General features: G+C 45.5%; 6 protein-coding genes across 8 annotated transcripts; 3 read left to right on the top strand and 3 right to left on the bottom strand.

Annotated features, from left to right (window-relative positions):
• The first annotated feature begins 26002 nt into the window (after positions 1-26002).
• On the top strand, positions 26003-35103 carry LOC142814577 (uncharacterized). Its single transcript, XM_075893529.1, has 3 exons — positions 26003-26134; positions 30397-31597; positions 34708-35103. The coding sequence occupies exons 2-3, from the start codon at positions 30408-30410 to the stop codon at positions 34967-34969; spliced, it is 1452 nt and encodes a 483-aa protein (XP_075749644.1). The 5' UTR covers positions 26003-26134; positions 30397-30407; the 3' UTR covers positions 34970-35103.
• Positions 35104-61948: 26845 nt separating this feature from the next.
• On the top strand, positions 61949-148798 carry LOC142814578 (glycerophosphocholine choline phosphodiesterase ENPP6-like). The gene is made up of 8 exons (XM_075893530.1): positions 61949-62490; positions 132213-132390; positions 134471-134655; positions 138816-138925; positions 140175-140330; positions 142621-142764; positions 143383-143494; positions 148056-148798. The coding sequence occupies exons 1-8, from the start codon at positions 62124-62126 to the stop codon at positions 148349-148351; spliced, it is 1548 nt and encodes a 515-aa protein (XP_075749645.1). The 5' UTR covers positions 61949-62123; the 3' UTR covers positions 148352-148798.
• A 7216-nt stretch (positions 148799-156014) lies between these two features.
• Positions 156015-187511, bottom strand: LOC142814576 (uncharacterized). The gene is made up of 15 exons (XM_075893525.1): positions 187370-187511; positions 184390-184475; positions 171446-171655; positions 169359-169649; positions 168245-168411; positions 167726-167878; positions 166657-166789; positions 165713-165870; positions 163040-163144; positions 161917-161997; positions 160391-160541; positions 160088-160200; positions 158881-159063; positions 157399-157552; positions 156015-156248 (listed from the first exon to the last, which is right to left on the bottom strand). Exons 1-15 carry the CDS (start codon positions 187381-187383, stop codon positions 156112-156114), a joined length of 2136 nt encoding a protein of 711 aa, XP_075749640.1. The 5' UTR covers positions 187384-187511; the 3' UTR covers positions 156015-156111.
• Positions 187512-202405: 14894 nt separating this feature from the next.
• On the bottom strand, positions 202406-212912 carry LOC119171444 (uncharacterized). Of its 2 annotated transcripts, XM_075893523.1 has the most exons (7): positions 212678-212912; positions 209235-209306; positions 207281-207340; positions 207175-207210; positions 206555-206572; positions 204936-205038; positions 202406-202572 (listed from the first exon to the last, which is right to left on the bottom strand). In XM_075893523.1, the coding sequence occupies exons 1-7, from the start codon at positions 212694-212696 to the stop codon at positions 202521-202523; spliced, it is 360 nt and encodes a 119-aa protein (XP_075749638.1). In that variant the 5' UTR covers positions 212697-212912; the 3' UTR covers positions 202406-202520. The 2 variants fall into 2 exon arrangements, with proteins under 2 accessions (XP_075749638.1, XP_075749639.1); XM_075893524.1 differs by lacking the exon at positions 204936-205038.
• Positions 212913-214846: 1934 nt separating this feature from the next.
• On the top strand, positions 214847-246116 carry LOC119172284 (uncharacterized). 2 transcript variants are annotated; one of them, XM_037423335.2, is made up of 15 exons: positions 214855-215148; positions 217813-217919; positions 223542-223654; positions 224138-224356; positions 225201-225494; positions 226674-226828; positions 229098-229250; positions 238400-238532; positions 238840-238985; positions 240962-241057; positions 242107-242190; positions 242282-242429; positions 244028-244143; positions 244254-244421; positions 245988-246116. In XM_037423335.2, exons 2-15 carry the CDS (start codon positions 217912-217914, stop codon positions 246039-246041), a joined length of 1887 nt encoding a protein of 628 aa, XP_037279232.2. In that variant the 5' UTR covers positions 214855-215148; positions 217813-217911; the 3' UTR covers positions 246042-246116. The 2 variants fall into 2 exon arrangements, with proteins under 2 accessions (XP_075749637.1, XP_037279232.2); XM_075893522.1 differs by lacking the exons at positions 242107-242190; positions 242282-242429; positions 244028-244143 and having other exon boundaries at positions 214847-215148.
• LOC142813988 (uncharacterized) lies at positions 232178-235079 on the bottom strand. Its single transcript, XM_075891952.1, has 6 exons — positions 235035-235079; positions 233586-234936; positions 233334-233435; positions 232845-232865; positions 232686-232769; positions 232178-232230 (listed from the first exon to the last, which is right to left on the bottom strand). The coding sequence occupies exons 1-6, from the start codon at positions 235077-235079 to the stop codon at positions 232178-232180; spliced, it is 1656 nt and encodes a 551-aa protein (XP_075748067.1).
• Positions 246117-248981: the final 2865 nt, after the last annotated feature.

Raw genomic sequence — 248981 nt, 5'->3', positions numbered from 1 at the left:
CTGTCAAGTTAATTCTAGCCATTGCTTTCAGCTGTGCCACCCAAGGTAGTGGCAGTCTACTGACCCACTCAAATAGCGAACAACCGAAGGCCTCCTTAATACCAACCTCCGGCTCATCAACTTTATCAACACTACCAAGCGCCCCCTTATTATCAACCGAGTGGATCCGTCTTACAGCTACCTCAGCCAGTTCATCAACTTGCCGCTCACACGTGCTATGTTCCAGGGACTTCGTCGCCTTACTAAAGGAACTAGCACATGGGTCCCACGTATCATTATCAGCGAGCCTATGATGGTTACCAGGGAACTCCTTATCAACGTCACCAACACTCATTTAATCCCGTCAATGTTTCTGCTCATCCGCAATATCAGCATACAGCCCACTATCTAGCAGACCCACCAGGTCATAGGCCACAGCAGCGTGTACTCCACGTTGAACAGCATCAAGTACCACAATATCCATGAAGACAGGTTCCAAACCCACCCTCCGAACACGCTCCTCCGCATGTGATGCAGCGCCATCATGCACAGATGTCAATTAGTCGACCGACAAATCCTGCTGTGGCGAACATTCCTTCCGTCGTCTTCACTTACCCAAACAAGGGACCGAATTCTGTACCTTTGAAGCATCCTCACCACGTGAAACAAGTGAAGGTGCTGAAGCCGAGACAAGAACATCCTGTCCTCAAACGAGCGGGAGACAAAACCGCAACTCCAGAAGATCATAGGGGCCACTTGAATGAGCAGGCTCACACTTCTCAGTTGCACTTGCCGCCAGTGATGGCTCACCCGCAGAATGCTGCGGGACCCAACCACGTTCTCCCACCGAAGAAACATACTGCGCAACAAGTGATGGTGGTAAAGCCGATACATGAACTTGCTGTCCACGAACGACCGGGGGACAAAACCGCAGCTCAAGGAGGCCACCAGCGCCACGTGTACGTGCAGGCTCACACTTCTCAGCTGCACTCCTCACCAGTGGTTGCTGACCTGCAGAATACTGCCGTACCCAGCCACGCTTCCGAACATCCTGCAGTCCATCATATACCACTCAGCTCTTTGCATAACCATCGAGTGCGCAAAGCAGGAGCCAATCTTATGTTCAAAGCCGGTTACGTGCCAAACGAGGTGATTCTCAATGGGCCAAGCTACGGGGAATTAAATATACCCGCTAGGTAACGCTGGTCTGCATTTTGAAAAAAAGTGCGACTGTCATGCAGTATACTGTAGTCTGTCTACTGACTGGTCACACAAGTTTGCAATATTTTGCAGTAGTCTACTGAAGATCGGCCACTGATGAAATGGATCCTGCAGCCAGTCGATACGGAAAAGAACTCTGAAAGTGTTTACTTTCAGAAGCACGCAGACAAACATGCACTCACTAATTAGACTACTCAAACTGCCTCGCCGTAAAAACAACTGGCATATATAGTAAAAACATTGAATAACGAAATCGGCGGGGAAGTGGTTTTCCTTTGTTTTCGATCGAGTTTCATTGCCGCGAAAATAGAATAATGACTTCACACCACTGACATCACATCACAAAATCGAAATTTATTTGGACAAGTCATTCATCATACTTTGCCTCACGTCGTTTTGAAGGAGCTTGATGGTTTGCGCCTCGCAGCACAGTAAGCTTTGCATAGCTTTGTTGTCCTCGTGAGCGCCGTGGCCGAGCAACACTGCACGTCACCAAAGCGCGGGATATCCGCGGCGAGGGACGTGCGGCAGCTAACAGTAAGGCAGTTTAGGGAATGTCTCACAGCATGACGTCACTTTCGTTGCTGTTGTCACTTGAAACGTCATACGCTGACGTTCACTTGAAACGTCATACGCTGAGCTGCCAACAGGTGCATTAACAAAACTGTTCTAAGTGAAAACGTGTTCTCGCTATCATCAGCATCATCCGTGTGAATGTGTAGATAATAATACTCACACCAATTGTTGTTGACGCAAAGAATCTGCTATAGTTGCTGAGTGAGTCGTGCTGCAAATTTTAAGCTTCCGGGTTTTGGACTAGATGATTGGAGAAAACATGTGGCAGAACACTAGCTGAAATTTTCGTTATTGCGAGAGTAAACTTCGAATGAGTATTGGTAAATGTCGGATGAGTCTTGGAGAAATGCTTGGTATTTTGTTACGCAGCATTTTCGTATAGCACAGAAACTGAAATAAAAAGACAATGAACAACGGTGAGATGAATGATGCAAGTACTTGTAATCAGCAAAAACACTAACTAAACCTTTCTTACTGACCGCGTAATTCAGTCTCAACTAAACGTTCAGTTTAATATTACTTTAGTCAAAACTTATCGCAACCGACCGTTTCGACAACTTTCTACAACATGACCTTGATCGTCTATGTAATATTTACATACATAAATGTAGTTATCAATGCTTATTCGAATACAGCATGCCAGCGTTAGTTCAAATAATGGTGCCAGTTACTATTCAAAGCTGTAGTTCACGTGTCTTCTTTATGGAAATGCACACTTATTTTCTTCTTCATTGACTTGTGAACTAACTGACATCAATGGTGGAGTTTAGTATGATGTCGTGTTGTTTTCCAGACGCCAAAAGGCTTCAGTATAAGGGAAAAAAATTTAGGGGCGAAGTTTTTTATAGCGGCCCCCGTTTGTCCCTCATAGTCGTAGTAGTCGTGTGTAACCAGTCTTACATTTTGACCTCCAAGGTGGTGCCGGTGGGAGATTTCTTCTGTGCGTTGTTGACCAATAAAAAATTCGCAACGCGCACGTTAGCTAAAAGCCTAATTCTCCTGTCTCCTATTCCCCACTAGTGCTCAATGTACATGCCATTGGCATGTACATTGACAAGAAAGGCTTGCTACGTTATACTCGCTGGGTGTAGTCTCCTTGGTTTTAGATAGGTTTAGCGAGCGTTCGGCCGCAGTGCCATGAATACAGTGAACTAGTATATGCCATGAACTCGGGGTGGTTAAAGGTGGGAAGTAGACACGAAGCGCAAGCCGTAAGAATGCGTGTGCCTCCTCTCGTTCAGTCCTTGGAATGTCCGCTGGATGGCGGTGCTTCCATATGAAAAATATATGATGAAAAGATGCGAGATGGTGGTACTTGGAGTGTTGAATAGGTGGACGAATGGACACACCGACAGATGCATGGAAGGACGCACGGATGGTTGCACGGACGGATGGACGCATGGACGGACGCAGGAGCGGATGCATGGACTAACGCAGGGACGGACGCACAGATGGACGTGCGGACGCACGAACAGACGCACGCACGGACGGGCGGATGGACGCACGGGCGGCCACACAGACGCACGCATGGACGGACGGAAGCAAGCTGATTGATTTGTGGGGTTTAACGTCCCAAAACCACCATATGATTATGAGAAACGCCTTAGTGGAGGGCTCCGGAAATTTTGACCACCTGGGGTTCTTACGGAAGCAAGAACGAATGGACGGACGGATGCTTCGCCTCATTCTCCACCATTCACTCTGTGGATATGATGCCATTTTTTTTTTTATGATTTGACACATGGGGCGTGTTTTCGCGCTTAACGCTGTACAGCACCGACAGCAACAGCCATTATATTAAGCACCTTGTTTTTCCCCCCATTTGTCTCTTTTTATCATCTTTTCTGCCGTAAGATCATCGCCATCTGAAGCTTTATTTTATTTATTTTATTTACAGAATACTGCGGTCGAAAGGCCAAGCAGGGGGGCATAATATAAAGTGATTCACAATGTAACTTAAGTAAAAGAAAGTTCAAGCAATAAAAACATGTTAAGGCAGTAGAACACAGGATAGCATTTGAACAAAGTTAAATGGCAGCAAGAAATTGCAAATTGCAACCGGAGAATGCAAATCAAATACAACGTGAGACAGTCCGAGGTCTTGAGTTGTATGGTTAAAAACGGGAAGATACAAAGTTATCGAAGTCAGGATTTTCATTATCACAGAATGCTTCAAAAGGTAACGCGTTCCAATCATTGATCGTCCGAGGAAAGAATGAGTTCATGAAAAGATTAGTACGTGCGAAGTAAGGTTCGAGAGTGTAGCTGTGTGTATGTCGAGTTTGTCTTGAGATTCAATTTCTTATATAAGTTTCTGGACAAATGTTAAATTTACGAAAATAAAGTGAGTGTAGAAATTTCAGCCGGGCAACAGCTCTTCGGTATTGTAAAGTGGGGATATCATTAATAGCCATGATCGTTGTTGGCGAGTCATTTCTGCGGTAGGCATTAAAGATAAAGCGAACCGCCTTTCGCTGCACCATCTCAAGCTTCTTAACATCTTTCTTTATATGTGGGTCCCAAACGACACTAGCATAATCTAACTTTGGTCTTATAAAAGCATTGTAGGCCAACATTTTGATTTCTGAGGGCGCTGTTTTTAATTTGTGTCTCAAAAAACCGAGCTTTCTAGAAGCAGATGAGCATGTTTTATTAATGTGGCTTGACCATGAAAGGTGGCTTGTAATTGTGACGCCCAAATATTTATATTCGTTAACCTCAGTCAATGGACAGTTGTTGAGAGAATAGGTATAATTAAAACGGTGTTTCTTATTTGTTATATGCATGACAACTGATTTATCGATATTTAATTTCATTGACCAATCTTCACACCACTTAGAAATGGCACAAAGGTTGGATTGCAGGCACTTCTGGTCATTCGGAGCAGTAATCGTTTTATAAAGTATGCAGTCATCTGCAAAAAGCTTTATGTGGACTTGTGATGTGTCTATTGATTCAACAATGTCATTTATATACACTAGAAAGAGAATAGGTCCCAAAACACTACATTGAGGAACTCCTGATGATACTGGTAGAATACCAGACATGCAGTCATTTACTTTAACATACTGCTTGCGATTGTGAAGGTAAGAACGGATCCAGTCAATGAGGTTAACAGGTAGACCTAGGACATATAATTTAGAAATGAGTTTGCTATGCGCGACAAGATCAAAAGCTTTACTAAAATCTAAAAAAATAGCATCAGTTTGATTCCCCGTATCCAGCGACGACGTAAACTCATGAATTGTTGTAACTAGCTGCGTTGTGGTCGATAATTTTTTTCTAAATCCGTGCTGTAATGGCGACAGCAGGCGGTTTTCTTCAAGAAATGTTGTGATGTAATGTGCGACTATGTGTTCTAATAGCTTACATGACGTACACGTTAAGGAAATAGGCCTGTACTTTGCAATGTTTAAACGATCCCCTTTCTTGAACACCAGTACTACACGTGCCATGCGCCAGTCATCAGGAATGAAAGAATTTTCGAAGGAGAGGCGAAAAACGCTTGTTAAAATGTGCGCAACGGGTTCGGCATATTTACGCAAGAATGTGTTTGGGATATTATCTGGACCAGCTGAAGATTTATTTTTCAGGTTAAGCAGCAAAGAAAATATGCCCTCATAAGTTATGAACTCGGAAGACATTACTGGAAAAAGATTGTCATGTGGTGATTCATGTTGGGGAGCAGAAAATACGGAGCAGAAGTATCTGTTAAACTGATCAGCGACAACCGACGCATCATTTACAATGGAACCATCAACAGTTATTTGACTGGGCGTAGCATCTGTTTGTTCTAAATATCGCCAGAATTTTTCTGGGCTTTTTGTCAAAAATTCAGGTAATGAATGAGTGAAATACATAGTTTTTGCGTCGGAGAGTTTGGAAGCGAGGCTGACTTTTAATTTAGATATCTCACTAACTGGTTTTTTATGTTTTTTGGCTCGTTTTAGCCTACGGTGTAAGTGAATGATTTCTCTTGTCATCCACGGGTTATTTTTGTTAGTGCGAACATATTTGGAGGGGACGAATTTTTCAATGCAATAATGAATAGCTTCTTTCAGAGCATGCCAGAGAGTTGTGACGCAGCCCGGCATGTTATCACAAAATTCCCACAAACAGTCAGGTATTGCATGGTCATCGGCTTTAGCGAAATCTTTTATTAACTTTTTTCCTTGTTTTTTGTGCAACTTTGCATCACCAAGTGAAAAGGAAAGGTACACCGCCTTGTGGTCCGACACACCATCAACCACATCCACAGAGTATGTAGAAATATCATTACTAATAAAAACTAAATCTATTACCGAACGGGCACTTCCAGCTTCTCTGGTGTACTCTGTAACAGTTTGTTTTAGATCACACATAATCATGATATCCACAAGAGGGTTTATGTCCACATCGAAAAAGGAAACGGGGTCGCGCCAATCAATGCACGGAATATTAAAATCACCGGCGAGTATCACCTTGTTGTTCGAAAACTGACCCATATGATCGCACAGTTCCGAAATGTATTCAGGGGAAGCCGATGGAGGCCTATACACAGCACACACGATAAAGACATGGCCCCAGCAGTTTACTCTGAGGAACAAACTTTCATGACCATCGATTTGGTTTATAACAACACCTGTCAATGGATGCCGTAAAACAATGGCTACGCCACCGCCCCTACTTGGCCGATCACAACGAAAAATGCTATAGTTTGGCGGTATTAAAACGGAATCACAAACGTTGTCATTTAACCAGGTTTCCATGATTACTGTTATGTGTGGATCATGTTCAAGAAGCAACAGTTCAAGTTCGCCAATTTTATTTGCAAGGCTCCAAGCATTAAAATTTAGTATCCTTAAATATTTTGCCTCTGCACGCGTTGTACGTCAACGAGTGGCGTCCCGCTGCTTTGGAAGTGCTACACGTTCATTTCTGGTATCGTCCCATAAAAAGATGGTGTCATCAATTTTCAACTTATCGTGCAAAAAAGATACGCGCTTCTTATTCACCCGGTCAACTTTGGCGCTATCCCGAAGAAGCTTGCGCACGCGTAGTGTTTCATGACTGTAGTCATTTTGAATGAAAATGTTTGTCCCTTTAAGTTTGTTTGTATTTTGAATGACAGCCTGCTTTTCATTAAAATCTTGAAAATAGGCTATTACTGGGCGTCGGCCGGCGCGGCGGCCAAGGCGGTGAATACGGGCTATGGACTCGCATTTAACACCAAGTTTTTTCTCAAAAATGTCTCCAACAACACTTTTTCTTAATGATGCCTCGTTTTCCCCGCTATTTTCCAAAATGCCATAAACGATTATGTTTGACCTTCGACTGCGATCTTCAAGGTCAACAAGTTTTCTGCTTTGCAAGGCCACTGAATTTTGAAGGGATAATGACGATGATTGAAGCGCTGTAATTTGCGGCAAGCTTTCCTTTGATTCTTTCATAAGTTGCTCTAGTGATTTTAAACGTGAGTCAAGATCACGAATGAGCTGTACACACTCGCTAAACCTATTTTTCATTTCAGTAACCTCGGCGTGAATATCGGCCTGTCCCTTCAGTACATTCTGTAAAATATCAGCTGTGGAGGGACCCGGGTTGCTTTCAACATCGCCACAAATCAAAATTCCAAGATCTACGTAACAGTCATAGGCAGTACTCAAACAAGCGCCTGGGCACGGCAAAACCAATAAAAACAACTCATCTCCACTCCTAATTGTAGAGAATGAACAACTAACCTGCACAGCGAGAACAAACTTCTTGGTTAGCATGGTCGCAGCCGTTTCGCCGTGCCCACTGGTGAAGTAGTTCTGTGGTAGTGCTTTTATACTGTCCATGGTGCATGACATCGCTGACATGCGCAGATCCTGAAGAGGGGTGTCCAACATGCCTGGCGCGAGTGTTGATCTTGTGGGAATTGAGGCTGGCCCGCTGCCTTTGCGCGGGCTTTCCCGCCTTTTCTGCCATTCTCATGTCCCGACATGTCTGCCCTCCTTTGCTGTCTGCCGCGCTGGGAAGGGCGGAGTGACGTTTAACTCCCTCACCCGGTAGCGGATGTTGACTGTGGCGCCGCGCGCGGGGACTCGCAAGAGGTTTTCGCGCGCTGCGTCGGGAGCGGTGAGTACTTTCCGGGACTTCAAACGTTGAGCCACGCATTATTTTCCGTCCGTCGAGTCCCGTCGCTCGGGGCTCGTCGGACTTCGCCGACGGCGCCTCGCGCCCGAAGCGAACGCTCACCTTTTGTTGCCCCGCTGCGTACTCACGGCCGAAGGGCAGTACGGTGTCCTAGTGCGTGGCCTAGCTACGCCGACCCGTCTCCCTCCGAAGCCAACGCGAGCGCCTTTGCCCTCGCTCGAGCAACCGGGCCCTTTGTCCCGGTGTCTCCGTGGATCACCTTTACCGCGGAGACGTGCTCGTGGCACCCTGTGTAGTACTTTGTGCCCGTGGCGTGGATAAGCCTACTTGCTTTCCCGCCGCGCCTTTTTGCAACGGGCTGTACTGCGTTTGGTGTTGCCACAATAAAGTGTTGCGACTTGAGCAGTATCGTGTTTCCCGCCACGGCGACGGTTAACGCGTGCCCTGCGGCTCGCTAAGACCGGACCCACGCTGGTGGCCGTACTCCTTCGGGATACGTGTACACCACACTGGCGCCCAACGTGGTATCAAAAGCTCTAGCTTTTGACTGCTCTTAGCGAGTCAGTTCGCCTGCGCGATTCGGGCTCGTCGCAACATGTCTGCTTCGTGGCATGCCGCGTTGCACCAAGAGGCCACCGCCTCTATCGACGGGCGCCCTTCGGCGCTCGCCTGTGTCGTCACCCCTTTTTGTGGTGAATACACTCCTACGTGGTAGCTGACGCGCTATCTCGTGCCCCCTGTTGTCTGCCGAGAACCTGGATTTCGGTGCGACGGCCGCTCGCGGTGCCTTAGCACATGCAAGCGTCGGGGGCGAAACAGCAGCTTCGCCGCCATTCGGCGAGAAGGGTGAGTCCCCATGCGGACAAACCTTGGCTGCTAACCAGGTAAGCGGCGCACCGCGAAGCGGCCGAGCGGGGGAGCTTTCCGAAGGCCACGAGGCCGAGAGCGAACCCGTAACGCCGACTCACGCGGCGGTTGCTGCGGCCCTGAGTGGGCGCGATACCAGACTCCCCCATTTGGGAGAATGGGAATTGCTTTCGGCAGCGAAGAGCTACTGAAGGCTCAGCAGAGTGATCCGTTTCGAGTCTCGGAGGGACGGAGCGCCGTATACGCTGCTTGCTTTGCGGTGGGCGCCGTTAAACCGTCTTGAGAGGCGCGCCGTTACGCTGCTTGTTCTGCGGCGGGCGCTATTAGGGGGCTGAAACAGCGTGTGTCGCTGAGTCCCCGGCGGATTCATTTTGCTGGACCATGACGGGCTCCTGCTGAACTATATAGCCACTGACGACGAGTCCAGCGACCCGTTTAAGGTGGTTATGCCCAAAAGTCTGAGAGCCGCACTGTTGCGATCCTCTCACGACGAATCCATGGCCGGTCACCTGAGTGGCTCGAAAGTTTTTGCAAACTGAGCAATGTTGTGACCTGGCCCGGCACGAAGCGTGGCTTTTATCGCTATTCCGTGCCTGCCACGTCTGACAAACGGTTGATCCAAGGGTTGGAAAGCCGCCCGGTCTTATAAACCGATTGTCAGTGAGCGTCCGTGGCGCGTACTAGCTGGAAGATCCCCTTTGGGAAAACTCAGCCGTGCCCACATCGCAGACCTGAAGCCCTTTGTCATGGTCTGACGAGCTTGCGCCAGTGCCCTGCGGCACTTCGCGCAAGCAACGGGCACACCCGGAGCGGCGGACCACATTCGGACCCCGCACCGGTATAATCTGAGAAAGTGGTCACCTTTGTGATTTCGCGCCGGACGGCGGACTTCTCCGCAACCGAAGGCCCTCAGTTTACTGTCTAGCCTCAGTATAGGTTAGCTTCTTTACGGCCTTTTCTCGTAAAGAAGTTGACCCCGCCCTGTCTGCTGCCAGTGTTTCTATTTTTTTTGAAGTGTTCATGTGTATTTTATGTTTCTTTTGTCCAATATTAAGTGTTATTTGTGTTTTATGTTTTTCGCCAGATGTTGAGTGTCGTTTTGCTCTGTTTTTACTTTTTTTTCCGTGTTCGTTTCGTCTACCGCGAAGGGAGCTGTGTGTGACCTTGTGTATCGGTGCTTGCCGGGAGAGAGAGAGACGAAGGACGCTTTGCGCCTACGCTCGCGCAGCCGTCGGCTCTGTGTGTGCGTGCGTGTGTAAGAGCGTGACGCTTCAGTGCGAGCCCGCGAAGAGTGCGTCATGGCTGCCCTCCATCGACGCGGACACTGGAGGTGCTGGGGGGTCATTGACCCACTGACGTCAGACCATCTGGCTGTGCTCTGCTCTTGGCCGTCGCCGAAGAAGCCACGCTGCCTTTCCCACCATGGCTCCTGCGCGAGGCCAGCTGAAAGCAGCTATATGCTGCCGGCCAACGCCAGGGCGCCTCGCAGCCAGTTGTGGTTCGGCCTCCCTGACCACTGGAGAGGCCCGGCTTCGCGCAACGTCCCAGCTCCATCATCGAGCCAGAAATGCGGGGCCTCCGAAGCACAGCCGACGCAGCGTTCGTCGGACTCGCTGCTTATCAAAACCCGCAACGAGCCATCAGTGAGCCCCTCCTGTACCTCTGACCTCGCACTCGGGTATCGCACCCAGCGGACACTGTCACGCCTTTCCGCCCCTCCGCGCAGTGGACGCTATCCCCCTTCAGCACCACGAACACTAGTGCCACGTTTCTGGGCTCCTTTCCGCAGTTATCTTTATAGTGTCGTGTCTTTATTTTGTTATTTATGTTTTTGTTTCTCCTTTGTAATCATATTTTTTTTTAAGCAGCAGTAGCACGGCTGGACTGAGGTTAGCTACCGCTCATAGCAGTGTCATTTTAACTGCATGGGTGACGTCCGGCTACCTTTTGCAGACCGGTAAAGGACAAGTTTAGGAGAGGGGGATGTGGGAATTGAGGCTGGCCCGCTGCCTTTGCGCGGGCTTTCCCGCCTTTTCTGCCATTCTCATGTCCCGACATGTCTGCCCTCCTTTGCTGTCTGCCGCGCTGGGAAGGGCGGAGTGACGTTTAACTCCCTCACCCGGTAGCGGATGTTGACTGTGGCGCCGCGCGCGGGGACTCGCAAGAGGTTTTCGCGCGCTGCGTCGGGAGCGGTGAGTACTTTCCGGGACTTCAAATGGTGAGCCACGCATTATTTTCCGTCCGTCGAGTCCCGTCGCTCGGGGCTCGTCGGACTTCGCCGACGGCGCCTCGCGCCCGAAGCGAACGCTCACCTTTTGTTGCCCCGCTGCGTACTCACGGCCGAAGGGCAGTACGGTGTCCTAGTGCGTGGCCTAGCTACGCCGACCCGTCTCCCTCCGAAGCCAACGCGAGCGCCTTTGCCCTCGCTTGAGCAACCGGGCCCTTTGTCCCGGTGTCTCCGTGGATCACCTTTACCGCGGAGACGTGCTCGTGGCACCCTGTGTAGTACTTTGTGCCCGTGGCGTGGATAAGCCTACTTGCTTTCCCGCCGCGCCTTTTTGCAACGGGCTGTACTGCGTTTGGTGTTGCCACAATAAAGTGTTGCGACTTGAGCAGTATCGTGTTTCCCGCCACGGCGACGGTTAACGCGTGCCCTGCGGCTCGCTAAGACCGGACCCACGCTGGTGGCCGTACTCTTTCGGGATACGTGTACACCACAATCTTGATTGATGCCGTGTGTCTGAGCTTGCGTTCGTCGCACTGGGTCCAAGGCACACGTTGCACGAAGTTGGTACGCCGGCGATCGCTAACAGGAAAACCTGCACAGCGAGAACAAACTTCTTTGTTAGTGGCATGGTCGCAGCCGTTTCGCCGTGCCCACTCATTTACATGGGCACGATTTGAATAACTTTTTTGTTTTTGAATAGCGCGTTCTGACCTTTGTCTTACATTTTCGTCCCAGACGTCTCCGAAGGCGGCTTGTTGAGATTGGCGCAACACCTTCTCATGGGGTCTCGGACATCGCAATAGCGACTCCAACGATGACGAATTTTTCTCTGTCTATTGAGGGTCTCAACATCCACCGCATGCTTGTAACACCTATGTAATGAAGTGACAGTATTTAAACCACCTTATGGCACATTCTTTTTTCAGAAGCCTAGAATGGGAACAGATAGGGATAAGAGTTAAGGGAGAGTACCTTAGTAACCTGCGCTTCGCCGATGACATTGCATTGCTGAGTAACTCAGAGGACGAATTGCAACTCGCAATTACGGATTTAGACAAGGGCAGCAGAAAAGTAGGTTTTAAAATTATACTGCACAAAACTAAAGTAATGTACAACAACCTCGGAAGAGAACAGCACTTCGAGATAGGTAATAGTGCACTTGAAGTTGTAAAATACTATGTCTACTTAGGACAGATAATAACCGCGGAGCCGAACCATGAGACTGAAGTAACTAGAAGAATAAGAATAGGGTGGAGCACATTTGGCAAGCACTCTCGAATTATGACAGGTAGATTGCCACTCTCCCTCAAGAGGAAGGTATATAACAGCTGTATCCTGCCGGTACTTAGCTACGGAGCGGTAACATGGAGACTTACAAAGAGGGTTCAGCTTAAATTGAGGACGACGCAGCGAGCAATAGAAAGAAAAATGGTCGGTGTAACTTTAAGAGACAAGAATAGAGCAGAGTGGATTAGGGAACAAACGGGGGTTAAGAATATCACAGTTGAAATCAAGAGAAAATGGACATGGGCCGGGCATGTAGCGCGTAGACAGGATAACCGCTGGTCATTAAGGGTAACTAGTTGGATTCCCAGAGAAGGCAAGTGAGTTAGGGGGAGACAGAAGGTTAGGTGGCCAGATGAGATTAAGAAGTCTGCGGGTATAAATTGGCAGCAGCAAGCACAGGACCCGGTTAACTGGCGGAACATGGGAGAGGCCTTTGTCCTGCAGCGGACGTAGTCAGGCTGATGATGATGATGATGATGACACATTTAGTTTGCCAGTTCATAGGTCAGACCGGTTGTCATAAGATAATGAACAGTGGCTCACGGCGATGATGTTAACACCAGACGCTGTCATTTGCCCGTCGTCTCTGATGCCACCTGGTCGTACCCATATAACCATGTAAAATAGGGGCCAGTTTACGCAGATGTCTTGCTTCTTTGTATCGAATACTCCAGGAGCCTTGCATGTCTTGCTTCGTCGTAAGGAATACTCCAAAAGCCTTGCATGTCTTGATTCTTTGTATCGAACACTCCAGGAGCCTTGCAACTATGGTCATGCTACCAAAGAAACCTAGCAGTGAGCGACTGCCCCCTCAAAGACCCAGTTACGCATACGACCTCTGTCAGTGAATGATGTGGAGTCCTTTGATATAACGTCCTTTTACAGGCCTTCAAGAGGTACCTGAAACATTCGGTGTCTCTGTTGGTTTTCCAGTGTAACCCTTGACGTTCGCTTACAATTTCATAAATGCAAAATGTTACGAGAAGCAAACCCACTTGGTGCTTAATACGGTGGCCGCAGCGTGAGATGCCCCGACCCCAATAATTTTAGCAGCATTGTTATTTTTTAGGGTTTGTTGTAGTAAAAACGTATATTTGTAATCAAGTAATCGTGATTCGTGGCACCGCATTCACAGACAATTTGTACATTTCTTTGTAATAAATGCTTGTTTTACATTAAGGCCACACAAAAGTCAAGTTTGTGTTTGACGCATGAAAAGTTTGAGTTGCATGTGGATCCAAATTACAAAAGATTAAACAGTTCTTGTTATAATTTGGAAAATCTTTTAATAATCACAACAAGCGACTTACCGGTGATATTATTTTCTGTAGAATTTTATCAATTACACGCATATCAAAATATTAATAATTGTGGAGGTGTTATGTTCTAAAACCACGATATGGTTCTGTAGTGTAGGGCTGTCGAACTTTCGACTACCTGGTGCTAGTTAACGTGCACCTAAATCTAAGCTGCATCTAAGCTATAGAACAACTGCATGTTACCAGTACTGACCTAGGGAGCAGAAACCTGGAGGTTTAGAAAGAGGGTTCAACCTAAATTGAGGACATGCCAACGATAGAAAGGAATCTGATAGGTGTAACCTCAAGGAAAATAAAGGAGCAAAGTGGGTCAGGGAACAAACGGGAGTTAAGGTTAGCATAGTTGAAATCATGAAGAAATAACGGACATGGGCCGGGCTCGTAGCGCGAAGGCAGATTAACCGCTCGTCGAAACGGGTAACCAACTGGATTCGAAGAGAAAGCAATCACTTAAAAGGGAAAACGAAAATTGGGTGGACAGATGAAATCAATAAGTTTGCTGGTAGAACGTGGCAGCACAAAGCAAATGACCAGGCTGATTGGCCCAACATGAGAGAGTCCTTGCCTTACAGTGTTCTTAGTCAGGTTGATGATGATGATGAAATATAAGCACATGAGCTTCTAGCATCAAAATGTGGCTGGGATTCCACGCCGTGACCTCGAACCCACGATCAAACGAAGAAAATATTAGCCAAGTAAGACTGAGATGAGTGTTTTAATCTTGGCCAAAATGCATAAGAATGCCTGATCAATAATGTAGATCCTTGGCATGCAGCCATTGGATCCAAATATAAATTATGAACATAGAATAAAACATTGTCATCCTGAGATGGTGGCAGCAATTTATTTGTCTAATTAACTTGTAAGAAAAAAAAAAACGCCAGGGCTGCGTGAAACACGCAGCACAGTCACAGCGAAAGCTAGAAGAGTGGCCTTTCAGAGGCTTTTATAAACATTCTTTTGAAAACCGCTACAAGGACACTTGCTGGTTACCGATTACGCCATAAATATTCATAATTTTTTTAGCGGGAGAATGCAGCAGCATTCCGGTATATAACATGCGATATATGCAGACGATATTACGGTATGGACAACCACAGGCAGACTAGTAGAGAAAGAAGATAGGTTACAACAGGCAGCTAGCACCATAGAAGAGTACGCAAGGATACGTGGTCTTTAGTGCTCAGCCGAAAAGTCAGAGCTTATTCGCTTCACGAAGAGAAAAAGCACGGAGGATCAACCCGAATCTAAAGATAGAAGTCAAGCTCGACGGAAATGTCATTCCAGAGAAAGATACCGTACGCATACTAGAAATGTGGCTTCAAGCTAATCAGAGATGTTTGCACACACTAAATCAACTCAAAACATTAGTACAGCAGATCTCACACATGATCTCGCGAATAACAAACAATAATAAAGGCATGAGAGAACAAGATACCCTAAAATTGGTCAGAAGCCTCGTCATCAGTCGCATTACATACTCGCTTTCGTATCAAATTATGAACAGGGAAGAGAAGGAAAAAAGCAAACCAAATAATTAGAAAGGCCCACAAGACAGCCCTGAGATTACCACGGAATACTTCAAACGACAAGCTACTGGTGCTTGGTCTTCATAACAGAAATGTAGGCCCGTGTGCTCAGATTTGGGTGCACGTTAAAGAACCCCAGGTGGTCTAAATTTCCGGAGCCCTCCCCTACGGCGTCTCTCATAATCATATAGTGGTTTTGGGACGTTAAACCCCACATATCAATCAATAAATAACAGAAATGAAGAATTATCCGAGGCCCTGTTACTAGCGCAAGAAAATCGTCTTCTCCAGACCCCAACGGGCAGAGCAGTCCTAACAAAACTAGGGCGCGATACTTTATTATAAACACACCAAGAAACTAAAGTTGTACCAAGCGAGTTTAGAGAATGGTACACCGTGTTGCCAATACCAAGCAACATGGATCCTACTCTGCATGCTGGAAGAAAAAAGGCAAGGGCTGACAACATTGACAAAATTACAAGATTTTTGAACACGGCCAGATTCACTGACGCTGCGCCTTATCAGGCCAATGCAAAGAGATATGTGTGTGTAGTCACCGACCATAGAGGAAAAATTACAGCCTGCGCTTCAATAGATCAGGCGTCGACAACACAACCAGAAGAGGTTGCCATAGCACTCGCCATAAAGGAGGGATGGACGCGAAACGCTCCATTAACCATCATTACAGATTCGCAAAAAGGTTGCAGAAACTATCTAAAGGGCGAAATCGGAGCACAGGCACTCCGTATACTGGTTGGGACAGGATGGGACCCCACAGTAAAATACGTACAGGCTGTGATTTGGGCACCGGGGCACAGGGGCGTGACAGGGAACCTGCGCGCGGACGAGGCGGCTCGAGGCTTCACAAATCACAAAGCCACTCAAGACAACGCAAGTGATGACCCTACACCCCTGGACCCTTGTTTCGCAACGATATTAAAGTAAGGCAGAGAAAATAGGCAGCTGTATCCACGTCCTGATAGCAAGCTCAGCGCTGCGGAGGAAACAGCGCTAAGAAGAATACAGACTAACACTTACATAAACCTGCACACTCTTCACCTGATCTACCCCACGGCGTACAGAGATATATGCCCGTGGTGTGGAGCCACCCCAACACTCTTTCACATCACGTGGGAGTGTGCAAAGCGCGACGAAGAACACGACACCACTGGCACGTGGGAGGAATGGGAGGCGCTGCTGTCTAGCCCAGCCCTAGCGGATCAGCTGCGACTGATCCACAGAGATGAACGGATGGCCGCGCCAGTGGGGCCCTAGAATAGGGGCACCACCCTGCCAGATAGACTTCGCTCTCCACCCCGTATATTCCTCGGGGCACTAGAGTTCAAGCCTGTCTACATTATGTATATAATAAAGTTTTCTACTACTACTATGCTTGCGCAATTATAACGCGGGATTTTTTGTCCTCCTTCGAAGGCGCATACATGTTGGTGCATCAGTTCCACTGCAGTATCTGCATCTTACACCATGGCCTCCTCTCAGCGTTTCTTAGCGTTCACTGTTGTCAGTTGTCTGCAACAGTACAATATAAGTGTAGTAGAGTTCCAAGGCATTTACTACGAACACTTAAATGAGTGTTTGGCGCACGCAAAATGGTGATTTATGTGGTATAGTAGAATGTCCGGATTACATGTCCCGGACAGACGTTTTATTTCGTCATCACGAAAAATATTTCAATGCAACCAATATAGAAAGTCTTTCCCATTTATTTTTATTTTGTGCCGCCAGTAGAATGCAGTCATATAAATTAAACCCATTCACCTTGTGTAAGTGTTATTGTTCAGCGCAGGGGAAGACACATGGCGTCAGAACGTGGGGCCTCGAAGGTTTGAAACCCAGCGCAACTAAGACAACTTATTTGTTTTATACCAGCGTTTCTTTTACGGCACTTCGTAATACTACTTGGAAAAATGAGGACACATACTATTCCCGTTCAGTCGGCGTAGAAATGCTTACACAGTTGGTTCTCACACTTCATGCTGTCAGCAGCCGAGTCATGAGCGCACCTTTTGCTTGTACAGCCAGATCTGCTGCGTAGAAAGGTCGTGTCAAGAGCTGACACACAGAACTAGTACGGAAACCTGTGGCGTCGGTAGCGTCCCCTGTGAGCTGCACGTGTACTGTTTGCGCGCATGCTTGTAAATTGTTGTAGTAGATGTCGTAGTGTTACGGCACACGTGATTGCATGGTAGCCAATCACGTGGGCACGCGTGTTCGTTGTGTGTAATGTGAATAAACGGCCGCTGGTCAGTCGAGTGATTGTATGAACTTCGCAGAATACGGGACTCACTGCTTCATGTCGCGGGCTGCGCTGGCGCTCGTCGCACCTCACTCCAGTGTCTATTCACGGGTCGTTGGCTGCCACGCACCGACCATAGAAATGACGACAAAGATGGAATGGTTTTATGCAGCGGTTCCAGCCTCCTCAAGGAAAGCGCGTGAGATCCTGTGAACACCGCCTCTTTCTCTCGTCACTGACGCGTCTGGCGTCGCGAGGCCTAGTGCCCTTTCTGTGCGGACTCTTTCCAGATTCCACCTAGACCACGGAGAAAGAATAGGCAGGAGGAGAAACCCGACGTGGCTCTCTTCGAGCCTCTTTAGACCTTTCTGGAGCCACGGCCGGACTCGACTCCTTCTCCGGCGCGAGCGTGCGGAAGGAGCGTCAAGTCCGGCCGTGCTGGAGCAAAATGTTTTAGGCCCACCTCAACGCAGCCGACGGCAGTGACTGGAAAGACGCGTGACCGTCTGCACTAGTCGGCATGCTGGATGGGAAGAACAACGCAAGACGTCACAGCTACAGAACTAAAGGAAGCCCAACACAATTTAAGCAAAGTGGCATCTGCGCCGGCGTCTGCAACTTATTCATCGACTTTGGCCGTTGAACAGGGCGGCGTCGTGATGCAGCGAGATATCCGCCGCAGACGAGGACGCCATGGCATTACTTTGCGCTTGCAGGAACAGCAGGGTGGCAACTTACAGCCGTAAACGTCATAGGGGGCCTTGATACCGTTCAGAACATGGTTTCGGGGTGACTTCCTGGCTCAAACGTGTGACCGATTCGGAAGCAGATGGCATCATGCACTCTAACGGCGAAATTGTCCAGCCCAGTGTTAGCGTTGCAACGCATAACGCTTGGGAATATTTCGGAACGGTGTGCCACTAGACCGCCCCTGTCTGGCGTGTGTCCTCGAAGGGAGTCGTCGATCTCGTCCAGGACATCAGGCCTCTGCACAAGTGGAATTCAAGCTCATTAGAGTTACCTTGCGATCATTCTGCGGCTAATTATGCATGATGTCTTGTTGTGCGAGTACCGCTTATGGGATGCCCGAACTTGCTGTCATCGAAGAAGAACGACTATTTGGGCTAGTTGGTTTGAATTATTGTTGTCCTCTTTGCTTTCCTTGTCTCGCCTTTCGTTTCACTTTTCTTCTAGCACCTTCGTGCTCGCGCTGCAGCCCTTATTATCATGAATTGCCGTCATCGCCAATGCTCATGCTCTTCCTAGTTTCATCGATCGGGGCAGCGGGGGGGGGGGGGGTCATGATGTGTGCCAATGGCGTCACATGTCGCGGCGTAACGGCACACGTGATTGAATTGTAGCAAACCACGCGTGGGCGCATTTTCGTTGTATGTAACATGAATAAATGGCCGCTGGTCGGTCCAGTCGTTCCTTTGACTTCGGCAAGTACGGGACTCACTGCTTCATGTCGCGTCTCGCTCCAATGTTGAGGCACGGGCCGTCGGCTGCCGCCCGCCGACGCTGCAGAACCCAAGTCAGCATTAACTTTTAGAAGTTGCAAGAAGTTAGGGTTCACCCATTTCTCTGGAAACTTTAAATGTGAGAAAGCTTGGAACATTTATAGCAAGTAAAACTAACAAATTGTTGCAGGCAACGTTAACACTTTATTGAGTAGCCTCTGCGGGTGGATCCAATGTTTTGGTGATTGCTATGAGCATGTACTTCTTGCTTGGAGTGACAAGGATCTCACGGTCTCCACTCTTCATCTTGAAGAACGAGGGCCTCGGTCCCGTGCCACTGTCGTTGGCTTCCCGGCAGATGCCCGCCGCCATCTGCGCGTACCGTGTGGTCTCCTCGGCATCCTCGAGTGTCGACTTGATGACCGCCCCGTCGGCCGTGGTGGCTATCACTCCCAAAACTCTGTCTTGGCCATGTAGAGACGCGAAGATGTCCTCAACTTTGTCGCCCGGGTCGCCCCTGTCCTTGCCCTTTGTATTGGTGGTGGCGCGGCGGCGTGACGTCATGACTGTTGACGTTGTCTTGCAGGCACAAATAGTAGTGAAGCACACCACCGGTTACGCGCGCAGGCCCTCGCTGAATCGTTGCAGTACTCCTTGATAGATCCGCAGCTCTCAGAGACGTGGCCGCTTTGTGACGCTGTCCTTGCTCACGATTGCGATGATGCTTGCCGAAACGAAGCTCGCGATCACGATGGTGATGTCGATGTGCAGCGTGGCGGCAGGTAGAAAAAGTACCAATGTAAAAGGGAAGCGCCGCAACGTGATACGGGTATTTCATGTCCCTCTCAAGTTTTATTTTCGATAGGCGAAATACAGACAAAACATAGGCATGTATTTCGTTGAGTATTGCTCACACTTAATACGACTGACAATTGTAGATGAAGAAGCCTAATATGTGGAGCAAGCAAGAAAAACCGTGAAATAAGTCTAAAGTAAATTAATCTGACACGGTATTTCAAGACTATCTATTGCTAAACATTTTGACATCATGGACACGTTGTTTTATACAGCATGCAAGGCACCACTCGTTTCATGGCCGATGTGCTATTATGGTTTGCACCGAGTTAGAAGAGTCACTCAATCAATCCACCAATGAATATGCTAAAAATCATATAATTGATTCTTGACCAAAACCTTTCAGTGCATATGAGCCACGGTAGAGGCATCATCATCACCATCATCATCAACGCATTTGTGAGCGCTTACGGTTTCGTTTTGTAAACAAACTTTATTAATTTAGTAGATATCGCCGACATTGCAATCAAGCAAAGTCTGGAAGGGTGGGCCCGTTCAGAAACACTCCTGGAATTCAACTTTCTTTTTGACTTGCCACCACCTTCAATGCAGCATAAACGTGTTTCAAACGCGTTGCTTTAGGTGGTTCCAAAACAGCACAAATGCGTTACAAAGGTGCCGTATTGAAGGTGGTTGCAAGTGAAGTTCAAGTCAATGGGCGTTTTTGAATACGGGGTTTCCTTCGTACTCAGAAACACTTTTTGACTTGAACTTCACTTGCCCCCGCCTTCAATGCAGTACAAAAATATTTCGAAGGCGCGGTCTTTGTACGGTGCCAAGTATTCGCAACTTCGAGGTAATGTGGCGCCGCTGAGCGATGGCGGCCAGTAGCTCTCTTGAGATGATTAAAGTTTTGAACTTGCTTTTAACAGCAGACGCTGCTGCTTGTTTTCACGCGTTTGCGGGCGTTTTTTAACGTTGCGAACAGTCTGGATATTGCCGTAACCCTTTGAGTTTCTCAAGTTAAACGGAAAGTAGAAAGAAAAAGAAAAGGTGAACTGATTTTACAGCGAGCCTCGATGATCCGGGCTTGTGTGCGTTTCACCACGTCTGTAGTAGACAGTTTTAGTTGAGCGGCCACTACAGGTATGGCCTGCAGGGTGCGTGCGCACAGCTGCTGTGGATGGCCAACTAGAACATGCAATTATTATAGAGAACATGCATGCTATTCGCTTCGACTAGCGTTAAGAGCACCTACATGGGAGGACACAGGCGAGGTGATTTTTACTACAGCTCCTTGGGGAAATATGCAAAAGTGCGCGAGTTAGCAAACCGGAGCGCCTTTTTAACTACACAGGGTCACGGAGACGGACACTACTGAATTAATTTCCGTTGATGCGCACTTTCGCCGATTTCGGGTGAGGACGTATGTCTGCGGCGGCGTGTCTATGACATCTGCAGAGAGATAACATTTCTATTATGTACTTAGAGTTCAGTATAATGACATCTGTTACGGCATGACTGCCGTATTTTAAAACGAAGGTGAGACACCGAGTGAGACACGGAGGTGAGACGCCGCTCAGCAGCCTTGTACATTCTCCGTCGTCGAGCCTGTGAATGCACGCGCGCGCCAGAACGGCACACTTACTGTACTATAGAGTGCCCTCTGGCGCACGGCGCCGCCGAAGAACACGCAATCGTAGTCTCTCCTTTCGTACGTGTGTCGTAAATTCTTTTTAAGGCCGATAGTCCTTCTTGGGGACCTTCGACGCAAAAATTTTGTGTCTGTCTGTCTGTCTGCCTGTCTGTCTGTCTGTCTGTCTGTCTGTCTGTCTGTCTGTCTGTCTGTCTGTCTGTCTGTCTGTCTGTCTGTCTGTCTGTCTGTCTGTCTGTCTGTCCACTCTTAACGGCAACGAATACTTGAAACGGCCGACCCCATCCGCAGCGCCAACCAATGTTGCTCAAGATTCAGCGTTTATACTTGTGCGATTGTCAAATAAAAAGCAATTATCGCGCATATCTGAGGCACCATAACAACACGTATATATTGTGTATGTTCGACTTTTACTAGAAAAGGCATACATAAGTTATTCTAAGGACCGTAGCGTTTATCACGTGGCGCTGATCATGTAACGCTCGCACGAAAAGGGAAGTGTTTCCAACGCTTTGCTAAGTCGAGATGGTGGTGGCACCTACCCGTCGCCTTGCGTTCTACACCTTATCACCTCTTGAAGGGGCGCGCACACTCGTCTCAGAGCCACGCACTTTGTTTTCCAAGAAAACTGTCAGATGGTGCTCACGTCTCACGTGTGACGTGAGACGTGACGTCCGCCTCCGCTTCACACTCGAGGCACTCTAACGCAGTGCCTCCAGAATTCCATTCACCGATTTTCTTGCGCAGAACTTCAAATAAATGTTTTGTTCACGCTCTCCACAAGCAAGACTAACGTATTTCGACGAAATTTGTAGATTAACATGCAAATACGGGACCTAACTTTTTTTGTACAAGTTACGCCCTCTAGTGTCGTACCGTTTGTATTTCTAGCGTATAATACAAGTACCGCCCTCTGTGACTGGTTCAAGTATTAACGAGGGGTGGTTACCCACAATGGGAACGCACAAGCCATGCCATAAGGAGTTTCGCCCCCCAAAAGAACTGAAGGGCTAGGGAAAGGTGCAGCCGTGATCCTTGTGGAGAGGAAAGTTGAGTTGAACGAACTTTATTTGTTCAACGATTGTTGCTGTGTTCGGAGCTAGGCTTCCAGGGACACATCGTGCGAAGAACATCTTCCAAGGTCCTCGGCAACGGCCCTGGCCCGCTGGAACCTCAGTCACTGCGTTTCAAAGCTCCTCTATTCGCACCACTATCATGTTGGTTCTAGTTCACTTTAGTGCTAAGGCAGCACAAACGCGTTTCACACGCACCACCTTCAGGTGGTGGTAAGTTTCTGGTTCAAGTTAAGGAGCATTTTTGAAAACGTCGTTAACTGCAACACTTCATGAAGTGCTGCTTAGTAAGGTACCTCACTCATAGCGAAAAAATTGCCCGAAAATTTTGTGCAGAAACGAGCGATTCGATTCGGCCGTGATGAGCAGTGTTCTCATAGCATTCGAAAACGACCCACCTAAATAGCGTAGTTGGCGTCACCCCCAGCACGCATGGTAACACTTGCTGCGCAAAAAGAAGAGGCTTCTCACAACGCTGGCATGTCGAGCACCACGTGCGTTAGAGTGGACCAGAACGGTACATGTACACTGGACCCGCGTCCTCGCAGGCGTCCCACCTCGATGGTGTGTGGGATAAGACAGACAGAAAAACTGCGTTCATCAGATATTTAAATAGCGTTAGCTTCACAAGAAAAAGCTCACACACGCTATACTTCCTTTCACCACTATGGTACAGTGGTAAAGTGTAACTGTAATTTGGCGCTACCAAGGCTATGGGTGTAACAAAGCCATACGCTTTCGCCGCAAAACATAGTCCCTGATATAAAAGTGCCTTAAAGGGGTTGTGAAACGGTCGCTTTACAACGACAATGCGGCACCACCGGCAGCCACATGCGCTAACTGTATCATCAGCGCGAGTGGATCTGCATAGAAGCTTTGCCTATGGAGGAACGCGGAACTCTATGGGATATGAAGCACGCGCAAGAGGTGCTCATCGGCGTCTGCCATCCGCGTCCCACAAGGACGCTGCTTGATATGACGTCAGAGCTCAAGTTAGCGCTGATTGCGTATGACAAAGACGCTGACGCGTGTCCCAGTTGCACGCACGCAAGTACCAGAAAGCCCCGCGTTGATTGATATGTGGGGTTTAACGTCCCAAAACCACTATATGATTATGAGAGACGCCGTAGTGGAGGGCTCCGGAAATTTAGACCACCTGGGGTTCTTTAACGTGCACCCAAATCTGAGCACACGGGCCTACAACATTTCCGCCTCCATCGGAAATGCAGCCGCAAGCCCCGCGTTCCTCGATAGGTGAAGAATTACTTATGATGACGTCACCTAGCTAGTGCGCGTAGACGCCGGTGGCTCCGCATTGTCGCTTTATAGCGAGCGTTTCACGACCCCTTTAAAGTTGGCGGGGTTGGCGAAAATTGTCGTTTTATTGGTGTGTGTTACGTCACATCAATACGAAATATATTTATTCTTCTTCGCGGTTATTTCGTACGCATTTAACTATTTGTGTCGGTAACTGCCGGTGGCTGGGCTTACAAATCAACAAGGCAGCACCCCTGCAGATGTGATCGCCCACTTAAATACAAATTTGATCTTGCTACAAGCCCATTGCACCGACAGCAATAAATAAACGGTGAAATCAGCTATCGATTTGTTTAATTTTACTCTGATGATGAAACATCAGGTACGTTTTCTAGTTATTAGCGAGATATGCTGCTTGCTTAGTCTTACCTGCTAAGCCTGTAACGCACCGAGGCAGGGTTCGGGCTGCGATGCCAGACCAAGAACGCTGCATCTCCAAATACCGGATGTGCAGCCTCGTATGTCGTTCCGCGCGCGTCGGATCATCCTTCGATGGAGACGAGAAGGCGAGCGTTGCCGCGGGAAACGCGAAGGAACGCGTCGACGGTGAAGCTGACATACGAGAGCCACAGATCTACAGCGTCGGTGAGAAACAGCGACCATCCGTGTTCTCCGTGTAATGAGTTGAGCGTTTCGACTCAAGCACGGTTTTTTTTTTATGCGAAGCATTTCTCAGCAAACTTCGGTGACTTTGAGCGTATCTATATATCTATCTGGTATATGTGAAACTTGCGAAACAGCCACGAGCGCATTATGAACGTAGCATGTAGTCATGTTCTTACATGACACGCATGTCATGATTATCATGTCTGCACCAGTCATATACCTTCGTCGTCCGTTCGCATCATTTAATACGAAATTTGGTATATGTGAAGCTAGCAAAACGGCCGATAGCGCATCAGAAGCGTGGCATGTAATCATGTTCTTACATGACATGCATGTCGTGATTTCCCCGTTAGGGTTCTTCATTTGTGTTTGCTGAGCAGTCATGTCACCCCATACCAGTTTTGCAGTATGTCATGAGAACTAAATCACCGCAAGAGCAGCAAGTCCATGAATTGTAAAAATTCATGACATACATATCATGATTTTCATGTTATGACTAGTCAGTTCTGCTCGTCATACAGTCATGTTGCCATACCAATTTTGATATTGATGCAAATATCGAAGCGGTGAGGAGAGCTAAAAGTCGTAGATAGATAGATAGATAGATAGATAGATAGATAGATAGATAGATAGATAGATAGATAGATAGATAGATAGATAGATAGATAGATAGATAGATAGATAGATAGATAGATAGATAGATAGATAGATAGATAGATAGAAAGATTTGAATTCGTCGAAGTTCGCGAAGAAATGCTTCGCGAAAAAAAAAAGAAGGAAAGAAAGATGGTGTCACGTTATGCACATTGTAAAGAGCCAAGAGATAGGCTATAAGGTGTGCGCTCCTTTTTTAGACAGAATTTAATGAATCCACCATAAATTCAAGTCAATAGGTGGATAAGGGACATTATTCCTACAGTTTTATTGTGCTATTGTAGTTATAACGTAAGTGGAAATGGATTAGAGTGTTCGAAAAAAAAAAAAAAACACAACTTTCGCACGCCGGTGGAAACGAGACCCACGACCTTCGAATTACGTGTACGATGCTCAACTGTTTCAGTAGCGGGGCCAGCCATTCTATCGTAAATTTAATCGGGCGTTTCTCTACGTGCGAACCAGTGGGTGTTCGATGGCGCGTAATGCAGAAAGTGTTGAACTCGCTGTACATGCTCGCAGTCGGTCGCAGTAGCAGTATGCACAGCATAGATGTCGCACACACTCCGATTCAACCGGCGGCCACGTTCGCGTCACAGCACGTCTCTTGCACGAGAAACGGCAGTAAAAATGCGAGCTTCCACCACCGGTGCCCTCTTGCACGGCCGACGTCCAGGCTACGTGAGAGGCCGAGCTGCGTTTCTACACACCTGCGCTGCTTCGCTAGCACTTTCTCGTGCACGAACCTCCTCCTGTGCGGCGCCATCCGGCCGCCCAGACTCTCCCGCCAGTATCGTGTTACCGAACCCCATCGGCACATAAGGCCGGCAGCTTGGACGACGAAGAAGCTCTCGCCACTGCTTATCGACGCCGGTGCAAGCCGATTTACTCGTCAAAATAGAACCACGAGGTCGCAGGGCTCTCGGTGCATCTGAGTGGGACGACTAGAACGCCACCTTTTGGTCTCCCGGTCCCAACGCTGCCGTTCACGTGCGTCAACGCTGAAGAGAGCAGACAGGAGAGAGAGAGAGAGAGAGCTTATCTAGGCTATCGTCACGGCAACGGCTTCACCTTGTACAGAGCAGCCGGTATCTACGTAGAGAGCAAAGATCACAAGCCGTTATCGCGAGCTGTGGAGCCAACGCCTTCTGGCCAGTCTCGGCTAGTCTTAGCAGTTGCGACCGGTTCTGCTTCAGGTAAGAGTGCACGTCGTTTTTCGCTCATCTTTAAAGAATACTACCACGTAAATATGGTTAGGTTTTAAAGCGCTCTCAGCGCCACGATGCGTGAATGACATTCGCGGCAAAATTTTGCGACACAACTCCCACGTTAATTAAAATAAGGTACAACCGGATAGCGAAGACTATGACAACTACCCATTTATGCGTGTCATATGTTGTGTAAATTAAAATTAGAGATGACAGTATCAAATTTTGTTGTAACGTGTTTATCGGACATTTATTCGATTTTGTTTTGATAGATGTGGCGTTATCTCGGCAGCGACATTATGGTCTCACCAACCCAAGAGTCAAACGGTCCCGCCAACTCAACGGTCATAACTTTGCGTTTCACTAAGCTACAAATAAAAAAAATGTATATAGAAACCAAAATATCATAATCAGCCGCACTACTACCGGAGGTACCCGACGGTTACGTCATCCTATTAAGTCTGAATATCTTAGGAAATAAGGGTGGTTTTAGGTTTCAGAGATCACAGGGCTCTGTTTGATTTGTTGATGTACACGTAACTTTATTAACAAGAACTTTCTGCTTATTAGTGCTCGTTAACCACTTTTTCTAAACATATTAGTGCTGGTGAACTTCTCGAGAAAATGAATTTCATTTGAGTGCAAGCGGATTATTAAAGGTATAGAAAAGAACTTGGGCGTTTTTCTTACTATACACAGAAAAGACGTGTTGTCATTCGCAAATATACTTATTACCGTTGTGTTATATTTGATGTATTAACCGCTAGCTTGTACGTGTTTGTCTGGCATAGATGCTAAGAATACAGTGTTGATAAGGCGCTCAGTGAGTCACCCCATGTTTGCGCGAACAGATGCATTAGTTACGGGGGTGGGAGGTGCACAATAGACACTGTCTGTTGGTCCACATGACCACGATGATAATGCTCTTCTAGAGTGAGTGCTACTAATGTTACGTAGACTAGAAAGTAATGATTTGGTGGCCTTAGGGAAACAGCTGAATCTTTTTCAAATGATGATTTGAGAAGACAGTGCGATTGCTGTCATAGCTTTATTTACTCAGATGGCATACTGGTTTTTTTTAGTCTGAATAGGTTACGAAAACGACTGTTTCTAAACAAAACTTGACACAGATACTCGGTTTATTTGTGGGGATTAAGGCATGACACCGACATTGCAAAAAAACCTTCAATGCTTGTAATATGGGCAAATGAAGATTTTTTGCTTGGTGTCCTTAGAGTGATGTTGCAGTTCCCGACTAAGGCCAGTGTTCACTCAATATGTTCGAAAAGCATGGTAGATTATCAAGTAGACTAGATGTAACAGATGAATAGCTATTCATATCGAAACAATTTTAACGTACACGAGAATGTTTCATTCATGTAGCAGCTGCAACGCATTATTTTTTTAAAAAGTACAGCTCAACCAACTAAACTGCCGGTAATAATAAAAGCTTATTTTTCCTCCTCATCCACTAACCTTAATTATAGAGGCATTCCAAGACAACTTTTTATCACTGTCACTAAATATAATTAACTGAATACGTTGATGCCCGATGTAGAGAAAGTGGTTGCTCTATTACCGGGAAGAAAAGTAATGTTATATGACATCAGTATTGTAAATTTCATTTCGGCAACTGGAACGAGTAGGCCAAATCAAAATTAAGTTTGCAGCTTCTGAATATCTCTATGTACAGGTTATGCATCGATATTTAAAATATTTCGTAAGTAGGATCACCTTGAGGAAAGGACGGTTTTCGTTATGCAGTTATACATCTTAGCAACCACTGAAATTCCAGCTGTTACCACAGCTACAGAAAGAGACCTGCCTTTATTTGCGTTATATGCTTTTTTCATGGTCTTATTATTTCAAAGTAGGTACCAGTTGTTCAAATCTAGGAACAATGAGATACCATCGGCAGTTTTATCAATCAAGTAATATGGAGTGTTAACGGTACCAGCTTCTCTAACTCCTGGGTTCGGATGGCACGCTGGCTTACGAACTGACCGATTCATACATTTTGCCCTAGTTTGGTGCTTCTATGCGAATGTAACTAAAGCACCACTTCTATAACCAGATTTTAGAGGACAGCGACCAAGAGCAGTGTGGTAACATATATCTGGTTTTTCTGCAGATACTGTCACGTGTACTTTTAAATCAAACGTAGCTTAGGCGGCGAAAGAAGTTCGATCAAATCAGTTTTCCAATTTCACTCATTCGTCGGCTGACAGGCCATCTTGCCTAGTCTAAGTATCGCAATATAATAAACGTAGCCGGAAGTCCAGCCTTTGACCTCATGCAGCAGTATATTTAATTGTAAAACCATATCCGGTGAAGGCATTCTAGCGCTTCCGCTGTTTGTTCGAAGTGGTTGTCGGTGTGGAACTCCTTATCGCCTTTTCTTTTATGCCGGTGCATTTGCATCAGCGCCCAGCTTGTTCAAATTCTATGTTAAGCTACTTCAGCCCAGCTACTAGGTCTGGCAGTAGGTAGAACGTGCAGGTGACGTTTTTACTGCCTAGGTTATCTTGAGGCCTTTCGCCTGTACGTGGCAAGTATCACTTGCCGCCTCGTACTCTTTATGATAAGGCTCAACCAACGCATCGTTAAAGTGTGACTCAAGAAATTCTGTCATTCAGACCTTACCTTCGTTTTCGCTTATCGCTGCAGAGATTCCCGGAGTCCCACCTGTAACGGTCAAAAGAGGCGTGTGAGAAACGCTGCTTTCATTTACCATTACGTGCGCCATGGCAAAAATGGAACTTCAGTTGCAATTTCTTAACTGTTGAACACTTTGCCAAGATTACGGGGTAGGAATCATTTTTCGAGAGATCTTCGTGGTTTGGCTTAGATCCAGGGTGTAGCTACCATACTGAAGGGTCTATCCAATGCGGTAATGTGTCAAGCATTTGTTGGTAGCTTTTCACTAAGCAACCGAAATCTGTATCAGTGTAAACTCTTGGAGAGACGGAGGTGCCTTGCTTTACTGCATCTTACTCTAATGCGTAGTCATGTTTTGTTTAGGTATCTATAGAAAAGTGTGCATCTGTACATGCGTTACAGAGTGAAAGAGTTACCAGAAGCAGTCGTCGCACAAAGTACGCCACTGTAATTGCCGCAAAAAAAGTAACTATGAACTAGGGCTACAAAAGAAGACAGTACAATTGCCCCAACAAATATTCATAACATTGAGGCTAAACAATTGCCTTTGTCGCCTGCTGTTGGCTAAATGATACACGATGTTAGTGGGTGTTGCCAATAAGTTATATAAATGACCCAATCAAAAATATAGACTAAGCGATAATTGACAATTATCCAGTAGAAAGCTGTGCGGCGACATTTTAAAATGCAAACATAGTTTGTTATTTTGGTGTATACAGCAATACATACACACATATAGAAACTTCATCAGAACGCCAGTCCATGGACATAAGAAGAAAGTCCACCTTCCTCGTCACCCTTAGCCGTTCTCTAGAATCCATTGAGACGCGGCACCTGCAAGGGCTTGACGGATGAAGTCCTGCTAGAAGTTTGACTCTGCACTGGGGAGGAGAGCCTCCCAGGATTATAGAGTGTGGGAGTTATAGTTCTGTGTTAGACGTGTTCATATGATAAGAGCCAAATTTATTGCCTCCTTACAAAATTTGCGCCGTGAATTTAATACTTCTGGATTCCATCTTCTGTAGAGTAGAAGGTTGACAGCCTTATAAAAATATCAGGCGCAGTTGTGCCCCATCATGTTGGCTGCTTAAAACAATCTCCACAAGAAATTCTGAAAGTGAATAATAAATAAATAAATAAATAAATAAATAAATAAATAAATAAATAAATGTTCTCGTTACCGGACATCCGACATACTGTAGCCAGCGGCACAGTCTTATATTTTCGTAATGTCAAAGGTGAAGCATCGTGACAGTTTAGGGATCATTTTTATCAAATAGCTGACACATAAAAACTGCATACATTTTTAACTTTTGTCTTTTTTTTTCTGCATGAAGGCTGAGCTTCAGTGGCTGCATTGTAGCGATTAATACTGAAAATAAGGTCGTGGGTTAGATTCCTCTCACGATGACCCAATGCTATGGCTGCAGAAGGCAAACGCACTTAGGATTCGCACGTTATAAGTCTATTAAAAATATAGGTGTGTCGAAATTCACTTGCAAACATCACTAAAGAGGCCTTCAAAGCCATTTTTTGTAATTGTTATGGAGTCTTAAACCTAAAAACATTATGTGCAATATTCTTCTGTGCAGGCTTCTTCATTATGGTCCCCAAAAGAACATATACAGCGTTGCTTCTAGTACTGTTTGCCAACAGTGTACGGTGCAACTTACTCGGTGGTTTCTTCTCTGGTAACGGCAGCCAAGTCCACGCTGAAGTTCACGGAACGAATGACACCATTCAGGCTAATCTTCCAATAACCACCCCGACACATCTATGTCGGCTTCACAGTTGCGGCTGCTACTCTGACGCCGTCCCGAAAACAATCGACTGTTCCTACAAACACATCCCTTCACTGAACCGGCTAGCCTTACCCAACCACGTCCTCGAAATCAATTTGGCGGGAAACGACCTGAAGAGCGTGTTGGACACTTATTTCTACACGGCACCCGGCGTTCACGTGCTCGACTTGTCCCACAACCACATACAGTTCATCGCATTCACGGCCTTGCAGATGTTTGGAGAACTGAACTGGCTCACGCTGTCTCACAATCGTCTCGCGTCTCTCGAGGAAGAGGTCTTCTCTCATCTCGGTAAGCTCCAGTCCCTCGACCTCAGCCACAATAGGCTGACTACGTTGTATCCCCGGATCTTCGACCACCTCGGTAACCTCACCGAATTGAACCTGGCCTACAACAGCCTCGTAGAATTCAACGGCAACGCGCTCGCACCGCTCACCTCACTGAACAAGCTGATCCTTCAGAGCACCGCTCTCAAGGAGCTCAGGCAGACGGACTTTGACGGCCTGACCAACCTCAAGTGGCTCGACCTCAGCGGAAACGGGTTTGAAGAGGTTCCGTTTAATGGCCTCCACCGGCTGAGCCTGCTGCGTCACCTGGATCTGAGCAGGAATCCCATCACGACCATCAAACCTTACAGCTTTTACAACCTAACCTCTCTCAGGAGCCTCTTCCTGAAATACATGGTGGATCTGACGACCATTGAGGCCCACGCATTCAGCGACGTCACGAGTCTCAAGAGCATAGATCTCAGCTTCTGTAAGAGGCTGTCAAGCATCGACAGGAGGGCGTTCACCTACAACGGCTCTGACGCTAGAATTGACCTGGACGAATTTTACGCTCGCCAGACGGGGCTGAAGACCCTGCCCGCGAACCTTCTACGCTGGGAGTATGTCACCAAGGTGGACTTTGCTGAAAATGATTGGAAGTGTGACTGCAAGCTCGAGTGGATGCCGCATGTCGTGAAAAGAGACGTCATCGACGCCAAGCTGAGGTGAGATATCCGTCCTTTTCCCTCTCCACTCTCGCTCAGAACCGTACGCCTCGTTCCTTTTGACAGCGTACGGAATACGTATCGCTAGCCTTCATTATGCATATGGTGTGCGAATTTCAGATGAGCCTTCCCTTCCCCCGAACCCTTCTCCTACTACAGTGGCATGGGAAGCAGTCCTACTCCATTGCTCAGGGCGGGAGGCTCAAAGAGAGCTCTAGTCTGACGGGCGCGGGTAGCAGCCTTGCCCAGTGGGGTCCCAGAATAAGATCCCTTTCTGTGTAAAGGGCCCTTAGGGGCCTCCAGACACTCCAAGGATAACAGTTCTTGTCACACACACATGACGCCGCGTGAGCTCTCATCCACCGAATGCGTCATTCACCGCCATTCGCAACCCAAGCTGGATGAGCGAGAGAATACGGTCTCCCCTTTTCCTGACTATGCAATAGACAGAATGGTTACCTTCAAAGAGAGAGAAAAAAAAAGAGAAAAAAGGAAGGCAGGGAGGTTAACCAGATGCTAGGATGCCTTCAGAGAAAGCCTAATGTACTACTACTAGTGCCAGGCCCGACTTAAATACTCACCACCGCAGAAACGAGGTCGGTCAAGCATTGTTCACTTATAAAAACATGGGAAAAGATTCCGACCTCTATCAAGCATTTCGTGGAAGCTTAACATTGCACACCATGCGCAGTTGAGCCCTCCCTCACCGCCAAGTTTCACCAATAAATTTTCTGCTCGTGAATAATTTATAGTATAATATTCGTGTAGAGGGTTTAGAACACATGAGAGCAACTGGGCATAATTTAATCCAGGATAACTGGGCACAGACCCAGTTATCCTGAATAAGCACCAAAATATATATGCATACTTTAGTTTAGCACGTTGTCGGTGTGGTTAGGCGAAGTGTATCTCAGCGGAGTAGCGCTCAATCTGGTAAAATTGGTTCTTAATGCACCTCCTTCACCATCAATTACTTTTCATTACCCCGACAGTATATCTGCAATACGCATACAATGACGCTCACAGTATAACGCGATTTGAAGGTTATTTCCAGTGCGAGCTTCAATCATGAATGCATGGTTCTTGAAGGAAAATAATAAGGAGATCATTTCTGCCTGCCTAATCTGGCGACACGGCTAAGCTCTTTGTAGAATTATGGGAGAAGGGGATAAAACGAATAACATAAAGCCGCACAGCAGTGATAGTAAGGAGAGAAAGGAAAGATGGGTTGAAGTCCGAGCATAGGGTTAACTAAATATACACTAGAGGGAACTGTGGTGCTAGTGTCTATGAGAGCTGCAACGCATGGTGCTTCAGCGAGCATTTGAATTATAGGCAACTACATGGATTTGCCAAGTCTTCGTACTTTTTAAAATTCTTCGCATGGCTTGAAGCTGCTTCGTCACGAAACAACAATTAGCAAATGTTCAGAAGTTGCGGCTTAGCCACCTTAATCTTTTAGGCTTACCATTTCAAATCTGGTTGTGAAGTTCAAAAGTGTCTGTTCTTTATTTCGAACAAGGCCAAAACCAGCAATCAACTAAACCACAAGTGTGATTCGCCACCCGCAGTTTCGAAGACTTGGCAAATCTGTGTACTATACATGTTTCCATCTTCATACCATCATTCCCATGGTCACTGAACGATTGCAGCGCCAGAGTCCCCTCTGCTTAATTTTAGCAAACTCTATGACGGACGCTACGCACGCAGCTCGTCGTCTTTAGTACATGACCTGGGCGCGGTCTTGTGGGGGCGCTGCAACATGGAGGCCAAGGGGAGGAAAGAGGCGAACATTATCTGGACGCGCTGTCGGGATAAGTGCCTACACCTGGTCAGCACACATCAACAGTATATATGCTATGAGGGGAGTTTTCACCTAGTAAAAACAAGAAGGTGATGAACACGCCCCTTTCTCATGTGTTACTTCGGGCGACACCCCTCCCTCCCCCTCCCCCTAAAATTAGTGGCTGGACCCGCCCCTGCCTGGAACAACAACATCCTAGCACTCTACAGAGTTTTGTTGTTGTTGTTGTTGTTGTTGTTTCCCTGTGCAAATGGCTCGTACCCAAACAAGGGGATTGGCCGATTATAAGGTGAATTTGCCCTAAACTTTCAGCATTGCGTCATTCCTACATTTTTTTTGTAACTTAATTTTGATTCGAAATACCGATATCAAGTTTGCAAAAAAAAAGAAGAATAATAGTGAGACAGCAATTTAGCAAGAAAATCGTTTAGTCGCAGTGATGTATTCTTGAACGGCGAATAAAACATCCCTGTGGCTGAAACCCAGTGTAGAGGCTCCAAATGAAAGAAGATCAGGTTGTGATAGTTGCAAGCCCAGTCTTTGAAGAGGTGGTGCTAGTATGCTTTGCCTGAATAAATCGAAACGGCGACAATGTAATCAAAAATGACTGATCGTTTCCTCTTGATTACAGTAAATGCACATAGGGGAATTCAATATGCCTGATCTATGCAAGTAAAAATTGAGGGAGGTAACGCGGCAACGAAATTTTGTGATGACAACAGAGTTTTTCGGCGTGGTTCTTCCACCTCCTTCGTAAGATGGCGCCATCTCACGCCAGCGTGTGGTGGCCTGAGTATGCTCACCCTGCGTGGCGTGGTGGCATAATACACGGGGAAAAGCGCCCCGGAATCAGACCACATACTGACAGGAAGCAATGGCGTGTATGCGTACCAGTGAATGGTATGATGTGGTGTTGTAGGGTGAGCCCTTGTGAACATGGACTGTGCGTATTTCAAGATTGTAGCTAATATCAACTCCAACCATTCGATGGGCTTTTGCGAGAATCGATCTCATGCTTACATCTACTCTCCATTATGGCAGAGCACGTCATCTATTTACAGGTTATTTTCCGCAGCGCAAAAAAAAAGAATAGCATACTATGCGTAGAGGTCCCATAAAAAAGGGACTTGGACTTGACGAAACGTTTGCAGCCCCTGTGTTCGTGTATAGGGCACTTATTCGGTATTCTCTCGTTTTTTTTCTTTGTTCTTAGTTTGTACCCCAAACTTACCATTAAGCTACATACCAGCTCGCCGAACATTACACTTTCCTAAAAAAGTAAGTATGCCGTATCTTTCTTCGGCAGGTGTGGCAGCCCTAAGGAACTGGAGGGCCGTCTCGTCGCCAAGCTGAGCAGCGCCGACATGCCGTGTGCCGAGAGCGTCGCCGTGGAGCATCCTGGCTGGCAGGAGATCAACATCGCCATGCGCGTCGCTCTCGGCCTCCTCATCACCGTCACCGTCGTGCTGGCCATCATCATCGCCACGCTCCTTTACTACAAGATACGCGCCAAGCCGCACGTCTACCTCAGCCTGAAGCAGAGGCTCGGGTACAGCACCGAGGAGTAGCCTCTCGCCTGCCAGAGGACTACACTAGTGAGAACTCGTGTCTGAACAGTCGAGGCGGGATCGAGCTTGCAGCTCCACTTCACTATGGACTTCTGAGAAACGATGAATCTAACTGTGTTTCTGGGTCTCCTCAACATTCAGAGATGTCTTACTTTTGGCGCAGAATCTATGATTTCCTGCCACGCTAGAGATACGAAAAGCGCATGTTTTGTAGTCGGTTACAGCATAAGAAAAAAAAAAAACATGCTAGCTCCAACCACAGTCACCGCTGTCTCTCTTACAAAGAATATGCGTGAGTGCTCCATCCAATAGCGTGTACTGTTTATTGTGACGTCAAGCACATCAAGAGTGTTTCAGATAGCTGATTCTACCAGACAGACACAACTTCCTGTCGCTATTTTGAGGTCGGAAACTTCAACGTCCTCGTAAACTTCACCAGAGATAGAGATGGCTGCTCAACAAAGCGCAATGTGAGGTACTAACGATGAATCGTTCTGTGTCAATATGCGAAGTATTTACATCAGCCGAAAAATAGCACTTGAGGTTGGAGTGAAACCCAGTGAACATGACTGTGTTTCACAGGTGAATGATTTGTGAGCTGTAGTTCTGCGGGCGGAGCGAACATTGTCTTTCACGTTGTAACCGAGCATAAGAACGAAGTGCTTGCACCTTTCATATCTCTATGTGTCTTTGTCATCATAGATTCGGCGCTTAAAACCAAGAGAAGATTGCTAGACAGCCCAAACCAACACATCGATCAGCTGACTGTTCCAAGGGCCACGTGATAAAATGTGAAATTAAAAAAATGACTACCACGGCCAGGTAGTGCATTGCCGTGAGATGAATAACGCGTGAAACGGCAGTGTCACGGAACGCGAATGTACAGTAGAATAGTTTTGTATGATTTTGCCTCATTTGCGTACGATTGTGAAACGACTATTTCAAATCTGAAACCCAATGCTGATTTTTGTTCCGATAAGGTTTTCACTACGTCTCATGTTCATCATAAATCATAATTGTTGATCATAAATGAACGGTTAAAACCGTAGACGTAGCAGTTCGCCGGACTTGTGTTGTCCACGTAAGTGTAACAACATTCTAATATTGTTAGAATATTACAGCTACTGGAGTATATTTTACATAGTCCCGTCAAGGATAACCTGGACGACATCAAGATATTCAGAAATCACACTTCAGCCTATAAATAATGGAAGTTCTCACAACTTCAGCTTGTTTAACGCAAGGCATGTTTCCTAACCCTTGCAATCGTGGTTAGCTAACAGGCAGACAACACAGTAACACCTGCCTCTCTTAACTTTTTGCACTACATTGGATTGGAATGTGTGGTTTATTGCCTGTTTCCTTTTTCTTCTTTTGATGTATGACGTATGTGATGTATTAGTTGCAATGTTTCGTAGAATGAAAAAAAAAAACAGAAATGATGGTGCGTGGTTTTGGGACGTTAAACCTCAAAACATTATCAGAAATGATGGCGCAAGTACCATTCATAGCGTTTCAGTGGGAGTAATTCGCAACTTTCTATACATGCCATAATATGAGCCCCGTGCATACAGAAATGGATGCCCGATGCATATTGATAACGGATTGCTGGTATGAGGCATTAGTTGCAGCCGCTTCTTCTTTTAAAAAAAAATTGAAACACATACAGGAAAAATAAACTTCTTGTGACATGGGACCCAAGCTTGCAGTGACACGTACTACCACTTTAAGATTAACATCTATAAGCGATGCTCAAGGACGTACAATCTATATCAGTGCTCTCACCTATCGGTATTTCGGCTGGTCAGCTTTTGCACACTTACACGAATTCAACAGGTGAGTGGAGGCTGACCGAATGGTGATATACTTGTTTTGATTCTCCGTGAAATTTGTTGACGAGTTCCTCAGAGATAATTATGCTAATACTACGTGTTATGGACCAATGACTGATGGAGAAGACAGTTCTTTACCTCAGTCTGTGCCTGAACCAAATAATTTCGGTGTCATTGAGTCGTCGTGTACTTTCGTTATAATTTTATGATATAATATTTTCTTATGTATGGATGTGTATGGTTTCTTTTTCGCCATTGCAGTGATTGAATCATATGAAAGCCTCACTGAGATCAATAAACTAACAATCTACTGCCCAGGAAGTTCTTGTTGGCTAGCGACCATTTCTGTATGTCTGAATGAAATAAAATTTAATGCTGTTCATTTACTTGACGTCATACATACATCGAGAATATACTGTAGTTTTTATCTTGTAGCCTTTGTATTGCATTTAGTGGCACTCATTTAGTGGCACTCACCATAAGTGTTTTTATTGATAATGCTGCATATTCCTTAGGCACAAACTCTTACCCAATGCGAAGTTATGAACAGTGTTACTTCTCACCACTTGTTTATTTACCATGAAATACCTTTCTATTTCATGAAACTTGAGTCTGTCTTGGTACATATTGTTCAATTTCTGAACGTTCAACAATGTATTCTTCCTTGTTCTGTATTCGCTTTGACGATTACCTATATGGTATTTTGTTTTACTTGAAGTCGAATGCAGCAACAGTAAGATAGGAACACTGGTGTGCCGCGTGGCGGTCGCAGAAAATATGCTTCCCACCTGCTAATAGGGTTGAGCGAGACAGAAACCAAAATCAATAATTAAATTTAGTGTTGATATCAGATCACTGAGGTTACGCATACAATGAAAACCTACGTGGCTAAAACACAATTAGACGCAGGCAATCGCGCTGATCAATAATCTTTGGTACAAAATCACCTCGGTATATATGGTATGGTATGAAGAACTTTATTAAGGTCCTGAGGATCAGTCCAAGACCAATGCTGGCTGCTCCCACGTCGGGACAGCAAGGCCAAGCCCTTCTGCCGCCACAAGGGCTCTCTAGACAGCCCTGAGTCGGTCCGCCGCAGCGCCCCCACCCTGTCATGTGAATATGATCAGGGTGCCCGCGCACTCAGGGAATCCTAGAAACGACGCCGCCAACCTCTTAGCCCGAAGTTCTCTAAACCGGGCGCTGGCGGCGTCCGATGCCGGATTCATGAAGCAGCGCGCGCACACTTTCAACGACCTGCAACGAGCCGACTCAGGCTTATAGGGCAGAACGCCAGCTCTATCCTCCACCGCACAAGTCCCTCAGCAACGTCTCTTTTCTCTCATCTTTTATACCCCTTACCCCCTTCCCCAGTACAGGTTAGCCAGCCGGTCTAAGAACTGGCTAACCTCCCTGTCCTTCCTCATTTATTTCTCCTCCTCCTCCTCCCTCAGCAACCGACAGATCACCATCTGGCGCCAGCTACATACTTACTGACATTGCATTACTGAGTAACTCGGGGGACGAATTACAACTCATGATTACGGAGTTAGACAAGGAGAGCAGAAAGGTGAATCTTAAAATTAATCTGCAGAAAACGAAAGTAATGTACAACAACCTCGGCAAGGAGCAGCGCTTCGAGATAGGTAATAGTGCACTTGAAGTTGTAAAAGACTATGTCTACTTAGGGCAGGTAATAACCGCAGAGCCAAACGACGAGATTGAAGTAACTAGAAGAATAAGAATGGGGTGGAGCACATTCGGCAAGCACTCTCAAATTATGACAGGTAGATTGCCACTATCCCTCAAGAGGAAGGTATATAACAGCTGTATCTTGCCGGTACTTAGCTACGGAGCAGAAACTTGGAGACTTACAAAGAGGGTTCAGCTTAAATTGAGGACGACGCAGCGAGCAATGGAGAGAAAAATGGTAGGTGTAACCTTAAGAGACAAGAAGAGAGCAGAGTGGATTAGGGAACAAACGGGGGTTAAGGATATCATAGCTGAAATCAAGAAGAAGAAATGGACATGGGCAGGGCATGTAGCGCGTAGACAGGATAACCGCTGGTCATTAAGGGTAACTGACTGGATTCCCAGAGAAGGGAAGCGGGTTAGGGGGAGGCAGAAGGTTAGGTGGGCAGATGTGATTAAGAAGTTTGCGGGTATAAATTGGCAGCAGCAAGCACAGGACCGGGTTAACTGGCGGAACATGGGAGAGGCCTTTGTCCTGCAGTGGACGTAGTCAGGCTGATGATGATGAACATACTTACACTCTTCTTCTCCTCTAAACCTATCGCACTATCACCCCCTTTTCCTAACACCAGCCTGTACTCTCAGCCCTGAGTCTTATGCTTCTGCTACACACATCACTTCTCACTGACCGGCGGATCCTCCCCCACTGGCCCTATAGAGCGCCTCAATAGCTGAGTGGACTGGGAGACCCTACTGCGTTCAGAGGACCCGGTTGAGCAGACGATGCCTGCCGACCGGGCTGCCAGCGTCATAGAGCGCCATCAAATAAACGCTTGAGCACAGCGGGATCGTGTGGGGGCCCAGGAGCGTGCGTGCTCTAAACTCCTATGTTGAAATAATGTGTTTGTCCTCCGGCGCGTCACTGTGCAGCATTCGCCACCCTCACTGCTCACCGTGAAAAGCCGCACCGGCCAGTGCCACGGTGGCACGCTCGTATTTGCACTCACCATCGTTACGTCAGAAATATCACTAGCGCCTTATTGTCACACGTTCTTGTAGATTTAGTAGAACCGACATCTGCACACGACTTCGCTAGGAGCTTTTCGTAGGCTGGAACCAGCGGGTTCCAGCCTACGAATAAATGTAAACTTCGTCCACCGCAGTCATAATCGAACCAAGGAAGGATTTGCATATTTGTCTTACTGATCAACTGCAGTCAGCTATACACGCGACTTCAGGTATATTTCACACATATCAGTCATATGACTTGCTTGTACCGGCTCTAGTTCATTTCGTTAGCTTTAGGTCAAAAACTTTTACTTGGCGAAATTCATCGAAAATTTTGACCTCACTGTTAAAACGTAAAGTTTTAACAAGAAACGACAAATTATCGATTTTTAAAATGCGTGTTACTTGCTTCACCAGCAAAAAAAATGGCAGACCCCACGTACAGTGGGAATCGATGATATGCGAAGCACGAATGAGGAAGGTTGATATGTCACTTTAACATGAGCACAAGTTTACGAGGGGAGGTGAAGTGTGCCGTACATGACTTCCATGTCATGATTATGATGTTTGAACGTGTCATTTAAGTTCGTTATCCTTTCAGGTCAGTGATACTAAATTTGTTACGTGCGCAGCTAGCGAAACGGCCACGAGCCCATCATGAGTACGGTATGTTGTCATGTTCTTACATGACACGAGTTTCTTGATTATCATGTTTGCACTGCTCATATACCTTCGTCATCTATTGACGTCACGCTTCACTAAAATTGGTATATAAGAAGCTAGCTAAACCACGAGCGCACTATGACTGTAGCATATAGTCATGTTTTATAAGACACGCATGTCATGATTATCATGTTGGGACGTGTCATTTACTTTCGTCATTCATTCGCGTCATGCAATACGAAACTCTCTAACGTCAGGCAATACGTTAGAGAGTTTGAGAATTGTGGTTCCAAGGAGCTTGGGGACCCAAGAAGATTGGGACGCGCCGGAGCGAATGCGCAGAAACCAAGCCAATCTTGGGCTCTTGCGTTCGTGCAGACCCAAGGCCCGAAACCTTTTGGTTCAGCACTACCAAAACTATGGGGTGTAAGAAAGCCACACACTTGCACAGAAAAACATAGTCCCAGATATAACAAGTGCCTTAAAACTGACCGGGTTAACTAAAATTGGCGTTTCTTTTTTGGTGTGTGTTTAGTCACATCGTTATGTGATATGTTTATTGTTCGCATTTACTTCGTACGCATGGAATTATTTTTGTCTTTTACTCCCGGTAACGGCGTTTGCAAGTCAACATGGCCACATCCATGCAGAAGCGACCGCCCGCTTCGATCCGAACTTGCTCCTGCTACACGCCCACTGCACTGACAGCTACAAATGAATAGTGAAATCCACCATCGATTTGTTTCATCTTACTCTGAGAATAAAACATCAGGTACGTCTTGTCGTTATTAGCGACATATGCTGCTTGCTTAGCCGCACGTGCTAAGACTAACGCACCCAGGCAGGGCTTGGGCTGCGTTGCCAGACCAAGAACGCTGCATCTTCAAACATAGGAAATGCAACATGGCACAGCGTTTCGTGCGCGTCAGATCCTCTTTCGACGGAAACAAAAAAAAATGGCAGCATATCTACGGAGTGAATGATGGAGAGTGGGGCGAAGCATTCGTCCGTCCGTCCATTCGTTCTTGCTTCCGTCCGTCCATGCGTCCATCTGTGTGACCGTCCATGCGTCCGTCCGCCCTTCCGGCGTGCGTCTGTTCGTGCGTCCGTCCCTGCGTTCGTCCATGCAACCGTCCCTGCGTCCATTCATGCGTCCATCCATGCATCTGTCTGTGTGCTCGTTCGTCCATATGATTGATTGATATGAGGGATTTAACGTCCCAAAACCACTATATGATTATTTGAGACGCCGTAGTGGAGGGCTCCGGAAATTTACACCACCTGGGGTTCTTTAACGTGCACCCAAATCTGAGCACACGGGCCTACAACATTTCCGCCTCCATCGGAAATGCAGCTGCCACAGCCGGGATTCGAGCCTGCGCCCTGCGGGTCAGCAGCCGAGTACCTTAGCCACTACACCACCGTGGCGGGGCGTTCGTCCATCTATTCAACACTCCAAGTACATTTATCTCGCACCTCTTCATCATATATTCCCCATATAGAAGCACCGCCATCCAGCGGACATTCTAAGGACTAAACGAGAGGTGGCACACGCACAATTTCTTACGGCTTGCGCTTCGGGTCTACTTCCCACCTTTAACCACCTCGAGTTCAAGGTATATACTAGTGCACTGTATACATGGCACTTCGGCCCAACGCTTGCTAAACCTTTTAAAACCGAGGAGGTTACGCCCAGCGCGTATAATGTAGAAACCTTTTCCTGTAAGATAGTGCTCAATGTACATGCCAATGGCTGCTAATGGGGATTGCAGCATGCGGGTTAACTAAAAGCCGAATGCTCCTGTCTCTCATTCCCCATTAGCAGCCATTGGCATGTACATTAAGCACTATTTTTTATTGTTCAACAACGCACAGAAGAAATCTATCACCGGCACTACCTCGGAGATCAAAATGATATACTTGTTACACACTACAACGGCTACTAGGGATGAAAAACGGGTGGCGCTATAAAGAGCTTCGCCCCTAAAAAAAAGAAAGAGAGAGAGAGGAAGCATTGCAGTGAGAGGCGAAAAAAATGGCAGCATATCCACGGAGTGAATGATGGAGAGTGGGGCGAAGAATTCGTCCGTCCATTCGTTCTTGCTTCCGTCCGTCCATGCGTCCGTCAGTGTGACCGTCCATGCGTCCATCAGCTTGTCCGTGCGGGCGTCTGTTCGTGCGTCCGTCCCTGCATTCGTCCATGCATCCGCTCCTGCGTCCACTCATGCGTCCCTCCATGCATCTGTCTTTGCGTCCGTTCGTCCATTTATTCAACACTCCGAGTACCACCATCTCGCATCTTTTCATCATATATTCCCCATATAGAAGCACCGCCATCCAGTGGACATTCCAAGGACTAAACGAGAGGTGGCACACGCACACTTTCTTACGGCTTGCGCTTCGGGTCCACTTCCCACCTTTAACCACCTCGAGTTCATGGTATATACTAGTTCACTGTATTCATGGCACTGCGGCCGAACGCTCGCTAAACCTTTCGAAAACCAAGGAGGTTACGCCCAGCGAGTATGACGTAGCAAACTTTTTCAGTCAGATAGTGCTCAATGTACATGCCAATGGCTGCTAATGAGAAATGAGAGGCGGAGAATTCGGCTTTTACTTTCTTACGGCTTGCGCTTCGTATCTACTTGCCATTTTTAACCACCTCGAGTTCATTCATGGTATATACAAGTTCATTGTATTCATGGCACTGCGGCTCAACGCTCGCTAAACCTTTCTCAAACTATGGAGGTTACACTCAGCGAGCATAACGTAGCAACCCTTTCTTGTCAGATAGTGCTCAATGTACATGCCAATGGCTGCTAATGGTGATCGCAGCCTACGCGTTAACTAAAAGCCGAATGCTCCTGTCTCTCATTCCCCATCAGCAGCCATTGACATGTACATGAGCCCTATTTTTTATTGTTCAACAACGCACAGATGAAGTCTCTCACCGGCACCACCTTGGAGGTCAAAACGTTATACTTATTACATACTACGGAGGACGAACGGGCGCCACTATAAGAAGTTTTTCCCCCTAAAACGCGTCGATGGAGAAGCAGTTATACGAGAACCATGGTAAGCGTTGGAGAGAAACGAACACAAAGTGAAGTTATCCGCCGGCATGAGCACCTACTGATCTTCAGCGTGCAGAGCAACAAATCCACAATAGGCTTCAAGTTCCCGGTGTGACTGTTTTACACAGTTTTACTGTACTTTAAGTTATAAACCAGCCTTATCTGCAATGATTGTGTACAGACAATTCGGCGAGCAGATGCCGTGAAAGCGGTGTGCAGACGACATAGCGCGAATGAATATATGCAGAGAAGCTAATCGCCCTTTCTATTGGCTTAGGAGCCCTGTAGCCTTCCCAGTGCTGAAGGGTGGGGCGCCAAGGCGTCTTGGATCGCCAACGAGACGAAGCAGATGCAGCGCGATTCATGGTGCGTATTTCTTACGTCTCGTATAATTTCGAATTTGGCCACGGGTGGCGCCCCGTGTGTTTGACCCAATGCAGCTTGCGTCTGACCCAGTTCTCAAGCTCCTCTGATCCTGCGAACGCAAGAGGAACCCACGCAACGAAGCTTGGGGACCCAATAGAGAGTTTTAGTACTGCGGAATGGTGCTACGTACGCTTCACGCAAGCGTCTTGCGTTACGTGGCGTCGTATGCCACTAATCGGCTTTTAGTACGCCGTAGTGCCCGCGTACGTAACGAGCGTGAAGCGTGTTGCGCCATCTGGTGGATCAAAATAGAAGCACGTGTTGTTCACAGCCAATGTGAGCCAATCCAAGTGTTATAGCCAGATTACGGCCATATTTCAAGCCACAAAGCCGGTCGGTGCTTGCCTAAGTTGCCGCCATTTTGCAAAACGAAGTCTCGCGCTGTCGCGAACTTGTTCGAGAGCGGCGCTATCACCTCATACGTACGCACGCACGCATCTCGTACGTGCGTTCGTAGCGGCTGCGTACGTAACGCGATACGTGCGCGTTGCGGTCTGCGCATGCGCACTACGCAGAACGTGGCGTCCTTACGTACGCAACGCCGCCACGTACGCAGCGTACGCAGTACTAAAACTCTCTAATGTCTTGGGCCCCCGATTCTCTAACTTTTAATTTTTAATTTGGCCACGGGTGGCGCGCCGTGCGTGTGACGCAGTTCTCCGTCTCTGGTGATCCTTCGAACGCAAGAGCACCCTACACAACGCAGCTTGGGGACCCAGTGTTTTAGGCCACCAATTATCAAACTCTGTGGACGCTCACGCCCGCTGGACGCAGCGACGCTAGCACTCTATAGTCTGACGCCAGGAGCGACCGGAGCGACCAGCGTCCATTGGCGCGGCCCGGCGGCAAGCGCCTCGAAATGCAACTTCGCGCTGATGACGTTACACAGACCGCACCGCGTCTGCCTCTCTTCGTGACGGAGGGAAGCCGAGCGCGCTCAAACGCGCATGCGTCAAAGCAACGCAGTGCAGCGCACGCCTGCGAGCGTATGGCAGGAAGATCGGCGTCTGGCGTGGCATCAACGGCGTGACGTGGCGAAACGAACGCCGGCGCGCACTCGCACCGGGTCACGTTCAAGGGTATTGGCGCCGTGAGCGTGGCTTGTAGCTATATTCTTACATGACACGCATCTCATGATTATCATGTTTGCTCCAGTCACATACCTTCGTCATCCATTCACGTCCCGTAATACCAAGTTTGGCATATGTGAAGCTCGCGAAACGACCGCGAACGCATCATAAGTGTGGCATGTAGTCATGTTGTTACATGACACGCATGTCATGATCATCATGTTTGAACCTGTCAATTACCTATGTCGTCAGTTCGCGTAATGAAAATTCGAATTTCGTACATTTGAAGCTAGCGAAACAGCCGCGAGCGCATTATGAGCGTAGCATGTAGTCATGTTACATGCCACGCATGTCATAATTTTCATGTTAGGGTCTGTCGCTTGTGTTTGCCATGCAGTCATGTCATATCATACCAGTTTTGCAACATGCCATGTGAACGAAACCATCGCAAGAGCTGCAGGACCATGAAATGTAAATCATGACATTTGTGACTTGTCATGATTTTCATGTTATGACTTGTCGCATATGTTCTTCATACAGTCATGTTATGACACACCAAGTTTGGTACTGATACCATTATCGAAATGACCAGGAGAGCTGGCTAAACGTCGTAGGCGGCTAGATAGATAGATAGATAGATAGATAGATAGATAGATAGATAGATAGATAGATAGATAGATAGATAGATAGATAGATAGATAGATAGATAGATAGATAGATAGATAGATAGATAGATAGATAGATAGATAGATAGATAGATAGATAGATACGCTCAAAGTCGCTGAAGTTCACTAAGAAATGCTGCGCATTTAAATTGTGCTCATTGTTAGAACAGAAATCGCCAATTATAGCTCTGTTGCACAGATGAATGACAAATGTGATGCAGTACTGTGGGCAGAGGGTGTATTTGTTCTTAGGTTGTAACCGACAATAGGCGAAACCCAAATTCGCCCGTCCTGTGTTCGCAAATACTCTTTTCGCCTATGTGCCCCACAAATCTATGAAATCCTTATTCACCGACTGGTCCAATAAATGAAAAAACAGCACACATATACCCCAATTAACAATTAAAATTTCTGTACTGGGATGAGAAGTAATTGAGGAATACCTTTATGAATATTTGGGTACAAATGCGGGAGACCAACAGGGGTTCAGTTTATACTGGTTTACTCGAACAATCCTACAAGACTTCGTATGTTCTTCCTGCATCTGTACTTTCTACCTTGAATTACGTCAGCAGTGGCTAAAAGTGGAACTCTGCCACAAAAATCGCTGGGCGTAACCTAGTTGGTTTTAGCGGGACAGCTCAGTGCTCTCCCATAGTTGAGTACGAAGTACTCGAAATCGTTAAACATTTTTTTTCTAAACACATCACGATCAACGGGATGGCTTTATGCTCTCCCATAGAAGAGTACCTAGTATTCAGAATCGTTACCCACTTTTTCTAAACACGTCAGAATAAAAGGCTCTTTTTATGCCCTCTGTAAGGCCCACGGGACGGCTTTCAGCTTTCCCATAGTAGAGTATCTGGTACTCTAAATCATTGCCCTCTTTTTCTAAACACATCATCAAACATCTTGCATTTGATGTGATGGTTGAGGCACAAGGGGCGGCTCTATGCTCTCCCATAGTAGAATACCAAGTGCTCTAAACTGTTAACAACTTCCTCTAAACACACATTGTCTCAATTTTCCGAAACTGGGCCAGCTTATTGCTCTCCCCTAGTCGAGTACCTTGTACTCCAAATTGTCGAACATTTGTTGTAAACAAATACATGGCAGCTTATTGCAGTCCCACGGTAGAGTATTATTGTGGAGCTCTGCATGGACCCAGGTCAGCCAGAAGGCCTGGGCTGGGTCAGGTAAGGCCCTGTAGTATCGGGCCCGAGCCGGGCTGGGCCCATGATCTCAGGCTTCGGGTTGGGCCTGGGCCTGAGTCAGGCCCATATTAGGCCTGGTCATTATATGCACGGTGTTTGAAGAAGTGTGTCGAATATTATTTAAACATTACAGAAAGGGTCATGTGCGTGCTACCTGCGGCGTTCCTTTTGCTTTGGCAGAAGGCATCTTCAGATGTGCACAAACAATACCTTTTGATGCCCGCTGTTGCTGCGGGGTAACAACCCCGAAAATATTTTTTTCAGCCAACACGCCTTCTGCGCGTCCCTTCTGTCGTGATATGTGGTAAGAGACATGTAACCGCCGATCGTCTTGATCTTTAAAAAATACGTAAATAAAAATGCATCGTGTTTTTGTTGTGTTTCATTGCAGCGTCTGACAGGTAATAAAAGAAGCTTCGTACATGGTAGAAAATTTATTCGGCTACAGCGGAACAGGAAGTTGCTGCGACATCCGTTATACTTAAAATGGCTCAGAAGGCGTTGTAGCACATTTATGATCACGCTGATTAGTGTGGCCGCAAATCACATCACAGAAATCTGGATGCCGAATGTGTTGTTGCTCACAAGCGATATCGGGCATATATGAGAGTGCAAGCAGATATGCGAAGATGCGATTGTAGTAATTTACAATTTGCGGAGATGTTATATTTGATCTTTTATAGTGGAAAAGAAAGAAAATTATCATCTTCAAGAACCGCTTCATGCTCCTTTCATCCTCTTCTTCCCCATCTGCGCCACTCCCAGAACAAGCACGCCGATCTGTGCATCATTGTAGAAGGAATAAAGTTCATTTTTGCAAAAATGTCGTTCGATGCCTTTTCTATTTTTGCAATAATAAATCTAAAATGATCGTTTTCATTATACAGAAGAGAAGATATGCTCAGTTTTCTAGCTTTGGAATGTTTTTTTTTCTGCCTATCTGACTAAAACCAGTCCCCTAGGGCGTGTGTAAACGAAACTGCATCTACATTTTAGTCTAGGCCACTCCTGATGGAAGGCCTTCCATGAAGTAGTACCATCGATGCCCAACGTTGCTCAGGAGCAACAATCACGAGCAACTACAAATAGTCATATTTTTTGTCGGAAATCATTCTTCGCATGCTTTATCATTTCGGTATGCATAGCAGAGTTTTCTTAGTGTTGTTCATTGAAACAATATTTTAGGCATCAAATGGTTAAATATGGCAATAATAAAAAAATTAACGATCAACGTTTCATCGAAGGCGTTTTCGAAGTGAACGGTTGATGCTCTGGTGCGTCGGTTTCGGTTTCGCCAGCTGAGTTAGACAAATTTTATTGCTCTATGGTGATTACCGATGGCTGCCTTTCCCAAATTTCAGAATGACGATAGGCTATTCGTAGGAAAAACTTTAATTCCTCCATTGGATTTGAGCGGCTATTTTCATTTATTAAAATTTTAATTGTTTCAATATCTGTATATACTGCTGTGAATAATGTTTTCACACGTATGAAAATGTCTTCTGCAAAAGTGAAGGGAACGCTGCAAGTGGCAGGGAGATGCCTCCTTTCTGTAATGTTTAAATAATAATAAGCACATTTCTTTAAACACCCTGTATATCTATATCAAAGCGTGTCTACGCTATTTAATTATGCTGTTTTGTGGGTTTAATGTACCGAAGCGACCCAGGTTACGTAAGATTCCATGGTTCAGAGCTTCACCTAAATTAGAGCACCTGGGGTGCAATACATTGAGAACAGAAAGTGCAAGAACTTCTAGCATTTTGCTCCGTCAATACGCTAAACGTGATTTCAAGAAACTCGTAATATAAGATTCCACCATTAGATTGACTGACAGACGCCCTTGCATATCGTAAGGAAACGTTTGCCAGGTTGTACTGCTGCAACAGCAATGGTACACTGAGAACTATGTATAGTGAATATAATATGTGCCCGCTTGTATCTGGAAAAAAAATCAAGTATGCAGATACGCTCGCACGCCCGCCGCACCTTTCCCGCCTCCGTGCTGCGTAGACTTGTCAACTATGCGACCCGTGAGTCATGAATATCTCTGGAGCTATTATTGGTGCACTTTACAGGGGGCCCTGAAACACTGGTTCACGTAATCATGGAATGGATTCACTGGAAGAGCTTAGTGCCTCATGAATTCAACACCGCAAAAATTTTAAGAATCTGTCCAGTGCGAGTACAGTTACAAAGGTTTGTCGCATGCTGCAATTTCATTCTCTCTTCTCTCGTCCCGACGAAAGCGCTTAAAGCTAAGCAGGGAGGGATGGCAAGGCAACAGAAAAGCGTCACGTGCGTCTCGTGACCTTGAGCACTTTTGTTACTTTTTTTCGAATGCGCGGCTTTTTCAGTGCATGAAGTTTTATATAAACTCTAAAGAAAAAGCTCCCCATAGGGTCCATGCCTTAAAACCCACAACCACTCGGCGGCCGCCATGATGGAACGATACTCGGCTTTCGGATAGCGTTCACTCGCAGTTGCCACTGAATGCTGCAATTACACCCGGCACTTTTTCTGTTTTTTTGATCTCTGTTACATCGCAGCAAGATACTGTCACATGAAGTCGAGTTTTTGGCTCATGGCAACAAAAAACGTGGACGCCGACTTAACCGGCGCGCAAGCGAGTCGGCGCAATCGGCCGCACACCGCATCGCCACGCTCTCAACGTTGAAAGAATTTCGGCGCCATCTACTATAGAACCCGCAAACCCTTCTCTCCGTGCTCACTAAATTGAATATAGGGCCATTTTATCTTTCATAAAAGTAGTTGATATAAAATTTATACAATCGTTATTTATAGTTCGTGAACACGCTTGTTTACGATTTGTACTGCGAAAGTTTGAGTTTTATACCTTTAACTTTAGCGAGTCCTTAAGGTAATCTGATGGCAACAATGACAACGTTGCAAGATGTCAGCGCCTTTGTGGTTATAGCTTTTCTGGTCCAACTTTTCCTCTAGAGTAGTATAATACCTCTATGTGTCAGTGTGATCGCGCGCGCACGCGTAGAAAAGCAGCGGCCTCCCACGGCGATCTCTGTAACGAGCGCGCGCTATGTTTAAATCAGCTAATGGCTGATACATGGGCTCACTACGTGTGATTTTTGGGCATTTTGTGTGATTTTTGGAGTGGGGAGAGAGCAATTTTTAGCTGGCTTTGATAATTTATTGATAATCCCAGACCACGTGCTGCGCTATAATATTTGGATTCCTTGTCCGGAAGCCTTTGCAACCGATCGGCAGCGTTTGCTGACCATGCTCAACAAGTGTAGCGGGGCCCCTTTAAGTGTGAGATCAGGCGTCACTTATCTCAGGTGCACCAATCGATGCAAATTTTGCCAATTTTTTGCAGCAAGGCAATCGTAAATATTTAGCACTTGACAATTACTCAAAAATGTTTAGCAGTTAACTGGAATTCGTCTTTTTTTTTTAACAGTAGTACATAAGCGCCCCCATTTGTCGTAGCGCAAGTATTGTGATCGCACTCAAAAAGGTGGAAACACTCGCGCGGACGAAGTAAGAGCACTATATAAGGAAAGCCATTATCATGATGTTTATTTGCTGAGGAATCCTTTGAAACAAGAGAAGGGGGATGTAGGCACGAGTGTATTGGCACCTTTTACCGTATAAATGTCGGACGGCTCCTGCAGCACCCCGAGTTCAGGAATTTTTCAGCCCTTCAGACTTGTTCCTCTAATTTCTGTCACTTTTTTTGTAAAACAAACAAGTAACACACACAAACCTGGAGCCATGAGAAAACAGTTACCGTATACATAATGCATTCGCTTAGCTTGTATTTCCTTGGTGCCTGCTTATGTCACGTTGTTTTGCAAGCTGCTTAGTTGCTTCATCAGAGACCTTATGTGGTGGTCTTTTCATCAGGGACCCCTCAGGTCCCACAATTTTGTTGAAAACGCCACAGTTTTGCTAAAAATTCTAAGAATGCCTTGTATAGCTTGGCTCGTCGAAGTATTTCTGGTGGACTTGCCGCTTCTTGTTAACCCTCCAATTTTTTTTCTACTGTATTACCACTTTTTTCCCTTTCTGCTATAATGCCACAGAGAGTAAACTGCAATATTGAATATTATGAAGACCAGTGAGCTGCTGAATCAACGTCCACAGTCTCGCACGCACTCCCGCTTCTGGCAGCGCAACTCATGCCTCTAGTACATGGGCGCGAGTCAGTGTGAGTTTGACGTGTGAGAAAGAAGGCGCGTTGGCTGTGTTTCGTTTGGAACGCTTTAGCGGACTCTTCCAATTTTTTATCTAGTTTTGGGGGACGATTTCACTTGTAATAAACTAATTTGGCGTTTCCTCTTTTGAATCCGTTACATTACATCTCATTCCCCTACACTGTCACTGGCGCGAGCTGAAATTCTGCAACCACAGCCACACTTCGCTTCCTTTTTCGCACCAGGGCCTTAGACCATCGGGGACTGGGCAACCCTATCTCCTGCTTCGGGTCCCTGCGGGGGATCGCACTCCGAACACCCGATACGCTGCGTTCGACAGGGAGCACTGAAGAATTCGAAGCCGCTGGCTGGTTGACTTCGGCACTCTAATTTACAGTTCAATAACATGCTTTAGCTGTGAAATAGCACAAATACAGAGTAAAGAAACACACAACACAAGGCCAGGTGGAACTTCCTACTAAATTTGGCTGAGCGCTAACCCATAAATAAATTTAAAACTATTGGCATGCGTAGTCTTCACACAGCCGTACGCTATCCAGCTATCAAACAATCTCTTTTCTGATATGCACAACGTCACCGACTCACGCGCACTTTGAAGCCTACTTCTGTCTAGCCTCTTGATCTCTTTAGAACGTGGTTCACACTTGCAGGTACCAACTATGCCAACAAACAATCTTGATGATTGACAGTTGGTTCAGGAACCCTGAGTGCGATCTTGCTTCAAAACTGTAGAAGACTGCGCGTGATACGAGCTGAAGAGACGAAAAAGGGTAGTGGGGCAGAGGCTTGTTTGTTCTTTGAATGTTCGAATGTACGCCATGCTGGGGACGGCACTGCGCCGAGTACCGATGAAGGCTCCAGAGAGATTTTCCCTCATCGTTTTTGGCGCAGAAGGCTGGGCAAGCCGGCCTTCATCTATGACGTCTTTCTACTGCCATACCGTCAGGGAGCGTGCCAAAAACAAGCGGGTGTTTCGTCGAGCCCTACGAGAAATGCCTATGAGATAAATCAGCTAATGTGGTCTGCACAATTGGACATCTCTACGCTTCACGTCCTCTATAGCCGGTTAAAGGCGGTTCAGACAGAGTTAGCCGCACTGAACGCCGAGCTGGAAACCGTTCTGGTGGACCAGCAAGTGAGAGGACTAGGACTATATCATGTAACATGACGACACTGCTACCAACGCTTTGGCCCTGCTACAGCTTCACATGAACAGGCTCAAGGTTTGCGCGTTTCCTTCGACGACGCACCAACCTACAACTGCTGATGGTGACCCGCCAACGACCTTGGCAATGAACACGTCATGACCTCAACGTGAGTTTGGTTCATGGTCGCCAAAACTTGCGCTTTGACGGCAGCCTAACTCGGTGGCAGCCGTTTTGGGACATGTTCCGCCACTCCGTTCACGATCACCTAAGCTTGCCTAACCCGGATCGCTTTCACTATCTGGTCTCGCGACTTGACGGAGCCGCTTCTGAAGCCATTGCCAGCATACAAGCCGTGCATTCACAGTACTGCGACGCAATTGACATAGTATTGCAATATCAATTATATGGACACTCTCGGCTGGATTTCGCCACCGGCGTCGACGTGGGCGTTGACGACGATGACATGCACCGTATATGTATACGTATCTATATATATGAAAACGCAAGAAAGAAAAAGTTTAGAAAAAAAATACTCTGGCGCGCGGAATTGAACGTGGGACCTTCACGTCGGGAATACGAGGCGTTAAATATTGAGCCACCGTCGGGTACCTCCTAGAACGTTTAAACAGCAAGCTATTTATATCTACCACTTACCGCTGTTGGCAAGCATCACGGGGGGAAACTATAGTGTTTTCAGAATTATCAGATAGATGGCGCAATGAACGCGTGGCGGCTCTCATCTCTCATGCGTACTTTGGTCTGCGGAGAGGACGGACGTGGAGGATCTCTTGCGCGCTTATCTCCCGGTGGGGAGGATCATACGTCTTGGCCGGCGTTGTACTTGCATGGAACGATTGTGTTGTAGTTACGGGGCGCACAAAGGTCACTGCCATCGTTGCACAGCCTCCATTTGCGAAAAGGGCACGCTTTTCAAACACAGCGAAGTAACAACTGAGACGCTTGTTCGCGTCCATCTGTACCCGTGAGTACGTTTCGTGCGTCATTTGTGCGTGAGAAACGCAGGGCACGTTTCGATCTGCTTGCCATTCTGCGCGTGACCTTCCTATCGCGTTCATTGCTTCGCCTTTGCGGCAAAGCTGTGACTTCTTTAAAAGGGCGTTTTGGAAATTTGTTGTGGATTCTGCAGAAAGGTCTTGAATGGCTCCGTTCTCTGAAACCTGTTCATTCGTCCAGCGGCGTGATCGTCTTACAAAAGTTGTATGGCGAAGTTCAAGTCAATAAGAGGGGACTCGCGAGCCTTGGAGTGAGCGATACGTCATGCGCCGCCATGCTGAACGAGGTAACGCTGAAAGTAATTCCCGCAAACATCGTAGTTCACTGCTACAAACGGGAGAGCCCTATGTCGGGTTTAATATTCGCAAGAGGAGACGAGTTGTCTGTTTCAATTTCTTCGCTTCCAAAAGCCTCCGTCGCCTGCAGCTGTCAAGGTTCTGCACAATAGGACAAACGTTTCTTCCACGTCCTGCGTTTTCTCTGCGGAAGCTGACCATATTACTGAAGGATGCACTAGCCACCTCATTTGGCAGAGAATCGTGATTTGCTTCGAGCGGATCGTCGTTGCTACACGTGTACCGCCAAAGGACACCTGGCACGAGACTGCCTCCGAAGAGTACAATGTAAAGTGCACGTATGCCATCATGCATCTACAATTGTTACCATGGGGGCAACTGAAAGTACACGTGCAGAAACGGAAAGGGCTTCCGACGCTGCAGTGTATGTCGCTATGAACGGCACAACTCCTGCCCTCTTCTCTGACGTTCACCTTTAGACTTTTCGCACTTGGCTAATGACACCAACGCATTGCAGCTAAATACGTGGTGTTTTGGATAACGGGAGTGAAAGAAGATTCCAGCGAGAAGATGTTTACAGGAAGCTCAAGCCCACTCTTATGCGGGAGATGGATTTGGTCACAAATGCGTTCGCACATCAGCAACCTTAACTTACGCGACGCGCGAAGGTTGTCGACGTTACGCTTTGAAGTCCACACGACAACACTTTAGTGCATATAGAAGCTGTGATCATTTTTTTTTTTTCATCTGCGGTGACATCAGTGATTCTTCTAAGACGAATAACATTCACGAAGTCATCAGATGTTTTTCCAAGTGTCACCAGTAAGCCCGGAGAGTAATTTTTCCGATTGGATCGTACCAATGTGGAAAGTAATGCGAAGTAACAGCTAAGACAGTTGGGTCTCGGATAATAGAGTGTTAATCGCCGTGAACACGGGAATGAGCTGGACTCTTGAAGGGCCATCATCCGTCGAGGAGCCAGGTGAATAGTAAGCAAGCAGTCACATCTGCGTTCTGCGTACAGATGCCTATGAGGAGGGTTCCTCTTACTCGTCACAACGGGTTTCGGAGCTCGATACCAGCGGTATTACAGAGAATAAATTCTCAAAAACAAGACATCGACATAAGAGGGTTCAACGAAGCCATCGATATATCGTTCTTTTAAATGCAAAAATAAAACTGTAGTTCGCACTGCGTGCATGAGGCAGCCAGCTATGACTACAAATACACTTTATATTACTCTGCAATTATTTCGCAAAAGTGTTACAGGCGTAATTAAACGATAATATACATAGTAAACCAGTGAAATTTATAACACTGAAAGTTCCAAGACACTCACTAGAATATATCTTGCGTGAAGCAGGCATCTACACAATATCCGAAGAGCGGACAATGCCTTGCTAATGTTGAAGACATACCTGGCTGAAGCGGACCGGGTCGGACCGGGCCCAAACCTTTCGGGCTCGGGCCGGATGCGGGCCGTATTTAAAAACCCCGGACCGGGCTCGGGCGGGCCGGAGCATGATATTTTTGGTCCGGGCCGGGCTCGTGCCGGAAATATCAGCCCGTGCAGTGTAAATCGTACTTTATATTGTTCTACATTGGTTCAAAACAAAAAAAAAAAAACCCATCAGAAGCAGAATTGCGACTTCCTTACTATCCTAAATTACTCTCTCAATTGGGCTATGCTTGTGCGCATGCCGAGAGCCGGCAATCTTTTAGATGCGAAGCAGCTTACGGTGGAGTGCAATCCGGCGTGCGGAATAACCATTCCTACTGCGCTGGCACAACAGCTGGCCAAAGCACTGCCAGAACGCGTGCTAGCACGTCCCGCTCCTTACACTCTCTCAACAATCAAGTGATGTATAGAATAACTCAAAACATGTTTCATTATTTAATATCCATGTTTTACCTTCAAAAGTCAGCTATTATTTGTGTCCAAGTTATATCTTCCCTTTATGAACTATGTTTAGACATCAGAATGCGGGCCGCTTTTCCTTACCCCGTGCGGAGTTACAAATCTGGGTTAGTGCATGAACGTCCTGCGAAAAATTCTGTTTTTTTTTTTCGTCGTGTGGCTTGTCGTAGAAAAGCCACATTGTCGGCACTAGGCGGCTGGTCTTTACGCTTTCTGGTATAAGGTTCATTGGCCTCTTTTTTTTTTATTCATGGAGCGGTCTTTCCCTCGTTGGATTAAAGTCAACTATGATGCATAAACTCCAGTTTCAACACTGCCTGTTTTGTACATAAAAGCTGTTCCTTTAGTCACCTCTTATTATAAAACTCCTTCTACCATAGTTATTACGGTTGGATGTAGCTCTCACACAATCTCCGCGCCACCTCAATGTATACCGTTTCCTCTTTCAATGAGTGTAGTTTTGGATATTATGCGTCCTTTTCAGCGCTCTTTATCCCCCGTTTTTCTGTCTATTCTGGTTGAAACCAACAGCCGAATTGGTCCTGTAATGTATTGGTACTACTGCATTAAACTTTTAAAGGCAGCCCTTCTCTCTTTTCTTTTAATTCATCTGACTATGATCACGTAGGGCCATAAACGCAACGATCATGGGAGCTCGTTCTAGTCGAGGTCTTGGCGCTGGCTAGACGCTTTGTACTCGCCTCGTTTAGGCAGAGAGTCAAAATAAATAAAAAAAACAGCCACAGGGAGATCATACGAAGAAAAACTAACCAGGAAAAAAAAACAAGAAATGGGAGTTCGGCGAAGTATACTGCCCAACAAACGAGCCATCCACAAGGCGAAGCCGACACGAAATCGGCATACGTCGAGCCCGTTTCTCGGGCATATCGGAGGTATGCGCCGAGAACGGCTCGGGGCACTGTTTATGCTTGCGCTATCAAAGCGTACGCGTACGATTCTGTATACACAAAGAAATGGCGGAACCCTGCCGTTCCTTGTTCGCCTGCGAGTGCTGCGCGATTCACCAAGCAAGCACATCCCCCGCATAACGGCCTGCGGCAGGCGCTTCGGCACGTACGCGTTATGGTGAAGCGTGCATGAAGGCTTTTGTGTGGTCGGGAGACGGGACGCAGCGCCGCCACGTCCGAAGACCCCGTATCTGGTTCGGTGGCTAAGAACACTCGACTCTTCTAGTCTGCCGGCGTTTGTTCGCGGCAAGTTTTCTCAAGGCAATTCTAAGTGTCGAAATGTCGTTGAACGTATACGTCGACGACAGCACGCGCCGTGTGTATAACTAGGCTTATTATTTTGTTTATGGCGTGGTAAGCGCGGAATTTCGAATGGCACGAATGGTCGATACCTCACGGTTCTCCATTCTGTCAGGTTGGTGTCATGGGAACATTATTTTTGTACATCCCACGCCGAGAAACAGCGCGCCTACGCGTAAATATACACGCTGACGCTATGAAATAAATTGATTGATTGATATGTGGCCTTTAACGCCACAAAACTACCATATCATTATGAGAGACGCCGCTAAAAAACGCCGTGTGTGTGTGTGTGTGTGTGTGTGTGTGTGTGTGTGTGTGTGTGTATCAGGCGCTACAAATCCGATGGCGTGTTCCACATAGTACATGCTCTTAAGCGCTTGTTGATCATTTAAAGTGTCCACGGGCCATCAGGAGGCACCTATGAGTGCTTGAATGATAGAGATGATCTGTATATACAGAGATTTTCTGCAAATACAGAACGTGCTCTTTATTACTGGAAGTTGAATATTCTACACCTAAATATGAGTGTTTGTGAGTGTTTCTGCGGATTCTCCCTCACCTATTCATTGCCCACTTTGTGACCGCAAGACACCTGGATAACTGAATCGTGAGCTCCATATCAGTCCTAAAGATGAACAGGAAAATCATATCACACGTTGAAGGCAGACACTTCGCGTTCATCGTGTTTTTTCCGTCCTGCCACGGTGGTCTAAAGACTAAGGTACTCGGCTGCTGACTCGCAGGTCGTGGCATCGAATCCCGGCTGCGGCGGCTGCATTTTCGATGGAGGTGGGAATGCTGCCGGCCCGTATGCTCAGATTTGGGTGCACGTTAAAGACCCCCAGGTGGTCGAAATTTCCGTAGCCCTCCACTGCGGTGTCTCTCATAATCATATGGTGGTTTTGGGACGTTACACTCTGCATATCATCATCATTAAGTTTTTCATCAGCGAGTTGACTGCTTTTGTTTCGGCGAGGTTTTTTTTTATCCGTCCTAGGCCCGGCTTTCTGTATTTAATAGCTCGTGCCATGCACGACAGTGCTGTCCACGTCTGGGTCACAAATCTGTGACTAGTCCACAATGTTACAGCCTTTATTTTTTGCAGCAGTGTAGTGTTCACAGAATGCGTGGCTTTCTCCGAAAATTAGGTTAATATACTGAGGCGCTATTTTCTGTCTAAGCTTCCAGGACTGTTGCACGTTCTGTTTACTTCACAGCGGTAACTTCTTCAGACTGAATGCCTCTCCTAACACATATGGAAATGATATTGCTAACTGTTATAAAAAAAAACAAGTGTGCGCATACCTGCGAGGCCCAGCTGGGGAATGTTATCAAAGAAAAAATATTTCAGCAAAAGCTTTGAGCCAGTTCATTGCACGCCAATTGTCCTAGCCATTACAGTGATCCCCTCAATTGAATTTAGAAAAAAAATGCTAACTAAAAGGAACTAATTAGCTTTTCTTATATATCAATCTTTTTAATACATCTGTATTGTCGTTGCTGCTTTAAAAAAAGATGAATTTTGACGCTCCTCATTAGCAGCTGTTTTCAAAGTTGTTCATACAGCAGCTTTGTCATAGTAGATCCCAGTTGTCGTCATGGTGGAACGGGGAAAACCACTAACTCCTTTCAAAAATATGTAATGACTTGAACTTCTCTTATAAGAAGAAATCTTTATTTGCTTTTGATTGAGGTATAAAACTGATTTTTAACTGAAGCATAGTAGCGTAGATTGTGTGTGTGTCCACCAAAAGGTAGCTGTTTTCGAATACGCAATATTTTGTTAGGATCTACAAAGCTCAGTGGCGTTAAAAAATTTTAACTAAAAGTATACCAAACATAACTTAAGCCAATGTTGTCCTTAAAAAAAGACCTTAAGAGTTCTTACTCCAGGGTTATGTTGTAACGCGTAGTATCTGAGTGGGGTATGTCATGATAAAAACGTTTTAAACTGGCTAGGACTGAGCAGCTCACCCGAACAAAGAGCGTTGTTGATGGCAAGAGATGTGATAATGCGAGCACCATTCAGGGCGGTCACAAAACTTCACTATTTGCGAAGAACAAATTAACTGCTAGAGTTATAAACAGGCTGACTTCATGCCTGGCAATGCTTAGCTGCGACGCAAAAAGAAACGTCGCATCAGCTTTTTGGCGGAGACAACCCTCATGGTCGACCGCAGATCTTCGCTTCTCATACTCGACCGTACATCTCGCTTGTTAATTATGAAAAAAGAAATATAGGGTGAATCATCTTCGGGCCTGACCGTTAGCGAAAGGTTGTCGGGCAGCATGAAGTGCGTGTGTCTGAGACTCCTGCGCTAGATTATAGATATTGTTGTCGTGTACATTTTTATCACTGCGGTGGTGGCGATAACACGTTTGTCGTTTTTGTAACTGTGACAATGGGCAGCCTCAACAATGATCAAACAATTTCAGCGTTTACAGCAAGCATTTCGCTAGCATTCTGTTTGCAGGTGAAGCCACATTATAGGTTACCACCACCGATGTAAGCAAGGCGTTCAACTACATCCATGACTGCTACTGGAAACGAAGTGCTCCCTACGACGTGAATTAGTAATTACTAACAAGGCATATCTGGCGCTCTCCCAAGCACCATGGTAACAGCAACAGACTCGCGCGGTTCTCGGGGACTCTCGCGGTTCCAGTCAAGAGTAGAAAGGGGTAACACAATCTTGCCGCCTTCTTATCGCTTTCTCAACCGCATGCCTCGCATCTGTTCTCGGTGGGCGTCTCAACCATGCCACAAAGAAAAGAACGTCTGTGCTCTTGTAAAGTGTCGCTTTCAAACTATCCTATCGTCTGCTGCCAGTATAGTTGCGACGTGGCCGCTACATGCCACTGCGAGTATGCGAAGTACACAGTACACGTCCGAAAGGAAACACGCACAGATGCACAGCCGCACACGTTGTTGTTGCTACGGTGAAGAATGATAATCAATTATACGTTTCTGATTTGTTGATAGGGAGCATTCATACCAACCATTAGTGGTGTTGAGAGGAGGACGAGCCGCCATGCCCATGGCGAAGCCCCCCCCCCCCCCCCCGATCGACTCTTTTTTGCAAATGCACTGCTCTAATCCCCGATGATGATCATGTCACTCATCGTCATCTACACAATTTGCAAGAAGTGGAGCAATTCACTCGTCTTTCACGCCTAATGTAATTCTATGTTTCTGCCACGCGATATCACAAGATGCTCCTCGCATACATTTACCTCGTATAATGTTTTTTTTTTCGAAAAAATTTCGAGCACAGGCATGGCTCTATGGTGAAGCACCCACCAGCGTTTCACTTAGAAGGAGTATATACTAGGTTCGATTCCCACTTTAACCGAACGCTTTTATATTATTTATTTGCATTTATCTTGAATTCTGGGTCACGCACAACGCTAACATTTCCTTTGACAACCAAAAGAGCACATTAACACATTCCCTTTTCCCTCAGTGCAGTGTGGCAAACCAGATGCCCCAATTTTCGGTTGACCTCCCTGCCTTTCCCTAATTTTATTCCCTCTCTCTTTCTCTTGACGCTAACCCGTTAGCAGAAGCAGTAACAACACACAAGCTACTGTGGAACTCTTACATTTATTTATCAAAACATTAACTCATAGAGTTTGTGTACACATCCTCGCACGAGACAGTGCAGCGGGAGAAACAGCCAACGGGATTTTTAAAGAGTGAGAGTACGTCAAACACGATCTCTTATACACCGACGTGTGTAATCAAGAGACACGCGTAGCCACGGTCAGTGACGCTTTTTCGACTCTTCAATGGCTTCATCGGAAGCGCAGGATGTACTGTTTTCATTGCTTAAGGAAGGATTCTATATATACGGCTTGATGTTCTGCACAGCCGTCCAAATTTTAAGTCTAGCAGTCTCAGCCTAGAGCGCTTTTCCAGCTTATATATTGCATTACTTAACATGTCAAACCCCTGCCAGAATTCGGGACACGGCTTATCGTTTTCTTTTTAACGTTCCTCTTCTATCGGCACGACAACGTTGTCAAAATAAGCAGCGTGAACGCTTGATAGAGACTAAAAGATGTCAGTGGCCTAGAAGACGGCAAAGGGGACACGCCACCAACTACGCAGTTCCACAGAGCCATCGGCCACCACCACGCGAAAAATACCCCATGAAAAAGGCCATACGTAATAAGCAAGAAAGGGTATACGTTCGTTCGGGACATAAATTGAAAGCAATGCCTAGCATTCGAATGCGAGAATGGGGTGCGGCGGAAGGGTCGCAATTGAAAGAATTCTTCGGAAAAGAATGAACTACGCAAAAGAAACAGGGGGGGGGGGGGGGGGAGGGAGGGGGGCGGAGATACATCAGCGACATCGTGGTCGCGTATAAATAGGACACACGAGGAACCAGGGAACACAAAGGCAATCAAGGCAAGAGAGAGCAAGCGGACTGGATGCCAAACAACTGGAATAAAAGTAGATTCGAACAAAGTCGCTTGTATTCTTCCATGAACATCCCGCGGCGTTCTCAATGTCTCCCTCTCCTCTCAACCATTACCGCTCTTCTCTCCTCCTTCACCGGCCATCTAACAGAGCTGATTCTTAGATGCATTCGCCGGAATCGAGTCTGAGGTCCGAGCCAGAAGTGACCCTTGCTGCTGTGCAACCTCCAGCAGTCTCTCGTTCTGAAGCGCATAGCTTCTACAAAAACGGCGATCCCAGAGCGTTTGTGCCCCGGGTCTGCCGTCTTGCGCTTGTTTTCGTCCCGGCCGCGGAGAGAACCACCGGGAAAGGAGGAACGCTCCCGCATGTCCCTCTTCCTCTCCGGCGGGTCACCCTTTTCCTGCATCCCCACTCGACACGCCCTTCTCTCGGGTTGAGAGCAGCAGTGGGCACGACATCACAGACTGACGAGAGGGATAGAGCGAAACAAAGGAGGGATGCACGGGAAGTGTTTTGCGGGTAGGAGAAGAAAGAAAAGCTGAAACTTGTCTATCGAGGCCTCTCGACTATGAGCATAATGAAGAATAAGACGAATAAAGAAAGGTCGTGACTGAGACGAAAGGGTTTGGTAGGACCACTTAGGAGGGCAGAGATTGTGGCCGAGCCTTGTTTGCAGAAGGCCAGAAAAACAGGAAGCGGTACGCTTGCTACACGGGAGGCAGACTGTTTTTTCTTGCCTGGAGGCCCGCTTCGGGACGGATTCCCAATCGGCGCTCGTGCGAACGACAAGTGAAAGAAACGAGGGAAGACTGAGCACAGGAGAAAAGGATTCGAAAGAGGAGCACCGGGAGCAAAGATGACGCTGACAGGAGAGGGCAGTAGGGGAGGGGATGCTCTTCGTATCAGAAAAAAAGAGAGGGGAGCAGATGGTATATGAGAAAGAGAGAGAAATTAAAGGGGCTTCGACGCGAGGAGGAGCCGATGCGTAGTTTCGGAACTGGCGCGGGACGCTTCTCGGGAAGTGGCCTGCGCGCTGACAACGCCGGCGGCGCCGAGCAAGCAACGACGCCGGGACGGGACGGGGGCCTCCAGAATCCGCGAGGGAAGCTCGTTCCTCCGAGGCTGCTGTGAGAGAGAGTCGGGAGGAGCGAAAGAACCGGAGGAGCAAGCACCCATCGAGCGCGCGCGCCGGCGGCAGGCGCACTATTCCGCAGCCGGACAAACGACGACGCGCTGCTCGCATGGCGAGGCGTCCCGCGTCGCGGCTATCGATCGTGCTGAACCCGCTGCTCGCAATTCGGCGTCCCGTGGGCCAAGCGATGCCCCCCACTCTGTGCTGGTGCTGGGTCCTGTGGTGCCTGGCGACGGCCGGTGTCGTCGACGCCGGCAGCGGTCGCCTGAACCCGCGAAGTCCTTCGTCCTCATCGAACGAGGAGCAGCCGAGGCCAAAGCTACTGGTCATTCTGGTGCAGGGCGTCAGAGCCGACTACATCGACCACGCCGTGCATCAGGGATTCGCGAGGCTGGCCCAGGCCGGCATCCGTGCCGAGTACGTGCTGCCGGTGTTCCCGTCCAGCCCGTACCCCAACGCGTACAGCATCGCCACAGGTACGTTTACATCGGCTTAAGACGAGGTTTTTATAGTTTGGATGTCTGGCTTGGGTGCCCGTACATACACTTCTCCGTAGTGAAACTTCATCATTTTGTCTCTCGGACAGCTTTTGTCAGTTACCTCTTCTAAAACTGACTCCTCCAGCTTTTTAAGCGAAGAAAGCTTAGGTCATCAGTGTCGTTGATGTAATAGGAGCTCCCAAAGACCTTTAAAATGCACAGTCCTAATAAGAGAAACATGGCATCGCCTCTGGCAAGTTATTAGCAGTTATCAGTAGCAGTTCGTCCACGTTCATTCAATAAGACCTTATGAGTTGTCATGCTAATCTAGGGGTAAAAACATTCTGCTGCTGTCCTGTGCAAGTCGAACAAAAGGATCTTCAGCGTAGCCTTACTGCTCGTCGTAGAAAGAATTCGCTACCGAAGTGAAAGAAAGATCACGTTAGAATTTTCTTTACCACGCGACTATTAGTCCGCGGCTGCAACACGAAACTTATTGGATTCAGTGTCGAGAGCATAAGTGGTAGTTCCCTCTGTTGTTCTGAGACGCCAGTAAGCTGCATCTCCGAGGGTTTTCCAGATTAGCGTCACTGGTAAAGAGTTACAAGCACGCTGTCAGTCAAAATAGTCGGCTTGAGGCGGTTCACTGAAGAACAGCGAAGAACGGGTCAGAACTGCTAAAGGCCTTGTCATAGGTTAATGAAATCTAAGCGCATTTTATCGGTCACTCCAGTGGAACTAACAAGCATTCAATGGATTAGCAAAAACAAAGCAATCGATGTGTAGATGATGTGAAGCAGCTAGGGCTAATGACGGTGATTCATGCGCAGCATCATACACATCAGAAAGAAAGACAGCTATAATACTTGAGGCAATGACAGGGTATGTACCGTGACTAAGGTTCACAGCACGTTGCAATGACTAGCTGAGCCCAACACCAAAGGCAATGAGGCATTCATGAACCACAATAAGAAAATATTGTTCTCTTTCAATGGGCGTCCCCACAATTCTTATTTATTTTCTTTTGAAGTCCCATCTTGTCTGAATGTTGAAGTTCAGGACACTGGTTGCACAGCGGGTGGCTGAACGCTTTCGAAGAGTCATTGATGTAGTAATGCAGATAGATAGATAGATAGATAGATAGATAGATAGATAGATAGATAGATAGATAGATAGATAGATAGATAGATAGATAGATAGATAGATAGATAGATAGATAGATAGATAGATAGATAGATAGATAGATAGATAGATAGATAGATAGATAGATAGATAGATAGATACTCCCCAAGTGTCCGGAGTTAGGTGAGATAAGTTTTGTACATCAAATATTAAAAAAAATTCTGTGGTAACATTTACGAAACTGCCTTTCTTAAACACGTTTCTTAAGCATAGGGCAGCCGCTGTAGCTAATAATATCCCGCATCGTGATTGGCTGAAGCGTGCTGTTCCAATTTTTTTTTTCTATGATGATATGCTTTTGTGACTGCGGTCCATGATGAATCTAACCCACCTATTTTTATTTTTTTCTAATATCACACGGAAGCACATTCCTGGCGGAAGGAATGAATGGCATTGAAAGCGGAAGCCAGATCCTACCTGTGACGTTCATCAAGATAGACACGCACGTGACGTGCCATGACGCGACAACACAAGTGATCTCAAAAGCTCCGAGGTGTCTTAGGCATACCCGAGCACCGTATATTATTGCTCCGTCGCTTCCCGCACTTCCACCGTCGCAGATTCTGTGTATGAGCGCCGTCTCATCCCCCTTGTTGCTCATCTGCTCGTCTCTCTACGTCTCACAATGGGGTTCCTTTCTTCCAGAATCTTATCCAGATGTGCTCTTTCGTTTTGGACAGATGAGGAAATGGGGCACGGCAAAGGGGGTGGAGACTTCTCAGAAAAGGCGATCCATTTTTTTTCTGGTACGGCTGGCTTAAAAAAAAAGTCTTCTGTTCTAGTCAAGTAGAGTGTCAGGACGGTCATGTTAGTCAAGGTTAATTAGATTCATGCGGCTACTGTTCTCGCATGTTGACGGATGTGTATATGCAATATTAGCAGCTAGCTGCAAACAACTATGGATAAGCTCCTAATTATAACGTTTTTAATTAACCACACAACTTGTACACAAAAATATAGTTCGCAAAAGAAGGGAGAGGTGACTGAACACCACATATATATAGCATGACCGTAAAAATACTGCATCATATTTTCGTTTCTGTAGTCTTGGCTTCCGTTTGCTAAAAAAAAAAAACCGTATCCGCGTACACTCTTTAACGTTAGCTACATTTCCACAAGTTTTGTATTAAACGTTTGTCATCAATCTGTATAAACCATGAGTATCCAAGGGCAATAAGTTCAATTACCCAAATCAGCACCTCCAATTCGACACACGCCACGCTAAAACTTTGTTGAAGTTTTGAAGGCCTCTGGCTTTCATCGTTCAGTAAAGTCTGATTATATACGCTTTGACGAACAGGTTAAATGTTAACAACGCTCACGACCGCCCATCACGTTGACAAGACATAAACGCCGAATAAAACTGTTATGCTCACGGTAAGTGTATACGCCGAACCAACGAGATTACGTCTTTGTAACGAAGCGTTGCATCGGAGCCTTTACTGTTCGGAGGTGTTAAGTGTTCCGAAAAAAAAAACGCAAAAAGAAAAAAAAAATACGCTGGAATACTTCGTGGAGCTGTTTCATCGAGCTACATTGGACTTACTGCAAAGAAGACGAGCTTTAGCGGAGTTTGTTAGTCCATGAAGTTATGCGACGGATTCCTAGAACAAGTTGCTGTTAAAAGTCCTGTCATAATGCGGAAGTGCGGGCTAGTTGGTTTGGCTGCATATACCGCGTTTTATGTATCCTAAAGTAATGCGTCCTCTTCTGTGTCCTCGTGTTATTCGCGCAAAAGTTCCATTAAACTACCGTTAGATCGATGAATTGCATGTCTCGTAGATGGCTCCCCTTGACAGTCTGTTGCAAAATGAAGCTTAGGGGCAGACTCAAATTCAATGGAACTATATTCTGCGATGAGACTTGTGTGGAAGCCGTTTGTATTTGTGTTGGATGCTATTTAAGGGGTGAAAAACTCAGAAAAAGTTTGAGATTGCTTCTGCATCTTTCGCGATGTCTCTAATCTGTGTTGTTATCTACTTCATTTTAATTTCTATGGTTACAAGGATTTTGTGGATAGCTCTGGTTTGGTGGCGAAAAAGCAGTCGCATGAACGTTGTATTCTGAACGTGGTTTCAGCGACGTTAATAATCACTCGTAATGTGCTTCGTACAAGACGCTAAAACAGAAAGAAAAAGGTAGAGAGATGCAAGGAAAGGCACGGAGCTTAACCGAACGAAGAGGACAGATAAATCGGTGAAAATAGAAACATAATGAAACATTGAAATGGAGAGGATTGCGCGTACACCAGGGGAAGCACGTCAAATATTCGGGTGGTCGCAGAGAGTCATTGACTTCAGGTGCACCAGCATTGCATTGCTCACATTCTGCGCCATCCACACCATCAAGGAACATGTCGAGGACCCCGAAATTTCGCCTACTGAAAATGATCTCGTATGTAGTCAGTTTAGTTTAATCATCAGCGGGTATAGTGGATGTCATAACAAACGTGACTGTACCCGTCCGGAACGCATAGTCAAGGGGTGACGCTGCAGAGAAAACGTAATTTGGTGGCTCGAATGATCGTGCGTACAATAGGCAAAGCCAGCGAAGAATAAGTGGATATTTTAATTGAGAAGAAAAGTCATTACGCGAACCGGGCGAAGCCGGAATAAAGTCAGCAGCCCCTCAGCGGCTCGCCAGTGTATAGCTTGCACTTAGTAATCACTACGTCTTTTTTTGCGAATTGACAAAAGCGCTTAAACAAGAAAAAGACGTACTACCGGGTGGTCCAGTCGTTCAAGAGCTTTAATTAAGTCGGTTTAGACGGGTACACCTGTATCTTGGTGCTCTTCGTTGTTAAGCATAATGCCTGGACTAACGATGAGATTGAAGGTGCTGATAACGCTAATTTGCATGGTATCAGCTGGCGGTGCTCACCATCGGGCACAGAGAACAATCCGTATCACCAACCACCGATTCCGTGAGGATGAAACAATAGCCAATACGCATTCTCTTTGCCAGAAACCAATTATAAGCATACTCGCGGCGTAGTACGCCTGAAAAAGTGCTATTAACAAGAGGTGAAAAAAAAACGGCAACGTCAGTAGTTCCTCCTCGTCGCTTTTGTTTCGAGCCAACGCAGCGTTCAGAATTTCCTGTCTCGTTTCCTCACTCATTCACCTTATTTCTTTCTTTCTCCTTTTTACTTTAACCCTCGTTGCTTTCTATTCGTATTTTCGTTACTATTACAAGAAGCGGCAGTCAGTCAACAATGATTCTCCAGGGAGGGGCTTCGATTGAAACTATTTCTTGCTAAAAAAGAATGACACAATATACCGGAGCGATGTAACGGACCGAGGCCAAACTACGCGAGTGCGGCACGTTCCTGCATTCGTTCGCTAATCAACGAGTTCAGCTTCCTCTGGTGCACTCACGCGTCGACGGATCCCAATTATTTTCAGCTCAGCCCGAATCGAAAGGGCCGACTGCGACAAGGAAAGAAAGCGAATACTAATCGTGAAAATGAAAGGATACAAAAAGAAAAAAGAAACAGCGGTGCGAATCGCCAAGGTCGGGACGAACGTCGACGCATTCGTTAATAACCCTCCCTCCCATAAAGACAAGGAACTACGCTTAAAAGAAAAGGAAAAGGGCGAGGAGGAGGGAGAAGTCTATCACTAAAGTAAGTGAGGGGTGGATGCCGACTCCGCGTAGTGTGGAGGGGTGCCTGCTTTGCTCGCACATTCAAACACATCGCATTCGGTGGTATGTAATGAATAAATTTCGGTGGGGGGTCCACTATAGCACTCTTGTCCTGCGACATATGGCGATTTGGAAGGCGTCGTTCCGGGCTTAAAGGGAATGCTTAATTAGCTGCTCAAAGCCGATTGTTGCTGGCTTTTGTTTCTAATAGGAAGCCGCAGAGACTAATCTGTTATCAATAGGCGCGCGTCTCGTGCATCGCAAAGGCCAGTGAACGGGTATGTTGAGAGTCAACTTCTTGAGGTTCAATAGACTATCAGAAGGGGTGTTGGGTTCGTCGGTGGAACATGATTTTCTATCAGTAAGTGCACTGTTTACCCGAAATGAATACCCTGAGTAGTTTGGTGGCGTCGCTAAGTAACCTGACTGCGCATTCTTTTTCTTTCTCAAAGTTTGCAGTCTTTTTGTGAAAATGCAGAAGTGCGCAACTGCAGCCGTCTAAATTCATGTGCAATAGGTAAACAACGCCAAGCGCGCGCCTACAGACTAAGCGGTGATTGCTACGTGACCAATTATTTTGCGCCACAAGTGGGAAGAACACCGTCTTAGTACACTCTAAAACTTGTTTGTGGAGGAACTGCGCAGTTACACCCGAAAAGAGCTTTTTGCTCCTCTTAAAGACGGAATGTGCGCAAAAGATTGCACACGCCACAATAAAGGAGGGACATTTTCCTCCTTGTGAAGTAAACCGGCCGCTTTCATTGCGATAGCAATAATATGGACACTCTCGGCTGGATTTTGCCCCCGGCGTCGGCGTCGACATGGGCGTCGATGTCATGCACCGTATAAGTATACGCATCGATATATATGAAAACGCAAGGAAGAAAAAAATCCAGAAAAATACCCTCCGGGGCGCGTAACCGAACGTGGCACCTCTGCGTCTTGAAAGCGAGGCGTTAACCACAAGGCCAACCCGGAGCACATCCTTCACTGTTCAAACGGCAAGCTACTTATATCTGCCACTTACCGCTGCTCACGAGTATCTCGGGGGGAGGGGGGAATTGTGCTTTCAGCATTACCAGCAAGATGGCGCAAAGAGCGCGCGTCGCCACATAGCGCGGCGGCGCCCGCTCTAATCTCCTACGCGTACTTTGCCCGGCGAGGAGGGGAAGGTGATACACCTTGGCTGGCCTAGGTGCTTTACCTGGAACGATTTAGCTGTAGTTACCTGGTGCACAAAGGTCACTGCAATCATTTCAGTCTCCGTTTGCGAAAAGCGCGCGCTTTTCAGACTGAGCAAAGTAACAAATGAGATGCTTATTCGCGTGCATCCGTACCTGTGAGTGTGTTTTGTGCGTCATTTGTGCGTGAGGAACGCGGCGCATGTTTCGATCTGCTTTCGATTCTGTGTGTGACATTTCAATTCGTTGCTATCGCGTTCATAGCTTCGGTTTTCTGGCAAAGCTGTGACTTTTTGAAGTAACTGCAGGTATGTTCACAATGTGTGCAAACGACCCCTCAGTGCCTACACAAGCCTGTTTCTTTTCAGACGGTGCTGTAGCGTGAGGTGGTGTAGTGGTTAGTGTACACGCATGCTGACTGAGTGGTCATGGTTTTGAAATCAATGTGTTTGCAGAAAATTTTCCGGAATTCATTTCTGAATGTGATTGATTCATTTCTGCACATCGATTGCACATCTAATCAAATGCCCGCACGCAATTCGAAAGGCTGGTTAAGCCCACCAAAAGGTAATCTTTATTTTGCTAACTGTTGCTCTTTCGAGAAGTAACCGCGAAAACGTGGTTATTCTTTCGCAGTTATTCGCAAAATAGTGCAATTGGTGTCGCATGTTAGTTACTCTAAAATATCAACTTCGATACCCCTTTTCACTCTTGACGTCATAGAGTGTATTTGTCCCGTACCGCTATGTCCTGCTAAGTGTGTGAAAAGCTCCGTCACACACTTTGTCGCCACGGGGCTTTTCTTTGAAGTAAGGAGGGCTGTCTTTACGGTACCTCCTATAACGAGCACTGATTTAATGTTGACTGAGCCTAGTTGGTCAATTAGAAGAAAAATTCTCCTATTTGTTTCACATTTTCAGAATAAAAATAAGAACCGATACATCGAAAACTTACTGTTCCTAAGTTCTACTGTTCTGTGTATAACGTTTGTTATTTCAACAAACATTTCCCCCCTAAGAGAATGATGTTCACACACTAGCACACTACCCCGAGTAGTCTTATACATACAAAGGCACGTTAAAATTATCTGCTCTACGAGTTTAGGTATTTTAGGGATGAAGCTTTTTATGGCTTAGGGCAGCTGTTCCTCCCCCCCCCCCCGGCACAGACAGACAGACAGACAGACAGACAGACAGACGGACGAATGGACGGACGGACGGATGGATGGATGGATGGATGGATGGATGGATGGATGGATGGATGGATGGATGGATGGATGGATGGATGGATGGATGGATGGAAGGATGAACGAATGGACGAACGCTTCGCCCCACTCAACGTCATTCACTCCGTGGATATGCTGTCATTATTCTTTGAAACCGTCAAGCGTTTTCACGTGACATTCATGTTATAGAAAAAGATGATTGTTATAGTCCACCGCTGTGGTGTAGCGGTCAGGGCGCTCGAATGCTGACCCGATGGTCATGGGTTCGATCCCCGCCGCAGTCCCCGCATTTCGGTGGAGGCGAATTGTTTAAGGTCCGTGTGCTGTGCGATGACAGCGCACGTTAACGAATGCCAGATGGTCATGATTTCCGGAGCCATCCACTACGGCGTCTCTCATAATCATATAAAAGAATGTGTACATTAAGGGTTCATTTTCTTTGTTAGAAGACACAGTGATAATGAGAACATAAAAAGAATGGTGCAATATGCGGGTTATTACTAGAAATAACTGTAATGCGATTGTGAAGACAAAAAGTGGACGAAAAGATACCTTTTGTCTCTTCACATTCACATTACAATTGTTTCTAGTAACAATCCCTCTAATTTCTTTGGCATTAGTGTTTGTTAGTTTTCAATCATATTATGTCCTCTAACAAAGCAAACGAACCCTTAAGTGTACACTACTTTCTTTATTTTGGGATCTCGTTTATGCCAGGCTTCATGCGTAGAGGTAGTATGCGAAGGATTATTGGTCAGCTGCCATATCGTAATACGATAATATACTACGTGACGCCGAACCAGCAAAGAAAAGTGCTCTACATTCGGCGTAATGGCAGCACGTGGCGTGGGTCTGAAACTACCACGTTTAAACGCGCATATGTATTCCTTAAGTGGACTGTATTGGGGGGGGGGGGGGAGGTGAAAGCCACCGCCATAGTTCAGTGTTAGAGCGTTGGATGCATTATTCGAAGGTCGCTGGTTCGGATCTTGCAGGTGGCAAGTTACCTTTCTAGATGTGAAGCAGCGCTTTGACTAGCCTGTGTAACGCTGTCCCTCCGTCCGCACAACTCCCCTTGCCGCAGGTGTTGGAGAGGGGCCAAACAGCTCACGCCCTCCGATAGATAGATAGATAGATAGATAGATAGATAGATAGATAGATAGATAGATAGATAGATAGATAGATAGATAGATAGATAGATAGATAGATAGATAGATAGATAGATAGATAGATAGATAATAATGAAAGTGCACTTCGCAGTTTGTCCTTTGCGTGCGTTCGCGCAAGAAGTGCCCCAAACGAACGAAAATGCACAAAGTGTCGATGGTGAGTGGGAAGAAAAGTTACGTCAGACACACCCCACGCACACACCCGCCGATAAATACCGGGACATGTGCATCGAGAGAGCAGAATGCAGAACGACGACTGAGCGCGCGTCAGAGGCGTCGGCTGAAAGCAAGACGGAACGACCATTGATTCCGCTTGCAAGGAGTGGCACCGTCGTACCATCCTGGGTGCACCTATAGAGAAGAGAGCTCGCCCAAGCACTGAAAGGAAGCTTGCCTCCCCACAGAAGCGAGCGCATGCCCTGCGTGCGCAGGCAAAAGGCCAACAGCCGTGAGCGACCGAAGAATCGCAAAGCTAGCGCAAGGCATCACCACTTGGGGTAACATCATGAACTGCGCTCGCTGCATTCGCTATGAGGCGGCACAAATGACTATGGTGATGAGTGAGGGAGAGGAAGCACTTCCTGGGTGTCGCCCCTCCCTTCTCTGCTTTGCCGCTCTCGCTCTCTGTCTGATCTGGTGCAGCGTTGAATTCGTTCAACCGGGAAGTGAGGGCCCAGATTGAGCGCACACACCGCCGCTGTCAAGCCCGCTGATGCGGAACTGAACATTTCCTAATTCTCATGCCGGCCTTTCTTGCTCGTACTATTTTTTCTTCCTATACTCTATTCGCCTCAGTATTACGTTTCTACTTATCTTATAATGCTCAGGGACGCTTAGATGTGACGGTTACGGTGCCAGAGTGTTCGCGTTGAAGTCTGTTAACCTTTGACATTTCGCTGACATCCGACCCTCACACAACGATCTTTGGTTTCGTCGTTCCAGAAACATGCGATCCTACACAGAGATTTCACATCATGTGTCCACTCCATAGTTGCTGTGTCTGCATAACGGCTTCGAAGAGGAGACAGCAGAAAAAAGAAAACACGTATATATTAAAAGGAACAACATTTACAAAAAAAAAAGAAACTTCGAGAAGTGCACACCATTCTGGCATGTTCGCCTCAAAGGTCTAGACTGCCTGAATTAAGCCGCGGCCTCACCGGCAATCCGGCCGCGGCGATGCGTTGTTGGCACGTCCTTAATTGCCCGCTCTGCTTGCATGCGTGCGCAGCTGTGACGCTGAATGACACTCGGCCGAGCGCGCTTGTGAGTGCGTCCTTGAGAGCGTGGTGTCGTGCCGCCGCACGGGTGCGTGCGCGTCCGTTCGAAATGGTGCGTGTAATGCGAAAAACGTAAAAATGACGCAAATGCGAGTGCCTATAGTCGGTGAGGTTAGCGATAAACGACCGTTTACGTCAGAGTGTTTATAGGAAGCCGTGGGAAGGACGTAAACAAATATGTGCAAATAGTGTATCTGTGCCGAGCTGTAGTAAGAGAGCGAAAGATGAATACATGTAATGACGTTTACGTTATTGCCACTGCTTATTATCCGGTGAATGCTACGAGGTGACGGAAAAGGCAGGAGGAGAAGGAGAAGGAGGAGGAGGAAGCAACAAAAGGAAGAAGGCAGGGAGGTTAACCAGAAAGACATCCGGTTGGCTACCCTACACTGGGGGATTAGGAAAGGGGACAAGAAAGACGAGAAAGAGGGAAGAGAGGGAAAAGAAAAAAAGGGCGGGGGAGAGACTGACAGTTTTTTTTCACTGCAGCGCGTAGAACTTTACCGCATGTCAGAGGCGTTCACACAAGCCTGTCTTTCTCAGGAAACACAGCAGGGCTTTCGCTGCCTTGTGGGCTGTCGAGGCATGTGGACGTTGCTGTAATAGCACCTGCACAGAAAGAGGCCGATCATCCAGTCGCCGCACTGCGTTGGCAAGTACTTGTCTTTCTGTAGCAAATCGAAGACAATGACACAGCAGCTGTTCGATATTTTCATCTGTACCGCGACGAAAAAGGCAGGAGATAGTGAAGAACTGGTGGCCTAGCGGTATGCGATTTTATTCTCTGCAAGAGAGTGAAACAGAAATAAACTTTGCTTGACGAGGCCGTTCACGCGCGGAGGTTGGCGGCCAGCAGTCAGAGTTGACGTGATTTCGAATTCATAGCGTAGCCCCGTTCACCAGATGTAGCTGGTCCTCTGGAATTGGGCTTCTCAGCTGTGCCTCCCACTGGTTGTCTTTTAGGTTATTGCATAGGCATTACTTGTGGATTCGTCTTACACTTACAGACCTTGTGGTAGAGTGTGTTAGGTAACCTGGAAGAGGTTGGAGTAAATTCCATTTGTTCCAGGATAGATCGCACGCAGCAGAGCGCCTTAGCGGTAATTTTTCCACTCGAACTCAGCGCAGCGTAACGGCTTATTCTGTGTTGAGTTTGCATTGTGGTGCTAGGTATTTCTGTATTGCCGTAGAATATTTTAAAAGAAATAGTACTGGTAGGACAAGTTACAAAAATAGTCTGTTATTGCGAGATCACACCTAAGGATGTCCACAAATATAAATATGTGCTTTCAGAATGAGACAAAAGCAACAAACGATGTCACACAGAAGTACCCAAGAAAGGGTGGTGGTCTAGTGGCTAGGGTACTCGGCTGCTGACCCGCAAGTCGCCGGATCGAATCCCGGCTGTGGCGGCTGCCTTTCCTATAGAGGCGAAAATGTTGTAGGCCCGTGTGCTCAGATTTGGGTGCACGGTAAAGAACCTCGGGTGGTCGAAATTTGCGGAGCCCTCCACTACGGCGTCTCTCATAACCATATGGTGGTTTTGGGACGTTAAACTCCACGAATCAATCAATCAATCAATCAATCAATCAAGAAAGTGGAGGGAACAAAGACCATATCACGAAATAGTACTGGCACGGAGAGAAAAAAAAAAGAAGAAAAAAAGGCAGCATGACGTCATGCAGCCAGCCTTGGCAAGCCGGGCCGTTTTGAAACCAGCATTGTCGACCCAACACGTGACCTTTTGCGCAAGATCACGCCAGCAACGAGACTTGCCGATACTCCAGAGTATGGCGCCCGGTAACATTTAATCGGAACACGCTTGTTCATACTTGTTCGGCGCAAACCGGCCGGCTCACGCACGAGGTTCAAAAACTGTACGCCGCCGAGAGTACTAAAACCTACCGCACGCTCTGACGTTTTGATCACGTGTTGGGCCGACACGGTGGGCTTCGCTCGTGTGACGTAGTGCTCCTTCCTTTCTTTTTAAAGACGTATAGTCTTTCTTGGGGACCTTCGACGCAAAGATTTTGGTCTGTCTGTCTGTATGTTTGTCTGTTTGTACACCCTTAGCGGTACCCTAAACAACATCAAAGTGACCAAATGATACTCCAAACGGCCGACCCCATCTGCAGCGCCCACTAATATTGCTCAAGGCTCAGCGTTCGTACTTGTGCGGTTGTCAATTAAAAAACAACTGTTGCGCGTATCTAAGGCACCACAACAACACGTCAATTTTATGTATGTGTATTTTTTTACTAGAAAAGCCATACACAAGTAATTTTAAGGATCGTAGCCTTTATAACGCTGCGCTGGCCATGCAACACTTGCACGAAACGGCAAGTCTTTTCAACGCTTTGCTAAGACTAAGGCCCCTGTAGCTAAGACAACACGGTGGAGGCACCTACCCGCCGCCTTGCGTTCTACACCTTATCGCCTCAGAGACGGGCGCGCGCGGCGTGTGCCCTGTTTTCCAGGATAACTGCCAGATAGTGCTCGTGTCTCACGAGTGACGTGACTTGAGGCGCTCGTTCGCCTCCGATGCACTCTCGAGGCACTCAAACGCAGTCCCTCCAGAATAACATTCACCGTTTTCTTGCGCAGAACATCAAATAAACGTTTTGTTCACTCTCTCCAGACGCAAGACGGTACCGTCTTTCGACGACATTTGCGGTGTAACAGGCAGATACGGGGCCAATTTTTCTTCCTTCATAAGTACTGACAATGCATCACATGCGTAATACGAAGGTTCTGGGTTGGTCCTCACTGATGGCCAAGTATTTCATTTCACGTTCTGTTATAATATGATTTAATTGAAAGCAGCTAATAACACCTCAGTGCTTCTTGTGACTCCATTACCTGTTGTCTTTATTATGATTCGTGTACAACAAAAAATTGTCTCTTTAATTCACTCTCTTTCGTTGGTTGACTTCGAGTGAGTTACCTTTATTGAACGCACAATTGTCATTCACAATGTTTTAGAACTACCTGCTTTCCCATGTTATATTTCTAGCTGACATTAGGTCCAATAAACAACGATTGGTGGTATGTATTGGTCGTGAACATGCATTTGGAGGCATGCAGCTACAGATGTAAGTACAGAAACAATTGAGAGTCGTGGATATAACAGCGTAAAAACAAATCATAAAATATGCCACGTTACGGCCTGAACGAATAGACGTGCGCATTTTTCGCTGCACTCCAGGTGCAATAAATAACATTTATACCGAACATGAAATCAACGTACACTTTCTCAGACGAACCACACACTGCGTCGTTCTTTTCCATTTCTTATTTCTAATTTTTCTTTAAACATAACACAGTCCCCGAAAACTGACACCTCTGAAGTCTCAAAAATGTAATGCGGATTTTCGTTTTCCACGATAGTCCCGCGCGTACTTACGAACGTGTACAGTCAGCGTCAGAAGGTTAGAGAAGAATAGGTCTAAAAAAACTGTGAATTTTTCAGCAGTTTGTCACCGTATTGGGTCGAACTGCAGCATGGTACAAATAGTTTGCATGTTTCAAAAATTCCAGACTCCTCAATTCATGGCTGCCTGCGGAAGCAGTGAGAACATTCAGCTCTTTCGTGCGTCTCGTTTCAAAAGCGAAACATTTTTTTGCGTACTAATAAATATCTGGGTCCTAGCAGGAATCGAACCCAAGCATTTTGCGTTGCAATAAGGCATTCTACCACAGAGCCTCGCCAGATCTCAAAACTACTCTTCATATAGAACATAATTTTCGTGAAATGTCAATTCTCGTTGCAGTGCTGGCTATCCAGTTTTATAAACATTACATATGTACTCCTACGATACAGCCGTCACGTCGTGTTAACGTCAACTATGGCTAGGTGCCATGCGCTGAAGTTGATTTATATAGCAGTGTCCTGGGTCCCGCCGCGGTGGTCTAGTGGCTAAGGTACTCGGCTGCCAACCCGCAAGTCGCGGGATCAAATTCCGACTGCGGTGGCTGCATTTTCGATGGAGGCGAAAATGCTGTAGGCCCGTGTGTTCAGATTTGGGTGTATACGTTAGAAAACCCCAGGGGGTCGAAATTTCCGGAGCCCTCTACTACGGCGTCTCTCATAATCAAATGGTGGTTTCGGGACGTTATACCCCACAAATCCATCATTAAGTAGTGTACAGGGCTCCCATTCTCATGAGCATCAGCACTTCACATCAGCTTCTGGTGTTGCTAATATGCATGTTCCAGTTGACATCGTTGCGCAAGTGCAAACAGCTGGTTATGTAAGCATCTGCAAGTCTACAACACATGTCTGTGCGTCTAACATTTACACATATATTTAGCGTCATTTCATGACGGGTCAACAAATAAAAAAAGTTACAACGTGGTGACACGGTCACTTTTCCTGTGCATGCTTCCCATAACGTCGACTACCAAGGCACGTGGGATCTGCCGGATTTTTTGTGAACCTTTGACGCTAACAATAATGTCTTCCCGAACCTCTCGCTGAGCTGTGTGCGAGGTGGGTGCTTTTACGGCGGCTTTCTTTCCTACACCATAACCGCGCTTGTCCTTTCATTAACGTCTTCTTTTCCTTTCACAGTCGGTGCCCTACACACACACCTCCTAGTGACCTTTAGGCCGATAACGTACCACCGAATCGAACCGAACAGCGTCATAATTCGGTCAAGCTCCACTTTGGGTCGAGAAAAACGACACTTTGATAACACGGGCCCCGTGGAGGCGTGTCTCATGCAGTCGCGGCGACGGCTGCGGCGCACTTCGTTGTCGTCAATCCACCACGACCACCACCACAGTGGACACTACTGCGCAGGAAAGCACAGCGGGACAGGAAGAAAGAGCAAACGCCGTCAAGAGGAAGAAAAAAAAGAAGCAGGCCTTCGTCTCGGCGTTCTTGACAACACACTGCCACAGGCAACGGCGGCAGTCTTTTCGAGCAAAGATCGATGGAGATGACCGCTTTGCACGACGCATTTCCATCATCTTTGTCGATCACCATCCACAAATGGCACCGAGGGGACATGCATCGCTGATATTCCAATTCCCCGACTCGGTCGTGTTCGCAAGTGTCGTTGAGTGTACGGGCGATGTCCCAGGGCTCCGAAGGCGCCCTCGCATGGGAAGCGAAGCAAGCACTCCGACGCGCTCTGGCTCACCCTGAATTCCTTTGAGTGCCAATACGAATAGTCTATGTCGTAAAGTGAATAGTCACTTCAACGACGTTTATTGACGTTTTTGACGAAAGGCCCGGAGAACGATGGCACGAAGGCTGTCGCCGAGTGGTGTTGGGCAAAAAGGGTCATGGATTCAGCGCCTGATCACAGCGACCGCATGCAGATGGAATCTCAGTGGAATTGTAAATCATGTCAATAGCAACCCGGATACTCCTTCAGGGCCTTCCTTGTAAAGCACAGCCAAATGTCAGGTGGCTTATGTGGTTTATAATGTACGGCAACGAAAGCTACTGAAATCACCCGTCATTAACAATCAATCAATCAATCAATCAATCAATCAATGAATCAATCAACCCATCAATCAATCAATCAATCAATCAATCAATTCTGAGATTTTCGGATATTGTGCACTATAATGACGCTTGATGAATGTATGTGCCCCGCCGCGGTGGTCTAGTGGCTAAGGTATTCGGCTGCTGACCCGCAGGTCGCGGGTTCAAATCCCGGCTGCGGCGGCTGCATTTCCGATGGAGGCGGAAATGTTGTAGGCCCGTGTGCTCAGATTTGTGTGCACGTTAAAGAACCCCAGGTGGTCGAAATTTCCGGAGACCTCCGCTACGGCGTCTCTCATAATCATACGGTGGTTTTGGGACGTTAACCCCACAAATCAATCAATTGATGAATGTATGTGAAAGCTTGAGCTCTTTGGGAACTATGATGGCTCTTTGGGAACTATGATGGCTGCCACTCATTTATTTTCATGACTAGTGATCTGTTGTTGTCGTGCTTAAGTAACGCGGGATTTGAATGAAGTGAGGCTCTGGAAATTTTATTCGTTACATATATTCATTTACGGTTCTCCACCTACGGTTTCGTATCACACAGGGTGTGTGATTTATTTTTATACGAAACCAATTTTTAAAAATCCTATGAATGTTAGAGCCCTGTTCCTTACTCTACGTCGAAGCTGCAACACTTTGCTGCAGGTAAATGAGACTGATTCACCAACTAACACCTTCTTAATCAGTTTTTTATAATTGACTTGAGTACAGGTGTCTGAATCAAAAAGTTGTAGAGCGTGTCAATTTATGGTGCAACAATTTTTATTTTTTAGAAATCACGAGAGTTGCAAAGCGCGATCACTCTGCTTTGCCAGACCGGACGTATGCCTGACATGGAAGCAACAAAAGTCGAATGAAGGCAGCCCCGCCACGGTGGTCTAGTGGCTAAGGAACTCGGCTGCTGACCCGCAGGTTGCTGGATCGAATCCCGGCTGCGGTGGCTGCATTTCCGATGAAGGCGGCATTGTTGTAGGCCCGTGTGCTCAGATTTGGGTGCACGTTAAAGAACCCCAGGTGGTCGAAATTATTGGAGCCCTCCACTACGGCGTCTCTCATAATCATATGGTGGTTTTGGGACGTTAAACCCCACATATCAATCAATCAATCAATCAATCAATCGAATGAAGGCACGTCCCTCGGCAGTGTCTTTTTGTGAGATGCGTCAAGTCATTTTAGCAGCGACTGCGGATAACCTTACCATTGAATGGGATGTTTGGTACTCATCCATTTTTCACGACCTGAATGCACAGAAAAAGCAGGCAATGTCGTTGTTCTATTTCCCTGTGAAGTATAACACCAAGGGGCAGTCACTGCGGCACTTCTTCTTACAGACAGACGAAATGGTTTTTATCACCTTCTTATAGTTCAAGAACGAAACCGCCAGGCCCCTGCGGAACGCGCAACACTGTGACAGCGAATGCTGTAAGAGTGGCCTTTCAGAGCCTTTTTAACACTCTTAGGGTATAGCAGGTGCAAGCACACTTGCAGGGTAACCCCTATGCCATCAATCATGGTGTAGGCAGGCACTCACTATGCCAACCTTAGTCATTTTTCGGAGAATCGTGGCACCCGCTTAACTCTTGCAAAGGCATATGTGCAATTTTTTTATGCTGTTACCAATGACGATGAAGAATTATGCCAGAAGCTTTTGTAATCTGGGGCGCAATAGCCTGCACAGTGGGTATGCGCCACAGTTAATAGGTGAACAAGATCACGCTTTAAAATGGGTTGGAGCATTCGACGACCTACTCATAGCGCAATTCGCATTGTATGACGCCTGGTTGTTCTTTTGTTGTTCTGAAAGGCTTTATTACTCATATTAACGCGATTCCTTTCCCGACCTCCAGCCTGCCTAAGGCCAGTTTGCAAAGGTTGTGCGTAGTTCACATTTACTGGTGGTGAATTCATGCATCAAAAAAAAAAACACTGGCGTTGTTAATTGGTAGAATACTGCCATGGGCTGGCACGCAGAGGGGACCCGGTTAGAATCACATTGCTTTCCTAATGTTTTTTAATTCTGATTTTTTTTATTTCGTGTAATAGTAGCTACCGACGTCGGCGGTGCACTACTATATAGGGCGCCGTACGCGACTCTTATTGTTTTCTCATGAGCACTTTCGCTGTAAAACAGATAAGCACCACACATCGCGTGCAAGCAATGAGCTGTTTACTTGAGTATTTCAGAATTTCTGTCGATTTTTCTGTAGGTAAATGAGACATAGACATTGTATGAGTTCCACGTAATCAAGTTAATGCATATCAGTATACAGAAGGAGGTACCGTATAGTCGGAGACTGAATTGGGGACCTCCTAAACATGGTAAACAATAAAAAAATTCTTACAACCGACAGGAAGGAAAGGAAAAAAAAATACAATATGCATTTATTATTACTGAATAGGAACATTTCAAAGACAAAATGTAAAAAAAAAGACATGAAAACGTTTGACAAAGCTGAAAAAAAAAAGAGCAAAAGTTTGCGCAATGTAGCTTATGGAAAAGTACGCTTTAGGGGCACTGTAAGAAAATGTTATGAGGTGCTTTATATTGATTGATAGGAAACCTATGTAATTTTTAATAAGTGAGCCTCGGGTGATGGATTTTAAGACAGACGGCTATGAAATACATACGCTAAATTGAGTAGTTTGTTTACCGCAGTTCTAGTTTTCGGCAAGACGCAGCTTTTGTGGAGAACAAATCTAGTGTAGCTATAGGGTTAAGAAGAAAATAAGATGGGATGATAAAAATGGGAGCTTTATATCGTTATGCCTATGCAATTAGATAGCTAGACAGTATTTAGCTGTATCCTGCACAAGAAATACATTATAGAAATAGAAAAATTGTTTGGAATTTCTGTTATATATGAGCTGGAAGTAACTATTCTGATTTCTTTTTCCTGAACAGTCCTTAATGGTGCAAAGTTAGTATTATAAGCATATTTTTTCGTAGTTACGTGGTAGCTGATGTAACAATGAATTAATGCGTACTATAATTAGAGAAGAGTTGATTGTGAGAAAAAAAAAGGGAGATCGAATGAGACTACGTATAAGTGTTTTTTTTATCTCTGAAACATAGTTGCGGAATTTTAAGTGTGGTAGAGTCTGACGACTAAGTGAACACAGTCGTTGCTAGTATGAATCAAATATATCGTGTCGGCACACCTTGATTGAAATATCGACACTTTCTTGTCAGCGGCACTTCCGGTCGAACGAAACTGAGCAGCCGGATTTCCTGCTCGCCGGGCGCGTTCAGTTTAGCGCGTTCATCATAAACTGAATAAGAACGGCGCAAACAATACGAAAACATGAAAAAAGAAAAGGGAAGTGAGGAAAGAAAGGGATTGACGCCAAAGTAACCACTGCTTTATTCTCACAGCGTCGAATATATATGCCAAAAAAACCACACAATAGCGTGCGCCATAAACTGCCACGCACTTCAAATTTTTAATAAAAGCTACTGTTCTCACATCATTAATTAAAAGTGAATTAAGGAGTTCTTGTTAATAAGCTGATTCAATGTAACTTAAGCTGCTGGAAGGTATGAAAAGTGTGAACCCTGTGTTGAGAGTCTCGACACAGACTTTATATATACGCGAAAACGTTCTGAATATTATAGAAGTTTTATTAAAAAACAGATGTGTGTCGCATATAAAAAAGAAATAGCCTGTATGCTCGTATGTGACCATGGTCTCCCTGGCGTTCCATTCAATATGATACGGCTTCGCTAGCTCGCTTAACATTTGACCTACTCGTTATGCGCTTATGCCCTTCTCTTTCGAAGATGGCGTTACAATTAACACCTTCGGTAGACTATCAACAAGTATTCAGCAACTTCCACTCCGTGTCCTCGGCTGAGTGGCCCACAGGCTCACTGCCCACGTGACGCACATAGACTACATTCTGTTTATATTTTGTTTAGAGCTGTTATTGTAACTAGTGAATAGATGAATACAACTACATATTAAAACTGACTATCGCTAGGTGGGTTTTACCTATAGCGCTCCGCTATTTTTTTACATAACCCAGCGATCACCTAAATAATGCGTTATCCTTAAAAATCGGACTTTTTATTCCTTTTTCCGCCATCTATGGCAAAGATTTCTAGAATTGAACACTGATAAAGCTTAGAGATGCGATTTTCGTATATAGAATATATCTAATGCCCACTCAACAAAAAATTTTTTAGCTTCGCGTGACATTCTCTAACGAAGTTCTGTGTGTGAAATTTTCTCCGAGAACATCACTTACTCTACTAGAAGGAATCTTTTTGTTTGCTTAAGATGAAATTAGCGCAGTCTTCACGAAGTCACATAAGGCTTGGCCACAGTAAAGATGGTGGCTACCTATTTCGTCCAGGCTAGGCTAGGCTTACTGTTAGGACGCTCTCATCTGTTTCTTCCCCTCCCCTTGCTATACTACACTACACTGCACTACACAACCACCTGTACTGAGTGCTTGGGTGGGGATTGTGTACTTGCCGGTTAATAATGATGGTAATTTTCTATCTGCGACTCTCGGCAAACATAGGGCATAACAGCGCTGCTGTAGATAAAAACATTTACGGAGTCACATGAAGCGTTCTGCAAGCATCATCACTGATTGTACGCAACTAATGTTCTTGCGATTATACAAAAACGTCTGTAAACATTTCTGTACGGAGCGTACACTGACCCTGCGCGGAGCAGAGTGCCCGTAGCACGAAACGAAAGTTTCACGCGAAGTTCTATACTCCTTTCACTCTCGTTGTGCACAAATGGAGACGCATTCTTCAATGGCACGTCACGCACCACGTGTTTCATCAAATGGTTTGAAACTTGGTGTGCACATTCGTGCAGGGCTCCTGAGTGGATGACAGGCGAGCATTTAACTTCATTGTGCAGCGTATTGCTGCAGAAGATCAATTCGCCGAATGCACTACCACGTTCTACGATTGTACGACGCGACATATTTCAAGACCAGTGTGCGAAGTATTTTTTTTTCCTCGCTCGAAGCAAATACAACCGAAAAATAAACGCTGGATGCATTTCGGGACTAATAGCTGTTTTTTATGTCACTACCGAAGCTGACCGGTGGCAGAATAATGAGATAATTAGTTACACACTCGATAACTTTAATTATCAGAACTCACAAGGAACAACGCTTTCTTTCGTTTTCTTAGTTGTAATGTAACACTGAGTGTCCTGGAATTATGCTACGCGAATTTGATGCGTTTCTAACAGCGCGTCACAATTGGTGACTGAAGGGGACGCACCATATCACTGAATGCTATTCCGAGGGTGCTCCTACAGCTGCGGAACATACGGCGCAGCCCGACGGCAGGGCGCGCTTATTCCATCGCATGCCGTGCGCAGGACGCGATAGGAAAGCTCCCCGCGAAACGGAGCGCGCGGCGATTTCTCTTTACGACGCTGCAGGGGATGCACCTACTTTTCATTCGTCGCGCGGCAGCGGGCGATCCCTACAAGGATAAAACGAGGAGCAAACGAAAGAAAGAAAGGCTGTAAAACCTTCAACGGTACAAAAAGAAACAGGGGATCAGGACAGAAAGAAGGGATAACGCATAGGGATGCAAGAGCGTGGAAGAGTTACTGCAGAAGAAGAGACGGGAGGGGTGGGAAAGCGAAAAAAAAATATAGTAGTGCAATTGATTCTCTGGCGCCATGGCCGCAGCGTGTGGCCCAGAGGGCGAGAGAGCGAGTCCTTGGTCGTCGGCGGCAGTGGCCACGGGTGGCGCAGCGCTGATTCTGGGTGCCTCTCCTTCAATGGCCTCATTGAGCGCCCCGACAGTTTGCCCGGGGTCCCCACAGCGCGAGCCAAAAGCGGGCGTCCACCCGAAATCTCCGCGACGAGGCGCAGCCCCCGTTTTCTGTATATACATCGGGTTTAAAAGACAATGGAAGCATTAGCTGGTCAGCAGTTCGAGATAAGCGAGGGAGGCGTTGTGTACCACGGGTGAAGGAAAAAATAATAAAGAAAAGATAAGAAAAGTGAGGAAAAGATCGATGGTGCCGGGACTTTGCACGCCTCAGTGCACGCAGGAATTTTGAAGGAACGGCGAAATATCAAGTAAACAAGAAAAAAGGGTTAGTATGTTACGCAAGTTTTTTCAAGCAACATAGGTATGATCAAACCCCTCATGGTGATGATGATGATGATATTATAATAATATATAATGATAATAATAATAAGAATAACGTCACGTTTGCCGGTATTGCAGCTTTTACGCCAGGGGCCCATGCCCATTGTGCCACAACTCCTATTAGGTGCATTGTACGTATGTAGATTTGAATGCATAGCGGTGCATTGGGCGTGACAGCCGTTCAAACTAGCTAGGCGGCGGACAAATGCCTTGGTTTGCCAATGGCATACTTCAGACTTGACGACGTGTGTGTCAGCACGCTATACAGAGTGAACGATTCTGCAGAGTACTCGCTCATAGAGTCCTCGCAACATGGACAACTAGGATTGGATTCTTCTAGGATTCATCTGGAATTTTTCTAGAAACTGAAGTCTCTGTAGTATAACATGTCAAGTCGACATGCAGGACTGTACATATCAGGATGACTCCTACTTTGCGAAAATTCGATGCCCAACACGCCTTTCGGTGGTCGCGGGTTGTTCCTGTCATGCGGCCGTTCTCGACGCTTACGAATGCTCGAGAAAATACAGTTACCGACGGCGACTCTTTGTTCATCTCATTCTATTGTGCTATCAATTACATGGTAGCCCTAGGCTCCTTTTTTCCGTTGCCGCGAGGTTCCATACAAATTCCGAATTGTTAACATGTTTGACGTGCGAGTGAACGAGTGCGAGGGCACACCAATGTTCGCTGCTCCAGCAGAGAATTAACACTCCGGATGCTTTTATTTAGGTGCAAAGGCCTTGTGGGTGCCGGAGGTGAAGTAATGGTGGACGGGGTCCTGCATTGCTCCGAAGCAGAAGCTGCGAACTTCAATCCACCCGGTCTGGTCACGAGCGCTATAAGTTTTAAAGGGAATAACGTGCGGCTCATAGCTTTGTACGCGCACCGCATTTACCCCTGTTTGCACATGAGTGATAGACAGTATACGCAGGTAGCGTCACTCGCTGCAGCTGTAGCAGTTCCTTAGGCTAGAATTTTGTCAAGTTACACCAGATCGAATGCTGAATGACTTGGCCGTTAGCTTCGTCGAATCAAGATAAAAAAGCCTGATAAAACACAACAATTTGAGTCTATTTACTGACAAATAAACAAAAAAAACTATTGTTTCGCCTTTTTCGACAAAACTGACTTTTTATGCTAGTCGTAAACCTCAAGCAACCTTTTAGGGGCGAAGCTTTTTAAGGTGTAGGTAGTGCGCCTCCTCTATGTAGTAGCTACTTCTCGTTTTAGTCCTTGGGGTGTCCGCTGAATGGCGGTACTTCTACATGGTGAATATATGATGAAAAGATGCGAGTTGGTGGTACTTGGAGTACTCACTAGATGGACGGACGGACTGATGAACAGCCATACAGACAGAAGGACGTATGTACAGACAGACAGACAGACAGACAGACAGACAGACAGACAGACAGACAGAGACAGATGAACGGACGGGCGGACGATTGGCTGGATGAACGGGTGGACATACATACATACATACATACATACATACATACATACATACATACATACATACATACATACATACATACATACATACATACAGACAGACAGACGGATGAAGGGATAGACAGACGGAACGGATGGACAGACGGATGAACGGAGCCAGCGTATGATTAGTAGCTTGCTGATAAAACTCTTCGAAGCTTCGCCCCAGTCATCCTCATTCACTCCAAGGATATTTTGTGAACGTTTTTTTGTGTCATGCGTGAGTAGTGAACCTTTAAAGAGACGATAACAATATCTCGCCGATATTCACTTTCTGTTCCGAGATTGCAGCGTGAAGGAAGTGGCAGAAAACGAAATAACTCTATTCACGCCTTCATTCAAAGGCTGCCCGAAGGTTAAAAAAAGGATATGTCTCATTGATCAGCTCTCTCATCTGTGCAATGACGAGGAATTTTGAGGATTGAAATTAGATATTGTCGCGATCCCACCGCTGATCACCAGTTGTTGTGATCCCGGGGTGCTGTGGTAGCGTGGTGTAGCTTCGGGTTGAGGAAACGACCGCTTACAAGATGGGGATACGAAAAACAAACAAGGTTTATGGCACTATTTACAAATATTTACAGCATGAGGTTAAGAGTTCACAAACCACGAGCGTGGTGGTTAAACCTTTAGTTGGTTCAGAGCGACGTCCTGCACTCTGCGGCGCCGTTATAAGCCCTCTCGGGCTCCTCCTTCTTCAGTCGAACACCAATCACATACACACAACAGGTGAGGGGTACGAGCAGGCACGGCGCACGTGAACAGCCAATTTCGAGTCAAGATCACTGCACTTAAAGGTGGCGCCAGAGGGGCTCTTGCTTGTCGTGTGTGTCACTGGTCGAGGGATCCCAAGCTTCGGACAGCAGAGATCAAACGGTCCGCCAACCTCTCTGCTCAATTAGCAGGGCATTTTGTGGCGGCGGTCGCCGTTTCTACAAAGGAAGACGCTGTCTTTGTTGTCCCCTCTGGAACGGCTTACCGCTTCGTGGCGACGTGACGTCTCATCCGCCGGCTAACAGTGACAATACCTGGCGGGCATAAGCATTCGGCGAGTCGGCTACTTGTTTGAGGGTCAAAAGAGCGCCGCTCCCCCGTCAGATCTCGACGCTGGTTCCAAGAAAACCTGGGTTCCAGGCGTGGGAACGCGGCCCGGCTACGCTTCTCAGCGACAGCATGGCGCCTACCGATGGCGGTCGTAACAGCTTCCCCCTCGCCAGATGAGTCACGGAGGGCAGCGGTCAACACTGCTGCTCGCAGGGACGACGAAAGGGTCAGTAGTTGAATGCCAAGAACTGGCCTTCGCTTGTGGCATGGTCCGGGTGATCGCCGAATCTTCGACACCGTTTCCGAAACTGGACCACATGCACAAGCAAGCACTCGGCCCCCTTCGAACAAACCAAGCCAAAAGAGGGATGACAAACCAATTTTAATTACTAGCTTTAACAAAAGCTCACTCTCAGAACTCTCAGAACTCTCAGGACTCACTTGAGCAGAGAAACCAGACGTGCTACCTTACAAATTTACATAAGATGCACGAAAAAAACTAAAATATCAATTTTGATACATAAAGAGCACCCCAGAATGGCTTAGAAAGAGCGGCTGAGCGCGTCAGCGTTTCCATTCAATTTGCCCTTTATTTACCTAATGTCAAAATGATATTTTTGAAGAATCAAGCTCCGCCTCACAAGGCGACGGTTCTTCGATGTCATGGTTTGCAGCCAAGAGACAATGGCCTGTATCTACTTTAAATTTAGCCCTCCCCTGAGATAACACTGCCACTGATGAATGCTCTACACAATGCAGGCGCACTCCTTTCCTGAAGCGCAGTACGTTATCTCACGAGAGCCCAAATTCTGGCTCAAGTAGAACGCATCATACTCGTTGCCACTGTCGTCGAGACATATAACGGCAGCCTCCTTCTTTTTGTCGCTGACTACTTACACGGCTCTGTCCCGCTGAGAGCATCGGTCCGGAACTCGAATTCAGCGAGCGCTAAGATTGTTCCAACGTCAGTCTTTGTTTACGTCCGCCCATAATTGTCTACCACTGAGACATTAAACTCACCAGCCTCCCGCAACCTTAACCTAAGCTGTGACCAAATGGTCTACCTCACGGTTAGGGAAAGCTTGAGGATCTGCTCATGATCACTAGATCAATCATTCTTCAACAAAAGTAACAAACACTGCCTTCTAGCAGGTTAGTTCGGTTAGTTACCTGCCTTTGCTAACACCCTTGATTAAAAAAACAAAACACTGAGTTCTTTTGAGCGCTTTCAATTCTTCTCATTCTTACGGCGCTGCAAAATTCATGGCACTACTAACCAAACGCTTAGGCCTTCACACATGGTCTAAACGTTCATCCTTACATTACGTTGCAACACACCGTGTACAACACAAAAATAATGCTAAGTGCAATACTCATCAAATGCACCTCAGAATAATTGCATAGGGTTTCGCTAAAACTGTGCACCAATGGCTCTCAATTCTCATAACGCGCAACGACAACTGCACTGTGTTGCGCCAAACTTAACCATTTTACGAAATCATCTGGTCTATGTTAATATCTTCTTCCTTAAATGCCAATTCACGCCACATCCACATGACAGTAAAGGCATACGATATTAAACTAAGCCTTTGAAACACTAAAAAAAACAGAACAATTTTTTTTAGTTTTTACCTTCTCGGTATATTCGTACAAATGATTAATGGACTTCAATTTTCAGCCTTTAGTTCGGCGGTTTTCCCTTTCAAAAATTTACACCGCTTTACATTACTTACAAAATTAAAAGGCTCAAATCTGCATTTCCAATGCAAAACTGAGTAACAATATTTGACACGCCTGTGCAAAAGTTACTCGAACTGACCGTTCCCCCTTTTCTCATGGTTCCTTTATTCGTACACGATGGGGTCGCGGTCCCGGCGGTTTTCGAGCACGCCAGAAGCTACAAAATGCACAAACTCTAAGCAGTGCACTGCCGTCATACCTCATTTTCCACTTCTTCCTGTTCCCCTCAGGAATGTGAAAAGGACGCCAGAAACAGGGTGGAGACAGGGGACATTGTCTCTTTGTGCTCGCCCCGACGCGGTTTTTAGCCACTCTGTGCTTTCGACTTTGATCCTTCAGGCAAGGCCGCTTTCCCGAAGTTGTCGAACGCAACCGCGCTTTTCGTTGGAGTAACGCACCTCGTTTCCCCCCTCTACACCTGGCTTGCCGCTTGTACCTCTCGGAACGCCACCATGGACGTTTCCTGGAACGGATTAACGGCCTACCCTCTCGTCTTTCTTGCGACTGAGTGGGGCCTGACCTAGGCTTGCACAGTGACGAACGCTTCTGCTTCTTTCTTTTTCGGCGATGTTTTCTTGCCTCCTTTCTCTCGATGCCATCATCATGTCGCGTCGGGAACTGAGTGGTTGGGAAGCTTGTTGGAGCTAGTGCTACATTTTCCCCCACGCTCAAACATTTTATACTCGGTGTCACGACGGACTGCCGGGCCAAATTATCTTTGTTAATGCTGATGAAACCATTAACTGGGCCCACTCCGATGGCATCGCTGCACTCCTGAAGCTTCGCGTTCTTGCAATCATTAGCCACTGCACTAACCATATCTAGATGTGAAAATTTCGAGACGTCCTCTCGAGGCATGGGGATGGTTTCCAGCTCCTTACTGAGCCCATTAGGGCTGCTGGCACACACCTCATCCCCGCAAGGACCGTCTTTTGATACTGTCTCTACCTCGAGACTGGCCAAGGGCTCGTTCTCGACATGCTCTAGATTGACGCCTTCGAGAATTCGCGGGCCCTTTTCTGCCGCAATCTGTGTTTCTAGCGCTTCATGACGCGCCACAACTTCCAGCGCTTTGTGACGCGCCTCACTTTCAGACTCCGGTCTGATTCTTTCTTTATTTTGGCTAACAGAAGTTCCGAATCTTCTGATTAGCTCTGATTTAACAACTTCGTAGTTGTTTGCGTGCTGCTCACTGAGTCGCGCAACAACATCCGCTGCCTCGCAGGGCAGAACCGTGCGTAGCTTCTGAGACCAGGTGTCTCGCTCACACTTAAGTTGACTACACTTTCGTTCAAAGAGTCTAAGATACAGGCCCATATCCCATGATACCTCATATGGCTGCATGTACCTAGACATCTCGAACTCTGCCTCATTTTCGAGTACTCCTTGCTGGCGTCCCAACCTCATACTCAACTCATAGTCTTGTTTGAAAAACTTTAGCTTGAGGCTTTCTCTTTCGTCTTCACTCTTTCCTTCCATCTGAGCTGCTCTTAGTTTTCTTTCGATGATGAGGTCCCATTCTTCACTTAGTTCCTCATCATCAGCCCCCAAATCATTAATCGCTTGAATGATTATGGGTTTTCGTGCCAAACCCTTTGTATCGATCCCCAATTCCTCACACAACAGCAACAAGTCTGACATCTGCAGCTCCCGTAAGTCCATGATCGTACTGAGTGCTCGCTACTTCCAAAATAACTTTCCGAAACGGCGAAACTGAGTCTTTCGGCAAAGTTAACTACCAGTTCTAAAATTTAACCCTCTTTTAGAACCTGGTTCACTCAAAGGAAAAGCCAAGCACTCACCCATACGTGATCCATGTCTCGAGCCAACTGCTTCTCTTGGGCCGACTGTTGTTGTCACTTGTAGCTTCGAATCCAACCGATGCCAACCAGTTGTCGCGGCTCGGGGTGCTGAGTCGTATCTCACCGCTGCCACCAGTTGTCGCGATCCCACCGCTGATCACCAGTTGTTGTGATCCCGGGGTGCTGTGGTAGCGTGGTGTAGCTTCGGGTTGAGGAAACGACCGCTTACAAGATGGGGATACGAAAAACAAACAAGGTTTATGGCACTATTTACAAATATTTACAGCATGAGGTTAAGAGTTCACAAACCACGAGCGTGGTGGTTAAACCTTTAGTTGGTTCAGAGCGACGTCCTGCACTCTGCGGCGCCGTTATAAGCCCTCTCGGGCTCCTCCTTCTTCAGTCGAACACCAATCACATACACACAACAGGTGAGGGGTACGAGCAGGCACGGCGCACGTGAACAGCCAATTTCGAGTCAAGATCACTGCACTTAAAGGTGGCGCCAGAGGGGCTCTTGCTCGTCGTGTGTGTCACTGGTCGAGGGATCCCAAGCTTCGGACAGCAGAGATCAAACGGTCCGCCAACCTCTCTGCTCAATTAGCAGGGCATTTTGTGGCGGCGGTCGCCGTTTCTACAAAGGAAGACGCTGTCTTTGTTGTCCCCTCTGGAACGGCTTACCGCTTCGTGGCGACGTGACGTCTCATCCGCCGGCTAACAGTGACAATACCTGGCGGGCATAAGCATTCGGCGAGTCGGCTACTTGTTTGAGGGTCAAAAGAGCGCCGCTCCCCCGTCAGATCTCGACGCTGGTTCCAAGAAAACCTGGGTTCCAGGCGTGGGAACGCGGCCCGGCTACGCTTCTCAGCGACAGCATGGCGCCTACCGATGGCGGTCGTAACAATATGTCCACGCATGTTTCGTTTTATTAGCTGTCAGAATACCTTTTGTGAAGCGCACTGAATAGATTGCCGGAAATTGAGGTGTTGAGGCCCAAGGGACGGCTTTCAGCTTTCCTATAGTAGAGTACCGTGTACTTTAAATCATTAAGCACTTTTTTCAAGCACACTAGGTGCTTGGGCCCAGGGTGTCAGTTTGTTTCGGGACGTCTTTATGCTCTCCTATAGTATATGCCTAGTACTCCAAATCACAAACCTCCTTTTCTAAACACTCATCAAGTGCGAGGCCCACGAGACGGCTTTGAGCTCTCCCATAGTAGAGTACCTAGTACTCTAAATCGTTAGACACTTTTTCTAAACACACATTTCGACCTCCTAGGCTGGCTTTATGCTCGCCCATTGTGTGAGCACCATGTACTCTGAATCGTTCAACACGGTTGCTAAACACCCCATGTTCTGTCCTGTGGATATGTTCTGTTGGAATGTCTTGATGTATACTGTTTTTCGGACTAAGTTTTTTCTAAAGACACTTCCAACTGTGTTTTATGGACTCAATAATATGGGACAGCCTTGTGCTTTCCCGCAGTAGAGTACATCGTACTCTAGGTGTTCTTCAATTTTTTTTCTAAACACACATAACGGGGAACGCTTATAGCTCCCCCATAGTAGAATGCTATAGAGTGCGATAAAGCATTCACAATTCGTACTAAACACACCCTGTCTACTATTTCATTCAAGGTGCTTGTTTTTAACCTTCTGGGTTAAAAACAAGCACCTTGGAATGGCTTCGTGCATGTGCATCCATAACCCGAGTACACATTTACAGCCACTCAATAAAGAAAATTTTTTTCCTATCGAGTGGCTGTGAGAGAGTTATGTGAGTGATGCGTATACATTTTTTAAACATAGAGAAAATACCGGCTTGTTTATGTTACTAGATCGAAGAACTGCAAAATAAGTTCAGTCATCTTCACACCGGAGGTTCCTAGCTTGAAGACAGTGTGGAGCTGGGAGCCTTCTTTGTTTTCCTTCGTTTTTTTTTCCACTTTCGCGATACGTGGTTACCGTTTGGCAAAAAGACAAACGTGGTCTGCCTGGTGGTAAAGAGGCTCCTGGTGGTGGCAGGGTGTTAAAGCAATATGCCTTATTTGTGTCCTGGGTGCCTCAACGTCAATATTTGTCGTGATGAGGTGGTTACCAGCGATCACTATACCAGCCATTGTCGACTCACTACGAGGCAAGCCGAGACAAATCCGCAGTGCCCGGCACTGAACACTCTATAACGTTTCTAGGCTTGTTTTGCTTGAATTGGTCAAAGTCGGTAAGCTGTACCAGAGGAAACTGAGAAAACGTACCCTGTAAAGCTGTAGCATAGCACTGGGTGACATTCCCCAAGTCTTCCCTGCAAAGAACTTCCGTAGATTACAGATGTCCATTAACCGTTTTTCATGTACGAAACGTGATCGCTCCATGATGGACTCCTGTCAATTATGACGCCCAAAAACTAGTGCGAGCGAACGTACGGCACAATTTGACCATTGATGCTTATGGTGTACTTCTCCACGGGCTTGCGAGTAAAAAAGCTACGAGGGCACATTTCTCGAAAGAAATTTCCAAGCCTCGATTTCGGAGGTAACGTGATGTTTCAGTGGCAGCTTTTTGAGTTCTCTCTCGTAACTGCAGGCGTGTTACAGCCGATGCCCAAACGCAGATATCGTCACATTGATAGTCTTACTGTGCTTGGCAGATGCTCAGTGAGAGAAATTAGCGTAAGATTGAACAGCACAGGGCTGAGTACGCTACCCTGGGGGATGCCACGGTGGCTGAAATGTGGAGAGGTTTGACCGCCTTCAGAACTCACAAAGAAGGATCGCATTGGCAAATAACTACGTATCCAGCGATACTACCGACCACCTACTCCTACATCTTCGAGAGCGGTGAGAACAGCTTCATGCGTAACGTTGTCATACGCCCCTTTGACGTCTAGAAAGATACGCAGAGCCTTTCTCGTGTTGGACGTAAATTACCAGGTTGACAACGTTGTCAATCGATGATCGACCACGCCGAAATCCTGCGATTGCTGAAGAAGGCGGTAGTTCGAAGAGCGCTCATGCCATTACGATCACCTTTTGTTCGCAGTGCTCATCATGCGTACAAAAGGAGCCACTTCCTTCCGTTCTACTCGGCTTATACCCCGCGCTTCAACCTTCAACCTTTGCAAGACCCTTTGTAAGCATTCCGTATGTTCACGGGGTTTCCCATAAGCTGAAAAAAGTTGGGACAGGTTTGGATGTAGCGTGTTTTTTTTTCTGCTGCAGACAAGCTTGGCCGGATTTGTGTGGCTGTGGGTAAGAAGCCATCTGGACAAAGCGAGCGGGTCCACGGGTGCGATATCAAGCTCCGTGATAAATTGGTCGAGTGTACCAAAAAAGGTAGTTTTCGACCCACCACTATCTTTTGGAAAATGCTATGTCGGGCAGACGGGACGGCGTGTAAACAATAGATTGTAAGACCTTAAGGCGTCTTTGAGGAAGACACCTTGTTCAGATCTTTCGTTACACTGCAGGGAGTGCGGATGCGCACTGTTGCAATCAGAAACCAGGTTGTTCGCAAGAATGAAAGGAAAAATTGCACGAAAAATCGAGGAGGCATATTTTATTAATAGATTAGGCGACACATGCGTGGCGAGGCCCTCAATCACGTTACATGCCACCGATATAGATTACCCGAGTGCTTGCCTCTAAAGTGATTGTTTTGTTTAGTTTTTTTCTAATAATATGACTTGCAACTTTGTTAATATATATATATATATATATATATATATATATATATATATATATATATATATATATATATATATATATATATATATATTGTAGGCATTCATTAAGCACATCATCTATCTTCACACATATTCATCATCATGAGTAGTCATCATCTTCTGCTGTGGGGACTTGGCTTGTCTGAGTTCTGTGCCTTGGGCGTGGTCGCTTCATCGTGTCTTCCGGGCCTAATAAAGGTTGCCTTTACTGTTACATCAGAAGTGGTGGAGTGTGCTCTACGATCTTCCGTCCTCTCCCAGCCCGATCTGCCTCCTGGAGCTGCGCTCAGGTCGTCGTTTGTACCAGGTATCCGCTAACGTGCCTCAGGACGAGCCAACCGGCGCTTCTGCGTCTACCTCCACGGCCCCGGCTACCACGGCCTATCCATCGTGGATTATCACCGCGCACCAGCGTGAGCCGCCCACGTTCGCCGGACTTCGAGGTGAAGATGTGGAAGATTGGTTGGACCAGTTCAATCGAGCGAGTTCCACTAACAACTGGGATGATCCTACCAAGCTTCGCCGTGTTTCTTTCTACCTCACGGGCGTAGCGAAAACATGGTTTTTCAATCATGAAACGGACATTACGGACTGGACGCGTTTCAAGCAACAGCTTCGCCAAATTTTCGGCACCCTGGCGGTTCGTTCAGCTCTCGCGAAGAAGACACTGGATTCTCGCAAGCAACAATGCGGTGAGTCCTACACATCGTACATAGAGGATGTGCTTGCTCTCTGTCACCGTTTCAGCACGTTCATGTCTGAATCAGAGAGAGTTCGTCATCTACTGAAAGGGATAGGCACGGTCGCGTTCAATGCCTTGGTCATTCAAAACCCGACTACGGTCGCTGCCGTTGTTGCCACGTGCCAACGCCTGGAAGAACTTGAATCCCAACGGTTACCGCCGGACAGCTCTGAAAACACTACCACGACTGATGCCTCAGTGCGTGCCATGATCCGGGCGCTTATACGGGAAGAGCTACAATCTTTCGGCCTCTCAATGACACCGAGTCCACCTCCCCCTCCAACAATGTTTTGCGGGATGTTATCAAAGAGGAGTTGGCGTCCATGACCAGGCCAGCGTTTGTAGACACTCCAGTACCTCGACTCCAACCGACGTACGCACAAGTCCTCGCTGGCTCACCACCCGTGGTACAACCGATGCCCGCACACTCGACGCCTGTCCCGCTGGCTTCGTTAACTCCGAGTGTGACTAGCCAGCCCTTTCACCCACCGTGTCGGCCGCATCGTCCGATCTGTTATTACTGCGGCTATCGGGGCCACATTGCACGCGTCTGTCGGAAGCGTCAGCAGGACGAGCGTCGTGGACTCGACACCTACGGACGGGATGATGGGACAAGCTGGTACGCTTTCCAACGTCGTCCTTATGATCCGCCGCTACGCCGCTCACCGTCTCCAACTGCGACATCTGAGCCAACCAGTTCCTACCGCTCTACTAGACGCCGCTCACCCTCACCCCTCCGCCGTTCCACGTCTCCATTGCGACCTGTCTCGCAATTCACCAACCAACGCCCGGAAAACTAACCTCTGCAGCTTTTGGAGGAAAAGCTGCATCGAACGAAAAGACAGAAATTCCTCCAGTGCGTCCATATAATACGATAGCTGTTTTAATAGAAGGTGTGTACGTGGACGCTTTAATAGACACTGGTGCCTCTTTGTCTGTGATTGATCGTTCTTTGTGCTCACGTCTACGAAAAGTCACCACCCCTTATGATGGACCTACACTGCACGCTGCTCAAGGGGACGCCATTAGACCTGCCGCTATGTGCACCGCTCGTGTTTTCATCGCTGGTATTCTTCATTTTGTACAATTTGCTGTGCTGAATTCGTGTGCCCACCAGATTATATTAGGCTGGGATTTTCTGTCTACGGCGAACGCTTCCATCTGCTGTAAAGAAAATGTTGTTCATATGATGGAAACTGACTATGCCCTGTATGCGGATGACAAGCCCGTTCGCTTGCTCGCTGCTGAAGAGACCGAGCTACCACCTGGTCATCAGCGGATAGTTGCCATCACTTCTAATGTGATCGACTCTGGTCACGTGTTTGTCCAACCATCTGCACGCTGTCTCGCAAGAGGTACAGCCTTTGCTTCAGGTCTAGTGTGATTCCACAATGGCTCCGGACTTCTCTACGCTACAAACCAGACTTCTGAGAAAATTCTCATTCCTAAAGGCACCACAATGGCTTGCGTTTCTGAATCTCAACCTGTCTCTGTTGTCTCTCTTATGCCAGCGTGTTCTGACCTTCCTTCTATTGGACGTTCATCAAGCGTTTCTGTTCTTGCTGCGACTATTAGTCCAGAACTGACCTCTTCACAGACAGATGAGTTGCTTGCCTTGCTACAAAAGCATAGGAGATTGTTTGATGCCCATTCCTCATCTCTGGGACAGACGTCCATTATTAGGCATCGTATCCAGACCGATGGCACTTCCATCGTACGCCGTCGACCATATCGCGTCTCTTCATCCGAGCGTGAAATCATTGAACAAAATGTAGCCGATATGCTGCAACGAAACATTATACGTCCCTCCGCGAGTCCTTGGTCATCCCCTGTTGTTTTAGTAAGGAAAAAAGATGGCTCCGTGCGGTTTTGCGTGGACTACAGAGCACTTAATAAGATTACCCACAAGGATGTTTACCCCATGCCGCGCATAGACGATGCTTTGGATTCACTGCAAGGTGCTGAGTACTTTTCAAGCCTAGACCTGCGTTCAGGTTACTGGCAAATACCCATGCACGAGGATGACAAAGAAAAGACAGCGTTTTCAACACCAGATGGGCTGTATGAATTCAACGTCATGCCATTCGGCCTTTGCAATGCTCCAGCAACATTCGAGCGGATGATCGACACAGTTTTACGAGGCTTGAAGTGGAAGACTTGCTTGTGCTATTTAGACGATATCGTTATTTTCTCGTCAACCTTCCCTCAGCACTTGCAACGACTGGACGAAGTTCTTACGTGCCTTGCAAACGCAGGCCTTCAGCTGAACACCAAGAAGTGCCGTTTTGCGAGCAAGACGATTAAAGTGTTAGGCCACATCGTAAGCAAGGACGGTATTCGTCACGATCCTGACAAGATTTCCGCTGTCCAAAACTTCCCGCGTCCTGAAAAAACCAAAGATTTGCGCAGTTTCCTCGGCCTTGCTTCTTATTTTCGCCGATTCATTCGAGACTTCGCCTCAATAGCTTCACCATTGCACAAGTTGCTCGGATCAGGCGTCGCCTTTGTGTGGTCTCCTGAATGTGAAGCGGCGTTTGCCCAACTGAAGTGTGCACTCACATCCGAACCAGTCCTCTGCCATTTCGACGAAACCGCGCCTACGCTCCTGCATTCAGACGCTAGTGGTCGAGGCATTGGTGGAATTCTTCTACAGCGAGACAAATCTTCACGTGAGAAAGTCGTCGCATACGCGAGCCGTGCACTGACCCCTGCTGAAAAGAATTATACCATCACCGAACAGGAGTGCCTAGCGGTCGTATGGTCGATACAAAAGTTTCGACCTTATCTCCACGGCCGCCACTTTACTGTGGTTACGGACCATCACGCCTTGTGCTGGCTCTCGACAATCAAGAACTTGTCCGGCCGCCTTGGTCGCTGGATTCTTCGCTTACAAGAATACGACTTCACTATCACATACAAGTCGGGAAACAAGCATCAAGACGCCGACGCCCTTTCGCGTTGCCCGCTCTCTTCGGAGCCGCTTAACAAACCCGCCACTGCTGCACACGAGAAGCTTTCGGCTGTCTCTTCCCTACATGTTTCGTCATTAACTACTTTGGACCCAACTTCTCCAAGCGAGTGTGGTTTGTTCTTATCTCACCAACGTGCTGACCCTTACTGTCGCCGCATCATGGACCGTCTTGACGGGACTTGCCGGCCCCCTAACGCCCGTCTTCGCCGACAGCTGACGCAATTCAAGCTCAACAACCACGTCCTGTACCGTCATATCTACCACCCTGATGGTCAACGCTGGGTGCCCGTTCTACCTCGCTCTCTTCGGGTTCAAGTCCTCAAGACATATCACGACGACATGTCTGCTGGACACATGGGCTTCCAGAAAACGTATGACCGCATAAGATGTCACTACTACTGGCCGGGCTTGTCCACCTGTGTCGCGAAGTACGTTGCCTCATGCGCCCTTTGTCAGCGTCGCAAGCTACCTACATCAACTCGAAGTGGACAATTACAACCGCTCCCGTGTCCCCTGCAACCATTCGAGGTAGTTGGCATTGACCTGTATGGTCCGCTTCCTATGACTGTCACGGGCAATCGTTGGATAGTTACAGCTGTCGACCACCTGACCCGCTACGCCGAAACAGCTCCCGTGCCTTCTGCATCAGCTTCGGAAGTGGCCGACTTCATCCTTCGAGCAGTAATCCTTCAACACGGAGCTCCTCGTGTAATCCTGAGCGACCGTGGAAGAGTATTTCTTTCAGCACTCGTCGAAGAAGTGCTCAAGGCAGCCGGCACTACACACAAAACAAGCTCCAGTTACCATCCTCAGACGAACGGCCTGACTGAGCGCTTCCATCGTACACTGTCAGACATGATTGCGATGTATATCGAACCCGACCACAGAAACTGGGACACCATTTTGCCATTTGTCACTTTTGCGTATAATACCTCTGTACAGTGCACAACCGGTTACTCGCCGTTCTACCTCGTCCACGGTCGCTTCCCCTCTTCTTTCCTCGATGTTTCGTTCTTCTCTGCGCCTGTCAAACCATGTTCATCTTCAAGTGAAGAATACGTGTCTCGTCTACTTCATTGCCGCCAGCTGGCTCGCGTCAACACTGAAGCCAAGCAACAGGATCGCAAGCTTGAATATGATGCCTCCCATCGTGCCGTGTCTTTCAGCCCTGGCGACGAAGTCCTCCTTCTTACACCCATTCGCAATCCCGGACTGTGCGAGAAGTTTCAATTACGTTTTATTGGCCCCTACACTGTCTTGGAGCAAACGTCTCCTGTGAATTATCGCGTGGCACCCGTTCTTCTTCCGACGGACCGCCGCTACAGGGCAGCAGAAATGGTCCACGTATCCCGCATGAAGCCTTTCATACGGCGTTCATCTTCGCTTTAAAATGCGGCCAAGAACTGCGGTCAGGATGACCGCTTTCACGTGGGGGGGGGGGGGGTGTGGGGGGAGTTAGTGTAGGCATTCATTAAGCACATCATCTATCTTCACACATATTCATCATCATGAGTGGTCGTCATCTTCTTCTGCTGTGGGGACTTGGCTTGTCTGAGTTCTGTGCCTTGGGCGTGGTCGCTTCATCGTGTCTTCCGGGCCTAATAAAGGTTGCCTTTACTGTTACATCACAATATATATATATATATATATATATATATATATATATATATATATATATATATATATATATATATATATATATATATATACGTGTGTGTGTGTGTGTGTGTGCTCTTTTTCGAATAAATTTAGCTGATAGTTAGCACTTGTCCTTTTCTCGTGTTTTTTTTTCGCACCGTAAGCTACGTTAACGATTGTGCGATTATTATTCCATCCATCTACAAAGCTAGCTATCCAACCAGCGAGTCAATCTCTGCCGGTCTGAATTTGCGTCAAAACGAAACCATTTCATCTGTCTCGGAATTCTCGCCGTCGCGCAAACTGTCTGGTCTCGGGCGAGCGTTCCGCTCTCTGGTAAGCTTCCAGGGACACCGAAAGTGCCCGACAGGCGCTAATGAAACGCAACTGTCCGCGCCGGCAATGTTTCGTGAAAGCCACTGCTCGCACATGGCGAATCCTGCAGGGCTCGCCGAACGCAGTGCAGGTTGTCTCGCAACGCTCCAGCGCGCTCTCCAAGGACGAAAGTGTAGCGGTGGTGCGGCCATCCGATGCGGCGTGGCTGTTAGGCCGGAAAACGGGTGAAAGAACCAAGGCAATGCAAAAGAGACGCGCGGTGAAACGCGGCGGCAGTTTTGAGTTTGTTTACCGCGACGAGCCTGTCACGTAGTTTCTACCGCTCAGTCAGACCTCGGAGCGTGGTCATATTTATCTTTCTTTTTCTGTATTCCACCACATGTCGAGAAATAGAGAGGGAATACAAGAAGGGCACGGAGGCTAACTAGACTGGATCCACTTTACTTACTCTACATATTGAAATGGCATAGGAACGGGTAAATTCACGAGGAAAACCGTCAGTGCTCACACTTCTCAATACTCGTGCATAGTGCAGCGTCGTTGCTGCAAAGGTCGTTCCGATATTTAAAGACGGGAACAAACACTGCCCCGGTATCTATCACCCAATCTCGCTAACATATATACGTCTCTTGCAAGCTGCTAGAACACAGCATCGGCACACATATTTAGAGTCATCTTGAGTCAAATAACTTCTTTGTAAATCAACATGGTTTACGGAGAACATTATCGTGCGATACTCAACAATTAAAGTTTACGTCGGATTTACGTAACTGTATTAATCATAATAAAATCATTGGTTCTATCTTTCTCGACTTTCTGAAAGTATTCGACAGAGTTGCCCATTGTCGCCTATTAGCTACACTATCGGCACTTAGACTCGACCCAGCAGTACTATCTTGGCTCCGGAATTTTTAATCTAATAGGCAGCACTTGACATTCGTCAATAACTTAAGCGCATCTACTTCATTTGTCTCATCAGATGTACCCCGGAGTTGCGTATTAGGCCCTCTTTTTTTCCTGATTTATAATAATGATTTGCCTTGTAATATATATTGTTAAATTCGTCTTTTGGCGGAAGATAGCGTAGTGTGCAGCACCATTAACTTTGAAGAAGACCATGTAATTTTGCAACAGGACCTCTACCTAAATAATCAGTGGTGTAACTATTGCCAAATGACGCTTAACTGATCGAAGTGCTGCGTACTTTCTTTCACCCATAAAAAAAATTTTTTCTCCTTTCCTTACTCCGTATGTTCTGTTGAAATGTTCTGTTCATCTACTTACAAATATCTGGGCGTTGATCTTTGTTCTAATCTTTTCTGACGTAGACACATGAAAAATGTATGCGCAAAGGCTAATAGAACTCTGGCACTTTTGCGCTGGAATTCGCATAATTCCCCCTATTCTGTTCGGAAACAGGCCTATCTAACATTTGCACGCCCTCAACTGGGATACGCTTCGTCATCTGGTCTCCTCATCAACATACCTAAAATATAAAGTGGAATCCATCCAAAATCGTGCAGTCTAGTACATAAGTTCGAAGTACAATCGCTGTTCTAGCATCACTCAAATGAAACGCGAATCTCTGATGATGATTGATATGTGGGTTTAACGTCCCGAAAACACCACATGATTATAAGAGACACCATAGTGGAGGGATTCGGAAATTTCGACCACCTGGGGTTATTTAACGTCCACCCAAATATGAGCACACAGGCCTACAGCATCTTCGCCTCCATCGAAACTGCAGCGGGCGCAGCCGTGATTCGATTCCGCGAACTGCGGGTCAGCAGCCGAGTACCTTAGCCATAGACCACCGCGGCAGAGCAGAAACGCGGTTCCTTTCCTAACTTATAACTTAGAACTTAACGAAATTGCCATTCCAAACTTAGATTCCCGCTGCTGTGTCACCATTCTGTGCATCTTCTATAAATACCACAACAACACCTGGACAAGTTGTCTCTCGATTGAAATCTCTTCGGGTACATTACGCCGTCTTCATAATCACCTGCTTTAGACGCATCTTCGGCCATGCACTATCATTCAATAATTCTGCTTTGCCGCGTACCATAGCACTTTGGAACAGTCGTCCTGATGAGCTTGTTTCGTTAAGAGACCATGCAAAATCTCGTGAGCACTTGAACGGCTATGTGTTTCTTTGTTTTTTGTATATATTTGTCTTTTCTGTATTTTACTGCATTGTATTACAGCGTTTGTTCTTTTTCTTTCCATTGTACAGTTTTCTTCATTTTTTTTTCTGGATGAAGTTTCCGGTTAGTTTTATTTAAAGTGAGTTTTCTGTAACCCCCCCCCCCCCACTCAATGCTCTTCGGGGCCTGTAGGGTACCATGAAAAAATAACTATGACAGCAGGTTGTTGCACATAGTTGCCTTCGAAAAGTGCGGGATGGCTTGTGTGGCTTTCTGGGCTCATTAGTTGCGAGGCTGCCGGCTCCCAAGATATTTCCTTCAGTAAAAGGGCCATCATTGATGTATTTGTGGCCACACTATGGAACCCGGTGATGTTGTGCAAATTCTGAACAACGGTGCAAGAGGTGCTCCTTGATAGTCACACGGGCGCACTGGTAAATCCATCAACCCCACGTGATAGCTGAGTGAGTTGCTGAACGCCAGGTTTGCTTTAACAACAGTAGCAGTCAAAACCTGAAGTTTTGAAGAATGCATCTGTATATCTACAAGCATATTTATTTAATTGTGAAGTAACAGCTACATGCTATGTTCGTATCGCCAAACCAGGATAATATGCGCCTGCGAATACGCCTAATATCACCCGAGTCTTATGTGAAGGCGGAACGGGAGCTGGCAGGGCGAAGTAACAGATCCTACAACAGCTCATGCGAATCTGATCTGGTTTAGGTCTGTGCCATAAGAGTACACTGCTGAAAAATGCTCAATCTTGGTTATGGTAGCGATGACTACGATGATAATTAAGATTATGATAATTGCGAAGGAGGAACTGTAACTACAACATAAAATACTGATCTTAAAAGGAAAGACTGTCAATAGGAGAGCACTGTCCGAACGAAATATGAGAGAAGTTGCAAATACGGTGAAAGACTAGAGCTTGGAAAAATTAAAATATCTTGGTTATAATATTGACGACCACGATAATTATGATTATAATAATTGCGAAGGAGGAAGTGTACCTACAACGTAAAATACTGAACTTAAAAGGAAAGACTGTCTATAGGAGAGCACTGTCCGAACGAAATATGAGACAAGCTGCAAATACGGTGAAAGAATAGAGGTTGAAAAAATTGAAATCAATGGTTTAGAAAAACAATAACCTCGCTCTTTCATTCTTTCATTACACTTCTGTTTTTTTTCCATGTGCTACATTATTAATCATAGAGGAATGAGCTGAGAAACATTTTAGTACTTTTCTGTACCGTGTTTTTCCTGAGAATATGGCAGCAATTATAGTTCAAGAACTGCGGATGATTTCTTCCAGACTAAATGATCTCTTGCGGAGAAAGCGCTGGGCATTCTACTGTGCCAGCAGCTTCAGTGCATGTAAATTAAAGAATTCCTTCGATTTTATAATGTTTTCCGGTTATTCAATATAATCCCAATAATGTAGACTGTCACCATGACGCGGCCTTGATATAGTTCCCTTCTTGTCTTCATTTCATTTAAATTTCTTTATTTATCTAGCGAAATCTCGCGCTGTGCTATCTTTGTTCTGTCCTCTAAACTTACCTATGCCCGTGAAGACATTACCACACGTGTTTTGTTTCTTTATCATTTTTTTTAATGAAGGTCACAAACAGGGTATTTCCGCCGATGAATCGTTATCGATTTTGCAGATTACCTAGCGAAGGCCCAAACACAGGACAAGAAGAGGAAGGGACGAGCGATTGTCCTGTCTTCGGTTCTTCGCTGTGTATTATGCTTGAACGATAACCAGTGAACACGTCTAAACGTTGTTCTTTCTGACTCATTATAACCTTCATTAGCTTTAGACCCATTCCTCTCCCTCCCCCCCCCCCCCCAGCACTCCGGAAACATAGACATTTCATCCTTCTTCAATTAGACAGAGGCTGTCATGATCTATTCCGTTCCCATCGTTTGTGCCGAACTTATCATCTCAGTCTTCTCTCAGCGTCTTATTTTCCCGGCTAGGCGCTGCGTGCCTGCACGTGCAGCAATCAGGAGCCGAATGAACACAACCTCTCTGTCTTGAAATGGGCTTTTGCATTGGTCGACCGCCTTCGCTAATGGCATGCCACACACTCCGATTGCCTGAAATTCTGTTTTTCGAAGGTGGTTAGGGCAAAATGTTTTTTTTTTTAAATAAGGATCCACGTACTTGTTTGCCAGTTTTATTGACACTCCTTGCTCTCTGTGTCTTTTCTTGAGAGGTACAGTGTCTTGTTATTTTGCTACCGAAAACTTGGCTTCTTCCAAAGTCGAGGATTTTCTCTTAACACACTTAGTACTGCGGCATGCGGTCCTCTTAAATTCAAAGCAGTCTACCAGTGCGAACGTGTACAGTTTCAGCAGTGTTTTATGTATACTTCCTATACTTGCGTTACTTTGCAGAATGTTTACGATGACGAGAGAGAAGCAGAAATATAGTAGGATTGATTGGATTTATATGTATAGGGTATAACTTCCCCAAACTACCATATGATTTCGAGAGAAACCGTAGTGAAATATAGAAGGATTAACTAGGTGAACTAGACTACTTACCGCTTGCTATCCTACGCATCGAGAGGAGAATAAGGGAGCAAAAAAAAAAGGAAAGAGAGAGATAAGGAGAGGCACAATTAACAACACACAAAAGTGCAGGCTGGAGATGCAGGATATCAGTTGGGAGGTTAAACAGAATGACCATTGGGTTGCGAGTTTTATACAGCACGTCAAAAAACAAAGCAAAAGAGAGCGAGCATCGACAGTTTTTTCAAGGATAAACGTAGGGCATCAGAAACAAAGTGTGTCACAAAATAAAATAAGTAAACACCTTAAAATTGGTGCTCCAATAAGGAGGGTTCCATTCTGTTCGATTTAATACCAAACAGTTGTTATCAATAGAAGAATTTAACTGTGCTTAAATGTCATGCGCTCTTAATGCTATTCATGGATCTCTGTGTTAAACTGACAAGCATAGTTTAACGATTCTGTTAGGCTGACACACATTTTACGGCAATCATTGAGCAACAGCTCAGTGTGTGCCCAGACAGTGGTAATCAAGTTTATCGCACTGGTGCTTTCGCAAACGTATTGTATGCCTTCTCTTTCCTGCCTTTATGGGGCTGGTTGCGAGTTTGACTCTAAACAGAGGCCGATGTCGAAACACCTCTCGAAATCGTCCCCGTCAAATGGACTGGAAGTCTGCATTGCAAAACGGCCTGGCAATATCTTGAAGTGCAGTCGGTTACCACCGTCTCCTATTGCATTCACGCACCACATCACGAAAGAGTGCAATTGCAGAAAACTAACGGCGAAGAAACAAGAAATGGCAGGCAAAAAAAAAAAAAAGAGCGTACATAGACATTACAGAAAGAGTGAGAGAGAGCGATCTTCCTTAAACTTCTCGCCACTTTTTATCGTTGATCGTAACGCTACTTAAACGACCTGCGTCGCAACCTCCACATCTACGGTTGCCACCTGCTTTGCTCAATATTTTTCCCTAAACGGAAACGTTTAATGGTTTCACGCGTCGTCGATGTCATTCTGAGTTATCTCAAGATTATTGTTGAAGTGAACGAAACAGGCGTTTTTGTTGCGCAGCAGCCATCCTGGAAATGATGCAAATGCGAGATAATAAGCTGAAAATGATAAGGGTGAGCGGCGAATGCCGGCATAACAATGTTAATTGCAGTTACTGCGGCGAAATGTCCAAGAGCTCTCGATATGAAGCTTGTCTAGCCCGGATAGGACGACGGAAAATGCAGTTCAGTTATTAACAGTCTTTCTGTGTGCGGCAAATAATGACATTTAAGAGGTCATACCAATTTTTGTTTCCTAACTCAACTTCATCATTTTTTTTTTCATTAGCGTCCAGAAGTAGGGCGGTGAAAGCAAAGACACTGATTTTTTTTAAATAAAAAAGTATCTCTGACCCGCAGGTCGAGGGATCAAATCCCAGCTGCCGCGGCTGCATTTCCGATGGAGGCGGAAATGTTGTAGGCCCGTGTGCTCAGATTTGGGTGCACGTTAAAAAAACCCAATTGGTCGAAATTTCCGGTACCCCCGATACAGCGTCTCTCATAACAGTATGGTGGTTTTAGGACGCCAAACCCCACATATCATCAATAAAAAAGCATATATCTATCTATATATATCTATCTATATCTATCTATCTATCTATCTATCTATCTATCTATCTATCTATCTATCTATCTATCTATCTATCTATCTATCTAGCCACCTACGACTTTTAGCTCTCCTAGCCGTTTCGATAATGGCATCGATACCTAAATTTGTATGACATAACATTACTGCATGACGAGCATAATTGACTGCTCATAACATGAAAACCTTGACATACATGTCATGAATGTCATGATTTACATTTCATAGTCTTGTTGCTCTTGCGGTGGTTTCGTTCACATGGCACATTGCAAAAGTGGTATTGTGACAGACCCTAACATAAGTGAGAGACTAACGTGGAAATCATGACATGCATGTCAAGTAAGTGATGATACAGGCCACGCTCGTGGCGCGCTCGCGGTCGTTTTGCTAGCTTCACATATACCAAATTTGGCATTACGGGACGTGAATGGAAGACGAAGGTGAATCACGTGTCCTAACATGATAATCATAACATGCCTGTCATGTAAAACATGACTACTTGCTACGCTCATAGCACGCTCCAGATATGCGAAATATGGTATAATGTGACGAAAATAAACGACGAAGGTGAATAACACGCCTAAACTAGACAATCATGACATGTAAATCATGCACGGCATAATTTACGCCCACCTCGTCACGTTGTGCTGATATTAAAGTGACGTATCAACGTTCTTCATTCGTGCTTCGCATATCATCGATTCTCACTGTACCTGGGATCTCCCATTTTTTGTTGTTTTATTTTATGTAAGTCTTGGCAGTGTATCCATCTTTAGTTTATCGGAAGACGCATTTGCGTGTGCGGATTTCTTGGCATCGAGCCTTGATTTCTTCTTTTTAACTGCAGAATACTTTAAGGGCCCGGGATGTCGTATATGGCGTCGTATGCAGTCATTTTATGCTGTCGTCATCGTAACGCAGGAAAAACCATGCATACCATATAGCCATCAATAGCATAGTCGTGTATAGTGAGGGACGGGAAAGAAAAATGAGACTGAGAAGTGTGGTGAGGGTGAAAAGAATAAAATTCAGGCATCATCGTCCTCATCATCATCATCATCCTGACTGCGTCCACTGCAAGACAAAGGCATATCCCATGTTCCACCAGTTAACTCAGTCCTGTCCTTACTGCTGCCAATTTATACCCACAAACTTCTTAATCTCATCTGCCCACCTAACCTTCTGTCTCCCCCTAACCCGCTCGCCTTCTCTGGGAATCCAGTTACTTACCCTCAATGACCAGCGGTTATCCTGTCTACGTGCTACATGCCCGACCCTTGTTCATTTCTTCTTCTTGATTTCAACTATGATATCCTTAACCCCAGTTTGTTCCCTAATCCTCTCTGATCTTTTCTTGTCTCTTAAGGTTACACCTACCATTTTTCTTTCCATTGCTCGCTGCGTCGTCCTCAATTTATGCTGAACCCTATTTGTAAGTCTCCAGGTTTCTGCCCCGTAGCTAAGTACCAGCCGGATACAGCTGTTATATACCTTACTCTTGAGGTATAGCGGCAATCTACCTGTCATGATTTAAGAGTGCTTGCCAAATGTGCTCCACTTCATTCTTATTCTTCTAGTTACTTCAATCTCGTGGTTCGGCTTCGCGGTTATTACCTGCCCTAAGTAGACATAGTCTTTACAACTTGAAATGCACTATTACCTATCTCGAAGCGCTGCTATCTTCCGCGGTTTTTGTACATTACTTTCATTTTCTGCAGATTAATTTTAAGACCCACTTTTCTGCTCTTCTTGTCTAAGTCCGTAATCATGAGTTGCAATTCGTCCGCTTAGTTACTCAGCAATGCAATGTCATAGGCGAAGCGCAGGTTAGTCATGCACCACTGTCACTACTCCATTAACTCTTATGCCTAACTGTTCTCATTCTAAGGCTCTGACAAGTGGCCTTGAAAGAGGAAAAAGGAAGAAAAAAGCGCAGTCCCGTTACTGCCTCTCTTAATCGAGGGCACCTCCACTGAAAACCTCCTGTAAGCACGCGGTAAATGGCATCGGAGATTAGATCCCCCTGCCTTACACCCTTCTTGATTGGTATTCTGTTGCTTTCTTTATGAAGCAATATGGTAGCAGTACAATATAATATATACTATATGATATATATTATGTATTTGTCCGACATCCCATATAGTAGTCGGTGACTTAAACGTAGACATTAAAAATCTTTGGACTTAGCTTCGCCCACTAGTCATCATTCACTTTGTCGAGATGTATATATTTTTTTCTAGACTCCATATCACAACAACAGCAACGGCATTAACAAGTTCATCTTTCTTGCTTGGATAAACTTTCATTTGACGGCATTCTCAAAGCTAGCATTTCAGCGCGAATGCATGCTATAAAATAGTGGCACACTTTATACAGCCACGTTGATCGTTGACCTGGAGGAGAGAGAGAGAGAGATGGTATGAAGAAAGACAGGAGGGTTAACCAGAAAGCAAGTGTCTAATCAAAAAAGAAAACACCGACAGGCTTCCTTCCCCTCTTCATCATCCTTCCAAGCACGAAAGAGTTTGTTAATAATCTTCTCATACGACTTATGGTCACTTATCGAAGTTCGCTGTCGCAATTATTTAAGTGTGCAAACGGGTGGTTGTAACTAATTTATTCACGCATGCTACAGCATAACGTTATAGGGACAAGTCAGTGCGCACGGTATATACGATTAAGCCAACCCGAAGCTCATGCCATCGTTATAATGAAAGCAAAGAAAAAAAAAGCGTGAACGAAGGATAGAAAAGATACAAACTTATCAATCAGACAGAGCTGTCAAACTTCTATGCAGATCGTAAGAACATCTACATTTGGTAGGAGTAACGTTAGTCACTCCTACGCAATGTAGATGTGCCTACATGTGAATCTGCATTCATGTGCGGATAATATATGTGAATTCTTTCGCACAACGGTGTCATCACCTGCGAGTTATTTTTTTAGACCGGAATCACTACGACAAGGAGCGCACGTTGCGATGAAGTGGCACTGAACTGTCGCAAAAAGGTTGCCTTCGTGTGAAGCAGGCCAAAAACACACGTGACGACCTCTTTTGTGTGCAAGGCAGGCACAGCGCTGATAGCGGCGAACGTTGGGCCATCTGCGCGTCGGCCCCAGTTATCTCACCGCGTGCCTTTGACTTATGGCGCGTGGTCTGCGACGGAAGGCTGCGAGCTGCCGGCTAATGGTCCGGCCCTGGCTACGGTGTCCTATAAGCGGTTGCACCCTTTCCAGCTCCGAACCCTCACCCTTCTCACCCCACGTCCAATCTCTTCCTTAATCGCGCGCCTGTGTCGCGGTGCTGCAACAATGTGTTGTGGTGCGCGTGGAAGCGTTTAGGACGACGCCGGTGGTGGGCTTCCCATTGCAGCTCGCGGCCATCGAGGTCTGCGCCCAGAAATAACGTGATTGAAAGCGAATCAGTAACATACGCTCTTACGGGGTAAAAAAAAAAGCAGGTAGGAAGCCACGTTCTGCGCTCTTTGTTGCAGGAAGTACTGCGAAATCTGGCAGTGCAAAAGTTAAAAAACAATCACATTATATAAAACGTGGAGGTAGATGTGGAAGCGCTGGGAACAGCGACACATTCCTGCCTTGCAGGCGTTAGGTCGCGCCGATTGCGTGTTCTTGCATGTACGCAGAAAAACACTCAGCGTTTGTTAAGCTTAACCTTTTCGTCAAGAAATCTTTTACATGCAGCATCAATGTTTCCTTTAGCCACATTTATTATTTTTTACAAGAAGTATGACTGTAAATGTTTTACAGAAAAGTCAGCTTCTTAATTATCTTCCCCTCGTTCTCACTTTCATATTTCGTTTCTCTTTCCCCTTGCGTATTTGGTTTCTAATCCGGTACCTGGTTCACGAGGATCCATGTCTACTTTTCATCAGCCTTTTTTTTTTGTTTCCTTCCATCTTTCGTGCATTGAAAAATTTCAAATTTCAGGGTCGTTGAACCGAAATTTGCAGAAACAGAATTTACTGCTCCTCTCAGTGATCAGTAGCCTGAAGCTCGGTTGTGCAGTGAAGGGTTTCGCACATTTGGCACGTTCACATTTTGGCGCGTTCACTCAGGACAAAGCAGGAGTAGTAAGGCATTGACAAAAAAAAAATATTTTCCACTATTATAAACTTGTGTGCAAGCTTTTCAGTGTCCCTTGAAAGTGTTGCTCACCCAAACTAGCGGTGCAATGAGATACTGTAAGCCCATTTTCGCGCAAAAAAAAAGACACCGCAAGTCCTTCAAAATTACGAAGTTCCTATCAGATTGCAGTATACTTCTGCAACAAAAATGATGTTTCTCATACAAAACGCTAGAGAAACGAAGTCTCCTTATATGTATCTTACAACCATTCTGCAACCACGTACCAGGTGATAAAATACCTTGCGGTCACTCGCAAGTGGATAGCATGGACGTCGTGGGTTCGTATGCCACTGGCAGCGTACTGTTTTCTTCGTCCATTTTGTTCTCGTTCATCCTGTAATAACTACAATTAAAACCATAACTAACCACTCCCGTTTCATCGATCACTTTATTATTTACGGGTTCCGTGAAGTGGCGTTTATCAAACAGCAGGACCTCGGTCTATTATCATAGTTTTTGTTTTCTAATGGATTAACTGATAAGAAAGAAAAATGATTTGCTGGAGTTAATTACGTTAACGGGCATTTGAATTCAGACGGTTATCATTAGCATGCTTATAGGAGGCTTCTAATGGATCGTTATCCGCAGCCTACCATTGGAAAATAATTAGAGAAAGCAGGAAAGAGAGAAAAAAAAGGCCGGGGAGGGGGTCGTTAGCAGACGCAACACATCGATCGCACTAACATCTGCGCTTGTTTTGCGATAACAATCATTCAGCACAAAATTACACTTACCAGACGAGTAACTGAATAATGAAAAGGCCAAAAAATGAAAGTGAAGAAAGAGGAGAATATCAAGATGTAATTATTGTTTTTTTGTTTGTGTGTCAAAATTTGACTACTGCTAGCACAAACCTTCGTCCTTCTGGAGTGCAAGGAAGTTTCTGTACTCAAATTCGTTGTAGATGCATTAACCCAAGCGTCTGTGATACTGTGAGCACCGATGCTAGTATACTTCATTCAATCTGTCACCATATTCAACTAAATGCATTCCAGACATACATCGTTTAGAGCGCCTGGTTAATTATTCCTATAAAAAAAACTGCCGTCATCATAAACAGGTATCTGCCATAGCAAATGGGTAGATTTCAGTACTCAATACAGGTCTTCTAAACAGGAAGAGGGCAACTCCAAGCCCAATAATTGGCTATACGATGCGACGGTGGTGAGCTGAAGTCTCCCGAGTACGTGCAACAACAGGATACTAGGGAACGGAGACGGCAGCGGTGGCTGCGAGGAGACCCCGAAGTGACGGAAGGCTGTAACACCAAGACAGACGTGCCCGTGTCGTGTCTGTGACTGTCTGCGGTTTACTTCGAAGTTCTTTTCACTGAAAATCAACGTCGAAACAAGCTAGCATCAGCTAGATAAAGTCTAGCAACGACCGAGAAGCAACAAACGTACGGCCGCATACCCTAGCTAAGGCGCAGAACCAACCCAGAAGCTACCAATTTAGCCTTCAGAATCGCCCCGTCTCGCTGTTTGAAGCATTGCTCGGTTTAGTGCAGGCTTAGCAAATTTTAGGGGCGAAGCTCCTTAGGGCGTGGGCTGTGCGTCCCCTGTAGCCTGTATGTAGCCACCTCTAGTTTAGTTCTTGCAGTGTTCACTAGATGGCGGTACCGTCCCCTGTATGTAGCCACCTCTAGTTTAGTTCTTGCAGTGTTCACTAGATGGCGATACCGTCTCCTGTATGTAGCCACCTCTCGTTTAGTTCTTGTAGTGTTTACTAGATGGTGGTACTTGTAGCTGATGATGAAAAGATGCAAGATGTTATAAACTAGAAAGCGGTACTTGTAGTTGATGAAAGACGCGAGATCTTATAAAATAGGAATGATGTCACATATGGCGCGTGTCATTGGTTGAAGGCAATCGTTCGATTTAGTGCGGCGACGTACGCTAGGGGGAGCGGTGTGATAAAATCGAGTGGGCAAAATGTACAGAGGATTCATGGTTTACCAGGTTTACCTCCGGAGCTTCGCCCACTCATCATCATTCACTTCGTGGATATGGCGGAATTTTTTTTTATGGGTGCAGCACAAACAACTGTAAACAAATGTTGTGCTAAGTGTTCGCAATGCCCGCTTTGATGGGATGAATTTGTTTCTTAGAAACGGGAACTCGCTTCTTTATATTGAACGTTCCAGTTACAGCAACGAGAACGCGTTGACTCGCTTATCGATCGAGACCTGACGTGGAGCTGCTGTCAGTCGCATCGATGACGCCTAGAGGTGATGTTGCACAATAGCGCCACCACGTTATCACTGTTGTTTACACATACCAAAAAAATTGCTCACCGTCGAAAGGACGAGACTCGATCATCTGCCGCTGTAGCGTCAGTGGAATCACGGCGTCAAATTATGCTATAGTCAGTGGCAAACATTGAAGGTATTATGTGCGATGATCGCCGAAAGTGTATGCGCGATCGGTCATTATTTGAATAAAAGTTTTGCAGATGCGAACGGGTGTCGACGCGTGAAAGATTGAAGTGCTCTTAATGCCTCCTCTAAGGGTGTTCATATTTTGTGTTTACCTAATGCTTTCATGAACAGATCTTGTCAAGGCGAATGCCTTAGATGCCGCATCAAATGGTAAAGTTGGCCGTCAGCGGCGTTTCCGTCAACGAGAGGGATACAAAACAACGATCATGTTATGATCTCACATGACGTCACCACATGACATTGCTTACAGGTGATCATCTGATGACGCCACCTGATGACATTTATGATATGTGATGACACATAACGACGCCGCCATGTGACGTGTGACATGATATGTGATCATGTGGTGACCTCACTACGATTGTTTCATCAAGATCTTAATCATCATGATCACACGATCACATGAACGATGCAATGTGACGATCGACGTCAAGCCACTGGTCCGTTCTGTTCACCTGCACCAATCGGAACCATGAGTTAATGGCTGTGCACGAGTTTAGAAATTTTGTAGCACGAGTTCAGCGGTGCAAGCACAGCGCGACACCCGAAACAAATTGCAAGGTGGCGACGAAGCGTTCACTTAGTTTACACCGTTCAGCCAACATTGACCGATCGCAAACCGCACACGAGGACAGTTTATGAGGCGCAAACATCTTGCTTGCTGGATTCTGTGCCGACCGGTTGTGCCCTCGCGATCTCCGACGACAGCGCAGCTCTGGCCGACTGGTTTGGTCCTACGCCACCTCCTGTCACCGACAAGAGCTCTCGCAAGTGGTGCCCCGTCCTCGGACTCCTGTGGCCGTGTTTCACTTTTCCTCTCTCTTTTATGTCGTCGCCCGCTGTCCTTGCGCATCTCTCTCTCTCTCTCTCTCTCTCTCTCTCTCTTTCTCTCTCTACCTTTAATCCTATCCTTTTAATCCCTCCTTACCCCCATCCCTTGTGAGCTACTGTTGAAACGTCGCACGCTGATGCAGACAGTTACGGGGCTCACTTTTCTCTTCTTTTCCCTCTTATAACCACAATCTTCAAACATCTTGGCAAAACACGGAGCGTTATATATTGTAACGTAGTTCGCAAAACACACAGCGTTATATATTGTAACGTCAGCGCACACATACAAGGACGCAGACGAAAGGAACGGACCCCGCGTCACCATGCGGAGTCACCATGACGTCACTGTGGCGCCACGTGGTGACCTACTCACATGACATCGTTGCTTGCTCAAAGATGGGCCGAACCCGGAAGCACTGCAAAACCCCTTGAGGTGCAAGAAGCTTCAATGTCTGCGATCATAGAGACCCCGTGCATAGAGACCCCGTGCATGCAGGATGCTTTCAAAGGGGGATCAATACAATCAATTTAAAGGTATACAAAAAGATGTCGTTAGCATTCGAGTGCTCTTAGGCGAATGCACGGGGTGTCATGCGTAATTTCTTAATTGACGCTGTTGATATTACATTCAGAATAGTTGAAATGTTTACAGGGCATTCCAGCTGCCCTGTTTTCACTGAGCCAAAATCCTCAATAAAGAACAACTGCATGAAAAACAAGTAAGAATACGTTTACTGAATAGGGTGGATTTATGTAGCAGGTCGCACTGTCATGTCGTAAGCATAATCTTGGCCCGACTATCATTGGATGCGCTAAGTAAGATCGACAGGCTTTTCGACATGCTTGTGAAGAATCAATGTTACCTTAGCTTGCGTTGGTGTATTTGGAACACATATCACGCGGAAATTGTTTGCATAAGCTGACACCCTGTACTGTTTTAAGTCGCAAGAAGGCAACAAAATTCGCTAAGTCAGTCTAATAATTGGAAAGACATCGTTCGAAGTTTGCATCGCTCATGAAGTGTTACACGACTGTTATCTTCGGAGCTTCCTTGATCTCGTTTAGGCAGCTCCACAAGAAGAGGCCTATATCTTAGCGGATGGGCTGACCTATTTCTTTGACCCTCGTCAAAACCACCGCTACCACTGCAACCGAGGTCGATCTCTTGTGTGCGGTGTTACCGTGCACAGCACAGGAGATATGGACATAAGTATAGCTATTCTGTGTGAGCCTCTTTGTGCTCTGTGTGTCGTCTTCTTTTTCCCGTCTTCGTGCGCTTACCGTTTTCATAATGTCACGGTACCAACTAGCTCAGAACCAACTTATGATTAAGTACACCTTATTCCTGAAATCCTGTGTGCTGACCAAGCGCCACAGCTTCCTTTCCAGTAGTTTTTTTTTTTTTACAAAACGCTGTTGCTTGTGCTTTTTTTTTAATCTGGTCTTTTTCGTACGCTTGCTTCTTCCTGGAAAGATTGATAATTGCGACACTGAATATCGCCGGCTCACGTTAAGTTTTCCGAAAGGCCTAAACAAGCCGCCATGCTCGCGGTGATAAGTGATTGCGTGAACACCACCTCCTGTCGGGTTCATTCTTATTACATCGTTGCCTGCATTATACGCCCTATACTACCAAAAGCACTCCTTTTGGCACTCTTGTGTCACGAACATTTGGGCGCATGGAAACAAGCATAGTTTCTCGTGCACGTGTACTCCGACGTTCTAGCGCATTCAATAAGGCGATGGATTCATACACGCGAAAAATTAGAAGCACCTCGACAGTAAACTGCAACTGCCGTGAATAGCGCTGCCACTTCTTGCTTCATATACCGCACGAAAGCTTTAGAAATAGCAACGATAAAACGCAGACGGAAACAGCAGCGTCTCATTTCGTTGCCACAAAAATGACGGGACTTTCATTTCAGTCGGTACTACTGGCCCCTACGAGTGTTGCCTTACATAGTTCGTCTTTCTATTTTTTTTATTGCTCGAGAGGTCATCGATTTCTGTGAAGCTCGTAAGACTGGAATATTGACTAGACTTTGTCCAATCTACTACCCTACACATAACTAGGAGAGCGATGAGTTAATGCACATGAAAGTGCTACGTGCGACGTATAGAAAACAAAATGTCGGGTACTAAACCAGAGCAGCGTAGACACTGTGCCACTTTGATGTATCTGAAATCTACTCTGAAACCACTCCAACAGAAGGCATGGTTGCACCTATTTCTCGGGTGATTTATAGTCAGGCGTCTTGAGCAACGCATGCAGTGTGAGATCTATATGTAAGAGCACACTGCGGTGACGCGCGCGTACGCCAGTTTGTCCAATGTGCACGGCCGACAACTCGCGGTAGCCCCGCCCCACTCCATCCTCGACAAAGAGAGTACACGGTTTCACTTTGCGCAACTTCCACAGTGTTCTTGCGAGAGCCTTTCGTGTGCGTTTGCATCTTATTCCGGTCACTCCGTCTGTGGCCCGAGAAAGGCGTCCTCGATGCGCGGTAAAAGGAGAATGAAAACAAAAAAATTGCACCGCAAAAGAAGAGGCGCAGTCCATTAGGTTACTTAAGGGGCGCGCTGAAGAACAGACTAGCCAAGACAAGGCTACGGGCGAGGCGAACTGGACAAATGGCTCGGTCTCCTCGCTGGATATACTGCGAGGTGTGGCGTAACTTACACCGTCCCTTGTTTCGAAAACTGCTTCTCGAGTGACGGCGGTTGCAAATAAACGTCAACAAGTCTTTGGAGCAGCAGGAGAAGAACAGCATTGCAACTATGGTTGCCCCATGTCCTTGTATGCCCTTCAAAATTAAGAGTATATGGCGCCAGTATGCGCCGAGCGTGTTTCGATGTAGATAAAACGTCCCTTGTTGGTGCGGCCTGACAAATGGCTGTACAGCCTATTTGTCTGGCCTCTATTTTATGGTGGGCAACAAACAGTAGCACATTATAAACTGTTTTGGGTAGAGCAACCTTTTCATGATGTAAGGAACTGTGTAACAGGGCAGTTTAGTGATTACCGACATGATAATAATAATAATAATATCTCGGGTTTAACGTCCCAAAACCACCACATGATTATGAGAGACGCCGTAGTTGAGGGCTCCTGAAATTGGGACCATCTGTTGTTCTTTGACGTGCACTAACATCGCACAGTGCACGAGCCTCTACCATTCCGCCTCCATAAAAAAGCGACCGCCATGACTGGGATTGAACCCGCGACCTTTGGACCAGCAGTCAAGCACCCTATCTACTGTTACACTGAGTATCTACTGTTACTCCTTGATGGTCTGGTCCACGACAGTCGAGGTTGCCGAACAGGTCGTGATAGCCTTGGCATTGCTAGACAATGAGAGAACAACAATGGTAGGACAACAACGACTCGAGATCGGCAATCAGAGCATTCGCTAAGGGCAGCATTTCTCAATCAGCCTTGAAGATCTTACGCAATAACGAGGTTAAACAACACACTATCGTGTAGTTCCTCGTTCAAATGGAACAGATAGAGGGTGCTCCAACCAACCTCAATGAGGTTAAGTTTGAAGAACAACAGGGAAAAATCGGCAGTTATGATTTTTAATGATAACAAAGGCAGTGAGCATAAGATACAGGACGTCACGCAAGAAGTCGTGGATAAATACAAATACTTAGGCGTATGGATAAATAATGGGTCAGAGTATCTAATAGAGCCCGAAAGATACGTAATGACTAAGGGCACCAGCAATGCAGCTGTAATAAAAAATAGGGCACGGTGGAACTACAATAGGTATGACGTTGTGAGCGGAATTCGGAAAGGTGTCATGGTCCCGGGTTTGACGATCGGCAATGCCGTCTTGTGCATGAAATCAGAAGTTCAAGCAAGATTGGAAATTAAACAACGTGGCATAGGTAGACTTGCTTTAGGAGTACACGGGAACACCCAAGATCAGGGGGTACAGGGAGACATGAGATGGACATCGTTTTGAGTGCAGGGAAGCTAGCAGCAAGATATAATTTGATGAGTGATTGTGGAAAATCGGAGAGGAGCGTTGGGCTAGGAAAGTTTTAGTCACTTGTACACGAAGAATGTCCGCACTCAATGGAGAAAACAAACTCGAAAATTATCAAGCAAGTATTTAGACAACAGCAGAATACCAAGCCAAAAGGAAACATTTCAGAACAAGATGAAGGAAACAGAGAGGACATGTGGAAGATGGGAATGCTTACGAAATCATCATTTGAGACGTACCAAACTTTTAAGCAGGAAATTGCAACAGAAAAGATCTATAATAATTCTCGGGGTAGTTCTTTGCTCTTCGAGGCTAGGAAGGGAGTATTGCGGACCGAAAAATACGAAGGCATAGTCACGATGTGTAGTGCGTGTGGAGAGGAGGATGAAACGGATGAACATTTGATAATGTTCTGTAAAGCGCTCCACCCTATAGTCGAAGATAATTGCGCCGAATTTTTCAAAGCATTTGGGTTTGGTGACAGTGAAGGCAAAATAGACTTTAAACGGGTAGAAATAACCAGAAGGAGGTTAACTGATTGGTGGTTAATGTCAAGGCATGAGTGAAATTCAATCTTTAAACACACAGTGCTAGTACTTGACTTTACGGCTAGGTGGCGTGAGCCACAGCCGCATCTAAAGGGCACAGCCGGATACATCCATCCATTCATCCATCCATTTATCCAGGAGTCGGCTCACACAGCTGCGCGACGAGTCGTCGACCACCTAGCTACCGAATGGCACGGTGAGGAAGTTCTTGGCAGGAAAGATACCCTAACGGCGAACTTTTATCTGGGGAGGCGAAGGTATGCACCACACATGTCTCAGGCATTGACGCTCAAACGTTTGCAGGTCGTGGCATATCTCACAACCAAAGTCTTGCCCAAGTTGCCTCCGGAAATTCAGACGTGAAACGCATGCGTGGTTTTCTCAGACTTTGCCAGCTGTGATCACATGTTCTTGTGGTGGTCTGCGTTACGGTTTCACGAGGACGTTACATTGTCCAAGTGTGATGCGGCGCTACGCAGTCTTGATTTGATGACACATCTATGGGCAGTCCAACGCGCCCACGAGACGGTGGAGAGACTAGGCCTATTCGTCCCGACGTGGAAGCGGCCCGCCTCGTGCTGTTTCACACCCCTACGGACCTAAAGATACAAGTTTGTTTTTTTTTTCAATACCATGTAGGGTTTACTGACCCAAAGACCAGTCGCAGTTTCGAATTACGCCAACTCTTTGTAGGCTTACGCCGCAGGAGCAAAGGAAAGAGACGCCTGAATCACAATCGACGCCAGCAGGGAACGAGAGCCTCGCTTCCCGCGCCACTGCCAAGCACCGTCTTTATTTTTTTTTCCGTTTGCGGGCGCGTGCTTGCCGTTTTGCGCGCCGCCCAAACGAGGGCGCTACAGGGCCCTCCCGTGTAGACTGGAAGTCGAAATGTTACATGCTTTTGGCAGTCGAAAGGGAGGCCAGACGTAGATGAAAGGCTTTCTATGGCGGTCTCTAGGTACGCCGGCTTAGGTCGGTCCAAGCTGACGGTCTCTTCGCGTCCGTTCTGAAGAAGAGTGGTGGTTTTTGAGTGAAGTTAAGGACGCGGAATGGTCAGTCGTAGACTGGTGTTAAAGGAGGTTTGACCGCGTCGTGGTGCACGAAAACGTTTGTTGCTGTGGGCAGATCCAGATGGACAAATATTGTCTTGTTGTTAGTAGGTCGAGGTGGAGTGGGCCGGAGATTTTGCACTATGTCCAAGAGGTGGTGTAGAAATTATTGCGGTTGAGCTGGTAGCTGCATTGATATGAAGAAATCTCCGGGGAGTCTCAGAAAACTTCCATACACCAGCTAAGCAGCTGCGCGTGTAGGTACGCCCGGATGGCAGCCCGTAAACCTAGAAGCACCATTGGCAAGGCATCTACCCAGGTGGTCTTATTGAGGCGTGTGGTCAGGGCAGTCTTTATTTGCCGGTGAAGACGTTCCACCATGCCGTTGGCACAGGAATGATACGCAGTGGTACGGCAATGTCTGGCTCCGAGGATGCGATTAAGGCAAGGAAACAGCGTGGACTTGAATTGACGTCCACGGTCTGTTGTCAAGGTGTCAGGACATCCAAAACAAGATACCCACGTAGAAATAAAAACGCGGGCCACTGTCCCGGCGGTTATGTCTTGAATGGAAACAGCCTCTGGCCAGCGTGTGAAACGATCGACCGTGGTAAGTATGTAACAGCATCCCTGGGACATTGGTAGTGGGCCCCCGATGTCTACATGTACATGGTCAATACGACGGCTGGGTGAAAGGAAAGTTTGGGAAGGCTTCTCGTTATGACGGGACGCCTTTGTTATTTGGCCGGGGAAGCATGTTCGTGTCCAAGCATGCACATCACCGTTAATACCCGGCCACACAGAGCGCTGGGTTAGAAGATGCTGAGTAGCCCGAATGTCGTCAGGGTGGAAAGCGTACGAAGTAGTCCGACAGTTCCGGTGGGTGGCACCGGGAACCACGTAGTGGGCGAGGATGGCGAATCAGGCACGCTGTTGGAAGGAGCGGGCGAAACCTATAACGTGGAAATCGGTTGGCAGCCGAGTAATTTCGCAGCGCAGCACGTCGCAGCCTGAACATACAGCGGGTGCCGTGGTACCAGTGGTTGCGTTGGCGCTGTACAGCCAGGCTTGGAGCCTTTGACGGGCATAGTTGTGGCTGGTGGACGGAACCTCGCCGGGCTGGGAGTGCGACGCAGGTGTCGCGTCAACGGGCCGGTAACGATGGAGGTGATGATACTTCACCGGCTGAGGCTGCTGCGTCGTCTATCGTGTAGACGAGCGACGAACTGCTCTTTCTGCGCTGGACATCATTTGGGTGCGTTCGCATTGGTAGGTCAGGCGAGCCGATCACGTGCGCCGTGATATCCGGCGGGTGTGTGGTGTAGCAGTTGTCAGGGGATATCGGTGACGTTGAAACAGGAGAGCACGTTCCGAGTATTGTGCTCCAGTCATTCTTTCTGGGTGCTTTGCTTGTGGGGGTGGATTTTGGGGGCCAAATGAAGCGCACTGGACACTGCAGACTTCTTGTCACCCTTGAAGGACTCTGGAGCATGGCCGGGAGCCCAGAAGCCATAGGCTTTGCCGTAAGTTGGATGGCGGGCCCATTCTCGTCGGGACAGTCATGTGGATGTCCACCAGAGTGGTTGGTACAAGAGGTGTGGTCTGTTCGGCTGTTGAACAAGCTGTCACGTGGTCCGCGGTCATTGTAGCAGACCCGGTGTCACACCTGTCCCGTTATTAGGGAGGCGATCGCCGGGCTAATTCCAAGAGCCGAAGTATCGGCCCCCCGAACCGCACCACGAAAGCGTGGACAATTTAGAAGTGGTCCTTATTGGTGCGCCAGCGGACGCCGGCTGTGGCCCAAAGAACAAGACAGAGCCGAGAGTTGATAAACAAACAAAATTATATTCTCATTAACGGCAGATCAAAAACAATACACACGTATGCACACTCCACAATAGTTACATACAATACGTCACCAAACAGACAATGTACTACACAGTACAATCAACCACACTTGAAACAACGGACACAGACAACAATACGCACTACAATGCAGTCGCATGCATTGAACAACCAAGACACTTAAAGACTAAAGAGATATAAAACCTATTCAGTCCAAAGTCCTTGGAACAAAAGTCTGAATGATACTCTTCCGAGAATCACTCACTCAAAGTCCAGCGTTGTTGTCGTTCCGCAGCTCTCGAAGTTCTCTTCCAGGAAACCTCCCGTCTTCAATTGGCCACTCTTCAAACTTCAACTTCTTCGCCGGAACACGTCGGCTTCACACTCGCAGCGGTTGCCACGGGTCTTCGCTCGATAGCGGTAAACACACACTCTTGCCTGTAGCTCGAGCCGTCCCTACGGACCACAAACTTCGCCGACTACACGGCGGACTCTCTACGCACTCTGGCGCTCACTTCCGTCTCCTCCTGTTCTGTCACTACGGGCAGAACCTTCGCCGACTACACGGCGGAATTCCTACGCGCTCTGGCGTTAACTTCCGTCACCTCCTGCTTTCTCGTCTCGGCCGCTCGATTAAATACCTTCCGCGCCACTTTCCAGAATTTTCTCGTCCTTTCGTCGGCGCGATACGCAGCGAAGGCTGGAGAGAGGCGAGACGGTTTGTCAGCCCTCCGCGTCGGGTGACTCAGCTCGGCGTAGCCACGCCTCCTTCGTTCTGGAAATTTCTAGCGCTTGCCCGGCCGCCGCTGTGGGGTGAGGAGGTTCGTCTGCGAAGCCGTGCTTCTGCGGGGAGAGCGCGCGCCCGGGAGCCTTGGATGTTTGATTTCTTTTTTTTTTCTTTTTACCTCGCGGCGTTTCTACCGCCCGTTGTCGCAAGGATTTGGCGGCGCGCTCTCTTTTTAGCGCTCGTTCTGTGACACTGCCCCCCACTTTAAGAATATTATCTCATAATATTCAAAACCACACAAACGAGCGCGAAAGTCACCACACACTCTCACAGACTGTAACACCATCAGTCGCTCATAACACTTCACATTCACAATAGATCACGCAATACAATCTTACATTGTAGTTCAATTCCACAACACATGAAATATAGCCACAGGTACATGCCTACAACACTTCATCACACATTCCAAACAATACAAACGTACAAAGTTCTGTCGATACAACAATTATACAACACTTTACATCACATCATCGCACAGAACACTGACTCGCTCGACATACACTTGAGACACAGGATAACAAGAACAATAACACAACATATGGCACTCAACCCTGCCAAACACAATCTGATTCCACCTCAGTACCTATCTTGAGTACTTCGAACAGCGCTTGCGCCCTTTCTTGCGGTGCTCGCTCGACTTCTTGTTTTTCCACGTTCCCTTTCGGCGAGCCCTTTCCAACGACGATATCTGAGGCGTCGTCTCAGCCATCGTTGTCTCTTTCTTCTCTCGCCCTTTCAGCTGCCAACTTTTCTCTCTCCAATTCCAACTTCAATTGTTGCTCTCTTTCTTCCTTCGCTCTCTCCGCTGCCAACCTCTCTCGTTCCAACTCAGCTGCTTTTTCTTCCTTGGCCCTCTCAGCTGCCAACCTCTCTCGTTCTAACTCAGCGGCTTTTTCTTCCTTGGCTCTCTCCGCTGCCAACCTCTCTCTCTCCACCGCCTCTTTCTCCTTCTGGCTTACCCACTTCCGTAGTTCGGCGCCAGAAAGACCCATCTTCTCACCAAGAGCTACTAACTTTTCGAGATCCATTGTGTCTCGCAAATAAAGTCTTGCCGCGTGCAAAAAGTATCTGCCTAAATCAGTCTATCGGAACACTCCCCTGCACTCGTTAACGAGAACACTGAACAACACACAAAATCGTTCCGATAGCACTATCAACAACTCGAGGCTCTTTCTTACTACTTTGGACACACTGTGCACCAAAAGGTCCTGTATCGCGGACGCCAGATTGATTGTCACACCTGTCCCGTTATTAGGGAGGCGATCGCCGGGCTAATTCCAAGAGCCGAAGTATCGGCCCCCCGAACCGCACCACGAAAGCGTGGACAATTTAGAAGTGGTCCTTATTGGTGCGCCAGCGGACGCCGGCTGTGGCCCAAAGAACAAGACAGAGCCGAGAGTTGATAAACAAACAAAATTATATTCTCATTAACGGCAGATCAAAAACAATACACACGTATGCACACTCCACAATAGTTACATACAATACGTCACCAAACAGACAATGTACTACACAGTACAATCAACCACACTTGAAACAACGGACACAGACAACAATACGCACTACAATGCAGTCGCATGCATTGAACAACCAAGACACTTAAAGACTAAAGAGATATAAAACCTATTCAGTCCAAAGTCCTTGGAACAAAAGTCTGAATGATACTCTTCCGAGAATCACTCACTCAAAGTCCAGCGTTGTTGTCGTTCCGCAGCTCTCGAAGTTCTCTTCCAGGAAACCTCCCGTCTTCAATTGGCCACTCTTCAAACTTCAACTTCTTCGCCGGAACACGTCGGCTTCACACTCGCAGCGGTTGCCACGGGTCTTCGCTCGATAGCGGTAAACACACACTCTTGCCTGTAGCTCGAGCCGTCCCTACGGACCACAAACTTCGCCGACTACACGGCGGACTCTCTACGCACTCTGGCGCTCACTTCCGTCTCCTCCTGTTCTGTCACTACGGGCAGAACCTTCGCCGACTACACGGCGGAATTCCTACGCGCTCTGGCGTTAACTTCCGTCACCTCCTGCTTTCTCGTCTCGGCCGCTCGATTAAATACCTTCCGCGCCACTTTCCAGAATTTTCTCGTCCTTTCGTCGGCGCGATACGCAGCGAAGGCTGGAGAGAGGCGAGACGGTTTGTCAGCCCTCCGCGTCGGGTGACTCAGCTCGGCGTAGCCACGCCTCCTTCGTTCTGGAAATTTCTAGCGCTTGCCCGGCCGCCGCTGTGGGGTGAGGAGGTTCGTCTGCGAAGCCGTGCTTCTGCGGGGAGAGCGCGCGCCCGGGAGCCTTGGATGTTTGATTTCTTTTTTTTTTCTTTTTACCTCGCGGCGTTTCTACCGCCCGTTGTCGCAAGGATTTGGCGGCGCGCTCTCTTTTTAGCGCTCGTTCTGTGACACCCGGAAGTTCAGCCGTAGCATGTCACGGGCAAGAATTTCAGCTGCGAGAGTCGTCGAGGTAGGTTGTAGTGGCTCTTCAGAAAAGTGGAGGGAAATCGTCGCAGGCACGTCTGTAAAATTCCGGCTGCCATCTGAGGCACTGGAAAATTCGTATTTGGACTGGCAGTCCATGAGGGTTTGAGCAGCAGGCACCGGTGTGCCGGGGAAACTGATAGCGTGCAGCTTTACAACGGGCTCTGGGTCCATGGTGTGAGTGGTGTCGCGAGCCTCCACAGGTGCCGAAAAAGGCGTGGAGTCTGCAGGCAGGTCAGCCGGCCCGGCTAAGGTCACCGAATCGCCCGGTGCAGACAGTGCAGCCAACCAGGTCTCTGCAGCTAATCCAACGGCCCGGGTCTCTGCAGCTAATCCGAAGTTCGCTAAGAAATGCTTCGCATTTAAAAGGAAAGATAACTATATCTCATAAGAGCTAGCACAATAGTTTAACGGTGTCTAGCGAGCGCTCGCTGCACAGCGCGTGCCATCGTCTCATTCAATAGCATGGACTACTTAACTGCGAGAGGTGAATACTAAGTCAGACTATGATTCCTCATAAATCCTATTGTCATAAATAAATTGCTCATAAACTGAATACAAAAATTTTGAGTAGAACCAACCATTTGACTGCTGTATGCTCTCAAACGGGTGCATGGCACACAGTGATGTAGCCATTTTTTCTGCTTGAACCAATGCCACTCTTATCACCCATCGTTCCTACATGGAATATTCCGGGTATAACATGGCTAGCGCTAAACTCACAGACTGGCACATGCTTCGTACTAACCGAGTCCAGCCATGGTTAATTCAGCCATGTATGGACATAAGATCATCAAGTGCGGCTATTACAACTTTTTAAAAGATGATTGTCTTTTTGGGGGTACTTCGACGCAAAGATTTTGGTCTGTCTGTCTGTCTGTCTGTCTGTCTGTCTGTCTGTCTGTCTGTCAGTCTGTCTGTCTGTCTGTCTGTCTGTCTGTCTGTCTGTCTGTCTGTCTGTCTGTCTGTTATATTTGTCTGCTTGTCTGCCGAAACAATATTTCAAACGGCCAAAATCCAATTTCATCCGCAGCGTCCACCAATATTGCTTAAAAAGTTAGCGTTTGTACTTGTGCGATCGTCAATCAAAAAGCAATTATTGCGCATATATGAGGCACCATAACAACACGTCAATACTCTGCATATCTGTCTTTATATTAGAGAAAGCATACATAAGTAATTCTGAGGACCCTAACGTTTATCACACTGCGCTGACAATGAATGCCACGCTATGCATACAAAGGCAAGCGTTTCCAACGCTTTGCTAAGACGCCACGGTGGTGGCACCTGTCCATCGTTTTGCGTTCTACACCTTCTAGCCTCCGAGACAAGTGCGCACGCCTTCCTTCGTTTTCGAAGATAACTGCCAGATGGCGTTCGTGCCTCACGAGCCTCGATGCGCTTGTTGACATTCGCTGCACAGATTGAGGCACTCTAATGCTGCGCCTCCAGAATACAATTAACCGAATATCTTGTGCAAATTATCTAATGAACATTTTGTTCCCTCTCTCCAGACGCAAGATTACCGTCTTTAGACGACATTTACAGCGAAACTGCAGATACGGGGCCAATGTTTTTCAATGCTTCCACTCGCTTGGCTGTGCTTTGCGTCTGGCACTGGTGTTGCATGTGAAGCACTTCACAGCAATCGAGTATTGGTCAATACATGTGACTGACGAGCCTAGCAGGTGTCTGCATATTTCTTTTACCTGTCAGTTACGCTTGCCACACAGCACTGCTAACTATACGCGGATTTACGCTTGCAGCAGCATCTTCGTCGAAGTCAGAAGACAAAAGCAGGCACTCCGGCAGGCGCAGTACAATTGCGCCTAATACACAGTGTAATGTAAACAGAGGGACATAAGTTCAGGAAACAGGTGCGTTCGCCGCGCATCACATGCCCCTGTACATCAGAAATATATAATGCTTGCAGAGCTTCAGGCTGTTGACAATGCTGAGTCTGTGCAAGTAAGCCGAACGGCAAGCTCGAAAACCCTGCAGTGAGCCGCCCCCTAATGTACATTCTCATTGAACACAAACACACACAAAAAGAAGCCTGTCCCCATTCGGCCAGTTCCCGCAGTTCATCGAGCTGGCTCAGTGAAAGAGAAAGGGGGTTGGGGCAAGAGAACGGTAAAGAAACTGCTAGCAAACTTACGATGCGTAAGAACGGTGAGACCGGAAGTCGCCGAGTTACCGTGATTGACGGCAGACACGATGTCCTGTTCACAACGGGGAGACAGCGGCGACGGGTAGGCAACAGCGCAAATCTTGTCCAACAACCCTTGTTTACGCATCCAAACCGGAAGAGCTGGCAAGGCCATGCAGGGAAGAATTTCAGACAAAGGGCTTACCAGACCATCAAAAAAACAAAAAACAAAGGGCAAGGGAACTGTGTGCAGTTAAAGCATCAACAAAAACAGACGTGAGGTCACATATAAGGCCGCTGAAGGCTATTTCCGTAAAATGACCTCCGAGTTCTTCTTGTTTTCTTACTCGATGTTTCTCGGGACAAGCGCGAAAAGTATCGCAGGAAAGTGGTTACGTTACTGATAAACAGCTTGGTGTGCAAACGTTGCCTTGAGGCGTTGGCGCATTCCCTCGATGGCCTCGAATATATCTGAACTATAAATATGCCCGCTCTTCATTTGTTGCTTTATGAAAGGCTTCAAATATATAATATCTTAAACCCCAGTTTGTTCCCTGACCCACTCTGCTCTCTTCTTGTATATTAAGATTACACCAATCATGTTTCTTTCCATCGCTCGCTGCGCAGTCCTCAGTTTAAGCTGAACCCTCTTTGTGAGCCTCCAGGTTTCTGCTCCATGAGTAAGCACCGGCAAGATGCAGCTGTTATATACCTTCCTCTTGAAGGTTAGTGATAGATCACCATTCAAGATTTGAGAGGGCTTGCCGAATATTATCCACCCCATCCTTATTCTTCTAGTTATTTCACTCTCGTGGTTCGGCCCCGCGGTTACTACTTGTCCTAAGTTGAGATATCACTTTACAACTTCCAGCGTATCTCCACCTATCGCAAAGCGCTGTTTTCTGCCGAGACTATTGCACATTACTTTAGTTTTATGCATATTAATTTTCAGACCTATCTGCTTTCTGTGTATAGTTCAGTAATCATGAACTGTGATTCATCCCCTGAGGTACTCATCAAGGCAATGTCATCAGCTAATCACAGTCTACTAGGATACTCTTTACCTCTTATCCCTAACTCTTTCCAATCTAGGGCGCAAGAAGAAAAAATGGGCATACGCCGAGCTTGTAGCACGTAGGTAGGATAACCATTGATCATTAAGGGTAACTGACTGGGTTACCAGAGAAAGCACGAAGGGGAGACAGAAATCTAGATGAGCCGATGTCATTAAAAAGTTCGCAGTTTTAATGTGGCAGCAGAAAGCACGAGACCGGGTCTATTGGTGGGTCATGGGAGAGGTCTCTGCCCTGCAGTGGACGTAGTCACGATGACGACGACGACGACGACGACAATGATGATGATGATGACGATGATGATGAAGGGTTACCGCACGCGTGTTGTGTTTGAAATGATACGTTGGGCTTAATGCACGTGTTATCATCCATGCATTCTAATACGCCCATTCAGAATAACGCTGGACGCACAAAACAAGCACGTGTTATGACCGGCACAGCAAGGAGGTGGCTTGCAAGAGATGCTTATCGGCGTAACGGTCAAACGCTGTCCACGTCCTGCAGGAACGCGGGAGGCGTCTGTGTGCGCCGCAGGAAACGCACATCAGCGTCACTGGGACACACAGCCTGCGTCTGAGAAGATGCACGTGCACGGACGAGGGGTATAAAAAGCGCGTCGCGTGTGCGGTTCGGGGCTCTCTCTCTCTGGACTTCACTGGCCCGCTCGTCTCGAGTGCGCTCTGGGCCCTTGTGATGGAAAGGCGCGTCTGTACGCTCTCGTTGCAATGTACTTCTCTTGTAAATATGTAAATTAAACGCATCTTCTACTTGTTCGTGAGACGCGTCGCAAGAGTCGTCCTTCGCCGGATCCTGGGTGGCAGCCTCCACCCCTCCCCGGACATATCACACGGTTGAGGCTAGCTATAACGTAGAGGCTTAGTATTAGAGAGCTGTATCCCATTCCTGGATTCATGGTATATATTACATGACTACCAACTTCACAATATTTAAACATCACTACCAATAAATTTTACGTATGTGTGACAGCATGCGAAGCTTATAACTTTTTTAAGATGTGATGATTGAAGATCTGACAAGTTACTGAGTTCATAAGGCGACCTTTTCTCCTTTAAGCAGAATACTTAGGTCACTAAACGTCATCAACGCATGCTAAATTCGCTATGTGACGATGGTATGTGAACATGATTTGGGTGTTTTTATGTGAACCCTGTACGCTTTGCTTTGGCGATGTAAGAAAACATAGTTCGTTCCGACTGAAGCTGAGACAGCTCAGGATCAGAAAGGGCTGTTTCATGGCTGTCTTTATTCAAGGTGTCATGCACACTTCATCACTTTTTGAATGATGTCTCGTGCTGCCAATGGGCATGACTTAGTATAGCTCAAAACATTGCTGTCTGACGATGCTCCGGAGTCCTCACCCGAGGCATAGACAATGAGGAGCTTGGAGCTGGCTTGGGCATCGTGCCACAAAACACTGCTTCAAAAATGCGTTTTTAGGGGCGAAACAGGAAAGTTTATTGCAAACTGGCAACAACATTTCAGGTGAGTACAACTGTCTGGTGTAACAAAATCACTTCAGTGGCATGTACAAAGAAGATAACATAAACAGGGTGTAACATACATCACTTCCAATATTCTAACAGATCAAGAATCACTCAAGAAAACTAAGAGAAAAGAAACGCAAAAAAGGCAGTAAATTGGAACAGATTCACATATTACGTGCGACGAGAATCAATTTTTCCCCCCGAGTTAAAACGGCACTAAAGTAAGTTTAGGGGCGAAGCTTCTTATAGTGGCACCCGTTTGTTCCTGACCATGAACTCGAGGTGGTTAAAGGTGGTTAAAGGTTACCATGAACTCGAGGTGGTTAAAGGTGGGAAGTAGACATGAAACGCAAGCCGTAAGAAAGTGTGCGTGTGCCTCCTTTCGTTCAGTCCTTGGAATGTCCGCTGGATGGCGGTGATTCTATATGAGGAATATACGATGAAAAGATTCGAGATGGTGGTGCTTGGAGTGTTGAATAGGTGGACGAATAGACACACAGACAGATAGATGCATGGACGGACGTACGAATGACTGCACGGACGGATGGACGCATGGACAGACGCAGGAGCGGATGCATGGACAAAAGCAGGGACGGACGCACAGATAAACGTGCGGACGCATGAACAGGTGCACGCCAGGACGGGAGGATGGACGCACGGGCGGCCACACAGACGCATGCATGGATGGACGCATGGAAGAACGAATGGACGGACGGATGCTTCGCCCCACTATCCATCATTCACTCCGTGGATATGCTGCCTTTTTTTTTCGTCGGCAGCAGATGCGCACCGTTTGTTATGGCTGTGTCACTGTGTCCCGGATTCAAGCCCACTAGAAATACAGGACACGGATGAACCAGTCCAATATTTCAAAGATGTAGTTATGGATGAGTTTGACAATTGATTGAAGTACTTTCTTCACGAAAAAAATCTGCAAACATATAACATGACAGATGGATATCTTAGTTTCAAGACAAGTGGGAAGCAACGCAAGGCCTTGATATAAAATTAACGCGAAGAAGATAGGTGATTGCAAAGAAGCCAACATTACCCGGTAATATCCATTTACTTCCCTGTCGTAGTGGTTTTGGGAAGTTAAACCCCACATATCAATCAATCAACTTCCCTGTCGTGTAGGTCGTTAAAATACTTTCCACCAGTCACGTGTGGCACCAGTTCATGGCATAGCCGGAGAGTGGTACACCGGGAACGTGCCCGTCCCGAAATTTTACACTACCATAGGATACTGAGAACTGAAAGACATTCTACAACACTTGCATGGCTGGCTCCCCCTTCGTATCCGAGACTAGCCCCCACTGAAGCGAATTTATGCTTGTGCCAGTTCCTGGCGAATATCCACGTGTCGCGGCCCAAGGCATGCGTGTATGCTCCGCAGATGATTGATCATCCATGTTATTGTCCGTGTCATTACTATCTTATTAATATTGCGTCAAACCACTTCATTCCTTCATTCATAGCGAGGATCTCACTCTGCTGACTTGATCCATTCAGATAGCCTGCGAGGGATTATTTGTCAGCTGCCAGCTCGTAATTAGATCACGTGCTCGTGACTCTTACACGCAGAAAAAACAGGTTCCACACTCGCTGTCATCGTCACTGGCGGCTCTGACTGACGCTCCAACGTTCGATTGCATACAAATACCTCTTATAGTGTACAGAGTGGCTGCCATAGTGGTAGCTCATTTGATCGGACGCGTCATTCCAAGGTCACAGGTGCAGACCGTGTCCACTGCAAGTTATAATTTCGTCCACTTCTATTTCTTCCCAACCACATTAACATTACTTCTTATAGCATCCTCTATACTTTCATTGGCATCATTCTCTGTTAGTTCTCAATAATATTGAGTCTAACACACAAAAACGAGCCCTTCAATTTCCAGTTCTTTTTTTTTCATGCCAGATCAATGCAACACAAATTCTATATGCGCACTCATGTCCTCGCAAGCTAGAGACAAGCGTGGCTGTAATGCGCCTCCGACCACTGATTATGACACGTACATTGTCGCACCACAGCGTGGTGTTTGTACGATAAAACTGACGTGTCTTCTCTGGCGTGCAGGCCGATGTTTCATCGCACTAAATTATACTTTTAAAGATATTAGTCTTTCTTGGGGACCTTCGGCGCCAAAATTCTGGTCTGTCCATCCGTCCGTCCGTCCGTCCGTCCGTCCGTCCGTCTGTCTGTCTGTCTGTCTGTCTGTCTGTCTGTCTGTCTGTCTGTCTGTCTGTCTGTCTGTCTGTCTGTCTGTCTGTCTGTCTGTCTGTCTGTCTGCCTGTCTGTCTTCACACTTGTCTGTTTGTCCATGGTAACGATTCGCCTAAACGCACCAAACGATACCTCATACGGCCAACCCCATCTGCAGCGCCCACTAATATTTCTCAAGTTTCAGCGTTCATACTTGTGCGATTGTCAATTAAAAAGCAATTATTGCGCATGTCTGAGGCACCATAACAACACGTCAGTGTTAGAGAAGGCACAAACAAATAATTCTAAGGACCGTAACATTTATCACGCTGCGCTGACAGTGCTACGCGATGCACAAAAAGGCAAGTGCTTCCAACGGTTTGCTAAGACAACACGGTGGTGGCACCTGCCCGTCGCTTTGCGTTCTACTCCTTATCGCTTCCGAGACAGGCAGGCATCTTTCTCCGCGGGTGCTCACGCCTTCCTTTATTTTCGAAGATAACATCCAGATGGCGCTCGTGCCTAACATGCCTCGATGCGCTCACTCGCCTTTGCTGCACGGATCGAGACTCTATGACGCAGCGCTTCCAGAATACAATCTCCAATTTCCTCGCGCAGACCATCAAATAAACGTTTCGTTCACTTTCTACACACGCAAGACTATCATCTTTCGACATTTGCAGCGAAACATGCAGATACGGGGCCAATTTTTACACACCACTGTGCTGTGTGTGCCTGGTAAAATAACGGTACGCCTACAACTACTCACTTTACACAAATACGTAACGTAATCACAATTGCTTAGTTAGTTCGTAAAGCCTGGATAAAAACAAGAAGTCTGGCATGCTACTCACTGACCGCTTTGTATGACATTGATACCCGCAATGCGTGGCAATCCATCTGTTAACATTTCCTGTTTCAGTTTTACGGGAGTCCAACCTAAAAATAAATAATCCTAAGAACGCATCTCATGTGCAGTCAGCCTACCGTGTTGCAAATGCCGGGGTGCAAATGCCAGGGGGCAAAAGACCGGGGTGGAAATGCCACTTGAATGAAGCGTACTATAAGACTCGCTTTTGCCTTGAGTGTGGGATCTACACGTGGAGGTAAACAGGTATAAATAAAGAACATGCCAGACAACAAACTGCCTGGTGATAAATGATTCTTTGCTTTTAACCGTAGCTTCCACTACTTTAACGACTGGCAGTGACAACTTGACTTTTATGCAGGAGAATCTTAATACGAAACAATGCTTTATTTGATGAACTACAACAGGTGCATTACTGTTGGTGCTTTTTGTAAACAACGCATTAATGAAAGAAGTGAAGAATTAAGACTGAACGAAGTACAGCGCAAGTGTTTAATAACTGCGTCCCCGTTGACAGTGTCCTACAGACGATCAATTAAGACATCAGACCCGTGCTTCGTAAAGGAGCCAAGCGTACAATTTATCCTAAGCAACGTCAAATACTAGAAGATTATGCGTTGTGGATTGTTGAGTTGAACACTGATTTTATTTTTTTTTCGCATTTTCCCCCGTCGCCGTATCTTACAGGCCTGTATCCCGAGTCCCATGGAATAGTGGCAGATGCCATGTATGACACGGACAAGCGGGACTTGTTCTTGGGCGTGCAGATGGCAGGTAGTTCGATGCCATGGTCCCATTGGTGGGAGGCCGCCGAGCCCATCTGGCTGCTTGCCGAAAGACGTAGGCTGAGATCTGCTGTCTACTGGTACGTATGTTTCATTCATTCATTCATTCATTCATTCATTCATTCATTCATTCATTCATTCATTCATTCATTCATTTGTCCGTTCGTTCATTCGCTATGATAGAAGACTTCACTAAACTTCTCACGTCAAATCACTTCGTTATTGGCGAACGCTGCAGCAATGTTCTTATTCTCAAGTAAATCACAGTCATCTGTGATGCACACTCGAACACTGACAAAGTAGTATAAACTCTGATACATTGCATTTGTGTAGGAAACAAGGACACATGTATCCACCTTGCGAGAAATGATTAAGACATTTGTGGCACGAAATTTTCGCGTCCTCGAACCATAAACAAGCACCAGTTTCTTGTAAACAAAAATGTTGGAAAGGTAAGCTTGTGCGTATTGGGCTTATATTCAGGTATTTAATGCAGGTACTTGAACATAGTCAGAAATGTGTCTATATATGAGAACTTGGTTAGGGTTTTTTTGTTAGTTTGTTTCCTGATACACATTCATAAAGGTGGTCTTTGTTGATTCTGGTCCTGCTGTCCAATTCACTATGTATTTATACACCACGTAGATTGAGAAAGAGGTGATAAGGTCTGACTTTCCGTTGCATTTGATTCCATATGTTCACCGTCAATTCTTAATTCCTTTTTTTTTGTGATGGCCATACTTCTTGTTTTTACATCAAACACATGACAAGTTGTCTTCACTTTCTGGTAAAAAATACACATACATATTATTGACGTGTTGTTATGGTGCCTCATATATGCGCCATAATTGCTTTATGTTTGACAATCGCACAAGTATGAAGCTGAACTTTGAGCAATATTGGCGGGCACTGCGGATGGGGTCGGCCGTTTGGATTATTGTTTGGCCACTTTGATGCCGTTTAGAGTACCGTTAAGGGCGGACAAACAGACAAACGTACAGACAGACACACAGACTAAAATTTTTTACTCGAAGGTCCCCAAGAAAGACTACCGTCTTTAAAAAACGCCAGGCCTGCCCGGAAGGCGCAGCACAGTCACAGCGAAAGCTACAAGAGCGGCCGATTTCAGAGCCTTTTCGAAACACTCATTGAGTAACTACTGCAAGCGCACTTGCTAGGTCAATATTAATGAGTTTATTTGTGTAGTAGGCGGTCATTCGCTGTGCTATTTTTCGTCATTCTTTTGAGAAGCGTGGTATCCGCTAAACACTTCCAAGGACTTTTATTAGGGCTCTTTGGCTCACCTTTTATACATGCAATAGCAACGTGTGTAGAGCTCACTTTTGAGCAGGAGTTTTAAACTTCCCTCATCTAGTTGGTCGAAATTAAGACCTGCGAGGGCCAGAAGAAAAACAAAGTTCGTAGCTGAACTCCGAAATTTCAACTAACGTTGCCATTGGAAACAAAGCATTTTTAAATGAAATGTATGATAACAATCAATAATGAAGGGGATTAGATGCAAGAAACATGTACATACTGATATCCAGGATTACTGAAATCTGGACGCCGATCCTGAAATACACAGTTTTTGTTCCACAGTTGTGCTTTACAGCACGGTCAGGACATGAGGTGCCTCAAGAAAAGATGATTGAGACCAATCACGTCTGTTTAACTCATCAGTAAACTTCCTGAAAAAAAAAATGGAATGAAGACCATCATGTGCTCGGTGGGCTGCTATCGAAGTGTCCGCTGATGATTGATATGCGGGGTTTAGCGTCTCAAAACCACAATACGATTATGAGAGACACCGTAGTGGAGAGCTCCGGAAATTCTGACCACCTGGGGTTCTTTAGCGTGCACCCAAATCTGAGCACACGGGCATACAGCTTTTTTGCCTCCATCCAAAAAGCAGCAGCCGCAGCCGAGATTCAATCCCGCGACCTGCGGTTGAGCAGCCGAGTACCTTAGCCACTAGACCACCATGGCGGGGCTCAAAGTGTCCGCGGTCCACGTGTTTGAAAGCCCTTCTTTAGAGAGTCAACGCGCCTCTCCATAATGGGAGTGCTACACATGGCACTTTCACATGTACAGTAGAAGAGTCAAATGAAGTCCTTTTATTTTTTTCATAGAATAATATTGCCCCATTCACTCGCACCACAGGTGGCCTGGCTGCGAGGTGGCCTTGAACAGGACGCGGCCGGCCATCTGCATGCCCCAGCGTCCCGTTCCGGGCTGGCGCTCCCTGGACCACGACTTCCGGAACAAGCTGGACGAGGTGCTCGAGGTATTCGACACCGACGAGCTCAGCTTGGCCATGCTTCAATACGGCGCAGTCGCATACTTCGGTAAGCGTAAATCATATGTACACGCAGAAAAGGCGTTTTTTTCATGTACGAAAAAGTGCAATTGAGTTAGTGTGAAAATACGCACAAGTACTTCAATTTAGCTCAAACAAAACTTGTTGGTCCAAATAACTCCACAGCCCTCTAGTACAGTGCGAGCTCTATTACGCTACCAATTACGGCTGAGCACTGGAATGTGTTCAATGTTATTTAGGAGCACGTGCGCTAGGAAAGTGTAAAAATGAAAATACCAAAGATGTTTCCAATGTGAAAATGGCATCTGACTATTGCGTAGATGTTCGTACTACCGGTAGGCCGACCTGAGCATGTTGGTATTAAGTAAATAGGATAAATGCTTTTATTTCTGGCTTTTTTTGCTAATAATTAGGCAAAAGGGGTAGCCGTTATCAGATAATAGCAGCATCAAAATTATATCTACTATAATTTTACTTGGATATTACGTGTGAATAATAACAGGAACGAAATAAAGAATGAATTCGCCCAACAACTTGTCATAACTGATCCCACTGGGAAGTATTTTAATCGGGCATGCCAATCTAGACACTTCCAGTCATTCAATAACTACAAGCAGCGTGACGCAGGCTTTTTTGATGCACTAGAGGTTTCTCGTTAAATTCATGAATCGTCAATGTTCTGAGTGAGCAGTGTTCATTAGAGCTCATGCTGTGTCAATTAGTTCTAAAAAATGGAGTAAAATAACTGATATCAAATACACCAAGTGAATTGGTGTGCTGCGAAGAATTCCCTTTAAATTTCGCTGGCTATCTAATACCAGGTTCTGTTAAAAAGTACAAGAGTGATATTTACACAGTATGAGAACCCAACCAATGACACAACTTCTAGAAACGTCCAAAATATTTGGGCGGGACATGTAACTGGGAAGTCTAGCGCACACGAAAAAAATGCGAGAACATTGTGACAACATACACTTTTGTATAAAAAAGTTTTACGTGGGACCTTTCCATAACGTTCGGCGTTAATTTCTAAGCTCCAGATAAGTATAACGATGCCCTTTTTCTGTGTATCATTTAGACGTCTGAACGCCCGCATGAGACGAATTCAAGAGGTATAGCCAGGGTTAGGGTGCACCCCGCTGAATCAACGCTTGTGAAATGTGTACGAGACAAACAATAAAAATAATAAAAATCACAGGTTTTGTTAAGTTCAGTGTGTGACAGCGACAGCAACACGGCCATCTTGGAGATCGCATGACGGAAAACTGCGTGATTTCTCGCTGAAACATTCGAAGCAAGTTTACGTCATGCCCCTTTTCAGGTTCCACAGTGGCAAGTACTGTTGGGCGGGCGTTATAAACAGACGTGATTGTGATGTCATTTCTTAAAAATTGGCAGATCCCATGTACAGTGGGAATCGATGATATGGGAAGGACGAATGAGGAAGGTCGATATGCCAATTTAAAATCAGAACATCGTCCCGAGGTGGAAGTAAATTATACAGTACATGACTTCTATATTATGATTATCATGTTTGAATGTGTCATGTACTTTCGTCATGTATTCACGTCACGTGACACCAAATTGGGTATATGCGGAACTAGTGAAACTTCTGCGAGCGTGCTATGATCGTAGCATGTAGTCATTTTTTACATGACATGCATGCCATGATTATCATGTTTTAACGTGTCATTTACCGTTGTCGTCTATCCACTTCAAGTAATACCAAATTTGGTATAGGCATAGCTAGCAAAACGACCACGAGCGCCACGCATAGGACAGCGCGCAAAAAGAAACTTATTGTACGATAACATATTCACCTACATCTGCAGCTTTTACAGCTTTTTATTTCTATATTTCTCGTTTCACCTCACCTTGGCCAACAGTAGCAGGTTGGAAATGTGTTCTGCAATTCAAGCTATTCTCCTTTTTTTTTTGTGTGTTTGTGTGGGGGGGGGGGGGGTGCGCGCGCGCGCGAGTTTGCCCATGACTCGTAATGTGGTTTATAGAAGTGATATTTGCTTTATGTGCAATGTGACGAATTTGTAAACGCCAGGTTATATTTTTAATTTAATTTTGACTCTTCAAAAGAGGTGAAGTGCTTTCAATTGTATTCGGGAGCTTTGTTATAAATGCTCTTCTCGGCTTAATTTCTATACATTTGAGCAGGAGATCAGTTGTCCCGACAACAACCAAGACTTCAGTGGTACTTAGGAGTCTCGGTTCCTGTAACGGTACTTCAGCCTCACGTGTAACTCCCAAATATTTATAACAAGAACAACCTCGTTCTGATTACATAACTTCAGCTGGCATTAAATAAATGAGCGGGCTCGCGAAGCAAATTTCTAGCGTTGCGACAGAATGGTGATTCGTAGTGTGACAAAATCTTCGATCGTTTCGAGAAATTTTCTGCGAATAGGCTTACCGTATGCATCAACCAATGTTTCATCTGCTGGCGGAGTTGTTCCTGCTGATATTTCTAAACATATTTCTCCTGACATATTTCTCCTGACAGTGAAATTGGACAGATGTCCAATTTCACTGACATCTGTCCCGTGCAAAATACTTGAGCATATCATTTTCACCCACCTTGTTAACTTTCTCGAGTCTAACCAGTTTTTCACACCCTCGCAACACGGTTTCCGCAAGAATTTTTCTTGCGAAACGCAGCTCTTAGTCTTTACAAACGACCTGCATGTCCTACTCGATTCTGGATTCACCATTGACTGTATTTTTTTAGATTATTCTAAGGCATTCGATAAGGTCAGTCATCAGTTACTACTTCTTAAGATGAAACACTTAAACCTAGACCCTAACGTGTTTAACTGGATTCGAGCCTTTCTTTCCAACCGAACACAGTTTGTTTCTGCTAACAACATTGATTCCCCCGTCCAGCCGGTGCTCTCGGGTGTTCCCCAAGGCTCTGTGTTGGGACCCTTACTGTTCTTAATTTTCATGAACGACCTGCCAACTAATGTCTCATCAAAGGTATGCCTATTCGCAGATGACTGTGTAATTTATCGGAAAATAACTAACCAAAATGATGTTACCTCGCTCCAGACGGATTTAAATAACATATTTACCTGGTGTCAATTATGTAACATGGAACTAAACATTTCAAAATGCAAAGCAATGCGTGTGTGCCGCACCTCACTTGCGTATCCAGATTATCATCTCAATGATACCCACCTCGAGTCTGTTTCATTTTACAAATACCTAGGTGTTCATATTTCCAGTAACCTGTCATGGAACCACCATGTGGAGCACATCATCGCCAAGGCTAACCGTTCTCTCGGGTATTTTCGCAGGAACTTCTACATGGCGCCCTCATCCCTTAAGAAACTTCTTTACACTACTTATATTCGTCCATCACTTGAATACGCATCATCCGTCTGGGATCCTGGTGGCACTACACTTACACATGAATTAGAAGCAGTCCAGAATCGTTCAGTTCGCTTCATTTTAGCCAATTATAACCGCACGGCCAGTGTTACCTTAATGAAGTCCCAGCTCAACCTTCCTGAACTCGCCATTCGGCGTAAAATAGCCCGACTCAGTCTCCTTCATAAACTTTATCATAGCAAAAATCTTCGTGAACAGTTTATTAAACCCCCCTCATTCATATCACCCAGATTGGACCATCTGCAAAAAGTTCATGTTCCCCGCTGCAGAACCGTAACCTATTCGCATGCCTTCATTCCAAGAACCACATCCGAATGGAATCTACTACCACAATCAGCTACGGCTATTACCGATACATCACGTTTTAGGGCCTTTTTGCAAAACATGTTTTGCGATGTTTGATTTTGCTTCGTGTTATATATGTCGTGCTTTTTTTTTTATCAAAATCGTTGTCATGTATTCCCGCTGCTACATTTAATTCTTTGTTACTGTGTGTTTTTGCCAACCGCTTTGTATTTTCCCTTCTTTTCCTTTACGTTTTGCCGTTTTGCCGTTTTTTTTTTTTAACAAAATCGTTGTAATGTATTACCGCTACTACATTTAATTCTTTGTTACTGTGTGTTTTTGCCAATCGCTTTGTATTTTCCCTTCTTTTCCTTTACGTTTTGCCGTTTGCTGTATTATTTTGTATTGCCACTCCCCTCTGTAATGCCTTCGGGCCCTGAGGGTACCATAAATAAATAAATAAAATAAATTTCTAAAACAGACATTTCCTTGTATTTACAGGTCGTCACCGCGGTCCAGAGAGCAAGGAGAGACACAAAGCGCTGGTGGAATTCGACCACCATTTGAATTATCTCATTGACCAGTTAGAAGCCCTAAACCTCACACAAAAGGTCAGCATGCTTACCAATTATATAGAACTCGTATTGCGCAATGTGCGTCCGCCTTCTCTTCAAAGTTTGAATTGTGAACTTATCGTAACAAGCTACTTGAAAACGCTTAAACGAGTGATGCCCTTAAAATTAGAGGCAATAACAAGCCTCTTTTGAATTTTCTCTGTATGTAAGGACACTCCCCTGAATGGTCGAATGATCGGACACAGCAAACGTTCAGAATATATTTGAATTCACTTCCAAAGTCTACCTAAATCCTCATTCTCCCGATCGAGATCTATCACTGGCTCGTCCAACACTGACAGAGAAAGTTGTAGTGACGTCCCACCAGAACCATTTAGTTAGCCTAGGCATGCGTAGGAGGGGACGAAGGTTCATGGCAGCACCCCCCCTCCCTATTATGTCAATGTATGGGGCTGACTGCGTGCCCCTTCCTGTTCGGGAGTAGGGCATTTTAAAATATAGGTGTGGCAAACAGGTATTATGGCTACAGAGTACGTAATTATGATGAAATTAAATCTTTCTTTGGCTTTAATACCACTTCACGATTTTCAACCACTATTGAGGCAGCATATATGTAGATCTTGCGATATGATATTGCCATCAGTTTCTGTTATACTGAAGGGACAATTGTATGAAAATATCTTAAAAAATGTAGCTGATCGATGAAGAATCTGTATAAACATATGATAAGAAATTAAGCTCTAATGTTATAGCGTCACAACACCAGCCGACAAGCCATGCTGCATTGGCAGCGTCTCGACAGGTTTTCGTCACCCTGTCCCCGTTGGTATAAGCTATCGAAATATTGGCAATGAAGCGAGAAAGCGAAAAACAACTTTGCCCCGCAAGCCCTGCTGTGGGCGAGCTGCGCTGCACAAGGTTATCAGGAACCAGCATCGAAATTGTTCGCAAAGGGAGCAGTAAGAACAAAAACACAGGACAAGCATCACGTACATTATCGATAGCAGTGCGGCGTGATGCATTAACCGAAGCGTGTTATTAGCCGTAGCAAATTTATACCTTCTCTAACGTATACGTATACGTCATTATTGTGTAGGTTTTAAAAGCCAGCGTTCGCAAACATGGCTACAAAAAGAAAAAAAGACTAATATTCATTAAGTAGACTAGCAAATGGTAAACTGCCAATGTTACCAATATTTCACTATTTCAATGCAAGACAAGCTTACGGTGTCATTTATGGCCAAGCTTAATTACTGCAGTGGCATTAATTTTAATGTATTTGCAGGTGACTCTCATGGTAGTCTCGGATCATGGTATTGCCAACACGGGGCCCGAGTCCACCACCGACATCATGCTGGACAAGTACTCGCCGTACATTAAGTACATGCTCAATTTCGGGTCGCATTCCATGGTGCTTCCGAGGAAGGACATGTTCCGACCGGTAAGTACTTTGTTCTATTGTTAGACGCGTTCGCGTAAAATATAGTCCCAAGCGAAAATTTCTATATTGACGATGAGATAACCAGGTAAGAATTAGATGATGATGGCAACTTAAAGAGATCAGAAATTTTCGAAACACCGCGTGTCGTTGAAGGCAGCGTTTCGGCAGGCGATCTTGTTTTCCTTAAGGCCTTGAAGAAAACACGTTAAGCCCAAACTCCATAAGCGCGAAAATGCACGCGACAGCGACGAGCGACGCGACGTAGATCGGCGTCGCGCGATCAGTCGCTAGCGCAGGCAAACCTCATTCACGCGACGGCTTCGGCGAGCGAATTCCACTGTTGCTGGCATGAGGCCGTCAACTCGCACCAAGAAAACCGCGTAGCGAGCGGTTTCCAATTAAAAAATAAGATATATTGTTGTGTAATGGAACGGAAAGTGTTTATTATTGCCTTACAGCATTTTTATATGCGCGTGCGTAATAAACATTGCGTTATTTCTTGTTGCGCATACGTGACTCGGGCAGGGTCACGTGCACCTATGTAGTCTTCGTCTTTTCCGGTTTTTCGCTATTGGCTGCTTGAGCCCAGCACTTCCGGGCGATGAGGGACGGTTTCCAAATCTGGAGAACCGAGCGATCGCGCGAAAACGAGCACGCGACACGTCGCGCGAACGCCCTGTTTCGTCGCTCATAGCGTCGCTCGTCGCTGTCGCGTGCATTTTCGCGCTTATGGAGTTTGGGCTTTATCTCCAGCGACACCCCGCGTTCCGAACATTCCTCATGGCTACAATCAGAGTGATACTTTCTATGCCACGATGACTTAGTGCGTGCGGTTGTGCACGCGCGATGTCCCCTTCTCACTTATACCATCCGCTTTGACGGCTTTCAACTCGTTCGTACCGTAAGGGTGAGGAGCGAAAGGAGCTCGAAATATAACCAAATGGGAAAATTTATCAAACAAAAGAGGACTTCAATCCTCACAGGCTCTGATTCTACAATAACATAAATAACCGTTGCAGCTAGTACACCTAGTGGTTTGTTGAACTTCTTAAGCACCTTGCACTTCGCGCCATCGAGAAGGGTAAGCGCGCAATCTTGATTAAAGGCGGCTTCCTACGTTTTATGAACAGCATCTAGGCGGCCCGACAACGCACGTTTATTCTTGAAATACGTGTGTGAAATGCAGAAATATTTGTTATATGTAACCATTAAAATTTTTTAAGGAAATTTTTTGCACTTATTGAAGCTATTCGTGTTCAATTACCAAGATTCTGAATTAAGTCGCCCCATAAAGAAATTGTACAAATTAGGTGATCAGAAAAGTGAAGTGTATTTTTAGAGAAACAAAATTCAAACGCATAAATTAGATACTGCTGTTCCTAAATAGCATTTGTTACAGATTTTAAAGCTAACCCTCAGTAAAGTACCTAGTCTTTAAGTTACCCAATATCCTCGCATCACTTTACGCTGTTTTTCGAAAGTTCTTCAGACAGACTACAGGTACATATCACAGTAAAGTGCGATAAAACATTTTACGCCTTACTTTCCTTAAATTCGTGAACAAGTAGAGGTAAAAAAATTATAAAATTTCTTTTCCGCAGTTATAGTTTCATACACGTCATCTTGTTTCTTTTTTTGTTCTGGTATCAAAAAGCTTTGGGGAAAAAATAGGGATTGGGTAAGCAATATTTTGAGGCTGTCGGTAGAATAAGTCATTTTTTCAACTTTTGATCCCGGCAGCTTTTGGTGCACCAGACTTCTATACGAATCATTGCTCCTTCGCCATATAGTTCGATGTGAGATATTGAGAGAGGGCGTCCTCTTTTGCGTTGTTGTTTGACTTGTTTTCTTCCCCTATTTGGGCATACGTCGAACTGCATTTGTACGTTCTCGCACGTTTTATTTCGAAACGAACTTCGGCTGAACAAGAGAACAAGTGGCTAGGAAAAAAAACATTTGCATATTATATCTATATACACACAAAAACATCTCTGTGAGCACTGCCCTGAGTGTATCAAATCACCTCCCACATGGTGCTCGGACTAGTGCTACCAGCATATATAATAAAAGGAGCTTTAGGCCTATAGCATGCCAGCTGCGTCACTTTGTTTCGAGGGTTAACGAGTCCAATCGGTGGCTGCTGGCAAAATGTCGATATCGGCCCAGAAGCAGTCGCTACTCTCTTCTGGCCTCTTGAGGTTGGACGCCTTCTATTTGCACACTTTGACTCACTCCTTTACTCATCTCTGCCTTTCTTCCTTTTTTTTTTTTTTGGTTCGCGTCCCGCCAGCTGCATCGTGCCCTGATCGATGCTCGGGTAGAAGGCCTGCAGGTCTACACCAAGGACGAGATTCCAGCGAGATACCACATCAAGCACAGTCCACGAGTGCTGCCTCTGTTTCTTATGACCACGCCCAAGTACTTCATTTTGCCGGTGAGATGTGTACGGTACAAAATATGTGAGAAACACTGAAAGTGCCCTTGATCTTTCGTTACTGCTTGCCACTGATCTCAATTGCTTTCGTATAGCATAACTCGATTGGAATATAATGTAAGGATAGGTTAAATGAGCAGATGCCGCCTGTGGCATCCTGCCCAAAGTTTCTAACTCACGGGTGCCTATCTTTCTCATGGGCGCTTCGTTACCAAAGACGTGCTAGTTTTAAGCTGCTTAGTTGTTGACGTCATGCCCCGTAGTGTCGCTGCAGCGAAGCCTGTGGACATGACGCCAACGATTGACCCACTTCGCAGGCAGCTAAACCTTCCGTAAAAGCAGGCCAGCTGAAAAGTTTTCGGGCAGCCTGCTTGCCTGATATATATGATAATCAATTTTAATGAAGGACTTAATTCAATGACCATGTCTACTTGCTGTAACAAGCAGAGCCACGTGTTACGTTTAAGGTACATTCGTTCGTATAAGCATGACGAGATAACAGGAACGCCGTAGTATTTTACTTATTAATCATGGAGAAAATGATGCTGTGGCTCGATCACAGCATGCGAGATCCCACATCTTCAGCAGCAAGCGCCTTTCTCTCAATCTCCATTCCAGCTAAGCGACAACACCAAAACAAAAGTGAACCACAAGAAACGCTTCTTCGGCTACCACGGCTACGATCCTGAGCTTCCCGAGATGAGAACCATCTTCTACGCTCAGGGCCCAGGTTTGTGAAATCCACTTCCTGAATACGCAAAGTCAGTGTTTTCTCGTGGCTGGTGTGCCTCACACCAGCCACGAGAAAAAAGAATAGAAAAGAAATATTGCAGGCGTGATGTTGAGAAAATTGGCGATGGCCGTGTGATTTAGAACACGTTATCAATACAAATTGTTCAACCGGCATTCTGAACAAAATTATATTAGGAAAAGATCTGTAGCAGATAACCACCGATGGTATGCTAGAACACGATGGTTGCCAAGAGAAGCTCAACACCATCGAGTGAATTGCGTGCAGTAATGGAGTACGGAAATCTTGAACGCACAAGATAGCGCCAGCTGATGCAACACGGGCAACATGGAACTTTTCTTAGAGAAGCCTCAATACTACAGTGTACCCAAATTAGGCTGGTTGATGATTATCTGTCACGATCTGTGGCTTGACGGCTAATTCGCGAACGGGTGAATTGTATTCGTAAATTGAGAACGTAATCGGTGACCGGTATCGTGCAGCCGATAAGATATGCTGGAGCACATACAAGGGCAGCGTTTACAAGATAAAGTAAACTAGGTAAAATAATATTACCTGGAGTTTTACGTTCCAAAACCACGGTTCCATTGTGAGAAACTCTGTAAAGGGGCCGGCTCCAGAGATTTCGACTAACTGGTTTCTTTAACCTACTCTTGACATCGCACAATATACGAGCCTCCACCATTTTTCCTCCTTCGAAATGTGACCGCCGCGGCGGGGATCAAACGCGCGACCTTCGAGTGAGCAGCCAAGCACCGTAACCGCTTATCCAACAAGGTGTAAAGGCAGCAATAGGGTGACCGTATCTGCCTGCGTTGGCTACTCGCATCACTTGTACGGCACTCTCAGAAGTCAAGATTGTTGCTCCTTGTCACAGTGTTGTCTATAGCTCCTAATTCCAGGCTCACTCGTGGTGTTTTCGAAGATACGGTCACAAGGCGCAATCATAACGTAGACCAAAAAAAAAGGGAAGGGGGGGGGGGGGGGGGACAAACCACTGCACTGAATACTGTCACCCTAACACCCATGTGACCTTCTTAAAGCAAATCAATGAAAAAAGGGAGGGGGGGGCAGAACAGCTTACTCTTGCATATGAAAAAAAAACGCGTAAAAAAGCCACACGTAATCTGCAAGAAAGGTATTGTTAAGATATTCTATTATCTAGAAAAGTAAACTTGATATCATGCAAAATAATTATTTCATGCCATGTGCTTTTAATAAACGTTCAACTACAAGTTAGTGCCATGGTTTGTCACCTTTTTTTTTCTTGGTCCACATCGTGGTTTCGCCGCTTTCTATGCTAAAAAACTGTCATCACGTAGTCCAGCTTTCAATTCTTCTTCATTTGTGTTTTGCATGTCGTCATTAAAACGGACGCAGAGTCGAGAAAAAACAGACGCTGTTCGTGCAGTCTTGCATCCCGAGAACTGACGACTTCATCGTGTTAACAACGTGACTTCGATTCTTTATAGATGAATAAGAAGTACCAGAAAAGAAACGAAAGGTACATCGTAGGCAGACGTAGGTGGTCAACGTGTGCCTTCTTTGATTGATATGTGGGGTTCAACGTTCCAAAATCACCATATGATTATGAGAGACGCCGTAGTGGAGGGTTCCGGAAATTTTGACCACCTGGAATTCTTTAACGTGCACCCAAATCTGAGCACACGGGCCTACAACATTTCCGCTTCCATCAGAAATGCAGCCGCCACAGCCGGAATTTGAACCCGCGACCTGCGGGTCAACAGCCGAGTACCTTAGCCACTAGACCACCGCGGCGGGGCATGTGTGCATTCTTTAGGTGACGCGCGTAAAGATCGAACCAGTCGAATTACAACTCTTTAAAAAAAAAAGCACGTTACAAAAGTACGGAACGCGTATGTATGCAATATAACTGCATCTACTCGCCACTCTTTTTGTTTTCATGCCGTGTTTTTTAGCGTTAAACAGTATACAGTCGCGCACATTAGCTTGAGGCCTGAACATTCAGCCTCAGGGCTTCAACAGGAAGTTATAAATCATAATTTATCAAAAAACAAGATATTTGAAAAATTTATTTGCCCTTACCTAGTCAACTTCGTTCATGCCTTGTGCATTGCTGCCGTCTCCCCGATGGGGCGAAAAGTCCAACTCAACTGGAATCTTGCTGCAACTGCTGCTGTTGCTCGACGACGAAAATGCCCGAAGGCACGAGAAAGGTATCACTGATGTTACTTTCTGTTATCAAGATTGCTTCGGTTGTCGATGCAAGATTATACTTTTCATCACTGACCACGGGTAAACCACAAGCCAAATTACAAGTTTGGTACATGTCTGCATAGGCCTGCGTTCGTTGCACCAATTTTTTCGCGCCGAGGAGAGCTTGGCTGGCACCACATACGCTTGCGAACGGGCGCAATGGTGTGACAGGTGTGACAGCACGTGACAGCGCAGAGCAGCGCACCGATATTGCCGATATTGCGCACCGTCACGACGAGCAGAGAAAGTCACGTGGTACGTTATCGTCATTCGCGGCCAACCCGGAAAACGAAAAAAAAAAAATCGAAGAGCCGTCCAAAGACTCTGAACAGCCCCTGCTGAAGGGAAGTGGACGCGCTGAGCGTGTTCCTGACGCTAAAGCCTGTAAAAAAAGTAATGTCGTAGTATACAAATGACATATGCTGCCTATACTAGAATGCGGAACTTATCTTCAATTTTTTGGAATCAAGACTGAAAAATCAAAGAAGCTTCGCACTAAGAGTGTCTCTTTGTTCCTTATGTTTGTTTTTTCGTTTTCTATCCTGCTCTCTTCTTGCCTTTGTCCTCTTTTTTCTCTATTTCTTCCCAACTTTTTTTTTCTCTTTCTACATATTGCTTGCTTGATCTCTTTTTTTATAAGTGATATTACCTGAGTTATGTATACATCAAGCGCATTGTTGCTCTCATGATGATAAGAGATCCTCAAGAGGAGGAGAACAAAAAGAACTCGTGGCCCGAGTGCGCACTCGATATGCCACATATCAAGCGATGACGACAGCATACGAAAGACCGGCCCCCGAATGTGCTCCACGCTCAACACTGACGTTTACGCGCTGAAACCACCGTGTGTTTTTGAAGAACGCTGTATTAGGCACCTCAAGACTATCGGACCGTTCCGGCTTTTTTAACGCGCATGCCATGTCAGTGCACTGAACACCAATCGGTCGAAATTTCTGGAGTCCTCCACTACGGCGTTAAACACCATCGTATATTGCTTTTGGGACGTTAAACCCCTGGTATCATTATAACGTGCATCGAAATGTAGAGAGACGAGTCATCTTTTATTGCCTTTCGCTTAAATTGAAATTCATTGAAAGAAAGGACGCCCTTGAGCTTAACAAAACGTCGTCTTACATTCTAAGGTGTAGCACAGATAACTTTAAGAGATGAGCTCACTATTTCTAATTCCTTTGTTTGAATTGATACGGAGAAAGTCTAAAAGCACGTGTTATTATGTCTTTCCCACTGCCTAAACGCAGCACACGTGATACTATACTAGAAAAGATGACGAAAACTTGCCTGTTGACGAGACACATGATATCTCATGAGATTCGACAGTGGTTTAGCGGTGCTGTTCAGGACATGAAATACGGCGTTCACTCAAGTTATATGACGAAAGTGAAAAAGACTCTAACGATTACATAGTTGGGGCTTGCTTCTTATAATGCGTGTTGTATTTCAGACATGCCCGAACTTGAAGAGAACTGTGAGCGGCGGCGATAAAATGCTGTGTTGTCACTTTTTTTGTGCCATGTTGTTGCTTGCCATGAAAGTGTTTGTGTTCTAATGTCCCGTTCATATTGTGTTAAATTGAGCTTCTATGGGCCATTTGTTGGCACGTTTCGTAATCTAGATTTTTAAATGTTTTCGGCTCTGCTTTGCTTTACCTAGCGAAGAGATAAAGAGTGGCCGTCCTCCGCTATGATGTCTACCTCTCCTATGCGGAAAGTTATTTAGAAAGTCATGTCTGAAATGACTACTGCATGTGAAGACCTCGTGGTAATGCTCAGCGGCCTGTCTTCAGTATGACTTGTTCAGTCGGTATGCGCATCAAGACGAGCCCAGGGGCCATTAAATAGCCTCAACCCCTTCGCGTTTCTACCAAAATAATAATTATTTCCAAGGTTATTGAATAAGAACCTAATGAATGCATGCTTTATCAGTGTTGAGAAGTGTGTTCATTTGTGTTTAGCAGAGTAGTGCACAGTGTACTATTCTTATATGTCCCTTTATTTCGCTCGCGGAAAATGTCTCTTCAGCAGACTATTTTTGAAATTGCTAAAACCGTGTTCTCAATAGCAATTTCTAAGAACGGTAACTCATAAATCGGACGAAATACAAGGGCGAGAATCGACACATTGACTCGCAGCCCATCGTATGCTGTTCGTATTTTGCATTGTTTTTCTTTGAAACTGTGCCCTAATCAGCCTGTCAACACGTATAATATTACTCTAGAAAACACAATACTGATAAGGCCATCTTCACTTTCTTAGTTACGTATTTCGCTTTTTCATTGCAACAGGCATCAAGCGAGACTACGTGGTCAAACCACTGGTCAACGTAGACCACTACAACTTCATGTGCCACGCGCTCGGCCTCGAGCCGAAGCCTAACAACGGTTCCTGGGCCCGGATGGACGAAGGGCTGGTCGAGTCCGAGGTGGACTTCCCCCGCTACGGCAGCTCCAAGTACAGCAACGCCGCGTCGACCCCGACCTTGGGCAAGCATCAGTCATTCTTCTGGCCAACGCTCTTCGATCACCTGACCTTGGTCATGGCGGCCATGTCGGCGCAGCTTTGCGCGCGGCACGCCCTTTGAAACGCGTGTACGGTGCTGTCGTCACGATTGCGGTTGTGTGTGCCAAAGAAAGACTTGTTTTACCCTCAGTTACCGTCATAGACGCTGAAGCGAAGCAGGGCCGGGTAGACTCTTGTAGCCTGAGGCCAGCGGTGCATTCTACGAAGTCAGCTGAAAGCGGCTACTTAATGGTTGTGCTGTTGTTACTGGGACGAGGGTCAACGAATAAGTGACAACACAGAAACCCCTTTCTGGTCATACCGTAATATATTCTTCTCGTAACACTATATAGCTAAGGAAACGGCCTGTTGTGCGATGCGCTGGTGTTAAGGCCCAGTCGGGTGTCTGTGGTCGTCCAACCGAACGAATCGCCTTTTGTGAGGTTGCCAGTTAAGCTTCTTTTTTTTTTTCGCGCTCTCGTTAGCGTTTCGCAGTCACGCTGTAGCTCCAGCCATTTCATGCAGCTCTGCAGTGTATGACTCAGAATTTGAGAGCGACAGGTATGACAAAAACTTCGAAGATTTTTTTTTCGCCAATCAAACATTACACACTAGCTTCTAACAAACATTTTTTTCGAAAGGATCATGAGGATCTAGCAAGAATTCTCGTCTTTTTGTCTACGACTGACACAAACACACATTGTTCTTCCTGAATGCCGGCTGTATAGTGTGCATGAACTGTTCGTTTATTTAACAAAGAAACAACACTTTTGGGGGAGTGGGGAGTGCGGTAGGTGGTGGTGGTAGTGGTTAGAAGATGAAAAAAGGCACCTAATTTCTGCAACCTGGTCAGGAGCAAGGCGCAGTGCCTGATTTTTGTTTTTTTTTTTTTGGGGGGGGGGGCATCCATTACCGTAAGAGCGATCTCTTTCCATCTGTTGAACATCTCTTGTTAGGTAAGAAGACAGGCACCTTACGATGTCCGTTACGCAGGACTTCTGCTCCCATGCGCACTTTTCTTATCCACCACGCTTTTTACCTATTACCTTTTTTTATTCCGTTTCTTATATTTATTTATTTTATCTAAGCCACACAGTGTGTTTCCAGCGGTGAGACACATTTGTGTATGGAGGGAAAAGACTGGTATAGTTTTTTTTTTTTTTGAAAAAAAAATTCGAATAACGGGTTGCACAATGGTTCTTCGCGACGCGGAAAACGAAGAATTTATGGCTATAAAGACCATTCAAAGGCGATAGAAGATTTCTTTTCACATTTTACTACTTCATACGCTACATAACAGGCCGGAATCTCTGTAAGAAAATGTAAGCTGGGAGCAGGAGCGAGTGTGTATAGCGAATTGGCACCCGAGTTATTTTTATTCCTCCTTAATTAGCTGTTTATCACAGCCATGTGAATGCTTGCTCGTGGACACAGTCACGGTGTTCTATTTATTTGCACCTGCCCCTTACAACACTGATCGCTACACCATCTTCACGCTGCAGCTGATGATTGGGGGGGGGGAAATTTATCAAAAACGTCTTTTAAGAGCTGGAATGCTGAAGCTAGCCTCTACAATCACAATTTTTCATAAGCACGGCTTCAACATATCCCATCACGTTCATTCTGCACGATGCTCATGATGGGAAGTTTACGAAGAATTCCAAGTAGGTTGGTTGGACGTTCCGTGCGAGTAATAAATCCTGTCCCTTTATCTGCTTTTGTTTTTACGTTTTACTTTTTGTGCTTGCGCGGTACGTCGATAATTCGCTTACAACTCAATGAATTCCTGGAGAACTTACAATACGCTGGGATATAAACTATAGCGCTTAACTGAATCATCATAAATTTGTTGGAAGAAACAAAGCAGCTACATTTCCTTACGGGAGAGTGAACTTTCACGGTGTTTCCGATCTACCCGCCATGCGTATACTATATTTCTTGATAATCAACGGAAACAAGTTCTAAAGTGGCACATGAAATTACTTCTCACGCTGTTTTCATCATTTGTATGTCAAACATCTGAATCAAATTCGTTACCCAATTAATTGCAATCACAGATGTTGGTGACATTACTTCATTGCACTTCAATGTGTCACCGTCGCAGCGTACCGAATGTGCACAGGCATTTTTCAGGCGCCCAATACTGTAAAAATTTTGTCAAGTAATTAAAGGGAGTTTTCTCCGACAAGGAAAACATCCGCTTCTTTTGGGCCGGTAAATGATAATGCAGCGATTCGTAAATTGTCCGAAGACACTGACATCTTTCGCTGGCACACGCCTACGGGGGACCCTTTCTTATACATTTTTGCATGCAGCAGGGGGTCCTTTGAAACACAGTAGTTCGAATTGAGCCTACGGAACACTTCCAACAACAGTTAATGAACTTCTTTAGAAATAAGATGTACTCAACCAAGCGAGCAGAGCGAGGCCCATAATTACAGACATTTGAGCTCAGTCACTTACGCTCTCTTATAAATTGACATAAACAAGAATGATACGCTGATCTTGACAGTAAAGTACCCCTCTTGCAATACAAAGACGTGTTTTACTTTACCTCGAGCAAACGCAAAGAGTTGATTCAGCTGGCTTGTAATGCAGCCTGACAGCGTGTTTTACAAGTGTCACTCACACTTCAGTGCTACTCGTGCCTATGCACAGGGATTTTTATCTGGGCGCATTTTCGGGCTTCTCGTTTGATTGACGTGACAGTTGCCGCTGCATTTAGGCATGAACGAAAACAGCCGACAAGTGCTTTACGTTTGTACTGCCTCTTTGTATTAGCTCGCTCACAAAGGACAACAGAGCTTGTAGCGCAGTTCTTCCAATGAAAACGTAGCTTTTTAACGCACTATAGTATCTACATGCTTTCTACGGCAATACTTTATTGAAATGGTTGTAGCCAGCACTCGAAATAGAAGCGCGTTCTTGTGTCTCGACGTACTGTACTCATCTGCACGTTGTTGTATCTCACGTTGTTGTATCTCATACGCCCACGTCAGTCACCTGTCCGCATGCACTTTCCTCATCCAAGATGTGTATCCTGTTATTGTTGTTCCGATGCTGAACTAACTTGTGTTTTTTTTCTCTCCCTGTGATTTTTGATGCCCGGTTGACGACCAGTGTTGATTGTTACCTCTGCGCGTTTCATGTAGTGCGCTCTTGTGCAATACTTCTTTCGTGATCGAGCTGATCCTATTGTACACAGATCGTTCACGTGCCCGGCTTTGATGGCAGCCACTTACCTGCGGACTGGAACGCGCTGTTTCTCGAGATAACTGCCTTATGTCGTGAAGTATCTGGTCTCACAGATAATGATGACTCTTATCTACGAGTTCATGTTAAAATTGCGCAAAAATGACAAAAACCAAGGGCAGTAGAAAGAAAAGTATGTGCATTACTTCGTGCTAAATCGTCCTGTTTGAATTCGTGAGTTCTGTAGGTGTAATACCCAGAGGGAAAAAGGCCTCTGAGACGCGGGCTTTACAGCCAATAAAAATTTGGTGGGCTGATATTGCAAAAACTTTTGGTAATTGTGTTTTTCTATTGGTTATTCGACTTCGATGATTAAATGGCCCACATTGTGATTGGCTGATACATTCCCATATAAAAATTTCCAGCGTGAGAAGCTTTTGTGAATACGGGTTCTGATCTGTCCATAAGTGACTCTCCCAATTTTATAAATAACTCTTGTAAGACCCAAAGTAGTACTATAAACTAACACTTCAAAATTTGGGGCTATGTGTTCAGCCAAAGCGACCACTAATGTTTTCCGCCGATCTCGTGTCCTGGACACTTTTTCATTCCCGACAGCATACCCAGGCTAGTGAGATTTTAACCAAACAAACGAAATCGTGCGGCGCGCATTTCACATGTCAAAAAGAATCGCAAATCTATAATTTGGCTAGATGATAAAACATGATAAACTTTCTTTGTCCACAAGTACGAAAATACTCAGCACCGCAAGAAAAAAAGGTTTATTGTTATATTTTCGCCGCAGTGAACAGATAGCTAATGTCGTCGGAATTCGGCGCGTCTTTTTCCCGTTGTGCCCAATATTTTTATTGCAATTTTGCGCAAAAAAACAATAAATCATGAAAGTTGCAGTTCTGTCATCACCGAACATTTCTAACAAACAATATTTACCAGTATTGCCACAAATCAGGTTGTACAAATGGAATATTTTTTTGTCGCTTTGGAGTCACCAAGAGACAATCGAACAAGTCCATGTGACAAACTACTTCAATGCTGGTTACAGAACCGCAGTCGCTGGTAAAGGTGTTGCTGCCGTACTTGAAGCCGGAAAGCAACGGCGCTGCTAACGGCACAGAATTGATTTTCGGTTTTTGTAGACGGTTATGTTAGTAGGCCTAGTAACATATGTGAAAAATTGCTTAATAAAGTATTTTCAAATAACAATACGAGCATGAGCGCATGATGTTATGTGATCTTTACAAATAAAAGAAAAATCTACAGAATATTCGTTCTGTGATATAGACATGTTTTTTTTTCTAGGCATATACCCGCTTGTGGGTAACACCTGGTCATGTAAGGACAAAGAACATCACAATAATATTCATTGCACTCCCACGGGTGCTCTCCGGCGGGTGCCTCCATAGAAAATGTGGCCGCCATGGCCGTGATTCGATCCCGCAACCTACGGGTCAGCTGATGAGGGCCTTAGCCACTAGACCACCGTGGCGGGCGTTGAACGCGTATGCTACGGTGTAGCAAGATGCACTTACAGTGGTCCTCGTCGAGAATGAGTTTCAGCTTTAGTTGAGGGCAAAAGAAACGTCAACGTCTACCTTAGCGCAGAAACCTGCAATTCTTGGCGAAATAGACGTCACGGGTGCAGTCCCCCTAACCAACGAGAGGGCGTGTTGTGCATCATCAATTTCGAAAGCCTGTTTAAGGTAAGAAGCACCGAAGTTATAGTATTTCTTACTTTATTTAAAATTTGACTACGACTAATCGCTGCTGTCTACATTCCGAACGGAGTGCCCAGGGCTTCAAATTTAAAGCACCTGCCATGCATTCGTAGTCAAGGCGCTTCGTCATCCTCTGCCGAGATGGACCTGAGCCTTCTGTAAGAAGACCGACGTGTCTCCAGCGAAGACCTGCGGAACAGGTTGCTGGGCAAGACGCTGTTGCAATGCTGCGAGCGCGGTGCGCGGCGACTCCGGAGGCGATGCGCCATCTCCAACGAGACGTCGGCGTACGCCTCGATCGTGGACTCGGTCACGGAGTGATGACTGAACACAGAACTGAAGGCGTGGCAGGAGAACTCCGAGGGCCCCTCGTCGCGGAGAAAAGGGTCTCTCATCGAGTACTCTTCGATACTGGTGAAATCGGGATCCCGGCATGCGGTCGATTCCGCTGCTGCCGTTGCTGCGGAGGCCACGACGGCGCCATCGTCGTCTTCGAAGGCGTCGTTAGTAGACCCAGAGAAGCGAGAACTGACTTTTCGGGCGAGGTCGCGAAGACGTCGGCAACGAGGCAGCGGTCTCCTCTCCAAAGTCGAGCGGCTGCCTCCTCCCTCGCTTCTCCAGGGTACCCTCGCCCGTGCCGGTCCTTGGCGGCGTGCCACGGCCCCAGGGAACGAGCCGGGATCATCGGACAGTGAGCCGGGGTCGTTGAGGTTTCCTGTGAGCACCTTGTTCTCCCTGCTCTGCCAGCGGGTCCAAAACTCGCGAAGCTTCTTAACCGAGTTGAACAGCGGACGTCGCGTGTTGTCGCCGCAGCTGGTCGCACTAGCTTCGTCGGCAGGCTCCTTGAGTACATAGGTCGAATTCATACTGACCTGGTCGAGCCCTCAGCGTGCAGCTGTCGAGACGCCAACGCAGGCGATGACTCGCTTCTCGGTGCCGAAGGGGTCACCTCCTGCCAAGCTCGTGGTCGCGCTCAAGCTGTCCAGCAGTTCAGACGCATCAGCGATGGCACGGCGCACACTCGGATGAGGTAGCAGAGCAGGGCGGCCGCGAAGGTCCTGCGTGGTGGCAGGCCCATGCCGTGGAACACCTGAAGCAGGTAGAAGCACTGCAGGAGCCCCGTGCTAAGGCCCGCGGCGAAATCGGCGTCCCACATGCTTCTCAGCAGATTGAAACAGTCCATGATTGCCGGGCTTGGCATCTTGGCAGCCGCCAGAAGCGTCGAAGCCCGTGATGCACTCGCGGAATTTTTGGGGGGTTCGTGTTGCGCCCCCGCGGCGCGGCCTTAGGTCGTCATGTCGCCACCGCCGCCTCGTCTTGCTGCCCGCCGAACGCGAGCCGAGCACGAGGCGACAGGCTCATGACGCTGCTCCTGATGATGATTCCCAGAATAATGGCACAACCATTGCCACCTAGAAAAATAATGGCAGAACACACCACGCGGGATCGGCCACGAAGTTTGCGGCAGTAGAATTTCATTTCGAGGCTTTCCTTAGCAGCAGCTGAATGCAGTGGTCCCAAGCGGCCCAATGATTAGGAAAATGTTTACGCTTACATTCCTCTGTCTCAAGTTTCCTGTGCAACCCACGTGGCCTTAGTTAAAAAGAGGTGTGCCCAACTAACCCCCGCTGCGGAACCCCCTGAGGAGAAATATTGAATGTTCCTTCTAAGAAAAACAAAGAAACAAAAAAGAAACATCGTTGTCTTGCCCTTTTGTTCAAGAATTTCGGCGTAAAGAATAACGTTGACATAATGAAAAACAAGCAGATCGTGCAATGTGACTTGTGAAAGCACCAAAATTTCTTACAGTTGGAGTTAACCACTACTATAAAGTCACCGTCGCAGCAACCACCACCACCACCACCAACACCACCACCATCATCATCATCCTCCCCATCATCATCATCACCATCATTTTGCCCCCTTAACACGATAAAAACAGCGCACATTTCATTTTTTCGCTACCAAATATGCTTTACGACAAATTAATTGTGACTGCTCACTCATTTAAAATACTCGTAGAAAAACCGGCGTGGGTTTGAGCCATTGATGAGGAAGAAAATTGAGTCACTCACCTTCTACCAGCATACGTGAAAGTAGACGAAAAAGAAGTGCATCAAATGTTACTTCATTTTGAAAGATAGCACTAAGTTAAGTTTTACTTAAGAAATTAAACGAAACTTCTGTGCCTCAGGTTAATTTTGACTGCACATTTAATTTTTTACCCTTCAATATTGTTGAAAGTCTCTACTAAATTTGAAACTACGATATCTTCGCCATGAAATCTCCTACAGTGAGTATATGCCATATTCTGTAAGGCTCGAACAAACCAAGTTATTTCTGAAGCTCGCACTGGAAGTCAGTTCACCGCACAATCAGTTTTCTTGTGGTAATAGCTTTAGAAGTAGTAGGTTTTACAGACATTATGCCTCACGACTAATTGAAACCCTAAACAGTCTATTAACTATGCTTCCATCTCAATTTCTCCTTCTTAGCTATGTATATTTCATTTAGTTACGTCACGTTGGCAGTTCCTATGAATCTGAGAAATGTGAGCCCCATTTGCTCATTCCGCTCATCCTCCAATCGATGCTGTAAATCTGGACCCTTAGGTACACTTGAACGAAAGTACTCAACCATTTTTTATCACGTCGTATTTATCAATATGAAGTAGACGACAGGTATCGAACCCACAACATTGGACGCAGCAGCGTTACGACTAATACATTCAGCTAGTAGAGCGGCTGAGCTCTGGTGTAAACTTCGGTGCCGCAACGTGCGTTAGCGAAGCGAACGGTGCAATGATACGAAGCGAAATGAAGGTAAGTGTTTATGTTTTTTCCATGTCATGACTTCATGATAACACTTTCCCAAGGTTGCTGAGATTTCTTAGTGGCATGTGTCGCCTTGAAGGTCACTGCAGCTCGATTGGACGTTCTTCGTTTTGAATGAGACCATCGCGCTTTTTCCTGTTCAGGTAAACCCACATGGCGAGGGCTCCGCAAGCGATACCGACCAGGGTGAACGTAGCCGCAATTGCCGCAAATGCACCTGCGTTTGCACAGAAAGAGAGAACAAAAAAAGAAGGAAAAAAGAAACGTTAACGCCTTAAGTTGCCAGTGATCCAGCTCCCGATTCAATTCAATTCAATTCAATTTTATTTTCCAGTTTATACATACTGGATGGTTGCGTTGGGTTAAAAGCTACATAAGTAGCTTGACGAGACCCAACGACCAGACTATACAGGGCAGTAACAGCAAGCAGTCCGGTGCACTGACGAGAAAACCAACAAGTAAAACAGAGTACCATATCGTATGTACATATACAGCGATTTACATGGATTTCCAGTATGAGGATTGCAGGAAGAAAAAGTGAAAATAAATACATGTGCATAAAAAGTGCTAGAAAAAATAAATAAAAAAGTGCTACATACAATAAAATCCGGCTATACCATAAGTAATAAACATAAATAATAATAACACAGAATATTAACACCGTACCAATGCAGCAATGCTAGCTATTCGGGACAAAATAAAAGAAAAACACTGGCCATATAACACAGCAAGAAATTCATGTAAGCAGAAGACTGCTCTTCACTATGTGCGGTTCCATCAATGAAACCGCACATAGTGAAAAATGTAAACCGACGCAGAAAATCACATCTCGTTCCCCGCATATTCCTCATCAGCAATTAGAGATTAACAGTTCTCATTGCTACAGGTTGAGATGTTGACGAAACATGAAAAAAATTGAAGCAGCCATTCGTATAAAGCAGCAACAAGAAAATCCTTGCAGATGTCTCAAAATAGGGCTCACACAAAATTTGTCCTATTCCGCAGTTCCAACTCGGGGTGAACGCCGTTCCCGTCGACAATTACCAACCAACGTTCTTCGTGCCGCATCTTGTCGGTGGTTTTTTTTTTTTTTTTTTGCTTTAAGGAACTTTTGTCATCTAATCAGAATTAGCATAAGTGATTTTGCAGTCGAAGGCTTTGTTCGATTACATTGACGAATAGAGCATGGGTGAAGGTTGTCAACTACCAAGTGTCCCTACTGCCTATTATAGAAATATCTACAAAGTCCACAAAAATGGACTGGCGCAGTCAGAAAAAAGCCTCCATTCGCACTTCGTGGCCCTAAAATGCCCCGAATAGTGGTGTCTATCGGTGAGTTAGTAAGCAGCTGTCAATTGGAAACATACCAGCGCTGTAGCCGGCGTCTTGGCCAGCTGGTTGGTTTTCCTTTCCTCGAACAGTGCTGTCCATTGCTTTCTGGGGTTGGTAATAGAGCGTTTGTTTCCTCTTCGGCCATTGCGCCTCGGCGAAAGATCCCTTTAGGGCCTGGTAGGTACGCAGCTAGAAAGTAGTAGCAGCTTTGTTGTCATAAGAAGAAAGAAGATATAAGCATGCATGTTTCATGCGAAAAGAAAGAAACTGAAATGGTAAAGCTCTAAGAAGTAGCTTTGGGGCACGGGAGCGTCATAATCGTCGTAAGACGCTAGGCGGATTTCGTGTCTGATGGTGTTCCGGCCACGACGCCCTCTCTTCGATGACCGCTCGTCGATCGGGGCCCCGCCAGCGGACTTCTCTAACAACCTCCAATCTTTACTTCTTCATATCTCTTGTATTTCCTTCTTATACCTTCCCACGCGAACCACTGCTCAGGTGTCGCACTTTGATGCAGACAGTTACGGGCTCAACTTTCCTCTTCATTTTGTATTTTAAAGTAGCACTGACACACGACTTGGAAGGCGAAATAATAAGCGAGATAGATTTATTTGGAGACATACACAACATCTTCGAGATATAAAGAGCAAAAAGTAACACTATATGCCGAGCCCCTCGTGACACCGACATAAAGGCAGGGGCAATGTGAACAAACCTGGGTCACGAGCTGGTTGCCGGCACGCGTCTTGAGCGTGCGCTACATACTTTTCGTTTCCTCTTCCGCGCCTGTGACTTCGCGTGTGCTGGCTGTGCTCAAGGAGGATTATTCCTCCTTGGCTGTGCTGAGACGGGGTCGCTGTGCGTGGCCCCCACGTCAATGTTTTGCGTGGTCACGTGGACAGCTGTGTCCACCGTTCCCCCGGAACTGCTCCTGGCTAGCTCGGCGCTCTTTGCTACCGAAACAGAGACTGGGCGCTCTAATGACGTCTCTAAACCAATAAGCGCCACACATACGCACAAACCAGGTTTTTAGCTGTGATAAGCGGGTCATAAGCTACCTACGGCAACAACAACAACAAAAAAAAAACAGTCTGCAAAGTTTCGTTTCAGTGCTCCTTCAAAACCCGTACCCCTTCCCTCCCCCACATAAGTTCAACAAGACGCTTCGCTCGCAGTCACTTCAGCAGTGCCTTCGTCGTTTTTCGCATGTCACTTCAATGAAATTTGAAGAAAGGCGACGGGTGCGCACGAATAGAAGTCACCCTCCATTGTTTTATTGTTTACATATGGAATCTGAGTTCCAGAATAATCAGAAACTCTGACCACACTTTGAACTATGCTTTCCATGAAGTCTGTCGAACAGCCAATGAAGAGTATTCAACATCAATGAACATTTACGATGCTCGAAGGCAGAACGAGGTGTAAGAAAGAACACGACAGCATTATGTCAGATCCAGAACAGAAATAGCGATAAAGTATGTTTGTTTGTTTTTTGCAATACCTATATTTGCACTTACCTGCGTATTGTCGTTTTCATCTGAAAGCACGAGCGTGAAAACCAACGTTCCATTTTGAACTCGTTCCAAAATTTTTTGCAATGATTCGTCGACCGTGACGACATGCTTTGATTGAAGTTCAGACAGGGGTTCCAATATCTTGAAGAAAGCCATTATTTCGTTGCTTCTTTTATAGAACGCCACCTGTTGATGGCGATGACACTCTCATTAACACAGTCTCCGGATAAAAACGTTTTAACACTCGAATTTTGGAAGCAATGTCGTAAGTCCAGGAAAACCGCAAAAGGGGGACAGAAATAAGAGGACAGCCATTTAGTTTTTTTTATAATAGGTCGTACTTTATGTTCATAAGAATTCAATATTGCTTTCAAATAAACTTAAAAAACGAGCATGAGGTCTGAGTTAGAATAATCGCATTGTTCTATTGAGAGTTATTTAAAGCCGTCAAGCCGCTTTTGCTATTTCCAGTCTGACACAGCTGAGGGGTATTTTAAACACAGCTGAGAGGTACATGTTAAAACATAATCCGCCTCTTAATGTTGAATGCCATATACATAAATCAAATATCTAAAGCTAAAGCTAAATTCTAAAGCTAAATCTCAAGGAGGGACACTTTCAAGTGTGTCCCCACGCGCTCCAGCCTGAACACAAGAAGGTCCGGAACCCTCCCCCTTGATACCCCCCCCCCCCCCATGATTTACACCAATGTTCAGAAGTCGCAAGTTTCGTCTTGCTTCCTTGGTACATTACTGCCACATGAAGCAGCCGTTTTTGCTAAATGTTTATTTGCAATTCAGTAAGCGTCATCAGCCGCTACAATATATTACTCAGCATGACTAGTAACGCGTGAGTGCATGCATAAACATAGTCTCAATTAAGAGCTGAAATCTTGCGCATGTATTCAAGTTATCATGTACAGGAGTAAATAATATATTCATACACGAAATGGTAAAGAACAGTATTTGCTGGTGGAAATAAGGCTTGCGGAAGCCATGGGCAAATTCGCATCTCGTATACGGGCATGCGCTGCCGTGCTTCAAGTCATACTGAACGTGGCTCTACGTTTTCATCTTTACTTTTACCCTACCGATGGAATAATATTGGGGATTTTTACATTTATCTATAGAACTCTTAAAACGAGACCCTTTACGTTTAAGAACACTCGCAAGGATACCGATTATAACTGCATACAAGGGGCCGTACTCACTCCGATAACCTCGATCCGCATAACGGTGTCTACATCTCCGTAGTCTTTCAGCGATCCTCTAAGTGCGTCCACAAACACTTGCTTGTTTTGTCGAATGATCTTGTAGTCGTCTCCTGCGAAATTAAAGGCATTTTCAATGTAGCGAGCTCACGTTTCTCACCTTTTTTTTAGTTGATGTATACAGATAAGGCTTTCAAATATTGCGTAAAAGTCTTCCCCATTTAGGGCAACAGCTTCAAGAGTATTTAATACGGTTCAATTTCAACACTTCTCGTATCCTTTAGTAGAAAACTCGTGCATTACCTTTGAACGAAACCTTGAAGGTCCTTGCTTCGTGACGGGAGACACAACCTGGCGCTTGGAACACCGATAGCCGCGGCTGTTCTGAAGTGAACTTGAAGTAGTTTTTCGTCACCACGTGCTGCCTGAATTCCAGTGTTCCATCCTTCATGGCCTTCGGCGAAAAGGGAATTCGATATCACTGTGTGACTCATAATCAAAACGTGGTTTGTACACTAAAGCATCCATAATTTAAAATTATAATCAGAAAAGCCTAAACGTACCTGGCATTCCATTTCGTCATCGGGCTCACTTCCGCATTTCATCATTATTTATATATTACTCTTTTTGTTATTATACTGCGTCTCTCTTTTGAAGACTTTAAATCCCATTTCACATTCATAAACAGGGTAACATGCCTTTGGCTATATAAGCGCGGACATTATGTCATGAGAACGGTGTAAAGATACAGTGAACTGCTCAGAACACACGAAAAGCGACGTCAAGGAGGTTTCTAATCTTCGCGTTAGTGCCTAAACAGGATGGCCGCGATGACGTCACTGCTGCGTATCACACTAACTTTCTGGCAGTGACCGCGCTTCACCAGGTTACCGCTGTTATCAGTTCGTCGTTCCGTTCAAGCCACTGCTGCTGTGCTATCTTTCAGCCCCACTACCTACTTACGCAACTTCTCTTTGAGTAGGAGGTTTGAGAAAGCGGTTTCGTAGCATTCAATGCAAGCCATCTATAGTTAGTACTTCACCAGGGTTTGAAGTCGATAATAGTGTTAGCTCGTATGCATGACTGTATACACAAGACGCGTATTTCTGCCTTAAACATCTTACAAGCTACCATATATTATCCTAGAGATCAAAGTTTCTTATATCTTTACTATTTAGCTGTTCCATTTAGGAATGAACAGTAGTACGTGTAGTATTCACTTGAAGCAACAGTGGTACGCAATTTTAAGCTGTCGCAATCATGGCGTATTTTAACAGCTCCATGGTTTGCAAGAATGTACTTTTATTTGAAACTAAAATTTCCTTTCTGAGAGCCGATAACCTTACGTTAATATTATTGTGTGTTACTAGATAAAATCGCAGTGGTCCATTGCGAAACTTGGAAGGGTAATGATGGGCTTTTTTGTTGAATATCGCTGCACAGACGTCTATGCATACAAAACTGGTGCACACTGAACTCTAGTCTTGCGTCGTTGTCTTAGATCCCTATTAAGACACCATTAGCAGTATTCTTTCTGGCATAACAACATTTAGTCACACGTATTGATCCGAGAACTGCCTTCTCAAAAGTCCTTGTGGAAGACCTGCCTCTGGTTGAAACATTTACATATACTAGATTATGCCAACGGTAAAATTAACTAGTGCATTTACTCAGCTGAACTTAGTAGATGTCGCATAATTCGCTTATTCCTCTTACAGCAAATGCCCACTATGCTGAAACGAGTTCGCTATATAATGGATCCATAGCCCAATTGGAGGAAATTTGCGGTTTTTGAGAAACAGCCACGCAATATAAAAGAAAGAAGGTACCTGATGCGTATCTGTATATATGCTTTCCTGGACAGGAACAAACTCAATGTCGCGTTCACCTGAACGCTCTGCCTCCGAGTCCTGGAAGAAAGAGAGTGACCTTATATGTGGCCAGTTTCGCCGGTAAAGATGGCATTGGCACCAATGAAAATCGTCAAAATTTCCGTAGACACTTTATAAGTGAATGGTATAACAAGTTCAAAACGTGGCAAAGGGGGATGGGGTATCTAACACGAGACACAAAACTTCATAACTGCCATATTTTTCAATGCGAAATGCTGTTATACTTGTGTATTTGTTCTTTTGTTGTTAGATTTTAGTCCCCCGTAGATCAAAGCAAGTTGTGTCACCAGAAAGGATACTACGGAACACGAATTTGTTTTAAACGTTGGTGTAAATAATAATTCGGAACGAGTAGAAATTGTTCGAAATGCGAAGACAATTAATGGCATGACAAAAGTCTGACATGAAAAAAAAGACATTGCAAAATATTAACAAATGATTCCCTTGAATGAGTCTTCTAGCTTAAATCTAGTAATTGGTGCAAATTCTTCTTTATTAGAAAGCCGGAAAAAATTAGGAGGCGTTCCAAATGTTTGACTAAGGTGTTTTGTAGTGGCTCTCGAGCGTCGTCGTTCGTGTGTCCCTGAGTAATCCTTGATTTAACTTCGCTTTGTTTCGTCACCTTGGCTGGGCGGATCTCAGAGGCCACACAGAAGGAAGCGCGTGGTTGAGATTTCCTCCGCCAGGTGCCGCAGCGATTCCGAATTCTCTAGGGAGCCTTCACGTGCGTGCCGCCTACGGAGGCGGCGCGCAGATGAAGGCTCCAGAGGGTTCTTCAAATAAAACCGTCTGTTCTTTCAATGAACTAATTCAATCAATTTTCAATAATTATCCTGGCAGTTAAGAACAAAAGTGCCTCTCGGTGCCCGTGCTTCAGTGCCTTCTAGGCTGACCTTGGTTACTACTTAAGGCAAAAAAAGGTTCGCGCGATATGCCTGTTGATCTATTAACAAGCGATGATCCCAAAGTTACCGCAATCAACAATTACACGAGGACAAGAAATTTCGCCTACATCGTTACGTGCGCCGTTTTCTTCTACGAACGTAGACGTCTTGCTTACCGTCATCAGCGAAATCTCGTGCCTCCTCGTGGTATCGTTCATTTCCTCCAGTGACTCATTTATCAAAGCCGTCCATGTTTCAACCTCTATGCCTCTGATGTTGTACTGCTCAAAAGACAAGATAAATAAGTTAGACGCCAGATGTATGTCGTTTGAACGATGATATTCCACTACTCATCAAACATGAGATGGTTCCCATCCACGTTTCCCGCAAGAATGATTCTACCTTTCTCAATAAAACATCTTATTGTAGCTACCATTCCTGAAACAGCTTATATCAGGTGTCATTCATGAAACGCATTTTTACAGCGGAGCAGTTATGTTTGAAGTTTTCGGTGTGTTGTGGATACAAAATTACCCTCATCGTGAACTGAAACGCGCTCTGTTGGTGCTCTTCTTCATAGCCTTCGTTTTCTTCATTGTCTACTTCGATTTCAGATTCCCCCCCCCCCCTTGCGTTCAGTCTGAGGGGGCACACGCTTCGCAAGTGTCCCGCCTTGACATTTAGCTTTAGACCATCATATATTTCAGTTACTTGACAGTTAAGTGTAACGCATTAAACTACTTGAAGCCTGATCATTTTTGAGCACGTACACGTGTTCAATGCCCCTCAGCTATGCGAGACTATGCAAGTCTTAAAAGCCACTCGATCGGTTCAAGGAAGACTGAATGGAACAATGCACTTACTCAAAGTCGGACCTCATGTTCGTTTTTGTTATAGTTTTACTTCAAGAGATCTTTTTAGTCTTATGTAAATAAATATTTAGTCCTTCTTTAAAGACAACATAATCGCCATGATCTGATTTGTGTCCCCTCTGTTCTGGAATTACACCACCGCAAGAAACACGTAGCCAAGATTAAATGATTTTTATTCAAGTGCAAACAAAAAAAAGAAAAAATACGCTTCGGAAAGAGAGGACAAAAGGCACCGGTTGATTCATTCCACAGGACGCTTTCGCTAGGACAAAGCTGTACAAATGAACCCATTACACAAAAAATGCATGAGCCGCGATGTTGATACATAGATGTTGGTTGTGGTCCTGCGGAGAACGTTGAGTCGACTTTCTTTGGTGTTGCGTTCAAGGCGCTCAAGCGCAGTCAACCATGGATGAACAGCGAGCGCGGCTGAGAGAGTTGCCGGACTTCGGCATCCGCATCAAAGTTTCCCGCACGAGCGAGAGGATTTGTGAGGGACAGCGGTTGCCGATGCGCCGTGAACCGTGAGGCGACGTTGCATCGAACCGGTTGTGAGCGCTTTCGCAATGACTGCACCACGACTTTCATTGTTCTTTTTCTTGTTAAATTTGTTGTGAATTTGTTTAGTTCGTCGTTGCGCTTTTCTGCCTGGGCGTTCTTGATATTGTTTTGCTCAGAATAAATAAATAAATAAATAAATAAATGAATAAATAAATAAATAAATAAATAAATAAATAAATAAATAAATAAATAAGTAAAAGAAGTGCCTACATTTGGTGGCTGTACTTTGCTTCTTCCACGAGTGCTCTTTTTGCTACGTCATTTCTGCTCAGAGTATTGAATTTGCCTAAGAACCACAACATTTTTTATACACGAATTTGTTTTCTTTTTCTTTTATTCTGAGTCAAAGAAACAGTAGAAGTCGAGGGATCGGCTTGCTTTCCTTTCGAAAAAATAAAGAAAGAATCTGCGTCATACGTTACGGTGATATTGTCTTTCGGGTGACTTGGGTATTGAAAGTGTTCTACTCTCAGAGGTAAATAAAAGCCCCGCCACTAAAGCACGCGGATGACGGACCACACAATTCGATATCTAACACATGGAGGTGAGAGAGACCGTGGCAAGCTAGAGAGAAGTTTCAAGCGAGCAAAAATAGATCAGAATTCATGGCGCGTGTACACTTGTTTTCGCAGGTATGCGTCTCCAACCTGATGTCTCCACTTTTGACAAAAAAATACGCGAGTCCACGCCCCGACGCAGGGCAAAACTGCAACAAGTCCCTTTCTAGCTTACTGAACGTTATGATTAAGTTATATGACCTAATTATTATAAATTAGCAGGTTACCCCAGCATACAAAAAGGTGTTTCAAGTGCGGATACGAATGAGGTCACGGAAAATTTTTGTTTTTGTAGATTATTGAAAAAAAGAGCAGCGGCTGTTCTTATAAAAAAACAAAAGCTGGACAGATGAGATACGACTTCAATTCCCGCCTTTCTCATGGACTTAGGTTCAGAGTATGGTGTTTATTGTTTCTTTTTTTATTATGTGTGACGTGTAGCTAAATGCACGCAAGTATGCGAGAAAATCGTCACTACATGAAATTTAAGAATGTGCGAAGGGTCGCAGAAGTCATATAAGCATTCCTTAAGCTGGTCTAACTTCGGCTATTTGTTGCATACCGAGCAGAACTGCACGGTTCCTTGAGTGCATAAGGCGGTAAATTTTCAAGCATAACCTAATGACAAAACTTCCAAACATAATTTAACATCCATTATATCGGTGTGCGTCGTAATTCTACCGTGTAAAAAAATGGATCTATGTTTTGTTTTTAAATTCTGGCCTCATTTGTCATGCGAACATTCGGCCGAGCGTAACTTTGGCATTTAAAAAGATAAATACGTGATTAATCCAATCCGGGAATATACTCATATACATCGACTTTCCATGCAATACGACTGGTGTCCACGTCGTCTTACCCGTCCTTGAAAGTGATGCTCTGTAGTGAAACCAAACAGTTTTTTCGGGTCCAACATTTCGACGCCCTCTGTGCTGTTCGGTTCCGAGAGGAAAAAATCGCTCGTGAGTTTTCTGACGACGCACTCTCCACTTGATGGATGCGTAACAAATGCGGCTTCTGGATTATAATAAACAACATTGTTAATAAACAAGATGAGTGCAGTGCTAAAAAGTGCAAACGTATATTTCAGGAAATATTATTGTCAGCTTAAAGAACGTGTACGATATAAAGAGCAACAGTTAAAAAAAACAACGGAACAAATTGCGGTCATCTCGAGCATACAAAAGGTTTCCTTAAAAAAGTACATCATTTTGTGCTGAAGATGTAGAACTTGCCGTTGCGTTTGTTTTCGCCACACCAATATAGAATGGGTTCACATTATCGCTCGTGTAAAAAAAATGCGTCGATTGTCCCCTCGAACAACGCACTACTTTAATAGATGTTGACATCTATTGGCCGCGAGGGCCTCCACTACAGAAACCATGTACTGCGATCGTTCTGACGTCACAGATAGGATGCGTGCGCTCGCCTTGCTTGCATCACCCCCCATGGCTGCACCGGTACTTAGTCACAATTTTACGAAGCAAATTAGACACGACAGTGCCACCGGGGGCACCGATTCGTAGTTTGCTTGTCCGTATTATCAGGCCTTACCGCTTCTTTAAGCACTGAGGTTTAAAAGAAAGGGAAGCACACACGGTGTTTACAGCAAAAGCGCAGGAAATGTGGTGTTCTAGCAGACAACATAACCAGGTATCCTATGAGTGACGTCATCACGTAGGTGGCGCGACGGTATGTCCTCGAGCCTACTGAATGAAAACACAACTTATAGTTAGACTATCCGTGGTAAGGAACACTGCAAGCGACAGAAAAAAATTGTTCACCGTGGAATGCAGGGATTACCTGCTCTGTAGTCAAGGACAATAGAAAGCATGGCGTCCAGGCCGGCCGATTCATTGATGAGCGGCCAGCTCTTCTCCTCTTCGGAGGGTATTATGTCCACCCTGGCTAGTTGCATAATCGCGTCATACCAAATCTGTGAGGACGAAAAAAAATGCTCGTACGGTGCGATTAACAAATAACAAAGAATCGCAATGCTAATAAATATATATTAAACTGTCACAAGTATCGTTTCTTGGGTAGCATGACATAAGCGTACAAGCAGCAATGGACCAAAACATTTGTGCATACACCTCGAGTCATAAAACAAGGAGCACATATCAAAGTATACGAATAACCCTCGCTTTTCCTACGGATACAAAATGTGGGCGAGCGATATCTGCTAGCCTGCTGCCACACTTTAACATTAAAAGACCACGAAAGTGAACTGCTGAATTCGTTTGGATTGATAAATTGTGCTGAGGGAAACTTCTAGACGCCTAAATCACCACAGGTTTAGGCGTCGAGAAGTTTCCCTCAGTATGACGAACCAACTAGTCCAGCAAGAAGTACTTCTATGATAAATTGTACTTTGAGAACTCTAATCTCGTTAACGTCACTATCATACGTTTATTAACACAACAGATAAATAAAGACGTAAGTTTCATTATTAAATTGTGCGTGGAATTTTCGGCGCGAGACGTCACAGATTTCGAAGTGTACTTTTCTTGTTATGTCGACGTTGGCTCAATGAAATTTCTCGAAACTTCATATGTAACATCTATGGCCCCTTCAGAGGATAATGTACTTATTTTTACTGATCTGATTAAAGACTGCGTGAGACATAGTAGTGACCATCGGAGGATGTGAGGTAGGTCACAATGTTTGGCGCGGGAATTTCAAATGTTGTCGCCACTAGCATTTTCTTTTTCTGCGTTTTCTCGCCAACCCAGCGTATGTTATCGGTAATCGTGGTGATTTTGGAATTTCGAAAGAGTAATTCGCTAACATGCGAATAACTTTCCGTCCCTTTTATATCCTTTTAAAGCAAATATTGAACGCAATGCACGGCATCTGTGGCTGTGCGGAGTACCTCTTTAAATGAAGTCGACTTTATTTCTTCGACTCTGGACCCAGTCTCATCGAGGGTGAAGGAGACCTCTTCTACTCGGAAGTTGAAGGTGTCAGGTGGTTGCGCGATCTCCCGGTCGTTGGCGTTGTTCTTGCAGTATGTCTGCCGTGGTACCTGGTGGACAGATTCGGTGATCAGATTCTAATCTTCTAATCGAAAAGCAGTGTGTGCGGACTCCAGTTCGCACTTCTTTCCCATCCTCCGTAATTGAACACAGAGAGAGAATCAGCTGGCAGACTCAAACAGCCCTACCTTCAACTGCTTCCGCTTTTTATTATGTAGTTTTTTTAGAGCTTTAGAAATTACCTTTTCGTAGAACTATGGCCGAGACTGACAATAGAGTCTACACCACGCCAACCCTTCCAACAATGGAGGTGACGTTTTCTAAAACTGCTGTTGCTCCCCCGTTTCTTTTATATAATTGATAAAATATGCAAGTGATTAGAAAGGTGCAACGAATTCCAGAGACCAACAACTTACTTCGAAATCCTCGTCGGAAAACTCTGGGTCCGACTGGTACCAAGCGACGTTTCGGATAGTGTTCCACGGGCCCCTGTTGTTGTCGTCGTCGGGGTTGGTATAAGTTCCTTTCTGCTCGATACGGATAGGAACGTCCACTTCCCCGTTTGGGAACAAAAATGACGCATCTGAAATAAAACAAAAACAAATTAAGCATTAATATTAACACTAACAGAAGCGCCGTTAGAAGTTAATTCTCTTGCTGTGCGCGTTGTGGGTATGCGTGCGTGTGCTTGCGTGTGCGTTCGTGGCTGTGTGTACGACACAATCGAAACATATTCACTTGAGAATGCGGAGTGGTAACATTATTGTATCACTAAATCAGTCCCACTGGTGCAAAGTTCGCAAATGATGCCGAGTCTATAGGTGCGTTGGAGGCGCTGATTATTATGCCGAGACGTACGAAGAATCAAATGAAAAACGAAAGTGTGAGTTCCCAGCCCCTCTGCGTATCGCCCGTCGGAGTCATCGCACTTGTGATGACTTCGATTGATGAAAATAAAATTAATTCATCTTTTGATGCAGTTTCTCAACCACGTCAACCACCTAGCTCCATAAACACGACTCCAAATGTTTTATGTGTTTGCGAAAATCTTCAGTCAGAAGAGGTCAGTACGGCTAAACAGGGTGAAATCGGCTCCTCTTGAAATAATAAAAATGAAATGGTTTCAACTGGCGCATGCAGTGAGGCAATATAAAGCAATATGATAATATTTCCTGCGGATTTTTTCCGACGTATGTCCTACATTTTATGCCTCAATATCATCCCCGAACCAAACATTCTGAAATAATTTCCAAGCACGTTTCTTATAGTCCTCGAGAAATACTACTCAGGTATGAACTTCATTGCTGTCAATTAGCACTTCTTTCAAATTGTGATACAGAGCGGGCAACTGAGAGAAAGATGAAAGAGACGGCTGGCAAACGCCCCCGAAAAGGGAGCGACACCCCACTGCACTACTCAAGAACAAAGCGGAGGTCGGAGTTGAAAAAATAAAGCATGGGGGAAAGAGAGAAAAAGCTCGGAGAACTTAACCGTTGACGTGAAGCTAACGACAATGCGACAAACACTCACTGGCCGACCAGTAGTAGCGCATTCGGTAAGTGGCATCCTCGTTCTTGTCGTAGGCACAGCTCTCAAACATGTTGGCCGGCAGATGGCGTGTCTCTTCGCCCGTGGCAGGACGCACGTATTGGACGCGGTAAGGCCCGCCAAACCTTAAGGCTTCGTACGAACTGTCCATGCGTGACTGGCGCGGTCGCTCGCCGCGGTACTTGTAGCCGAACGGCAACCGGACACCACGGTACGTGGACATCTCCTCTATCTCGCACGTATCTTGGCTTTCCGGGTCCAGTGAAGGCTTGGCTGCGAAGTTTCAAGCAAAATATATTAAATGTATCCACTGTTCTGATGAATAGCCTGCCTGCCTCACCACAATGTTATTGTTCTGCAACATAGGGCACATATGTTGCTCATATGTATTTAAATATTAACTCATTATTTCACGCTTACTGCCCTACCTAGATGAAAGGGTGATAAGCAAAGGTCACCGCCCATGCACCACATGAAAATGGATAACCAGCTCACCTGAAACGAATGACCTTGGTGTTTATCACACGCTTAATTCCGATGGTCCATTAAAGGCTTTCACACTCACTGTCTACGCCTGTCCAAAAATTTTAATTAGTGAAATGTGCTGCCCGTGTGTTTCCTTCATCACTTTTAGTGAGCCAGTGCTGGATGTTGAGATTCACCCAGTTTCTGTGGCATATACGTCTTTTACCTGCGGATGACCTTTTCATTTTCAGTGGTCCAGTATTGGTCTGCCCCGATTCCGTGGCACAAACGATCGATGAGTTTAAGCACACATAGTACTGACGAATTTTCTTTTCGTCTAGCCATATATGATTCTGGTGCAAAATATACAAGTGCGTTAAAACAGTCCAAAAAGAATGCACGAAAACAGTGTCGGCTGACCAAACAAGAAGTCGCAATACCGCACTTACTCCAGATGGTCAAGTACCCCATGTGATACAATAGATCGCAAATTCTGTATCACACCAAACCCGGTCTCCCTCTTCGTCTAACAATGGTACAAAAAATACAGCCAACATCCATTCAGAAGCCAAGAGAAGACTTTTGCAAAGTTAAGCTTAGAAGCTCATATCCGGAAGGACTTCAGCTTTTCAGCTGAACTCGGTTGGTGATCAACGATCATGACAGGGCTGTCAGCACAAGCTGACCACTACCTGAATTACAGTAGCTGTTATTCAGTCATATACAGTCAACCAAAGAGTACATCGCCGTATGAATTCAAAGAATAGCCAACCTAGTGACTACCAACGATGGATTATGAACAGCACGTTTTACAAGTCGCGAGTGTGGGGACGTGATCTCGAGTCTTTGTCCTGGTGACGGAATTTCAATGGGAGTGAAATGCCAAAAAAGAATATAGGCTATATGAGTATAGATACTCACTAAAGAACCCCGGGCGTGCTCAAAATATATTTAGATACACCACTACGTCATGCCTCATAGCCGTGTAGTAGTTTTGCCATGCATAATCACCCAGATTATTTTAGGCCACGTGCAAAAATAAAGCTTTCACGAATGGGGACAACGAACGTTCCTTGTTTTGATTCGTGTCCCAAGTCCAGTTATTCCTGTACAGCGTCCGTAGTTAAATTTGAGGACTCCTCGAAAGCAGGCATCTATATTATTGCACGTGTCGTCACTGGAATTTTAAATTGAGAGGTCATATATTAGTAATTGCGAAATACAAATGAAGCAGGCAGGCAACGGAGCCCCCAGCCCGCGGGCACATTTCTATACGTGCAGCTCACGTGCAGTAAAGAATATTAAACATACATTCAATACCATACAAAACTGCCCCCTTATTCATTTCTTGTTTTCGAAAATTATGCATAACATTACAATCAACTACAGATAAGAAAGCACGCTTTTGAAAAGAACACAACTGAAGTACGCCATAACTCACACTACATTTTTGCAGGTGTTGCTGTCTCTTGTAAAAAATTTTCTCTTTGTAATGAGTTGGCAAATGTAAGTTGCCACAATTACATGTTTGCACGGTGTTACAGTCATTTCAAGATATTTGCTTTTTTGGGTCGTTACAAATACGGCTGCAGTGGCCGTCTTACCTCCAGGCCTGTCCGAGTTGTATGTGGTCACCGTCTCGGCGAAGTAGTCGTAAATGGAGGTAACTTTCGTGCCGCGTAGCACCACCGAGATCTTGGCTCGCAGATTCTCGGTGTCGAAGTACTCCTCGACCCACGCCGTCTGGTTACGCACCAGGTCGATCCACTCGTACTTCATGATATAGCTCTCCGGTATCAAGGGCGGTAGTGGCCCTGCAGTTGAGAACGGCCTAAGGGTACAACGCGAAAATGTGGGCACGCAGCACCAGTAGTGCAATGCTGTATCGTAGCAGAGCTCATGGCCGACCCACATTATTAGCTAGTAATAATTAGCGAAATTCTAATTCGACTTGTCTTAATTTACCGTTATTATTCGCATGCATTAATTAGCATGTTATTAATTGATTAGCAAAATAATTTTAAAGGGGAAGCTTTTAAAGGTGTGGGTCCATCCCTTGTATGTATGTACGTGACCGCCTATAGTTCCCCCTTTGCCAACTGCCCACTACTTCGTCCTTGCAAACATCCCACTACGCCCATCACCGATCCAACCCTTCACCGACTATAAAGCAAATACTTCTGAGAAGTAGCCAATATGAAATGCAAGATAGTCGTGTACTTGTATCCAGGTGCACGTTAAAGAACAATATATTGTCCCACAGTGTCCACCCTTTATTTTATGCATCGTCACCCTTTGTATGTGACCGCCTATAGTTCCACCTTTGCCAACTGCCCACTACTTTAACATCCTACTGCGCCCCATCACCGATCCACCACTTCACCGACCATAAAGAAACGGAAGCAACGTGTAGCTACCACTTACGAATAATGAAATTTCTTCTATATAAGTATATACAGTTTTAGTGACGTCTTTGGGAATGTAGTGGGCAATTCGTGGATGGTTCACGGTACAGGGATGAAACCCTCCAGCGCTTCGACCCAATCATCATCATGCACTCCGCGAATAAGCTGTGGTTTCTTTCTCTCGGTTTCTTTCTCTCTCTTCTCTTCCATTTATCTGTTCTGTGATTTTATTTTGTTTCCTTCAGCAGGTACAAGCACTGAAGAAACACGCACATCTCACATCCACGGTTTCAATCTCAATAGATCCGCTGGCCAGAGGCGTTATTATCCGCTATATTACTGGGTGATAAAGCAAATCCTGCAAATATCCTGATTTCTCGAATGTATGCCGCGAAGAGCACAGAGCACAAAACAGCCGAGTCATTGTGTTTCACGCGCTAGGCGCAGCTTCAGTTTCTTTTCGCGCGGAACGACGGAACGAAAAGGTTATACCACTTCGCTGTTAAAAACGAAGGGTCGTAGCAGAAGAAGACGAAAATGGCACTGAACAGCCCACAATATTGAAAAAAAAATAGTATAAAGTGAGATCTTATTTTTGTAGTTGATAATTCATGATGAATAAAAATAATACAAAAACATGGGACAAGACGAATAAAGTTACACGACAAGCGTTTAATAATATATATATATATATATATATATATATATATATATATATATATATATATATATATATATATATATATATATATATATATATATACATATATACATATATAGTCCAGTAGATCCTCTGTGAGTGGTCACAACGTGGTTTATTTCGACGTTTCGGCCTAGAGTCTGGCCTTCATCAGGATATATATTGTGAGGAGGTTTATTAGCCGTTAGACAGCGACGAGACAGCGTCAAGAACCGTCCAGCGATCGGCACAGCAACGAACCGAAGCACGAGCCGAGAGAGCCAGGCGTTGGCGATGATGCTCGCTGCAGGCACATCTTCTTCTTCACAATCGCCCCCGCTGAAAAAGGAGCCATCCTGGCGACTTAAGAAGTTTCAGGCAAAGGCTCATGGTACGGTTTCAGTCGGGAAACATGGACGATGTCACGTGCACGCCGGCGCATGTCGTCCGATCGGGAAACTGGTTCAATTAGGAAATTAACCGGAGAGGTTTTCTCCAAAACGGTGTAAGGCCCCTCGTACCGCGGGACAAGTTTCGAGGAGAGTCCCGGTGTTTGGTATGGGATGGCAAGCCACACAAGAGACCCTGGGGTATAGTTGGGATCCGGAAGAGAGGTGCTACAAGTTTCTTTCTGGCGTTGTTGTTCTTCCGAGGTGAACGCACGGGCGAGCTGGCGGCACTCTTCGGCTTGTCTAGCAGCATCGGAGATAGGTGGACACTCGGAAGCATCAGGACGGTAAGGAAGTAGGGTATCAATTGTATGGGAAGGCTCACGTCCGTAAAGAAGAAAGAAAGGTGAGAATCCCGTGGTGGATTGTATTGCGGTGTTATATGCGAACGTGACGTATGGGAGAACACGGTCCCAGTTGCTGTGATCAGATGCCACGTACATTGAGAGCATATCACCTAGCGTGCGGTTGAACCGTTCCGTTAGTCCGTTAGTCTGTGGGTGGTATGCTGTCGTTTTCCGATGAATGACGTGGCATTCCGAAAGCAGAGTTTTGACGACCTCGGAAAGAAAAGCGCGGCCTCTGTCACTAAGGAGCTCTCGAGGTGCACCATGTCGAAGGATAAAGCGTTGCAAAATGAAAGAGGCGACATCCTGAGCTGTAGCGCTCGGCAAAGCGGCTGTTTCGGCGTAGCGTGTCAGGTGGTCGACCGCCACTATAATCCACCGATTACCATCTGGTGTCAATGGAAGGGGACCGTAGAGGTCAACGCCGACGCGATCAAATGGCTTGGCAGGGCATGGAAGTGGCTGCAATGCGCCAGTCGCACGTGGCAGTGTTGATTTACGTCGCTGGCAGTCAGGACAGCACTGCACGAATTTACGTACAAAATTGTACATGCCGCGCCAGTAATAGCGATGGCGAAGGCGTTCATATGTTTTGAACACTCCGGCGTGGCCACATTGCGGATCGTCGTGAAGGGAGGCGCATACTTGCGATCGTAAAGTGCGTGGAATGACCAGCAACCACCGGCGGCCATCGGGAACGTAGTTGCGTCGATGAAGAAGTTGATCGCGGATGGCGAAATGGAGAGCTTGACGTCGGAGGGATCGAGATACTGGAAGGTTGGGCGTGCCAGATAAATATTCGATAAGAGAGGCGATCCACGGGTCACGACGTTGTTCGGTGGCAATTGATTCAAGATTTAACGATGATAAGTACTGGAGGCACGTGTTTCCGCACGTCGGATCTGGTGGCAAAGGTGAGCGGGACAGGGCATCAGCGTCAGAGTGTTTGCGTCCGCAGCGGTATACGACGCGAATGTCGTACTCCTGGATGCGGAGTGCCCATCGCGCAAGGCGGCCAGAAGGGTCTTTCAGTGTGGAAAGCCAGCAAAGCGCGTGGTGATCAGTTACTAGATCGAACGGGCGGCCGTATAAGTACGGCCGCAACTTTCCAAGCGCCCACACCAGAGCCAAACACTCTTTTTCTGTCACGCTGTAATTAGTTTCGGCTTTCGTCAGAGTGCGGCTAGCGTAGGCTACAACGTATTCTGAATAGCCGGGCTTTCGTTGAGCGAGGACCGCGCCTAGCCCGACGCCGCTGGCGTCGGTGTGCACTTCGGTAGAAGCCGTCGGGTCGAAGTGGCGAAGAATAGGTGGGGAAGTAAGCAGACGGCGCAGAGTAGCGAAGGCAACGTCACATGCAGGGGACCAGGAGGTGAGGTTCACGTCACCGCGAAGAAGCTGCGTTAACGGTGACATGATAGATGCAAAATTGCGAACAAAGCGCCGGAAATAGGAACATAGGCCTACAAAACTGCGAAGTTCTTTCATGGTCGTCGGCTTGGGCAATTCTGCGACTGCTCGAAGTTTTGCTGGGTCTGGTAATACGCCGTGCTTGGACACGATGTGGCCTAGGATGACGAGCTCGCGTGCAGCGAAGCGGCATTTTTTTAGGTTAAGCTGCAGACCAGCGTTGGTCAGACAACTTAAAACGTGCCTGAGGTGAAGGAGGTGCGTAGGAAAGTCATGGGAGAAAACCACGACATCGTCGAGGTAACACAGGCACATATTCCATTTGAGGCCACGTAGCGTATTATCCATAAGACGTTCAAACGTGGCAGGCGCGTTACAAAGCCCAAAGGGCATGACGTTAAATTCATATAGTCCGTCTGGTGTAATAAATGCCGTTTTTTGGCGATCGGCTTCTGCCATTGGGACCTGCCAGTAGCCAGACCGCAAATCTAGCGACGAGAAAAATTCCGCTCCGTAAAGGGTGTCAATGGCGTCATCAATGCGCGGCAAAGGATAGACGTCCTTGCGGGTTATCTTATTCAAACGACGATAGTCCACGCAAAATCGGATAGATCCGTCTTTCTTACGCACCAGGACGACGGGAGACGCCCAGGGACTGTGAGATGGTCGAATGACGTCCCTACGAAGCATATCTTCGACTTGATCGTTGATGACGCGGCGCTCTTCAGCGGAGACACGGTATGGTCTTTGACGCAGTGGCTGGTGTAGGCCGGTGTCAACATGATGTTTGACTTGTGATGTGCGGCCCAGTTGAGGTTGCGACACATCGAACGAACTCCTGAACTCATGGAGAAGATCCAGCAGGTCGGCATGTTCGGTGGGAGTGAGAGTGTCAGCGATGGCGCTGGAAAACGTATCATTGGACGACTCCCCAAGTGCTGACAGTGCTTTTGGGTGGTCGCAGTAGTCGTCCGGGACATCAAACAAAAACGAAGGGTCGAGATCCTGCACGCGGCCGAGACATTCCCCCGCAAGCAATGTGACAGGTGTGGAAAGCGGATTGCTTACGAACATGTTGCTTCTTCCGGCGGCAAGGTCAATTGTTGCGAAAGGCAGCGGCAAAGCTCGACGACGTTTGAAGATATCGGAAGGCATAAAAAGAACTGTAGCGTCAGTGTAGGCGTTGCATGAAACGGGAACAAGGGCGAAATTTCCAGGCGGAATATCGGTATCTTCAAGAACGAGCAACTTCGGCGGCTGATGAGGAGCGTCCAGTAATGGGACATCACACAAGGGCGAAAACTCAACTTCGGCGCGTGCGCAGTCAATGACGGCATTATGGCGGGATATGAAGTCCCACCCGAGGATGACGTCATGCGAACAGACAGGAAGAACAATAAACTCCACGATGTAAAGAATGCCTTCGATGGAGACTCTTGCAGTGCAGGCTGCGAGAGGCGTTACTTGCTGTGCGCTTGTGGTGTGAAGCGACAGTCCCGAAAGCGGCGTCGTTACTTTGCGTAATAAACGGCAGAGATTAGCGGCAATAACAGAAACAGCGGCGCCAGTGTCCACAAGGGCGAAAGTACAATAACCTTCAACAGTTACTGCGACCACGTTAGCAGGAGAGGAGCGAGGGCTTAGACAGTTCGAAAACGGCGCAGTTCTTGCCTCTTGAACTGCGTTGCTTAGTTTTCCCGGTCGGAGGGTCCGGGCCGGCGACGCATGGGGGAGGGCGATCGCCGACGAGGAGAGGGTGCGCGTTGCGGCTGAAAGTCTAGGTGGTCAGTAGGCGCATAGCGAGGTGGCGAGACCGGCCCGTATTGGACGAAGGGTTGGCTGCCGGGATGCGACGACCGGGCATAGTTGCCGAACGTCTGAGGTCGACGGCGGCAGTAGCGAGCAACGTGTCCGGGAGTGAAGCAAGCGTAGCAAATCGGTCGGTTATCGGGCGTCCTCCAGGAATTGGCGACTGGTGCTGCCGTCCAAGGTGCAGTATAAGCAGCCGGGTGTGCGGGCTGTGAGCGCGTGGTGTAGGGTGGTTGCGGGAGCCTACGTACAGCGTCTGCATATGTGAGCGGCGCGGCTACGGGCTGCATCTCTTGTGAAAAGGCGACAGGCGGAGCCACAGGCTGCGTTGCATAGGTTAGGGGCGCGGCCACAGGCTGAACGGCTGGCGGATAGGCGACAGGAGCGCCTACCGGCTGTGCGATACCAGGGCAGTGACCACGGCTAGATAGAGGTGGCTCGTAGTGCGCACGAGGAACAGCTTGTGCAACCTCTTCCGATATAGCCGTGCGAAGCGGGGCAGGTAGACGGGTGGTGGTCTCGTGAGTAAAGGGCACTAGGGAAAGTTGGCGGGCGACTTCCTCACGGACGAAGACTCGGACTTGCTGAAGCAATGATGAATTGTCGGGCATGGAGTCGAAGCTGGACAGTGACTCACCACCAGGCTGAGGCTGCCTAGTCAGAGTGCGTTGCTTTTTCAACTCGTCGTAGCTCTGACACAAGCTGACGACTTCAGAAACTGTGCTTGGGTTCCTTGCCAAAAGCATTTGAAATGCGCCGTCGTCGATGCCCTTCAGTATGTTTTTGACCTTGTCGGATTCGGGCATGGTGTCATTCACACGTCGACAAAGGTCGACGACGTCCTCAATATAACTGGTAAAGGTCTCGCCAGTCTGCTGAGAGCGGACGCGCAAGCGCTGTTCTGCCCTCTGCTTGCGGACAGCCGGCCGACCGAACACTTCAGCACATGACGTCTTGAAGACGCTCCATGTGGGGATGTTGTGTTTGTGGTTATTAAACCACAATTCGGCGACGCCAGTGAGATAAAATATCACGTGGCCCAGCTTGTCGGCTTCATCCCACTTATTGTTGGCGCTCACCAGTTCATAGTGCTCGAGCCAGTCTTCGACGTCGGTTCCATCCGCACCGCTGAAGACCTTCGGCTCCCGTAGTTTAGGATGGCCAGGGCAGTTGAACTGGAGCGAAGGCGTCGATGTAGTGGCGTTGGCAGTCATGACAGGTGGCAGCGTGCGGCTTCGCAGATCCAGGGTGTAGCAACGGGGATTAACAGCACCTTCCACCAAATGTGAGGAGGTTTATTAGCCGTTAGACAGCGACGAGACAGCGTCAAGAACCGTCCAGCGATCGGCACAGCAACGAACCGAAGCACGAGCCGAGAGAGCCAGGCGTTGGCGATGATGCTCGCTGCAGGCACATCTTCTTCTTCACAATATATATATATATATATATATATATATATATATATATATATATATATATATTGTAACGACGAGAGAAATAAGACACAACGCCTTTGCTGCAGGCCGGCTGTTCTTATTCTGCTTCGTCTTCGTCCTCCTAGCATGCGAGTCTGTGCCAGAGAGAGTTCCAGTTTCGGTTTTCGTCATTACACTCGGCCATGACTGCTAGCGCGCAAAGGGCAATTTTCTCTGGAGGGCGGCACTGGGAGTGCCGTGGTAGTCTGTCATGTGCACGCCTCGAGCTGTCCTGTGGAACTGTCCTGTACTCTGGTGGACGACCCTGGCTGTGTCGAGGTGGTCGTTGCAGGTCGCGTCCGCGCGGCAAGTTAATGTAGTCACCTGGAGAATGTAAACCCAGCAGGTGATACTGGCTGGTGCGGAGTGATCGCATTGGTGGCGGACCATCGCGATGACTACCCCTTCGCTGCTTGGATGACATTGCAGGGACACCAGTATGCAGTACTGCGGCCCACACTGAGCGGGGACGCCTGCGTTGTTCAGAGCGAGGGAAGGTACGATGGGCTATATCGATAGATATCAGCGACATCGCTGTGTAGACTTTGCGCGTAGACTTGCGACGCAAGTCGTGCTCTAGCGTCTTCGCTGATGCACTGCTGGTCGAAGTGGAGGTTTTTGCCAATCCGTCACGTGCGTTCATGTCGACATGGCCAGTTGCCTCGCCATCCGGAGCAACCGTGAACTGCACCGGAATGACTTCGATGGCATCCTCCTCAGGTGGAGTAGGCACTTGTGGCTCGTTAGGGGAGACGGCATTTGGCAAGTTACGAGCGTCCACGCACTCGGCCAATGACGGCAAAGGTGGCAGGGGATGGTGCGGCTCCTTACTATGGGTCAAACTGGCCGTTGTGACGTGTGCTTGGTCTCCGGCTGGTTGTGAAAGAGCCGCCGTCGTCACGCAGCAGGTCAATGGATCCAGGCCATTTGGGGCTGACCAGCTTGGAGGCTGGCTCACTGGCTTCTGTGCTTTATAGGCGGTCCTAAGTTGGGTCAAGGGTAATTGTGTGTCAGGTGTCGACGCGGAGTCAGAGATCTGCCCGGAGGAGTACACCGTCCAGCTTGTCTCGATGATTGCCGCAGGGTACTCTGGGAAGCTGTCCGGGGAGGGGGCACGCGGCACAGCTGTAGGGGGGCGCGGCGCCTCGTGAGGTTGATCTCCGAGGTAGGGCAGGTTGGCAGAGGGTGCAGCTGCCTCGTCGTTGTGCTTCTCAATAGCCCCTTGCTCGGTAGTGGCGAGGGTAGAATGAGAGGTAGCAGTGAGGTCAGACTCAATTCTTCCAAACGCAGCAATGAGCTTGGCGCTCCAGTCCGCCCAGGACTGCTGCCGCACGCCTTCGTACCTGTGCCACGCAGCAGCAGGATTTTGAAGGCGGTCTAAGGCCACGCACCACTTCTGATTGTCGCTCCATCCCTTGCGAGCTCCGAGAGCATTGATGGTAGCCACCCAATCGACGGCATCGTCCTGGAAGCCGCGAAACTCGGGTAGCTCGGAGGCAGCCGGTGGTGGTGTCACGGCAGGCGAAGCTCCAGAAAATAGCGACGCCACACAGCCAAGTTGGTGTGAAAGAGCCGCGAGAGTATACTGGAGCTTGCTGCGGCTCTCGGGGGAAGTTGTTGAATGGTCTTGCGAGGCGGCCGCGGCCAACGCCTCATCGATAATGTGAAGTCCCGGCAAGGCAGCAGGGAATATCGCAGAACTCGACGCTGTCAGGGCGCCGACCTCGAGGCGGAGTCGCGCAATGGTGCGCGAAAGCTCGGTGGCACTCTCGGGCGGCCCACATGCGGAGCCAGTGGGGACGTGTTCCCCGATCAGCGTACTCACTGCTGTGGTACCCTCGGCCGAGGGAGCTTGAACAGCACCCCTGAGCGGCTGAGGTGCCGATGAAGCACTGAGCAGGACGTTGTCGCAGTGGGAAGCGTGAACGGCATTCCCGGTCAACGACAGGCCATGTACTGTCGTGGTGGGGCCGGGGCAAGCCTGCCCAGTAGCCATCGAGAAGGCCTGGACGCCGTCCCCGAATGGCGGCACAGGTGCTCCCGGCTGCAGGAGGGCTGTCGGCTCCATTATCGAGGAAGCGTGAACAGCGTTTTTACGATGAGAGAACCACGCTGCCGATGATCCACGAGGGTACGGACAGGTGGCTTGTGCCGCAGGGTTCACTTGTCGACCTGTGCTCACGGCACAATCCGTGGCGAAGGACGCGTAGACGGTGTCCCTTTTCATGAAGAAATACCGGTGATGGGTATACTAAAGCCGCCGAGGAGGCCTTGGCGCCATCCCCGAACGGTGGTGGCAGTGGCGGCAGGTGAACAGCTGCTGAGGAGGCCTTGACGCCGTCCCCAAGCGACGCTTACCGCATCTGCACGTCGGCGGGCGTCCTGGATGACGAAGCCGGGACGTATGACGTCTTCTTCATCGACTGCGCCATTGTAACGACGAGAGAAATAAGACACAACGCCTTTGCTGCAGGCCGGCTGTTCTTATTCTGCTTCGTCTTCGTCCTCCTAGCATGCGAGTCTGTGCCAGAGAGAGTTCCAGTTTCGGTTTTCGTCATTACAATATATATATATGTGTGTGTGTGTGTGTGTGTGTGTGTGTTTGTGTTTCAATATTATTCTGTTGTTAGTACAAGCTCGTCCTATTTTTATTCAGTTTTTGTGTCTGACTTATCTGTCTGGTCGGGGCAATCGTACGTCGCCGTTCGTGAGCGCTGGTGTATTGTTTCGGTTAACATTGTGTATCGCGCGCTACCGAAGCAGATCTCAGAGGCCGCGTAGAAAGCAGCGTGTGGTTGATATTGGCTACACCAGATGCCGCAACAGTCCTGTCTGTTCATAACAAAACAACTACCATTTCAATAAACTTGTTAAATGAAACTTCATCGGCGATTCTCACTGTTTACTGTGCCTAACCTCTAGTAATCTTATGTATCGACCAGATATGTAGTATATTTAACTCTAAACTTGAGTCACAACCAAGGATTATGTACCAATTTATTTCTGAAACCACGTTTTTTTATTATTCACAAATCTGGAAGTAGGTGCACTGCCGGAAGTGCTTCGAAGAAGAACAAGAGTATCACTTGTTTCTCGCACCACTAAAAAAAGCACACCACGTTTTATAGAATGTAAACACATGATAAGCACCCAAGCAATACCGAATCTAGCAAGACACCTCAGAAAGGATGCGATTCTCAGTAGTACTGCAACGTGGTTGCGACAGTGAAGAAAACCATCGCAGTCGGTAAAGATGAAACAATTTATTAGGTGAGCTTGGGTCCAAAAAAAATGCCGCCATATCCACGAAGTGAATGATGATGAGTGGGCGAAGCTCCGGAGGTAAACCTGGTAAACCATGAATCCTCCGTACATTTTGCCCACTCGATTTTATTGCAACGCTCCCCCTAGCGTACGTCGCCGCACTATATCGAACGATGACACGCGCCATATGTGGCATCATTCCTATTTTATAATACCTCGCATCTTTCATAATCAACTACACGTACCGCCGTCTAGTTTATAACATCTTGCTTCTTTTGGACGGACGGACGGACGGATGGATAGATGGATGGACGGATGGATGGACGGACGGACGGACGGACGGACGGACGGATGGATGGACGGACGCACGGACGGATGGACGGATGGATATGGCTGTACCCTTTAGATCGGGCGGTGGCTAGCGTAATACTTAGAACTGAACGAGAGGTGGCTACATACAGGGGACGCACAGCCCACGCCTTAAGGAGCTTCGCTCCTAAAATGAGAATTACACTCAAAGTGTGACGACATCGACGCATAGAGTTGTCAGTCGTCAAATAATCTTAGGAGCTGTAAGGAAAGTCGGTATTTTTACACAAATATAGCATCAAAGATTCCCAGCGTTATCGCTGGTGGCTGCGGCAGTACAAGAATGAATTCCAGTGTTCGCGTTGTGAGCGTCATCTGAGGAGAAGATACTAAAATGATCGGATAGTTTCCCAGACAATCACGCTAGGCCTACACAAGCATTGGTTACACGTGTAGGGTACGGGTAAGTTACATAAAAATAAAAAAAAACTAAGCAGCATGAAGCAGGCGCGGCAATATTGAAAGACACTTGCAGTACTGCAAATGTCAACGCTAATTACGAAGTGTATCTACCGCAAAACTCTAGCTCTTTAGTGAATAACGCCATTAACGGCTTGCCGACATAGGTGTCATCCCACTGCGTAGTCTTCTGAGCCTTAAGAATTTTCGCACATTGAAAAATTGATGAGTTCAGTGCCCTGCATGCCTTTTGTCGTGCGCATCTTGATACTTTTTTTGCACTTTAATATTATTTATGTATAAGTAGGTAGCTCAACTATGCACACTTTTGTACTAAATCGGGGTCGCTGACTCAATTTGTAACAAATTAAATTTCAGTTAGTTCATACCCAGAAAAACTAGAACAAATGGGACGCGATGAGCGCAGACGGCGTTATTTACTTTTGTGGCGGAACATTATCTTCACGGTCTGGCATAATATTTTACACAACAGTCACTGGATAATAGCTTTATTACGTATATTTATGAAGTAATATTCTGGGTAGAATAACATGACGCTATTTCGAAATTCATATTTTAGGAGGTGCCAGCTTACGTTGTATAGTTATCCCGAGACTAAGCAGCCGACTGAAGAAATTGTGGACACGTGCTTCGATCAATATTCATTGGCGTTGCACTTATGTTTTTTTTCTTTATTCGTCCGTTATGTGTGGCCAGTTAATATAATGAGGCAGATTAAAATACATTTTATGAATTAACTAGCGTCATTTCGTCTACTTTGCGCGAAAATATCTCCAATTGGTCACTTTCTCTGAACTATTTCCCGCTCACTTGTTGCTCAGCCCAATAGCTGAAACACTGAAGACCCCGTTATTTTTTCTTAAAACTCTAAAGTTTAACAACGCGTGATGATTAGAAAACAAGCGTACGTCATAAAAAAATGCTTGAACATACGCCCATGAATAAAAACCAAACGCTTCGACGAAACAGGAATACAAGCGGCATCAAAGCGTACCTTTCACAATCCCTGTCTCCTTGCATCGTTTCTGATTGTCGAACTACAAAGCTATAACAATTTTTAAGAAAGATATCTTGTGAACCTTGTGAACACTACGGATACCTCAGCATTGATTCCTCAGCTATCGGTGCAAGGAATGAATTCGTAGCTTCCTTTGCAATAGGTACAAATGGGGTCACCCAGGTCGTCTTGGTTTTATATTGACTTCTTTTGTCGTAATCCTCGACAACACAAGTCCTATTACAAGGTAAAAGGCCCCCTGCTTACCGCTTTACCGAAAAAGAAAAAAAAATACCTTACGCACTTACAATTCTAGAAACACTAATACGATACGAGTATATGATCTGATACACTATGGACGAACAAGTCATCAGCAAATGTTCAGCCTTTGCACCTCACCACCTCAACCTTTTAGGCCCCACAATTCGAATCGGGTCACGAAGTTCACAACAGTCTGTTCACATATTCTAAACAAAACAGAAACACCCGAATAAACAAAGCCACGAGTGCGCTTCGAAACACGAAGCACAAAGACTAAGCGAATTCGTGCACTACCCATCATTTCCATGGTGACTGAACGATCACAGTTCCAAAGTTAGTTAATTTTAGGAAATGCTATGCCCAAGACGACTGGAAAGCGAAAGCGGTCTTCTGGTTTTTCTCCTCGATTACAATGATGAGCTTTACACACCCAACGTGGATTCACATTGCCTCCGTGATCGGCCCACCATTGACTAAGTGATGATGTCGTGTGGTGACGTTATCACGTGACGTCACCTGACGTCCACACAATGTTCACATAAGGATTATGTTTATGATTCGTGCTAACACTGCCAATGCCGACGTGGACAGTCACTTTCCGCGTCTGACAGGGAGTTTAAGGCTTTTACCTTAACACTTGAAAAGAGCCAATTTCCCACTTACCGCACGTGTACGTCGGATCCTGACACACGGACCAATCTCTCGCCGCCAGCGATGAGCGAACAATGCCCAGCAGCGCTGAAACCATGCTGGGCCAAGCAAGCAAAGAGCAACACCAAACTCGCACTCAAAGTTCATCATCATCATCATCATCATCATCATCATCATCATCATCATCATCAGCCTAGCTACGCCTACCGCCGAGCAAAGGCCCCCCTAATCAACATGGTCTTGTGCTTTCTGCTGCCACGTTATACCAGCGAACTTTTTTAATATCATCAGCCACCTAACTTTCCGTCTCCTTTTCGTCCGTTTGCCGTCTCTAGGAATCTAGTCAGTTACCTTTAATTACCAGCGGTTATCCTGCCTACGTGCTATGTGCACGGCCCATGTCCATTTCTTCTTCTTGATTTCAGCTATGATATCCTTAACCCCAGTTCCTTAACCTTAAATTCTTAACCACTTTCCCAAACAATTCAGAGGTAAGTGAACACAAGGGGCCCGTGTATTTCAAATGCTTTTCGAAACTGCCACTGCGAAATACAAGAAAACAAAGCTCAAAGCACGCGATTTGGTATTTATGGGCCAGACTACGACGTGATTGTGAGACACATCATTGTGAGGGACTGCGGATTGATTGCGACCAGCTGTCGTTCTTCAGAGTTTGCTTGCACCTATTGCAAGAAAAGTTAATGTGTGGTGTTTCATATCCCTAAATCAAGATATTGCTACGAGAAGTAGCAATATGATTATGAAGGACGCCGTCGTAGGGGGTCTCCAGAAATATCGACCACCTGAGGTTTTGTAACGCGTCCCTAAATCTGAGTACACCAGTCTTCCACTTCCCGGCCACCCAAATGCGGCCGCCATGGCTGGGATTCGATTTCGCGGCCATCAAGTCCTCGATCGAGCAGAACAATTGACATTTTGGCAAGTTGTCACTGGCTATACATCTTTGAAATGGGAAGCAAAGAAAAAAAACGAGCATGCAAGAAGTATAACACCAAATAGTGGCGTGGCTCTTTAGTTTGTCATTTCTTTGCCAGGGAGAAACCAAATAAACCCATTTCATGCTGCATGTGCTGCTACTTTTGACTCCCTGACCACCGCTTTCTTTTTTCTTTCTCTCCCTGCAAGAGCTCTTTTATCACTTACACTGATCCATAAGGGTTCCTTGAAAAATCCATGGCTGAAAACCACTGCGCTAGACTGTTACGTACTGTAAGAGCATAAATTTTACAACTTCATAAGCGTGCTGCGTAATTTTTTCTTTATATGACTTGGTCATAACGTACGTTGTAATCTTCACATTGAAGAAATACTGGCTATGCAGTTACAATCTCATGTTTTTTGGCGAGCGCTCCTAAGTACCCGAAGCAAAATTTACTAGAGCAGAAGATGGTTTAGTAACGCGTGGTACGTGCCTCGCTAAGAATGTTCATCTGTTACGTATACTTTATTCTTCCTTTTTTTTCATGCAGACAACAACACGTTAAAAAATCACTGCCAATAGTACAATATATATCACAATTCTAAATATTAACTGGATATTTCTAGAACATGATCATTTTAGGAAGGAGAGATCAGAATACATAGACGACAACTTCAAAACATTTCGCTAATCATCATTTAACCTGCATAGGAACTGCCAAATTTATTTAGATGATCGCACAAGTTGTATCCCCTTGGAAGTAATTATTCGAACGACGTAAAGAGCACAGACGAGTGTACTCGGAATGTGCCACGAAATGTTCTGAAGTTCTGCTTACTTGTCAACTTTGGCCATTGAGAAGACGTTGCGTAAAAATAAATTGAAAGATTTTCAATTCGGTGAACGTATGACAGCACGTGTTGCTTATTATGGCAGTTTTGTTCATCATTAGTTGCAAATTCTCCAGTTAATACGATTCTATTATGTTACAGCGCGAAAAGAATGAGAAAACTTACTAAGGTACACATAAGACAGACACAGCGCTGACTATCAACTGAAGATTATTGTTCATGAAACCGGTTCATAAATCAAACGCTGAACCTGCGCTGTAACATAACAAATGAATACGCTCTGACCTGGTTTACTGCACTCCTAAATTAAAATGCAAGTAACCTAAGCTCAAATTTCTGTAGTTCAGCTCATGAACTAGACGTGGGCTACGTGCCAGTATTCGTCTTTGAATATCGTTTCACTTTGATGAAAGGACAACTCAAACTAAATGTGACGTGTCCTCACTGCAGACGTGTCACGCCTTGGTATAGAGAAGGAAGTAAACTTGATTTGAAATGACAAAGCTATAGTAATAATAAGAAATAAGTAATACCTATACAGAGTAGCATTAACACCTGCACGTGTAATACGTCCAAAAGGTCCAACACATTTTTGAAAGAAACAAAAAGTGTTCACCACTCTTCATGCATACAACAATGAAGATGCTGAGCTGCAGACGCGGAGGTCACGGCTTCGATGAATGAGAAATTCTAGAGGCCCACGTACTGTGCAATGTCAGAACACGTTATGGAAAACCACAAGCTGAAAATTCTTGGGGACCTCCGCTACAGCGTCTCCCAAAACTCATACCAAGGTTCTGGGACGTAAAATTACGCCTGTTATTATTAAAAGAAAAAAATCTGCTAACACAAAGCGCACTCGATAAAAAAAGACCTGACAAAGTGAGGCGTACCAGCCCGACAAATCAAATAATTATTTTGTTTGATACACAGTATTATCTGGGGTAGTAGAGGGCTCAGGAGTTTTCAACCATGCAGTGTTCTTAAACGTGAACTAATATCGCACAGTACTTCACCTCCATCGCAATGTGACCACCGTGGCCGGCATGGACCTCCCGACAATCGGTTCCGCAGCAGAGCACCGCCACCGCTAAACCACCGCAGCAAACTTGTTCGATACAGCGGAGTCGCATACTTTAATACACTGCTTAAAGATGCAATTTCCTCTGCATAAAACAAACAAATGCAAAGTGCGACTTACTGAAACCATTTCATGTTAACCGTTGTTCGTTCAGCGGAAACTCTTCAATGTTGGGAGCAGCGACACGCCGTTCCTCAGGGGGTGGAGTTCATCGGGAAAAAGTTTGACACGACGGTTTCGTACAAGCGTGCGTTAGTTTACTCCTGCGCTTATCGGTGCGGCCAGCTCGGGCCACGTGTGTCACTCGACAGAGAATGGCGATAAAGGCGGCACGTATCAGCTTTCCATTGTGTGTCGCCCGTACTTCGCTAATGCCGTAACATACCGCACGAAAGTCTTTCAGAAAAAAAGCAGTTTCTTTTCATAAGTACCATGTCCAAAAACTTTTGCATGGTGTTAGGCCAGCTGCAGGTGCATATATTACACACATGGCAAAACCATACTCTTGAAACTGAATCTGCTGGTGACCGCGAGAAAAGTACAAAAGCATTAATCACTTTGAGACGGATGCTTAGGCTAAAAAGGTAAAAACAGCTCCTTAGAAGCCCAGTATACACCAAGCCCGCACCAGAGACGACGGAGAGATAGATAACGAGTCTGGGAAAGGGTCCGTGCGACACATAATTCTAGCGCGACGATTCACCACCTCTCGTTGTGAGTGAGCCGGTCTTATGTTGATAGCGTTAACAGTTCCTCAATACTGATATCGAGTTCTTCGAGGATTAGATTGTACAACGGAACACCGCTAAAGCCAAAGACACTCCGGTATCACAACGGGTCTTCAAGTACTGCATCGGGATCGGCTTCTCAATGCAATTTGCATTCGCCAGCCTGCAGTCGTTCATTTCTTTTACGAAATAGCTACATTTCGTCCAGCCATTCTTAGCGTCATAGATAAAAATTGTCATTAATTAAAATACCCAATGAAGTGCTCGTGTGCATATTGTGTGATATGTGCACATACCTCCCTCCCCTTCCGCCTACTCGTTCCTTTCTCAGTTTTCGAAAGTACCAGACTACATGCTGTCCTTGAACGCGTTTTGCTATACAGCCTTCATGTATGAATAACTAAAGAAATTTTTCATCTCACTACGTTTATTTTACAACTAGCGTAAACCATTCCCGCGAATAATAACCACACCACGCGCCGGCAACATGCTTCTATCAACATTTTTTTGTGTTTCCCCTGGAACACCAGCACCGAAGATGAACTGCGTATTAACGTAATGGCAAAGAGCACAAACAAATTACAGCTCAAATTCAACTTCATATTCAAAAAATAATTGTCTTTCGGCTACACAGAACACTGTCGCCACTTACATAAAAAAGTACCGCAATGCAATTTGACAAACTGCTGCGTCCGTTCTGTCATCGTCGTGTTCACTACACAGTCATGCCTTCGTTTTTGTGGTTTTATTTTTTTCTCGTTTTTCAGCGAAAGCTGATATAATATCAAAATTCGGGTCACGCGCTACCGTAGTTGTCTGACACCGCCAGTGTCCGTAACCACAACGCACGAAATTCGAAAAAAAAACCTAGTGCCAACGACACAGTGGGGCTCAAACCCAGGTCCACTGGGTGCCAGTCCTCTATTCTACCACTGAGCCACGCCGGCGCTTCGGATTTATTCGCAAACTTGCCTTAGGCAGGCTTGATGTCGGGAAAGGAATCGCGTTAATATGAGTAATAAAGCGTTTCAAAACAGCAAGAGAACAACCAGGCATCACACAATGCGAACAGCGTAACGAGTGGGCCGTCCAGTGCTCCAACCCATTACAAAAGCTTGTTCTTGTTCCCCTATTTACTGTGGCGCATACCCCTTTCAGGCTTAATTCCTCATCGTCGTTAGCCACTGCATGAACAATTGGCACAAAACTCCTGGCAAGTGATTATTGGGTACCACGATTCTCAGAAGAATTGCAAAAAATAGCATAGCGAATGCCAGCCTACTACGCAAAACTTTTTTATGATTTATGATTTGACCGCAGCCTTAGCCTAGTGATAGAGTGTCCGCTTCGACTGCGGGAGGTCGTGGGTTCAAATCCACTTGCCGCCGGATACCTACCAGTATTACAAAATGGGCACAGGCGTCCCCCGGCCCGACACTCGGCTACTTACAGGGGTGAAACGTCTGGGAAAGGCAGCTTGCGCCATTCAAATCCCGTCGAAACATGCGAGCACGATGAGTTGAGGTAAACCTCGCTCGGTTAATCAAGACAGTCTCGAGATAAAGCAAGTGTGCTTGATCTCGAGGCTGCTGAGCTGAAACTTTGACCGGTAGTTTGTCCGAGTCTTGGGTGAATTTGACCGGTGTTAATTTTTGAGCGTTCTTTATTGCTATCGTTTAGAAGATTGCAACCGTGCCAATGAGTAATTCGTCTCCTGGCCAAGGGCACAGTCCCTGGTCAGCCTCTTTGCCTAATGATGAACTACCGTTGGAATACTTTTTTCGCAGTGGTGTTAACAGCATTCCTGTTGCGCTGGTGCCTTCTACGAGTGGAGGATTTTTGAGGCTGAACAACCAAAAAGCTGTCCAGGTGGAGATCCAGGCCATGACATCGCACTTTCAATTGATAAGCGACGTTCGACAGGTTGGATGAGGTGGTGTGCTATGTAGATCGTCAGATCCCTCATGTGTTGCGGACCTCCTAAAGTGCTAGGTATTTGCGTCAGTTCCGGTGAGTGTTTTCATTAAGCCTCATTCGACATGTACAAAAGGCATGTACAGACACTGCTGGTACTCTTCTGTGGGACTGGATTACGCATAGGTATTTTACCTGACTAAACATGAAGCAGCCTACGTTTGTTCGTGATCGAGGAGTTGACTCTTGATTGTCACCGACCGAGACTCTGGAGGAGCTGTCGGACGCTGGCGCCATAGCCGTATACCGGTGTAACCGCATAGTGAATGGTGAGAAAGTTCCCACAGAATTGGTTATTGTCACCTTTGCCAGCACTTCTTGCCCATATAAATTGAAAATAAGGGCACTCATCATTCGTGTGGAACGCCTAGGTTCTCCTCTTCTTCAGTGCCGAAACTGCTGGCGTTTCGGCCACAGCTTAGGGGGTTGCAAATCAGGTTTCTCATGCCGAGCTTGTAGTGCTAACCATCTCGATAAATGCACTGCTTAAATAGAAAAGTGCTGTCTATATGGAAGAGACCATACAGCTGATTATATGCATTGTCAGGCTTGGTCAAACGAAATCCAGCCGCTAGGAATAATGGATAGGCGAAAATGTTCCCGACGAGAAGCTATTTCTGTTGTCAAAGATCGGACTTTCAGATATGCTGGTGTTGCTGTGAGGCAAGAGTCATTAAATGAGGTCACAGTTTTGTAGCTTGTTCAGTCAGCAGCTGAAAAAGCAATGTCGAAGGCGTTGGATCAGATAATAACTACTGTAACTGAATGTGTCTCGCAAGTGTTTTGCTCACAGATGACACAACTACTCTCAAAAGCTGTAGCACCGATGACCAATCAGACATCTTGCGCAACAATAGAAGCCGCCGCAGAGGTATCTAATTCAGCACCGCAGCAGGAACATCCGGCAAATCCAACGCCTACTGTATCAGAACCTTCCACCTCGAATGAAATAGAATTTCTGGATTAGATGGAAATTAGCCGTGATGGAAGGCGTCAGAAGTGAACTGGGTCCCCAGCGAAATCTACGTGCCCCAGTTCAAAAATAAAAAAAAAAAGGTCATTCTAGTTCCTTTCGCATTCTTAAAGAAAGTATTTTGGAAACAGTCGTTGCCGAAAACAAAGTATCACCAAAGATACTTTGAAAGATCTGCAGCGGAATTGTCGTTCTTTGTTTTTCGTTTCAACATATTTATTTTGCTTAGTTAATCAGTTAAATCCCGACATATTAACATTGCAAGAAACCTGGCTTACGCCTAATAAAAATTATCATTTTAAAAATTTTCGAATGTTTCGGCTAGAATGCCCTTAACTAGGTGGTGGTGTAATGATACTAATAATAAACAAATTTTGCCACACAGCGAGTCTGGCTTTTCAGTTTATGTCCTCTTACTGCAAAATTCTGGCAATTTACAGCAACGTGCCAGGATGCCGTCCTTTCTCTATTATTAATGCATATTTTTTCTAGGCGTACACAATACACAGCAATCGGACTGTGCCTTAAGTAGCTGCAAGAATGAAATGATTCTAACTGGCGATTTCAATTCCCATCACGTGTCGTAAGGTTTTAGAACACACTCTGCTGGTACTCTTTTGTGGGACTGGATTATGCATAAAAATTTTACCTGCCTAAACATGAAGCAGTCCACGTTTATTCGTGGTCGAGCATGATCAGTGTTAGACCTGACGTTCTCTAGCACAAATGTTCCACTGAAGTCCTTGAGAACAGTCGATTTCGCTTCAAACAGTGATCACCTTCCGGTATACTTTAAAATATGGTGTCCCATTAAATCGTTTGAAAGAAAATCTAAAACACTGGGCAATTATAAAAAGTTTAAAAACTGGTTTCGACTAACTTTAAAGTAGCATCCGGTGATAGAAATGAATACCTCGGTAAGAATGTTCTTTCTATTTTAGAATTATCAAGAAACACTTCGAAATTTGCGATTACGTCGGCGTCAACCAAGAGTGCTCCACCCAGTCGATGGTGGAACACTGAGTGTACACGGATCTACAGAAGGAGAAAAGCTGCATGGAAAAGTCTTATACGAAATCGGAGCCCACAAAATTGGAAGGATTATCAATTCGTTGCGGCGACATTTAAACGTACAGTATCACGCACTAATTTGATCAGAATCACTACCTATATAAATCAAAAAATATTCGAGCACTCTTCAACTTCTTATGTTGACTAAAAAGCATTCCAATGCCAGGAAATGCGGACTCAGTGAATTACACCTTGAAGAATATAGAAAGAAAAATATATTTAATAATATATATAAGAAAAATAAATTCACATGCACCTTCCAACACTAGCCATTTTTGAGTACACAGCAGTATCGATTTCCGAATTAGATCAAGCTATGTAAAACTTGCCACACTCAGCACCAGGGCCCGATGAAATTACAAACTTAATGCTAAAAAGAATATATCAGGAATTCATCAAGAACCTGTTAAGCCTAATAAACTACTCCCTTGAGAAGGCATGGGTAGCCGGTGAGCGGAAGATTGCTAAAATCATACTACTGCTTAAAAAACAAGGAGCTGGATATAATATTATCAATATAAGACCAATAGCAGTGACCTGAAACGTAGTGAAACGTGTTGAAAAGGTCCTTAATGGTTGTGTAATAAAATTTGTAAATGACCAACAGCTGTTGAGCCCCAGCCAAATTGGCTTAGGTCTGTACATTCAATCTGGAAGAAGAAGAAGAAGAAGAAGAAGAAGAAGAAGAAGAAGAAGAAGAAGAAGAAGAAGAAGAAGAAGAAGAAGAAGAAGAAGAAGAAGAAGAAGAAGAAGGAGGAGGAGGAGGAGGAGGAGGAGGAGGAGGAGGAGGAGAAGAAGAAGAAGAAGAAGAAAAAGAAGAAGAAGGAGGAGGAGGAGGAGGAGGAGGAGGAGGAGGAGGAGGAGGAGGAGGAGAAGAAGAAGAAGAACTCCCGGCTTATAGAAGCCGTGTAGCGTGTTAAATTGCCATTTTCTAATAGGCATTCAAACGAATACCACTATTCAATCAGCGACCGTGGTTCAATTAGCTGAACATAGGACAAACTCGAAGGGCGCTACCAGGAAGTCAATAAGTGTCTCGTTTTTTTTTTTTTTTTCTTTGCGTCAAGCAACCTCAGATATACAACGATCGCGTTTTATCGGTAACTGGAATGCAGTAAAGCTGCGCACGCTCATCTGTTTTATGATATGCATTTTCAACATAATTTTGACCTTGTCATTGTGTAAATAACTTATCTCCTTGTTATCCCGTAAGTTGTAACCTGCTGCCTCCTACACTTACAGTTTACGTGGCCATCCCTAATACCCCAGTGTAAGGTAGCGAATCGCATAGAAATTGGGGGGCGGTGCTGACACTTCTTGTAAGTTTCTTGCGCTGCGTGGCGCGTGTGTCCGCATTTCGGGTTAAAACTACCGGGCGGTAGGTGGCATGTTCGCGAGAATTGATCACAGCACCCCCACAACTTCCATGGGATTTTGTTGGCTAGAGGAAGGAAGCAGACAAAGGGAGAAGGCAGGGAGGTTAGCCACAAATACATTCAGTTGGCTACACTACACGGAGGGATTAGAGATGGCTATGTAAACTGTAAGTGTAGGAGGCAGCACTGCAAAGTACCAGTCCTCAATATCACTATTTAAAGGAAAAAAAAGATAAATCTAGTTGTTGGTCACTAAGTATTACGGCTAGGGACGTTAGCCGCCGCCAGACCTCTTGGGTACAGCCACATCCATCCATCCATCCATCCATCCATCCATCACCACTATCATCATCATCATGACATAGCGCCGGCGGCGACAAGCCTTGGTAGCGGCGCGCGAGAAATAAGCTGGTGTCTTCTGCGCGTGGCGGTTGCCGCGAAAGGTTGTCTCTAGCGTGGGTCCCCGGTGCGTGGCACCGTGGGTTGCACGTCGGGAGCGCGCGTGGTAAGTCAAGCGTTGGCGACGCCATCCTCGGTGTCGCCAATGTTGTCATGTGTTTGTGTGTTTGTCATTGTGTTTATCATGTTTTAGAGTGTATGGTAATATTGTGTAAGGATGTCCTAGCGTGTTGATAACGATTTATGTATTGATTCGGCGGACGATATCGTCGTTCCAAATTAGTTAAATAAATGTATGTTGTTTGGTTTGTACCAACCGTGTCTTCTGTGTTCGTTCACTCCAAGAGCATGGCGTGCCACTCGCCAATTCGAGAACCCACACTGGCTGCCAAACGTGGAGCTCTTGGAGTATCGAACGACAGTTTTAGCGGTTCGGTAGAATCTTTTGTTAGAGCCGGGGTAGAGTAGGCCTAGGGGACTTATCATTGCTAGCATCAGCAGTGTGCTTTGTTGAGATCGAGGAGATCAGTATTTATGACTTGCTTGAACGTGTCGGCACTCAAGTTTTTCTTTCTTTCTGATCGTAAGTGTTTTTTACTATGTTGTTGGTGGTTTTCAAGAACGTTGTTCAGTTGGGACGAGAGCCATGTGGTCTGCATCCTGGGGTGAGCAAGGCTTGGAGCACCTGGTTTTTAGGCCAGGCCCGAAACGAGTGAGTACGGAAGCCTCGTGGGTGGTCCAATTTTCTGTAAATAGCTTCTTCTATCTCTTTGGGTTCAGGGAGCCGGGCGTCATTGTTGTCTGGTATTGCGGCTCGACGCCGCGGGGCGTCGTAACACCATATGCATCCGGGGCGGTGGACGCCGATCGCTCGGTAAGCTGCTGTTTACGGCGAGCGATAGGGCCACCCTACAGAGTGGATGTCTTCATGCGGCTGCCTCTTCTGCGCCTAGGCTGGGTGCTGAGTGAATGCAGGTTGTTGTCAAGCGAATCATTACGTCTAAGGCTCTGCGCAGCCGCCTGTCGCACGTGGTACAACTAGGTGGATCCTGGCGTTGAGGTGTTGCACTCTGCTTCCCACATTTTTTTTCTATCTTGCGATGCATGAGTCAGCAAAAAGTGATTTTTGTTTTATTTTGATGGGCGTCTCGGCCGCCACCGATGTATTAGCTAGCAGTACTGACCATCGTACCACGTGGGCGATAAGCCTGAAGCTCCCGTCCCTTTGGCCTACTGCATTGTTCTTTCGAGTGTTTTAGAATGTACGCAGCGGGAATGATGTAATCCACGGCTGGCTGTCTTCTGCACATAGTCAGCGCTGCTGGCCAAGAACGCGGTCGTAAGGTCGGGCGATGGACATGCCTTGGACTTGCGCAACTTCCTACAGTCCGGCGCCCTCGTGAGCGCTGGTCGCAATCGGAAGACGTGTTGGCGCTAGTGACGGTTCGTCGCACCGATGGCAACGTTGGAGTTGTGGGACTGGTACTCAGGTGAAGTCGAGCTAGACAGTGCAGCAGTGTCGACCGGCGACGGTGTCGTGGTGCACGGACATTATGAAGGGACATGCGTTATAATATTTTTTGTTGCAACTTGTCTAGCTGATTTCTTTCTTTTTCAGAATATGGTTTGAATTAAGGTTGGGAGGATTTGAGGGTGCTGACACCCTCTGTAAGTTGTTTGCGCTGCGTGGCGCGCGTGTCTTGCCCAAAAGCCGCATTTCGGGTTACAACTACCGGGCGGTAGGTGGCGTGTTCGCGAGCGTTGATCACCACTGTCATCATAATCATGGTTTTGTCTAGCTGTTGTTTCTAGCGTGGGTCCCCGGTGCGTGGCACTGCGGGTTGCGCGTCGGGGGCCCTGGTGGTAAGTCAAGCATTGGCGACGCCACCTTCGGTGTGTAATTGTGTTCCTCATGTTTTTGGAATGTATGGTAGTATTGTGTAAGGATGTCCTAGCGAGTTTATAACGATTGATGTATTAATTCGGTGGACGATATCGTCGTTGTAAGTTAGTTAAATAAATGTAGGTAGTCGTTTGCTTTGTCTGGACCACGTCTTCTGTGTTCGTTCACTCTAAGAGCGTGGCGTGCCACTCGCCAATTCGAGACCTCACAAACTGAAACCTTTAAGAATTTGACGTTGTTTTAGTCAGTCCTATTAATCACGAAGACGTGCTTGATCGGACATATGCACAGGCACACGCTTGCGTCAAGGTCTTTGCAGAAACATAGCACAACTACCTATTGGGCATGTTGGTAAATGTTCATGAATAAAGAAGCGCAATGCGCATGAAGACTTGGAACACACGACAAATGTTCGCTTAAAAGGGCCCGTACACGCTCTTAGCGATGCACTGCAAAGGGTGCACATGTCAAACTTCTTGATTGATTGATATGTGAGGTTTAACGTCCCGAAACTACCATATGATTATGAGAGACGCCGTTGTGGAGGGTTCCGGAAATTTCGACCCCCTGGAGTTATTTAACGTGCACCCAAATCTGAAAACATTAGCGTACAACATTTCAACCTCCATCGGAAATGCAGCCGCCGCTGCCGGGATTCGATCCCGTGACCCACGGGTCAGCAGCCGAGTACCTTAGCCACTAGACCACTGCGGCGGGTCAGACAAAGACAAACTTTTTGACACAGTAATAATTGACGAACACAAGAAACGAATGTCAAGAAACATAATTGAGGCCCTTCGCATTAAAAAGCGAGGAGATATTTAGCTGTGTCAGCCAGGCATCTGTTCTGTTATCAGATTTTTATTTTAATAATGATTGTTGGAGTTTAACGTCCCGAAACAGCCATCTGATTATGAGAGACGCCGTAGTGAAGGCTTCTGAAAACTAGTGAAGGCCTCTGAAACCACCACTCTGAAATGAGTGGCGGCCGGGATTGAATCCCGGCCGCCACTCCCGGGATTCCATCCCGTGGCCAGTAGGTCAGCGGCAGAGTGCCTTAGCCACTAGATCACAGTAGCGTGTAAGATTCTTATTTTAAACTTTTTATGTTACATGAATGAGTGCTTTTCTTGTTTTATTCAGCGGCTCACGCTCCCGTGCTGTATGCGAACGCTTATCACTGCGGTCTTTCTTTCAGACACACTGTTTCTTTTTAAATAAGGATAGTTTGTGGTGACGTGAATTTGTTTTAATGCATATATAAGATCTTTCCGTATTAAACAGTTTTAGTTGCTATAGGAAGCGCTTCGTTCTGTGTTCTTTCTAAGCCTAAGTGCATATTGCGCGTAGCTCATAACCAAGCAGTAAATAAAGCCCAGGTAAAATTAACATACCATCGGAGCTTTCCCACCACTACTTTTCATCCATTTTCGTCGCAGCTTCCAACCACCACTTCTCACCCCTAAATAAAACCCTAAAAACGAGATTTTATTATTCTTGTTATGTTTCGCTTTGTTTTTGAAAAGTGATTTTGCGTCCCCCCAGAACTGTTTCGGGGGCCATCAATTGAGAACCTCTGCTCTAGCGTATCGTGCGTGAAAATCAATATGGCGGCGACAAAACTTTCCTACGGAAGAGTGAAAATGTGTGCCTGTACACAGGGAATAACGCCACATATGTTGCTCATCGCCCATCCGTTATGACTGCAGTGTGTAAAACTCCGTTTCAAACGACCTTATATACTGTACATAAAGCCGGGACAGCTTAATGATATTTCAGCCCTCTGAATCGTCGAACATATTTTTTGTAAACACGTGTTCTTAGTATCCGTTTTTTGTAGCGCTTCACCAACATAAGCGCACATCAGCAAGTCTGAAAGGGCCCTGTCCTACGTAGCCGACACTTCTAGCGTTACAATAAAGGTGTAGAAGTGATACCACGATCGATGCAGCTGTAACACACGAAGACGTAACGCAGAGTGCACAAAATTAGCACCCATTCTGGGCACTCTGTTTTACGTCTTGGAGCTTTAGAGCAGCGTCGTCAATTATGCGAATATTCCAAATAGCCCAACTTTCCATTCTAACGTTGAGATGCATGTGTAAAGATAGACTCGTTGGCGGCGATACATGTCGAAACTTGCAAGTTGCAGCACACAATAGCAAGGGCATAGACGATGGAAGTGAAGACCGGACGATGAGCGTTTCTCAATGCCAGAAGAAGCGTTGGTCATTTGTACCATTTGTTGGACTATTTCATAGGATGGATGAAGTCGGTGTGATAAATAAGGTGAGACCAAGCGAATGAATGCTCTAAGTAGAAAATTGAACCCACTGCATTGATTGATCTGAAGTAGAGTGCTCGTTCATTGTGGGCATTAGGAGAACGCGTCTCTCAGCAAAGTAAACGAAGCTCACCTGCACTCACTCTTTACCTATGTACATTACTAGGACAACATATTCCGACTAGCCAAATTATTGCTCAGCCTGGCTCAATTAGCTGACAACATCATTGATATCCCGCTCACCCACTGCTCAGTCAGCCCCGCGTGAATTTTACTGGTTTATGGGAACGCCTGTGGCGTGTGGTGGAGTCCTACACACTGCAGTGAACTTGCTGTCGGTATCTTGTTTTCTTTAGGGGCGAAGCTCCTTAAAACCTCACAATGTCCGCCGTCTCCCGCCTGTCCGTAACACCATGTAACCTTCAACTTGAAGCAACAGAGGGCACTTTGGTTAATTGTAGATGTGATGGTGCTGCTGTCAACGCCATATATATATATATATATATATATATATATATATATATATATATATATATATATATATATATATATATATATATATATATATATATATATATATATATATATATGTATGTATGTATGTGTGTGTGTATGTATGTATGTATGTATGTATGTATGTATGTATGTATGTATGTATGTATGTATGTATGTATGTATGTATGTATAACCACGTTCCATACCACACATTCGCTGAGTATCAGCGTCGCCATCGATGAGAAGTTACCGTGGAGACAAAAGAGAAGGAAGCGGATGCAAAGCGGCGATGGCGACAACAAATTTCTACACCACAGCTAAGGAAGCAAAGGCTAAGCGGGAAAAACGCCAAGCTAACGCGCAGTTGAGACAACTTGAAGCGGATGCAAGGCGGTAATACCGACAAGAAAATTCTACACCAGAGACGATAGCTAATGAAGCTGTGATTATGAAGTCAAAACGTAACCCGGAACTCGGAACCTCATATCATCTGTAAAGAAGAATCACCGCTATATCCCAGTCGGTCTCAGCACTATCTCTTTGAATAAAAATAATATAGGTATCAAAACCACAATCAGTCTCAGTACTACCTCAACTTTAACCACAATAATCACCTCCGAAAGCTTCGCCCCATGATTATCTTCAAACAGCTTCAAATGCAGTGATTTTTTTTTATTTTTCTTCTCTTCCCTCTTCCGCACCTCTCTTGTTCTCTTCCTTGAACACCAGTGTAAGGTAGCCAAATGGATGTTCGCCTGGCTAATCTCCCTGCTTTCCCCCTTTTGTTGCTTCCTTCTTACTCTGTCGGGCTCGCTTGGCCTCACACTCAACAAATTTGACTCGCCCCAAACCTCTCAGCGTCTGACTGTCGAGTCGATACGAGTCTAACTCAGCTCAGGAGTGAAACTGGCGGCTAGTGGCACCACGGAGCGCGTCACCCCTGTATGACACGGACTCCGTGGAGCGCTGCTTCACACTTGCCAAAACATTGCATTGCGTTTACGCAGCAAATTGTACCTTTTATTAGCCGACATAACCATTAATACCACAACCGAGCTGCGAACAGGCAAGCAGAGCCTCTTCATGGGACTTGTGAGGCAGTGAAGTGTGCACATCATCATCGTCGGTGTGTTGATTGTGGCCCGAGTTGGTCTATATAGCTGGACACGAGGGCACTTGTGGTTTCACATATGTTGCGACATTGTTCAGCGCAAACGTACAGGCCAGGCCTTGCGAGCGTTCCGACATTAGTGCGTAAGATCCAGTAAGTGTTGGCACGTTCTCTACAATACTGTAGCTGTCCCGCGTTTGTTATACAGGCTTGTACGTACCACAGCTGATCGGCGGGATTGACATATTGTATATAGATGAGGCGCAAAGGGCATTTCAGTTCCACCGACGTTTGCCCTCTTATGAGGGGCGTGATGCCCGGCGCGAAGCGTGCCTCCAAGAGGATCTTGGCAATGCCCTTCGCAACACAAACCCACTAACCTTATCACATGTATTGCTATCGAGAGATCTGACACAAATAGTATTCATCATCACGCACACATTGAAGCTTCACACTGTTTCTCAGAGCAATATCATGCACATTTGCAATAATGACTTTCTTTTAAAACATAAGTGTGATATTAGGCTTATGTGACGTCTGAATAAAGGCATTGTTTTGTTAGCATACACAGTAGACAGAAATCCCTCAACTAACTCTCAATGTTTAAAAAATCAAAAATTGGCGAAAAAAACAAGGCAACAAATTGGAATGTTACGCTATCTTATAGCAGCTAAATCTTTTACATCCCGATGTCCCGTAACTGTACAAAACGTTGGCGGGTGACTGCTCTAGGAAGCGTAGTTGTTTCACTAAAGCGTTTCGTCTCAAAGTACAGCAACTGCAAGGCTGCGCGAGCCGTCTACTCATGTCTGTCCGCGTAGCACACGCCTACCAAGGATCTTGACCGCGTCCTTTAGATCAACGTTCGCAGTCGCTGCTGGACAGCTTCAATTCGTGAAAAATAATGTATCATTGAAAGCTAAAAATGAGTCAGCGTGAGCACAAAATCTACACATGCTAATGACAGAAATTAACTATAATAAGCAATCTATATGAAATGCAAAGTCATGTCTGTTCTTAAGAGATTTCAAAAAGATTGGGACGTCCTTGTTCAAACCTTTTTAACAAACAACTAGGAGGGGTATTAACAAAGAATGCACTCGATCGCTTCCCTTTTGGGTTGTTCAATTAAAATACATTTTCCTTACTATTTTGTGCACAAGTATGTATTTTTGTTTCTGTGTAATAACATGTCATGCATTTGCTTAGGTGTAGTAGTGTCTTTATTTTTTGCTTACTTTTAATTATTTTGGATGAAAATATTGTATTTATCGGAATGTCCTAGGAGGTATGCTATCATTATACATTTTTTTTGTTCTTACTTCTGTACAGAACATCTTTTAGTTCAATCATTATGAATTGTGTTTTTACAGCGAAAGCTGTTATGAGATCACAACGCGGGTCACGCGCGGCGCCGTAGTTGTCTGCCGCCGCCAGTGTCCGTAACCACTAAAGCACAAAATAAAAAAAACTCAGTAAATAAAAAACAAACACTGAGGTCACAGTAGGGTTCAAACTCGGGTCCGCTGAGCGCCAGCCCCGTATTCTACCACTGAGCCACGCCAGTTGTTGTCAAACTTGCCTTAGGCAGGCTTGATTTCGGCAAAGAAACCATGTCGATATTAGTAATGAAGCGTTTCAGAACAGCAAGAGAACAGCCAGGCATCACAGAATGCAAATGGCGTAATGAGTGGGCCGTCCAGTGCACCAACCCATTACAAAAGCTTGTTCTTGTTCCCCTATTTACTGTGGCGCATACCCACTTCTGGCATCATTCCTCATCATCGTCAGCCCCTGTATGAACAACTTGCACGAAATTCTTTGCAAGTGTTTGGCGGATACCACGCTTCTCAGAAGAATGACGAAGGAGAGCATGTAGTGAATTCCGACCAACTACCCATAAATTATGATTATTAATGACGTACCAGAAAACTTATACACGATATGACCACGCAGTCGAAACGTGAGAATTGCCTATGATTGGTACACTGATGGAAAACACAAGTCAACTCATTACAACAGCTTGTTCTTGATCACCTACTAACTGTGGCACATGCCCACTTCAGGAATAATTCATCATCGTCGTCAGTCACTGCATGAACAATTGGCACAAAATTCCTTGCAAATGTTTAGCGCATACCACGCTTCTCAGAAGAATGACTAAAAACAGCATAGCGAATGCCGGTCTACTAGCCAAAAGTTATTAATAATGCGTAGTAAGTACCCAGAAAGTGTGCTTGCAGCAGTTACCCAATGAGAATTTTCAAAAGGCTCTGAAAAGCCGCTCTTCTAGCTTTCGCTGTGACTGTGCTGCACCTTCCGCGCAGGCCTGGCGCTTTTGTCTGTCTTTTTCATTCTACATTGAAACAAAAAAACGTACGCTACCAACAATTTTCTATATATTTGTACATTATTGTTCTAGTAAAACTGGTAAAGAAGTCTTTCGTTAGGTACTGCTACATTTAGCTTTAGAGATTTATCTTCTGTATATTTCTTCTTGTAATTGAAAAAAGTAAAGCATATAAATTTGGGTATTTACTTCACACGCGACATTATCCTTAATTCACCTGTGATTCATAGTTGTGCACTAATAATTTACTTATCGTCGTTTGACCAATCATAACTAGATAAAAAATCGCGTTATCAATGCCAGACGATGAGAAACGAGACCATGGATCATTCATTTCGTTACAGGTGTTAGTACGAGTTTCAAGCGTAAGGAAAGTAGAAAAAATAAAGCGGTTATAATGACGTCATGAATGACTCCATCCGGTGACCGCCACCGTTAGTAGAGAACGGTGCATGGTCACTACGTTTTCGTGTGAAGTTGATCAAACACAAATTCCTTTCTGCCTTTGCGCGAATTGTCTTCTTACAAGATCCACGCAGGCACTTTATTCTTAAAACACAATTTCGCGCCAGTCCATTTGTGACAGAATTTCATCTGTGGCCTGCGGTCAAGAATGTCTCGGCGAATATCGGGTGGGCTTGGCCTGACCAGTGGAGAAGCTGCATATTCAAATAGAAACAGAGCCAAACAAATTTTTAAATAATCAATATCTGTGAATATATGCAGTAACTAGCGATTTCATTGTGTGCACAATATAATGCGCTCACCAAGGCTTTCACCGAAATTATAGAGGGCTTATCAAATGCTTTGGCACACATCCCTATTACTATTAGTATATTAAATTTCACTTGTAGTTCAGGATGAATAAGCCGCAGGATGATTAAGGATAAATAAGCCGCAGCTAAAATGAAATGCGTGACCACCAGAATGTAGCCACCACAAGCAGAACCGAACCCACTGAACCCACAAAACCAAGCTGAGCTGTGCGACAGCACGGTGACTGGCCTGATGTACGCAGATGATATATTGCTATTGGCTGACAACAAGGAAGATTTGCAGAGATAGATGGACATCTGCAGTAATGAGGGAGATAGGTTAGATTTCAGATTCAGTAAGGAAAAATTAGAAGTCACGATTTTTAATGACAATGAAGGTAGTGAGCTTAGAATACAGGAGGTCACGCTAGAGATAACAGATAAATACAAATATCTGGGCGTAGGGATAAGCAATGCGGCCGAGCACCTAAGGGAACACGAAATATACGCGTCGACTAAAGGTAACAGGAATTCAGCAGTGATGAAAAACAGTGCACTGTGGAATTACTATAGGTATGATGTTGTGAGACGAATATAGAAAGGGGTCATGGTTCCTGGTCTGACGTTCGGCAATGTGGTCTTGTGCACGAGATGAGAAGTTCAAGCAAGATTAGAAATTAAGCAACGTGGAATAGGTAGGCTTGCCTTGGGAGCTCACGGGAATACACCAAATCGGGGAGTACAAGGTGATATGGGATGGACATCATTTGAGGGCAGGGAAGCTAGCAGCAAGATAAAAATTGAGAAACGATTAAAAGAAATGGGGGAGGAGCGTTGGGCTAGGAAGGGTTTCAGCTACTTGTACATGAAGAATGTCGATACAAAAGGGCGCAAGCAAACCAGAAAATTGACGGGTAAATACTTTGAAAACAGCAGGGTCCAAACCAAAAAGAACTATCGGTTAAGAATAGGGCGAAGGAAGCCGAGACTGACATGTAGAGAATTGGCAAGATTAAAAAGTCCACACTAGAGATCTATCGAACTTTTAAGCAGAAAATTGAAAAAAAAAAGGATCTATGATTATACTCGGGGTAGTTCTCTACTGTTTGAGGCCAGGACGGGAGTGTTGCGAACCAAGGCATATCGGGCCAAATACGAAGGGGTAGACACGGTGTGCAGTGCATGTGGAGAGGAGGAGGAAACTGCCGAACACTTGATAATGCTATTTAAAGGACTTCACCCTATAGTTCAGGATGATGGCGCAGAGTTTTTCAAAGCACTAGTGTTTAGGGACAGGGAGGGAAAAATTAACTAGAAGGAGGTTATCTGATTGGTGGCTAAAGTCAAGGCACGAGTGAAAATTTAACCCTTCACTGCAAAGTACCAGGGTGTAGGGTGAAGCCCTTTACAGAACATTATGAGGTGTTCAGCAGTTTCCTCTTCCTTTCCACATGCATTGCATACCTTGTCTACCTCTTCGTATTTGGCCCGATATGTCTTGGTTCGCAATACTCCCGTCCTTGCCTGGTACATGGTACATGGTAGAATGATTGCCATCTAGCGGGCATTCGAAGAAGCACGTTTTCATAATATGTTGATAAATACAAGTACCGCCATCTAGCCGACATTCAAAGAACTCCCCTTTAGCATGTATTCGAGAGAGGTAGCTACTACAGAGGACGATTGGGTGACGCCTTAAGGTGCTTCACCCCTAAAAAAAATGGGGTACACAAAGAGACGCGCTGTTATTGTGTCTTCCCCCTTCGTAATGCTCCCTCTTTCACGCTGTTTCTCTTAAATGAGACAACGAACTATAGTATGAAATCCATCCATCCATCCACCCATCTATCCATCTACCCATATGTCTGTCTGTCTGCCCGTCTGCCTGCCTGTCTGTCAACTATACGAAATCGTCAACTATACGAAGACCACTAACGCTATCTAGTCAGCAATTCTTAAAAGTATATTGAAGTGACTAGTACTACAACATAGTACTACGAGGGACATGACCCACAGCCTAGAAGACTGCGCCCGTAAAAGTGACTCTACGCGGCCGGCGTCCATACCTGCTTGCTTCTTTTTAAGTCTCGACTAACAAAATGCACCTCTGCTCAAATTACTCTTGACCGGTGAAACAAACTTGAACTTCCTCTTTCTGCGCATTTGATTGCTTCAGACAATTGAGACTGCAGTCGCGGGACTTCAAAACCGAGTAGCCAGCAGCTCAGCAAGAATACTCGCTCTGCATATTAAAAAAGTTCACTAACCTGTGACGCTCCCGTGCAGGAGTGAACGAGCCTTCTCTGATTTGTCCGTGTCGTTGGGGAGGGTGAAAGCGACGGTTTTTCTTGGGGTTCTCATTCATTATATCTGTACAATATACGGACATGGGACACAGCACTAGCGGGGCATAGTAATTTTGCGTAAAGCGAAATAAACGCACTAATTCTCGGCAACCAACGACGTATCATGTAGTTAACGTTTGCTCGGTTGGCATGTAGAACAAATTTTAGGCACATGATTCACTAAGCTATAACTACAGTGTTACTGTCCCTGCTTTAAAAAATGTTATTTGACGATTATTCTTTGAGTCTTTTCGAAGAAGCTTCAACTGCAGCATGGTGAAATATTTTCGCCTCTACGCAGGATTACGAAGTGACAAACGCCTACTGTAATATTTTTATTTTTTTAATGTGCATTGTTTGTAAACCGGAAACCCTACATGACATACTCTGATAAACATGACTCACAAACTCGGACTTGAAATAAACTAAGCAAAAAAGTTATGCGCCTTAATCCTCTTACCTGGGAGGGTACGCGGGGCTATTTTTTCTTTCCTGTAAAGGAACGTACAGTCGTCGTGTTTACGCTAACATCTGTTATTGAAAATGCAGTGACGCTATATTTGTGTAATTAAGCCCGGGCCAGGCCCAAGCGTAATTTTTGTCGATGCGGCCTCATCAAGTGTGAGGCCCAAGGGAGAGCTTTCAGCACTCCCATAGTAGAGTACCGAGTACTCTCAATCGTTAACCACTTTTTCTAAGCACACGCTCGTTGTTAGGTGCAGTGACGTTAATCACACGGTCAAATAAAAATAAAGAGGCCTCATTAGACATCAAGTGATTTAGCGTTTGGATTATCAGTGCGTGCTGCAGCTTCTCCTGTGAAATAAAAGTGAAGGAAATCTGATTCGACGCTCCTATATCTTTCTCAACTTATAACTTCTTTACACTCTGTTGTGTATGCGTGATGCATGAGACATCGAGAACCGACAACACTCCATTCTAAGAAATGCTGTGGCATGAAACGTCGGTGATCTGGATAGTAACGGTGGCTTGGGCGAGTTAATTAAAACGCATTTACAAGAAGAGTTCTTAGCGCAAGCACGTAAGTGTTGAACAACAACAAGAACAAAAAAAGCGACACCGTGAAGAACGGAAGGCAGCACTCGTGTGCGTCACTGGCCTTCCCAATTTAATAATAATAATATCTGGAGTGTTACGTCTAGAAACCGAGATATAATTATAAAAAAAACGCCATACTGGAGGGCTCCGTAAATCTATACCGTATGGTGTTCTTTAACCTGCAGCGACATTTCACCTCCGCCGAAATGCGGCCGCCACGACCGGGGTCGAACCCGCTACCTTTGGTTCGGCAGCCAAGCACCGGTGGAGTCACTGCTCCACCGGAGAACCACAGCAACGTAAAAGCACATGACGAAAAAGGGGACACACCGAACATGACTCGCGTTCCTTATTGCTCGCGAGCTTTCACATTTGAACTGTATTTGCTGTTAACAAGCTTCCCTACTTCATCACACGTTCATTCTTCGAACTTATCTTTGACAAACTGAAAAAGCACGAGACATCGCAAAGAAACTGCTTACCTTTACTTGTTCCTGCACCTGATAAAAAAATAATGAAGAAAAAAAGAAATAGGTGGCTTTAGAACAAAAGACAAACGCTAATGGTAGAAAGTGTACGCAGCGCAGCGAACCTCAATGACATTTTTATAGGAGCATATCAGTAGCCTATATCACTCATTCTTAGGTGAGACATTAGGTTTAAGTGATGTAGAGAATGTTTCAATTCGACGCTGTCAGCTAGAGGAATTCCTAGTGTCGGCTAGTATGATTCGGAATCGAGATCGAGAAAGGATTGCATAACTGCTCGGTAAGAGGTTAATTATAGATAAACCTTGCACGAGTAATTCGCAGCATAGATTTTCACCCCGCGACACACTGACTGTAAACTGTAAACTGAGCAGACTTCGTTGAAATTTATTAAGGCGGCCCCAACAAGATATCGATTCTACGCATGCGTATAAATATGCATGCAAGCATACCGCACAACTTTCAGCGTATAAGGCACACAAAAAAGCGCGCCCTATTCACACGTGAATAATCACACGTTAATCACGTGTGAGTAATCATTAATTAAATATAAATATGGTGTCTCAGTTTATATTGTTTCGGTTACCACAGCCATTTCATTGTAGAATACTTACCTCCTTTGCCTTTTGCGCCTTTCCCCCCTTTTCCACCTAGAACAGATAAAAATACGTGTTGTATCCAAGCTTCCAGTGAGCCGTTGAACGAAGAAAAGTTTCCTACCTTTCTTATTTTGAGTGTTCCCGGTTCTCATCATGGTCAGCTCACCTTCCTTCTTGGTCTCTGCGAACCGACACGTGGCACTTTCACGTCACGACACCCAATGCCAAAATAGACGCCGCAGTAGCAAATAGCTTTCCCGCGAACACTGGCGTACAGTAGCAGCGTGTTATAGTAAAGATGTTCGCGATGCTCGCAGTACGACGTTCAAGTATATACGCTAGTTTGAACACTTTCGTTTGGCGTCAAGGCTAATTAACTTTTTAACTATTGATAAATAAAAATCAATCGCGCGTCAATGACCAGGAATTGTAAGTAATAGCAAATATTTTACGTGACGCTTGAACTTTTCGGACGGATATAACACAGAGCACAAGTTCAGCCTTACTGGCTGTAATCTTAGACTTCGTTGCTTGTGGCGATTAGGCACCGATTAGTGCAAAACTTGAGATACACGAAAACTGTCCATCCAGTCTTTGTGGCAACGTCATGATCGACTCGTGGAATTTAAGCTCAAAAGAAACACTGCAGCTTTAACGAAGTCACACTGGGTGCTTTAGATTAGAATTCAATAGAAATACGTTCTCTCATCATCAAAATCATCAACAACAAACTACTGTAGTTTCACTGCACGATGAATTACTATCCTTGCGATACCCAAGATCTAACGATGTAGGCACATACCAAGGCATCAGTACAGGTATACAATCATTCCTGCGCTTCATTATCATCAGAATGCGGTCACTGTGACGAAGAATCAAACACAGAACCTCGTGCCTACTATAGGAGCAGCGCGAAAAGCGAAAAGTTCAATTTTCTCGCACTTTTACGTGTACACAAATAATGCATCGCTTCGCTTAAATACCTGGAACGCCGTACTCGATAAGGTGCGTGAGGCGTGCACATTTGGAATACGACGAAAAAATCATGCATGAACTTAACCTTCTCGGAAGCGATTTAAGGATCGTTCACACCAGCGACAAACATCACTCGTGCGACCAAGTTATAGTCGCAGAGCCGCGACTGGTCGCAAATCGTCGGAAATGGCAGACTTGGTTGCTAAGCGACTGCTTTGGTTCAGCCGCTCGCTTCTCGATTTTTCAGACGCACAACCGCATTCGCGAACGCCTGCACCTGTCTCATGCGAAGGAACAGGACGCCGATGGTATACGGGGCAATGAGAGTGCGAGCAGATGCGATATCTACGACGTGAGCTAGTGGTAAAATTCGCACGCATCAGTGAACATCGGTCACAAATGAGCCTGTATGACGTCACTCTCCTAAACAGCTATCGTGAAAGGCGCGCGCGGAAGATATTCGATGCATTTGCTGTCTATCAAGAGACGAACGACTTGTAGGCTTTCTGTCGTTTGATCTGGTCGAAAAAAAAAAAAAACGCTGTTCGACGTAACGCACCCGACAAAAATTCTCACCTAAACTTTTTTCGTGCTTTCATGTGTTTACGTAAACTTGGCTATCTCAAGAAAACTTTCAGTTGATCGCCCGTGGTTGTGCCCCTTTCCTTTGTCCTACGTTTTCACAGTTTTTTTTTACTTTTTTTGTTACGTACATACGGAATCACACTCGTCTAGAGCGCTCAGCCTGGCCGCTTCAGGTGCCGTTTTATGCAGAAATGCAAAGACCGACGTCATATTCATACCATAATCATATTACACGCTATGTCCTTGCGCAACGATTCAAGCATAAAAATAAGCATGTAGGTTACGTGAGTTACCACCTTCGGACGACAACAGCATCCACAGCCATGTGCTCCACCACTATAGACAAGCGTGACTGCTTCTGTACCAACAAGCCCGCCTATCTTTGCTTCTCGCAGCCTGTAACATCGGTCACCTTGAGTCGCTTTGCTCGCAAATGACCCAAGACCGGTGCTAGTCGAAGGTGTGAATGAGCTTTAACGTTAACCAGTCATAACCCATAAGTCATTAGCACTTACTGCTCTTCTTGCCGCCCTTGGTGGTCGTCCTTGTGGTGACGCCACCTCTCGTCACCCGCCTGGTCAGCTCGGCTGCGCGGTGAACGAGAGAAAGTCGACAACTGACCTGTCTTAATTGACACACACTTGATTTGCTAACTCGCAGAAATAACCTACGAGTCTCTGGCGAAAGTTAATCGAAATGAACCAATTGGCTCACTTAGTAGTTTGGACATAAAACGATTCAATGCGCCGAATTCCGTTTCGCGGTACAAAAAAGGCTTATATGTTCCCACTTTGCCTGGAGGGGGTGGCAGGACCGGCACAATTTGCGAGAGGGGTAGTCAGTCTGAACTAATTACGCAATATAAGCGACGTAGGCACATTAGGTCCGTAATTGTTGGGATTTAAATAGGGAAATTCGTTCAAGGTCTAGGGCGCAGACTGTGAAAGGAAAGCTAGCGAGGCTAGTCGACAGCCCGTACGCGTACAGTCCACCCAATAATCGAATAAGAATAGAGCCATGTCAAAGAGGCGCATTGCATTCACTCAACAGTGAACTTTTGAGTGCTGCTGCAGTAATGGAACGCGGAAATGAAAACTTCAACCAATGTTAATCTCAACTGTGACAAAAGAAGTGTGAAACACCAGTCACAGACACCTAAAATAATGTATATATATTCACACAGCAATATTTCGCAAGGTCTTTTCTTTTTCTCTTTTAATTTCATTCTAACGTTATGGGTTATTCGAGTGTAAGTTTGCTAAAACAATACGACGCACGTTCCTTCACCCACCCTCTAGAAGTTGAACGACGAATTTTTTTCTAAAATGCAGAATAAGAATTGTGTTAAGAACAGAAATGCGCTGTGATGTCAAACATCAATTAATTTATCTCGGCTGTGAAGCCAGGTTAATTAGATGGACAATTATGATGGTGCTTACCTTGCATGTTTTCTGAAATTGAAAGAAACATAGCAAGCATTAGTATCACTAGATCGTAAGAATAGCACTCAGAAAGCTTCAAATAGTTTTACAGTGAAAGCTTTGTATATATTTCTGCACGACCTGCGACATCGAGTATCATTTGACCGTTTACCACCCTCTAGCAAACACTAGGTGTTCTATATACGCAACTAATTCCAGAGCTATTACAGAGATAGGTATAGCCAACTGCAGTATAGAAAGAAAGAGTAGTCTTCGCTTTTCAGACTTTTATTTGTGCAGCCGGTAGATATTCCTCCTTAACGATGAAAATAGGGAGAAAACAATTGATTAATTGATTGATTGGTTTATAAGTGAGATTTAAGGTCCCTAAACCCTCATATGATTACGAGAGACGCCGTACTTGAGGGCTCCGGAAATTTCGACCACCTGGGATTCTTCAACGTGCGCCCAAATATGAGTACAATGGCAACATCATTTTCGTATCCATCGAAAATGCAGCCACCGCTGCCGGATTTGATCCCGTGACCTGCGGGTTAGCAGCCGAATGCCTTCCCCACTATAGACCACAGCGGTGGGGGACAGAAAAAAAAATGATGTTTAAGTTCGCGTGCAGGGACCCACCTCCATCAACATCACATCGACGTCATCTATCCGGGTATCGAGACAGTTTTTTCCCATTCAACAGCTGGTGCAAGCGAAGCTTGATAGGTTTGGTAATTCATCAATAGAATGTTCTCATTTCTATTAGCAGACAACCCAGCAAAAGCACGTACGGCCTAGACACTTCTTGAATTCACTACGTCTCTGGTAAGAGTCTTGCCCGACAGCTAGCTGTCATTTTTCTAGTAAACGTATACCTTCAACTACGGAAGTAAGATTATAGCCGTGCAAAATATTTAATTCTTGGGAGCTATAAACTATAATTTACATAATATACAATAAACAATATTTTACTGGCAGCATGGCATATAGAAGTAAATATTTTTGTTTCTTAACTTTTTTTCTATATTTTTTGTCACGCGGCCTGATCACTGAAGCCATGTTTTTTTTCCCCTATCGGCACACAACAACCCGCTGAAAATCACCATGAACTGCCCTAAAATAATTCATATGATTACTGAATTGCAGAGCATTTACCTATAGGTACAAGGCTATTGAACACTTGCACACGATATGTTTCTAAATGATGGCTCTGATTAATGAGCACATGGACGCAAGTCCGTTACAATGAGTGCCAGTAGATGCCCCGCCGCGGTGGTCTAGTGGCTAAGGTACTCGGCTGCTGACCCGCAGGTCGCGGGTTCAAATCCCAGCTGCGGCGGCTGTATTTCCGATGGAGGCGGAAATGTCGTAGGCCCGTGTGCTCATATTTGGGAGCACGTTAAAGAACCCCAGGTGGTCGAAATTTCCGGAGCCCTCCACTACGGCATCTCTCATAATCATATGGTAGTTTTGGGACGTTAAACCCCACAAATCAATCAATCAATCAAATCAATCAGTGTCAGTAGACCTCACATAAGCCGATATAAAGCTGATAGTAATGCTGAAGATGAGTACATAGGATCACAGTCGGCAGTAAAATGTGTAGCTCAATCATACTCACTCACGAAATAAATGTTGCGCTTGGGGTTCACTTCGATTCAGACTTACAAAATATTTTCGTCAACCGGACTCACTCGGATACAGACTCAAGATTTTCCTAAATGGAACTCGCTTAAACGCAAACTGACCAAAATATTATCAACCACAACCCGCTATTATATACTAGCACTCATGGCTTAATCTAAGCCTCAATTTTTCTGAATCAGTCTACTCATCAGCGAGTTTACTGACCTATGCTTAGTGCATTACTTAACTTGGAGGGTACATTGCAGAACAGCGTAAGGAACGACACGAAGACCGCTGTGACGCCGTAAACGAGTGTTGGTAATTGATTGATTGATTGATTTGTGGGATTTAACGTCCCAAAACCACGATATGATTATGAGAGACGCCGTAGTGGAGGGCTCCGGAAATTTTGACCACCTGGGGTTCTTTAACGTGCACCCAAATCTGAGCACACGGGCCTACAACATTTCCGCCTCCATCGGAAATGCAGCCGCCGCAGCCGGGATTCGAACCCGCGCCCTGCGGGTCAGCAGCCGAGTACCTTAGCCACTAGACCACCGCGGCGGGGCGAGTGTTGGTAAGGATCTGGAACATAACTGCTGATTGCACTAGCTTGCCACGGTCTTTATTCACAAGAGAATAGCGAGAGTGGGCATAGTTTCTGTTGCATCCGCACGACCGATGTGCGCGTAAAAAATTTCTCGTGTAGTTGAAACCCTGCATGTACGCAAAATCGCGACGAGCAGCAGCTGGGCCTGAACGGCAGTTCCTTTACATTGAACAAAGCTAGGTGATAACACTCGGGCGTGTAACGACTCGCAACAACCTGCAATACACTTGCGATGGCCTGCCACACACCTCGCGTTTTCTTATCTACACAGGAAGGCGGTCAATGCATCAGTGCTTACCGTCATCGTCATTTGACATGGTGCACCGACGTCCTTTAGCCCTCGCTTGCTGCCAGCGTGGTCGAGCCGGGAATGCTCGCCGGGTAGGGACTCGAGCTTGGGGATTTTTCTGGAGCGAAATCGATCACCGCTGCGATCCCGGCCCGGCGACGTTCATGCCGGGCGCGCAGCGAGAATTTTACGGGCCGGGCTTGGGAGCCGGCTGAACGAAGTAGGACCGTTCCTAGGCACGCGCTCGAACTGATGCCGATGGTGATTACGCTGGCCAATGCGGCGTGGCTTGGAATTAGCGCCGACGCGTTCATAGCTGAACTCTTGCGGTTTGGTTTCTATAACAGCGCTAGCTTCAAAAGGGTGACGACGGTTGTGCTTGCGGCCATCGCTTAAGGACATCCTGATAGCCGTAGTTAGGTTTCGTCGCTATGAACTGCGTTTGTTGTTATTGTTGTTGATATGGTATTCATGGCACATACCTAAAGCAGGAGTCTTACCTAAAATCATATATTTGTAGCAAACAAAAAATAACGAGGTCTAGTTCAATGATTAAACGTGGACGTTGCCACACGAACGAATTTTTCCTCCGCGGGAACGATAACAGTATCAGCATCATCACCACCCACTTCAAGTGACGTACAGTCTCAATTTTTGTGAAAGGGAACACGGCGACGCGTAGCCTGCGCGCTCCGGCGGCTGCTGGCAGTGCGTTCAAGCGGGAGCGATAGCAACCACTGTCTCTTTTCGCGTCATCTCGTGGTGAGCAAAACAACCATTCGTTGCTGATCTGGAACCAGCGGCATGAATGTGACCCCATCCCCCTCCAATGCGATTACGTGAGAGCCGTGAATTGCCTTGAGGTGAGAGGGGTTGCAAGCTTGCTGTTCTACATCAGCAACGAATGGTTGTTCTGCTCACCGTGAGATGACGCAGAAGGAGACAGTGGTTGCCATCGCTCCCGCTTGAACGCACTGCCAGCAGCCGCCCAATCGCGCAGTCTATGCGTCGCCGTGTTCCCTTTCACAAAAATTGAGACTGTGCATCAGCTAAAATTCACGAAATACACCTTTTCGCGACCTCCGTGGTCAGACCACGTTTGCAGCTGCCACCGGTGCGCTGAAAAATAACAGATTTGGAATTCTAGGACTTACGTCACAAACGTTAAGCACAGGGTAATGCTTAATGTCGGGTGATGCGAAAACGGAGCGATTACTACCATGCTGCCAAGGCTGCGTTCAACGTTACTAGATACTTTGACTACGTTGGTATGGTGCATATATATATATATACGGCTCCATAATAAGCATTATAAAGTAAATTTTCATTGCACATGGTTCAGAATGAATATTTATTATTGGAAAAAATCATTTTGGACCAAACCTACATCGTTTAAAAATATCGGCATCCCCCAAAGCAATGAATGCATAGTACGCCGTCAAAGTCTGATGCTAAGAACTAAGATCGATTTGCAAAGACACTAAATGACACTGACACTGTTCTAAAGAGTCATTTCAAATACTTATTGGCCCAGCATTCCCATTCTGAACTATATAGGTGAAAAAGAGTGTTCATCTCCATGGCCAACTATGGATGATCCAAAAGAAGATATTTCGAAGCACTCGCTCAAGTTAAAAGCTAAGAAATTGTAAGCCCGAAGTTTAGTGTTATGTGGTGCCCGTGTTCATCGAGTGGCTCTGTGCCCATGAAGTTGTCAGAACAGCGACGCGAAAATATCGCTTAACCTACTTGTCTTCACACCGCTCGGGCACTGCCGACAGGATCGACTGCTGACATCCACACCGTTGCGACATCTCAATACCACAATGACTATACAGAAAGCGGTATAAGATGGGTAAAAATCCGAGCGTTAGCTTCAAGTAAAAGAAAAAAAGCAAGCGTTAAGTTAGAGCTCAGTGATAGATAATGCACATTGCTTGCTCAACTCCAGGGCCCTACGATGAAAGATATTGCCGATTGTTTGATACCTCCCACCATTTCTCTTTCCTCCTCCACTTTATCTGTAGCTCTATCTTTCTCTCACACACAGACACGCAGATATACAGACCCATTTACATATGCCCAGGTGGGAGCCCACATCCAGTGATTAGTGAAGATATCGATTTTTCCCCCTTCTGCGAGAGAGAGTGTGATTATGTAGGCGTGTCATTTCTCCCTCCTTTATTTCTTTTTTTTTTCATTGTGAGACGGCATCACTGCGTCCGCACTAAACGAATGAGAGATAAGAAGCGTTCGATCTCTCTTTGTGTAATTGCGGGGTACTATCTTTCATTTGGCCGCCATATCACGCGCAAAAGTGAGAGATAATACACTTGCAGATCACGTATATTGTTTGAAGCTGCTGAAATGGCCTGATATCAAAGTGTACGACACTCGTCTTCCTAAAGGTGCAGTTTATTGCCTTTCAACTGAAGCTCTAACCTGACATCCGGGTTAAAAAATGGCGAACCCTTAGCACGGTGAGTACTGCTAAATTTCCGTACGCTTATTATTAATCGTTTTAGTACGTATACGGAAGCGTGTGCACATAACTGGGCGCGTATATACCCGACCATCATAGGCAACATGCGGAACGGTGATAACTTCGCCATTGCAATTTAAGGCGAAATAAGGCCCGGTCATACGGATAAATGCATGCTCGTTACTGCAAGCGTTTATTTATTTCAGATATGGGGAGACATGTCTAGCCCAAAGGTGCACTTCTTGCAATAACCAGAAGAAATGTCACTGCTACATTATAAAAAAAAGAAACACTTACAACGGCCCATACGCTTCAATTGAAGTAGACTGGAAGGTGAAAGCCAACTTTTTCTTCTCAATTGCTTTTGACCACCATTGTTCCGGAACCGCCACCCTACGAAAACTTTCTGCAGCCAACGTGGTTTAGCATTGCCTCCGCGATCGGACCATCTTTAACCAAGCGACGATATCATGTGATCGCGTCGTCACATGACACAGTGACGTAATCGTGACGTCCCAACGGCGCCGAAGTTACGTCATCAAATTTTGCCAACTCAACGTCATTACGTGATTGATGACGTCATTACGCGTTGGCTATTTTGCATCCCTTCTCCACGATGCCAATGGTCACTGACACCTCCGTTCCTCGTCGTAAGCACGAGATCTTGGGAGGCTCCTTCCACATAGAAAACGTCTTTAATCTATTGTGTGAACCAGGTCAAGTGGTGTTTTGAAATATTCACATTAAATTTGGCAGCAATGATCAGAAGTGGTAAGCTGATATGTATCGCTTGTTCCAGCGAGGATGGAGGCACTGGACACTGCTAGACAAATGAGCTTCAGTGCCTGGCGCTTCATACGATTGCCGTTATCTGGACTGTGACGGCTGTATAATAGAAGTACGTATGTGCAGCTTATAAGATTGGAAAGCCAGCACTGCAACCACAAATGACGATTCACGGACATTACGGTTTACTTGAAAACCAGCAGTTCCTAGACCAAGCATGGCACCGTGGTAGAATACTTGATTGTCACGCCAAATACGAGGTTAAATTCTTGTTGGGACCATAATATTTGTTCTATGCGTTAGTTGGGTCAACGCTGCCGCTGCCAGCTTTTAAGAGCGAAGCTTCGTAGGACCAACCAAGTTGGCGCCAATCACGCCCCACAAAACAGAAACCATAACTGAACACCTGTACAAAACAAAAACTACTGTGTAGACATCCGAATTTGTGTGTAATCACCTATACAACAGCACAATATATGATCACCCTCGCCACCGTTTGTCAGTACGTCCATGCATCTCTCTGTCCGGCTATCTGTCCGTCCGTCTGTCTGCGCATTCTGCCGTTCATCCATCCTTGCGTCCATTCGTGCATTCGTCCGTCCTTTGTACTAAAGTCGGCGACTCTAAGTAGACATAGCGGACTTCCCGACCTATAGCTTCACCCACACGTCGTCATTCACTACGTGGAGACGTACAGATTTTTTTAACCCTCTCAAAATAAAATTACCAGCGTCTTTTCGGGCCATTTCTTGGTTGATTTACACTCTGCATCACTTTCAATACGTTGTGCTTAACTACAATTGACGTTAACTGACGTGAATGCTGTATCATAGGAGTACAATTGTAATGCTTGTGAAATTGGATAGTCATCACTGCAACCCCAATCGACGCTTCACGAAGATTACGGTCTATCTGAAAAGCAGTTGCGAGACCTGGCATGGCTCTGCGGTAGAATACTTGGTTTCCACACAGAATGCTGGGGTTTGATTGCTGCTGGGACCCTTATGTTTTTTTTTTTTACATTCATCGGGTCCACGCAGCCGACGTCAGTTTTGTCTTAACGCTCACGCGTTGACATTACCTATGTCCCTTCTCGCCATTCCTAGGTAGGCATGAACTGTCGATCCCCTGTGGTGCATACCCGCATACCAGTGGCATATATCCACCCACGGTTATGTCTGGTGGGAAGTGTTCGAAGACGCGCGGGACGGGATTGCGACATTATTCACGTCATGACCAGCTTGTTGTATTCTTCAAATCATCTTACCCTCGCATACTATAATTATCGTTGACGAAGCTTCTTATGGCGTGGCTTGTGCGTTCCTTGTTGTAGTGCGTAACCTGTGGCGCATACCCACATACCAGTGGCACAAACCCACCCTCGGGCCCATATCCACATGTCCACACGTTACGTAAAACGTAGCAGGACGTCTTTACCACGATCTCGGGGTTAACAAAGCGCTGACAGCATAAATGGGGCACATATTCTCGTATAGTCCTTGGATTGTCCGCTGGATGGCGGTACGTGTACATGATAATTATATGATAAAAAGCAGCGAGATGGCGGTTCACTAGATGGGCCGAAAGACGCAAGGACGGACACACGAACAGACACACGAACGGACACACGAGCGGGCGCACGTATGGATGTACTGACGCACGGATGGACGCACGGATGGACGCACGTACGAACGGACACATTGACGGACGTTTGGCCCCACTCATCAACATTCATTCCATAGATATGCTGCGATATTTTTTTGCTTTCCTTGTCCGTTACCCGAATGTTCAGTTGTTACTGGCCCCGTTCTTTAATAAAACGAATGATTTACAGCTTCTGGGGTTACTACATGAAGGTTCTGTTGCGGATTTTCAGCATATTGGTGGCCATCGGTGATAGCACGTGGGGAGAACGAACCGCTTCGTCGTTGCCGTACAGGAAAGCCGGCAAGGAGCGTTCTCACAATAAACAGCTATGTTCTGGTAAGTGTTAAAAAAAACTATTTGTAAAAGTTATTTTACGGTGTATACGCACTGCCGCATGTATATGCGTAATAGTAAAAGCTCATTACGTTGTAGTTCGCAAGCTCGTACACAGTCCTAACAACTTCCACTCACTAAACTGCCTGGCGCAACACTGTCGTCCCGTGACCAACTGTATTAGGGATGATCACGAGTGTTGTTGCGTAAGTCTGTTGGCAGACTCCGGGGATAACTGTTAAACATACACTGGCATAACTAAGGAACTAGGGGGAAAAAACCCACTACCGGAATTTTAAGAGCGAAGCTCCTTAAGTCGTGGGCTGAGCGTCCCGTCGTCATCGTATGTAGCCACCTCTCGATAGTTCTTGAACCGGCCGTAGAGGGCGGTACTTTTGCATATAACTAAATGCATATACGCTGAAAAATGCAAATGGTACGATACTAGAGGACGTTATTCGTAGCATATGATAAAAAAAAATCACAGCATATGCATGGAGTGAATGGTGATAAGTGGGGCGAAGCGTCCGTCAGTCCGTCCGCGCTTCCATACGTCCTTCGTTCTTGCTTCCGTTCATCCCTGCGTACGTCCATGCGTCCATCCGTCGTCCGTGCGTTCATCCTTGTGTACATCTATGATTCCATCCGTGCTTTCATCCATGCATCCGTCCGTCCGTGCGTCAGACAGACAGACAGACAGACAGACAGACAGACAGACAGACAGGCAGACAGACAGACAGACAGACAGACAGACAGACAGACAGACAGACAGACAGACAGACAGACAGACAGACAGACAGACAGACAGACAGACGATGACGGACGCAGCCAGCAGATGATTCCCGGTTTGCCGATGAAAAGTATGATACGCGCAAGGTGGCGGTGGCTCGCGCTCGAAGATAAAACTCTGATGTGCGAGCGTGCGAGCATATAGGAATGACGTCACACGAAGACGTTAGCGATCGCGTGTTCATCAGCGGTGCCGTACGCTAGAGGGCGCGGTGTAGTAAAAAACAAGCCGATTTGGTGCGCGCGCACGTTCAGAAGGTCGGCGGATGGACAAGGCTGCAGAGCACGAGCGCGCAAGGCGGCGATGGCTCGTGCTCGAAGACGGAACCCCGATGTGCGAGCGCGCGAGGCAGAAGCGTGCCGTGAAGCTGCGCGGCGGCGCCGACAAGATCCCGGCGTACGAGAACGGGAGGCCGATGCAGCACGGCAGCGGTGTGTGGACTCAGCTTCACCCCACTCTCCATCATTCACCCCGTGGATATGCTGTCATGATTCTTTAACTTTTGCGCGCACAGGCACGCATACATACAGCACACACAAAGGCACGCACAAAGAAACAAAGTGTATGGATGAACCTTCTCTATGAAAAATATTCCTGTGTACGATAGCCTGCTCGCTTGCCTCTGCGTTGATTCTCGGTTCCTACCCACAACAGAGGATTGACTCTAAAACTGGTGGTTATGATAAGGAAAATGTTTTAATTGAATTGAGACGAATTATTGGGTCGCTGGTTTCTGGATAAAAAGGATCGAGCACATTGTGATGCCAACAGGTAGAAGAAATGCTCTGCACTCGCCGACATGGCTGATCGCAGCGCTGACACTCCCATGTTTCAATGTGCATACATACCTAACAAAATAAACGGGAACATGACCACTTCTGTACCTCAGTTGGTAAAGCATCGCACGTGTTATTCGAAGGCCGCAGGTTCGGCCTTGGAGAGCGTCGCCTCCCTTCCCGGTCAATAGCCATTACAAAACCTATATCCGCAATAAATAACCTATTCCTCTCTGAAGGGACCCTTCTACGGTGTTAAGAGTTTTGTCAGCGTTTAGAATAGAACATCATCAAACCATTCGCAGCACAAATTTATCGACACGCCGTGTACCAAAGCCGCTACGAACAATTACGTCATGTCCTGCTTCTCACACTTGCTTTACCTATACGCAACTCATGGTACACGCTGGCATCACAGAGCTCGTTTGAGCGAACTCGACGATTTGAGCTTCGCCCATTCATGAAACTTCAGTCATGACTTCCGTGATTGTATATCGACAAGTTGTGCGCTATTTCGGAGATCATCGCCCAGTGCGCCCAGCAGCATGCACACTGTCTTGGTAACATAGACGATGATTTCGGAGTTGTTGATATTCGCTTTGACAGGGCCGCCCTCCTACCAGACTATCTGACAGGAGGCCCTCCTACCAGCATTGACGTACGCAGATAATATACTGCTAATGGCCGACAACAAGGAAGATTTGCAGAGATTGATGGACTTCTGCGGTAATGAGGGAGATAGGTTAGATTTCATATTCAGTGAGGAAAAAGCAGCAGTCATGTTTTTAATGATATTCCAATGAGCTTAGAATACAGGAGGTCACCATAGAGATAACAGATAAATACAAACATCTGGGCGTTTGGATAAGCAATGGGACCGAGTACCAAAGGGAACACGAAATATACGTGACGACTAAAGGTAACAGGAATACAGCAGTGATGAAAAACAGGACACTGTGGAATTACTATAGGTATGATGTTGTGAGAGGAATATAGAAAGGAGTCATGGTTCTTGGTCTGACGTTAAGCAATGCGGTCTTGTGCATGAGATCAGAAGTTCAAGCAAGGTTAGAAATTAAGCAACGTGCAATAGGTATACGCTTGCCTTAGGAGCTCACGGGAATACACCAAATCAGGGAGTACAAGGTGATAAGGGATGGACATTATTTGAGGGCAGGGAAGCAAGCAGCAAGATAAAATTTGAGAAGCGATTGAGAGAAATGGGGGAGGAGCGTTGGGCTAGGAAGGTTTTCAGCTACTTGTACATGAAGAATGTGGATACAAAATGGAAAAAGCGAACCAGAAAATTGACGGGTAAATACGTTGAAAACAGCAGGGGCCAAAACAAAAATAATTATCGGTTAAGAAGAAGGTGAAGGAAGCTGAGACCAATATGTGGAGAATTTGCATGATTAAGAAGTCCGCACTAGAGATCTATTGAACTTTTAAGCAGGAAATTGCCAAGGAAAGGATCTATGATAATACTCGGGGTAGTTCTCTACTGTTTGAGGCCAGGACGGGAGTACTGTGAACCAAGACATATCGGACCAAATACGAAGGGGTGGACACGATGTGCAGTGCATGTGGAGAGGAGGAGGAAACTGCCGAACACTTGATAATGCTATTTAAAGGACTTCACCCTATAGTTCAGGATGATGGCGCTGAGTTTTTCAAAGCACTGGGGTTTAGGGACAGGGACGGCAAAATAGACTTTACGCCGGTAGAATTAACTAGAAGGAGGTTATCTGATTTGTGGCTAAAGTGAAAGCACGAGTGAAAATTAAACAGTTCACTGCAAAGTATGAGTCCTCAACCTCACTATTTAAAGGAAAAAAATAAATGTAGTTTTTGGTTCACTAAGTATTACGGCTTGATGGCGTTAGCCACCGCCCGATCTAAAGGGTACAGCCATATCAATCCATTCATCCATCCATCTAGAGTTACTGCATATGCTACTTTTAGGTAGCAGGATTGCGCCAAGGTGGGCCATCTTGCATTCAAATCTCTTGCGGGAAAGCCCCTCTATCTTCTTGAAGTCTTCTTGAAGGCTGCGCTTTATATATATATATATATATATATATATATATATATATATATATATATATATATATATATATATATATATATATATATATAAGGGCTCGTTTCTCCGTGTTTTGACACAATATTATTGAGATCTAACAGACAGTAATTGCGAGGAATGTACAGGGGAAGTTATTAGAACCAATGGAATGTAAATAAGAAGAAAGAAAAGTGGATGAAAAAATAACCAGCCGTATATATATATATATATATATATATATATATATATATATATATATATATATATATAAATATATATATATATATATATATATATATATATATATATATATATATATATATATATATATATATATATATATATATATATATATATATATATATATATATAGTTGACCCCACATTAGCTCCGTCTTCTGTTCTCTTGTTGTTGTTTTTTTCATGTCATCATGGTCATCATCAGCCTGACTACGCCCAACGCAGGACAAAGGCCTCTCCCATGTTCCGCCAGTCAACTCAATCCTGTGCTTGCTGCTGCCAATTTATACCCGCAAACGTCTTAATGTCATCTGCCCACCTAACCTTTTGTCTCCCCCTAGCCCGCTTGCCTTCACTGGGAATCCAGTTAGTTACCCTTAATGACCAGCGGTTATTGTCTACGTGCTACATGCCCGACCCATGTCTATGTACAGATACTAAATTATTTTTGCTCTTTTGATCGCGATCGAGCCAGTTAGGGATAGAATTTTTTCGTCGCTTTGGCCTCAATTGTTAAATGTGTGAGAAACCCAGCTATAGTTTTATAGTTTTGAACTGAATCGAGCTGAAGGGGAGGGGGGTTATAGCAATCGAGGAAAGCCGTGCGACGCCCGTGTTACGAACGGCTCACGTTAGGTGATGTGAGTCGTTATTCAACAGCCCTGTGGCGTCCAATATTCTATCCGCTTAATGTTTGATAGCTGCATTAAAATCACGCGCTAGCTGCAACACCTTGCCAATTCGAATCATTCTAGTTTAACTTGTTCATTTATATTTAGCGTTTTACCAATTAGGCGAATTTCGACGTATGCAGCCTATACACGCAGACAAACTCGCCATGTATAAAGTATTCACTTCATCTGTGGGTAATACAAATAGAGCAGTCTTTGCTGTGCCAGGTATAGTTTTTAAAAAAAGTCAGGCGTTTATTCCTTTCTCACTAAACAGAATATTTCTATAGCAGCACCCACTGCACCCGCATCTGATCTCACGGGTTTGTACGTAGTACAATTCAACACAGAATACATTTGCTACCACGTTTCTCGCGACCAGCAAGCTACATGGCTACAATACCGAAGAAACGCGGCTAGAATAACGACAACTGATGTCAATCGTGCTTGAGCTGCCTGGAATCTGCAGAGTATCGGCGTTGTCTGCGTAGTGTAGGCTTCTCCGCGGTGCAAATAAACCATCTATGACAACGTGGACCAATAGCGTTGCTGAAATCGTCAAAGGCACAGTGAGCGGCACCCGGAAGCAGTGGCGCAACTCTGCTACCTAAAGGTAGCATATAAAGCAACTCTAAGCCGATCTTACGCGATAAGCAGAATTTCTCACGTAGCGCTTCCAGAGCATTGTCGTACTATGAATGGACGGTTGAAAACGCATTTGACCGAGCCGCAGTGGCCTGCAGCGATTCGTGACATTAAAGCGTTGTAATAAATAATACGCGGTTTACGCAGATAGCTGAAATCAGTCTGTAAATGACCCTTAAGACTTGGTCTGCCGGCTCAGTGTGTTTGCACAAAATTGTCAAAAATGTTTTAGGGACCTTTGAATAGGGAATAAAGGCAGCACATGTCCTTGTATAGATGGATGTCGTTACGCTTGTCGCGGCGTACTGCTCGTATTAGTGCATGTCTTTTATGAGCACCAGTGACAACGTTGGACAAAAGAACACCACATAGTGGTACCTGACGTTCCCTGTGTGAACGAAGCTCACAGGTGTACACTTCCGTTTTTTTTCTTTTGACGCAGGCTTAAATGCGCTATGGTGTGTGTGGCTCTTCTGAGAGCACATTGCTACATTCCATACTCCGCCGGACGTTGCAGCGAGAAGCCTGATGATATATTCATCGTCCCGTACTACGGTAACTCCAATCCTTTAAAAAATCTTTCGCTCTTATCTCGCCCGTATACAAAATCACACTGTTGATAACGCTGACCCAACAGTTCTGACAAAACCATAATTACCCAACGCGATACAGTAACTCATCGTCCTTATTAACCAACGACATTTCGCTTAGAGCTAAAATGATTTCGTGCGCCATTTACCTACCTTGTATACATAACAGAAACATTGCTAACGCAACATAAACTCCTAAATAAAGCAACTTGGTATAAGCTCTCATTTTTCAGTTCGTGCATTGTTCACACACACACATACACGCTCACTCAAGAACGAAATAACAATTACAAAGCGAAAACGCCCTGTGCATGCTTTCCTGCTGTTCATGGATGGATTAAGAACATATTTATTCATTTTTTTTCACACTTCTCATGCACACTATTTAAGCACAGCCTCACTAGTTGCAGAAACATTTCATGAAATTTCATGCTCGCATTCTGTCAAGGTGACGGTGACCGGCCGAAGCCACCTGAAATCGGCCACAGTTACATTACCAAGTACGAAATGAACACCATAGACTCAAACCACCCAGCGTGGGTTGAAGAGTACTTTGACTATAACGGCAAGAGAGCGAAAATATCAGCGTCTGTTCTCGGCGTCCAGTTTGTCGACATTTACGATTACGGCAGAGGAACGGTCACGTCCTATCGACTATACAGACCCGGTAAGTAGCAATTAATTCGTTAATACAAATGGTCCGGCAAAGGTCCTTGAGTTATACGGGATGCATTATCCCTGTAGCGGTCCTTGTTACGTCACCATTCGCCAGTTTCGGAAATTCAATGCAGCAGCTGATGTATAGAAGGTCTATAACGTACTACATCAACTTCTTAGATTCGCATTAAGATAAACACCTGAATTCTAACGGACAGGTAAAACCTCGATTGTGTCGCTTACACTTGCAGGGTTAAACGAATGCGTTTGATCATGAAACATGGTTTTAGCGGCTTTAGTAAACAATGCGCATGCACTATATATGCATGTGATGGCACGTAATGATGTTCCTCTCTTTTTTTTAAACCAAGCTGCGTGATATTGGGGACACCCTGTAGAGTTGGTAAGCGGGGCTAATCGGTATTGCTGCACAATAGTAAACAGCATGAAAAAACCTGAGACAGAAAGGGGTAGGGGAAATGAGGAGGAAAATGGAAAAACGGGCGAGAAATGTTTTAGTTGAAAGTCAGCACTGTGTAGCCGTTCCCCATATTGGTTTCTTTTTTTTTTGCTGTTTATTATTGTACCTGTATAGAAAATTTACTTGCGAAAAAATCATGGCAGTCTGGGCTAACCATCGTTAAGGTCATTTTTATGCCTTGCAACATTGCCACGTTGTCGCCGGCTTTGTGTTTTGGTTGCTCCCGGGCTGAGCTAGATCAAAGGCATATTTGATCATTACATTTGAGCTGCTCCTTTTACGCATTACCCCGGTGGAGTTCAGCAAACAGGTCGTTTTTTTTCTTTTCAATGAGTCAGCTTTTTTTCCGCTTGTCACATTATCTCTCTCTCAGAAACCAGTGGCTGGAGTTCAACGATTGAAGACACCTGCGAGACTGTTGAAATGACTAAGTTCAAGCCTGCACTTCAGATTCTGTCGTACCCTTTTTCGAAGACAGCCAAGCCCGGACCACAGCGTATGCCCACGTCCAACCAAGCGTTGAAGTACGGCCCTCCGTACAACTACACCTACCTAGAGGGCTACATTGGCAAAGAGACCCGAAATATACAATCCGAGATTTTCCGAGGATGCGTGAATGAAGACTATCTGAATTTTTCTCTGCGCTCGAACTTCTATTGGGGAAACGGTAAGAACCTAAGTATTGACGATGTGACAAATTGCCTTCGACTCGCAGCTTTAGACGTTATCAAGGCCGATTGATCGTAATGGCATTCTTGTTGGCTTTACCGGTGCTTGCCTGTATCTCCCTTCTTTATGCTTTCTGATTCATTTGCCCACGCAATAATTTAGTCGGCCATTCAATTCACTAAAAAAAGGGGGGAAGGAGGAAGCGAAGAACACGGTTTTCTGGCCTTCTGCACACACGTTGAAGAGTTTGCAGATGATAAACTGGCTTCTTCTATAAGAAGCCAGGGCAATAAAAATAAAGACACATGAGAGCAGTTTTACGTCATGTGCACGTGCAGCCGTGAGCAAACGTGTACGGACCATTGCCGGCCATTTACATTTTCCTTCGGCACGGTTTGTTGGCGAGTCACCTGCTGTCTGAGAGCGTTGCCACTTTGTCCAAAGCAATGCTCTCGACATCAGAAGGCTCGCATCTCACAGCGACTACGGCTCGCACTTCTATGGCCTATATACTTTCGCTCACGAGTGTCCAGTGCAGCGCTCGATGTATATACAGAGGCGATAGTGCGCAACAACGTACACGTAACGTTTAAAAGGTAACAAGGTGTATTGTTTGCGCCAGGAGTACACGAGCATTGAATGAAAGCAAGGTTCTACAATGGCTACTTAAAATAAAGTAATTGGTACTCAGCCGCTTGAAATTTTTATCTGCCCGGTCCGTTTCCTAACAAAGTGGTGGCCCTACGCCGAAACTGTCGCTATCGTGTAGCAGTGTCATTCGGAGCAATTGTCACGTTCATCACTCCATTTTCTTCCGTAGCACAATTAGGGTTCTGATCGCTTGCCACATGTATAAAAGAAACAAACATTGAGCCCCTTTAATAGAGAATCATGGAAGCAGATACGAATCAAAAAAGACTATTTAATACGCGTTGGAAATTCCAGATATCGTAAACATCCGGTACATTCAAGTTTATTTTACTTTATGACGCCTATAGTTATGAATATTCTTGTGGGATGTGGAGCGTACGCATACCTTATCTCCTTTTTTTTATATCAGTTGAGGCATTATAGCAGAATGCTTATGAAACAGTGTTCCCACCACATAAGAATTGCATGCTTCGTTTTTTTATCTGTTGAACTTTGCTTGTAATGTTTCTCTTCTTTCTGTCTTCAGCCCTACCATTTTCTTATCCGAGCGGAGAAGAGCGAGTGCCAGTTTATATCGAAATGAGAGGACCCGACATTAATAACAATGCACAAGATATTTACGCAATGATGTATGTTTCTTGGTACGAGAAAGACCCGAAGTTCCCCTTTGATGCGTTTCAGGTAACAATTCTTCAGGCTATCATAAGAAAAGTAAACAATAGCACGCAGGACTCGAGATCTTCGGTTAACGAATGAAAAAAAAAAATCAGTTGCGATCACGAGGTGCTCTTGTAAACAGCCGTTGTAATGTAAGTGGCAATGATTACCATCATGGTTTTGTGAGAATAGACTTCTCATTCAAAATTTTCGTTAACCAAACAACATAAATTAGTAAAAAAAACGGAAGAATCTTATAGCTTCAGAAACTAGCTTTTGGCAAGTAGACGACCTACATATTTATAGTTCGATGGGGCCAGAGTTTTAGCGTCGGAGCTTCCTTAAAAGCACAGACATCCACCACGACCACGAATTGAAATAACTGCATTAATGAAACGATTGCCGATTGCACTGGCTAAAACGAACCATGTTATTCTCATTAAATGCGAATACCTCCTATTTTTATGTACCAAAGTCGCGATAAATAACTTTTCGCTCCACCACACAGCACGAAAACGAAGACGCGTATGATTTTGATGATGTGAACTCTTACTGTTGTATTCGGCTAATCGTTGCTATAGTGTTGAAACAGCAGTGCACTTTTTTTCAATAATCTTTTCCAACTGAACGGAGCCCTGCAACACTTTTTGAGCATGGTAAGAAAGCGCTGGCGATCGGAAATGAAGGCTCCTGAGACAGCGCGAGCCAAGCATCAGAGCGCAGCAAGCAGCCTGGAATCAATACTTATTACTCACACAGCTGAAAATCGCTCTTTTTTTTCCTACAAATTATGTCATGAACCCAAACGACCAAGGCTTATACCCAAATTCATGGACATAAGCCGAGTAGAGCATCGTGGGCTGTATAGTTACTGAGGCCGCCGCGGGAGGCCGCCACGAGCCCGCGCTGTCACTCGCGATGATACTGAAAGTAGGCCGCCCGCTCGAAGAAGAAAAAAGAAAGTGATGAAGGTCGTGATGCGCGCGTGACGTAACTTCCTTTCCCGGGCCATCCCTCCCTGCTCCGCTTCCAGTGCACTCGTTGGGAGGATAGAGAAAGCAATTATAGCGTGCAGAAATTATCTCCGCTCGTACTTGACGTATTCTAAAAACATGTTTGCAGCGGTTAGCGTTGAGACGCAATAAGCTCATTTCAAGAACACTTTCTGAGCTTGGTCTGAAAACGCTGCCAATCGGTAGTCGAAGCTCCCAAGAACACGCTAGCAAAATAATAAATAGCAGCACGCGGCCGGGAATTCAGGTCGTGGGAAGAGAGAGTGCAATTACGGCGCGCGACAAGTTTTTGTAACCATGGGTTATGAATCTTTTTGCAACGGTGAATTCGTGCGGCAGCAAGTGGCCTTTGGTGAATCCATTTCATGGCTACTTGAAGAAGAGCTGTAGGTCCTCTTTAAATAAGCGATTCGATGGTTGCTTGGAAAAGTGTTGCAATGCAACTTTAAAATGTGCAGATAAACCTTCGTTCATACTGGGCAAAGCACGGATGCCACCTTCGCGTTCAACACGACCCGATGCTCATGAGCGACATCACAAAAATTGAAAACTGAAAGGCTAGTGGCGCCTGCTGATGAGTGGAAGCACCAGGAGCGCCTGGCTCGCGAGCACGCGCTAAATTATGGGGCTTTACGTGACGACGAGCGCTTGGAAGCATTAATACAGAGTACTAGAGTACGCTATCACGTTACTCTACCTGCTTTCCACACACACACACACACACACACACACACACACACACACACACACACACATATATATATATATATATATATATATATATATATATATATATATATATATATATATATATATATATATATATATATATATACGGTTCAATATGTAAAAATGCAAGCTGTTTGCAGTCGCTTTTGTGACAGCAGAACATTGACGATAATGAACAGCTTGCGAGGAAGGCTATCGGCATCTCAATCACTGCTCAGCGTTGCTGGACCAGACAGTGTTACTTTATAGTGGCTTCTCAGTAGGGAAAATTATAAGATATTCCCGCGCTTTTGGAATCGGCAGCTGCGGGTTTAACATTCTGAGGGGTGGCTTTCCATCACGCCGTAAAACACCGGGTCGAGAAAAATGACGCCTGTTCTTTTAATGAGTTTCGATAGCTTCGTGCTTTTGCTTTCATGCAAAATTTCTCTTGATTTGAATCCGTACTTGTCTACATACTCTGGCTGTGAAGTCGCCCGACGTGGCTGTTTGTATGATGTGCTGTGGCTTGAAATCGAACACATGCTCAATTATTCTTGCTGAACCCCCAGATCCCGGAGGGACTGCACTGCAAGTACAGGCCCAAAAAAGGACGACTGCCCAACATGCCATCTTCGTTCAGCTACAGCGTTGAAGAGGCAGTGTTTCAACTAGATGGAAGTGGATTTCTAAAGGCCGGCTTTGCTTCGCTTTCTTACAAAAAGGTGCATTCTGTCCACTATATATTTTATTTGTTATTCTTACGTATCGGTATTTCATCGACGTATACGTGAATGTATATATATATATATATATATATATATATATATATATATATATATATATATATATATATATATATATATATATATTTTTTTTTTTTTTTTTCATCCACTTTTCTTTCTTCTTATTTACATTCCACTGGTTCTAATAACTTCCCCTGTACATTACTTGGCACTACTGTCTGTTAGATCTCATTAATATTGTGTTAAAACACGGAAAAACGAGCCCTTAGGTATACACTTCTTTCCGTTATATATATATATATATATATATATATATATATATATATATATATATATATATATATATATATATGACGTAAGAAGGTAGCGATGGTGAGTAGAAGCAGAAGAGAAGGAAGAAGTGAGAATAGAATAAACATGGCGTATGAGCCAGGCCACGTCGCCCATTCATCATAGCGTCACACGAGCCGACATGAAGACATGTTGAACAATGAATGAGACCTAACAGACAATAATACCAAAGAAAGAAAAGTGGGTGAAAAGATAACTTGCCGTGAGCAAGGCAAGTTACCTTTTTAGCAGCTTTTCTTTCTTCACACTTACATTACAATTCTCTGATAGCTTCCCTATCCTTTCCTTGGCATTATTGTCTGTTAGAGCTCATTAATAATTTGTTAAAACACGGAAAAACAAGCCCTTAAGTATACACTTCTTTCCCCCCCCCCCACATATATATATATATATATATATATATATATATATATATATATATATATATATATATATATATATATATATATATATATATATATATATATATATATATATATACAGAGCGAAGGGTACTTTTGAATTCACACTAAAGAAAAATTGTAGGAAAATGTGGTCTAGAAACCTCGTAGTGATACTTTTTTTTACCAAGGAAGGGCCTATATCGAAATAAAATCACATTTTAGTGGTCTGCATCGGGTTAGCGCACTTCAAATTACCCGATTCAAGAAGCGGACCGACCAGACTGACTCACGTCACTGTAGCCGTGCCCAACGTTGCCCGGCTTTACTGCGAAAGTAGCAGCACACCGAAAGCAGCAGAAGCCACAGCAGCAACAACGACCATTGATCAATTTCCCGTCATTATGGTGGCTAGAAAGGGGCAGTGTGACGGGCAGGGGCCAGATGGTGCACATACGTGCAATGAAACATGGCGGCAGGTCTAGGTGGCGCTGCGCGCGTCGGGAGCGCGTGCAGCGGTGTTGGTAGAGCGTGGCTGAAGGCCAAGTATGTATATATATGTTTTTTTTTTCATATTTGTTCGTTATGCGGCATGCATTTGTTGCACGCTAAACTTCCCATGTATGCTGCAAATGAGCAATTTTATTGAGTTGCCAGTCTGCGCGAGATATGCGATACATACGGCGAATGGGTAGTTGGCAGTCGCCCGTGTTATGTAAATTTGTGTTAGACGTTCGTCCCGGATACGACGTGCTCCTCAAATTATTTTATTCTTGTTGCTCCCTAGTTACGCCCCGCACTCAATAAAAAAAAACAAGCTCCGGTTCACGCGGGAACTATACTAACTGCGCAGCTGCAACTTGAATGTTTTGAAGAGAGGCGTTACATTCCCTTAACATTTACAACTTGTGCGTGTCGTGTCACAAGGCTACAACACTCTGGTCATTCTACTACCACTAAGTATATTAAGCAAGTGTTTCTGGAAATGTAAAAAGTTTGCACGGTGCATCCAGCTGGTTCTTCAGAAACATTTTATTTTTGACATGCTCATGCATCAGTTCCAACACAGTGCGAAAAAATGCACTAAAACAAATCAATCAGCACAGCTGAGAATTCTAAGTGAAAGTACCCACAAAATTTACTGGCACCTTCGCAACTTGAGGTGTTTCTGTTTTTGCCGCTGGACAGATCGGTCTTTATTCAGCGACTTTGTATAAAAGTGCAGGCGCGTGAGCACAAAAAACTGCACAATTTTTGCAGTTAGTTCTTTGCCATGATTGGCACAGCCAACTTGATGAAGTTTAATGGTACTCAGAAATGACATGAAATCATGAATACTGAATGCCTGCAGCTTCTCGGTAGAGAAAAAAAAAGTAAATGCTTCTTCTAATGTTGCCACAAGGATGGCCAAGTCATCCCCAGGATATAACAAACCCCCTCGATCAAAATGTTTGGTGAATTCATTGTCTGCACTTTCTGCTACATCCTGTTTTTTCATGGCTAGCTTTGATGCACATGTGCCACAAGAATTTTTGGTCCTGAACTTTCTAGCTACATAACCAGACAGGTAGTAAACCAAACGGCTGTCACTTTTCTCTACCACATAGCTGCTGTGGTCGCTTCTAAAAGCAGACTGAATGGCATCGCCAGCACCATCTATATCTCCAGCCTGGAGCATGTCCTCAATAATCTCTCTTAATCCGAAAACGGCACTGTTACTTGCACCTGCTGAAGACGTCGTGTCCAGTAGAGCGTTCACAACCTGTGCCGGGGAGTTTCCAGACTTTGGTGGTCGCGCAAGATTGTAGAAACTGAGACAATTTACAGTTATAAGAAACTGCCCCGTGCTTGGGTGGTCATTCGTACCTGAATACTGTCTTATTATATCGAACAAGTTTTCCAACTTGTCTTGACTTAATCTTGATGTCAGCAAGTATTTAAACGCCACTGACGACGTTAAATACTGCAGAAGTGAGAGTGTACTGCGTATTGTAACTCTCATACCCTCAGCAGTACCTTTGCTCATGAAGCCACCTCCACATTTTTTGGAAGCTTCTTCCCATGCGTCTAAGAAGACAAGAAAAGCCTCAAGCTCAGAAACATCTTGTGATGACGGTCTAAGTCTGAGCTTTGGACACCTTGCCGTCATGATTGATATTAGCCGACTGAGGCGTCTTACAAGTTGTTCAGTCGCGGACACTGAGCTGGAGAACTCTGGTACATCCGATCTGTACAGAAACATACCTTTCAGAACCTCCTCACTGAAAAGCGTGAAAGCTAAATTTACTTTCATCTTTTCAAAGGAGTTTGGTCGGATATGTGCTTTTGTTACATGGGGCATCGCTTTAAGTGTTAAAGAGCTGTTGTCTTTGGCCCATGCTACCTCTATATCTTCAATGCATGCACGCCCATCCGGAGTCGTGAACCCAGTGCTGACAAACGTGTTGCGGATGCACTTCACTAGATGAGGAAAATCGGAACAGAAGTGCAGCTCTCTTGAAGAGTCTACAGGATGTGACACCTTGCACGTGATGCCACCCGAGTTGCTGAAAAAAAAGTACGTATGTATGAGATTGTTGAAATTCCTAAGCACAAGGACCAGCAAATGTTATTTCAACACAGTTAGCCCTGCAATACTGCTGACTTCAGTGCTCCAAATTACAGGTTCAACAAAGTATCATACCACTGATTCCAAATGACTTCCACATGCTGCGATTCCAAGTAGCCCCGTCACACGACACGAAGTCCACGAAGAGACCGGCTTTTTCTGCCAAAAGAATCGCCTCAAGAAGGAGCTTGGAAAGCATGTCTGCCTTGATATTTCCTTATGAGGAAAACACACCTAGTATCTGTGTCCAGTCCCCTGCAGAACAAACAAATAAAAGCAGAGCCAACAAGCGTGAATAAATACGATACATTGAACCCCTTAGAGGTGCATGTGAAAAATTCAAAAATTGAAATTTTTGCACAATTTTCTAGAAAAAAAACAATAATTTTTTGAGAAGTTGAGGCAGAATACATTAAAAAGGTGACAATCAGCTAATATTTGAGCTTTATGTTGCGAAAAATAACAATAAGGAATTCTCATTTTCCAGAATATGGCACACTTTTGCTCACAAACTTGAAAACAAAAATGACAAGCCGTACAGTTGCTCTGTTTGACGTGGTTGTACACAAAAGTACGCACTTCACAGATGCACTTGTTTTAATGTCTTCATATGTTTTAGTTAGTGCGAAGACATGTTTTGTATTACGGTTTCCAACTTGGTTAAACTGGTGCCTCACACATCATACGGAATGCACAGGAAAGATACTACACAGAACTACTCACCATGAAAGGGTTGAAAAAGCATCACCATCCCATGGTCTGCTGGCGTGGATCTTTGCTCGTCTGCTGTAAAGCTGCCCAGGTCAACAAATCCTTCAACAAACCCTAAAAAAATGACAAAAACTTGTAGTTAACACGACAACACTTATTTGGCATATGCGCTGTTACTGAAAATAGGGAGTGTGATTTTTGCATCAAATAATTATTTTCATATTTAAATCGTGTAGGGTGTAGAGAAACGTAGGCACTACATACCTGCTTGGTTGACACCAAACTGCTCAGACAGCTTCAGTTCATCGAAAATGATGCCACCATGTCCGCTGCAGACATCCATGCTTTCAGTCTTCGCACTAAGTGCCTTAAACACAGTGTCATTAAATCCGAAGCCACTTTTGAAATTGCGCACATAACGCTGTAGACAAGTTCGGCTTGGCAGGACAAGAATTTTCTGCTTCCGAAGGTGCTCATAGAGCTTCGGACTCCTCATGCGAAGCAGCACGCACTCTAGGATCCAATTCTTCTCATACAGCATGCCACATGTCGATTTTCTTTTAGCTGCACTGAAGCATGCCATAATTGCCACCTGTTGTTTCTGAGGCAACTTTTTAATGCGTTCCTTCAGTGCCTCATCTCCAATTTGCTCATTGGCAGACTTCATCATGTCGAGTTCCCTCTGCACGTTCAGCAGCTTTCGTTGAGCAGCTACCAGACGGCGGCGAGTGTTGGCGTGCCTTACAAGGCGTTTAACTGAAACGCCGTGTTTCTGTCGTGATTGCTGATTTTGCAAGAGCTTTCGTAGGTACTTGCAGTGCATGCAAGGGCCCTTACTTTCGCATGTAAGGCTGCACTTGGGCGAAAAGTACAAGCCGGCAAAATACTCATATTTTCCTACTGTGTTTGGTTTCATACCACAGCCAGCACATAAAACCAGAGAATGTGCGCTGTTCAGCGCCAACTGCGCTTCATCTGGTGAGGAAACATTGCGTTTTAGGTGCAGCTTGCCCCTAAGAAAAACGGAACAACTGACTGTTCCTACTTGCTCAACGGCCTGTTCGAACTTCACCAATTTCGGCAGCAGTAGGTGATCCAACTCGGCACCCTCTAACTCGCAAAGGCCGAAAGTGACGGTCCTTGTTTCAGTGGAAAACGATAGTTTGTTCCAGCTTGTGTTAGGAAGTTCGATGTTCCGGCACACGTATTCCGCACTGACTTCACTCTGCGGCTCCACTTCTATCGTGTCAGTATGTACAGCTTCAGTAAACTCCGATTCTGCAGCATGTTGTGCTTCTATTACTTGTTCACTTTCTTCCGGCGCCTGCTGCTTTACAGTAGTCCTTCTTTTTTTAGTCGGGGGCTCACCTTGTTCACACAGGTTTCTCTCCTTCCTTCTAGTCGGCGTTTTCTTTGTGAGGTATTTTGGCGCATCCGGGAAGATTGTAGGAACGGCGTCCTCTGTTAGCAGCGGCCGATCGCGTGGAATTTCAACCACCTCACCATTGATAACATGACGATAAGTCCTCTGTATAAACGTTGCCTCGAAGTGACGTTCACAAACGACGCAGTCGTTGGTTAGTTCCTTATCGCCCCGTTTTATATTACGGGCCCACTACTCCCGTTTCAATGCATCCTTGGGAGCTCGAAACGACGACACCCTTGCCGGACACGACTTGTACCCACTTTTACAACCGGGTACAAAACACGTACCTGCTTTCGCTGGCATGGTAATAGTGTGTCGCTATCCGCAATCATTCACATGGTGCGCTTCCAGGAGTCACACAAAAACAGTTGCACGTGCGGAAGTTTGCTCACAGTGCCAAACACACGTGGCTGTAGCAGCTGTAGCAATGGCTGTAGCTGCGAAGATCTCGCGCGCTCCCGACGACCGCCGCGCCTCTAGCGGCGTAAAAAATGTCATCGCGTTTTGTGCGCCTCTCTCCCACGGCATGCATATGGCGACCGTCACACTGCCCTTCTAGCCACCATACCGTCATTGGCTGCGAAATTGCAGACGTGTTTTGGTTCAACTGCGCCCCGCTAGATGGCACAGCCTGTCCAGTGTAACTACGTGAAAGCTGAATTTTCAAACCACTCGCACCATTCCCCATGGTAACATCCGGCGGTCCTTCTTTCTATGAATCAAACAGAAACGAACAAGCAGCATTTTATTGTGTCTATTGATGCACAGAAGGTTCTTTATTTAGCGCAGCTAAATCGATTACTAGTGATTAATTGTAGGCGGTCCGTCTGATGTTATCGGAATTATTTTGAAAATTTTCTACTGCGGCACATGTGTTCTCGTGCATTTACCTAAATTTCTCGGTAAGCAGGGCACTTTGATTGATAATGTTGTCGTTTTAGATGTTGTCATACACTGAGCTTTCACTCTGATGTGAACTGTTGTTTGACTTTATAGCGTCCCTTTAACGGACGTATGAATAGAATAGCAAGATGAATACGAATAGCAGAATAGGAATATAAATAGCAATAGAAACAGACCTATGAATAAAATAGCAACGGTATAGTCTATCGCTTTACTGAAAGTTACAAGTGGGAACCTCGGTAGATGCGGCCGCATTCACCCAACCACAACAACAACAACAACAAAAAAACAGAGAAACAGCGAAGCTTGTAGGAAAGGGTGTTTCAGCTAACACAAAACCTGGATATGATGTCTAACAGAAGGTGAGGCAAAGTGGGCAAAGTTATTTCAGCTATTTGTTGGGCCAACCGTTGCCTTCTTGATTTTTAGAGGACCGGTGGCGAGTAGTGCGATTTCACCTATTTTTGTGGCCATTACCTGTTATTCATGATGAACCTTGAGTATACATCACACACCGTGACTACATTAGACGCCGACAAACCAACATCCTCAGGTGCTTCACCACGTCATGATTGCGTCAGAAATTTTGTTGGTCTGGTGTCGCCAAAATGCAGGATAAGGTCATCATGTGAAGTTGACTTTAAGATGGATATGATGTAGACCGTGACGATATGACACACCGTGAATACAGGAGATGTCAAAAAGCCTGGCCTATACGGTGCTTTGCGCCTGAAAGATAGTGTGCACCTGGATATCACACGAATAAATGTGTCGTATTGTCCCACCGACTCCGTAGCCTTTTGCTGGAGCTACTCTCATAAGTAACAGCATGTTCGAGACCTAGGGGTGCCATTGTTATTAGTGCGACACCCCTTTCAACAGTATTAGGGTGGAGTGGGGTAAAATGAGACATGTGGCAAGATGTGGCATTTTGACTTTGCCAGCCTCTGTAGGTATACAAAAACTACTCTTCGTTGTTTTTGTTATTCAGCGATAACTGCTGGTGTTTGTCTACCTTTTTATGTGTAAAAGTTTATCATTGCTCACAGTACTCACCTGGGAAATTTATGTGGCTGGTGTCGGTGTGATCGTGACCCATCAAAAAGTATAATGAAATTCTGCTCGACCAAATTTTCGGATTCGTGCATGAAGATACTACTGCGTCAGTAGATCCACGTAATTATTATTTTTATTATTTTAGACTACGAGCTACATAACACCGAAAGTTTAGTACGTTTAGTGCTTGGGGTCAAAGCGAATCTATCTTATTTTTAATTCTGGAATGTTAGAGAAGCAAAACTCAACAAAAATGCATCAGACTTCCCTATAGGGAGCATTTTTTTAATTTAACCATTATCATACACTCAATATATATAAAATTTCTTTGTTTAGAATGCTTTGGTCATACAAGGGAGTATCATGTAGAGAGCTTCCTGGGAGGAAAGCGACATAAAAAATCAATGATTGCCATTGAAGACATGACTCTCTCCATTCGCGCTGCATCGAAGTTTTTCCGTGCTTCCAAGAATGCTCTCAAGACATGCAAAAATGGCGGAATCTAGAGGTCGTTTCTAAGCACGTCCTGGGATTGAGTTTTAAAGGTATTTTTACAATACCCAAATTGAAAAAAAAAGTGCTAGAAAAGTTCAATCTAGCACAGTTTTAAATTCATTGCCTCGCAAAGCCCGGTGGACGAAGTTGAAAGCCATAAAACTCCTGAGCAGTTATGCATTGAAACAAAAAAAGAGGTAAAAAAGATTTGTCAAAACATATCTAGCTCCTAATTCTTGAATAATCTAATAAGGTGCAAGCGTTCAGCAAAAGACAGCATTAGCACAAAAATAGACGGGCGGTGTTAGATCTGCAAGGAGTTTCAGAGCAACAGAACACCACGTTCTGTCTATATTCAATGCCTGAAGTCCAAGGACTGGGCTCTGCGTAAGGGCCCACAGAACGAATTTCAAGTCTTTCTACTGCAAAAGCTCAAGTGTGGTTGTACAAACGTTGGCTCTTGTTTCACTAAATGATTTTGGATGAAACTTTGTGGTTTCTGTGGCTGAGCTTCAAGTCTTTCGATGCAGTTTGGGCTACCGATCACACCAATACCGGACTTTTCTCGGTGAGTGATCTTACTGCAGAATTTCTGGAACTTTTCTGCCAGGCCACATCAAACGCCTCTCGCGCTGCGCCTCGCGCGGCCGTGCTTTTGCGAACAAAACATGTCTATGCAAGTTGAAGGGGTGGACATTATCCCTGAAGAGTGCCTTGAATTCGGCTGGACAACGGCCATATCGAAGTGCAAGCAACACGGTGCGTCCGTGCAAGACGCGCATGCAAGTTTGGTACAACGTGGCGTCTCCGGCTGTGGTCGCGCACTCGTCGGTGTAAAGAAGCGTCTCATCCCTGCATCGCGACTTCCTTGTCTACAAAAGGAGCACTATAGAGTCATCGTCAGACCACGAGGAGCCATCAACGTCAATAATCTTAGTCAAATCAAAGTGGCCCACGCTTTAACAATGGCAGAGCAATTTAGCCTTGTGATGAACCGAATTGAGTACCTTGATTTTTTCCCGACAGACCTATGTGTGTCCCATGTTTCTTTTCCCATATTCCACTGCGACGAGTTCCCTCTAGTGTTTTACCAACACACCCAAGCTTCTACACCAAATCCCTTGATTGCCCTTAATTCTACATGTTCATGGGTACTACGTATTCGTTCTGTACTATCTATTCTTCTTTTTTTTTTCAGGTATGGTATGATAGTGAGTTAAAGCTTGCAAGAATTGATATGAGACCATCAGAAGAAGACCTAAGGTCACAACTTCTACAATCTGTGGGCGATACGTCAGAGTTTATATCCCTGTTATTCGACCTGACAACAGGTGAGATAAGCTCAGCCCTTTATATAGCTTCCCTTCATATGAACTAAAGGACTTGTGCAACGTGTATGCACAAGTAGTCATATATATGTCCAGCCAGGCGCCTCAACCATTGAATAATAAATCATTAAAAGAAACACACACCTTGAAAAGTAAACAGCATCACACGATTTGGCTGTTGTGATGAGCAAAAAATAACAAGCACTGGAGCATTAGAATGTGATCGTTTTTTCATATGCAGATTTGCAAGTCCATAAGTGTTTGTCAATATAACATACATATCGTTTATTTTAATTCTGATGCTTTGTAGGCTTTACGTATGTTTCAAGCATGGCACAATCGACCTGCCTGTGGGCAGGCAAGCAGAAGGGTTATTTCTGGAACCACCCCAATGGTACTCTAAAGACACCTGAGGAACTCTTCAGAATCAACTCAAATCTACAATACAAGGGGAAGGTAAGTCCTCTGCATCGTGCTTGGGTGTTTTAATATTGTGGAAGATGTAAAAAGAAAAAAAAATGAAAGGACAGGCAAGTAAGCTATTCCTGAGACTAGCTGGGCACTCTGGGCTAGTAAAGGGGGTGAGGTGAGTAGATGACTGCAAAAAAAGTTTGAGAAAAAAGAGAAGGAAAAAAACGTGGCTGATTCCTCACTTTGGAATCAGTAGTACACGAAATGAAACATATTATCACAGGGGTAGTTGAGCATGCCTTGTGCATAATTTCACCACAAGGGCAAAGAAATGACAGCTAGAGCAACAAATTACAATGTCCTACGAAGAATGGCATGCAGCCACGAAGAATGGCATGCAGCTTGAAACTAGCAACGCCCACTTCATGTAAGAAAGAACGCACGAAATGAGCATATATACACACAACGAGCGCAGACAAATGGCTGTCACAGCTCGACACTTAAATCACGCTGCTAAAACAGAAAGAAAGACGCACGAAAAGCTCAGGATACACAAGGATACACGGGATGAGCACGACCAACTGTCACATTCTTCTTCGTGTGTGATCAGCCCACTCCTTTCATAACCGCGGCCATGGCAGCAAGCGAAGTGACGTTTGTGCTCTCTTTAATTACCGTAACTTCATAGTCAACTTGCGGTGGAAGTACAAGAGGTACAAAGTGTCCAAATCTTGATAGAAGCGCGTGCCCGAGTGAGCCACCACACTAGAAAACATCTATACGCACTTTGACACGCCATGTGGAGGCGCGCATCGCTATGCACGCGTGGGGTGACACGCCCGTTATGCTATCTCGCTACTCATGACGAAAACTCGCTGAAATTGCTAAGGTCTGAGGACCGACAGCCGTCCATGGTGTATATAATTCACTCGCCATTAACCACACGACGAAGGTTCACTCTGGCGTAGTGGTTATTGTTGCGCCCACACGAGCGTGAGGTCGCTGGTTCAACGCGCCCTGGTTGAATTTTTCCTTCTCTTTTTTTTCTTTGCAGTTCGTTAGTGTATATTTTATTATGTCATATCCATGATGGAAATACGCCAGTTAAGTCATTGTAGGCCTCAACATAAAACATTTCCGTGTTAAAGAAAGAACGAAAATAATAATATGGCAACACAACACTGCTCACATCAATGGTTCCCGAGTATGGTGGAAGACCAAGCACCCACTTCAAATTTTGCGCTTTCGTATCATGACGACCGTACAATACACAACATAGGCATCACCTTAATGTGCACCTATCACATTGAATTTTGGCCAGCTTGGTAAAAAAAAAGCCACCAGGCCTGCGCAAATTGGCCAGCACAGTTACAGCAAAAGCTGGAAGAGCGGCCTTTCATAGCCTTTTCTAAACACTCTTTGGGTAACTGCTACAAGCGCACTTGCTGGGTACCCACTATGCCCTAAATAATTATAACTTTTTAGTATTAGGTCGGCATTCACTAAGCTCTTCTTTGTCATTTTTTAAGGAAGCGTGGCATCTGCTACACACTATATCTAGGAATTTTGAACTTTCTTATGCAGTGGCTGACGACGACCAAGAATTATGCCTGAAGTGGGTATGTGCCACACTTAAAAGGTGATCAGGAACTAGCTTTTGCAATGGGTTGGTGCATTGGACAAAGAACTCGGTTCCCATTGTGTGATGCCTGGTTGTTCCTTTGATATTTTAAAACGCTTTAGTGCTCACATAAACGCGATTCCTTTCCCGACATCAAGCCTGTCTAAGACCAGTTTATAAACGATTTACAAGCACCGGCGTGGCTCAGTGGTAGAATGCTAGGCTGGCACGCAGTGGACCCGCATTCAAATCCCATTGTGCCCTTGGTGTTTCTTACTTATTCTTATTTCTTGCTATACTGGTTACGGACAACGGCGGCAGCGGCGCCACTCGTGACCTGTGATCTGATCTGATAACAGCTTTCGCTCTAAAAACATCCTGATTGTTGACTGCTTAACAGGCCACCGTAATGGGTGTTGAAGCTGAGACGTGGACAGAGCTGCTCAAAAACATGGAAAAGTCTTCAATAAAAAAAAGGCAGCTGTCCTTTTCGTTGGTGAGTATTTTCAACGGTTTGATTTGTTTCAGAGAATGCGTTAAAAATATTCGAAGTGAAAATGTGATGTTTGCTTGCTGCCTTCATTATAATCATCTTTTTTGAGCTGGCAGACACATCAAGGTGTCTGGAGACTTTAAGTACAGCACCAGTTAAAGAAACTACCTTTTTAATTTTAGAGTATAGGAAGTCAGGACGAATGGGAAAATTGGAGCCCTCGCTACAAAGACCACATCGTCAGTATTGGATTTTTGAAAAGAGAGGCCAATGGTAATTTTCACAGGGTAATAAAATTCAATCTAATTCACTATCAAAACTGAAATTGATTTGTTAAAAGCACAAATGATCTGAATAACAAAAATGTTTATGAAAACAAGTGGTTTTTCTGGGTTCATTATACTATGTGTCACGTGTGCTATCATGGTAAGTGCAGAGGACATATCCATGAAACAAAGATTGCTGGTTTATATGACGCTCACTCGCTTTGGATGTCGTCGAAGAATACAGCAGCTACGCTCTTCTATGTTTCGATTTCAGTTTTGCAAGAAAAATTGGTGAGATTTTATTACTCCGAAAAAATTACAAGAGGTCTGCTTCTTGGAACGCTAAAATCAGACGGACTCCACCAGAAGGACTTCTTCATTTGTCCCAGCTGCCTATCTCCTTTATCTGAAACCTCAGTTAACCTGTATGAGTATAGAACTTTTCGCAGGAGAGACGGAACAGCTCCATTCTAGGCTTGGGCAGGAGAGTACGAAGGCCGAAATCAACCCCTCATCAATGAATGTTGTCAGTGAGAGGAGGCCGCACCTATTTAGCACAGCCCTACGGTGATTATGAAGGCACCCAAGAAGCCTTTCGTGAAAAAGTTTACCGTATACCCATGGTCATTATAGAATGTTTGTTACCACAGAAAAAGTGACGCCAAAAACAGGAAGCAAAATATCGCAGTTTCCTTATTTTGAGGACTTTTGACGCATTTCTTGAAACACCCTGTACAATGAGCTTTCGTATGACATGTTCTTTAGAGTGGTTTTGTTAAATTTCAGCATGACAAGAGAATGGATCGGTACAGGAATGAGTACATCTTCTCTCTGATACAAGAGGCAGTCTATGAGCAAGACAGCACACAGGTTGCAAGGATACTTTTATAGTTAGCAAAGCTTTGCTGATCAATAAGTTCAGAGAAGCAAACAACATAAAACGCATTGCTTGATTTTACAGTATAAAAGGTCTTGGGCATTTCCAGAGCAAAATGTAACCATAAGAAACTACCTTTACTTCAACTCCTTTGTGCCTGACCAAGATGTATTCAGCCAACATGCTTGTATACAAGAGAAGCCAGCAGCCTCTTACTACATCAACTTCAAACGTAAGCTGACACCCTAACATTCGCACTTCTGGTCTTCGGCTTAGAGCAAATGCCTTGAAACCTACTACAGTAAATCCCTTTATAAGAGCCATGCTCCAGGCAGCGGCTCTTGTCTATTATATGAGATGTCTCTTATAAGCAGGGTATCTAGAATGCATTTACTTATCAACCTGTATTTTACTGTAGGTACACTTTTGCTTCTTACATCTCTTATATTAGTGTTTCTTATAAAGGGGCTCAATTGTATGTCTTCATGAGAAATGTATGTGATTTTTTTTTTCCAATTTATTAACAGCATAGGTGTTATTGGAACTTCTGCATTAGCACGTCTTCATAACATGCTGTGCCAGCAGAGCAGGTGGCTTGCCTGCAAAGTGTTATACATCTACTCAGACGTAGGCTTACTTACAATCCTGTGAACCGAGTGCATTGCCGGCAAATTGTTCATTCGACATCGGAAGGCAAACATAATTAGGCCTATCGAGACAGTTGCGTAATTGTATAATTTCATAACGATATCTGATGATGATATGTGGGGTTTAACGTCCCAAAACCACCATATGATTATGAGAGACGCCGTAGTGGAGGGCTCCGGAAATTTCGACCACTTGGGGTTCTTTAACGTGCACCCAAATCTGAGCACACGGGCCTACAACATTTCCGCCTCCATTGGAAATGCAGCCGCTGCAGCCGAGATTCGAACCTGCGACCTGCGGGTCAGCAGCGAGTACCTTAGCCACTAGACCACTGCGGCGGGGCAAATAACGATATCTGTTGGTGCTTTTACATGAGGTAGTCACGTGACACATATTAAAAATATGTTATAACGAAGTTTCAAGCATGGGCGAACATGCATTAACAAAACACAGGAAAGAATAATATCTCGCGAAGGTCGAGACTGGAATACTGGGGAAACGATTAAGACAAGCAACACGACATAAAGTAACATGACATGACGCCATGCAGTTCCGTGCAAGATTATACAATAGTTTGTTTATTAAATCAAACATAACTGGGCCAAGCCAAAAACTGTGAAAAAATCTATGTGATCACATCAATCTAGTGTGGAAACTCTACACTAGTGTCAACATTCGTCTCATATATTTGTGTCTTTTTGTGTATCAACTTCTCTCTAGACACCTATAATTGTGGCTTTTTTGTATTTTGGTATGATAGTTACTCGAATGATGCTCAAATGATTCTTATTTTTAGTGTTGCTTTCTAGCCCCCCATATCCGATGAATGACTGTTAAAAATGTACCGGCTGTGCAAGATAGTTTTCATCCAAAAATATGACTTCATACCCCAGTCAATTATTTTGAATAATATCCTGCAAGACAATCTTGAAAACACCTAAAATCAATGTACCTAGTTTGCAACTGTGCAAGTCAGGAAGTTACGCTGGACACAATTATGGCCGCAGACGACTTGAGCCAAGGAAGCCAAGCTTGTTCGATTAGCGGCGCAAGGTCTTCATATTTTTGCTTCTCAAGTCTTATATATGTTCCATACTTTCTATAGAATTTTCTAGTACACATCTGTCGAAGGTTTCATACCAGTGCCATCAATTCACATCGTTCATTACTACCCTTTTTCAGCTTTGAAAGCCTGTACCTTAGACGCTGGCAACAGAACTAAGTTTCTAACAGCTTTTCGCAACGAGCTTGCCAAATCTACGAAGTTGAGCACCATCCTCACAGTCCAGAATTTTCGTGTGAGTTGTAGCATAATCCCCATGCACGTTTTGAGCCATATTTATAATATAACATATGCTGATACTGCTTTCATACCGTGCCCATTTCCGTTGATTTCTTGTGTTCACAGTTCAGGTGGTACAATGAAAATGGAACGTCAGTAGGATTCACTTTCCATGACAACATTCCAGAGGAGAAGATAAACGAGACCACATTCAGCAAATTAGCCAAACAGAAAGTACAGGTCGTGAAGCCTTTGACAGTAAGCTTTCGTCTGACAGCAGCCAGCGAAACAAATGTAAGATTTATTTACTTTTTTTTTCTATCAAACAATGTCACCAATATATGTATATACCATCTCTTCATGATAGCAACGAATCAAAACCAAACTCTACTATGTCGTTCATATACACTCAAGCCTCAATATAATCAACACTGATATAATGAAATATTGCTTACATTGAAGTAAATGAAAAACAGTCTCTGAATAGATAGTTAGGAATAACCTTTATAAGAAATTTTCGGATAAAACGAACTCATTTTCATATAAGATGCAACTTTGTTATACTAATGAAGCTTGAATGAATACATATTTGTGTAACTATGAAAAAGCCATTTATTAGCCTTACAAATACAAATATGTGACTTGATGGTGCATAAATGTAGGAGATTATGTAGGAATGCTTTTGAAAGAAGAGTGTGTTTTGCTTGGACATATTATATCACCCTTACAGACATCATCTCCCTGTACGACCACTTGAGTGTTTGCTGATCTGGTCAAAGGAATGCTACTTGCAATAATTAAGTTATAAATAAAGGAACTATTGTAGTGGTGATAAGTGATTTGAAACAACAGTACACTTTTTTTCCTACGACACCGATGACAGGTTCACAGTAACCAGCGATACGGTGAAGCATCGTTTCGGCATTTGCTTCTTTGCGGTAACTAAAAACCTCTGTCTTAAGTTGCTAATTGGAAGTTAATTTGTCTGTATTATTCAGTTCTTCAACTGATGATTACAAGCATCGTAATGTTCATTCCAGAGATAAAAATCTGACGAAAAGCAGTTATCTAACTTTTTGGTGCTTTAGACTTCATAACTATCACAAGCATTTTCTGAAACGTGTGTATTCGAATAACCATAAAAATGATTTGTGCCTGTTTTAAACATGAATACAACAGCAGTCGTGATTACCATAATGCAATGATGAGGATGTGAAAGAGCTGGATGAAAAGGGTGCATGATAGAGAGACCTCCTTGGAATTCATCCAGTTTGAAACCTTAAGTACAAAGTATAGGATTAAAAATGAAAAAAAGAAAACATAGTGGAAGATGGGAGGGAGCTAGCAGTGTGTTCACAACATAGTACTAGCAAGTCTAGTAGCACAATATACTACTATAGCTGATCACTAGCTTACACAACATTAGAAAATCTCCTGTTTCTTACTGAAGCCCCATAATGGGTACATGTAATTGATGAGTGAAGAAAAATTTTTCGCAGCCCATCGACAAAATTGGCGGCCGGCCGTAATGCCCACACCACTTCACAACTTGTGATGTGAAGTGGTGGGCTATAAGAATGACATTCAACACTCCCAAGAATGACATTCAACTCAGCGTGAACACACAAATTAACAAGTCTGAAATGACGAATCGGTCAAGTGTGAATCGGTCAACCCAACAGGCGGTAATGTAGCACAGATGTATCACAGCGGGATAAGTGTAATGAACACACACACATATGAACTTGAAGCCAGCTGCAGTGTATTGATGCCCGTTTCTGAATCAGCTGTAGAACCGTAACAGATATTATCCTTCAGATGCATGACTAAGTGTTTTCTGTTTCTTTTTTGTTTCTACAGGAATGTGCCTGGCAGTCATATCTATTTCACAAAGAACTGTCTACTGTGTTCTAACCAGCTGCATTGTTACCCCCAAAGGTAGGGTTATAATAATAATTGAACAGTGAAAATAAACGTACATTGGATAAAGTAAGCAATCTGAATGTAATCAAAAGATGCGAAAAATAAAAGTGAGCAAATCACTTGGATTTTTCACTATAAAGCTTCACATGCTAAGGGTGCATTTGCATTTTCATATTTGTTGGCTTCATATATCCAAGATGCTTAAGTGACTGTTAGAAAAAATATAGCTGATCCCTCTATCATAAGACTCGGTGTACAGTAGACTCTCGGTAAAAGGAAATCTGTCAACCAGAACTGCTGCTTAAATGGAACAAATACATCTGACAAGATTAGTTTGTTCTTTGCATTCTGCACCCCTGATCATCTCTCAGTAAACAGTACTCCTGTTAAATGGAACATATTTTCTTGGTCCCTTCAAGTACCATCGAATGAGAGTCTACTCTATATACAATACAAAAGTGAAACTTCTCTTCACAAACAAATTTCACTTCGCAAGCATGAAGAAATGGATGCGATATTAATTGACTGGATTGTCACGCAAAGAACAGCAAGCAGCACGAAACTTGCATGGTGCTACTCAAGCACAAAGATGCACGTAAAGAACACACAAAGGATTAGCGTGAACTAGCAACTGTCAGTTGTTACTGACAGTTGCTAGTTTTTCGTGCATGAGCAGCACACTCCTTTAGCAAACACGGCTGCTGCAGCAAGTGAAGGGACCTTCGTGCACTCTGTGACTTCAATGCAAACTCGCAGCGAAAGACCAATACATACTGACTGCCTCCATCACAAGATAACCGTGCGCGCATGGGTGTGCACGCCCTGTTGAACAATGTGCAGCTAGGGGCTCGCATGCATTGCAAGGAGCGGGGCAACAATCTTTAAAGCCCACCTTTCGTGCTATCTTTCCCGTGATCACGAAAACATGTACCTCCGAGCTCTGGGTATTGCCCACACCAAATGGTGCATCTAAATAGGTTGCCGTTATTACGCTGAAAAACATTAGCTTTGTGCACGATTTGTTTCACGCTGTGCTTTGCGGAGTGAAGGGTTGTGGGTTGAAATCCTAATTGATATATTAGTGGGGCTTAACATCGCAAAACCACCATATGATTATGAGAGACGCCATAGTGAAGGGCTCCGGAAGTTTCGACCACCTGGAGTTCTTTAACGTGCGCCCAAATCTGACCACACGGGCCTACAACATTTCCTCCTCCATCGAAAAAGAAGCCACCGCAACCGGGATTCGATCCTGCGACCTGCGGGTCAGCAGCCGAGTACCTTAGCCACTAGACCACCGGAGCGGGGCTGGGTTCGATTCCCGGTAATTGAACTTTTGAGTCCAGTTTTTTTCTTTACTATCTGTTGGTGTACATATAACAATGTTATATCTGTGATGTGAATCCGTCAGTGAAGTCTTGGTGGACCCAAGCATAAAACACTTTCGTGTTTAAAAAACTTCCACAAGTTCTGTGAAAAGAAAGAATTAATGTTTGGATCTTGTCTACATGCAACAGAAGGCATCTTTCCGCATGTGAACTATTAATCTTGAGAGCTGCTGCCACACACATGGAATGTATGTGTTGTGGTGAAGTAGCTGTCTTGTGAATCATGAATGACTCAAAATAACTCATCCTCATTAGGTGTTTTTTATGTGTCACCGTAACATTATTTTTTTAAAAATAAAATGCCCCTCTTGATACCAAACCTTTACACACAACAACAGAGTGTACACACATTTACATAAATAAAAAACAGTGTGAAAGTGCTAAGAAGGGGGTGGACAGATAGTTCGTTGCTTATTTGATGCAATGTTTGTGTGCCATCATAACCCGTGGATCAGTCACAAAATGTCTGTCAAAAAAGTAGCAGAAGCTCCAAAAGAATTATATCGGGATCTACAGCTTACAGTGGACTGTAAGAAGACTGTGTCGCCATGTTCCAGCTAAAGAGCATATATAAAGCAAACGGTGAGAGGTCACAAAAAAATTCAAATAAATGCAAGAACTTATCTCAGAACTACTGTCAGCCTCGCAAAGCCTAGCTGAAAGAAGTATGCAACCAAATGTGCTTTCACAAACACAAAGAAGTATCAATATTCGTCGGTATTTTGTTTTCGCAATGCCTCATGCATATTAGTTGCACAATCATACCGCAACTCTGTAACATAGCTATCCTGTCTCATCAAATAACTATCACATGCATATAATTTTAAAAGGACACTAATGGAAACTATTAAGTCGACGTTCATTAATGAGATAGCGGTCCCGAAACCTTAGAGTGTTAGTTTTGTGCCAAGGAAGGGTTTATTATGAAATAAAATCATGGTTTAGTGGCCTGCACTGATTTAGCTCACTTCAAGTTACCTGCCTCAAGAATCAGACCGACTAACATCACTGTTGCTGTGCACAACATTGCCTGGCTTTACTGCACGATCGCCGACACTAGTAGACAGAACAAAAGCAGCGGGAGCCACAGCAGCAGCAATGGCCATTGATCAATTTCCTGCCATTGACTCAGAGATGGCGGACGTGTTTTGTTCAACTTCGCCCTCCTAGATGGCAAGACCTGTCCAGTTTAACTACGCGAAAATCGAATTTTCGAACCACTCGTGCCATTCCCCATAGTAAAGTCCGGTGGTTCTTTTTTTCATGAATCAAACAGAAATGAACAAGCAGCATTTATTTGCATCTCTTGAGGCACAGAAGGTTCTTTATTTAGTGAGGGTAGATCGATTACCTACTAGTGATTATTAGTAGGTGGTTTATCAGATGTCATCGGTACCATTTGGAGAATGTCCTACTGCAGCGAATGTGTCCTTGTGCATTTACCCTAATTTTCAGCTAAGTAGGGCACTGCTGTTGGTATTATTGTCATTTTAAATTTTGTCATGCATTGAACTTTCAGTCTGACATAAACTGTTATTTGACT

Source organism: Rhipicephalus microplus, chromosome 4 (genome assembly GCF_043290135.1).
Source record: "Rhipicephalus microplus isolate Deutch F79 chromosome 4, USDA_Rmic, whole genome shotgun sequence".
Taxonomy (NCBI): domain Eukaryota; kingdom Metazoa; phylum Arthropoda; class Arachnida; order Ixodida; family Ixodidae; genus Rhipicephalus; species Rhipicephalus microplus.
Note: the sequence above shows the minus strand (reverse complement) of the source record. Positions and strands in the feature narration are given on the sequence as shown.

Coding starts and splice junctions, on each gene's coding strand:
- LOC142814577 (XM_075893529.1), top strand. CDS start 30,408: ATGGTCCCCAAAAGAACATATACAGCGTTGCTTCTAGTACTGTTTGCC. Junction 31,598..34,707: donor GTCATCGACGCCAAGCTGAG/GTGAGATATCCG, acceptor TTTCTTCGGCAG/GTGTGGCAGCCCTAAGGAAC.
- LOC142814578 (XM_075893530.1), top strand. CDS start 62,124: ATGGCGAGGCGTCCCGCGTCGCGGCTATCGATCGTGCTGAACCCGCTG. Junction 62,491..132,212: donor CGCGTACAGCATCGCCACAG/GTACGTTTACAT, acceptor CGTATCTTACAG/GCCTGTATCCCGAGTCCCAT. Junction 134,656..138,815: donor CGGCGCAGTCGCATACTTCG/GTAAGCGTAAAT, acceptor TTGTATTTACAG/GTCGTCACCGCGGTCCAGAG.
- LOC142814576 (XM_075893525.1), bottom strand. Junction 169,650..171,445: donor CAACTCGGACAGGCCTGGAG/GTAAGACGGCCA, acceptor GAAACTTCGCAG/CCAAGCCTTCACTGGACCCG. Junction 161,998..163,039: donor ACGAGATTTCGCTGATGACG/GTAAGCAAGACG, acceptor TCTTTCTTCCAG/GACTCGGAGGCAGAGCGTTC.
- LOC119171444 (XM_075893523.1), bottom strand. Junction 207,211..207,280: donor GAACACTCAAAATAAGAAAG/GTAGGAAACTTT, acceptor TATCTGTTCTAG/GTGGAAAAGGGGGGAAAGGC. Junction 202,573..204,935: donor CCTGCACGGGAGCGTCACAG/GTTAGTGAACTT, acceptor TTGAATATGCAG/CTTCTCCACTGGTCAGGCCA.
- LOC119172284 (XM_037423335.2), top strand. Junction 223,655..224,137: donor ATTCATCGTCCCGTACTACG/GTAACTCCAATC, acceptor CATTCTGTCAAG/GTGACGGTGACCGGCCGAAG. Junction 241,058..242,106: donor GGCAGCTGTCCTTTTCGTTG/GTGAGTATTTTC, acceptor GTTAAATTTCAG/CATGACAAGAGAATGGATCG.
- LOC142813988 (XM_075891952.1), bottom strand. CDS start 235,079: ATGATTGCGGATAGCGACACACTATTACCATGCCAGCGAAAGCAG. Junction 234,937..235,034: donor TACCATGCCAGCGAAAGCAG/GTACGTGTTTTG, acceptor AAACGGGAGTAG/TGGGCCCGTAATATAAAACG. Junction 232,231..232,685: donor GAAGTCATTTGGAATCAGTG/GTATGATACTTT, acceptor GTTTCTGTACAG/ATCGGATGTACCAGAGTTCT.